The 288,358-nt window shown below is 36.5% G+C and overlaps 11 protein-coding genes and 3 long non-coding RNA genes across 26 annotated transcripts; 6 read left to right on the top strand and 8 right to left on the bottom strand.

Moving 5' to 3' along the window:
* Window positions 1-83: 83 nt before the first annotated feature.
* Window positions 84-70,836, bottom strand: LOC106095845 (uncharacterized). Its single transcript, XM_013263247.2, has 3 exons — window positions 70,692-70,836; window positions 33,836-34,277; window positions 84-3,898 (listed from the first exon to the last, which is right to left on the bottom strand). The coding sequence occupies exons 2-3, from the start codon at window positions 33,976-33,978 to the stop codon at window positions 736-738; spliced, it is 3,306 nt and encodes a 1,101-aa protein (XP_013118701.2). The 5' UTR covers window positions 33,979-34,277; window positions 70,692-70,836; the 3' UTR covers window positions 84-735.
* LOC106095847 (uncharacterized) lies at window positions 35,209-36,828 on the top strand. 2 transcript variants are annotated; one of them, XR_009398478.1, is made up of 5 exons: window positions 35,209-35,381; window positions 35,464-35,576; window positions 36,271-36,452; window positions 36,529-36,652; window positions 36,732-36,828. It is a non-coding gene; the product is annotated as an uncharacterized LOC106095847 (long non-coding RNA). The 2 variants fall into 2 exon arrangements; XR_009398479.1 differs by having other exon boundaries at window positions 36,262-36,452.
* LOC106095846 (uncharacterized) lies at window positions 44,036-53,153 on the top strand. The gene is made up of 2 exons (XM_013263249.2): window positions 44,036-44,137; window positions 51,891-53,153. The coding sequence occupies exons 1-2, from the start codon at window positions 44,129-44,131 to the stop codon at window positions 53,151-53,153; spliced, it is 1,272 nt and encodes a 423-aa protein (XP_013118703.2). The 5' UTR covers window positions 44,036-44,128.
* A 3,717-nt stretch (window positions 70,837-74,553) lies between the features above and the next one.
* LOC106095839 (female-specific protein transformer) lies at window positions 74,554-97,093 on the top strand. The gene is made up of 5 exons (XM_013263240.2): window positions 74,554-74,661; window positions 74,717-75,012; window positions 88,158-88,255; window positions 88,322-89,089; window positions 96,944-97,093. Exons 2-5 carry the CDS (start codon window positions 74,820-74,822, stop codon window positions 97,091-97,093), a joined length of 1,209 nt encoding a protein of 402 aa, XP_013118694.2. The 5' UTR covers window positions 74,554-74,661; window positions 74,717-74,819.
* Window positions 97,094-100,759: 3,666 nt separating this feature from the next.
* LOC131998579 (uncharacterized protein K02A2.6-like) lies at window positions 100,760-104,385 on the bottom strand. 5 transcript variants are annotated; one of them, XM_059371076.1, is made up of 4 exons: window positions 103,698-104,385; window positions 103,214-103,577; window positions 102,998-103,144; window positions 100,760-102,916 (listed from the first exon to the last, which is right to left on the bottom strand). In XM_059371076.1, the coding sequence occupies exon 4, from the start codon at window positions 102,909-102,911 to the stop codon at window positions 100,947-100,949; it is 1,965 nt and encodes a 654-aa protein (XP_059227059.1). In that variant the 5' UTR covers window positions 102,912-102,916; window positions 102,998-103,144; window positions 103,214-103,577; window positions 103,698-104,385; the 3' UTR covers window positions 100,760-100,946. The 5 variants fall into 5 exon arrangements, with proteins under 5 accessions (XP_059227059.1, XP_059227058.1, XP_059227061.1 ...); XM_059371075.1 differs by having other exon boundaries at window positions 103,214-104,385; XM_059371078.1 differs by having other exon boundaries at window positions 100,760-101,146; window positions 103,214-104,385.
* A 1,023-nt stretch (window positions 104,386-105,408) lies between these two features.
* On the bottom strand, window positions 105,409-106,596 carry LOC106095821 (dihydropteridine reductase). The gene is made up of 4 exons (XM_013263209.2): window positions 106,425-106,596; window positions 106,145-106,331; window positions 105,743-106,076; window positions 105,409-105,641 (listed from the first exon to the last, which is right to left on the bottom strand). Exons 1-4 carry the CDS (start codon window positions 106,506-106,508, stop codon window positions 105,539-105,541), a joined length of 708 nt encoding a protein of 235 aa, XP_013118663.1. The 5' UTR covers window positions 106,509-106,596; the 3' UTR covers window positions 105,409-105,538.
* A 6,036-nt stretch (window positions 106,597-112,632) lies between these two features.
* Window positions 112,633-129,690, top strand: LOC106095852 (polycomb group RING finger protein 3). 2 transcript variants are annotated; one of them, XM_013263259.2, is made up of 4 exons: window positions 112,633-112,973; window positions 125,921-126,073; window positions 128,533-128,816; window positions 128,875-129,690. In XM_013263259.2, the coding sequence occupies exons 1-4, from the start codon at window positions 112,955-112,957 to the stop codon at window positions 128,998-129,000; spliced, it is 582 nt and encodes a 193-aa protein (XP_013118713.1). In that variant the 5' UTR covers window positions 112,633-112,954; the 3' UTR covers window positions 129,001-129,690. The 2 variants fall into 2 exon arrangements, with proteins under 2 accessions (XP_013118713.1, XP_059216328.1); XM_059360345.1 differs by lacking the exon at window positions 112,633-112,973 and adding an exon at window positions 125,487-125,847.
* Window positions 114,922-115,967, bottom strand: LOC131994088 (uncharacterized). Its single transcript, XR_009396423.1, has 2 exons — window positions 115,834-115,967; window positions 114,922-115,093 (listed from the first exon to the last, which is right to left on the bottom strand). It is a non-coding gene; the product is annotated as an uncharacterized LOC131994088 (long non-coding RNA).
* LOC106095853 (uncharacterized) lies at window positions 117,746-118,906 on the bottom strand. Its single transcript, XR_001222805.2, has 2 exons — window positions 118,041-118,906; window positions 117,746-117,977 (listed from the first exon to the last, which is right to left on the bottom strand). It is a non-coding gene; the product is annotated as an uncharacterized LOC106095853 (long non-coding RNA).
* Window positions 129,691-137,606: 7,916 nt separating the features above from the next.
* LOC106095823 (large ribosomal subunit protein eL18) lies at window positions 137,607-138,674 on the bottom strand. The gene is made up of 3 exons (XM_013263211.2): window positions 138,580-138,674; window positions 138,345-138,431; window positions 137,607-138,201 (listed from the first exon to the last, which is right to left on the bottom strand). The coding sequence occupies exons 1-3, from the start codon at window positions 138,580-138,582 to the stop codon at window positions 137,725-137,727; spliced, it is 567 nt and encodes a 188-aa protein (XP_013118665.1). The 5' UTR covers window positions 138,583-138,674; the 3' UTR covers window positions 137,607-137,724.
* Window positions 138,675-142,720: 4,046 nt separating this feature from the next.
* On the bottom strand, window positions 142,721-143,590 carry LOC106095844 (vesicle transport protein USE1). Its single transcript, XM_013263246.2, has 2 exons — window positions 143,354-143,590; window positions 142,721-143,292 (listed from the first exon to the last, which is right to left on the bottom strand). Exons 1-2 carry the CDS (start codon window positions 143,509-143,511, stop codon window positions 142,731-142,733), a joined length of 720 nt encoding a protein of 239 aa, XP_013118700.1. The 5' UTR covers window positions 143,512-143,590; the 3' UTR covers window positions 142,721-142,730.
* Window positions 143,591-144,531: 941 nt separating this feature from the next.
* LOC106095842 (cyclin-J) lies at window positions 144,532-155,725 on the top strand. 3 transcript variants are annotated; one of them, XM_013263244.2, is made up of 4 exons: window positions 144,532-145,223; window positions 145,381-145,567; window positions 145,625-146,152; window positions 155,280-155,725. In XM_013263244.2, the coding sequence occupies exons 1-4, from the start codon at window positions 145,092-145,094 to the stop codon at window positions 155,711-155,713; spliced, it is 1,281 nt and encodes a 426-aa protein (XP_013118698.2). In that variant the 5' UTR covers window positions 144,532-145,091; the 3' UTR covers window positions 155,714-155,725. The 3 variants fall into 3 exon arrangements, with proteins under 3 accessions (XP_013118698.2, XP_013118697.2, XP_013118699.2); XM_013263243.2 differs by having other exon boundaries at window positions 145,378-145,567; XM_013263245.2 differs by having other exon boundaries at window positions 144,538-145,223; window positions 145,378-145,567; window positions 145,646-146,152.
* Window positions 155,726-157,480: 1,755 nt separating this feature from the next.
* LOC106095841 (solute carrier family 35 member C2) lies at window positions 157,481-161,231 on the bottom strand. The gene is made up of 5 exons (XM_013263242.2): window positions 160,370-161,231; window positions 160,011-160,309; window positions 159,668-159,920; window positions 159,426-159,601; window positions 157,481-158,908 (listed from the first exon to the last, which is right to left on the bottom strand). The coding sequence occupies exons 1-5, from the start codon at window positions 160,710-160,712 to the stop codon at window positions 158,519-158,521; spliced, it is 1,461 nt and encodes a 486-aa protein (XP_013118696.2). The 5' UTR covers window positions 160,713-161,231; the 3' UTR covers window positions 157,481-158,518.
* Window positions 161,232-172,716: 11,485 nt separating this feature from the next.
* On the top strand, window positions 172,717-282,137 carry LOC106095836 (putative mediator of RNA polymerase II transcription subunit 26). Of its 5 annotated transcripts, none has more exons than XM_013263230.2 (6): window positions 172,717-173,021; window positions 210,286-210,654; window positions 263,465-263,548; window positions 267,617-267,821; window positions 274,645-275,789; window positions 280,243-282,137. In XM_013263230.2, the coding sequence occupies exons 1-6, from the start codon at window positions 173,001-173,003 to the stop codon at window positions 281,734-281,736; spliced, it is 3,318 nt and encodes a 1,105-aa protein (XP_013118684.2). In that variant the 5' UTR covers window positions 172,717-173,000; the 3' UTR covers window positions 281,737-282,137. The 5 variants fall into 5 exon arrangements, with proteins under 5 accessions (XP_013118684.2, XP_059216219.1, XP_013118688.2 ...); XM_059360236.1 differs by lacking the exon at window positions 172,717-173,021 and adding an exon at window positions 197,756-197,920 and having other exon boundaries at window positions 267,617-267,815; XM_013263234.2 differs by lacking the exon at window positions 172,717-173,021 and adding an exon at window positions 204,952-205,050.
* The last annotated feature ends 6,221 nt before the right edge of the window (window positions 282,138-288,358 follow it).

Below are 288,358 nucleotides of genomic sequence, written 5' to 3'. Positions count from 1 at the left end.
GGCAAACCTAACTCCATTATTGCATGTTAAACGCTGTTTTTTTTTTTTTTTTGAAAAATGTGGCAAATAATGGTGCGCAACTGTTTCGTTTTCAATGGTTATCATTTTATTAATTATTGAATTCTTAAATTGTACATACATATGCATATTGGATATAACGTAAAAATAATAAATAATGTCTTAGTATTGTATCGTAAGGCAGTTGAAAATGTATTAAAAGATGAATCGATGCAAATTATTTTATCAATTGATGGCTACGAAAATGCCAGTTATACACATTTCTTTGAGAGCCTATACGAATGCAAATTCAGGTTTAGCTTATTTTTTTTCTCAAGCCTTTCCGATGAGAATGGAGTTCACACCTCAACTGCCTACCGCACTTAAAGGGTACTAGGGTCGAATATCGCGAGTAATATCTTATTCACAACATTTTAAAATTTAGTATATAAAAATATTCAGACATGTGCAATTGAAGTATCACTTCTTCCATCATACATGAGTATAACTTCTTCCATCTTATGTTATGTATGTTTTAGCTTGTCTAGTTGAGCTGAGAACTTCAATTTCACGGATGAAATTCGACCGCAGTACACTAGGGAGGGAAGTTGTTAGTTTATCGTGCAACCAATATACCTTAAAATGGCATAAAGGTCACTAGAAACACAATGGAAGAGACGTTAAGATATTTACAATGGATGAGACGATGGTATTGGGAATTTATCTAATGCAAGTGGTTTACAAAATATTCATATAGATTGTACGATTAAATATTTGTTTGCGTTTCCGCGCATCGAAGGCTTTACGGGCGGCTTCTGGTGTATCGAATGCAACGCGAGCATCACCGGTTGGCTGGCCGTTGTCATTGAAGCGACGTATAACATCTTCCGATGTTAAATCGAATCCATGGAAAAAATTCAATATATCTTGAAGTTGGGCTTTGTAAGGGACATTCTCCAATTCTAGAACACAGCCGGGGCGGGAAAAACGTTCAGGTAAACCATTATTGTCGTTGTCCTCATTCATGCTGCAATTGCTATTATTGGAAAAGTTTGCCTCGTTTGCATCGAATCTGTTATTAGTTGTATTAACCATATTTCGTCCAAAAATGTTGGCATTATTTCTTGAATTCCATTCTTGAGCTGAGTTGTTCATTACATTGTTGTTGCCTGCATTCATAGCAGCCGCAAGTGTTTTTAAATCGGATATTTTTATGCCATTTCCACCCGGAATGTATCCTAAAAATGGCTTGCAGAGGCGGTTTGCTATTTCTTGTGGTGTAATTGGAAAAACTCTTAGGCTGCGATTCATGAATTGAATGTTGTGGAAGCGATTAACAGCTATTTCGGCATCCTGTGTCCGCCGAAACTCTACGATAAATTCACCAGTTGGCAATTGGCGTTCATTGCGAAGAGGCTCAATGTGTTTCAGAGCCAAATTGGCCGTTATCAAAAGTTGTGCGACGTCATTTATACGTGTATTATAATCACAGTTCTTCAAAATGACAAAGTTTTGTTCAGTGTTATTGGACATGGGTTGCATGACTGGTTGGTTTTCATTGATATTTTGAACGAAGTTGTCGCCTGCAGCCATACTTTTGCCAATGGCATTGCCAACTCCTCTTTGGGCTTTTCTAAGACGTGGGTCATTAATTCTTACTCCTGGTTTGAGCTTGCCAGTCTCGAAGTCGAAAAGACTGGGAATTTCATTGTTATAACCGTGGCTATCGTCGTCGTTGTCTTTTGGTATGAGACCCTGATGGTCCTTATATGTATCATACCTACTACTATCGTAGTAATTTGCATCGTCTTCTTGAATGTTCACAACATTTTCGATCAACTTATTGGTATCACTTATGAAGTCGGGGCCGTCCATGTCTGCATCTTCAACATCGTTAGCAGCATCGTCAAAATCCTCTTCGCCATCACTTTGTGTCAAATCGAGACTTATTATCTCTTTTGATTTGCTTTTTGTGGCCTCTTCCTTCTTTCTGCGCCTTTCTTCTTCTTCTGCTGCGGCCTGCTCTTCTTTCATTAGCTGCTCATTTGCCAGTCGTATTTTTTCTTTTGCTCTCTCCATTTCCTCCAAGGAACCGGGCCGCACTCTTAGACGACGATAGCCGATTTGGTGGTGAGCCCTATCTTCGTAGGCCGACATGGCGTCCTCTTCTCGTGAGAAACGAACGTGAGCCACGAACTCTCTACGATTCTCGGGTGACGAAAGCAAAAGAATATCATATAGGGAGTATGAACTAAACATTTTCATAATGTCTTGCTCTGTGGTTAGCGTCGGAATGTCTTCTATATACAAGACGCTAAAAGGCTCACTGTTTGTTCGATGCTTGAAAGGATTAGAAGAAGCACCATAGTTATCAACTGTTTCAGAATGATAGTCACCTCGGTTCCCAGAATGTGGTCTATCGCGATTGTCGGGATGAAACGAATCCGTTATTGATTCGAACTCTTCCTCAGACACAGCCTCAATGGCTATTGATCTATTTCTTAGCAGTTGGTTGTTGCGTGAGAGAGCCCGTGATACGCACGTGTACTTTGAAAATTGTACATAGGCCACTCCGACCCTAAGGCCATTGCTGTCGTTAACCATCTTGATGCCATTGTGAGGTATATAGAGACCAACGCAAAACTTACGGATGTCGCTGTACGTAGTGCCAGGGCACATATTCATAATTTTTATGCATCGAGTTTTCGGCGGATCGGACTCCCTCACATTTGGATCGTCGTCCCTAGGCGAAACAGGCGACGATTGACTGTTCCTACTTTGTAAATTCTTCTGACCAATAGCGCCAATTGTTGCCGCTTGCGCAAACAGATTGGGGTACATTTTCTCATAGGGATTTGTATCAGCAAAAACTATTGCCTCTTGTGACAAAGTGTTTTCTGTTGATTCTGCTATATCGGTCGATTTCTTCTCCACGAAAATTCCCGGAATTGCGGAACTACTAGTTGTCGTTAAAGTGTTTGGGTGGTTTGAGTTCGAGGCAGTGCTGAGTGCTGCGGTGTAAGGATTTTGTAAAGCGAAGCTTTTATTATTATTAGAACGGCTAAGAAGACTGCTCAAACTGTAATTATTGATTGAGGTCAGTGAGGATTTAGACTTCTCGGTCATATCTTCTGCGACTTGAATGTTGTCCTCAGAGTTTCTGCTGTTGGAGCGATTGTCCATTGTGTGTAACGGCTTATAAATTGATGATGACGAGTAAACACTTATTGGAGAGCCCCAAGACGACACCTTGCTGGCGTCCTGTGATTTCGTGTCGGCGTCAAACGAAGTGCGTTGGTTGGCTCGATGTGAAGTTCTAGATCTATCATTTATACGATCACGAGCCCTTTCTCGGCTATTGGAGCGACTTCGACTTCGACTTTGACTACGACTCTGACTAAGCAAAGCGCGCACACGTTCCTTCGAAGATTCTCGACTACGTTCACGATGACGTCTAAAGGAAGTACGTTCTCTGGAATGGGATCGTGAGCGCGAACGTGATTTCCGCTCCCTAGAAATGGAGCTATCATGTTCGACCAGTGGTTTGCCACTGGTCGAAGGAGTTATTAAGGAAATACCAGCTTGTTGCTGATAGGCCAGAAATGAGGGTGTCACCGCCGTTATCGAACTCGAAAGAATGCACTGTAAACTGTTTGTCGTTATTACAGGTGGTTGGGGTTGTGTGACCGCTCCAGATTTCTGACTAATTGCAGGCTGTTTTACTTTGACAGTTGGCGCGGCAGGGACTAAATTCGAATTTTGCAAAGCGCGTAGTGATTGTTGCCTCGCTGTCTCGATGACCTTCTGCATTTCTGCTCTCGAAGATAGTAAAAGTCGTACTTGTACGCCATTAATGGCTTCACGATCATGCATCATTGCCTGTCGGGCGTCCTCATCCGTGCTGCATAAAAAAGAAAATAATATTAATAAAAAAATAAGTTTCGTTGGACTTTTGGGTGCCTATAGTCATTTGAATGATGGCCACGAGGTGATCCAATTTCAATCGATCGAAAAAATATATTAGTAGCTTCTATAAGATAAGGTTTAATTGGGGGCGCAGTGCTACCACACTGAACAGCTGGATTGGAAACCCATCCGAAAAGTCCAGTGATATAGTTCTTCAAAAGTGATATACCGCTAATATTTAACGACCGATAGGGCCGAAATTTACCGAGAAAGCTGTCGATGCCCATGAGAAAATTTATGAAGAAATTGGCTATGAATAAACTTGTGCTTCTAATGCCCGAACCAGATAAATACCAGATATCTCTTTTTTTGACTGGATTTGACCGATTTTTGTTATACAAGACCACTTACAATGCCAAAATAAAGTGCACACAAGCCATACTTTTACAGTCTTTTATAGCCAAATACCTTAAAGTTACTTTCATCGCTTAAAAGAACGTTGTTTCAGAAAGAAACCTATTTTTTCTGCCCTAACGGGCAAATAAAATTAGAAACTACATTTTAAGTCTAGGATTAAAACCTTTTTGAATCAAATGCTATTGTATATGTGGAATGGATAGATGTGTTCGTAACAAAAACTAATTCGAAACTAACTTTGGCTGATCAATGTATCGAAATGTATCAATGCAAAGTTTGGATACCGTTCAACTGCGGCAATTAAATTTCGTACGCATGCAAAGTACCGAAAGGAAGCAACTATGGGTTTTGTTTACATGTACGATATGAAACCTATTGACTGCAATACACAGGATTCTCGTTTGAGCCGTTGAGAGGAGCGGACGTTTTGTTATTTCACTCCGCAAATACTTTTCTGTAACTCGTAATAGGTCATTATTTTTCGACGAAAAATTTAAGTCACTCAGGATAGCTGCGACTGAGGGCGATCCATTGGGCAGTTTATGATCTGCGTCTGTTTCCAGTGGAGCTACAGATCTAGAGCCCGGGAGTAGGCTTAAATGGACTCCAAAGACCCAACAGCGGCGGTGGTGGTATCAGGCCGTAGCATGTTGTCCGCTACTGAAACCTCGACTGGTGGAGCGCCTGCTCCACTAGCGGACAGACTACTGGTCAGCAGGGGCTTTTGACGAAGACACCTGGTTGGAGTCTTTAGGCCAAGGCCGAACTTATTCTTTCTTCGCATGCCTATAATTTGCCTAGGCCATCGGCCTTCCCCGGTAAACCGACACGCTCTTTAAGAGGTTGGAATAATAATAGACGCATCGCTCTCAAATTTATTGAGAGGCTTGGTGCGAATGATCCTAAGACTCTCATTTAAGGGAGAGAGACTCCCTAAATTGGGCTCGGGAATTTATTGCACAGGCTACCCCAAAGACTACACGTCTAGATTCGGAAACTGCACCGCAGTCAGCCAAAAGGCTGCGGTCACATGGATGGTATCCCATGCCTAAAAGAACTAGGGTGAACAATAGTAAGAAGGGTCCAAGAACCTTTGCGAATGTCGCTAGGGACAGTTTGGTGATGCCAGTTGTCGACAAGGGGAAAGAACAGGGCTGCATACCTAGGAATTATTGGAGTGGGATAGTCAGTGGACTGTCATCAGTATACTCCGATGTCCTTGCGGAATTTTCTGGGTCTCATCCGGGTTGTGACAATGTAGGCTGGTATCGGGAGCGATACAGACTAATTGCCTTCGGGGATCAACGCTTGATTGAAATATTTCGTTGTGGCCAGTTGCAGCACTAGATTTAGTCAAGAAGGAAGATATTCCTTCCTGACCAATGGCGCATGCTTGGATCCTAAGGATTCTCTCAGATCCTGAATCGATACTCCGACTGTCTCGCAGACCTCAACAAGTCTAAAGGGGTTGTATCCTACGGATTCAACAAGTTGAAGCTGAAGGTCTGTAGAAGCAGTGGGGTTGGGGCATCAGGAGACGACTCAGCAGTTGTTACTGAACACTTGCCTGAGGAACTATCGAACACATCGCTAAAGTCTGGCGGACTGTAGGAGACAGAAAATCCCCCTGCCACAATCGAGATAGGAGGGGATGGCATCGTAACGGGACTCGACAAGCCCTATGTGGGCGGGTCATCCGGTTGGACTGGGCTCATGGTGTACGCCAGCGGGGAAGCACGGAACTTAGAAAATACTTCGACAGCAGCAGCTAGTGAAGCATCTAGGGACGAATCGTCCACACCGCAAGTCTCGAGTGTCCTGAGGAAGAGAGGTTCCACAGCTTTCTCACCTGCCCCTGGATGCGTACGGAAGCTCATCATTACAAGATCTAATGAATCTTGTGAGGATGAACTCCTGGTGGAATCAGAAGGCGAGGCTAACACAACAGTGGTGGAAGTTCTGAATCCTTGCTATGGTCCGGTTTCTACAGATAATTCTCCACCATTGTAAGACCGCTTCGGCGGCACTAAAGGTACTCCTAATGGCAGGGGGATTTGACGTGGTTCTTATCCAGGAACCATGGGTGTGTGGAGGAATGGTAGACACAGAGCCTGTATTCTTGCAAAGAGTCGAAATGTTTTTCTTCTTCCGTTGCTAAGCACTGAAGATTTAGTAGTAGCCAGCCTTATATGGCACACGACTCAGCCTTCAAACCTTAAGTCGCTGGTTGAAGCCGCTTCTGTAGGGAAGAAGAGCATCATTGTAGGAAGTGATGCTAATGCACATCACCAGATATGGGGAAGTTCGGATGTCAACGAAAGGGGTGAGCTGCTTATCGAATATATTATAAGTGGCAATCTGGCAATTTGTAATAAAGGGGATAAACCGACCTTTATAACCAGGAACAGGCAGGAGGTACTAGATATTACCTTTGTATTGGAGGATATAAATGGAAGAATATGAGACTGGGATGTGTTGGATGGCCACAGCTTCTCTGATCATCGTTATATTAGTTTTAGCCTTGGAGAAAATACTGCAGAAGTGGTCCCTCGACTAAACAGAAGAAAGGCGGATTGGGATAAATATCGGCACAAATTCTGCGCGTCTATCCCTTCTAGACCAGAAAATGAAGTAGAAACTACGGTCAAGGGGATCACGACGGGCCTGAATGACTCGCTTTTGTCAGAAATGTTCTAGTCCGAAGCCAAGGGGCAAACAGCGACCGCCATGGTGGACCCCACAGCTGGTTGATATAAGGAAGGACTGCAGGAAACTCTTCAACAGAGCAAAAGCCACAAGAGCACCACACGGTTGGGACATCTAAAGAGCTAAAAAATATAAGGGCGAGTTGAGAATGGCTCAGAACAAATCCTGGGTAGAATTCTGCAGCTCCGTGAAGGAAATATCTGAGGCCTCTAGACCAAGGAAGATTCTGTCCTCGAGACCTATTACGGTGGGGTATATTCAGAAGTCAAAAAATGTATGGACAATGTCTATTGTGGAAACACTAGAATTACTCATTGATACACATTTCCGGGGAAATTCTCCAACGGACAACGTGGCGTCAGAAGAGCTTGTCACTGGTATGCATTCCTCGGAGGCTATAAGGGAAATTGTGTCCGAGTCTGAGGAGGCCACCGTAGCGCAGAGGTTAGCATGTCCGCCTATGACGCTGAACGCCTGGGTTCGAATCCTGGCGAGACCATCAGAAAAATTTTCAGCGGTGGCTTTCCCCTTCTAATGCTGGCAACATTTGTGAGGTACTAATTACAAGCTGTGTCTGATAGACTGATTCCCTGGCTAAGGGAGATCTCTGCTTTTATCAGCATGTCATATATAACTGTGGGATGGAGGGACACGAAGGTCATTTTCATTCCGAAAGCAGGAAAATCCTACCACACGAAGGCGAAAGATTTTCGTCCTATTAGTCTGTCATCCTATATGCTGAATACTCTTTCGAGCTTGATCGAAACATATCTTAGGGCAAAGATTCCTGGAGATCGACTTTCGCAGCAGCAGCATGCATATAGAAAAGGCAAGTCCACTGAAACAGCCCTTCACAACCTAGTCGGCTACATAGAGGGTTCTCTCGCTTCAAGGAATATACAATGGTAGCATTTCTTGACATTTAATAATGTAAAACCAACATCAATCAGGAAGCAGTTGGAGTTTCGAGGCATCAACTCTACCGTTAGAATGTTTATTAATAACATACTTACATTACGGCAGGATTGGAATCTGTGGATCTAAAAAGATGGGTTAGCAGAGGAACACCTCAATGAGGTGTACTGTCTCCTCTACTTTGGAATATAGCCATTAACAACATATTATTGTCTCTGGAAGAAAAAGGTGCTAAAGTGGTCGCGTATGCTGATGACGTGGCAATTGCGGTTAGGGGAAAGTTTCCCAGCACTCTAAGAGATATACTTAAGGAAGCTCTACATGCAACCGCAAAGTTGGCTACCGAAAGGTGTAGGTATAAATCCGTGCGAAACAGAATTAGTTCTTTTTCAGCAGGAGATACAAGTTGCCTACAGTGGAACCTGTCTCCTTGGGAGGGGAGCATGTTTCACTTGCAGAAAGCGCAAAATACCTGGTAGTTTTGCTGGACAGGAAATTGAACTTGAAATCCAACATTTTGGAAAGGGGAAGAAATGCAACTTTTACCTCTGCAAGAGAGCCATTGACAAAAGTTGAGGTTTAGAGCGTGTGTCATGCATTGGTTATACTGCAGTTGTCAGACCTATAATGTATCGTGTTGTGGCCTGGTGGACGGCGCTTCAAAAGTCCACCTACTGCTCAATACTAAACCAGATCCAAAGGATGGCTTAGTTGTGCATCACAGCCGCACTGAGAACTACACCATCTGATGCACTGAATTTAATGCTACATCTTATGCCTCTGGACATTGTGGCTAGACAAATTGCATCGACCACTGCCGTGAGGTTAAGGGAGCTTTCTCATTGGTCCTGTGGCGGGTACTTACACCCTACCTGAGCCGCTTTTTAATAAAAAGTACTGTACCACTATAATATATAGAATGATTGGAACTACGATATCCATGGTAACAGAAGTTACTTAACTAAATGACCAGATGGGCTTTGGGCTGTACTATAAAGATCAAGAACTAGTCATATCGAAAAAGTTATCCGACCACTGCAGTGTGTATCAATGTCATTACGACGATCTTCTCAGACAGCCATTAAATTCCTGTAGAACGTATTTCTGAACACAAAAACCGACCTCGACTGGCGCAGATCTCTCAACGAGATGGCTGAACAGTTCCAAATTCACCTGAATTGAAAAGCGGACGAGCTTGCGAGACTAGGAACTATCCTACACATTCCAGGGATACTGGAATCTGTGGGTATGCCTCTGGCGACATGTAAGTTAAGTTTTCAGGACCAGGCCCGAAGGACAACCAATGATAGATGGTCACAAAGAGGGGACTGTGAGCATTCCAAAACTATGTGGCCTAATATAGATTTGAAGAGGTCTACCGCATTGCTGTCATTGGCTAGAACAGGCGCTTCAGTAATTGTGTCCGTCATGACAGGTCACTGTCTAATCTGAAAACATGCTGACAGACTGAAGGTTGCCAGCAACGACCTTTGCAGAAGCTGTGAGGACATCGAAAAAGAAGAGACTATAGAACACCTTGTGTGTGTGTGTGTTCCGCACTAGCAGTCAGAAGGAGTTCCACTTTAGATTCTCATTTCTTTGAGAACCTGTCTGATTTAGCGGATGTGAACATTCACAAGTTATTGGGCTTTTAAAACGATCTGGATGGTAGGAACTAGAGGGCATCTTCCTTCTTCTGATCCTGTGGTATCACAATGGACAAAAACGTCTGAGTGAGTCTGATGGCAGATTGACACACTTAAACCTAACCTAACCTACAAAAATAAAGAATAAGTGTTAAATATATTTAAAATGCTACCAAAACATGTCTTCATTTGTTATCGGGCCATTTTTTCACGTCTTTTGTTATCCATGGTATGTGCTAAAGCAAAAAAGCGTTAAAGCATCAACAATCAAACTGATGCTTGGTTGCTTTTTTGCTACTCTAAAAATACTTTACCGATACAAAAATTTGTATTGTGGCATTTTGAAACGCTATACGAGGGTTGCCTTTTATATTTCGGGATTGGACAGCCCTTGTTTTGCAATCTGCCACCTGACAGCTCTATCGTAAAGCTTGAGGTTATGCGTACTCGGAACGTTTTGACATATGAACGCTTTTTGTATTGTTTACAGTAACTTAAAAGATTCATCTCGCCCAAAAAATTAAACTACATCGTGAAAATTTTCGTGGGATTATTTTTTACAACTTCCGACGTGGATCAACTTAACAACAGTGCATCAATGAACTTAATTCAATTTTTGGCGATGAAGCTCCATCAAGGACCAGTGTTTATCGATGGTATGGTTTCGTCAAGGTCGCCAAAAATCAGTTGTTGTTCCAAAAACCATTGATGCTGTGCGCCAACTGATATTTCAAGACCGTCATATGACCTATCGTGAGATTAAGACAACCTTAGGCATTAGTGCAATCAATATTGCATGACCATTTGACCGCCAAAAAAATTATTCGCGTTGGATCCCACACAATTTGTCAATCGCTCAAAAAAGGCTTGTGTCGATTGGCTGAAAGAAATGCTCCAAAAATACGATCGCGGTGCTTCGAAACACCTCTACGATAGGTGATGAATCGTGGATTTATGCGTATGATTCCGAAAGTAAACAGCAGTCGACTGTATGAGCCAAATCCAACACAAGTTGCTCCAACACTGGACAAACAAACTGAACAAAACATCGATTGGATGAGTCATCCGCCGTATAGTCCTGACTTGGCACCGAATGACTTCTTTTTATTCCCGTACGTAAAAAATAAAATGAGAGGTCAACATATTTGGACACCTGAAGGAGCGGTTGATGCGTTAAGAATTCATGTTTTGCAGATACCTCAATCAGAGTGGCAAAAGTGCTTCGACAATTGGTTCAAACAAATGCATAAGTGTATAAGTCTTAATGGGGAATACTTTGAAACTCAATAAAGCGATTTTCGATTATTTTTGTTTTCTAATCCCGAGATATAAAAGGCAACCCTCGTACATTGTTCGAATACAAAGCAAATAACATTTTGAAAGTCAGCCTTTATTATACACAACAAGGCGTATTCAATAGGGTGGCCGATATGTCAATTAATGTTTGAATTCGCCTTATAAAAATATAGACTTCAAAATAAGTATTCTCTAAATTGATTTTTGTGTTTTGCTGCTGTTATGGTTATTAAAATTAGGTTATATTGGGTTGCCCAAAAAGTAATTGCGGATTTTTCATATTGTCGGCGTTGACAAATTTTTTCTCAGCTTGTGACTCTGTAATTGCATTCTTTCTTCTGTCAGTTATCAGCTGTTACTTTTAGCTTGCTTTAGAAAAAAGTGTAAAAAAAGTATATTTGATTAAAGTTCATTCTAAGTTTTATTAAAAATGCATTTACTTTCTTTTAAAAAATCCGCAATTACTTTTTGGGCAACCCAATATAATGGTACGCGTCTAATAATCTTAATTGTTATCAGCTTCGCTCAGGGAACTAGGCTCATTTTGTCGCCCCCGAAAAAGATTCAAAAAGCGCCGAAGAACACAGACAAAATTTACGGCAGTACAATGCGAGACACTAGAATGATGAAAAGGAGCCAACATGCATGACAATAATGGAAGCCAGGGGGGCTGGAGAAGTTCCCTCTTAGCTGTCATTTCAAGCCCTATTGCAGTCAAGAATGGCGTGAGGACTATGTGCCTAGAAATAACTTAGACAAGAAAAAAGGTGTTCATTTAGCCATAGTCCTGCGTCTTCCACCCCAATTTCCATTCTCTATAACTCCTCCTCATTCTCACAAATCATGCGTAAGTCTTGTGTCCAGTGCGACGTCAAAGTCCTGTATTGCAAGAGCCTCAAAAAGGGGTACAAAAACCGTCCTTGTGGTAATTGAACCCTAATCACCACATTTCTATTTGAGCCCTTTGCTAGTAGTACGCTAATTATCCTGCCCGTCAAAATAGTATGAACTCAATGCAGGAGGAATCCCCATGTCCACCAGAGAATCATGCATTTGACACATGTAATGTGTGGTCCCCACTTACAATCGAAACACACACCTATGAAGTTAGAAACAATCCCAGCCCAATTGGAATTGAGCCAGAACTACCCTGGTCTGCACTTACAATGCCTAGTGAAAACGATTTAAACCTGCCATTTTGATGGTTTTGTGGGTAAAGCCTCTGGAGCTAATGGGAATTTTGAACATTTTTGAATTTGTTTTTTCTTGCTTGACACTCAAATATTAATAAACCGCTTTCTTCTTACTCTGATTCAAGGCGTATTTAATAAGGTGGCCTCATCGGCGAATTGCTACAACAAAGCATCTTTTTTGGGAACTTGATATGTCAAAATTTTTTTAAACAGGACGAACAAATTTTGATTCGCCCTGACATTTAAAATTTTTAGCAAATTTGTTTCGACCAATCAGAGCAAGAAGAAAGAAGTTTAAAAATGTTCAAAATTCCAATAAGCTCCTGAGGCTTTACCCACAAAACTGTCTGGAACACTAAGGTCCGATCTGTGTGGTGTTCATTGCTGTCACGAGAAGCTTAGCTGCCGATATCGGAATGCTCCATACGGAGTAGCTGCAACGGTAGTCACGGAGAATCAGCGGTATCGAGCGGGGAGTCTCAGTGAGAGGCCGGGCGGCACCTACTCTTGCACAAATACTGAGTGCTTATGATGCTCGATATGACAAGGCGAGTTATTGACGCCTTTTAATAACCAATGGCCTCCCTGTTCCGGCGGTGATCGGTCCTTTGGACCGGAACGAGCATGCTAACCTACAGAAGCCTGACGAGGATCGCCTACTCCATATGAAAATGTGGCTACTACAACAACAACAACCCATAAAACCACCTAGATGGCAGGTTTAAATAGTTTTCATAAGGTTATTGTAGCCGTAGATAGCTACCAAGTGAATGCTAAGAAACGGTTCAAAAGTAAGATTGTGTTTAGAGCTCAATCGCCACAAGGAGGGGCTCTGGGATATCTGTCGGATTTGCAAGTCATTGGAAAAGGACAGTTAAAGTTGTTGGCTACGCGGATGACGTTGTCATCATGGTGCGTGGCCGTTCAGCGTTCATATAGTATGCTGCCGCAATACTACATAACTTGGTATGTTCAGGGGACCTCTTCTACATGTGATGAAGTTGCCCCTTTCACTACTGAATGCCCTGAAAAGCCACTGCAATGTCAGGACTTTGATCTTTCGCTAGTCACATGGCGGACTTAAGCTTGATTTGTGGGGATGAGGAGGAGTCATAGACGGTTGAGTACCTATTGTGAGACTGCCTGAAATTGCGACACCCTCTCGCAGGATTATGGCTACACAAAAACCTATTTTTCTGTCTAAATCATTTTCCATTCGCCATTATTGACTAATATAGTTGGTGGGAGTTTTTCCAGACTGCCTGGCCGTTTTGTCATGCATGTTGGCCCGTAATCTTCTTCAATTTAATGTCTGGTATTGTATTGATGTAAATTCCATCTGTGTTCTTCTGCGCTTTTTAAATCTTTCGGGGTCGAGACAATAGACCTTAGTTCCCTGAGTAAAACCGATAGTGAATAAGGTTGCTAGACGCGTGCCATTATATGCCCTAAGTTTAAAAAATCGAAGTTTCTTCTTTGACATATCAAGTTCACAAAAGAGATGCTTTGTTGTAGTAATTCGCCGATGCGACCACCTTATAAATACGCCTTGATATGGAAATTAATTTCTAGTACATTGTCAAAATTGTACTAAGCCTATGTGATAACTATTCAGAATAGTAATCAAAGTTGGTTTTTACAAAATAATAAAATTATTCTAAGGCTTCTTGATAAATATTTAAATTTAGAAACAAAGTTATATTCACAAAGTGTGCCTCCACATACACTTCATTTGACGCGCACTGTTGTGTTTTATGCACTTGTTGCAACAGAAATAATTTCTACTTGTTAAAAGTTTATCAATTGGGTCGTTTTTTTACCACTCTAGCGGATTCGCTAGCTTAGGGAGAAATAAAAAGCTCTTCCCGTTAAATACTCCTAACGTTGGCAGCACTGACACACAATAAGTCACTTTAATTTTATATAAATGTTTCTCGGAGTTCATAAATGGGATTTTATTAAAATCCTAAGCAATTTTTGCATTCTAGACTTTAATCATTGAATAAACATGTGGCGTTCTTCCTCTTTTAGTACTGTCATTCAGTTTGAATGGTGACACAATATGTTTTAATAAACGGCGATAAGATTATCTGCTTAGCTAATCGGAGATAGCTCATTTCTCCATACAAACTAAGCGAGCAAATCCGCTTAATGGGTAAATAAAACACGGCAAAAATATTTATTGTCATTCTAAATTACGTGCAGAGGGGCGACCCGGAAGCCGAGTTGGTAGCGTGTTTGGATTACCAGTGCAGGGGTCGTGGGTTCGATTCCCGCCAGAAGCCATGGTCTGTGGCTACGGTGGTATGGACATAAAATTGTCTAAGTGAACCTGTAAAGGACTGCCACTTTTACCTAACCTAATGCGTATACTATGGTGAGGCGGAAAAAATCTTTTTGGGAGTTACGCATTTCAGATTTTTGGGGTTGTATTGAGCAAAAAAGTGCACCAGACGACGTCTTCGGTAAAAATCTAGCTTCCAGATTTTGACTTCGAGTTTTTTTTTCGCGTTTTTTATATTTAGGCCTATATCAGCCAAACCATTGAGAGTTTCAATCCAATGCTAATACTAACAAAAATCATTTTTTACTTTATTTTATTCTATTTATGTTATATCTTATTTTTATTCTTCTATTGTTTTCAGTTCATTTGAAGCATTTTTGTTAGATTAATGTAAACGATCATAGTGCCAAATACACATAAATGAAATGCGCATTGTAACATATCTGGTGCAAATGTAAGTTTTTGAAATAATTGTTTTGTGTATAAACAGTGCAGTGCTAATAAAAAAATTATACCCTCCACCATAAAAGGGGGTATACTAATTTCGTCATTCTGTTTCTAACTCCTCGAAATACTCATCTAAGACCCCATAAAGTACATATATTCTTGATCGTCATGACGTTTTAAGTCGATCTAGCCATGTCCGTCCGTTCGTCCGTCTGTTTGTTGAAAACAACCTAACTTTCGAAGGGGTAAAGCTAGCCGCTTGAAATTTTGCACAAATACTTCTTATTAGTGTAGGTCGATTGGGATCGTAAATGGGCTATATCGGTCCATGTTTTGATATAGCTGCCATATAAACCGATCTTGGATCTTGACTCCTTGAGCCTCTAGAGGGCACAATTCTAGTTCGATTTGGCTGAAGGTGTTTTATTATGACTTCCAACAACTGTGCTGAGTATGGTTGAAATCGGTCTATAACCTGATATAGCTGCCATATAAACCATGTATGTCATGTATTTACCAGACAACTTACGTAACATCGCAAATCCCGTAATACTGAATAACTCCTATTTAGCACACAGTGAAATTGTTTTGTTTTGTTCAAAAAATATTGTGTATTCACGAAAATGTATGCGATTAAACTGACCTTAGCGAATTTGTAAAACCAAACATCAATTTTGATTGTACGGATTACGTTCACATGATCGATTTAGAGGACAAAGTATTGTTATTTGAACAGCCATTTACCAGGAAAATGCCGTATGAGCATTTACAACAATACCACGAATGTGTAGATGATGAAGATCCTCCATTTCCAGACTTACTAATACCTTGCCATATTCAAGGTACGGAGCGTCATGTCCAGCTACTAGCTTGTGTTGCTAAGCGCTCAATCGACAAAAACTGTGAAGGTATAATGCCATCTGTATCTGAAGGCCGAAGGAAAGCGCCTCATATGGAATCTCGATAAGATTTGGAAGGCAATCTTTGAATAAAAAATACCCTGAATTGTAATTTTTCATGCGAAATCGTTTAAAACAATAATTGCTTTCTTCTTCACTCTTTACTTGCCTCTACCAAAACAAATACTTTGTACTTTAAATAATTAATTCTTAAAATTTTCTTTAGATTGAAAACTGTAAACGAGTGGTTAATACTTCGTGGCCAAAGGGATAAGTTGCACAGAAATTAGGATGGAGCAATACAATCAGCATAATACCCGAAACGGGCGTTTTCTCGTCTCCGACTTATTTTATAGGCAGTTTATTAAATTCAAATCGGGTTTCGTATTTACACTGAAGGAATTCGGCCTGTTTTAATTCATTGATTTTGGCCATCGCAATAGTGGAGGCCAACATGGCAGAGAGGTTAGCATATTAGTCTATGACGGTCGAATCGTGGCGAGAATAAAGGCCGAAACAGAATGAGCGAGTTGAGCTTTGTTTTTTGAGCGTCGTGTTGAAAAATGTAACTCTGCAAACAAATGCCACAAAAGCAACGCCCAAAAGTTAAAAAATTTTCAACTTTGACGACTGAAATCGAGCTTCATTCTGCGGTGCCGTGCATGAAGTGGTGTTTTAAAGCATCAAAGTTACAAATTGTTTTACGATTTGCTTTTGTGGAATTATTTTGCTGAGTTGTATTTTCCAACGCGAACTCAAAAACCAGGCTTGGCCTGGTTCGCCATCGGCGCTTCCTGCCACGTAAAAAAGTTTAAGACGTTTTAATTTTTTTACCACACATTTTTCCGCTTTTGGGGTTTTAAAAAAATCGTTGAAGATATTTTTCGGCTGCAGACGAACGACCACCGTTTTTATAGTTTACAGCATGACATAAATACCAGATAGTGTAGCGTAAACAGCTGAGTACAATTTTTTCACGCGAAGTGCACTATCTATCAACGAGTTTTGGTTGTGTGTGCGTACTATAGTTAAGAACCACACACAAACAACGAAAAATTGGGCGAACTAGTGACATCACACTATCAAAGTTGTTCTAATCACTGATTTTGACAGATAGTGCACTCAATATTTTGTTTTTGGGCAACTGCCACTACCTGTAAATGAATATATCTTGGTTTACAGTGAATTGAAAAATTAATTTGACAAAAAAAAATGGAATTTACTCGTGAACATTTTCGTGCGACCATTTATCACAAATTTAGGCATGAACTATCACGACATCTTTGGCTTTGTTTGGTTTAATGAATTCAGTCGTGCCTGATGCTCGCTAAAAGTCAAATTTTGCCAAGGTCGTCAATTTGTTAAATTTCAGAGCTCCAGTTCAATCCATAAAGAAAGTACGAAATGGTACCAAATACGGTACTAAACATACGTTTCTCCCATTTAGGGTACTATTTTTCATATTAGTCTACATTTGATTGCGAATGCGTACGGTCGTACATAATTTGCATTCTCCGGAGTGAATTCGTATAAAACAAAACTGTGTTTTACAAAAAAAATGATATTCTATTAACTTTGAAACACGTACATACGTATGTAATGCAAACAAATTTTCTCCCCTTTCAAGTAACGACAATGCCAAAGATCCAATGACTTTAATAACAAATCTATGAACGATGGTTAACTCCGTTGATTTGTATATAACGCTAATAAAATTTTTAGACGACTAAAAAGTGAAGTGCCATACTTACCAATTGAAGGAAGAACGGGCATATAGAGTCGTCATACAGAATTTACATCCTTCAACACCACCTCTTGATATTAAAAACTTTATTGTAAGCAAAGGTCATAGAGTAAGAAATATTTCTAATGCTAAACAAAGGACTACTAAAGTGCCTTTGCCAATGTTTTTTGTGGATCTTGAGCCAGGACCGACTAATAAAGAAGTAAACGATATTAGAGATATTAACAAAACTATTGTTAAAATTGAAGAGTTAAATGCAACGGAAATGATATAAAGTTTGCGCAATTTTTTTCCCTCCTCGACACTCTATTAAACGTGAGCAGTATAAAGACTTTTTTTTTAAAAAACTTGGTTCAAGATTTTTTGTATGTGGGGACTACAACGCCAAGCATCTTTGGTGGGGCTCAAGATTAAACAAGGGTATCCAATTACACAAATGCAAGTATGCTGGGAAACCTACATACTGGCCGACAGATGCTATGAAAATTCCCGATTTACTGGATTTTGTAGTATACAAAGGAATACCATGACAATTTCTTGAAATATTTGATTGACCTAAGCTCAGACTATACCCCAATAATAATCAATTTCAACACCAACTTACAGTCTACATCTGCGAAATGTAGGATCATATCATCCAACACGGATTTTTCTTACTTCAAATATTGGATTGAAGAAAATTTAAACTTTAATCTATCCCTGAAATCCCCATCGGAACTTGTAAGTGCGGTTGAAGTTTTTAATAATCTTATCCATGAAGCTGGGTTTTTATCAACACCAGCTGTCAAAAATACAACAAAATATAAACACAGAAATTGATGCTTGGGTGAGGGAGAAAATAAGGATACGCTAACGATGGCAAAATAACAGAAATCCAAATGATATCACTGTATCAATTGGATTTCTGCGATATCGCTGTATGTTCAATAAGACTCCACAAAAAAAATTAAAAAAACCTTGGCGTAACTCGCAATAATAGACATTGTTGTTGGAAAGCAACAACATATTTGAAACGACCTACAATGAAAAATGTTCCAATTTAAGACTCCCGCGGATCTTGGTACAAGAATGACAAAATTAAAGCTGATGCATTCGCCGATCACTTGTATAATAACGTATTTCAGCCTCACACAAACGTCAATACTATCGAAACGAGTCCTTGTCCAGTAGACTGGCAAATCAAGCATATATCTCCTCAAGAAATTTGCGAGGAAATAAAAAATATTAGCAGCACGGGAACATTGTCACCGTATTGTTTCGCATATAAGAGATACATTGGAGAATAAGAAAAGAGATATTGTTCTGGAGTGTTTTTAGACGTTGCTAAAGCATTTGACAGAGTGGTGCATGATGGCCTATTGTACAAATTAAAACGAATGCTACCCACACAATTGTATCTTGTCTTAAAATCCTATTTGATTGACCGACATTTTTATTTTAAAGTTAACTCGGAGTACTCAACCATTCACGAAATGAAAGCGTCCTTGGCCCAGCGTTCGGATTAACAATGTTCTCGTTGCTATTTATGCGGACGATACAGCTATTTTAGATTCCAGTTCGTGTTTGAATAAAGCAGCACAATTAACTCAGAATCAACTAAATTGTATCGAAACATGGTTAGACAATTGGAAAATAAAAATAAACGCATTAAAATCAATGCATGTCACTTTGAAGACCTTGAAGAGAGGAGATTGTCCCAATCTATCAATAAATGGAAATACAATACCTCAAAGCACTTGTGGAAAATACCTCGGAATTCACATTGATAGAAGAATAACATCGCAAACACATATTAGTAATAAACGAAAGCATCTCAATATAAAAACTAAACGACTTTATTGGTTGCTTGATTCTAAATCTCAATCAAGATTGGAAATATACTTCTTTTATACAAGACCATAGTAATACCTACATGGACGTATGGAATTCAGTTATAGGGTACAGCTAGTAATTCTAGTCTGGAAATATTGCAGAGACATAGGTCTAAAACTCAGCGAATGATTCTCAATGCCCCCTGGTATGTCTCTCACAGAACCATCCATGATGACTTGAATATGTTTGCTGTAAAGAAAGAAATAAGACGACTCACTGAAAACTATCTTCAGGGATTGAGTGATCACATCAACCCTTTGGCGATATCATTGCTACTTTTGAAGCAAAAAGACTGAAGCGCTACTACAATATATCCTTGGCCTACCATAGAGAACTGAATGAATTGTAATTAATTAAAATGTATTCCAATATTTTCATGGAAGCAATATAATTTTATTAATAATACACATACATTTTTAATACCTTAATTGTATTTTTGTTGTTGTATAGATTGGTGTGCAGCAACCTCCATTACTTTGTTAATTGTTATTGAATTTGCTTATTGTCCTTAATTAGACAGATTGTAAAAAAAAATAAATTTTATACCCTCCACCTGTCCTATCTATTTGTAACGCCTCGAAATATTCCTCTGAGACCCCATAAAGTATATATATTCTTGATCGTCGCGACATTTTATGTCAATCTAGCCATGTCCGTCCGTCTGACGAAAGCACGATAACTTCCGAAGGAGTAAAGCTAGGCGCTTGAAATTTTGCACAAATACTTTTTGTTATGGAGGTCGGTTGGGATTGTAAATGGGCCAAATCGGACCATGTTTTGATATAGCTGCCATATAAACCGATCTTGGGTCTTGACTTCTTAAGCCTCTAGGGGGTACAATTCTCATGCAATTTAGAAGAAATTTTGTACAACGGCTTCGTTCATGAGCTTCAATATACGTGTCTAATATGTTCTGAATCGATCTTGATATGTTCTGAATAGCTTGATACAGCTCCCATATAAACCGATCTCCCGATTTTGCTTCTTGAGCCCCTACAAGGCGCAATTCTTATCCGAATGAACTGAAATATTACACAATTACTTCTACAATGTTCAGCATTCATTTATAGTCCGAATCGGACTATAACTTGATATAGCTCCAATAGCATAACAGTTCTTATTCAATATTCTTTGTTTGCCTAAAAAGAGATGCCGCGCATAGAACTCGAAAAATGCGATCCATGGCGGAGGGAATATAAGATTCGGCCCTGCCGAACTTAGCACGCTCTTATTTGTTTTTTCTATCAACCAACACGTAGTGGATGTCCCCTATGAATGCAGTGCATTGCGTTGGCGAATGGAAATTAAAAATTGGAAGGGGGAAGAGGGTGTAGTGTTTATTGACAATTATCTGAAATCTCTGGATGTCATAGTGGGTGGTAAAAAAATTAGCCGGAAGTCGGTGCCACATAAGAACGTTTCGGGAAAAATAAGAATTCTCTCTATAATGCATTGTGCGGTTCGCTGGCCAATCAATTACAAATGGGTGTGAGTTCCTGGAATGTCTAGTATCCCTGACAAACATCCTTACATCAGGAATTAGAAGACGAATATTAGACGAACACACACCATGAAAGTACCGATCGACAACGGCAAACAACCCACATTGCGACAATGTTCAAGGGAGGCAATAGAGTTGGATACCCTACTGTCCTCAATCAACGGCATCGCTCTCCTCTGTACACGGTCCAGTAGTTCCAGGGATGATTTTGAAGCTCCAGTTGTACCCCATTTTCGGCCTTATGAAAGTGGTGTAGATGTTAAGAAGATCAGACAGAGTGAAGTTATTTATACACCGTTTAAGGAAACCTAAACACTTGAATGCTTCAAATACATGTTTAAACCAACGGACATCACTTTGTATTTTCATGCCCAGAACATCATAGATTCTCCAGAACCCTCTTAACTCCACGAGTTAAATATCTGGGGAATGACGCCAGATACATTTTCGATAAAGGGGAGTGGTTTATTGCTATCCGGCATGGAATAGTTCCCTGCAAATATATCAGCCAACAGGTTAGCCTTATCAATCGGGTCATTGATGAAAAACTATCCTTTTCAAGAACGACCTCCTTGTGTAGAAGCAAGAACCTTAGTACGTAGGCGCTGTTCGTAAGGACATTTTTCGCGCCTAAGCTCTTTGGCATACGAAGATCTTGCCTGCTTGCGCCGCAGTTCAGTATTGGCTTTTTTATCCAAGCGCCATTTCCTGATCCTTCGATCTGACAGCATCTCTGCATGTCTGGTTAAACCAACTTTTGTCGTCTGAGTCTGAGTCGAACTAGAGTGTAAACTTCATTACACTTCATTTTCGAAGTTCTAGCTCTACCCGTTCGCCCTTGCAAAGTTCTCCTATTTCGTACCTTGTTTGGTACTTTTTAGTACCTAAATGTCCAAAAGTCCAAAAACTCATTTGGCCTCCCAATTTAGGTTGTGATAGTGTATCAAAGTATTTAAAGATCTAGCTCAATTACCAAAAATTGTACCAAAAAGTACCAATTGCGGTACTAAACTGCCCTTTGAACGATATTCCACAGTGCATACTGAAATTAAATGATGACCCCAAAAATGTTTTTAAGTGGGCCACAGCAAATGGTCTTTTATTAAATCCACATAATTTTTAACTCAACTCTTAGCTGGGGAAGTCATACAAATGTTGTAGTAGGACAAACTTACGCCTTATTGCGTGTCAACTGGTACCAATTTTGGTGCCAAAATTTACGAATTGTTAACAGATCATTTAGTTATCCATCAATTATTTTCTAACTGTACATACAAACTAAAATTTAGACCTCTAAAAAAAGTTCCAAATGATTCCAATTTTGGTACCAAAATGTACGAATTTAATAGGCCATTTAGTCACCCATCATATATTTCCTAGTTGTGCCTACATACCAAATTTCAGACCTCTAGCTCCATTCGTAAAGAAGGTACCACATGGTTCCAATTTGTTTGCTAAAACAGCAGTTTTTGTCTGCTGAAAATGGGAAAGCAGACATTTACCCTGTTTCAGCAAACATAGGGCTGCTGTGTTAGCAAACATTTCGGTAGGCTAAATCAGTAAACAAAATCTGCGGTTTCAAGTACAAAAATCTGCTGAAATCTGCTATGTTTTATGTTTACCGCTACTTGTTTTGATTACATTAGGCAATTTTGGAAGAGATGATTTTAAATGTGGAATATTACTGTAAAGAAGCTATCTTATCCTCCCATTGGTATACATTTCGGCTGAGCTCGCTCGCATTTTTTGTTATTGCCCTTCTTATGTGTACATGACTGGCATGGTCTTTTGTATCTTAATTTAAAGAAAAAAGATTATGGAAAGTTTACATTCAGTGGTGATTATAAACATCCACTGATACACACACATTTTGTATTTTATTTTTATACCCACCAACGTAGGATAGGGGGTATATTCATTGAGTCATTCCGTTTGCAACATATCGAAATATCAATTTCCAACCCTACAAAGTATATATATTTCGGATCGTCGTAAAATTCTTAGACGAATTAACGATGTCCGTGTGTCTGTCAGTCTGTTGTAATCACTCTACAGGCATCAAAAATTGAGATATTGAGCTGAAATTTGGCACAGATACGTCTCTTTGATGCACGCTGGTTAAGTTCTTGAACGGGCCAAATCGGACCATGTTTGGATGTAGCTGCTATATAGACCGATTTACCGATAAAGGGTCCAATGCCGATAAAAACCTCATTTTTCATCCGATATTGCTGAAATTTTAAACAGTGAGTAGTTTTAGGCCTGCCAACATTTAACCCAAATATAATTCAGATCCCGATAAAGGGTCTGAAGCCCATAAAAGCTTTATTTTTTAACCGATTTCGCTGAAATTTAAAACAGTGAGTAGTTTTAGGCCTCTTAACGCAGGATCCAAATATGGTTCAGATCGTACTATATTTAGATATAGCTGCCATATAGACCGATCTGCCGAAAAGGGTCTGAAGCCCATAAAAGCTTTATTTATTATCCGATTTCGCTGAAATTTAAAATACAAAATTCAACAGTGACTTATATTTATTAGACCACTCAATGTCCGTCCCGAATTTGGGTGCATAAGTTATCCAATTTTCACCAGATTGTGCCGAAAGGGGGTTTACATATACACCCGAGGCGGTGGGTATCCAAAGTTTGACCCGGCCGAACTTAATGCCTTTTTACTTGTTTCTTCTAACATCCCCTACATAATCAAGCAGCAGTAATTTTCAGCAAACAATGGTCTTTTCAGCAGTCAGCCTTCTGCTCTAAAATTGCAGAACTACTGCTGCAATAGCAGAACTACTGCTACAATAGCAACAAAATTAACTACTAATATTTAGCAGACAGTGTTTGCTATTTTCAGCAAACTTTTTTCTATGAGCGTAGACCAAGATAAAGCTTTTCGTACTTTTTCGTACTAAAAAGTACGAATTTTAAAAAATTATTTTGCCTGTCAAGATATATTTGTTAGTTATACCTAAATGCCAAATTAAAAGCGTGAATCATATGCGTCCACCTGCAACTTTACGAGATATTTCCTTTTTTGGGGACAATGTCAGTCGTCAGACTAGAAGTTCATATAATACGATGCAAATTGAGAGATAGGTTTATATGGGAGCTTTAGCAGGTTATAGACCGATTCACACTATACTTGGCACAGATATTGGAGGTCGTACAAGAAGTCGTTACGCAAAATTTCAGCCTAATCTAGGGGCTCTAGGGGCTCAATGAATACAATCGTGAGGTCGGTTTATATCGGAGCTATATAAGGTTGTGGATCGATTCACACCATATTTGGCACAGTTGTTGGAGGTTGTAGGAGAAGTCATTTTGCAAAGTTATAGCTAAATCGGAAAATAAAAACAAAAAAATATTGGAAAAAAAATTTGGTTTGGGTTTTTACTGTAGCTTTATCTATTTTCATTTAAAAAACAAATATTCGCAAAGTAAAAAAAATTTCCCTAAGCACCACAAGTTTTCAGGCACTAAATCGGAGATTTCGCCCAAAGTGCGGGGTAAGCCTCCTTTTTTGTCATTTAGAACCTCTCAGCGTTGAGATACAGCAAAAGATGTAGTTTTGTAGCTTTTTTTTCATTTAATTTGTACAGGGAAATTTTTTTTTTAAGTGTTAAAGTTTTTTTGTTTTCTTTAATATAGGTCATGGCTCCTATTTCCGTCAACAGCTGGTAGTTTTTTGCAATATAGATAAATCCCCAATTGTTTTCCATACCATGCCCCTAAGTTGGTTCATGTCTGGTATTGTGTCCTCGCCTATGTGCCGGTGTCTGTTAACCACGAAAGCCGAACAATGACATAGGAAAAGCTACCAAAGTCGCATCATCATCCTCAAATGCTATCACTTGCCGCACCTATTTTGCATAAGTGAACTCGTAGTCCTGTGTCCCGTTACAATACCGAAAGGTATACTGACCTCCTTCTTACTTCCTTTTAGTAATCGCCTCTTCTTCTCACGATCCGGATCCCCCCATAGGATTCTTCGTCGTCCTTCCGACCGTTTCGTTTGCATACGCATTAGTCGCCCACGCGGACTGGTTAACCCTAAATGCTTAGGGTTAACCAAGTTTATTGACGGCAGTCTTTTGGCCATCACTACCTTATCGTCTGCACTTTCATTTCCCCTTACTTCGCTATGGTCCGGCGTTAATCTCCTTCCTGCACTCCAAAACTATTCATTACCTTACCATCCTGGTTGTTATTTCCCTGATGGCCAGCTTACTGTCAGTAAAGAAGTTCACGCTTGACGTCCGACCGTTTCGTTTACATACGAGCTGCGTCGACCCGAAGTGCCAATCGGGTTAACCAAGTTTATTGACGGCAGTTTTCTGGCTTTCACTACCTTATCGTCTACACATTAATTTCCCCATACTCCGCTATGGCCCGGCGTTAATCTTCTTCCTATACTCCTAGACTGTTCGTTACCTTACCATCCTGGTTGTTATTTCCCTGATAGCCAGCTTCCGACTGTTTTCGGGATTTACACCAACAATAGTAATCGTCACGCTTAACATTAAACTTTAACTTTCATTTGTTTAGGAATGTCGTTATTTGCTTGTTTAAGCATTTAGCGGAAGCGAGGACGTGAAGTGTAAATATCCTACGGACAGTAAACTGGCTATCGGCGCAATAACAACCAGGACGGTAAGGTCACGAACAGTCATGGAGCGTAAGAAGTTCACAGATTAACGCCATCTCTGAGGATGACACGATCCGCATCGTTTGGATGGCGGGCCACAGTTGAGTAAAGGGCAATGAAAAGGGCGTAAGTGACAAACGCCGACGAAAATCCTATGGGGAGATGCGGAAAGACGAGGCTATTACTGAAAGGCAATAAACAGGAGATCAGTATTGCATTCGGTATCATAACAGGACACATAGGACTACGAGCTCACCTATGCAAAATCGGTGCGGCAAATGTAAGTATGTGGGGAAGATGATGAGCATTTCCTATGCCATTGTCCGGCTAACAGACATCGGTATTTAGGTGGGGACACAATACCAGACAAGAACCAACTTAGGCCCGTGGTATGGAAAACAATATATATTTGCAGTCAAACCATAACTGGAATCATCACATAAATCAGCTAAAGTGGAAAATATCTCCAGCACTTGGCATATTGAAATCGTTGCAGTGGCTTGAATAAAGCTCTGAAGACGGTTGTTAACTTACCAACACTTTGTCGCACCGTTTTATTATACGAAAATGTTTTTCCCAATTATACTGCCAATACGTGGAATTTATAAGTTACAATTTTTTTATGCATCTATAAATGCACTCACTCACCCCATAGGACATCATACAATTAATCAATCAAAACAAAGTTTTATTCAACACCCGCAATAATCAACAGCTAAGGGTAGGTAGCATTGTGTCGCACAGAGACCACAAAGCAGAGAGTAGAATATTATGGCAGTCATGACTTCAATAAATTACCTAATCAAATTTCAATTCTTAAAAGATTGCTAAAAAATTACATTAAAGCATAAACTGAAAAACTGTTGTAAATTAATTTACTTCTAATTAGATCTTCAACATTTAAAATAATTTAATTTTCTTCTGATCAAAGATTGTATGAAAATAATTGATTTTTTTTTTTATTATTTGCCAACATACCGCCTTTATGTCTAACGGCGCTGAGGCGTTTATAAAAATGAATTGTAAGTTCTATAATGTATAAATAAAAATACAAAAAAAAAACAAGTAAAAGGCGTTAAGTTCGGCCGGACCGAACTTTGGATACCCACAACCTCGGGTATATATGTAAACCACCTTTCGTCCAAATCCGGTGAAAAATGCATACCTTATGCCCTATAGCAGCTATATCCAAATATGTTCCGATTTGAACCAAATACTAATAGGTACAAGTCATTGTTCAATTGTGTATAACAAAATATTGGTCAAAATATAGCTACTTAAGCTATATCTAAAAATAAAAATGTCGAAGAGCCTAACACAACTCACTGTCCCAAATTTCGGCGACATCGGACAATAAATGCGCTTTTTATGGGACCAAAACCTTAAATCGAGAGATCCGTCGATATGGCGCTATATTCAAATCAAGACCGATCTGGGCCAAATTAAATAACGATGTCGAAGGCTCTAACACAACTCACTGTCCCAAATTTCGGCGACATCGGACAATAAGTGCGCCTTTTATGGGCCCAAAACCTTAAATCGAGAGATCAGTCTATATGGCAGCTATATTCAAATCTGGACCGATCTGGGCCAAATTGAAGAAGGGTGTCAGGGGCCTAACACAACTCACTGTCCCAAATTTTGGCAAAATATGGATAATAAATGTGGCTTTTATGGGCCTAAGACCCTAAATCGGCGGATCGGTCTATATGGCAGCTATATCCAAATCTAGACCTATCTGAGCCAAATTGAAGAAGGATGTCGATGGGCCTAACACAACTCACCGTTCCAAATTTCAGCAAAATCAGATAATAAATGTGGCTTTTACGAGACAAAGACCCTTAATAGGCGGATCGGCTAAAAAAAACTGTGCATAATTTCAGCTCAATATCTCTATTTTTAAAGAGTGTAGCGGGATTTCAACAGACAGACGGACGGACATGGCAACGCTGATCGAGAATATATATACTTTATAGAATCGGAAATGGATATTTCGATGTGTTGCAAACGGTATGACAAAATGAATATACCCCCATCCTTCGGTGGTGGGTATAAAAACTAGCGATTTTGTTAGTAGCACGGAATTCCTGACTTAGATTTTTTTCGTGGTTCCTTTTTAGTATTATTATGCACTTATGTGTATGTCCATAGTGGCATGGGGCGGATTAATATCCGCACACAATGCTTAAGGTTAGGTTAGGTTGAAAAAAGTCAACCTAACCTAACCTTAAGCATTGTTTTCATATTTTGAAAACTTATTATTTTTTTATTCATTTCACTTTGGACGATCATGCCAATATGGGACTCAAATGAAAGGTAGTTGGGAGTAGACTTCGAATATGACATTAAAAATGAGGGGCCGCCCCAACCCTCTAAACCAGTCCCCAAATCGTAATATTAGCTAATCATGAGTACATGGGGTTCAAATGGAAGGTATTTGAGAGTAGACCACGATTATAAATTTGTGTCCAAGAAATATTATTTTCCACAGTGGTGGAAAAAATAATAGGGACAACAGTTACTAAGAAAAATATTGAACGAAAACAATAAGAAAAGATGGTTACTTTTGTTAAAGGCTGAACCTGGTTATTCGTAGACCTGTTGAGTTTTTAATGGTGAGCTTAAAATAGAAATTAAATCCCATTTTATTTACGGATGATCGTTATGGTGATTTTTTCGGCAAATTTACTTGGAAAAAATAATAGAGAGATAAGATAAGAAACGTGGTATTTACTTATGAATTGTCTTTTTTCCGTAATTTAAAACATAAGAGGAGAGAAAAACAAGTGGTTACAACTCATTAACATGTTTTATTGCTATATTTGTTTCGTAAATTAAAGCTTAGCACCTAAAACTAGTTCGCGGAATTCACACAACTAAAGAAAAAAAAAATAAAATTTAAAAAAATAAAAACCATGGTATTATGAGTTTTAAAGGAAACGTATTTTGAAGAAGACCACGAATTGGGTATCCGCTTCTGGAGCCAGATGCATAAGTGTCCGCCACACCCCCAAACAGGACATACATACCCAACATGACAATATGGGCGAGCTCCCAGACTCTTGACACCAGAATTGGATACCAAATCCGTGTTCTACTTCCAAATACCTTTCTTATGAGCCCCATATTGCCAAGATCGATATATATATGTCCGTCTTGTGGGATCTCTTGGAGGTGCGGCGGCCACCCAGACACTTCATCCCGAAAATAGATATCAGATGCATGCTCTACTTTCAAATACCTTTGGACTTTGACTCCCATTTTGTATGGCCGTTTTTAAGGGGTTTTTACAGAATGGCGGCCCCAGATAATTTGACACAAATTTTAATACCATAGTTGTATTCTGCTCACAATCATTTCTATTTGAGTTTCTGCCATTTTTGACCAATATGGGTTTAAAAGGGGGATTTAGGGTGGGAACGGCTCCCTATATTTTTGCACCCAATTTTTAATATCAAATTCGTACTCTACTTCCAAATACATTTCATTTGAGTTCCAAATTATCCCGATTGGCCCACTTCTAATTTTTGGTGTTTCTTTTGGGGTAAGGAGAGTCCGATATCAAAAAATTATATATATAAAGGATGTAGGGCGGCTACCCAAACACTTGGGCCCAAAATTCTTTGACCATTCTCTTTCCCAATACCTTAATCTGTCCAATGGTGGTGGGTACACAGAAAGAAATAACTCTTAGAAAAAAAACCAACTACTAAATTTGTATGTGAAACTTTAAATTCTCCACGAATTTTAGCATTGAAGACATTATTTAAGAACGTCTCTACAAGAGACTTGACAGACAAAATTATTGAAATTTTGTGGACTTTCAACAAATTCGTAAGTTGAGGTAGTTGAGGTACTGCCACGTAGCGCATAAAACTCCCCATGCCATTTTCGATTTGCAAACCCAGGTTCGAGTCCCCCCTTCGGTCAAAAAAAAAAATATTTTTGTTTTCAGTAAACTTATTTTAGAAAATTTGCCATAAAAAATATGAATTTCATATTCAGAAAAAAATGTTGAGTGGTTTTTATTTTTTTTTTTAATTAGTTGAGACACTCAGTAATAGGTGTCTCAGCAGATCTTATTGAGTTACTTTATCATAAAGAATATGATGTCGGTAGGCTAAAGAATGCGCGCAAGACTACCAAACATGAGATCATGTGTTCAATCCCCCGCGGCACCAAAATTATCAAAATTTGTTTTTAAGGGTAAGAGTAGAGAGAATGACAGAGAAACCCCCGAGAGTAGTAAAACGAACGAGACAAGCAGCGCGAGCCGAACAAAGAAAATAAAAACACCACCACCCGCATTAAAACTGTTCTCTGGCACATACATCTTTTTTACCAGTTTCGGTGCATAAAAGCCGATCGCAATGCATTCTTAGTTAAATATTCATTTATACAAAATTGTGTCTAATTTGATATAATTAAATCAAATTGGATCAGATTGTATCTGGGACAAAATTGAGATAAAATTATATCAAATTAATTGGGTTGCCCAAAAAGTCAACGCCGACTATATGAAAAATCCGCAATTACTTTTTGGGCAACCAATAGATCTAATTTGATATAATTAGTACCAATCATTCATAACCTTTTAACGTATCCAATTTAATCTGGTGGCAGATATAATTGGATCTGACCATATCAACTTTTTTTACTCTGGTGCCTATAAAATGTTTGGAACATTTTTTAAATTTTGTAAAAAAAATCCGTATTGGTCTTAAGATAACGGGGTGGTTGATATTGAAATAAACCAATTTCATATTTAAATCTTTTCTTTGTATCTGCACCTTATGAAAATAGGTGCAGATACATCTAAACATATTGATATGATTTTTATACCCTCCATCATATGAAGGGGGTATACTAATTTCGTCATTTCGTTTGTAACTCCTCGAAATATGTGTCTAAGACCCCATAAATTATATTACTCGATTTGCCTGAAATTTTGGAGATGGTGTTTTTCTATGACTTCCAACAGCCATCACAAGTGCGGTCTATATCGACCAATAACTTGATATAGCTTATATTCATTCGAAAAAGTCATTCAAAGAACAAGACAAATGCTATCCATAGTGGAAGGTATATAAGATTCGGTCCGGCGGAACTTAGCGCGCTTTTACTTGTTTTTTTTTTTATTTTGTGCATACATGTGTACACTGGCACAACTTGTGTGGGTATGTAGATTAAAAATTGATGGAGTTATTAAGAAATCACTGATAAAAATAAAGGCAAATTTTGAAATTTTAAAATTACACTATTCATATCTCCTTAACTGTACCCGATGGCATAGTCAACCAAACTTTTTTTTTTAATATTGATAAGCATTTTCTTCAGAATAACAATGTAAATGTAAATCAGCTCAATAGACTACAAATTATAGTCTCCAGAAGGCGGTCAACTTTGACACCCTGTACCAAGGAAATTCCTGAAAGACGGCGTAGCGTCATTTCAACCAAAACATTTTCCCTCAAAACGACAAATGTCATATCGCCCAAACGATGTGACAAAGCCCTAAAACGATTGTTTGGTATGACAGAAAGCCCAAATGAATGTCACAAAATCAAAGTTTTGGATATTGTGACATTTTTTTCGGCTTTATGACATTTTCTTAAATACAAAGTTTGTTCCTAAATTCAGAAAATATCGTAACATCCAAAAAATATCCACTGAATTCACTATTTAGAATGCAAAAGGCATGTAGAAAATTTTTGACTCTAGTTTACTGTTGGACTTACATATGAGAGAGGCCGACCGAAGGCCAATTACTTCCCACATCTTTGGAATGCAAACGGCATTTGACTTTGAAAAATTTTGACTTTTTTAACTGTTGGACCTATGAGAGAGGATACAACTTTAGATACGGCCGAACGCATTGGTTAAATTTTTTTCTAAACAATAATGACTTTTGCTTTCCAAAGAGGTGAAAATTAACTAGCCTTCTCCTGAAGAATTTCTCTTCCCTTATAAGTCCAAAAGTAAAAAGAAGTCAAACATTTTTTAAACAAAAATGCCTTTTGCGTTCCAAATAGGGGGAAAATAAAAAATGTGCCATATCACCCAAATTATATTGCGTGTAATGTCATTTGTTAATTTGTGTTTTATGGCATTAGGCCTTATGACATTCATAGTTTTTTGTTTGGTTGGGTAAAATGTCATATCTTTTTTCACTAGAGTTCCAAAATCATTTTCAAAAAATGTCATTGTGCCCAAAAGACGGTCATATCGCCCAAAAGTGTACAAAAATAACTAACATTGGCTTCGTTTGGGCGATATGACATTTGTCGTTTTGGGCGAAATGACGCTAGGCCCTGAAGCACTATGCCCTCCTCTATAAATGTCTAGAACATTTCGTACCGCTCAAATAACAGATTTTCACCGTTTGGACAAATGCCTTGATATCCAAGGCAAGCTTTAATCATGCTAACGATCTTTAGGACCTTGTCTAACAAATATGTTAAAAGATATGTGTCGACCCAAGTACTTTTTCTAATGAAGGTTTTGCACAATGTGACCACAGACATACTTACCGCTGATACCATATATCTTGCGTTATTTGCTATAATGGAAAATGTATTATAGCATTTTTCCCATACAATATATGAAAGCTTATTCGTTCGGATCCAAATTAAAATACGCTTTTTACATACAAACCAAATCTCTCCATTTCTACTACGGAGTGTCGGATAATCATATCAATCTGCTTGAATAATGGAAAATATAAATACTTCGTCCAAGAAGAAAATAGCACTTGATCACGGAGACAAAAATTGAATTTCCGGTGATAATTTTCCTCGCTACAAAATCGCACATAGACATATATATGGAACACAGAAACAAACAAACACATGCATATAAGATATCTTATTTTTTTCAATTAATTAGCTGCACATCTGACATCTGCATTATGTTTACCCCTGACGCAGATATGAAGCTGATCGCTTAATATGCTCCTAAGCACAAAAATCCTAATGTTGTTTTTTTAAAGGTGATACAAACCAGTGCACGTTAAATCAGCAAATGTTGAAAGCGATAAATGGCGTTTCAAGGTACAAAAAACTAATTATTTCAAAACTTTCACTTTTGGTTCGCATTTTTTAATTTATAAAAGTTTTCAAAATTCATATTCTTATAAATATGCATACATCTATTTATTTTGTCCGGAGTCGAAGTCGAGGGAATTTTGCTCGACTCCGGGAAAATTGCCCGACTCCGAAGCCGAAGCGCTGATCATAACATTAGAAAGAGCGTAAGAAATTAAACATTTTAATCTGGAAACTGTCCTGAGAATAATTTTTTCACTATCTAACAACTGCAAAAATAAAAAACAAAACGAAAAAACGAGTTCATTCAATAAATTGTGTAGATAATTGCAAATTTTCGATAAAAAATACAACAAAATGTAGAGCTATGAAATAAGCGGTCTCCTTTACCATATTGTGCAGATCGGTCTATATGCCGATCAGCCCACACCGCCCCAAGTACTTGCCTCCAACTTTAAACATCTGATTTTTGTGTTTGGGTTACTGTCGGGATATAAACCAATATTTACTAAAATCAGTCCACCTATATCTGATATATATAGCGAATATGGCAAGTTACTTAAATTCTCTATCTCAGTTGTTATTAAAATAGCAGGAATAAACATGCGTACGGATGTACGCATAAATTTTCTGATTTTATTTTTACAACAATATAATGCATGGAAAAACAAACAGTTATTAAAATAATTTTGTTTTAGGTTTATATTTCAACAACATTAATCTTTCAGTCGCAATTAATCAGTGGAAAGAAGAAAAATATGAGAAAGAATCTCACACCCGAAATATTATATTTATTTTGGTAGTTTTGCTAAAAAAAAAACATCAGAAAACTTTGGAAAAATATATCTAGTCAGATTTTGCCGAATTTTCTGGCTCGGTAAAAATTGTTAGCTGCGAGCGTTCATAGATGCTAATATTAAAAATTTAAAAATATTCACATGTTTTGCGCTAAAGAGAACCCTACAGTCTGCAGCTGGACAATATCCAATTGTATGAATTAAAAAAAAATATCATATTGCCATAACATAAGAAGTACCAAGAAGTGTGGCGAAAAGATCGCAAATGCTGAACCCTATATCGGACACATTTTTCGCTGCCTGTATGGGAAACTAGTCAAAATATATTGAGTATACATGTAGTTATAACACTTACCTTTAGAGATCCAGTATATTTCAAATAAGTTTTAATAACTATAAGGCAAAATCTCATCTTTGGTTCAAATTCAATGAATACGAGGCCGGTAGAATATCATTCAAATGACTTAAGCATAAAGTTTATCTATCGCCTACTTGTAATTGATTTTAAAAAAATATTATACCTGAATGCAATAAAAGCATCACCCATTTCTCCACCGACAATGTGAACACCGCCATCAGGAATCGATAGACCTTTGAAGAATTTTCGTATGTCCAATGCATTTGCCGACCACGGCAAATTCTGCAAACGAATTATTACATTCATGCTTGCTGATTTCAGTCTAAATGTGTTTATCAATCGATTTTATTTCAAAAATTATTACAAACAATATAGTTAATATGCTTCTCTTTAAAGCTCATTTAATCATTGACTATATCGCGGTAAATAAATGGCTCTTTCTCTCTCTCTCTCTATCTCTTTCTCTCCCAGCCCAGTTTCATATCAAAAGAAACTGTGCCGAGCTATGTGGGTGTGTGTGATTTTTGTGTATGAGGGAGAGTTTTTGTTAAATTAAAATATACCCAGAACTTGGAGTTTTGTTTTGCTGCTACTACAAATTTAATCTGAAATGAAAAGAGTAAACGAAAAAGCATTAAACATATACATGCAACGAATTATGCAAATATAATTCATAGTTTTATTTTAAAGAGCACCAGAGCATTTCTGGCATTGTGGGCAATACCATTGCAATGGGCGTTACATTGTTGCTGAAATAAACATTCGAATTATCTTCGCCCTAAATGTATTTATGCATTTATTTTGCCTCATCGCACCATCATTTCATGTTATTAGTATTACAATTATAGTTAATGTATGAAGTGACCCTCTGTCCCGCTTTTGTCGGGATTATCCTGCCTTTTAACGTCAATCCCTCTTGCTTTGATCCCGCCAAATCCCGCATTTCTCATAAACTTCAGGTTTTTTTTAGAAAACCTCCCGCTTTAATCCAAATACCCCCAGAGAACTGTATAGTTTCGATTTTTTAACTCTTAATAAATTTTAAAAAGATTTTCAAAGAACCTTTCAAAAATGTCGTAAAATTTTCTCAAAGTCATATTCAATTCAATTATCTGCAAAGCATAAGGCGATATCGTAGCAACAAAATAAGTTAAATCGTCAGTCGACGAACTCATTGCAGTATTGAGGAACCTATTCAGTGCAAGTTATATCTTCAAAAGAATATCAGTGCCAGATAATAATAATTGTGATTTTCACTTCCAAGTACAAATATAAATCGCACCCTTTATATTTAATTTCGTAGTAATATCCGTTTATTTTAACATCCGAAACATCAAAATTTTTCAGTTTAAGAAATTTTTCAATTTCATATTTTTTTTTTTTCAAACATGAATTATGGTAGGTTTGAAATCGTTTATTATTAACTATCTACATTTTGTATATAGAAACCGAAATCGAAATTTAATTACATGGAGCAAACAAGCAAGTTTAAAATTCTAAATCAAGGCGTATTTAATAAGGTGGCCGCATCGGGGAATTGCTACAACAAAGTCTTTTTTTTGGGAACTTGATATGTCAAAATTTCTAAGCGAGGCGAATTAAATTCTATTCGCCGTGACTTTTCAAATTTTGGGCAAATTTGATACGACCGAATCAGAGCAAGAATTTTATTTATTTTTAAGTGTCAAGTAAGAAAAAACAAATGTCAAGTAAGAAATGAAAATGTACAAAATTCCCATTAGCTTAACCCACAAAACCACCAAGATGACCGGTTTAAATTGTTTTCACTAGGTTATTGTAGAGGTATATCGCTACCAAGTGGAGATGATGTTGAATGCTGTAGAAAATACGCGTAGTACTATCAAAAGGCTCAAATAGGAAGATTGTGACTCGAGCCCAATCAGGTCAGTTAAAGTTTCTTGGCTACGAGGATGACGATGTCATTATGGTGTGTGGCCATGCGCCAAGATTGGCCAATGGGCTTGATGTATTCCCCGAAAGATAACGGGGGATAACTTATTGTGTTCACTGGGGATCTCTCCTAGATGGTGTGAAGCTATCGTTCTCATTGCAATGTCAGGACTTTGACGTCGCTCTGGACAAATGACGGACTTACGTTTGATTTGTTGGGATATGGAGGAGGTATAGACGGTTAAGCACCTATTGTGTTACTACCCCGAAATAGCGTGGTTATTTGCAGGATTATGGCTAGACGAACAAGGTGTTCTATGTCTAAATTATCATCAGGTACATAGTCCTTCCGCCATTCTTGACTACCACAACTTAAAATGGCAGATAAAAGAAATTCTTCAGCCCGCCTTTTATCATGCGTAGGCTCGTTCTTCATTCTAATGTCAGTACAATACTGACATAAATTTTATCTATGTTCTTTTACGGTTTTTGAATCTTTTAGGGACGACACAATGGACCCCAGTTCACTGAGTGAAGCTTACAGCGATTGAGGTTGTTAGACGCGTGCCTAAGTTTCAGAACCGTAAAAGCAGAAAACACAAAAATCAATTTAAAAAATTTTGATTTTTAGGTTTATATTTTTGTAAGGCGAATTCAACAATTAATTGACATATCAAGTTCTTTCAGCTGGGTTGATGCGGCTACCTTATAAATACGCCTTGTCCTAAATAGATTTTTTGGTGATGATGATGATGACATTTCAAGCAAACATTTTTTTAAGTGAAAAAAAAATATGTAACAGATGACAAAATCGACGACTGGATCAATATGAAAAAATATGTTTATATACGTTGGGTCCAAATAACAAGGTATTTTATGAAGAAAAACGTTCCTTTCGACTCTTTACTAAAAATTGTCGAATATGTTTCGGGTTTGCACCTGTAGAAAGGACCTATAAAATGTGAAATGTTTCGTTGATGTTGACCAGACACTAAACACATAAATCTAGACTGACATTAACTTTTAGTTGTCCGGGGATTTTTTTTAGCACTTGTAACAAAAAATCAAAGTAAGTAGACGATCAATTTCAGTGAGAAAGTGACCGAAATTAATTGAGATAATATTTTTGTTTCATGTCCTTTCCGCAGTTAATAAAATATGGACTAACGAAAAATCACGGTTACCAATAAATAACTTAAACGATATCATCAAATTAAATTGTAGCATAAACTTTTCATGTCAGAATTTCTGCAAATATATAAAATCAAATACAAATATGAAAATAATAGAACGCATTTCGTATTTTCATTTCATTATTTAACCTTTTACATATTAAATGAACAGTTTTTGGGTGAAATAGTTATTTAAGAAATAAAAAAATATTAGTTTGCGTTTAAAAGTCATTCATACATACGAAAGGTTTCAAGTATCCCGCTTTTTGAGAATACTCTTTCCACCAAATCCCGGTATGGGGGGTGCGGACTCTCCCCCATATCTCAATTTTTAAAAACGCCAGATGTCGGAGATAGGTGCTGCGATTTAAGCGAAATTTTGTGTGCTCTCTTATAGTGACCTAAAAACCAAAATTTGGTGTCAAAATTTCGGATGGGTTAACTAGGGGGGCCGCCTCACCCCCATAACCAACCAAGTATATATACAATATACCCCAATCGCGACAATATGTGACTCAAATGAAAGGTATTTAAGATTAGAAAACGTATCTGATATCCAAATGTCGGACGAAGTGTTTAGGGGACCACCCCAAACCCCAAAACACCCATAAATCGGACATATTTACCGACCATGGCAATATGGGACTCAAATGAAAGGTATTTGCGAGTAGAATACGAATCTGATATCCAAATGTCGGACTAAGTTTCTGGGGGTCCACCCCATCCCTAAAACACCCCCCAAACAGGACTTATTTACTGACCATTGGAATATGGGACCTTAATAAAAGGTATTCGAGTGTAGAATACGATTCTGATATCCTAAAACGGGGCCAAGTGAACAAACAAAATTACCAAATATGACAATTTGGAAAGCATCATTTCCTGAAATAAGTTTTTTTGTTGATATTTTTGTAAAAAATTCAGGCAGAATTTATTTGTTGTTTTTTAATGACGCTTTCGCTAAAACGCTTTCTTTCTATTCCACTTTTATGCAAATGGTGATCCATTCTTTGTGTATTCTAACGTTTAGGCACATCACACCATAACAAATCACCCCAAAAATTACTATGTAGCCTTCACTACTCAAAGAATAGATCACCATTTGCACAAAGGAAAAGGCTATGAAAGCATTTGCGGATCACTACATGGCAGGTTCATTTGTTTTTATGAAGGAGAATGATCCAAAACATGCCCCTAGGGCCGTTTAACTCTGGCATTCAAAAGTATTGGAAGATGCCAAACTGTACAAGGATTGTGGCTTAATATCTACCAGGTTCGATAAAAATGTTAGTTGCCTTATCCCAAGATGAAGAGCACGAAAGGGATATCCAATTAAATTATTGGGTTAACTGAGCTCTAAGAATCTTAAGAACCCCAAAAACCAAATTATACGCTTTTTAACGTTATATACGAAAAACAAGTCTCCCTAATTATACGTCCGCGCAAAAATTGGACAGAATATTTCCTTGCCTATTTATGCTAAACTCAGCAAATTTTTATACTCACCACCGAAGGATGATGGTATATTCCTTTTATCATTCAGTTTGCAACACGTCGAAATTACCATTTTAGACCCTATAAAGTATATATCTTGAACGTCGTAAAAATATAAGAACATCTAGCCATGTCCGTCTGTCTGTTGGAATCACGCTACAGTCTCTAAAATAAGATATTGAGCTGAAACTTTGCACAGATTCTTTTTTTGTCCATAGTAGGTTAAGTTCGAAGATGGGCTATATCGGACTATATCTTGATATAGCCCCCATATAGACCGATCTGCCGATTTAAGGTCTAAGGCCCATTAAAGCCACATTTATAATCCGATTTTTCCGAAATCGCCATCCTTGTTCAATTTGGCCTAGACAAGTCCTGGTTTGGATATAGCTGTCATATAGGCCGATCTCCCGATTTAAGGTCTAGGGCCTCTAATAGGAGCATTTATTGTCCGATTTCGCTGTTGAATACATCCCAGATCGGTAAATCGATCGCCAGATTAATGGCTTAGGTTAGGTTGAAGTGGGTGCGGATATAAATCCGCCCATGCCACAAAGCTAGTAATCGGCTTGTAATGCCTGTAAATTGGAATCAGGAATTCCGTGCTGCTTACAAAATCCTTAATTATTTTCCATACCATCCCCTTAGTTGGTTTATGTCTGGTATTGTGTCCCCACCGAAGTGCCAGTGTCTCCTAGCCGCGAAAAGCGGGCAATGACAAAGGAAATGCTTCAACGTCTCATCATCTTCTCCACAAGTCCTTCACATGCTATCACTTGCCGCACCGATTTTGCATAAGTGAGATCATAGTCCTGTGTTGTTACCAAAAGTTTTGCTGACCTCCTGTTTGCTTGTTGAAACCACATGTCATGCAAGTCAAGCTCTTGCATTTAGGGCAAAAAAAGATATCATCTCACTGTAGTGCTCACTATTCACAGTTACGTGACGTTTTGCATCGTCTTTGAAGAAGTACGGTCCAATGATGCCACCAGCCCATAAACCTCACCAAACTGTGACTTTTTCTGGATGCATGAGTAGCTCTTGCAATGCTTCTGATTGATCCTCATTTCAAAATCGAGAATTCTGCTTATTTACGTACCCATTGAGCCAAATATTAGCTTCGGCGCCGAACCCAATTTTTCGATAACACAATCATTCTTAACAGAGCGCGCATTTTGATGATAAAATTCAATAATTTGCAAGCGTTGTTCGTATGTAAGACGATTCATGGTTGGTTATAGACCAAACTGAAGATGTTTGACAGTGTAATAAAACACGAAATATGCGTGAGCTGTTTAAACCAGTGTTGCCGAAACGATAATAGCTGAAAAATCACCCTTTTATATTTATTCGAGGTGTTCGACCCGGCCGAACTTAATATTTTTTTACTTGCTTTCCTATATTTTCTTATAAATGCATGTTCCCAATCGTAACATATGGAATTACCAACGAAAAAAATATATATTTTTGTCATTTAATTTCAATTAAAAGTAGATTTTTCGAAATTAAACACGCAATCCGATTGAAATTGGCGTTACAGGCGGCGAAAAGAGTGGAAGTTTTATCCGATGATATAAGCAGTACAAAATGTTTTAGAGATTTGCAGAGCGGATATCAGCTTTCAGGAAAATATTGTTGGTGGTCAACATATTTAATACAGGGTATCAAAGTTGACTACTTTTGAACTACATAGAAAAAAATAAAAATCGGTTTCAATCACGAAAATAATTGAATCGTAAAATTTTTTAATTGAAACTGTTTCAATCACGAAAATGATAATATCAATCACAGTTTTTGAAAAGGGTGATTGAAAATATTTTTATTTAAAAAAATTGCATATTCATATTGCATTGAAAATTATGAAATTTCCAATTAATTTTTTAACTCTTCGATACACGAACATTTTGGATATGATATCTATGCCATGACGCAGCAGCTATCACAAAAACTTTTCATTCATATTAAATCCTAGTTATTTACATATAGTATAATTTTTCCTTTTAATGAGTATCTATCTTCAGTAAGATCAAAAAGATGATAATATTTATTAAAATCTAAACAAATACGATGAAAAGGATCATTACTTGCAAAATCGCTATGATGATATTGAATATTAAGCAGCTGAAAATTTCTCGTTGGTCTTAAAGGAACGTTATTATTTAGCCTGCTCAACAAAAAGTCGGACTTCAAATTACCGTGTAAAACATTTAATCTAAAAGCATAAAAAAGTGTTTGATAATTCCAACCACGATTACGTAGGCAAAATAGTAGAAATTGTTTCTGTACTGACTCAATTTTATTTCTGTGAATAGTGTAAATCGGATCCCAAATAACGGATCCATATTCAAGTGTACTTCGGACAAGAGAAATATATAAGTTGTTAGTTCTATTTAATTTTCATTACACCACAAACTAAAGTTATCAATATCGAGTTGTAACAAATCCTGCTCAGAAGGAACACAGAGCGATTGGAAAATTTTGACGTCATCAGCATACATTTAGATTGAAGAATTTTTAATAATATAAGGTAAATCATTTATAAACAGATTAAAAAGAATTGGACCCAGTCGACTGTATGGGTTCAAGATGAGCCAAATCCAACAAAAGTTGCCAAATTTGCAAACATGCAACAGGCTATTGCATATATCGAAGTATCGAGGCTCAAACGATTGCATATACTGGAATTGCGGTTTAGAACCTAATTAAAATAAACATTTTTGGAAAATATTTTCATACGTTAAGAATCCAATTTATGAAAAGATGTGAATTGTTATATTTTAAGCAAATTTACTTATTGCTGCAAAGCAAATTTAAAATAAATAAAATAAAAAAAAACGAATGTTTTATACTCACCACAGAAGACATGACAATTTTGCCATTTCATTTGCAACACATCAAATTATACATTTTCAAGTCTACAAAGTATACAATGTATACTATACAAACTAGATGGCCTATATCTTGATATGCTCCCTTTATACCGATTTCCCAAAAGAAATCTTGAGTTTATAGAAGTCATATTTTGCCCCGATTTCAATGAACAACCATGAGGAGTTTAGATAAAGCGATCTTCCAATTTATGTTTGAGCCCAGAAATGCTGTTTTATAACCCATTTCGCCGCTACAGTGGTCTATATCTGACCATTTTTGTTTGCAATTGTTTTTCGATTGAAGGCCCTGTTTTTCGATTGAAGGCATTAACCGCATTTCATTCCACCCAGAATTTACGAAATTTGGAAGAGATCCCTTAACATTCGAACCAATTAAAATTTATATTAGAACTTACGCTTTCTTCCTGATTTTTGGATCAGCGAGACTCATTGTTTCAGTATTTGGCCCTTCAACATCGATGGGTTTATTCTGGAAGTAGAACTACAGTGTGTAAATTTGCCCATTAACATTCCAATAAGGAACAAGGGCAAACTTCTCACATATCAATAAGTGCTGTCCGATTCAAGTTCCTAACAGCGAGTCCAAACGGGACACCTCTATGCGGAGACTTTTTTTACATGGCATAGTACCTCGCTAATGTCGCCAGCATAGCTGGGGATAACCACTGCTGGAAATCTTTTCTGATGATTTCGTCAGGATTCGAACCCAGGCGTTCAACATCATAGCTAACCTCAACACTACGATGGCCTCTCAAAAGGTTAAATGTAATTTTAGGTCAAACGTATTTTAAATTAATTGTAATGAACTTTGTCCTGAACTTACCAACTGATGTTAAACAATACGACTTGCACCGGATACATTTCTTTGCATTTTATTTTTGTCCTTCACGGCTTGTGTATTCAGACTGCAATTTTATAAATTAAACCCAAAATCTTTTTTTGTTTGTTGCTCTTTCGAGACGAGCTCAATGATCGGAGATTTTCTTTGCAAATGGAAAAGGAAAGCCAGAGATCGCAACACCACTATAAGACACGTTAGAAGACTTTACAACCATGTTAGGTGTGATGGCTATCGTATCGTATTTATTGCGAAAACTCCTCTATGATACAAAAATTGTTTAGTAAAATTTGTCGACAAATCGTTTGCGCTTACGATTATGCTATTCTCTAATTCCTCGTTAACAGAAATCATAACCTTTTTATCTTTAACAACTCTACCCCAAAACACGAGAAGCACAAAGAGGAAACGACGAAAATAATAAATATTTTTTTTTTTTCATAACTTAGAAACATCAAAAATTTAAATAAAATGTAGACAATTCTCTACGAAAAGTGTTATCATTACAAATTTTTTCGTATAAAACTTTTGCGGATATTTTTATCATATTGCGAGAAGCACGCCTATTAATGGATTTTACACCTGTATCTAAAATGTTTAAAGAAAAAACAAAAGAAAAAATATTTAGCCACTGCAAATAATGATTTTATTTCTGGTCATTAAAGTAGGCACAAAATAATTGGCCGTTGCTAAGTTGACGATTTTCTATTCGTTAACGAAAACAGCTGATTTCACTAATGTTGATTATCGTTAAAATTGCCTACTAAATACACAATTCGTTAACTTTTCTGCTATCCCTTTTTAACTAAACGAGTTTTCTTAAAACAGTTTAGAGAATTCCGCTACAGTACTAAAATAAAACACGGCATGTATTTAAGAAAAGGAATAATTATGCAAAAAGGGAAAAAATAAAATTTGTTTTTCAAAGAAAATTAAAGATAAGAAAAGGTTGTCAACTTTAAGTGTTTTTTTTTTTTTTTTTTTAAGAAAATACATACAATTAAAGTTTTTGTTAACAATCGGATTTTCACCGAACTAAAAAATTCGTATGATAAAGAAGCACAGAGTGTACAAGCAAGTTGTAAAACTATTTTGCACAAAATAGCCTTCTCCAAACACAAAATAAATGGTTCAGATTATTCAAAAATAGCAATGGAAAAAAGGAAAATATTTTTGGTTGTTGTAACCTCAATTACAGTATCACAATGGTTTAAATTGTCAAAATGAGTCTGTAAGGGACTGCCACTCTTACCTAACCTCAGATAAATCTCCCCTACATTCGCCACAAAATACATATGTCAAACTCTTCCGCATATCCATGTCGAAAGAGATAGAATCTCTATCATGCAAATTTGAATAAACCAAAATAAAATAAATCCAGATAGGATCCAGATGTATGTAAATTAATTATCGCATCCAATTGTCGTCATTTAAAGCCTTTAAACATAGCCACAATTTTCGAACATTATTAACGCTAATGTATGTATGCTTACCTCATAACATTTATCCCAACTATTTTTAGATTGCATTGAGTGTTTTCTGCATTAATTGATAATGAATGCTTCACATGGTAATATTTACAACCACTTTATTCACTTTGCTTGATTTTTCTATCAATAATGCAATTTCCTCATTATAGTACTTTGACGCAGCACATAAAACCACACAAGCGGACCTACATAATAGTCGACACTGCCAAATCGAAGGAAGCGTCAGTGCAAGACAATGACTACCAGGAGGAAAACACGTTTGGCCTACTCGTTGCGTTGCGTTGCATTGCGGTAACAACTAACGAGGATCAATATTTTCTCTTACCATTAATTTCCATCAGTAAGACAATCAAATTTCAGCACATATATCTTTATTCAGTGAAACGAAAACAAGTCTTACCTTATATACATATGTATTTGAGATTCATACCAATATAAGTATGTATGTTATTGTATTGCATGTTTACCTGTCAGGCCTGTTTTCCTTTATTTTTTAGTGACAATATCATGAACTAGTGTACTAGTGTCCAATTTCTGATTCCAAATATATAAGGCACGGCACAACATTTACTTCCAAAGTTCACAAGAAAACGCGAAACTGTATACAACCATTTTATCATAGTCCGACACATTTTACTTTCACTGCATAAAATATCTCCAATGAGTGTTGTGAGTAAAAAAAATCTGTACAATTGAGAAGCCTATGTGGCTTGTGGTTACATTAAAAAGTTTGTGTTCTTGTTGTATATGTTATTGTTGCCGCTAAAATATCAAACATGGAAAGCATAGAACTGTTTTCAAATACAATCAATACTCGTAATCAAAACAATTCATATATTTGACATACAAGTGCAAACGTATGTACGTAGACTCTCGCAAATTCGAACTATATAGTAAAGAGAACATGGGCTTTTCATACGTAGAAATCCCTCGTTCTTATTTCGGAATTTTTTTTTCAAAAAATTTTATTTTAATGCACGCACTTTTTTTTCGTTGTTTTTGTGTTTAAGCAAATAGTTCAAAAAACACATTTGGCACGATCTGCAGCCCTAATATTCGAATATGAAGTTCTGATTTGTGGAATATGGCACGAATGTCGAAAGCCTAACTTAGGTAACTATGCTAAATTTCAGGGAAATCGGATACTAAATGCGCCTTTTATGGGCTTAAGACCTTATATCGGGAGATCGCTGTATGCGGCAGCAATACCCAAATATAGACCGGTGGGGACCATATTGAACGCAGATGTCGAAGGGCCCAACAGAGCTCACTGTGCCAAATTTCAGCGAAATTGGGTAATAAACCCTGCTTTTTTGAGCCCAAGGACAAAATCGGGAGATCGGTATGGCACCTGTATCCAATTATAAACCGATCGGAATCAACTAGGGCACATATGTAAAGGGGCCTAACATAGGCATTATCCGAAATCGCATAATAAATGCGGCTATTTCTACAATTTTGTCGCCTTCTAGGGCTAATTGATCAAGATTCAAATTGCTCGTTGCTAAAATTGAACGAATATTCTCCAGCCATCGCTCTCATTACTCATCCCGCGGAATTCGAGATATTTGGAATATAGACTCAATCTATATAAGCCATAAACGTGGCTACTCCTAAATGGTGGTAACTTTGTACCGTCGTAGTTGCTGCAATTTCAATAGTTGCATTTTCTTACTGAGCTAGACCTGCTGCTCCTTCATTTGAAATTCCGTCCCCTGAAGGACTACTATTAATTTATACAGGCCTTCGGGGTCAGCCATTTATACCGCACACAATCTAGTAAATTAAAAGTAGTTTTCTATCCCAAAGCAAATTCAAAGCTAAACTATTTAAATAAAATGAGTCCTCTTTTTCCAATACATAAACCAACCAACCAAAGCAGGCTTTGGATACGAAACAAAATAAAAGAAAGTATAAAGTATTAGTAGGCACCGCATCTGCTTAGTGGAATTGAATCGGACAATCTTTTAGACCTAACAGCTCTATTATAACCGTTTGTTTTTGAAAAAGTCTAACCGCATTTTTATGAAAAGGGAATTTAAGTAAAATGGAGGGTTCCTAGTAACTTAAAAAAACGAAAATTTTAATTATTTTGGGCATTGTATGTTAATGAAATTTACACTAAATTTAGCATGTATTGCTTTTTGTGACGTCCCAATACATGTGCAAACGTATGTACGTAGACTCTCGCAAATTCGAACTATATAGTAAAGAGAACATGGGCTTTTCATACGTAGAAATCCCTCGTTCTTATTTCGGAATTTTTTTTTCAAAAAATTTTATTTTAATGCACGCACTTTTTTTCGTTATTTTTGTGTTTAAGCAAATAGTTCAAAAAACACATTTGGCACGATCTGCAGCCCTAATATTCGAATATGAAGTTCTGATTTGTGGAATATGGCACGAATGTCGAAAGCCTAACTTAGGTAACTATGCTAAATTTCAGGGAAATCGGATACTAAATGCGCCTTTTATGGGCTTAAGACCTTATATCGGGAGATCGCTGTATGCGGCAGCAATACCCAAATATAGACCGGTGGGGACCATATTGAACGCAGATGTTGAAGGGCCCAACAGAGCTCACTGTGCCAAATTTCAGCGAAATTGGGTAATAAACCCTGCTTTTTTGAGCCCAAGGACAAAATCGGGAGATCGGTATGGCACCTGTATCCAATTATAAACCGATCGGAATCAACTAGGGCACATATGTAGAGGGGCCTAACATAGGCATTATCCGAAATCGCATAATAAATGCGGCTATTTCTACAATTTTGTCGCCTTCTAGGGCTAATTGATCAAGATTCAAATTGCTCGTTGCTAAAATTGAACGAATATTCTCCAGCCATCGCTCTCATTACTCATCCCGCGGAATTCGAGATATTTGGAATATAGACTCAATCTATATAAGCCATAAACGTGGCTACTCCTAAATGGTGGTAACTTTGTACCGTCGTAGTTGCTGCAATTTCAATAGTTGCATTTTCTTACTGAGCTAGACCTGCTGCTCCTTCATTTGAAATTCCGTCCCCTGAAGGACTACTATTAATTTATACAGGCCTTCGGGGTCAGCCATTTATACCGCACACAATCTAGTAAATTAAAAGTAGTTTTCTATCCCAAAGCAAATTCAAAGCTAAACTATTTAAATAAAATGAGTCCTCTTTTTCCAATACATAAACCAACCAACCAAAGCAGGCTTTGGATACGAAACAAAATAAAAGAAAGTATAAAGTATTAGTAGGCACCGCATCTGCTTAGTGGAATTGAATCGGACAATCTTTTAGACCTAACAGCTCTATTATAACCGTTTGTTTTTGAAAAAGTCTAACCGCATTTTTATGAAAAGGGAATTTAAGTAAAATGGAGGGTTCCTAGTAACTTAAAAAAACGAAAATTTTAATTATTTTGGGCATTGTATGTTAATGAAATTTACACTAAATTTAGCATGTATTGCTTTTTGTGACGTCCCAATACATGTGCAAACGTATGTACGTAGACTCTCGCAAATTCGAACTATATAGTAAAGAGAACATGGGCTTTTCATACGTAGAAATCCCTCGTTCTTATTTCGGAATTTTTTTTTCAAAAAATTTTATTTTAATGCACGCACTTTTTTTCGTTGTTTTTGTGTTTAAGCAAATAGTTCAAAAAACACATTTGGCACGATCTGCAGCCGAATATGAAGTTCTGATTTGTGGAATATGGCACGAATGTCGAAAGCCTAACTTAGGTAACTATGCTAAATTTCAGGGAAATCGGATACTAAATGCGCCTTTTATGGGCTTAAGACCTTATATCGGGAGATCGCTGTATGCGGCAGCAATACCCAAATATAGACCGGTGGGGACCATATTGAACGCAGATGTCGAAGGGCCCAACAGAGCTCACTGTGCCAAATTTCAGCGAAATTGGGTAATAAACCCTGCTTTTTTGAGCCCAAGGACAAAATCGGGAGATCGGTATGGCACCTGTATCCAATTATAAACCGATCGGAATCAACTAGGGCACATATGTAGAGGGGCCTAACATAGGCATTATCCGAAATCGCATAATAAATGCGGCTATTTCTACAATTTTGTCGCCTTCTAGGGCTAATTGATCAAGATTCAAATTGCTCGTTGCTAAAATTGAACGAATATTCTCCAGCCATCGCTCTCATTACTCATCCCGCGGAATTCGAGATATTTGGAATATAGACTCAATCTATATAAGCCATAAACGTGGCTACTCCTAAATGGTGGTAACTTTGTACCGTCGTAGTTGCTGCAATTTCAATAGTTGCATTTTCTTACTGAGCTAGACCTGCTGCTCCTTCATTTGAAATTCCGTCCCCTGAAGGACTACTATTAATTTATACAGGCCTTCGGGGTCAGCCATTTATACCGCACACAATCTAGTAAATTAAAAGTAGTTTTCTATCCCAAAGCAAATTCAAAGCTAAACTATTTAAATAAAATGAGTCCTCTTTTTCCAATACATAAACCAACCAACCAAAGCAGGCTTTGGATACGAAACAAAATAAAAGAAAGTATAAAGTATTAGTAGGCACCGCATCTGCTTAGTGGAATTGAATCGGACAATCTTTTAGACCTAACAGCTCTATTATAACCGTTTGTTTTTGAAAAAGTCTAACCGCATTTTTATGAAAAGGGAATTTAAGTAAAATGGAGGGTTCCTAGTAACTTAAAAAAACGAAAATTTTAATTATTTTGGGCATTGTATGTTAATGAAATTTACACTAAATTTAGCATGTATTGCTTTTTGTGACGTCCCAATACATGTGCAGAATTTCATCAAAATCGGATCAGATTTAGATATAGCTGTCATATATATCTTTTATCTGATATGTCTTTTGAAGCTTTAGAAACTACAATTTTTGTCCGATCTTAACCAAATTTTGCATGAGATTTTTTTTTTCACATTTAGATATATATGTATATCATATATATTATTCAGCCAATATGGCTATTAAGACTGAAAAACCACAGTTTTGGTCTGATCTTTACGCAATTTTGCATGAAATGTTTTATTTGATGTCTTAATACGTGTGCAAAATTTCATGAAAATCGGTCCAGGCTTTAGTAGCGACCATTTAAGCCCTATCGAAAAAACTCTTACAAGGTCCCATTCACTTTTTCAATAGGTATGCAAAGTCTGACTATATTTCAACGTGGGTTTCACATATTGAAAGTGGTATGTATTCCGCCCGACTTTTGCCTTTCCTTAATGGTTTTATTTATTTATGTTTTTATACCCACCACCTTGAACTTGAATTTTTTCACAGACTTCTTGTTGATGTAGGTCGTTGGGGATTGCCTTAGCGGATCAGATTTGGGCCTTATAGGTTTAGATATGGATATAGCTCCATATATACCAATTCCCGATTTCTTGAAGCCGCCGTTGTTGTCCTATACGGGGAAATTTTGCACGGAATCGGTGATTAACCTGATATAGTTCCCATATTTGAGTGCGATTTTGCACGGAGTGTATTGGTATGACTCTTAATCGGTCTGTAAGCTGACATAGATTCTATATGCCGATTAGTCTTCTACGGCCCCTAGAAGCTTACATTTTTGTCTCATTTGGTAAAATTCTGTTGATTTCTTATCGTTTTAAACATTTAAAATTAAAAAAATTAGTTACCATTTTTAGGAGCAAAAATTAAAATAAAAAAATCCCTTAACATTTTATACCTTTTTTAAATTTGTCGTTTGGTCAGACCACGTCCGCTCAACAACATAGAAAAATGTTCGCCCATCTTAAGCTTTAACATGCATATAAATGCTATAACACCTTCTTCAGCATCAATGTATTTTTAACATATTCTAGATAAATGTTTTTATCTAGTTACTTCCCCATTACATGTAATTTATAAATTGACTGTAATAAAAATATAATCATTACTGTTAGTATATGTCAGTAGCTAGACCTCAACCCACCTCGCAACTCTTCCTTTTATAATTCAGGTAACAACATTCTACGTTGCATTTCTGCAATGTTGTCTTTGTTATACCCACCACCATAGGATGGGGGTATACTAATCTAGTCATTTTGCTTGTAACACCTCGAAATATTGATCGAGGACCCATAAAGTATATTTATTCTTGATCGTCTCGAAATTCTGGTTCGAACTAGCCATGTCCGTCCGTCTGTTGAAATCACGATAGCGGTCGAACGCGTGTAGCTAGCCGCTTGAAATTTTGTACATATACTTTATATTGATGTAGGTCGTTGGGGATTGCAAATGAGCCATATGGGTTTAGATATGGATATAGCTCCCATTTGACTTCTTTACCCCATGGAAGCCACAATTTTTGTCCGAAATTTTGGACATAGTGTTCTGTTATGACTCTCAACATCTGCGCCAAATACGATCCAATTCGGTCTATAACTAGATATAGCTCCCATATTTTAGCTGAATCCATGGTGGTGGGATCCCAAGACTCTGCCCGGCCGAACTTAGCACACCTTTACCTGTTTTTATTTTAGAATAATCTAATATAGGAAGGATATTTTGAGGACCTGTATCAACACACCGCCTACATGATCTAGAGCGTGAGGTTCAGCGCTACAAGACAGAACCTCTAGATCAAGCGAATCTAGACAGTATTCATGCAGACAAGGTAAATAGCTACCGGGTGAATGTAGTCCTTGAGCGACCCCTTTCCATTGCATTTGAAGAAATTGACCTCCCCCGATAAACCAGAATAGTTCAGACTTTATTACAATCCGGCAGATGCAGCCACCTCAACTTCTACAGAACAAGAATTGATGCCGACGTGCAGGGTGTATATCCCGATTATGACCAGAGACCACACGACACAGGTCATCTGCCCAGCCAGACTCACTCGTCTCAGATCCAGATCCCTCTGGACGCACCCCATCTTAGTCGCAGAGTTCCTGGATCTGGATTCTCAACAGAATCATACAGATAAAAGATAGAACACAACAATCTGCGTGGTTCTCAACAACCGCAATTTTTTAGAAAAACCGGGGTGAAAAATGCGGGTTTTTTTTGTGTCTAAGGAGTGATCATGCATCCAAACATGAACCTCAAATTCGTATTCTAAGAGCTTAACATATTTGAACGATGTTGCATCGAAATCGATGGCTGAGAGGTTTCGCAAAATTTCGAGTACAACATTGGCATATTTTCAATGAAAAAATAAATCAAAATGAATTGGAAATTTCGGAAATGCCTGTAATTTTTTTAATTGGATCAATGAACAAATTAATTAAAAATTTCAAAAATTGCATTGGTTCAATTTAAAAATTTAATTGAACCTGGTTACCGATCGCCTCGGTAACCAGGAGGCCATTGGTTATTTGAAAGCACCAATAACTCGTCTTGACATATCGAGCATTATAGGCACTCAGTATTTGTGCAAGAGCCGACCTCTCACTGAGACTCTCCGCTCATTAACTATTGATGATCGTTATTTGTGTGATATTGCAAAGCAAAAAGGGCTAATTCTGACTGTAGCCGGTCCCAATATTTCCAAACCATTGTTGGGGAGTAACTTATTAGCATATCGTTCCAGAATGGTATCAATGCTGACCAAGAATCAATCAGTTTGGTTTGTTAAAGGCAAAGGCTTATGTAGAACATCTGTCGTTAGGATTCGCCACCTGCAGAAATCCTCTATTGTAAGTGGCAAAATAAAATAAAAAACAATTATTTATAAAATTACATGTACAAATCCTAATAAATTTAATTTGGCTTCTATGCCCACACGTGTTTTGCAAATTTTATTTATAAATTTTACAAATATTTCCACTTTTTTCCTCGTATTGTTTTGACAGAATGGCAAGTGGCGTTACCACTTTCATGGCAAACAAACAGACTTGCACTGGAAATTTTGTTTGCGTTTTATTTTTGCCCTCCACGGCTTGTCTATCCAGTACTAAAATAAAACACAGCAAATGTAAACGATGCAAAAAGGTCTATTTTTGACACACTGTATTGCACCCTGTGCCACTATAGGATGTCTTAATGCGAAAATATGAAAATACAATATGTCTACTGCATATATTTCAAATTTCATCATTATCGGAAAACATTTGTGGATATCATTTCATATTTCCTTCCATAGTGCGGCGTGGAGAACGCACAACTGACTGTCTCACTCTTTTGATATTTTCCGGGCGAAGGCCCGAGAAACAAACTTGCAAACGTCCCCCTCCAGAAGCGCCCCCACTCGATCTCCATCTCCATCCCGCCTAACTCACCGCTCGGGAGTTTTTCAAATAAGTTTCTCTGTATATATAATTTAGTTCGATTAAGTGCCACTTAATATAAATTTAATGGTAATTAGATGAGGCATGTTTTCGCTATTCGGCTTATTTTTGTTCCATTTCAGATAACTTAAAACACAAATATCGCTCTAAAGTGTATGTACATATATAATTTTATATTTTACAGCAGCACCATTCCATATTAGGCTTATTATGTGTGTTAATGGTATCTGCAGCCACATTTGAAGAATATACAATGGCTGATATTAATGAGGATATACGCAACGAATTCCAAAGCTTCGGTACTAGACTCAGAAGAAAAGCACCAAATCAAGAGAAGAGGGACTTAAGTCTGACCTATTCTGCAACAAATATCAATTCTAAAGAAGGAACTCAAGTTAAAACTATAACCGTTATAAAAAATATAGGGGAAGATAAAAATACGGCAACGCTTAAAATAAAGCCGGAGCTTCATAGAGGCGAAGATTGGGGTAAATTGTTCAAGGACAATTTTAATTCGTATTGCGTAATCCCCGATGTGCCAGATGTTGATGACCTTTTTGAATATGTAAATAAAAAACATAACACAGGAAAGGACAAAAAATATGCATCAGAGGACGAAAAGATGAAACCGGAAGAATCGCCACAGCCAAAGCAACCCGAAAAACCCATTTTTGAGTCTTCACCCGAAGAAGCAGACGAGGAAGCAGTCGTCCCGGAGAGCGTGGAAAAAATTGTTGGAGATGCTGAATTATTACCAAATTTAAACGTGAGCAAAATAAAAATGCGCGAATCCCTTATAAATCTTAATTACTCCACGCCCCAGCACTCGATACATAAATTTTTTGAGAATTATATACAATTAAGTCCTGAAGTTGGCAAGGGATATGATAGCGCAAAGCCCTGCGTTCATCAGCAACCAATTAAAAGTGAAACCATTGAGACACCATTTGGAAGAAAATTTAATATTCCTAAAAACAACACAAATACTGACATAAATCCGTATCTTGCCCCTTCTATAACCCGAAGACCGCAAGTAGCCCAAACACTTCAGCCCTCCCAAACTTCTGGAATTTCACCTGTCTTTCCAGTAAATTCGTTGGTGCCTCCACTTCAGCCGCAACAGCAACCTGCATCTTCACCCCCTTTACAGCAATCAAATGCAGTGTCGGCACAACAACCCACCGCATCTACAGCTGCGCAAACTATTTCCCCAACTAATTCTCCTCAAGGGCAAAATACACAAGCTCAGTTGCCTTTCCCGTCGACAAGCCAACGTCCGTATGTAGCACCAAATTTGCGAGCTGGTTTAAATGGCGTAAGCCGCGGGCCTGCAACCACTTTTAATACAGCCGGTTTCCAAAATATTCCTGCCTTTCGCATCAGTTCATACAATACATTATTCAAGAAACCAAACGCCTCAAGATCTCGCGGATTATCTCAATTTTAGTCGTATTCTAGTTATATGTGCCTTTTTGATTGTATGCAGTACATCCATTTGGGAAACGTTCTACTGAATTTGTTCATATGTTATGATAATATAAATTATAAAAATATTTGCCTTACATTGGAGTAGGAGATTAAAACTATAAACCTATCAAAACTTATGTCTCCTTTTTGCATTCTCATGTGGGCCCACGTTCTGATTTACGCAAAAGCAAATTCTGAAAACGGTGTTTGCTTCATATCTTTTCGAGTCGTATATACAGAAAAAAAATTGATGTTCTTCTTAGTGCATATATAAAAGTTGTATGTGTCCAATAATTGCCAACAACCATACTATACCATAGCAAGACGTATAAAGAGGTACACTTTATATAATGCAAAACACATTAAAGTACAATACAATAAAGTCTTTTATTGCATATTCTAACGCCGCATATATACAATGCGCGATAACTGGTCACAAGTGTACTTTAGAGTCAAAATTTTAACGTAATTAGGGAAAATATGGATTTCTAGCAGCTCAATAGTGATCGATTTATATGCGAGCTATATACTCGTATATACTTACGAACCAATCTGGTCCATATTTGGTGTGGGGTTCATAATTGCATTTCAAATATTGAGGCTTCTAGGGACTCAAAAAATTATATCGGAACATTGGTGTATATGGACGCTATCCAAATCTGAATTGGCATGTCCCTTTTTCAAACTTCAATCGACCTACAACAGGTCTGTTCGTAACTTTTCCAGTAAGAATAGCCTTTACATGAATTAAACAGCTGAATTTCATAAAACGACTGTTCGAAACTGCAAATTTCTACTGGGAAAAAACCTTCAGTATAGAGATGAGATTTTAGTTTATTTTAGTGATCGCTCCTTTTAGTTCCGTTCCACAAAAGGAACTAGTTCCTTTTCTAAAAAAAGAGCTTTAAATTTTGTTTTGAACCTGAAAATTAGTGTTTTTAATTGTACATATAGATAAAAACATTGCGACTGTATTTGTAATTGAGTTTTAAATTAATTTTTTGTACTTTGTTTTAAACAAGCATTAAGTCTCGATGAAAAAAAAACACAAATGGAAGCGCATCAAAACAATTAAGATTTGTTGACAATAACAAAAAATAATATGTGGATGCCACCACGTTTCTATATGTGTGCCACCACATTCATTTAATGTGGTTGCCACAAATAATTTATTTTCCTTTCACCTAAATCACAACGTACACAGTTGTTGTCCATTAAAAAAGTTGACGCTTTTATTTAGTTGTTGTATGAAGCTGAAAAATATGGAAGCTGGTCTACAAATTAACAAAAGGGAGCAAAAGAAAAGTGTACATGTAAAAAAGGAACTATAAGAAGGAAAGATATGGAACTAGTTCCAGCACTTCCTTACTTGGGCAAATTCCAATGAACTAGTTCCATCCGGAACTACCCAACTATACTTCAGTAGAAATTTGCAAGCTCTCAATTACCTAACAATCAAAATTGTGCTCGCTCTCACGCTCTCTCCTGCTGGCAAATAAAGTATGCGCACGACTACTAGTAACAAATTTTTGAGTACACATAAAAACTGTAATGTGATCTCACGTAACAGCTGAAAACAGCAAGCCAGTTTGACAGTATTAAGATGTCAGTACTGTGTTTACATTCACCGCAAACCAACCCATTTTTTGCACATTCTGTTTGTTTGTGTTTCTCTTTCTCTCATTGGCACACGTATACACACGAGGGCATGTTTCCTTTGTTGTGTTAAGTACTATCCCAATTTTGAAATGCCATCTTGAAGACAAGATGGCGGATTGCACCATATGATTTGTGGTTGCTGTACAAATGAGACCCCCTTTAATTCATTCGCCATGAACCATACTATACCATAGCCAAACGTATGAAAAGGTACACTTTACATAATGGTTGGTCCCATATTCGATTTTCGCGGTGAAACTCCAAATACAAAAAAGCGGAAAATATTAATGAAAAGTGTTCGTTTCGCTATAAATTATTTTTCATCGAGGGAAATTTTACATTTCACGACGTCCAAAAAGAGCATAAGCACAGTCGCTGCGCACCAAGTCGTTTTCTTACGCAAAATAAACGCGATCGCTAAACTTCTAATTGTAACTTAGTGTGTGTTAGTATTTGTGATCTTGCTCACATGTACTTACTCGGGGAGGAAAAAAATTGATATATAAATAAGAAAGTATTTGTATATAAATGAATATACCTCTAAAATAAATAAAAAATAAATGTTTCTTTCATAACAAGCTATGGCAATAGATCTGTACGAAGTAATAACGATTGTGAAAGAAAGTGTTGCGCTTTTGGTCTTGCAATTACAACAACATTATTTTGATACAAATGGAAGATGCTGGCAAAGGCTTTTGGAAAGTTTTGTTTATTTAACTTATACCTTATATGAAAATACTTTACACAATACTTTTTTACAAATAAAAGCTGCATTCGTTTCTTTTTAAATAGGTTTGTGTTTTATTATTTATTAATTTCGAAGGGTTGTTTATGGTTGAAATTACAACAACATATATGAATTTGAGTACGGTTCACGCCAACGATTTTAGGAATTTTACAAGATATACAAACAGCTTGGACTTCTTTTCTAATAAACTCACAATTTAGGTTCAAACGTGTGTGAAACTGCCATTTTTACTTGCGTTAAATAAAAAATAGGCTCTTAAACTTGCTAAAAATGGTGCCGAAATATAAAGACAATTTTTATTTGTATATTTGACAAACTTTTTCAACACAATTGAGCGTAATTTCGTAATAATTTACAAAATAATTTTCTATTTACGAAAGAACACAGGAATTGATAAAAATGCTGCATTCGACATGCCAACTTGCATGAATTAAAACTGTGCTAATTTTACGATATTAGGAAGACCAAGCAGTTTGTATATCTTGTAAAATTCCTAAAATCTTTGGTCCACACACTCCCATCTGTATGTACACATGCACGTAAGCAGCTGATAAATTGATTTTTATATGTAAAAAAATGGCAACACTTTAGCCAAATAAACCCAAAAAAAAATATTAAATATGGTAGACTTGTCAGTCAAACCACCGAACATTACATAACAATACAATAAAAAGTCTTTATTACAAAAGGTCTGTTTGCGTACTTTTCCAGTAAAAATTTACAGGAGCTTAAGAACAGCCTTTGCTATTTGCTTTTGCTATTTATATATTTGAATAAAAAAGCTGGTTTTTAAAAAACATCTGTTCGATGCCGCAAATTGCTTCTGTGGAAAAAACTTCCAACAGAAATTTGCAAGCTCCAATTACCAACCTCACCCGGCGCGGGATATCTATGAGCATCACACAGGCTGGAACTTTGAGCTCCAATCTCTGTGGTGTTCTTCGTTATCACGAGAAGGTTGCGGATAGTAGAATGCTCCATACGGTGTAGCTGCAACTGCAGACGCGGAACATCAAGGTATCGAGTGGTGAGTCTCTGTGAGACCGCGGCGATCGGTCGTATAGACCGGAACGAGCTTGCTCGCTTATAAGAACGTGACGAGCATCGCCACCTCCACATGCAAATGTGGTTACAACAACAACAACCAAATTCTCAAAGTATTGCTTGCGCTCACGCACTTTCCTGCCCTCTTCTTCTGGCAAATAAAGTACGCAAACGACTTCCAGTAAATTTTTTGCAAATTTGCACAAATTTTTGAGTACACGAACACACTTATATGCAAATTTTGCCCATGAACATTCCACTTAGGAACAGGAGCAAACTTCTCACATATCAATGAGTGCAGTCCGATTCAAGTTTAAGGTCAATGATAAGGGGGTCTCCTTTTTCTAGCCGAGTCCAAACGGCGTGCCGTAGTGCGACACCTCTTTGGGGAGAAGTTTTTACATGGCATAGTACCTAACAAATGTCGCCACAAATAGGAGAAAATAACTACCGCTGAAAATTTGTTGTCTGATGTATTCGCCAGGATTCGAACCCAGAGATATAGCGTCGTAGAAGGACATGCTAATCTTTGCGCTACGGTGGCCTCCTTTTTTATATATGAGATTTAGTAAATTATATTAAAGTTTGACCAAAATAAAGTAACTGATTTGAAGGACCAAACTCCCTTTTAGGAGGGTTTGATTACTAAAGTCAACAAAATTTGTTATTCAAAACATCAATTGCAATGCTTTCCCTTTTTCAGCAAACAAAAACTGTTGTTTTACATAAAAAAAATCTGCGATTTTTTATTGGTCTTAAATTCTTATTGAGATTTCATTGCAGGATATTGTCCGGCTTTAGACCATTTAAAAAGTCAGCAAAAAGTGTGTTGTTGCCAGAAGCATTTGACTGGTTTCATTTATCGCGATTTCATTTTTAACCAAGAAAAATCATAAGAAGATGTCAAATGGATCAAGGTGCTTTACAACCATGCTTTACAAAGCACACATCTGAATTTGAACAGGGCTCTTTAAGTCGACTTGTTTCATAAGCGCAATAGAAAACAAATCAAATCTTACTTCCCTTATTCAAATCCAACTTATCGAACGATGCTAATAGAAAGCATTAAACAATGGTCTAAAGCCGCAAAATATCCTGCAATGGAATCTCAATCTTCATATTTATTTAAATGTGAAGAAATGTTTTGATTCTTATCTTGTTTTTTGCGCTACTTTATTTTGGTTTATCCATTTTGTTGTTGAATTCATTTGCTCAGCTGAAACCAATATAGGGTTCGTTTTCGTTTCTGTTTAAAATATTGGGTTGCCCAAAAAGTAATTGCGGATTTTTCATATAGTCGGCGTTGACAAATGTTTTCACAGCTTGTGACTCTGTAATTGCATTCTTTCTTCTGTCAGTTATCAGCTGTTACTTTTAGCTTGCTTTAGAAAAAGTGAGTAGGATTTTTTTTAATTAGTTACTGCTTATAATTTTTAGTAATTTGTTTTTTATTTGTTATTTAGTTTTATCTAGATTCAGAAAGTGTTAAATAGGTTAAAATTTTTTTCCATTTTCTAAGTTTTTAAGTTTTTTGTTTTTAATTGAGTAGTTTTTTAACTTATGTTAGAAAAAGTACGTCTTATGCATAGTGTGATTATTTATAGGCCTGATGGCTTCGCATTGCATGAAATGAAATAAATAAATAAATAAAAAAAAGTATATTTGATTAAAGTTCATTCTAAGTTTTATTAAAAATGCATTTACTTTCTTTTAAAAAATCCGCAATTACTTTTTGGGCAACCCAATAAGAGGTTTTTTTTAAGAGCTATAGGAAAGTTTTTCAAAACAAAAATACATCAAATTCAGAAAAATACATGGAATCTTTATTTGTATCGCTGGTACGGTTCATATAATTTAATGTTTGAAGATGATTTCATGCAAATGTTTACCGCGTATGCGACTCAAATGGTCCATCAGGTTTGTTCAATTTTGGCATACTCTTTCCAACATTTCGGCCGGTATCTCATGAACATATGCTTCAATATTGTCTTCCAGTGCGTCAATTGAAGCGGGCTTGTCTGTATAGACATAAGCTTCAACATAGCCCTACAAAAACATAGTCTAAACGCGTTTAATCACACGATCTAGGCGGCCAATTGACCGGTCCCGAACGTGAAATAAAATGTTTACCAAACTCGCCTCTCAAAAAATCCATTGTTACGCGTGCTGTGTGGCATGTGGCACCGTCTTGTGCTAGCGCTCACCATTCACACTTACGTTACGATTTGTATTATCTTTAAAGAAGTACTGTCCAATGATGCCACCAGCCCATAAAACTCTTCAAACTGTGTCTTTTTCTAAATGAATTGGTAGCTGGCTGATCTTTACGCCAAAATTAAAAATTATGCGTATTACGTACCCATTGAGCCAAAAATGAGAAGAAATAACAGAGAACGCATTTTGGTAATAAAATTCAATAATTTGCAAGCGTTGTTCGTTTGTAAGACGATTCATGGTCAAATTATAGACCAAACTGAAGATGTTTGACAGTGAAACAAAACACGAAACGTACGTTGCAACCAGTGTTGCGAAAAAGGTAAAACCTAAAAAATCACCCTTTATATACATGTGCTGGTGCTTCATCGCCATACAAGATTTAAGTTTATCAAGCACTCTAGGTATGCGAATTTAGCAATGCTCGTCAAGTTCACAATACAGGCGTCTAAAGACGTTCTCTTTTCTAGCTTTGATCCAACCGCTTAGCATGAACTATCAGATTGGTGTCAATCGAAAAATGTGGTGCTAGAAAAAGTGTCTCGCACTCAACCTCATTGATTGCCGTAGTAGTAGGATTGGTTCTCATCGCCTGGCCTATGCCAAGACAATGCGTTCTCCGAACCTGTGTATTCTTCCTGCCCAAGGGATGTTGAAAAAAATTTTAAAAATTTAGCTTTAAATTGATGGTGCGGACCCAAAAACGACGGGGTCCACACTTTGTAAATTCTGAGTCTGAATTAAAAACTTGAAAACTGGTGATTGAGCTGAACTTTGGTGTTGAGAGTACTACACCCTTGCTCTCTAACAACAACATATAGTACAGATATAGCCCTAAAAACCGATCAAACGAAATCATTGCTTGAGCCCATAGAAACAACTTTGGTTGAAATGGGTTCTAAATTGGTCTGTAAATAGAATATAGTCGCCATATAAAACATGAATTATTTGTCGGTTTGGCGGAAATTTGGTACGTAATGTACACTTATATTTCCTAGTCAAGACAAATGTCGCTTAGATAGATCCATTAATAGAAAAAGCCATGGTAGAGGGAACGGCAAAAAAATTGTTTCGCATTCATTCATATATGTAGGTCTATGGTCTTAGAACTGAGAAAAGACATTTTACTATACATTTTACATTTTATTTTTCGTCTGCTTGGTTCTGTTGAATGTCCAAACTAGAGTTCTGATGGAGTGCGTTCGGAGGGATCTGGGTCTGAGTGTAGTGGGTCTGGCTGGGCAGTTACACAGTGATGTGTGACGTGTAGTCCCATGCCATAGTCGGGACACACACATCCTGCACGTTACTATCAATCCTCGCTCTGTATGAGTTGAGGAGGCTGCATCTGCCGGATCGTTACTGGTTTGCCAGCGGTATGTCAATTTCTTCAGGTGCAATGGGAGGCGGTCGTTCTCCAAGGACCAAATTCACCCTGTAGCTTTTCACGGCATCTGTTACCGTGTCTGCATGAATGTTGTATTGTTTTAATGTATAAAGCTAATAATAACTTTTTCAAATTTTAAAAATGTTTTATTAAAGGAAAAATAGGCTAGTCTGTGCTTGGGAATACGAAAAAAACACTTTATACCTTTTTTCGGTATATAGATCTGTTTTATCTTTGTGGTTAGGTCTTTAAAAATTATTATTGACTTCTTAACATCTAATACTTTTTCCCAACACACAAGCAAGGATATTGTAATTTATTCAGATAGACGTTATATGGGTTCGAATTGCATTAGGCAAATAATTTTTCAGAAATAAAAGCTTTACTTGAGTCAACAGACGTCGGACATCCATCACTCATTGATCTGAGAAATTTCCCCGCTTATCCACTGGCTATTAGAGTGAAGACTAACGAGAAAATCACGACTCTGGTTAATATTTATTTATGGTAAGCATAAACATAACGATAAACAGAAGGACCCACCACGAGATAGCTAAGAGCACCACACAGCCTGGAACATTGAGGTCCAATCTGTGTGGGGTTCATTGCTGTCACGAGAAACTTAGCTTCTACCGGGCGCGTCCATAGGTTGCGAATAGTGGAATGCTTCATACGGAGTAGTTGCAACAGCAGTCTCGGACAATCAGCGGTATTTCATATTAATTTATTAACCATTATTTGTAATAAAAAACTTATAAGACCTATAAAAATATATTACAGTGATAACACAACCTGAGTAATTCTTAAGTTCTAGTTAAATTTAAATCTAAAATAGAAAAATTAATTAAAGTTAACTATAGCCTTTGGCTTCCCAGCCACAAAGTTTGAAGAGAAAGACAGAAAGTTAAAGTTGCCGAAAAATTAAGAGTTACAATATTGGTCCCAGTGCACAAAAAATCAAGATATAGATCACCAGATCAGAATCAAAGAAGAGAATTTAAGCCAGAGTAGAAAAGCAATGCAAGAGGAAACAAATATTTAATTTAACCATCGGAGGCAAACACCTTAAGCAATAGTAGTCGAAAAATGTTGTTAGAATGAGAAAAGATGCGTAATTCATGAGGAAGCCGATTCAAACGTCGTGCTATTCTCACCGAGTATGATCATGTGATTATATTGCTCCATATTCTAGGAATAAACAACTGTGGATTTCCGGTGGACCGAGAAAAAAATAAACGTACTTCTTATTGGCAACTGCGTAATATTGATAAAGGTATTAAATTCCTGTAGTTCACAAAATTCTTAAAAGAACAACTAAGAAAGCACTTCACAAAGCAAGATATGTGATTCCTTCGTCGAACCTTATAGACAAACCTCACTATTGAATTGACAATATGCCTTACCTTATTCAAACTACTTTGGACTGTTCCTGAGAAAACCTCGAAACCATAAAGCACTTGAGACATTAATAAAGAATAGGCAAGAGCTCATCTTACACGGAAAGGTAGAAAAATGGCAGAAGCACACATCTTACGGAGACAGCCCGAAAATCTTCCAGAAAAGGCGTCAATATGAAATATAATTTAATTTGGAGTCCATAATAATTCCCACCTGTGACGATCAACAAACTCAATCCCATGGCAGCCGGTTGTACGTACAGGATTGACCCGATGGAGTTCTTCATCGGCAAGGGTTGCCGCCTCAGTGTATAACACAGAACCTTAGACTTAGTTGGATTTATTTTCAAATAATTGGCTGAAGACCAGTTTAATGCCCTATCTAGCACCACATTTATATTACTCTCAAGTATTTCAGGTGTGGTAGAACTGCCATTAAAAAGTAGAAAGATGTCGTCAGCAAACATGAATGTCTCGCAACTCCTACAAGCCGTATAACGCTGAAGATCATTAACATAAATATATAATAAATAAGAGTGGTCCTAAAATAGATTCAACGCCATTTGAAACAACAAACTGACACCTGTCACTCAAATATGAGAGAATGTGCTTGCAAGCAGAAGCAGAGAAATTATAATCATCACTTAATTTCGTAAGTAAAAGAACAAAATTTATAGAATTGAATGCTTTAGATAAATCAAGCGAGACCATTACGCTAAGTCGTCCATTATCAACATTCTGCCTTGCAGTCTGTCAGTTTCAATAACAAATGGGTATTAACTCCTTGACGAAAGGTATATTGCATATCATTAATATGAAGCGACGGATATTGCCAAATCTGATCTTTCATTATGTGTTCTACTATCTTCGAATTGCTTCAACATCATTAACATGTCTAGATTTTGGAATTGGTAAAACCCGAGCTTTTTTCCTGGCGAAAGGAAATGATGAAGACATCAAAATATAATTAATCAGGTCAACAGCAAAACCAGCCACATATCGGAAGACAATTTTTATAAACGTACTGCAATTCCATCTACGCCAATAGATCCGGATTTGACCTTATTCATCGCCACAATGACTTCTACTTCGTTAACACTTACTTTACTTTAATTGGCTATGACAGAATATTTGTTCCACTAGCCGAACGTAGAATAGCGTTCCAAGCGCCTTGATCTTCTGCGTTATTCTAAAATCTCTGACACCAAGGTGTCTCCCACAACTTGATCTTTCCATCGGGCTTTTGGTCTTCCCGGTTTGCGTGTACCACCTTGTTTGCCTTCAAAAGACTTCTTTGCTGGAGCTTCTTCATCCATTCTGACAACATGACCTAGCCAACGCAGCCGTTGTATTTTGATGCGTGTAACTATGCTATCGTCGCCATACAGCTCATACAGCTCGTGGTTCATACGTCGCCTATATTCTCCGTTAATGCAAACTGGTCCATATATTTTACGAAGAATCTTTCTCTCAAATACTCCAAGCTTTCACAAGTACCCATGCTTCAGAACCATATAACAGCACGGGTAGTATCAGTGTCTTGTAAAGTGTAACCTCCGTCTGTCGAGAGGTGGCCTTGTTTCTAAACTGCTTACTTAGTCCAAAGTAGCATCTGTTTGCCAGTATTATTCTTCGCTTTATCTCAAAACTGGGTTCATTCGTTTCGGTTGCGGAGGTGTCAAGGTAGATAAAGTTACTGACTATCTCAAAGTTTTGGTTCCCAACTTTCTCCATTTTCTTTATCTGCTCGGTTGTGCAAGGCTTTTTGGAAGTTGAAACCATCCATTTCGTCTTATCTCCATTTACTGCCAGACCCATTTTCACTGACTCTCTTTCGATTCTTTCAAAGGCTGCAGTTACTATATCCGGTGACCGACCTATGATATCGATGTCGTCGGCATAGGCGAGTAGCATGTGTTCTCACGTTATTAGTGTGCCATATCTATTCACATCTACATCTCGTATGATCTTCTCCAGCAGGGTATTAAAAAGATCACACGATAGGCTGTCTTCTTGTCTGAAACCTCGTTTGGTATTAAATGGTTCGGAGAAATTCTTTCCTATTCTTACCGAGGAACGCGTATCAGCAAGTGTCATCCTGCAGAGTCTTATTAATTTTGCAGCGATACCAAACTTAGACATGGCTTGAAGTACCTTTGAACGTAAAGGAGTATCGAAGGCGTCTTTGTAGTCAACAAAGAGATGGTAGGTGTTAATTTGTCCTTCTCGGATCTTTTCCAGGATTTGGCGCAGTGTGAATATCTGGTCTAGGTTGGATATACCAGGTCTAAAGCCGCATTAATGGGGCCCAATTATCTCATTGACTTTAGGTTTTAATCTTTCACACAGTACGCTCGAGAGTATCTTGTATACGATGGGGAGGAGACTTATTCCTCTGTAGTTGGCACATTCCGTCTCGTCTCCTTTCTTGTATACGGGACATAGTATGCTGAGGTTCAAATCATCGGGTATGCGTTCTTCTAGCCAGATTGCGCAGATAAGCTGATGCATACGCCTTATCAGCGTGTCGCCTCCGGTCTTAAATAGTTCAGCGGGTAACCCGTCAGCTTCTGCTGCCTTGTTGTTCTTTAGTCGGATTACTGCTACTTGGACCTCATTTTGACTATGAGGTAAACATTCTATACCATCATCAGGGATTGGTTCTGCGGTATCCTCTTTGCCGCCAACATCGGACACTAGCAGTTGGGTAAAATGTTCTTTCCATATCCTCAGCATGTTATCTGTGTCAGTTACCAGATTTCCTTCTTTGTCTCTGCAGGAAGATGTGCCTGCACCAAAGCCATCGGTTTGGTGTTTAATTCTTTGGTAGAATTTCCGGAATTCATTCTGACTCCTGGACATCTCAATTCGCTCACACTCTCGTCTTTCTATTTCCTTTTTCTTTCTGCGGAATAGACGTTTCTTCTCTCTCCTTTTCTCTCGAAACGTCTCCTTCATATGGCGCGTTGCTACTGATTGCAGGATTGCTCTTTATGCCGCATTCTTGGCTTCAGTAGCATCTCGACACTCTTGGTCGTACCATGAGTTTCTTGGAAGAGGCTTCCGGTACCCAAATACGGATTTCGCGCCATTTTCCATGGAGTGGGCAATAGTTTGCCACTGTGCCATTATATCATCGGAACAAGGAGTGCTTTCATCAAGCAGTTGGGTCAGTCGAGTGGTGCTACTAACTACCATGTTTTTTGCCGCGGCGAAATCTATCAGCCTCAACCCATTACTGGACGTTATCTCGTGGAGGCTAAACTTTCCGACTGTTGGACCAAAAATGTCTTCCTTCCCTATTTTCGCATTAAAATCTCCCAGAACGATTTTAATATCATGGGCGGGGCAGCGACATATTCTCTCTCTAGGCGCTCGTAGAAAATATCCTTGGTCTGCTCGTCTTTCCTTCCGTCGGGGCATGGGCACAAATAGGGCTGATGTTGAAGAATTTGGCTTTTATGCGGTTTGTGGCTAGCCTCTCATCCACCGGAGTAAAGCTGGAGACAAGGTGTTTCAGTCTCCGACTAACCACAAATCCGCAGCCAAACTCATGCCTCGTGTTATGGCAGCTATAGTATAGTTCGTCACCGTTTGGTGTTGTAGTGACGCCATTCCCAGTCCATCGCACTTCCTGTAAGGCGGTTATGTCTGCCTTGTACTTTTCTAATACATCCGCCAGCGCGTATACTGTATCTTCTCTGTAAAGAGTGCGAACATTCCAGGTGCAGATCCGCAAATCATGGTCCTTTTTTCGTTTACGTGGGTCGTCAACGTTGAGGGGTCCGTTTTTTCTATTCCTTTGTTTCTTATAGTAGTTCTCAGTTTTCCGGGGGCGGGTTACTGGCCCAGCACCCTTTGTAGTCAACAAAGAGATGGTAGGTGTTAATTTGTCCTTCTCGGATCTTTTCCAGGATTTGGCGCAGTGTGAATATCTGGTCTAGGTTGGATATACCAGGTCTAAAGCCGCATTAATGGGGCCCAATTATCTCATTGATTTTAGGTTTTAATCTTTCACACAGTACGCTCGAGCGTATCTTGTATACGATGGGGAGGAGACTTATTCCTCTGTAGTTGGCACATTCCGTCTCGTCTCCTTTCTTGTATACGGGACATAGTATGCTGAGGTTCAAATCATCGGGTATGCGTTCTTCTAGCCAGATTGCGCAGATAAGCTGATGCATACGCCTTATCAGCGTGTCGCCTCCGGTCTTAAATAGTTCAGCGGGTAACCCGTCGGCTTCTGCTGCCTTGTTGTTCTTTAGTCGGATTACTGCTACTTGGACCTCATTTTGACTATGAGGTAAACATTCTATACCATCATCAGGGATTGGTTCTGCGGTATCCTCTTTGCCGCCAACATCGGACACTAGCAGTTGGGTAAAATGTTCTTTCCATATCCTCAGCATGTTATCTGTGTCAGTTACCAGATTTCCTTCTTTGTCTCTGCAGGAAGATGTGCCTGCACCAAAGCCATCGGTTTGGTGGTTAATTCTTTGGTAGAATTTCCGGAATTCATTCTGACTCCTGGACATCTCAATTCGCTCACACTCTCGTCTTTCTATTTCCTTTTTCTTTCTGCGGAATAGACGTTTCTTCTCTCTCCTTTTCTCTCGAAACGTCTCCTTCATATGGCGCGTTGCTACTGATTGCAGGATTGCTCTTTATGCCGCATTCTTGGCTTCAGTAGCATCTCGACACTCTTGGTCGTACCATGAGTTTCTTGGAAGAGGCTTCCGGTACCCAAATACGGATTTCGCGCCATTTTCCATGGAGTGGGCAATAGTTTGCCACTGTGCCATTATATCATCGGAACAAGGAGTGCTTTCATCAAGCAGTTGGGTCAGTCGAGTGGTGCTACTAACTACCATGTTTTTTGCCGCGGCGAAATCTATCAGCCTCAACCCATTACTGGACGTTATCTCGTGGAGGCTAAACTTTCCGACTGTTGGACCAAAAATGTCTTCCTTCCCTATTTTCGCATTAAAATCTCCCAGAACGATTTTAATATCATGGGCGGGGCAGCGACATATTCTCTCTCTAGGCGCTCGTAGAAAATATCCTTGGTCTGCTCGTCTTTCCTTCCGTCGGGGCATGGGCACAAATAGGGCTGATGTTGAAGAATTTGGCTTTTATGCGGTTTGTGGCTAGCCTCTCATCCACCGGAGTAAAGCTGGAGACAAGGTGTTTCAGTCTCCGACTAACCACAAATCCGCAGCCAAACTCATGCCTCGTGTTATGGCAGCTATAGTATAGTTCGTCACCGTTTGGTGTTGTAGTGACGCCATTCCCAGTCCATCGCACTTCCTGTAAGGCGGTTATGTCTGCCTTGTACTTTTCTAATACATCCGCCAGCGCGTATACTGTATCTTCTCTGTAAAGAGTGCGAACATTCCAGGTGCAGATCCGCAAATCATGGTCCTTTTTTCGTTTACGTGGGTCGTCAACGTTGAGGGGTCCGTTTTTTCTATTCCTTTGTTTCTTATAGTAGTTCTCAGTTTTCCGGGGGCGGGTTACTGGCCCAGCACCCTTTGTAGTCAACAAAGAGATGGTAGGTGTTAATTTGTCCTTCTCGGATCTTTTCCAGGATTTGGCGCAGTGTGAATATCTGGTCTAGGTTGGATATACCAGGTCTAAAGCCGCATTAATGGGGCCCAATTATCTCATTGACTTTAGGTTTTAATCTTTCACACAGTACGCTCGAGCGTATCTTGTATACGATGGGGAGGAGACTTATTCCTCTGTAGTTGGCACATTCCGTCTCGTCTCCTTTCTTGTATACGGGACATAGTATGCTGAGGTTCAAATCATCGGGTATGCGTTCTTCTAGCCAGATTGCGCAGATAAGCTGATGCATACGCCTTATCAGCGTGTCGCCTCCGGTCTTAAATAGTTCAGCGGGTAACCCGTCGGCTTCTGCTGCCTTGTTGTTCTTTAGTCGGATTACTGCTACTTGGACCTCATTTTGACTATGAGGTAAACATTCTATACCATCATCAGGGATTGGTTCTGCGGTATCCTCTTTGCCGCCAACATCGGACACTAGCAGTTGGGTAAAATGTTCTTTCCATATCCTCAGCATGTTATCTGTGTCAGTTACCAGATTTCCTTCTTTGTCTCTGCAGGAAGATGTGCCTGCACCAAAGCCATCGGTTTGGTGTTTAATTCTTTGGTAGAATTTCCGGAATTCATTCTGACTCCTGGACATCTCAATTCGCTCACACTCTCGTCTTTCTATTTCCTTTTTCTTTCTGCGGAATAGACGTTTCTTCTCTCTCCTTTTCTCTCGAAACGTCTCCTTCATATGGCGCGTTGCTACTGATTGCAGGATTGCTCTTTATGCCGCATTCTTGGCTTCAGTAGCATCTCGACACTCTTGGTCGTACCATGAGTTTCTTGGAAGAGGCTTCCGGTACCCAAATACGGATTTCGCGCCATTTTCCATGGAGTGGGCAATAGTTTGCCACTGTGCCATTATATCATCGGAACAAGGAGTGCTTTCATCAAGCAGTTGGGTCAGTCGAGTGGTGCTACTAACTACCATGTTTTTTGCCGCGGCGAAATCTATCAGCCTCAACCCATTACTGGACGTTATCTCGTGGAGGCTAAACTTTCCGACTGTTGGACCAAAAATGTCTTCCTTCCCTATTTTCGCATTAAAATCTCCCAGAACGATTTTAATATCATGGGCGGGGCAGCGACATATTCTCTCTCTAGGCGCTCGTAGAAAATATCCTTGGTCTGCTCGTCTTTCCTTCCGTCGGGGCATGGGCACAAATAGGGCTGATGTTGAAGAATTTGGCTTTTATGCGGTTTGTGGCTAGCCTCTCATCCACCGGAGTAAAGCTGGAGACAAGGTGTTGCAGTCTCCGACTAACCACAAATCCGCAGCCAAACTCATGCCTCGTGTTATGGCAGCTATAGTATAGTTCGTCACCGTTTGGTGTTGTAGTGACGCCATTCCCAGTCCATCGCACTTCCTGTAAGGCGGTTATGTCTGCCTTGTACTTTTCTAATACATCCGCCAGCGCGTATACTGTATCTTCTCTGTAAAGAGTGCGAACATTCCAGGTGCAGATCCGCAAATCATGGTCCTTTTTTCGTTTACGTGGGTCGTCAACGTTGAGGGGTCCGTTTTTTCTATTCCTTTGTTTCTTATAGTAGTTCTCAGTTTTCCGGGGGCGGGTTACTGGCCCAGCACCCCAACCGCATGGGTTTTGTGGGATTGCACACGTATCTCTCGTTGTGGCGATCCGCTTGCTCCAAGATCCGACGCTTGAGAACAGACGCTGACGTTGGCCATTCGTTATTTGAAGGCGCCAATAACTCGCCTTGTCATCTCGAGTATCATTGGCACTCAGTATTTAATTAAGAGCCAGTGCCACCTGACTCCTCACTGAGACTCTCCTCTCGAAAAACAACGGAATGAAAAAGAAGATATGGAGTCATTTACACTCGAAAAATCAAAGTCATCACTGCCTGGATTGTCACTGTCAACAAAAAAAAACTGGTTAATTCGCTTGGAATCCAACTCATCACAAACCAATCCCGCCGAACTCAATCCCCAAAACAATTTGGAATGATTTCTCCTTACGCTCCGTATAACTGATTTTGCTTTTAACGATATTTGCAATAAGTTTCCCAATTCTCCTCCGATCTATGAGATCAAAACTCATTATGGGACAAATCCCTTAAAGAAATCGCAAACGTAATCTCTAGACTCCATCCACTTGTCACTACACTCATGTTGCCTCTTTCTGACTATCGGAACAAACGTAAATAATCTATCAAATAGCGAAGAAATCAAGGAGCATTTAGCATCGGCACCAATATCACCAAAGATCGAATAAGGGTCAAAAACATTCAAAAAGGAGAATAAACCATTCCAATCGATATTATTAAAGTCACGGTGTTCAATAAACTCAGGTTGACATTGGAAGCTATACTTAAAAGATTAGAATATCAGTGCACGATCAGAAATAGAAGGGCAATATACCTGGTCTGAGTGAGAAACAAAAGAAATATCACTAAACTACATGAAGTCAATCAGAGATGTAGAACGCCGACTTAGGTCGAAATGAGTAAGTTTAGAATTGTGCACTATAGAAAGATTGTACCTCATACAGAGAGAACGGCATAAAGTTGATTTTGAAACATCGAGTGGAGAGTCTCAGTGAGAGGCCGGGCGGCACCGGCTCTTGCACAAATACTGAGTACCTATAATGCTCGATATGACAAAACGAGTCATTGGCGCCTTTAAATAACCAATGGTCATGATGTTCCGGCGGCGGCAATCCCATGGCAGCTGGTTGTATGCATCGAATTGACCCGATGGAGCCCTCATCGGCAAGAGCTGCCGCCTCAGTGTACGTGTTCGTGTATTGATGCCGACATGCAAGATGTATGTCCCGATTGTAACCAGGGACCGCACGATACACGTCACCTGTTTAACTGCCCAACCAGACCCAGATCCCTGTAGACACACCCCATATTAGTCGCAGAGTTTCTGGGTCTTGACACTCGACAGAATCAAGCAGACCATAGATAGAACCCAACAAACTGCTACATGTTCCCGCGGCGATCGGTCCTTTGGACCGGGACGAGCTTAGTCACTTACAGGAGCTTGACGAAGATCGAACACCAGATATACTCCACAAAACAATATGTGTATCCATAAATGCAAACAGGATACAATAAGCACAAGTCAATGAATTTCTGGAATATAATGGCTCCATATTTAAGACTTGCAAATCGGAATTCAAGTTTTACATGTTAATATATGATAATTTGGCATATGGGCTATTGGGTTCCATAAATGTATAAATATTTGTACAAATTCCAAATTTTCTTGTAACCCAAGCATTAACGTTCACGTAACTTTGATGAACACAAGCAAACCAAAGCCTTCTTCAATAAATGCAGAGCAAATTCCAATTATTGGCAATATCCAGCCTTCATTGTATGTATACGTACGTCATTGTAGATACATTTCATTGATAAATTTTTAACTGCATTTTATGTTTCTTTATTTTTATATCAGCTTAATCTTTGCAAACACAATTTACTTACCAATAGCTAACAAATGTATAGTCTTGCAACAATTAGGTTCTGAAACCTCACAACAACCTAAAAAATCGCTTTTTTTCAACAAAATAGTTAAAATATGAATTAAGGTCGTGAAAAAGCCACAATGACAATGTTAGTACCGAGTAACTTTGCCATGGTTACTTTGATAGAGAAATTCAAACAAACACTGGCAACTCTAAAAAACATTTAATCTGGCTATTTGGCAATGACAGAAGCATGGTTCAATTAAAAAGGTCGACTAACTTGCCCAGCTGATGGAATTGTCCAACACTAAAGTTGTATGCAAATCCCACTAAAACGTAAAGTACTTTAATTGGATCAAGGCGGATATAGAAAGGCGTTCTCACTTAAAGTTATTAACAATCGCCCAGATTTGACAGCATTAAGATGTCAATCTCTTTGCTGTTATCTTCGTTCTCGTATATTCTTTGCTCACGTACGCACACGTATGCACACACGCATACAAATTTCTTTGTGTGTGTTGGCAAAACGTCGATCAGCTTGATGACAAGATGGTGTGAATTCCCATTAGACTGTCAAATTTCTGGATACTTAACATGACACAATTAAGAGGTAGCGTCATTAGCACAACAACAAAAATCTACCCCCAACGAAACTACCTTGAGTGACAAATGCCTTAAATTGAAAAGTCAAAGTGGTTTTAAAAATAAACTTTGTTTTGCAACTTATCTTCTTCAAATGTTTTTTATATTTGTATTTTCATTCTTATAACACTGTTTTGTTGCTTATGTGATTTAGATTTACAGGAAAATCAAAACAAACATAAAAAATTGTACTCAGCTGTTCGCATGACCTCTCCTTATAGGTGCATCCTGGACATTAAGATTTATTGTAAAATCGAAACAAATATAAAAAAAAATGTAGTCAGCTGTTCGCATGACTGCACCTTATAAGTGCATCCTGGAAACTTCGTAATTAACATTCTAGTTTATTTGCATTATCATGTGTAGCAGCCCCAAGATCAAAAGATAAACGTGTAAATCATAAAGTAAAACAATTAAAGGCTGGTACTATATTCGCTTTTCGCGATATTTTTCGGCGATTACTTTTTTTAGATAATAGATTTTAAAGCAAAAAAACTTACTGATTTCATTCAGTAGGACATTCCCACAAAACTAATGCTAAAATTATAATAAAAATGTTATTTTATCATTGTTATATGTGCAGTGTTTCAAAAAAGTACGCGCGAAAAAATGGGTTTCCAACTGTGAAAAACGAACATAGTACCAATCATGACATAATTACCAGATAGTGTATCGTAAACAGCTGAGTACAATTTTTCCTGGCGAAGTGCATTCTTTGTCAGCCAGTTTTGGTTGTGTGTGTGTATTATAGTTATGAACCATACATACAAACAACGAAAAATGGCGCAAACTAGTAACATACCCAAAATCAGAGTTGCACTAATCACTGATTTTGACAGATAGTGCACTCAATATTTTGTTGTTGGGCAACTGCTCTTACCTGATAAATTTGTCTTGGGCCAGGGTTCACTAAAGAAAGTTAGCTAACTTGCCTAGCTGATGGGATTGTCCAATTCCAGAGTTGTATCCAGTTGTATCCAATTCCAGAGTTGTATCGAGTAAAAGCGAAAAATAATGCAAACAGAAGTCAAATGTCCGCAGGTATTCCTACTGAGTCAGGAAATGTTATTCGATGTTCAACGCCCCTCAGTTATATGCAAAGCCACGTCGATCATGTGATAATTTGGATGACAGAAACATCATTGCAAATAATTGGCCTCTAAAGACCGATACTAAATATATTCGGTTTTCGAGTTGAAACTCCATATAAAAAAAAAAACAAACGGAAAAATTTGTCGAAATGTGTTCGTTTCGTCATAACTTGTTTTGTCATCTAGGGAAAATTTACCAAGTTTACCCATTGAGAGCACAACCACAGTCACTGTGCAACGAGTCATTTTCTTATAGAAAATAAACGAGACCGCCAAACTTCTAATTGTAACAGAGTGTTTGTTAGTGTTAGTGTTGTTGCTCACATGTATTTACCCTGCGTGGAAAAAAATACTCGAAAGAAAAATTAATATCTCATCCACCACAAGCAACTCAATCAATCTGTACAAAATAATGAGGTTTGGGAAAGAATGTGTTGTGCTTTTGGTCTTTCAATTTCAACCACAATATTTGGATAAAAGTGGAAGATGCTGACCTTGAAGGCCTTTGGAAAGTTGCGCTCATTTAACTAATAACAGTGAAAATATTACAAAATCTAATTATTTTTTGTCTCTTTTTTAAATTGTTTTGTGTTTTATTACTTACTAATTACGAAAGGGTGGGTTTGAATGAACATGAATTTCAGTACGACCCAAACACTCACATCTGTGTGAGTGTTTGGCGCAACAAGGCACATTTAAATTTCTTTGTGCGTGTTGGCAAAACGTCGACCACCTTGATGACAACATGGCGGATTGCACCATATGATTTATGGTTGTTGTACAAATGAGACCACCTTTGAACAACCATCATGGGTGACCATAAACATATGTTTATACACACATATGTGGTAAATTATTAATCTTATTTATTCGTTTGTAATATAGAGTTTAATGTATTATCTATTGAAGAAATATGGACACATCAACAATGTTAACACAGTCGCCAGGATTACGCAAAAAAAGTCCAAAACTCCATTACCACAATTCATGATATGAGAGAAAGAGGATAGCAACAAAGAGAATGCAAACAAAAATCTAACATTTTAATACCGTCAGACCCGGCCCTCTGTTAACAGCTGTTCGCGTGAGACCACCTTTTTAAATTCGCCTTGATGGTCACAAACGCTTATAACGTGGAGTTACAATTATGTTCTCAGCGATCGCGTCTTTTTGGGCGTCGCTCAATGGCAAATTTCCAAAAGTTGAAAAAAAAGTTATGGTGAAATGAAAACAATTCTGCAATTTTTTCAATTTTTAATTTGTATTTTCACCGCGAACAGCGAACGTAGTATCACCCTTAAGCGAGATTGAGACTCAAGAGTCCGGCAGCTATGACCAATTTTCTACACCGGAATTCGTCGCTGATGACATCGAACCTACTTCCGATACATTCGAAGAAGAACCTTGCGCTATACCACGGAGATCGTCTAGACCAGTACGTTAAAGAGTTCTTTTCTGTTTATAATAAATATCTACAAGGAGGAAGAAATGTTATATATTACTTAGGATGCACTTATAAGGTGAGGTCATGCGAACAGCTGAGTACAATTACTTATTTTTGTTTCGGTTTTTCAGTAAATCTAACTGTCAAAGACTTGATAATACAGCTGTGATTTTTTTCTAAAATCTTAAAAAGACAAAAAAAAAACAGTGTTATAGTGATGAAAATACAAATATAAAATTCATTTGAAAAAGATAGGAAGTAAAACAAAGCTTATTTCTAAAACCACTTTGACATTTCAATTTTAGGCATTTGCCACTTAAGGTAATTTCGTTGGACGTAGATTTTTGTTGTTGTGTAAATGACTCGTACCAAGATATATTCATTTACTGGTAGTGGCAGTTGCCCAACAACAAAATATTGCGGGCACTATCAATATTTTGTTGTTGGGTGATTAGTGCAACTCTGATTTTGTGTATGTTACTAGTTCGCGCCATTTGTTGTTGTTTGTGTGGGTTACGGTTCTTAACTAAAACACACACACAACCAAAACTCGTTGACAGATAGTGCACTTCGCGAAAACTCATCTGTTTACTGTTCACTACCTGGTAATTATGTCATGACTCGTACTGAGCAGTTTACTGTACATACTGAATTACCCAGGTAGATCTGCCTCGATTGCGCTTGAGGATGGAATCCTAATGCTGTGCAAATTGTCAATTTTGAGGCGGCTCGAATTAGCGCTGTGATTTTCAGTCGACTTCGTACTCCATACTCCCACCATCTGCTGGGACGCGGTATAGCTTATATACGAAGTAAGTATTATACTCGCCATGATTTACATTTATTAAGCTATGTTTTTGAATATAGTATGAATAATTCAAGCATGTATGACATACTATAAGAGGCTGATATGGAAGACCACTAAATTTAATGAATATCTAGTACAAAGCTTTATTTTGACGATAATGAGATGTCATCCTTGAAACCACCAGAATCCAAGCCTTCAAAAGTTATTATAAAATTCCAGCCAGAGGAACCAGAACAGCCTTTAAAACATGCAATTAAAATTATTCAGCAGGCCTCGGATGCAGAGAAGAAGACGCCTAATATAATAGTTAGGTCAATTGATTTAAGCCAAGGCATTGCAATAACAAGGAGATATGGTAATTTTAAATCACGATTTATGCGAGCAACATTTTTTCCACTTTATTACAGTAACTTGTGAAAACCAGTTTAATTTTCGATAAAATGTAAAAACCATTAACAATTCTAAGAAAAAATGAGCACATAAAAGATAACTGGCAGTGGGAATCGGCACTGTTTCAGTTTCATCAATCAACAAACAAGGACAGCTGACACAAGTAAGTACCTTTTAAAATAAGGATGTTTTCCTAAATAATATGTTATTTTAGTCGTAAGCACTTGTTCCACATTCGAAAGAACGCTCTTGATGATGAGTTAGATACAATTGTTTTGTAAAATAATTAAGAAATTCTTACACCCAAGCTATGCCATTGATAGGACTAAAATAGGCAGCATTTTGCCATTTCATATAAAAATTAAAGCCATAAATGTGCCAAATTCTCAATACAATTGGATTGCGGTAGTGAAACGCGCCATAGCTACTTTAATCAAACATTAAGTACAACAACTTATGATATTTATATGCCTATTAATTTGAATGCAAAATTAATTAGACGAACATACGCGTTAATGAACAAATATGAAAAACAAAATAGATGTACAAATTCTCGAGCAAAGGTAAATGTTAAAGTAATTTTGAAAACACATACATACATATAAAGAGAATTTCCCTTTATCGTTGGTCTTACTGAATGTAGTTTTTAGATTTATTTATTATTACAAACAACAAGATAACACCGATCTTATAGTTACAGTATGCGAAATATCAATGAGGCAATGAAATATGAATTGACATTCCTTATTGATGGAAACAATCTCTAGAAGGGCGTAAGTGCAGTTTGCTGGCCCCTCGCCAATTCCTCTGAAAATGATATAATTTGTACAGTTTAGTGTGCTGATTCTCGGGGTCGTCAGAAACAGGCCTCGAAAGGGTTCGTCAAAATTATTGTATAACTCGAAAATTTTCTAAACGACTTACGCTAAATATTACGCTATTAGAAAGCTTGTTTCAATAGATACATACAGCGGTCAAAAAAAGTATTCATCATTCAATGTTTTTTTTTTAATAAGTCTACAAAAGACAATTGGAATAAAAACATATTAAACTAATGATGCAGTAGTGCTTGTGTGATATATATGTACACAATTTCATTGTTTTTAAAGAAAAAAATAGTATTTATTGGAACAAAAAGGGCCATTTTACAGCTGAACACAAAAAATTAAACAAAAAAAGTATTCATCATTGCAAAAAAACAAACAAATAAATAACATAATTTAAAAAAATTAATACTTTGTTATTCGACCACCGCGTCTTATAACTTCTTTTAAACGGTTTGACATCGATTGGACTAATTTAGCGGTTATATTTTGGTCTATATTAGTCCATTCCTCCATTATCACCTGTTGCATTTGACTCTTGCTCGAAAAATTGCGCGTTCTCAATTTGCGTTCGAGATGTTCCCAAAGATGTTCAATTGGGTTCAAGTCGGGACTTTGAGGAGGAGTTTTAATGACTTTGGGGCAGTTATACAGCATCCACATCTTGGTATTTAAAGCAGAATGTTTGGGGTCATTATCTTGATAATATTGAAAGTTATTACCAAGCCCAAGTTTTACAGCACTATCTTTTAAATTCCTCTTTAAAATGTCAATGTAATACTTATGATCCATTACTCCATTAATAATTTCAAGATTTCCCGCTCCTGAAGCCGCCATACACCCCCAAACCATTAAACCACCTCCACCATGTTTTACAGTAGCAACTGTGTTTCGTTCTTCAAGCTCTGTATTTGGTTTTCTGTACACTATGACCTTTCCATCGCACCCAAAAAGATTAAACTTGCTCTCGTCTGCAAAAATGACTGTTTTCCAAAATGATTCGGGCTGTTTTACATACATTTTTGCGAAGTTTAGCCTTTTCACTCGGTTTATTTTATTTATAAAGGGCTTCTTACGTGCAGTTCTTCCTCTGTAACTATGTCTTTTGAGTGTATTTCGAATTGTTTGTGTAGTAACTTCCTTCCCTAAATATTCCATAGTGTTTTTACGATGAATGGTCGCATTTGTCTTCGGAGTTTTCTGAACTTGCCGCACTAGCCAACGCACATCTCCAACTGAAAGTGCTTTTGGTCGACCAGATCTTGGTTTATTGTCAACAGTTTTCGTTTCTGTCCACTTTCTGATGATGGATTGTATAGTAGATCGTGGTCTATTTAATATTTCACTGATAGTTTTTTGAGTTAAACCATTCCTGTGGTGTTTTATTATCAAAACTTTTACCTCATCAGAAACCTCGTTTTGCTTACGACCCTTTTTGACAAAAACTATATTTTCAATGAAATTAAATATTTGCTGTCAAGGGCAAAGCCTCCTTTACTAAATAAAACAGAAAAGGGGGATTCCCAAATAATATTTGAATTTGACTTTGATGATAGCACATCAATGATGAATACTTTTTTTGTTCTGTTTTTGGTGTTATTATATAAAATTGCATTTTTTGCGCTAATTAAATTTATTTTTTGAGTTTATTTTAAAACATATTACGAAAAATAAACTATTGCATAAAACTGCATTATTTGTTTACTTTAAATTTTCTTCAATTACCCAAAATAAGTGAATTTATTATCAATTTTGCTAATGATGAATACTTTTTTTGACCGCTGTACATGTTTCAGATGCATACATATTTGCAGCATGAAAGGCCTTTTCCAGAGCTTTTAATTTTATGAATAAATTATAAGATTTTTTTCGAAACAGAAGTTATACAAACTTTTTCCAAAGTAAAATTTTTATTTTAAATATTTTGGCTTTGCAAAGAAGGTTTTATTTTGGAGAAGAAAATTTTTAACGCGGCCGAAGGTCGGCTAATTTTTCTAACTTCAGATTACAAAGTGGGTTTTATTTAAAATACTCTTAGCTATTTCCTACTGTTGGACATATGCATGAGGAGAAAATCTTAAACCAGGCCGAAGGCCGGCTAATATTTATTTTATTTCCGAATTTTGAAATTTTAAGGTCCTAGAAGAGCCCATTCAATAAAATTACCATAAGTACTTCTCTCAAACATGAAACTTCTCAATTCACTTATGTGTCCAACTTTAGAAGGCAAATTCTCTTCGCTATTTCATTTAAACATTCTGGTTAAATATTTGAATTTTACATCAAATGAAGACTTAGAGGAGTGGCTATTGTAATCTGAAGAAATGTACGATATTTTATATAGAAAAAAATTTGAAAGAAATTTTGGTTTTTTGAAAAAAATTGCTAAAAATTTTACTAATTTCATCATAACTCACCAAGGATTTAAGGTTTTTGATTAGTTTTGTTGTGCTGAAAGGTATTTGGAAATATATACGATTACGTTAAATTTATTATTTTAGACCGTTTTTTATGTCTCACTCCAACTAAGGGGCGTGGTATGGAATACAGGGATTTTGTAAGCAACACGGAATTCCTGACGTAATTTTTCCTTTTCGATGTTGCTTTCTACTATTTAGAACGCACAAGCCGATTACTGGCTTAGATGCATGTCCAAAGTGGCATGGGGCGGATTAATATCCGCACCCTCTTTTCAATCTAACCTAACTTTACCTATTAGCATTTACATTTTGAATTTTAAAGACATATCTCACGAACTAGGTCCCTCCCCAACATTTTTTTTTACAATTTTGTATAAGCACATCAAACTCCATCACATCAAAAAAAGAAAAACGTTCATATTTTCGCGACTGCACTATGTTGTATTTTTTCAGCATTCATGTAGTGCGATTTTCCTCTTCATGTTATTAATAAAATGTAACTTAAAGCCACGCTGATTTAAACCAACTGATTGATTTAAACCAACAATTAACTACTTTGTATGATAAACTATTTTATTAAGCATAAAAAATAAAAATTTTAACTTAAAAAGAATATGTAACTTACTCTAAATAATGTACATACATATCGATGGCCTTATATAAAAAGGCCTTAACTAAATTTTTTTCAAAATGCCTTTTTTTTATTTTGGAACGCAACTTTCAGATGCACCTTGCATCCAAATTTCCGGTGGATATAATTGTAAATAACGGATTTATAACGATTCCAAAAGAAGCACAAGTCAAGTATTTCCTTCTCCTGTGAAGTAACAAAAAAATTTGATTTAGCGCTTTTTTTTATTTTAGAGGACAAATGTCAAATGCACCTTGCATAAAAATTTCAGGTGAATACAATCGCAATTAACAGATTTATAACGGTTTCAAGAAAGGCCTAAATCAAGTTGTTTCCTTCTCCTGTGAAGTAACAAAAATCGAGTAAAGCTCTTTTTATGTTCAGCCGTCGATGTGTAAAATAAGCCTAATATATCTATGAATTATCTTTTTTAAATAAGAAATAAAATAGTTAATTTTCGCTTAAAAGCTGAGACTCAAATCTTCATATACAAATGCAACACAAGAGCCAGTTAATCTATTGTAAACCTACAATACCATATAAGGTATTTAATAACACTTATTGTAAATGCAGTGTTAGTCAGAATTTTTATTATGTAATTTTTATCAAAAAGTTTTAAGATTAATATTTAAAAGTTTTCGCCATTACTCGAACTCTAAATATTAATTATCTATGTAGACAACCATTAGTGCATATTTTATCCAGAATTCATTCACAATTCAAAACAATCATCTGTTATTTAAAAAGGTAAAAGCCTTCCTTTTTGGGGAATGGTAACTTTAACAATAATTACCATGTCCTGAATAACTATTTTTTATAGTTGGGTAAAGTATCCAAGGTGCCCGAAGAAGCTTCAGTGGATTGCACAAGGAGATGGAGGCACTCTTTTCGATTTGTCAACAATCAACATAAACGGAATCTTAATAGCCGTATCAACTCCTTTCACAAATATTCGGATATATCAACAATCTAACACTTCAACAATCAACATAACTGAACATCCATTATCAACAATCAACACATATCCATAACATTCATTTGTTTGTAAAATCGTCGGGTTTGAAGGCGCAGGTTTCCGAGTTTTTGGATTAGTGTTTAGAAGATTAAGAAGGGAAGTAATACCTCACACCTACGTTACTAGTGTGAATTGTGTTACATTATATGAACGTTATTTTTGAAACCGAACCAATTTTTATGTACTTCGATAGATGCGTAAGATAATACCTATGAAAATTCGTTCAAATCTGTGTAAAATTTTAGTTTTTAGGACCGATCGAATTAATATTGCATATTGGGATCAAATGAAAAAAATGGAGAGTATCGTTTATGTATTTGCAACAAAAAACTATGGGACATACATATGTGGGAGATATATATATATATATCTAACCGATTCTTATGAATTTACCTGTAATTTGAAGATGCATGTGCCAAAATTCTTAAAGATCGGTTGATAAATGGCCAATGTTCCAGCAACTATGCTTTGAACATGGACATAAACAAATCAAGCCATGTAGGTATTGAATAGATACGTCATATTTTCAAATGTATCATTGTTCACAGGTATAATTTTAAGATGCTTAAATATTTTATGACTTGTCCGTTTCCATCTATAAGGATTACATAGAAAATCATTAAAAACCTAATAGACTTAGTAGTTCTAGTAGATGGTGATCTGTGATGAGTATCTACTTAGGATCGCAAAAAAACAACAACTCTAAGGGTCCGATTTGCTTTGCATGAGCCGCGATATGTGCGCTGCATGGGTAATATATTTAAAGAACGGAGTCCAAGTCGAAGTCGGAGTATTAAGGCGGAGCTGAAGTGCGATTCGGAGTCGGGGTAAGCGTGCTAAACTTCGACTCCGGTGGACTCCGCAGCCCTGATTTAAAAAGCCGGATTATTACAATATTGGTAGTAATCGAATAAACATATATCAAAGAGCATAGAAATATCAGAGGAATTTACTTTCTCTCAAAATTTGACAGCAAATAAAAAAAAGAAAGATACACATATTGGAAGCGAAGACTACACACGTGGATTAAGTCATAGTTTCCTTCACGGAAAAGAAAATAATGGATATTTAGAAAATGCAAACGACGAAACCAACCTGACATTGAGAGCAGAATTTTGCTTGAGGGATGTTCTTGGATATTGACATGTTTACCGTTTTTTAAGAAGTGGTTTTTATAAGTAGACTGCGAACCTGATATAACAAATTTAACAATAGGTGCCTGAGAGGACACGCCGTTTTAAAAAATTTGTATTGAATGAAAGGTCGCCTTGTTCGACTTAAATTAAAAATCTTTGGAAGAGTAGTACGAATCCTATATAACTCCCTCAAAACCTGGCATGCTTTTTGTGAATAAAGGTGAAATATATAACTTTCATTAGATATTTTTTATATGATTTTGATTGAAATCTATCTTTATTGAATTTATACAAATTACAAACTTCAGAAATAAAATAAAAAAGATTGTGGCACTAAAATTTATATTTAAGAAGAAAAAAATTTATTGAAACAAAAAAGCATGAATTTTATTTACATGTGTATATCTTATGAGATCAAATTAAATCAGGGTGATACATATTTTTAAGTATTAAAATGATTTCATTAAATATATTTGAATTTTTAGCCAGTATTTTTCTTTTTTAAGAAAGTATTTACCTTGACAACGAAAAAACTAGTTCTGAAGAAGCGCTACTCGCAGGAGTAGCAAAAATTCGGCTGCATAGTTTAATCAATAATGGTAATTACAATTTTTACGAATGCCACCATTCGAGTACGTTGAAGTTCTCATATTTTATATTAAGGCCTTCATAAGGCGAAAATTAAAATGCCGCGTTCGGATTACATAGGATTAGTATATATTTATGGACCTATCAAGACGCGATTTGGTGTAGGTACTGGATGGTGTAAACATACGTTACATCCCAAATTTATTTATTTCTTATTAATAATACAAAAGCGTCCTCGGTCAAAAAAACGTATAACAACGATATATACTCCTAAATAAACATTCGGGTATGACATTGGTTTCGTTTCGCACGCTAATGTGAAATGAGGTGACCCGTATGATAGTTTTCACCAAAAAAAAAAAAACGGTGAAACCATTTCACTAAACATTTTATGGTGACAGCAATGTGAATTCCTTCTTATACTGAAAATCTATCTTAAAATTACAAAACAACAGTTCGCCCTCCGAACTGCGACGGGCTGTCTCCTCAGTTCTCATGTATACTACCTCCATCAGGAGACAAAGATCCTACCAGTGCGAAAACATAACTACATGCTGTCTAGCAATACCTTTTGGGCTGTTATAGCAGAGACCATCCAAATCACCATCTTGTGGATAGATATCCACCGCCCAGAAGCCTTAAGGTAGATCTACATGATCTAGAGCGTGAGGTTCAGCGCTACAAGAGAGAACCGCTAGATCAAGCGGCATATCAAGCAGGTCTAAACAACATTCATGCAGACACGGTAGCAGTTGCGCTAATTGGCTACCGGGTGAATGTAGTCCTTGGAGAACGACCGCCACCCATTGCACCTGGAAAAATCGACCTCCCCCAGGAAACCAAGTTAGTTCTGGCTCAATTACGTTCCGGCAGTTGCAGCCGCCTCAATTCCTACAGAGCTAGGATTGATGCCGACGTGCAAGACTCAGACCCAGGTCCCTGTGGACGCACCCCATCTTAGTCGCAGAGTTCCTGGGTCTTGACACACAACAGAATGAATCAGACGAAAGATAGAACACATTAAAATGCTACAACAACAACAGTTGAATAACCACTTTTGGGTTGTTTTTTTTTTTTTTTGTCATTAGTTTTTGGGTTAAAGAATCACTTCAGTGTGCGCTAAATTGAGATTTAAAAAAAACATCAACAATTTGTTCTCAACAAGACACCCAACAAGAAAGCCCCAGATATATCGAAATTTCCAAAAATTTTAAAACAAATTACAAGTCCAAGATTTTCTTCTTTCCATCTTTTGTTTACCTTTGTTTCTGCAAATTGTATGAATTTCCAGACAAAACATGTTTTAATTTTTCGAACTGTGACTTCGATAAAATTATTCCGCGTGAATTGGCGGTCACCTAAACATTTATTTGATGAAACGAACGTGAAAAAGGAAATTTATTTTTGGCGAAACCAAGGTTTAAAAGATTAAATACTTAACTTAAAAAAAATTAAGATTCTTAGCCTAATTCATTTTAATTGGCTCCCCAGCCATAACAAGATTATGCGTAAATTTAAACTGTTGAATTTTTGAACAAGTCCCTTATTTGCAATTCAAAAAGATTCAATCAACAACACTAAGTTTGGTCTGTGGAAAATAAGTTAATAAGTTTTAAGCGAAAAATAATATTCGAGTGGGAAAAGATTCTTAGCTCGGGGGGAAATACATTCCAACACCTAGACACACGAACACAAAATGATCTTTCGAAAACAGACCTAAATATACGGGGCAATTTTATCTGAATACCCCTAATCGAGCGAGAAAAATTAAAGTATCTGCGCTGTGTAACCAGTGTTCCACTTTTAATAACTTTGTAAAAGAATAAAATATTTCGTAGATCAATAAAACGCTCAAAAGAAGTTCCCAAAAAGATTTTTACATATCCTGAAATGGGGTCACGAACAGTGTTGCCACTCAAAAAAATAATTTCATGCCAAAATTCAAGAAAAATCCTACCAAAACCTAGCAAATGTTCTACAAGCCAAAATTGCGGTATATGTCTTATACCCGCCATCGGAGACAAGGCCATTTTGTCATTCCATTTGAAACATCAATTAATACATTTTCATCGTTAAAAGTGATATAGCACCGTCGTATCGTTCTAACCATCCCCGTCCGTCTGTTTGCTGAAATCACTCCTCCAAGGCCTTACATTCAATTATGATATATCTTGATATAGCACCCTTTATACTGTTTGAGCCCAGAAATGCGCTTTTACTACCATATTGCGCCGTCACATTGAGTTGCATGAACCACTAAACATCTTTGCATGCGCTTGCCACATAGACCTTTTTTCCGATTAAGGGCACAAAGCCGCATTTCCTAACCAGAATTTTCGAAATTTGATAGAGATTCCTTAACACTCGTACCAGTTACAGTCAATATTAGAACTTATGACCTTTTTACCGAAAGTTAAAACAGTGAGATCCCTTGTAATAGTATTTGGTCCCTCGACATCCATGGGTTTGTTCAGAACTCTTAACGAATACGCTGAAACGACAAAAAGTGAATTAATTTTGAGTTATCCTCTGCGATTGTTTCAGTAATTAACTTGGTATTTATATATTGGAAAAACCTACCAAAAATTGAGGTTCTCTGCGATTGTTTCAGTAATTAACTTGGTATTTATATATTGGAAAAACCTACCAAAAATTGAGGTCAGCCTACGAACCTACCAAGAGAATAAAAACCTACCAACTTTAGTAGGAAACTACCAAAAACGACAGCACTGGTCACGAACACGTACATAATATACAAACCTAGCTATTGCATTCATTGCCCGTTTCAGATTAAGAAGATTATAGTCGAACGTTCCTTACGTTAACTCCAAGCCATATAAAAGGTGAGGCATTAACAGAGCTTGAGCAAGTCTGGTTTTTATCCAGGAAGGGAAATAAATATCTGCCGAATACAATCGACGCAAAATACCATTAACACAAGAATGGAGAGAGTCATTATGACAATCGAAATTAAGGTCTTTATCAATCACTATCCGCAAGCATTTAAGCTTATCAACAAAATATGCTACAGAATTCTTCACACAAATATCAAATCCAAGCTGCGCCTGGGAACCAAATTGTAATGCCTTAGTTTTTGATGGGTTGATTTAAAGCGAGTTAAGGTTAGACCATAACAAGATTCATCCTATAAAAGCGCTAATATTTGTCTCCAAAATATAAAACCACGATCCGCACTAAAAAAAGATATGTATCATCTGCAAAAAGAAAGGTTTCACACAAATTAGGTCCAAGGAATTCTGAAAAATCATTAATGTAGAGTATTAACAGAAGAGATCCTAAAACCGATCCCTGCGGCACACCAGAAAAGAGGGTAATAATGATAGATCGAGCTCCATTAAAATAAACAAATTGTGACCTACCGCACACATACGACGTAACAAGCCTATAAGCGGTTCCAGAAAAACTAAAGTTATCTTATTAAATTTCTCAATCCAAGCAAATAGAATTAGATGCCTTAGTCAAGTAAAGAGACAAAAGGACACAATCTTTTCCATTATTTAAGCTGATCGAAACGCATATTGAAAATCAACAATTTTATGCCCAGGACCCAACATTATTTTATCTTTTAGAATATGTTCGAAAACTTTAAAAAGTACTGGATGAATTGAAATAGACCTTAAATCATCAGGACCACGAATAAAAGTAGACTTAGGAATTGGTACTAAACGAGCGATTTTCCATGCATTAGGAAACACGGAAGAAGTTAAAATAAAATTTAATAAATTCAAAATGAAATTAGAAGTATTGGGAAATAAAAGTTTTAGAAACTTAATAGGAATACCATCAACACAAATGGACATAGCCTTAATTTTTCCTAACGCTACCGCAACATTACCAATATTTACACAGCAAAAAGAAACTGAATTTTCAATATCGGGAAATGATTCAAAATCAATATTAAACAAACAGCGGTATCGAGCGGAGAGTCTCAGTGAGAGGCCCGGCGGCACCGGCTCTTGCACAAATACTAGCGCCTTTAAATGACTAATGGCCACCATGTTCCCGCGGCGATCGGTCATTTGGTCCGGAACGAGCTTGCTCACCTACAGGAGCTTGACGAGGATCGCCACCTCCACATGACGGTAATTTCTGTAAAGAATGTAGCCCGGAATACTAACGAAAATTACAAAAACATCCAACTCGATGGTCGAATAATCTGACAGTTTTTAAGCCCCACATTAAATTTCCCAACCATTGTGCCCAAAACAGAACTAAAATTTGCATAATTGCTAACCACAGTATCCATATTTAAATCAAAAGACATCAATAGTGAATATAACTACCAGGGTGGGGAACCAAACTGTTGAAAATAGATATAATAATAAAACTTTGCTTTTGAAACTTAAAAACATATAAAACTCCATCGGTTCCATCAAGAAGAAACAGCTTAGCCCTGAGCTAGTCACCATTCAACACTCCGTATTTAGTGACTAATTTCTTACGCACCAAGTTTCTACAAATAGCGTTAAGTTGGGCCACAGTTTGTGTGCAGTGATCATTTAGATAAAACTCTGCTACTGATGTCACAATCCTCTTCCGCAATTAAATACGTTTATTACATACATCAATGTCCGCTTTTATTTGCTTTAAGCAAGATGCCATCTCAGTCTTTATTTCGCCCAAAACAACAATTCAGTTCGCCTTGAAAGAAGGAAACTGTCAAATTTTTTATTTAGAGCGCGTATATCATCAACAATGCCACCACCAGAACCAATCTTAACCTTACAGTTGTTGCATATAAATGCGAACACTTTAATTGCCTTAAGTGCAATTAGATTCTTTTCAGAAAGTTTGGCGCAAGATGCATGAAGCCGTCCAGAACAAACGCGGCATCTAATGCTTCCATTTTTAGCAATAACTTCGTTACAGGCAACACAATTTAGTTTAGCAGCACCCGGCATCTTTATGTTATGCAATGGAAAACTATGGGTGCGCCAAAACATAGGGAGTTGCTTCAACTGAAGTAACTTTATTTGCTTGAGGTTTGTTTGTTAAAGAGCTTTAGTCTAATGGCAGGTACTATGTCCGCTTCAATTAAGGCATTGAAAGACAACATTGAAGCATTCGTGAGATACCGGCCGAAATGTTGGAAAGAGTATGCCAAAATTGGACTAAGCAGATTGGACATTTGCATGAATTAATCTTGATAATCTTAAACAATATGGACCGTACTATCGATATAAATAAAGATTTCATGCTTTTTTTTTAATTTTATGTTTTTTTTTTTTGGAAAAATCCGATCGATCAACCTATCTTTCCGAAATTTGGTACATAGCATTCTCCGATAAATTTAAATATCACTTGAATTTCGGGTTCAGGTTTAGATACAGATCCCATATACATAAATCGCCCGATTTGCACTTATCAATCCGTAGCTTTATTAGTGTAGGTTTAATTGGCTTTTTGCACTATTTGATCTTATGTTCTATATTTACTATGGTTCATCAAGTCTATACTAATTTGTTTCTAAAGAATTTGTATGCATGTTACATTTGTAAAAGCTACCTTCTCCATCTAAACAATCAAGTGTAAACAATGTTACATTGGGGCATGTGCCATAAATAAAGTCATTATAATGGTTCATTATTGTGGATTTTATTTTATGATTTATTGAGGATTATTCAAACTATATATGAATATTACATACTATATTTTCATTCACTATGTATTTTAAAGTATTGAAAATTATAAGAGACTTGGTAGGAAAACTAGTTTAAATAAAACTATGTTAGTAAAAGTTAGACACCGCATTCAGTATGAAAAATGGTTATCGGTGCTATACAACGTTAACTGTGAACTCTGTTTTTCACTGCATTAACGTTTTATGAAAAATTTCTTCTCGTAAATGAGAGCAGTGATTGAGGCGCAATCTAAAATATGTATACAAAGTATAGGTTCAAATCGATATAGACCTAACAATACATCCGGAGGCACCAACAACATACAGCAATCAACATTATTTACCAAACAGTGCAGCAGCATTTCTGGCAAAGGATTAATTCCCACCCGCAAAGCAGCAGCAAGAACCTTACCATAGGCTAAACGATGTACCTATATGGATTTCACCAAGCAACCTGCAACGCCTTTAAATACAAACAAATACGCCATAAATAAAGCTTCTTGCTTGAATATCGTCCTGTTTGCTATCTTTATATACAGGTACAATGAAAACGCTTTTAAGAGCTTTCTAGACTCAAACGTAACCAAGTCAATCCATTTGTTTGACCATTTTTGTGAAATAAAATAACGTAAAGTAAAGAAACGCCTTCTGAATCGCAGAAATTTTAAATGAAAGGCCAAAACATCAATTGATTATTAATTCTGAAACGAAATACAATATTAAAGTTTTCTTATGAATGTTATACGCTTGGATATGCAGAATTTAAATTTTAAAGCATTTTCTTTCCCTATGCAAACGCTAAAACTTTTTACTGTTTTCCCTTTTAATAATGCAAGATGATATATTTTTAACTAGGTGAAGGTGCAAAGCCTTTATTTGAGCGCGATGATGTGAAAGTCAATGCAATTTCAGATGCTCAGAGCGCAGAAAAAGGAACGATAACATGCATCGATGTAAGTTTTATTTTTATGCTGATGATTAAGTACTAATTCTAAAACTACGATGTATATTTGCAAAAGCTTTCTAGTCCCAAAAGGAGTTGTCAGGAGACTGTTAAAAAAGAGTCGCATAAAACCTCTGAAAAAAAAGGGGATGAGCGGGGCAGTAAAGCTAATGATGACCCACATAAAAAAAAGGATCTTCCACACGAATTGCAGTCTGAAAGTGTAAAGAAGCATAAAGTGCCATATTTCAGCGATCCAGTTCGTGAACGTGATAGGTTAAGACGCTTATATGGTAGTCCCGCTAAGCAGAAATCTCGTTCCCATACACCACCGCATTCTAGAAGACAGGCATCTACCGGTCGCTATTTGCACGATAGTCCTACCCGAAGACGTTCTAGAAGTAGGCACAAACATCGCAGTCGATCTTCGCAACGAATTCGTTCCCGGTCTCGTGGTCATTCCTCATACCGGGGCCACTCCCCATCTCGTCATTCCTCGTATCGAGACCACTTCCCGTATCGAGGCCATTCTCCGTATCGTGACCGATCCTCGCATCGAAGTCGTTCGCGCGACCGAACACGTTCACCGCATCGCTCCTATTCCTCGCATAAAAAGCATTCCCCCTCTCGATCTCACAGGGATCGCACTGATAGGAGTCGACGACGATCACGAACTCGATCCCCAGAACATGAGCGATCCAGACACTCCAATTATACCAGACGTAGTAGAGACGTAGATCGAAGCAGACATGAAGATAACAGAATAGATGATTCGAATCGTTTGATGCCATCTACGCCGTACATACCAATACCGGTGGGAGTACCGGATTTTTCGTATCCATATGTAAGTATGCATAATGTGTTTTACTTTATTTATTTATTCCATTTAACCCGTGCTTAAGATCTAGAGACAATATGTAATGACCATAACCGTTTTATTTATTGAAACCAAACTCGAGGTATATTTTTTAAAATTTGTTTGTTTATGTTTTAGCTACACATACAAACTATTTTAAATCATATAACAGTATTTGATAAAAATTATGAAATTAATTGAGATACCATTGCAGAATATTGTCCGGCTTTAGGCCATTGTTTAATGCTTTCTACTCAAAGAATAGTAAGCAAAAAAAACATTAAAAAATTCAGCAAAAAGCATTAAACAATGGTCTAAAGCCGGACAATATCCTGCAAAGGAATCTCAATAAGATTTTAAGACCAAAAAAGAAAGCGCAAACAGACAAACCAAACGAAAGGCACGTCGCATGTTGTGTAGCTCACTGCCTACACACAAAAACAGCACTGGCAGAATCCACCGTTGGGCGATCGCCATGCGAAGAACAAAAGGAATTTTGCAAAAAATGTTTATGTGTTGCTATTAGCATCGTTGGATAAGTTAGATTTAAAGAAGGGAAGTAAGATTTGATTTGTTTTCTATTGCGCTTATGAAACAAGTCGGCTCAAAGAGCCCTGTTCAAATTTAGATGTGTGCTTTACAACTTACTCCAGTTGTAATGGTTGAAAAGCACCATGAACCATTTTAAATCTCTTTCTGACGATTTTTCTTGGCTGAAAATGAAATCGCAATAAAGGAAACCAGTCAAATGCTTCTAGCAACAACACACTTTTTGCTGAATTTTTTAAATATTTTGTTAGTCTAAAGCCGGACAATATCCTGCAATGGAATCTCATTGAGATTTTAAGAACAAAAAAGAAAGCGTAAACAGACATTTTTAAATTAATAAAAAATCAGTTAAAAAAAAATTATAATGTGCACATTGCAAATGCAAATTTTGCCGCTGAAAATTTTTTTCTGATGGTCTCGCCAGTATTCGAACCCAGGCGTTCAGCGTCATAGGCGGACATGCTAACCTCTGCGCTACGGTAACCTCCACAAAATTGTGCACATTAAAAAGAGGAAAAATAATATTTATAAAAAACAAAAATATAAATCATTGAAAAAAGGAATAAGTAAATCAATCAATACTAATACACATTCCAGGGATACTGGAATCTGTGGGTATGCCTCTAGCGACATGTAAGCTAAGTTTTTAGGACCAGGCCCGAAGGACAACGAATGATAGATGATCACAAAGAGGGGGCTGTGAGCATTCCAAAACTATGTGGCCTAATCTGGACTTGAAGAGATCTACTGCTTTGCTGTCATTAGCTAGAACTGACGTCTCAGTCATTGTGTCCGTCATGACAGGTCACTGTCTAATCGAAAAACATGCTGACAGACTGACAATAATGAGTTCAATAGACAAATAGCATTGTAGAAAAATTGCCATTAAGGTTAAGACAATGGCATATGGGTACAATTACGAGGCTAGATCTACCAACTATAAGTTTTTTGTGGAGATTTTCGGGAGCCCTGTTGCACACTATTTTATGTATCATTGAAAGTGTTCTAATATTAGGTAGATCTCCAAATGCTATACGAAGCAATTTTCTGTAAACGAAGTGACACGTTCATATCTTTGTAGTCCGTAAACGTATCTTATCATTGCGTTATGTGCCATTTCTAGTCGAGTTTTGATCTTCGAGTCGCATTTACTAAACAACTCACAACCATATAGGATTACAGTAATGAGATACGATTTCGCTAGAAGAGATCTGATATTCTGTGGTGTGTATAAGTGTGTTTACAAAAATATTACCAGTTCATGTTGTTGTTGTAGTCACATTTGCATGTGAGAGTGGCGACCCTCGTCAAACTCCTGTAGGTGAGCAAGCTCGTTCCGGTCGAAAGGACCGATCGGTGTTGAAATTCAATTCCTTATCACAACAGACTGGACACGATCTCGCAGATAATTAGATATGAGTTTGATTGAAGTACTCGAGAAGTTGAAGAACCATGCAAGCTTTCTGCATAACATCCCATGTTCAACGTAATCAAATGCTTTTGAGTGATCTAGTAAAACAAGGCAGGAAATCACTCCCTTATCTAAGCTCGATCGTATTTCCTCGACTACATCGATTAGTGCAGTTGTATACAGCTATGCTTTACGAATTGGAAGCATCTTGAACTCTATTGCTCCTCTGTAGCGCTCTGTTGACCTTAGAGAGAAATTCTTCGTGCAAATTAGGTATTTCAAATATTTTCCATCTTTTAAAAGCAATATCTCTTTTATTTTTTAATTCGTGTATTGCAGGGATAAGCCAAGAGTTATTTCGTCTATTTCTCCCACGACCGGTTTGCTGGGGAACGGCACAACGTTGAAGATATCGTATTTTGTCGTTTAAAATACAAGTTGGTCATCAACTGACACCATGACGAAACTTCCGTTCCAATATATTTCTTAAATGAAAAATATTTAGGATACTATTTGTATTTGCAGTGAAATGGAAAGGGGTGCTTATGTTGACTGATTGCAGTCCTATTGCGTTGAATGAATCCATCAGAGTAGTTTCTCGGAGACTGTTCGAATTCAGTTCACCGCCAAGTACAATATCATCATATTCCAAAGACATATCAAGCAACATATTTATTATTGAATCATACGTATGGATTTGTTTGGCCTATAAATGCATCCGGAAAGTGTGTTTACTATCGCTTCCCAAAATATTGACTCAACTTTATCATCTTTGACCGATTTTCGTACGACCTTACAAGGGATATTGTTTCCATGTATATTGCTACTCCTCCTCCTAGGGAAATCTGTCGTTTCTAAAGACCTTATATCCATATTCACTTATTATGCTATCCGTAACGTCGGCCGCTAACATTTCAAATATGAATCTAAATTTACCGGTTATTAAGTAAACTCTGTGCATTGATGTGACAAAAGTCTAGAACTTTATTTTGCTTGATGAGAATGCGAATCATGTTCTTTAATCCGTCTCTGGAACTGCCTATATCATTTAGAGATAACATTGAAATCGATTTCGACACCGCAAGATATTTAAAATAGGGTATGCATTTTTATAAATATGTTTGTAGTGCTTGTATCAATAGTGATAGGAACTATGTTCTAATTTAAAATAAAAGTGTTGGACTCAGTATTGCGATTCAGTGTTTGGAGGAAAACAATCGTTCAGGTGAGAAATGATTTTAACTAGTATATGCTCCATTGGTTGTAGCTTTTACATAGATAAAGCCACAATAGGTAGATGCAATAGGCAGATGCCATCACGTTTTGCTTTCTCTGTATTTTAAAATTCATCTACATGAGATTGTCTTTTATTTGTGTTGGATTGTCTGATGGAAAACTATATGGTCCTAAGAATGTTAATCGTCAATCCCATGGCAGCCGGTTGTACGTACCGGATTGACCCAATGGAGTCCTTAATCGGCAAGGGCTGCCGTCTAAGTGTGGAACACACCGGTTGTACGCATGGGAGTGGCACATCGCGGGGAGCCTTCTCCGCACGCTTCTGGTCCAAGCCGAGATTGAAAAGAACCCCGAACCCTGGTTCTATTCCGTTTGCCAGAACCGTGAAACGCTGGGTCGCGAATTATCTGTGCGGTCGCAAGTATTTTGGGGAATTAAGGGATAGGAAGTCGAAGTACCGTAGAGTGAAACAGGGAGTTCCCCAAGGCGGGGTGATATCTCCAGCACTGTTTAACCTCTACCAATTCTCCATTACATCCCCTCCAGACGGCATGAAGATCGTATCATATGAGGACGATTGTACGATCATGTCATCAGGCCCCCACCCATTGTTGACATCTGCGATAGGTTGAACGTCTACCTCAACGAACTTGCCTCATATTTCATTGCAAGAAATCCGAAGATATCTGTCACCAAATCTTCAACCACTACAAATATGCGTGAGGTGAATACCAAGCTGACTATGATTGTCGATGGAATAATGATTCCGACCATCAAGTGTCCCAAAATACTTGGCGTCACATTTGGCAGCTCTTACACATTCTCACCACACGCCACAACAATTTGCGATAAAGTCAAAAGGAGAAACAAGGTCATCAAGTCACTTGCCGGCAGCACTTGGGGTGCAGACAAATAAACCTTGTTAGCCACGTACAAAGCAATTGGCCGGTCTGTGGTAAGTTATGCAGCGCCAGTGTGGTCTCTTCAGCTCTGTGACACGCAGCAGAATAATATTCAGAAATGTCAGAATGCCGCCCTCCGAACTACGGCGGGCCGCCTCCTAAGTTCTCATGTGCACCAAGAGACAACGATCCTACCAGTGCGAAGACATAACTACATACTGTCTAAGCAATACCTTTTGGGTTGTTATCGCAGAGACCATCCATATCCCTATCTTCTGGATAGATATCCACCGCCCAGAAGCTTTAAGGTAGATCTACATAATCTAGAGCGTGAGGTTCAGCGCTTCAAGAGAGCACCTCTAGATCAAACGGCATATCAAGCGGGTCTCGATAACATTCATGCGAACACGGTAGCAGATGCGGTGAATAGCTACTGGGTGAATGTAGTCCTTGGAGAACGACCGCCTCCCATTGCATCTGAAGAAATTTACCTCCCCGGGAAAACAGAGTAGTTCTGGCTCAATTATGTTCCGGCAGATGCAACTGCCTCAATTCCTACATAGCAAGGATTGATGCCGACGTGCAAGATGTATGTCTCGATTGTGACCAGGAACTACACGATACACGTCACCTGTTTAACTGCCCAGCCTGATGACACTCAGAGTTCCTGGGTCTGGGACACTCAACGGAATCAAGCAGACGAAAGATAGAACACAACAAACTGCTATAACACAACGCCAACAACAATATTATTCTTCATATAGGTGTAAGGATTTATATTATAATTGTGGTATCCTTTAGATTTCTAGATGTATGTCTCGATTGTGACCAGGAACTACACGATACACGTCACCTGTTTAACTGCCCAGCCTGATGACACTCAGAGTTCCTGGGTCTGGGACACTCAACGGAATCAAGCAGACGAAAGATAGAACACAACAAACTGCTATAACACAACGCCAACAACAATATTATTCTTCATATAGGTGTAAGGATTTATATTATAATTGTGGTATCCTTTAGATTTCTATTTTTATTTTGAACTCGGTAGATACTTCTATATTGTGGAGTAGAAATGTTTAATATGTTGCATATGTCCATCCAATCCGTATCTACCACAGAAATTCTTTTTTTTTTTTTGTTTCTTCAACTTGTAGTTGAATGCTTGACAATTATGCTTAACAATTTAGGTTTGGCAATCTGTTCGGCTTTTTCACGCGAACAACTGCCTAACTCCATATTTCTGTGTTGTCGGAAAATAGTGGCCCAAAGTTAAGACCTGGTGTGAATGGTAACGCCCAGAGTTTGTAGATTTTCAACTGGATGTAAAAAAGAAAATTGCAACCCTGCTGCTGTAAGATGAAGAAACAAGAAATTTATAACAAAACGCCATCATAGATAATACACGTCCAATATAAACACCAACAAACGATAGCATATTAAAACATTTGCAAAACAGCATGCAAAATTAAATATCACAGTTTGTTCATCCCCAAACGACCATGGGAGAAATCATATTCTCATTCTCATACAAGTGCTATAAATGAAAAAAAAACATAGCTTATCACAATTCAATACCACCTCTGGGGGGAATCATATTCTCATTTTCGTCTTCATAATGAAAGAAGTGAGCGATTTATATATATCATAGTTCTTCGTCTACAGAATATCCTTCACATGTAAAGATTAAAAAATACATATGTATTCTCTTCTGAGCTCATCGTACTTTACACAATCAAAAATGGCATGGTGTGGTGTTCCTGGGCACCAACTATCACAGATAGGTGTAAATTTTTCAAAAAAATTTTCAGCGGTCGTTTTCCCTCCTAATGCTGGCAACATTTGTGAGGTACTATGCCATGTAAAACTTCTCTCCAAAGAGGTGTCTTACTGCGGTACGCTGTTCTGACTCGGCTATAAAAAGGAGGAGAAGTGTATTAATCATAAGATTAATACACTTCAAGAAAACCGATATCAGCGAAATGATCCTTTTTAGGCTTAGGAATGGGGATGACCTTGATAATCCTCCAGCTGGAACACAATGCATTGCCAAAGAAGGCATTATTTATCGCTGTCAAAAGAGCTCTTTTCGAAATACCAGGAAGCGCCCTCAGCATTTCATCGGTGAATCCATCATGGCCGCCGGCACATCGCATTCTTTTACTACTTAAACAATTTCATCATATTCAAAGTTCATCATATTCAAAAGGGGCAACCAACCATCTCACTCGAGTAACACACCCCAGATAATTGTCGAATGTTTACAAGCTGGCTCTTGAACAGCTCCAAAAAGTCTTGATTTTTTTTTTCATTCCACATGGGCTTCGGCGGATTACATCTACCCCTAACATTGTTAATGAATCTCCAGGCTCTTTTTGTATTTGGTGCTTAATTAATCTCATTAAGTTAACCTAAAAAACAGCTTTTCTTGGCCTCAGCAAGCTTTTTTTCTATATATTTCCTTGCCTTCTTTTTTGACACAAGTTGCCTGCGAAAGTATTAGTTCAAATCCTCCATCCACCAGAATTTGGGCGTCTTAACCCAATCAATGTCCCTTTTCGCACAAGCAACCTCATCCGAGAAGGTCTTCTCAATGTCCTCAAAGTCAGGCTCCAGCTCAATGCCACTCAACGACTCCACCAATTTCCTGTTGGATAGGAAACTGATCACTGTCAGCCCGTTAGTCGAAACGAATCCGATTGCTATATTGTTCAAAAACCTCACTCTTAGACATCTTCTTCGTCGTGATCTTGTTAGTTTCCACTTCTTCTTCTACCACTTGGGGCAGATATCTCTCTCAGTCGCCAGATGACCTTCCACAATACAAAAAATGCATCTTTTACCACCACAACTTTATCCACATGCAACATCGTTGCTACCACATTTAACACATCTTTTTTTGGACAATTCCGTCCACAATTATGGCACTGTCTTACAGACGGATAAAAGGTTGTAACATTCAAAACAGTATTTTTAAAAACGATCCACTTGGGATGATCATCCCTCGCAAAGCCCACCTTGATCGTCTCATTAGAATCCTTCTCATCTCTTCTCGAAAATCTCTTGACCGAAATAATCTTGTTTGCTGAAGAAGCATTGTTTAAAATATCATCTTCTGACCAACATAAGTGTACGTCTCTTATCACACCAAAAGTCTCTACAAAGTTTCTTGGGACAAAAGCCCTCAACTCCCTCTTCCTCATCACATCAATATCAAGAAATCTATTCGCAGAAATGTAGTCTTCAAAGGTGAGGTTATATAGGGTCACCCCTGTAGCCGCCACCTTCTTAATTTTCATAAATTCCTCAGACTTTGTCCTTAATTTTGGCAATAAAATATAGACGATAAATTTTTTAATTCACTGATAAAATAAATGTAAATGCAGAGCAAGCAAAAAAAGTTCTATCTCTATTTTTTACAACATTCCGCCTTATTTACAACATTGCCAACGCATCATCAGATTAAAAAACTAAGCTAAACTAAACCGGATGGAAGGTGCTAGTTTTTTTTTAAATAAATAAAACGGTTATTAACAAAACAGTCGAATAAAACAAGAATGTAATTAGCATAGTTATTTCATTAAAGGGAACTTTAAATTATTAATTAATTATTTAATGTGAATATTTATTACAAAATTTCAAAAAAAAAAACTGGAAGTAGCACATTTTAAGCTCGACTTTTGCAGTGAATAAAACGAAAAACTTTGTTTGCCAAACACTAATTGCACCTTTTAATTTTAGTATGGGGCGCCTCCAATGTGGACTCAATACCCACCTCATCGGGGTGGTCGATTTTTTAGTCCATCACCCACCAATCTACAATGGTTTGCCTCCTGGTGTCCGGTTTGTTCCCATGCCTGCTCCTGCTTTTCGTGCAGTTCCGTTACATAGACCCCCACTACCAAAACAAAATTTCTCTAATTCTCAATCAAAAAATAAAAAGCCACAAAAATGAAACTAAATCAAAGTGTTTTTACTAATAAAGGTCCGTTTATGCTCTCGTAAATATGATGTTGGAAAACTTCAGGCATACCTCAAGGGCCCATGGTAGTCGGTTGTAAGCAAAGGATTGGCCCGATGGAATCCTTCATCGGCAAGGGCAGACGCCTCAGTGGACGTGTTTTTCCTTTTTTCGACACGAGAGAGGCACATCCCGGAGTGCCTTCTCTGCACGCTTCCGGTCCCTGCCGGAATTGATTTTTAATTCATTTTTATTGGTTTTTAGTCAATGTATATCTAAAAAATAATTACTTCATTGAACTTCGCGATGGTTCAACGTTAACTAAATGGAAACAAACTGTTCTTTATTCGGTACATATGATGAACCATTGAGTGTTGCATTTTTAACTGAACTCAAAATAATTGATGAAATAAAATGTACAGATGTATTAACACACACGTGTTAATACATCTGTACAAATTTATTGCAAAATCTCTATTCTATTCTATTTATTATTACTATTATTTATTTTATTTATATTATATTATTATATTATATTTTATTATATTATATTACATTATATTATATTATATTATATTTTATTATATTATATATTATATTATATTATATTATATTATATTATATTATATTATATTATATTATATTATATTATATTATATTATATTATATTATATTATATTATATTATATTATATTATATTATATTATATTATATTATATTATATTATATTATATTATATTATATTATATTATATAATATTATTTTATATTATATTATATTATATTATATTATATTATATTATATTATATTATATTATATTATATTATGTTATATTATATTATATTATATATTATTATTATATTTTATATTTATTATTATTATTCGATTCTATTTCGTTTAGCTTTAACTAATCCGCCCGAAATAGTTATTTTAATTGTAGATACACTCTACATTTTCAGAGTAAAATTTTGTTTTTTTATTCATTTATTTAACAAGACTAGAGTTAAATTTTTATTTATTAATATTTTTCATATATACAATTTGCGAATATCTATATATATTAACAATAAAAAAAAACATTCAAACTTTAAGTTCTCAGTGGGTTTGAAGAAATTCCCGATTGTACAAAATCAGCAAAGAGGGAGCACCATATTAATTTTCATAGAAGTTCCGTTACGCCATATCCACAATATTCAGAGAAAACCTGTTGAAAAGAAATGTAAGTGTTAAGTATAGATAAATGGTTTTATTTTTAGTCTAATACTTACCAACAAAGGTGTGCGTCAGGCTGTAGTTATTAGTATAAATCCTTTGTGAAAAAATCTGCGTTAATATATTTAATAGCTGCACGAAATATAGCTTGCATCTCAATTTAACAAGCTCCTGGCCGTGCCGATCTTTATATACCATCCACCCCGGGTATATATGTGTACCACCTTTCGTCATAATCCGGTAAAAAATGCATAATTTATGCCCCCATAGCAGCAATATCGCTAAATGGTCCGATTTGGACCAAATTCGGCACATACAAGCTACTGTTTAATTTTGTTGGACAAAATATTGTTCTTTTTGGCAGCTATATCCAAATAAAGAAAGCCGATCTGATTCATATAGGACACGGATGTCGAAAAGCCTAACACAAGTCACTGTGTCAAATTTCAGCGAAATCGGATTATAAATGCGCCTTTTATGGGACTAAGACTTTGAATCGAATGATTGATCTATATGACAGCTATATCCAAATCTGAACTGAACTGGGCCAAATTCAAGAGAAATTTCGAAGGTCCTAACACAACTCACTGCCCCAAATTTCAGCAAAATCGTATAATAAATGTGGCTTTAATGGGCCTGAGACCTTTAATCAGCGCACGGTTTATATGGGGGCTTTATCAATATATAGTCCGATATAGCCCATCATCGAACTTAACCTGTCTATAGACAAAAAAATCTGCGCAAATTTTGAGCTCAATATCTCTACACAAATCAAAGTTGCACTCATGACATAATTACCAGGTGGTGTACCGTAAACAGCTGAGTTTTTCTCGCGAAGTGCACTATCTGTCAACGAATTTTGGTTGCATGTGTGTGTTATAGTAAAGAACCATAACACATAAACAACGAAAAATGGCGTTAGCAACATACACAAAATCGGAGTTGATTTTGACAGTGCACTCAATATTTTGTTGTTGGGCAACTGCCACTACCTGTAAATGAATATATCTTGTATGTTAGAAAGAATTGTCGACTGGCACAGCAAAATGAATTTTTTTTTCTCGCCAGTGTAAAAAACAACCCCCGTCATTTTTAACATCTCACCACTGGAGACTGCTATCATTCGACACACGCTCTAAAAAACAAAAAAATTGTTAAACAGTGATTGATATTTCTCAGCTTTTAGCCCATTTTAAATTGATTAATTTATTTGTTTACACTTTTCCTCGCCGCCAGACGGCCAAAACACTATTATCGGCATCAGTTGACAAGTTACCATACGTAATAAATTTTTTTTTTCTGGTTGCGTTGTCAGACGCCAACCCAACTGAACGTTAGTTGCTATCCATAATCGACCCTTAAGTAAGAAATGAATCCCCCGTGAATAACCTGTTGAATATAAGACATCCTAAATTCTGTGGTGGATCGTTGTAGCCATATTTTCATGTGGAGGTGTAGGTGAGCAAGCTCGTTGCGATCCAAAGGACCGATCGCCGCGAGATTGTGGCCATTGGTTATTTAAAGGCGCCAATAACTCGCCGGCCTCTCACTGAGACTCTCCGCTGATAGTCTACGACTACCGATGCAGCTACTCTGTATGGAGCATTCTACTTTCCGCAACCTGCACGTTTCTCGTGACAGCAATGAACACCACACTCCCATGACGGGCGTGTATAAGTGTGTTTTTGGTTGTCATTAATAATTATACCTACCAAGATTTTTTGATTAAGATGACATCGATCGGTGGAGTCATGCTTTGTTGGAAAAACAGATCCGAATGTGTAATGATGCAATATTCCAATATTTTGTAAATATATCCAGACATAATCAGGTATGTTTTTGGTTGCCTTTGCCTTTCACACCTTCAACTACAAATTGCTTCATTTTATATACTTAGCTTGTTTACCATTAGCCTTAAGTAACTTTATTTGACTAAAACAATAGTGTGAAAATTTTTATCGATTTAATTTTAAATGAGTGTCCATGTAAAATAAGCGTCCATGTAAAATTTAAATAAGTTTTACTAAAGATTAAGAGTAGCCATATTTCCAACCCGATATCCACAATTTTTGTTACGCAAATGGAACTCTATTTGGGTTCGCTTAGTTTAATATAAAAACATTTTGATCTCATTCCATGTTGTTGAATATTTAATATTCTACACAATAAAACTGCCTTTACTTTCTGTTGATAGCTTGATTTTATTGGTCTTACTGAGAGCGCAATCGCAAACAAAATAGCAGGTTATCAACAGGTCGGATCAAGCACATACTGTGTTTAGCAAATATGAAGCAAATTGTTTATTATATTGTTATGTTCGAAGAATTGATACACGCATTTAAACATTATAAAATTACATTTATTATCAATATAAAAAAGGAATAAGTAAAAAAAAGAAACAGTGACTTGTGCAATGTATTGTTAAGCGCTGATTGGATATATCATAAAAAAAATGGTGGTATATAAAGCTTTTTAAAAAATAGCCATGTTAATAACATAGAAAACATAGAAACATATCTTCGTTAAAACTTAGAACCAGTGTTGTCAATAGAGACATAACAATCTCCCACACTAATAGGGAACGTGGTCTTGGAAACGTGCTGGAAGTCTCCTTACTCTGTTCGATCGCCTAATACTTAGTGGTGTCTCTGGCAGCTGTGGCTCGGCGGAGGCTGGAGGCTGCGATTCGCTGGGAGCTTGAGGTTGTGTCTGATTCCGCTGGATTATGACTTCTTCAATTTGAGGTTCCTTCTGTGGTGGATTTCCTGTAACTAAAGTGGGTTGATTTTGATCATAAACCATGGACTTATACAATTGATTAATATGTCTTTTAAGAACATAATTATTGTCAAGTTTAATGCTGTAGTGAATATTCCCAAGTTTTTGCAGAACGGTACCGAACTTCCAAGTCGGGACTCCTTTGCTAAACCAACGAACTTGGACCCTCTCTCCAACGCCTAATTTTCGAACTTTTGGGTTGACCACTTCAGATTTCTTCAATTTTGTTGGGCGAATTGAGTCTAATTTTATACGTAAGTCACGTCCTAGATATAAGTTTGCAGGGCTTTTGCCATTTGAAAGCGGAGTTGCTCTATATCTGGTAACTATTTCCTGCACTTTGAGGCGTAATGGTAACTTTTCGTTTTGCATCGCTTTTAGCTTCCTTTTCAAGGTTTGAATATGTCTTTCCGCAAGTCCATTAGTAGCTGGATGCCCCGGTGCAATAAATTTCTGGATAATACCGTTGTTCTCGCAAAAAGTTCTAAATACGGCACTTTGAAAAATTGTAGCGTTGTCAGATACCATAATTTGGGGAAGACCATGTGTTGAAAATATGCTTTGTAATAATGATATCGTGATATCCGAAGTTGGAGCTTGTTTTATTACCTTTATTTCAGGCCATTTCGATTTTGCGTCAACTAACACAAGAAAATAATGATTTTGGAAAGGACCTGCGTAGTCAATATGCACTCTTTGAAAATTTTCGATTGGGTCCTCCCATTTGTGTGTTTCCACCTTTGGGGGGCATCTTCGTATCATAGCACAATCAGGGCACGATTTTACCAATGTTTCAATGTCAGAGTCGATCTCCTTCCAAAAACAATACTTTCTGGCTAGCTGCTTCATTCTTACAACGCCAATATGTGTGTGGTGTAATTCACGTAGCACTGCATCGCGTAATGTAGCAGGAATCATAACACGAGTTCCCTTAAATAAAACGCCATCTTGTATAGAATACTCAGGATCTGTATTTCCGCCATTCAATAGCGATTCCTTTAATTTTTTGAATTCATCGTCGTTCTGGGTTTCTTTTGCAACCGATGTTGCCGTTATTGAAATTGATGAAATTTCATTTATAGTTTGATCTTGGATATCTTTTGTTTCTTTATCAAGAAAATGTAAAAACTTTGAAGACGCTGATAAAGGGGCTCTTGATAAACAATCTACATGTGCTATTTGATCGGCTTTGCGATGCTCAAGTTTGTAATTGAATCCTTGTAGAAAAGAAGCATATCGCAATAATCTTTGTGAGGTCATCGCTGGCGTTTTAGCATGCTGGTGAAAAATTCTCGAAAGTGGACGGTTATCAGTCACAAGTGTAAATTCTCGACCATGTAAATACATAAATAATTTGTCAACAGCAAAAATGATTGCCAGAGCTTCTCTGTCGAGTTGACTATAATTTTGTTCAGCTTTTGTTAAAGCTCTGGAAATAAACGCAACTGGTCTTTCACAACCATCTACTATGTGTGACAGTACTGCTGCAACTCCTGTGGGACTTGCATCACATATAAGGATCAATGGCAGTGACTGGTCGTATGGTACTAAAACTCGCTCATGCAAAATTTCTTGCTTCAGCTTAATAAAAGCTTCTTCACTTTGCTTTGACCATACAAATTTGTTTCCTTTTTCCAGTAGACTTCTAAGTGGATGTGTAATGGTAGCCATATTCGGAATAAATCGCGAATAATACGTAACCATTCCCAAAAATCTTCTCACCTCGTCTACATTTTTGGGACGTGGAAGTTTTGCCATGGCTTCTGTTTTTGATGGGCATTTAGATATTGAATTCTGGCTTATTACATATCCTAAGTATTGTATTTGTTCTTTAAAGTACTCACATTTGTCCTTGTTAACGTGTAGATTATATGTCTGCAGGCGTTCCAAACATTCAATAAGTCGCTGCTCACACAGGGATTTGGTTGGACCGTGCACAATTATGTCATCAAAATAAGATGTGGTACCTTCAAGGCCTCGTAGAATTTGGTCTATTATACGATTAAATTCGCTAGGAGCGGTCTTTATACCAAATGACAAGCGATTCATTCGATACGTACCTCTGTGTGTAGAAATTGTTTGAATTATTTTGCTTTCATCATCCACTGCTACATGTAAATACGCTTTATATAGATCCAGCTTACAAAAATATTTGGAATTTTTCAATGTGTTGAATATTTCATCTATTCGCTTTATTGGATAGTGAGCAGGCTCCAATTGGGGATTGACGCAGAGCTTGTAGTCAACACATAACCGCACATTCCCATCAGGTTTTGGTATTACAACCAGTGGCGAACCCCAATTACTGGTGTTAACTTTTGAAATTATACCCTCGTTTTCTAATGTGTCGAGTTCTTGCTCTACTTTTTCACGAAGAGCGAATGGAACTTGCCTTTCCTTTAAAAAAGCTGGCTTTGCCCCTTCCTGCAATTTTAATGAACATATTAAATTGGGAATACACCCCACTTTCTGCTGGAAAACTTTTGAGAACTTTTGCGTTATTTCACTTATTGAGTTTATACATACGTTGTTGTCTGTATTTACCTTCAAACAGTCTTGGTCTACTTCTCTAAGATCAATTTTAAGATGCCTTATCCATACACGGCCAAGCAACGCAGAGTGTCTAGCGTCCACAACAAACATTTTCTCTCTGGACTTCCTGTTTTTATATTGGACATTAACATCCACTACACCCAGAGGTATAAACACATCCCCCGTATAAGCGCGAAATGCTATCTTGGTTTTTTGAAGCTTTAAATTTAATTTGAGTTTTTCAAAATCGTTCTTTGGTATGAGAGTGTAGCCGGCACCAGAGTCTACTTCGAAAACTTGCTTCCTCCCGTCGATTGAAACCGTTGCGAAAAATTTTTGCAATTCTGGTGGTGGAATTTCTGATTTGTTGTAAATATCGACTATTTGATGGATACCAAAATTATCATCATCCTCACAGTAGTCGTCATCAGATGAACACGATTGTATTGCATTATATGATGAATTTTGTTTAATTTTCGATTTTATGCATACTTGTCTCACATGACCTGTTTTGTTACAAAAAGAACATTTTAGATTGTTTTTGTTTATTTTACATTCATTTGATCGATGATTGTTTCGCCCACATCGTAAGCACATCCCTTCAAGACCTAGTTGTCGATAATTAACTGTTGATGACGATGATGCGTATCGATTACTTTTTTGGTATCGGGTACTTGTTGCGGATTGTTTTTGTTTTATTTTATTTACCTCGCTTGTTGAAGAACTCTGCATAATTTCATTATTATTTATTTTCGCTGCCTCCCACGCCTTCGCCTTTTCACAAATTTGCACAAATGTGTCTTCGGGTTTTTGCAGCAATTTTTCACGAATGCTATTATCTCGGATTCCTCTTATAAACTGCGCTCGACAAAATATATCCGAAACTGATTTGTTACAACTACACACAAAATGACACATCGCCGCCTTTTCCTGTAAAACAGCAATAAAATCAGAAATACTCTGATCTTCATTTTGTATTTCATTTAAAAACTTGTGTTGTTGCACAAGAATATTTTTTTTAGGACAGAAATGTTGTTTCAAATGGAGTATAATATTGTCGTAGGATAGTTGGTTGATCGGTGTTGGAGCGACTAATGTTGCTAGTGTTGAATAATTTGATGCACCCACATACTGCAGCAATAATTTTGCACACATCTCTTTGTTTCCGAAAACCCCTTTCAATTGCAGATAATTTTCCAATCGTTCTTTATAAACATCGAATGATTCTGTTTTAGGGTCGAATTGATCAAAATTTGAAATGACATTGACGCTGGTTATGTTCGATTGTTGAAGCTGTTGTTGTTGCTGTTGTTGTTCCTGCAGAGCATTGGTCATGCTGGTAATTGCTTGCAAAAGTTTATCCATATCAGCAGACATTTTACTGTTTTTATGATTGTTGACTTGATGCTTTTCTTTTGATGGTTCTGAATGTTGATTAATCTTTTTTTTATCCTCGTCGCCAATTTGTTATGTTCGAAGAATTGATACACGCATTTAAACATTATAAAATTACATTTATTATCAATATAAAAAAGGAATAAGTAAAAAAAAGAAACAGTGACTTGTGCAATGTATTGTTAAGCGCTGATTGGATATATCATAAAAAAAATGGTGGTATATAAAGCTTTTTAAAAAATAGCCATGTTAATAACATAGAAAACATAGAAACATATCTTCGTTAAAACTTAGAACCAGTGTTGTCAATAGAGACATAACATATATACTTTCTGGTCGCAGAAGAAGCTTATACTACACACACATACAAAAAATAATTAAACACATATTAACAACATATCTAAAGACTGATTCATTATGTTGGTCCCAAAAGTTGGAAGCTTTAAATAACCTATAACTTATTCGCTGTCAACCAACTTAGTTTTTGAGTCCTTGGTAATGAGTTGTAGCAATGAGCCTGATTTTGGACGTTCCACTCCTTTGGTCCATTTATGAAATAGTCTAGCAATGAAAATAATAAAACATTGGAGGAATATTAACATAAAATAGAATATTAAAACTATGAGAATTTCTGATTGCAACGATATGAATGAAGCACTTACTCTGCAACTTCAGTTAAGGTAGTCCATGTAGTAAAGTCAGCCTTTGGCATCCATTTACGATTCATCGGGGTATCCAATGTGACGGGAAGAATTGAAACAACTAGAGAATCAGTTGGCATACCGGAATCAGATCCGGCCAAAGAACGTGTAAGTTGGTGGACCGCTGCTTTAGACATGCCGTATCCTATCATTCCTGGCGTTCCTTGCAATGCTGGCTTAGCTCCAGTCAATGCCAATACGCCACCATCTTTTAAGTAGTGAGCTGCGACAGCGGCAGATATTGTCGATGTCCACACGCTTTGACGCCACATTAAGTCGGCATTTTTTGCTAAATCTGTATATGCATGAATATATTAAAATTATGCGCACACAAAGTAATTTTATATCCCTTTTGCAAACTACCTTTTTTTGCATTGCCGCCAGCCCAGCCCCCTGCCACGCAAATAACGGCGTCCAGTTTGTGGTCTTGCAGGACATCACCGACTTTAGCAAGAACATGCTGCTCCTGTTCAGTCCATGAACCGTCTCTAGGAACAACAATGCTAACATCGGCCTGTTCATTTTCGCTTAAATCTATGCTGCCAACCCACTGTTTTTTTTATTATTTTTTCGGAAAATGAAAGTTGTTTGTTGTATTACAAGGCCATGTTGTTATTCATTTGTTGCTTTCAAGAGTACTCACATAATTATTACTTTTAAAATGAGAAACACAAGCTGCACCCAAAGCCCCTTTACCTCCATAAACTAACACACGACCGACCGACATCGCTTATTAATTAATGCTAAATAAAACACCCGAACTGAAAGCTGTCTGGAAAACGAATGCACAATGTACTTTTATTCTTGATTTTTTTAAGGAATTAAAACAATAGCACAACTAGGGATGGAAAAGTCTGTACTTTTGTACTTTTTTACCCGAGGAGAACCGCAGTACACCCGTGACCGATTTAGTACCTTTTCAAGCAAGGGTTGGTACTCAATTGTTGTTGTTGTAGCCACACATTTCCATGTGGAGGCAGTGTTGTCAGATAGAGGAAATTTCTCCAAACGGGATTTTTTTGTGATTGGGGGAAATTTTTTTTCATTTGGGGTACGGGTATTTCGTCAGCATAGCTTCAAATTTTTTTCGTGGGCATAGAAATTTATATTATGTTTATTGCTGGCCAATACCTCCGTATTAAATGTGATTTAATAGAAAGCATATTAACCTACACTGATGTTTGCTGTAGAAACTTATCTCCCGAGATGAGAAATTACACAAGAATATGATAGGCATAGGCTTTAGTCCATTAGAAGGCATAAGCCATAGTCCATCGTACTTAAGCTGAAAAGGTTTCCAACTATTTAAGGTCACGGCATCAAAAATACTAAGATAGCTTTTTATACCCACTACCTTTGGATGGGGCGTATACTTATCTAGTCATTCCGTTCGTAACACCTCGAAATATTTATGTGGTGTATATATTCTTGATGGTCTTGACATTCTAAGTCGATCTATTCATTTCCGTCCGACTGTCGAAACCATGTGGTGGTCGAACGAATTCAGCTATCCCTTGAAATTTTGAACCACTTCCAAATGGGCCATATCGGTTCAGATATCGATGTAGCTCCCATATCAATTAGTTTTTCGACATGACTTCTAAACCCCTAGAAACATCAATTTGTATTCGATTGGACTGAATAACACGTAGTGTTCTGTTACAATTTTTAAAAATCATGCCAGGTGTGTTCCAAATCGTTTTATAACCTGATAGAATAGCTCTCATATAAGCCGAATAAAAATATCTCCCAATTTGACATCGTGAGCTAAAATTTTGCACGTAGTGTTTTTTATTAATTTTTATTTATTTATTAAATTAAAATGCAACAATGCATTGGTTGTGGGCATAAAATAAAATTTTTTATAATAAAAAAAAACACTTTAGTTTGTATATTTTTTTCTTTAGGAGATTTTCTTTGGGGAAAACCCTTTTGTTTGCGGATTTCTTTGGGAAATTTTGGGGATCTGTCTCAAAAAAATCTGCCAACCGTGTGTGGAGGTGGCGATCCTCGTCAAGCTCTTGTAGGTGAGCAAGCTCGTTCCGGCCCAAAGGACCGATCGTCGCAGGAACAGGGTGGCTATCGGTTATTTAAAGGCGCCAATAATTCGCCTTGTCATATCGAGCAGTGGACGCGCCCTGTAGCTCGCAGCTACAAAATATGACACTACGTTCTTTTTTGCGAAAAATTTTCCGAAAATTGGTGTTTCGGTGGTTTGAGAAAATGTTGCCATTTACATATAAAAACTAATATGACATCAAACAATTTATCAGCTGCTTACGCGGATGTGTACACACAAATGTGAATGTGTGGGTCGTACTGAAATCCGTAATAATACGTAATATCAACCAAAATTCACCTTTCGTATTATTAAATAATGAAACACAAAACTATTTAAAAAGACACAAATGCAGCATTTATTTGTAAAAATAATTAGATAAGAACAACATTAAAAAAGCCTATATCAGCATCTTCCACTTTTATCCAAATGTGTAAAAATTTGAATGCTCTAGGCTAAATGTTCGTTTTTCGCAACATTTTTTCGTGATTACTTTTTTTAGATAATAGATTTTGAAGCAAAAAAAAACTTGCTGATTGCATTCAGTGGAGCATTCCCTCATTACTTATGAAAAAATTTTCTTAAAAGTATTATGCTTTCATTGAGATTTCTGTAGTGTTTCAAAAAAGTAACCGTGAAAAATATGTGTGTTTTCAGCCGTGGAAAACGAATATAGTACCAGCCAACATACATATATTCATTTACATGTAGGAGCAGTTGTCCAACAACAAAATCTGTCAAAATCAGCGATTAGTGCAACTGATTTTGTGCATGTTACTAGTACGCTGATCAAATGACATGTCACTACAACGTCAAATGCTTTGTTTCGATTTTATAGGATTTTTACATTTTGTTTCTTTTCTCACTTTTTTATCGTTTGAATTTTTTATTTAACAAGTTTATAATCATAACTTTTTTGGTCTTGTGGCTGCTACACATGATAATGCAATTAAAAACTAGAATGTCAATTTAACAGTGTACAGAAGTTTGACAGCATAGTGGGAATTTGCGCCACCATCTCCACAGGATTGTATCGTTAATTTCGTTTTTGTTGGGCTTATGACTTTACCTTCTAATTGTATCAAGGGTGGGTATTAACTTCAGTTTTCACATTAACTTCAGTTTTCATTTGCGGCATTTAAGGCCAAAACAAAAAAAGGGCGGTGTGCTTTGTTTTTGAGTGTCGCGATCTAAAATGCTACTAAGTACAAAAATTCCACAAAAACAACGCGCAAAAGTAAAACAATTTTTAACTTTGACGCCTTAAAACACTTCTTTACGTACGGCAACTCATAATGACGCTCGATTACAGTCGTCAAAGTTGAAAATTCTTTAACTTTTGGGGGCATGTTAAAACAATTAAAGGTGGTCTTATTTTTATAACAACCACCAATCATATGGTGCAATCTGCCATCTTTCCATCAAGCTGATCGACGTTTTGCCAACACACACAAAGAAATTTGTTTGCGTGTGTGGATACGTGTGCGTACATGAACAGATAATATGCAAGAAAGAAGATGGCAACAAAGAGAATGCAAACAAAAATCTGACATCTTAATACCTTAGGTTTGACACCTGGCCGGCTGTTAACAGCTTTTCGGGTGAGACCACCTCACGTTCGACACGTTTTCCAACTTGGGTCAACATGATAAAAAAAACGTATTTTCGTTCATTGTCTTTTAAACAAATAACAAATGTGAGCAAATATAGTTCTTCCACTTTTATTTTTTGTGATTACACCGCGCTTATTACCAACACTTTACTTACTAAAGGTGTTATCGAACTATATGTTCTTGTCTTATGACATGTCACTTTTTATATTGTACATCATTGGTATTTCATTATATGTATCAAAATTGCCAATTTACATAGTATTTATCATTTTTGCTATACACTAACATGGTACAATTAAGAGGCAGGAACAGGGTGGCTATCGGTTATTTAAAGGCGCCAATAATTCGCCTTGTCATATCGAGCAGTGGACGCGCCCTGTAGCTCGCAGCTACAAAATATGACACTACGTTCTTTTTTGGGAAAAATTTTCCGAAAATTGGTGTTTCGGTGGTTTGAGAAAATGTTGCCATTTACATATAAAAACTAATATGACATCAAACAATTTATCAGCTGCTTACGCGGATGTGTACACACAAATGTGAATGTGTGGGTCGTACTGAAATCCGTAATAATACGTAATATCAACCAAAATTCACCTTTCGTATTATTAAATAATGAAACACAAAACTATTTAAAAAGACACAAATGCAGCATTTATTTGTAAAAATAATTAGATAAGAACAACATTAAAAAAGCCTATATCAGCATCTTCCACTTTTATCCAAATGTGTAAAAATTTGAATGCTCTAGGCTAAATGTTCGTTTTTCGCAACATTTTTTCGTGATTACTTTTTTTAGATAATAGATTTTGAAGCAAAAAAAAACTTGCTGATTGCATTCAGTGGAGCATTCCCTCATTACTTATGAAAAAATTTTCTTAAAAGTATTATGCTTTCATTGAGATTTCTGTAGTGTTTCAAAAAAGTAACCGTGAAAAATATGTGTGTTTTCAGCCGTGGAAAACGAATATAGTACCAGCCAACATACATATATTCATTTACATGTAGGAGCAGTTGTCCAACAACAAAATCTGTCAAAATCAGCGATTAGTGCAACTGATTTTGTGCATGTTACTAGTACGCTGATCAAATGACATGTCACTACAACGTCAAATGCTTTGTTTCGATTTTATAGGATTTTTACATTTTGTTTCTTTTCTCACTTTTTTATCGTTTGAATTTTTTATTTAACAAGTTTATAATCATAACTTTTTTGGTCTTGTGGCTGCTACACATGATAATGCAATTAAAAACTAGAATGTCAATTTAACAGTGTACAGAAGTTTGACAGCATAGTGGGAATTTGCGCCACCATCTCCACAGGATTGTATCGTTAATTTCGTTTTTGTTGGGCTTATGACTTTACCTTCTAATTGTATCAAGGGTGGGTATTAACTTCAGTTTTCACATTAACTTCAGTTTTCATTTGCGGCATTTAAGGCCAAAACAAAAAAAGGGCGGTGTGCTTTGTTTTTGAGTGTCGCGATCTAAAATGCTACTAAGTACAAAAATTCCACAAAAACAACGCGCAAAAGTAAAACAATTTTTAACTTTGACGCCTTAAAACACTTCTTTACGTACGGCAACTCATAATGACGCTCGATTACAGTCGTCAAAGTTGAAAATTCTTTAACTTTTGGGGGCATGTTAAAACAATTAAAGGTGGTCTTATTTTTATAACAACCACCAATCATATGGTGCAATCTGCCATCTTTCCATCAAGCTGATCGACGTTTTGCCAACACACACAAAGAAATTTGTTTGCGTGTGTGGATACGTGTGCGTACATGAACAGATAATATGCAAGAAAGAAGATGGCAACAAAGAGAATGCAAACAAAAATCTGACATCTTAATACCTTAGGTTTGACACCTGGCCGGCTGTTAACAGCTTTTCGCGTGAGACCACCTCACGTTCGACACGTTTTCCAACTTGGGTCAACATGATAAAAAAAACGTATTTTCGTTCATTGTCTTTTAAACAAATAACAAATGTGAGCAAATATAGTTCTTCCACTTTTATTTTTTGTGATTACACCGCGCTTATTACCAACACTTTACTTACTAAAGGTGTTATCGAACTATATGTTCTTGTCTTATGACATGTCACTTTTTATATTGTACATCATTGGTATTTCATTATATGTATCAAAATTGCCAATTTACATAGTATTTATCATTTTTGCTATACACTAACATGGTACAATTAAGAGGTAGCGTCATTAACAAACAACAAAAATCTACCCCCAACGAAACTACTTTGAGTGGCAAATGAAGTAAATTGAAATGTCAAAGTGGTTTTAAAAATAAACTTTGTGTTACAATTTATCTTCTTCAAATGTCTATTTGTATTTTCATCATTATATCATCATATCATTATATGTTGCTTAGTGTTGAATATCGGATTAAATAGAACATCTTTTTAAGATTAAAAAAAACACAATTGTGTTAACAAGCCTTTCACATTTAGATTTACTGCAAAATCAAATAAAAATAAAAAAATTGTTCTCAGCTGTTCGCATGACTTCACCTTATAAGCACATCCTGTCACATTAGTATGTTATTTTTGTATGACATAACGTAAAAATGTGAACAAAAGCTGATGTTTTATGGCTACAAATTGTTAAAGTTGGGGAAGCAATTTAATTTGGGGTTGCTTTCATTCTACTTACAACAAAAACAGCAGATTTCTATATGTTTTTTAGAAGGAACAGAGCACCGCTCTAATCGATAAAATAACAGTGCTATTTTGAAAATTGATTTTTATGTGTTAGTTTTATTCGTATCACACAATGTGTGCAACTCTAACAATAGCAAAATATGACATGTCATAAGACATGAAAATATAGTGTGATGGCACCGTTACAACACTAGTTCCCAAAAGTATACTGGTGGTAAAACATATGATGGGAGGGTTACAGATGAGTCTTTTTTGAGGATTTCTACTATAAGGGAACAATGTTTTGTGAAATCTATCCACAGTGAACGATCTTAATACCTTACTTGTGTACTTACTGAGTACCCTGTTTAACCGGCTAACAAAAATGAAGATTTTTAAAATCTTTTGGCCCAAAATGTACGTTTTTGGTACCATTTCAAAATTAAGTTTTTTCATCTCTTCCACAAACCTGTTGAACTGGAAAAAAGTCGGCTTTCACCTAATTTTGTTAAGCACTTTTTAGTTATAATCAGGGTTGGAAAAGCCAGTAGACCGAGGAGTACCGCAGTACTACCGCGACCGATTAGTAGCTTTTCAGGACTAACATTTTTTTGGTTGGTCTTATTGATATATTCGAGGTTGATACTATATTCGATTTTCACTGTGAAACTCCTTTTAAAAAAATAAGAGGAAAATATTGATGAAAAGTGTGGAACAGTGGAATCGCTTAAATAAACTTCTAAAATAAATAAAAACTAAATGTTTTTTTTATTCATAACAAATTATTGTACGAAGTTATAACGACTGTGAAAGTATTGTGCTTTATTTTTATACAAGTGGAAGATGCTGGCAAAGGATTTTGGTATTATTTTTACATATAAAAGCAGAATTCGTTTCTTTATAAATAGTTTTTTGTTTCATCCATTATTTTTAAATAAATTTTCTTAGATGTATTATGTTTTCAATGAAAATTTTGTAGTGTTTCAAAAAAGTAACCGTGAAAAATATGTATTTTCAAATGTGAAAAACGAATATAATACCATCTTTAAGGTAGGTATCAGGATGCACTAATAAGGTGAGGTCATGCGAACAGCTGAGTACCATGGTATAAGAACTTAGAAAGTATGGTCATTTGCCCAACAACAACATTTTTCTGTGGTGGATTGTTTACAACTCGTAATGTCGTATGCCGACTGAGCAGCAGTATGTCTGCCGAGGTTAGAAGAAGAAAAAAGTTTAAAAATTTTTCTGGCCCATAGAATATTGTACATAAGTTATTGTTTTATTCACCCACCGACGAGAGCCAAATTCAATGTTGAGTGAAAAACGTATACCAGCACTTCTTTTCCCAAACAAGACACCACACCAAGAAATAGAAGCCGAATCAATTATGAAAATAATGAAATAGACGTTATCTCGTGGAGACTAAATTTTCCGACCGTTGGACCAAACATATTTTCCTTCTCTATATCCGCATTAAAATCTCCCAAAAAGTTTTTAATATCATGGGCGGGAAGCAATCGTATTCTCTATCTAGGCGGTCGTAGAAGATATCGGGTCTGATCGTCCTTGTCTTTCGATGGGGCATAGGCCCAAATAAGGCTGATGCAGAAAAAATTGAATTTTATGGATCGTGGCTAGCCTCTCATCCAACGGAACTTAATGGAACGTTCACGGGCAAATTTGCCACATTTCTAGACCATTCAACGACTTCTGACATGAACGAGTTACTGAATCATAGTCATCTTTCATAGAAAGACTGTTTTTGATATTAATGCGAAGAAATTTCATAGAATTGGCAAGTTTTATTAATCTTCCAATTTTTCCTATAGCGTGATAAGTGCTTCCTTCCAGGCACCTTTGGCCACAAACAGTTTCAAGGAAATTTATACAAGGTAAATACCCAGCCCACCTGATGAAATTTTCCAATTTCAAAGATTTGTATTGAAATCTTAGAATGTCCAATGGTTCCTTTATATTTTAAAGAGCGTTTACATTTTGTTATTATTTTCACATTGAAAATGTTTTCATTTAAAATTTTCACATCTATTCTAATCACAAATATTGTGGCTGTTGCACATTGCACAATACTAATAAAAATTAGAATGCCAATTTGACAAGTATATAGAAGTTTGACAGCCTACACAAAAAAGTAAAAACTAGGTATAATTAAGAAATTTCTACATTCAATTAAAAAATTTGCTGAAATCGGTTCTATAAAGGAATTTGTAACAATTTTGCTATTTGGATTTATGATAAGATCAAGAATCCAATAGAAGTGTTTATTAACTCCATAAACCAATTAATTGAAATTTGATCTTTCATTAAAGCAACTTTTTACTGCTTTAATAAGAATAAATAATTGATATTTTTCACATGAATAAAAAACTTTTTATTTCATTGGATTAATGGTTCCTTTATATTTTAAAGAGCGTTTACATTTTGTTATTATTTTCACATTGAAAATGTTTTCATTTAAAATTTTCACATCTATTCTAATCACAAATATTGTGGCTGTTGCACATTGCACAATACTAATAAAAATTAGAATGCCAATTTGACAAGTATATAGAAGTTTGACAGCCTACACAAAAAAGTAAAAACTAGGTATAATTAAGAAATTTCTACATTCAATTAAAAAATTTGCTGAAATCGGTTCTATAAAGGAATTTGTAACAATTTTGCTATTTGGATTTATGATAAGATCAAGAATCCAATAGAAGTGTTTATTAACTCCATAAACCAATTAATTGAAATTTGATCTTTCATTAAAGCAACTTTTTACTGCTTTAATAAGAATAAATAATTGATATTTTTCACATGAATAAAAAACTTTTTATTTCATTGGATTAAATTGCGCATAAAACATGAAATATATTGCTTAAAACTATAAATATATTTTTTTTACGATCCCACGCTTGGGAAAAAGAAGAATAATCGTCTTTTCCATTATGAATCTCTCTTAATTAACGGCGACATGGTCTGTAAAGAGTATTATAAACATATTAACATTAGGATTTTGCGTAGAGTACCACGAAATCTAGACCCACATATGTAATCTTTCAATCAGTCAATATAATTTTTTCAGCTTTTCACTATTTCAGCGTTTTTTACAATATATTTTTTTACTTTTCAATTATGTATATTGGGTTGCCCAAAAAGTAATTGCGGATTTTTGATGCAAGCCAGACATATATTTGACTCATTTTCACTTCTTTTCGCATTACATATGTGTGAAAGGGAACACAATTTATACTATTAAATGCATAATTTATACTATTAAATAACAATTTAATTCGTACAATTAAAAATATGTTTAATGAATGCCTTGTTTACAAATCACATGCCGTGGTACAAAAGAAAATCGAATTTCTATATCAAAAATTACTAAAGCAATTAGCACTTTGTTTGAAAAGTTTTTTGTAAGTAATTAGCATGGTAAATCGTTCAGATTTGGATTTATATTATTTCTGCGTAGTGGGAAATTGCTCCGCCATCCATACAGGGATGCATTGTTGATTTTTGTTGTTGTTGTTGGCCAGTGGCTACCTTCTTAATTCTACAAGGCAATTAATGTGGATTGGTAACAGCCCACTATCGTATCAACAATTTTACTCGTGTTAATATAGGTAGTAATTCATCTTCTCCCTTCCCACTCTTTACAGACATTTGAAACCTCTTTAATAGATGAATCCAGTTTGTGATGAAGAGAAACAAATTACCATCTTTTCAATTAATTCAACTTGGTGTTATTTAATGTTTGGAATTCCATTGATATGAACGTCTTAAAGAATTAATTTAAATATTTATTTTTTCTTACGACACCTGTTGGTTTTCAATTCACCTGTTTGTAATGAATTCGTGACAAAACATTAAATGCAGTTATAAATATTATCAGAGTTGTTCAAAGATCTACATTTCAGACAAAGCACTTATATATATATATATATATATATATATATATATATTGGCATACACGACACTGATACGTCGCTTGCCTTAATGCCCCTAAAGCCACCCTAAAGTGCAGTCCGATTCAAATTTAAGCTCAATGGTAAGGGGCCTCCTTTTTATAGCCGAGTCCGAACGGCGTGCCGCAGTGCGACAGCTCTTTGGAGAGAAGTTTTACATGACATAGTACCTCACAAATTTTGCCAGCATTAGGAGGGGAAAACCACCGCTGAAAATTTTTTTCTGATGGTCTCCCCAGGATTCGAACCCAGGCGTTCTGCGTCATAGGCAGACATGCTTAACATGCATTTGACATTTAGATTTGTTGCAAAATCAAAACAAAAATAAAACAAGTAAAAGCGTGCTAAGTTCGGCCGGGCCAAATCTTATATACCCTCCACCATGGATCGCATTTGTCGAGCTCTTGCCACGGTATCACTTTTTAGGCAAAAAAAAGGATAAAAGAAAAGAATTGCTATGTTATTGGAACAATATCAAGTTATGTTTCATTTCATAATTGAACTGAATATTGGAGACCATTGTAGAGGTCATTGTGTGAAATTTCAGCCATATATAGTAAAAATTGAGCATTTTAGGGGAGCTGTATTAGGCTATACACCAATTCATACCATATTCAATACGTATGTTAAAGATCATGAGAGAAGCCGTTGTACAAAATTTCAGCCACATCGGATAATACTTGCGTCCTTTAGAGGCTCAAGAAGTCAAGATCCCATATTGGTTTATATGTCAGCTATATCAGGTTATGGACCGATTTGAACTATTCTTAACATAGTAGTTGTAAGTCATAACATAACACCTCATGAAAAATTTCAGCCAAATCGGATAATAATTGCGTCCTCTAGTGGAGCTAGATGTCAATACCCCAGATCGGCTTATATGGCAGCTATATCAGGTTATGGATCGATTTGAACTATTTTTAACACACTTGTTGGAAGTTATAACAAAACACATTATGAAAATGTTCAGCCAAATAGGATAATAATTGCGTCCTCTAGTGGCGCAAGAAGTCAAGACCCCAGATTGGTTTATATGACAGCTATATCAGGTTATGGACCTATTTTAACAATTTTTAACACAGTTGTTGGAAGGCATAACAAAACACGTCGTGCAAAATTTCATCCAAATCGGATAGGAATTGCGCACTCTACACGCTTAAGAAGTCAAGACCCCAGATAGGTTTATATGACAGCTATATCAGGTTGTTTATATGACAGCTATTATCAGGTTTCGAACATCTAGATTCACTCGGTCGAAAGTAAGTGTGATTTCAGCACAGTCGGAAGACATCTCTTAAAATGCCATGACGATTAAAATACTATACTATTATCTAGGATATTGATTAAAACTTCGAGATGTTACAACTGTATGCAGAAGTATATCCCCATCCTATTGCGGAGAATATAAAAAGTATGTTTTAATAGCTTCATGCAATGAAATAAAGTTATTTGCAAATAAAAACGATTAGTTACAGCAATCATGTACTTTATTAGCCAAAAATGATTAAAATTCGGCATAAATTATAAATCGATGTCCGAAAATTTCGCTAGACGCACATACTCCATATTTCTATACCATACTAAATATCTTGTTTTGTACGCAAATTAAATCCAACGTAATTAGTTTTATTCGTAACCTTTTGATGAATAATTAAACTCGAGGTCAATGGTGTTTGTTTTTTATTTATTTATTTTAACAATATTTCGCCTTTTTCGGTTGGCACCATCAGGCTAGACACTAAGCAATAAAGGATATAAATTAATTAGACACAAATTCACACATATTTCACATAACAAAAGCTAAGAGTTACAATAACAAACGTCTTACAAACACGGCATTTTATATTGAACTAACAAGTAATTTTTCTCTTATTTATAATATTCCCATAGCTCATCTGAAAAATATAAATTATTTATTTTTATTAAAGCGGAAATTGGTTTATGGAGTTAATAATCACTTTAATTGGATTTTTGATCTTATCATAAATCCAAATTGTTAACCTATAACAAAAATTCCTTTATAGGACAGATTTCTGCAATTTTTTAATTGAATGCACAAATTGTGTGGTACAGAGGGCCTCCAAACGTCTTAGCATCGATTCTACCAATTTTCGACACATTTTTGGAGTGACTTTGTCTCATTCATGCTGTGGCACTTGATGAAATGTTGAGTTATCCAACCCTGGATCCCAAATGTGACTAAAGATTGTCTATCGGGTTGGTGTCTGAACTTGCGGTGGGGGTTTTTGAGATAATTCGTGGTGTTTTGAGATAATTCGTAAAGAACACATTTAGACGTCAGATACTGCTTTGGTGGGGTCGTTATCTTACTGGTTCATAAATACTTACATATGTTACAAACCCATTTTACCAGCGCTCGAGGACAAATATAGCAACAAAATACTTAAATACATTTTGAAACAATTTCCATCAATAAATACTATATTACCAAATCCTTCTGCCGACATACAACCCCAACCCGCCACATGAGATTCCCCACACAAAAAAAAATATTGACCTAAATTTGACCAATTAAACATGGCATTGATTTATACAAATATTTTTAAACTGATTTATTGCTTTAATAATTGTTAACATTGATATTCTATTTGCCATTAAATCAGCACATTTATTAAATTGATTACTGTGCCCTACACTAATAGAAAAATTATGGACTTTGCCAATATCGCCTGGTATTATTTTGTTCGCGTAATTGGCAAAGATTTTAAATATCATTTGGTATTTGGTAATTCAATACCAGACAAAGGACGCTATTAAAAATTGACGGCGTCACATTTGTAATCGTGTCATCGCGCCAGAAGTGTTGTTGAGCTTTGACTCAAGATATATTCATAACGGTACACTACATGGTTATATAACGGTACACTACATGGTTATTATATAACGGTACACTACATGGTTATTACATGTTTGTACTTAAAATATTGACGCCATTATAAAATATTTGTTAAACAAATAAAAAAATTGTTTTAATATAATTTGAGTGTGTATCGAAATAAAATTAGATTACACTTCTTTTCAATTGTTTTTTTTTTTGATTCACTAAGGGCTGAAATAATCAATAACGGCTTGGTACTAAAACCATTAACGGTCTGATACTAAAACCAAGAAAGATTAAAACTAATACCCGTTCGGTAATACGGCTAGTACCAAACCGTTTTAATCATTTTATGTTTCATCCATGCCATCCGATATTGTTTTTGTACCATACGGTCTTGCTTTACTATCAATACCATATGGTCAGAAATGAGCACGTTTGGCATCAACTTTTCTCTGGGTGTACATACCCAAAGACTATTGAGTGCGGTGTAGAGCACGCTTTTTAAATTATAATACAAACTTGCTCAAATTTTATAAGTTCTTTGCTATGCTATCCTTTGAATAGAAATCATTGAATATGATTTGGAGCTGGAAGATGTTCGAAAAATCACGAAAAGATTTTAAAGATTAAAATAAAAGAGTGCAAACAGACAAACCAAAATTTATAATTTTTTAGAAAATTGTTTTTGCGTTTCTTTCGTTTGGTCACAAAAATTACTTCGATTTATTTTTAGATTACATCCAGCTTAGAGTAACATTTTTGTATTTGCTTCTATTTCAAATCAGGATTCACTTAAAGAAGTAAAGTCACTTGCGAAAACATAAAGTGGATAAGCCCCATGAAGATCATTAATGATGTCAATTGAAAGTGTTATAAAATAGCAGAAAACGTAAACAAACAATTAATGTAAAAAGAAAACAAGTTGACTTCCTCAATGCCAATTACTGCCAAACATTTAAAAAATGTTTTTTCGGCTAATCGCTTGGCTTAACCTTGTTCAGTGAATCCTGATACCAATCTTAGCATTTCGCGTATATTGTAGTCATGAACACAACAACAAAAAACTACCCCAACGAAACTGCCTTTAGTGGCAAATGCCGTAAATTTAAATGTCAAAGTGGTTTTAAATAGAAATAAACCCTGTTTTACAATTTATCTTCTACAAATGTGTTTTATATTTGTATTTTCATCATTTTAACACTGTTTGTTGCTTATGTGTGGAATATCAGACCAAATAGAAGATCTTTTTAAGATTTTAGAATAATATCACAGCTGTGATATAGAGCCTTTGACATTTACATTTAGTGCATACTCAAAACAAAAATAAAAAAAAAATGCAAAAATCGCATGACCTCGCCTTATTAGTGCATCCTGCATGCAATGCGTGCAGCGAAATTTATGTTTTGTTTGTAGCATACAACTGTCTGAGTCAACTCGTTAGTGGCAAGTTCGTTCAGAGCATCACTGTAGCCGCACGCATGTGATGTCCAGCTTTCGGCTCGTCGGCAATTGGGTGAGTTCAAGAAAGCTACTGTGCTCAGAGTTAGCCAAGAAAACCACAACATAACTATTACTTTAGAAATGCGTGCAAGGATAGGGATAGGAGATAAAGACCGAAGAAGGAAAAAAAACTGTGAAAAAATTCCCAATGCGAGATGGTTACATCTGAAGTGCCCCTCCCAACCATGACCATGAAGGTACCGCACCTATAATTCACCATGGTCCCTAATACCCTCAACCTATCACCGTGTTAGGAAATCAAAACAAAAGAAATTAGAAGTTCATAATGGTTTATTTAACCAGACTAAAAAATACTAACAAATTTGCCTAAAATCTACCATCGCATTATATTTAGCATAATAGCCAAATGTTTTATTATCATTAAATTGAAAACTAAACTAAAATTCTAATTAAAATCTTGAATAAAGAAAACCAAATAAAATCTAGTAATTCATAACTATTCCAATAAAATTAAGTATTTTTTCCTTTCCTTACAAAATAATAAACAAAATTTCTATAAATGACCTAACATATGCAGATATCGGTACCGCGAAATAAAATAATAACAAAAATGCTGAAAAAGATATATCCAGTTCGGATATCATAGATATGGGTATATAAAAGCATGCATAAAAATAATAGTAATAAAGATTGTAAAAGTATTCGAAAGAAAAAACTAATTTTACTTGCAAAACGGGGAAAAAAATTCATAAACAAAAAGTTAAAATGGGATTTGAAATTAGGTCATCATAGAGTTCAACATTTCCAGCTAAAATTATTTTCTATTAAATTCGTTTTTCTTTCTTGTTTTTAATTTTTCAAAGAAAATATATAGTTACTTTTCCGCGAATAAAAAATCTTCTTTAGACATTATCTTCTCAAAACAACAACAATAATATAAATACAATCAGTAATCAAAAATCAAAAGACTTAAAAAAAAAAATCAAAATAAAAGGGAAAAGCCAAAATTAATTAGAATAATATAAAAAAAACAAAAAAAATTAAATGTCCGGAGCAGGGCTTGAACCCACGACCTCTCGTCTGTCAACGACGCGCTTTAGCCATTTAAGCTACACGACCACTGATCAAGATTGCGGATAATTAATTTCACAGGCCAGCTAAACAACTTACACGTGTAATAATAATTTTACACCACCATAAATTTATCGAAAACACATGTATTAGTAAAAATTTCAAAGAAATTAAATTTAAAAAATTAAAGATGATCAATGACCGTACCGGGGTTTGAACCGAGGATCTCCCGTCTGGAAATCCTAGGCTCTAGCCAACTGAGCTATCGGACGACCAAGAACTTTGGCGACTAATTGTCAAGTCGAACGGGGATAAAATTAGGATACATTAAATTAATATTTTATTTGGGTCTTTTTTTTTATTCCGTTAATGTCTTTTTATGAACATTGCTGGAAATAACATTTAATGGATGTAAATGATGAATTAAAGCACCAAAGTCTATAATTTTCAAACAAAAAAACTTTGAATTAATTTACCCGGAGATGGGTTTGAACCGGAGATCTACCGACTGGTAAGACCAGGCACAAGCCAACTAGGCTAAACCGCACTTATTAAAATTTTGTACAATTTACTCTAAGAGATGAATTAGGTCTTTTGATTTCTGTCACTGGTAAATTGAATTCACCTACACTCCGATAGTCAACATCATTGCCATTTTCAACTTTTGGACACTTAGGGGAAATTATGATCTGGTCGGTAAGACCAGTGTCCCTGGTTTTCTTGACTGTTGGTAGTGCAGGGAATCGATAAAGGAAAAGGAAATGACTCACTTACATTCTTACGGGTCCCACGATGAAGGATCCTTCACTGGATTTCCGCAGTAGAGCTGTTTTAAGGGTTTTTTAATAAAATTGTTGTTGGGAAAACTGATAAAATGTCTTTTCTTTAATTTTTGGTTAATTTCCACACGATTTAAATTATACTTCGAATACTCTTATTACCTTCATGCGACGATTTAAAAAAAATAAAATTCCCGAATTCCCGATTTCTGCATATTTACAAAAAAACTAAACTTAACCTTAATTTAAACTAAAAGAATGATTTTTACTGATAAAACTTTAATTTGGGTCTTATGAGCATGGAATTTCTGGTTTTCACGATTTCGCTTGGACTGTTCTCTATAAAATTTCGCGCACAAACACTTTCACTAATCACACTTGATGTAGGGTAAATTTGCTTCGCCTAGGCTGCCTTCAGCAGAGTTCCAACTAGAAAATTGTTGCGGGTTTCCGATGAGGGTTGCCCGTACCCAAAAAGTAGTGTACTCCAAAGTCGTTATGGCCTTCCAAAACCAATAAAAATTCATAAAAAAAAAATGTGGACAATTTGCCAATGTAAAAATTGTGACAAATAAAACCAAGGCCAGCAGCAAATAAAATAATTACCTCTCTTACGCAGAGATTCTGCATACACAACAATTGTGTAAAAACAAAATGCAAAGATGAGCTCGGAGCCACAGAAAAAGGGGAAAAATCGGCAATTCTTGCAGAAAAAAAACCAGGATTATTTACGCGAGAGGATCCAAATCCTTGTCAAAGGAATCCAAGAAAATTATGGCTTCAACCAATGTTTATGTCGCCCTAAGAAAAAAATGTCCTTCTAGGAAATGCAAGGATTAACAAAACAAAAAGCTCCTATACTTACATGAACAAAAGTCCAAGACAAGACAAAAAGGTTTGCAGCTGCGACGTCCAAGATCCAGGTGTGCGTGAAACAAACAATAGAAAGACCTTGGCGTCGCTGCAACTATTTATAGAGGAAAAAAGGATTGGAAGGGTTGCGAAGGGCACGCAAATTTTCCAGAAATTTGGAAAATTGCAGCTATTTCGAAAATGTCCACGGAAAAATACCACCAATACTAATGCAAATCTAATTTGAAACCCAAAGCAGGTAGAAAAGTTGCAAAAAAACAGTTTTGCAAACCAGTGCATTGCCACTAGGCAATACAAATACATATGCAGCGAAACCCATCCAAAGAAAATCATATCGTCCTGCCGCCAATGGTAGCCTAGTGGTTAAGACCTAACACCAGCAACCAAAACGCACGGGTTCGAATCCCACGCCAATAATTTTTTTTTTTTCTATTTAACCAATTTACATTCTATATTATTTATTCATAAAACAAAAAAAGAAAAAAAAATCGCAAAGTAGAAAAATAGCTACAAGCGACCCTACATGTTTACACTTGGAGATTAACGACGAGATTTCGGAAATTTCGTGTTTTGCAGTGTGAGCAAATTTACTTATTTGAGGAGATTTGCAGCAAATCTCCTTTGAAATTAAAATGCAACACTGCATTTGTATTGAATACCGGTTATTATCAGTGGTTTTCGGCAGCACTTTTTCTCAACATCTGACAATTTCTTATTGAATTTATAAAATTTTTAATTAAGTTTAATAAGACCACTTCACCAATGTAATTGCTAACCAAATTGAAATGCAACACTGCGTTTTTTATTGTTGCAGTGTTGCATTTGAATTTCGAAGGAGATTTGCTGCCAGTCTTCTCAAATAAGTAGATGGTCACATTGAAAATGTGTTGCAAATCACGAGATTTCCGTAATCTAGTTACAAATCTAGATTTGCTCCAAGTGTAAACATGGTTTAAAAATACGTTTACACTAGAGCCTAAATCCAAACTAACTTCCGATTTATTTTTTAAGAGAAACTTTAATGTTAACTTTTATTATATGTATATTAGAAAAGTTTTATGAATTGTTAATGTTGTAGTGTTTAAGTCATATATGGTCTAATGACTTGACTCATAAATCAGAAAATTAAAAACCTTTTACGCTACGATTCAAGTGATTTGTAATTATCGACAGGTATATTTCCGACAGCGTTTATGATCAGCATTTTTATTGCATTCAGCATATAAAGGGTGATTTTTTTGAGGTTAGGATTTTCATGCATTAGTATTTGACAGATCACGTGGGATTTCAGACATGGTGTCAAAGAGAAAGATGCTTAGTATGCTTTGACATTTCATCATGAATAGACTTACTAACGAGCAACGCTTGCAAATCATTGAATTTTATTACCAAAATCAGTGTTCGGTTCGGTTTCTCTTTGACACCATGTCTGAAATCCCACGTGATCTGTCAAATACTAATGCATGAAAATCCTAACCTCAAAAAAATCACCCTTTATATTGTGGTTAGTAATTAAATTGGTATAGCGATTTTATTGAATTTTTCAATTCAATTCAATTCAATTCAATGGTTCTTTATTTCATATAACGTTATAATATGTATAAAACAATTTTACAAAAAATATCTTATTGATAATAAAGAATTTTACAGCATGGTTTATAATTAAACCGTCTGCCGGAGTATTGAGTTATAATATTTTTCTGTTTAATTTTATTCTTAATTAGTAATTAAACTCTTCTATTAACATATTTCTATATTTTCTTGCTTCCTTTAAGAAGTTTAGTAAATTCACCCAGCAAAAACCTTCACCACCATTTAGTATGCTAATAATTTCGGTTTGATCCAATAGAGTTCTATTAAAATGTCTAACTCTCATATTTGCTAATACTGGACAGCGGCCAATGAAATGGACTAAATTTTCTGCTTTTCCCAAATTACACAATGAACATCTTTGTTCATTCGAGGTCCTATATTTATTAAAGTTCAACCACATAGAATTTAACTACAAAATTTTATAATTTCAATAAGAAATTGTCAGATGTTGAGAAAAAGTGCTGTGGAAAATACGGATAATAACCGGCATTCAATACAAACAGTGTTGCATTTGAATTTTCAATGAGATTTTCATCTAATCTTACACTGAAAATGTATGGAAAACCTCGTAAAACACTCATTTCCAATATCTTTTTGCAAATCTAAATTTGCTGCAAGTGTAAACATGGTTTAACTTTTCTGCAAATTTCTATTGGAAAACTACACACACATCTTGATAATGGACATTTAGCTAAAGCTGCATATCGGAAGTTAAAATCGCCGAAGGCGATTACCCTTTTTTTAATCGATTTTTTTACACAGAGAGTCGAAAAATCGTTAAGTCGAGCACCATTGATTGTCGTGTCAAATTCTGAGTTGTTTTTTTGTTTCTTTTTGTTTATAGAAAGATAAATTGTATATCTCTCCACATCTCTGTTTGTAAAATGTTTTCTATTTTATTCTAAATTCTTCCATCTTATTATAAATATTTAAACACAAACACACAAGGCGCGTTAAATTTAAAAGCGGTCAACAGTGGTCTTAGTCGAAACAAGAAACAATAGTTTAAATCTTGATATATCATGCAGAATTAGATAAAAATGGAAAGAAGAGTGAAATTAAAGTCTATTAATCCCCATATAACATGTAAAATATGTGGTGGTTACTTTATAGATGCAACTACAGTGACTGAATGTTTACATACCTGTTAGTATATATATATTTTTTGTTTGCCTCACATTGTTTAGGCCATCTACTAATTTCTTCTTTTCCTTTCCAGTCTGCAAAAGTTGCTTGGTAAAACATTTGGAAGAAAAGAAAACCTGTCCTACTTGCGAAAATGTCATTCACCAATCTCACCCGCTGCAGTATATTAGTTTTGATCGGACGATGCAGGATATTGTTTACAAACTTGTGCCAAATTTGCAGGAGGGTAAGTAGCGAACAAGTAGGGTATATGTGAGGTTTTCCGTACTCTATAAGAACATACCGGATAACTATGAGCATCACACAGGCTTTTGAGCTCCGATATGTGTGATGTTCATTGTTATCACAAGAATCTTAGCTGCGAGCTACCAGGTTACGGATAGTGGTAGGCTCCATACGGAGCAGCTGCAATTGCAGTCGTGAACAATTAGCGGTATCGAGCGGAGAGTCTCAGTGAGAGCCATACTTCATCACTTCATCACTTATAGGAGCTAGACGAGGATCGCCACCTCCAGATGTAAACATGTGGCTACAACAACGACAACATATTAGCAAAGCTAACCACACAAGTACAAACAAAAGAAAAATTTTAAAAATGTCTACTCAGGTTTTTTATTCACTTAATTGAAAATTATAAGTTTAATTAAAGGAAATGGCAACTTTTATATTTTTCTATAATGGAAGACGAAATTGACTAATTTTGTTAAAAATCCAGATTTAAAACATCTGCAACTAGGCTTGCCAGGCCCTCAAAGCTTCAAATCGGGAAACGCAAAACTGACGGTCGGGATTCTCGGAAAGAACAAAAATGTAGTCGAAATTCAGTTTTCCTTGCAAAGAAGCAAAAAACAAATTGTTACAAACAAACATGCAATATGTAACGGTGCTGCTTCCAAAATATTTTCCCTATAGCATTTTCTTTGGCGAAAGGCTGAATGAAAACAAACTGCCATCGGCACCACAACTGCTCATCAATTATTTGAGTTCGTACACTAAAATTTTTGTATCTGCTCAGCTGGGAAATTTTATTTCTGAGAGAACATGATGTTCAGAAAATTCACCAGCTTCGTGCAACTTGCACGTTATCAGAACAATATTCAGGGTAAAAGCTGGTCATATCGAGCAAATTTGTATGGATTATGGAATTTGTATTACTCCCACACATTTTTGTATTTTAAATCAATAAAAAATGTTAACACACATAACAGATATGGTTGTTTGAATTGGTTACGCTTAATGTCAGCCACCCTGTATTCTTGCATACTATAAGTCGACATGTTACTCCCTCTCCTCAGTTGCCAAAAATGTATAGAACTCATAATAATTCTTATTTATGCTCAACCTTATTATTAGTTAAGCAGATTCTATATCTTTCTTTGGTATATACACTATATAAAATACTGAACACTTTTTCATAATGATCATAACTTTTAGGTATAGAACATATAAAAGAGATAAAAGCGTGATTTATACGGTTCTCAATAGTTGTTGGATATGTAGAACACCTTAATCAATTTGACAAAACGGTTGAAGATACATGTCGTATCAGAAATCGCGATCCACTATGTCAGTCAATGTACTTTTACAACAGAAAACATTTACCGAACACTTTACAAGTTCTTTGCTATGCTATTTTTGAATAGAAAGCTTTGAATTTCAATGATTTCGAGCTGGAATATGTTCGAAAAACCATTAAATCATTAACGAATTTGGAAGAAATACGACCATATATTATCACTTGGCAGATCTTTGGGTAATGTTTCATAAACAGCTCGCAGACTCCAGTAGTCGCAATAAAACATGTCACTGAGGTTTGTAAGATTCTTAGAAGTTTTGATGGAAACGAGATCCGTTTTGTAATATTATTATAAGCTGAGAGCTCTAGGGCAGACCTATTTGATTACACCAGGGAAAATGAGTAAAGTTTCATTCGATTTCTGAATATGATTCAAAAGTCGCGACTTTGCGATATTTGTTCCCAGTACTCGGAGTCGGGACTGCCACAGAAAGTTGTGATAATCATCATTCGGCAAGGCTATATGCAACTTAGGTGGGTGTGGTCAATTGTCTCATTCGGCACGGAGTGGCTATAAGCAATACGTGGGTTGGAACTCTATGCTTCGATTTGTGTGGTTTTCGTCGTCATCACGTGAAGCTCAGCTGGGAGCTACAGGTCGCGTAACAGGTTTCCTCTGTATACGGAGGTATACAGAGGTCACCTCAAAAAGCGTACACAGCTTGATCTTGTTGAGATCTCGGCTAAAAGGTGCAGTGATAGCGTGTAGAGCTTACGTTTTACCTATGGAAACTTTTCTCACATCAATGTTTGCTGTTAGAAAAAAATTTAAGCTCGATGAAAACATGTCTTGGTTTAAAAAAAAACGGATATCATCATTTGGACTACAAAGTGATTTTCACAAGGAATATTTCGTTCGATTTCTAAGTGCTGCACCCTGCAATGTAAAGTTTTTAAGAAGAATTCCGTCCAAGTTTGTTAGAAGAATTCTGGTAGTTGGAACATTTTGGTATTTTCTTAAGTCATGCAAAATTGCGGTAAATATGAATAATGCATTTAAATAGTATTTTCTATTATGTAATTACATATATCATTCTACTTCTGTAAATATTTATCCAAACATTTTTAAACTACTTCGAAATACTTCTTTGGAAATTTTTACTTTTTAGATGAAATGCGTAGAGAACGCGATTTTTACAAAAGCCGGAATATGGCGTGTCCCAAAGATTTGCCTCAAAACCATGAAGAGGACAACGAAAAAGTTATGGAAGCACATGCAGAGTCCGATTTCCACAGATTAGATGAACAAGTTAATGTGTGCTTGGAATGTATGAGCAACAACTTCAAAAACTTGCAAAGACGATTTATACGTTGCAGCTCCCAGGCAACAATTACCCATCTCAAAAAGCTGGTAGCAAAGAAGATTTTAAATGGCATTGATAAATATCGAGAGGTAATGATAATATGTCTAAATAATTGGCAGCTTCCGACAGTGTATTCTTTTTTTTCAGATCGACATATTGTGCAACGAAGAACTTCTCGGTAAGGATCACACATTAAAATTTGTCTACGTGACTCGTTGGCGCTTCCGCGATCCGCCTCTGCGCTTGCAGTTTCGTCCTAGGGTGGAGCTGTAAGCATCGTCTCAAAATTATTCGGCAGGACTATGCAATTTTAAAGTCAGTTTTAAGACAATATACACCCACAGTCTGTCTCAAAATCTGTGGTTTTATGAAGCAACATTTGTGCATGCTAACTCAATCGATCACAACAATTGTCGGCACAACTTCTTAGCACTTATATTGTCACCTATTGAGACATAACGCTAAAAGATTTTAACGTCATGCATTAAGAATTTTATATTATTCGTGCAGGTGCAAATAACTTGTCGCTATGATTCCGAACTTCTAACCAATGAACAATGTGACTCTTTAAAAAATTATATACAAATCGTACATAAACATACATTTAAGTTGGTGTATGAACTTCGCAAAAGATAACAATATATAAATTATGTTTCTATCCAATTCAAAGTTAATTGCTAAAACATTACACTAATTTTAGATCTGGCACATACATTGAAAAATATATTTTGTATATAGATATAATGATTGCATTAGGAATATATGGCATGAAAATAATAATTAATTATAAAACGGAAATTATGTACAGAAGAATTCATGGACTATTTATTTGCTCTAAATTAGCATCCAGACTATTTTTTTCCAATCATATCCCATATATTTTTCCCTCAAATTGCTTCGTAATGTGTACATAATAATAAAGATTATTATAAATAGGTAAAAATAAATAAAAATTTACACAAAGCTAAACTGTAGTTTGATATTCATAGAAAACATTGTGAAAATGAAAATTTCGGCGATATCTCATAGATAATTTTTCTCAAGTTGGATTTTCTTAAAACACTAGCTCAAACAGGTCAGCTCCGCAGCATTTTTTGTGTGTTTGAGTTGGGAAGGGAAGGCCGCTCAGGCCGATAGCCCAGAATGTGAATATCAATTTTGTTCTCTTTTCCTGCATAACTATCGAGGTCAGATATAAAAAAGAAGTTCCCTATTTTCACCACATCAGCCTTGATTGGCTTTGTTGTAGAATAAAAAAATTTAAATTAAATAAAATTAAAACACTAGTCGATTTTTTTAGTATTTTGGCTGCTGCGACCTTATGTGGCGATATACAATATAAAGGGTTTGCCAAAAAGATGTGTTATTTTGAATCACCCGGTATTTCGGTAGCTGTCACTTTTGGAGCTTTTATTCTTTTTTAAGAACTTGCAGTCACAGTTCGCATCGAAATCGGAAAATCAGTTTTGACCGGTGATATGATTAATGAATTTTATGGGCGGAGTTGGATGGTGTGAATCTGGACAACCTCTACTTTCAACAAGACGTGTCACACAAGCAACGTAACCATTGCTCTTTTACGGGAAAAGTTTCCGGGCTGTTTTATCTCTATAGTAAGAGGTGATCATAACTGGCCGCCGAGATCTTGTGAATTAACACCTTGCAACCTTGCAACTTCTTTGGGGGCATGTGACATATAAGGTGTACACCAATAGACCCACGTCGATTCAAAACCTCGGTGATGGAAATCGTGAGGCTATCAAGGACATTGGGCATCCATTTTGCAATAGCAAATTCGCCTATGAACATTCCATTAAGGAACAGGGGCAAAATTCTCATATATCAATGAGTGCTGTGCGATTCAAGCTCAATTTTAATGATAAGGGGCATACTTTTTATAGGCTAGTCCGAACGGCGTGCCGTAGTGTGACACACCTCTTTGGGAAGAAGTTCTTACATGGCTGCCATGCCAATTTTTTTCAAATGGCGTAGTACCTCCAAATGTCACCAGCATTAGGAGTGCATAACCAGCGCTGAAAAATGTTCCTGATGTTCTCACCAGGATTCGAACCCAGGCGCTCAGAGTCATAGGTAAACATCCTAACTTCTGCGCTACGGTGGCCTCCGCCACTTTGCGATTACAAACACAAAATACAAATTTTGCCCATGTTCATTCCACTAAGGAACAGGGGCAAACCTCTCACATATCAATGAGTGCAGTTCGATTCAAGTTTAAGCTCAATGATAAGGGGCCTCCTTTTTATAGCCGAGTCCAAACGTCGTGCCGCAATGCGACACCTCTTTGGAGAGAAGTTTTACATGGCATAGTACCCCACAAATGTTGCCAGCATTAAGAGAGGAAAACCACCGCAGAATTTTTTTTCTGATGATCTCGCCAGGATTCGAACCTGGGCGTTCAGCGTCATAGGCGGACATGCCAAACTCTGCGTTACGGTTGCGATTAGGTTAAAAATTTCATGGAATGGATATGGTCCTGCAAGCGTGGTCGTGGTGGCCATTTGGAAAGTGTTCTCTGAGGTTTGCTATCGAAATGAGACAATATGCCTTAAAACTTTTCTTACTTATTGCGCTTTATGAAAATAGAAAGAAATTACTGTTTTGATGGCCCAGATTTTCTTAAACTTGAAAACTTTTAGCTTTTGCCGTCACTTTTATTTATTTCTCCGGATAAGTTGCTTACACCAATGCACCTTGAGAAAACTTTTAACATGGTGGACTATTTCAACTTATTGTGAAATTATCGAATTATTATGGACTAGTTAAGAGGGCGTCTAAATTTGTGTAACCTTATCTAGTTATTAGGAAAAACCCCAAAGTGGGATAAAAACTGATGTTCAACAATCGAGAATGCAATGATATTAAAGTAAAGCAAAAAAAAAAAAAAAATAATAATACATATTTTGTAAACAGCATTGAAGTCAATTCAAGAAACTATAGACAGTGAGCAACAACATCCCAGCAATAAATTCAAGATTTAGGTTTCGATTAATTACGTTGGAGAATTTAAAAATTTGGCAACAAATTTAGAAAAAGTCTGATTATTCGAAAATGTCTACCAAAATATTAATGAACAATTGGGAAACCATCTGAAAACATTTGCTTAACATAATTAATAAATCGATAGAAACAGGTCTATTCCCAGATTCTATGATTAATAACTGCAGAAGAAAAAAATAAGAAAAAAAATATTTTGATCATAAGATTTCTTAAGTAAAGCCAAAGAAATATTTTACCAAATGTAATTTTGCCTATTTTGTTTTGTTGTTGTAGCCACATTTGGAAGTGGCGATCCTCGTCAAGCCCCTGCATGTGAGCAAGCTCGTTCCGGTGCAAAGGGCCGATCGCGGCGGGAACAGGGTGGCCAGTGGTTATTTAAAGGCACCAATAACCCGCCTTGCAATATCGAGCATCATAGGCGCTCAGTATTTTTGCAAGAGCCGGTGCCGCCCGGCCTCTCACTGAGACTCTCCGATCGATACCACTGATTATCCGCGACTGCCGTTGCAGCTACTCCGTATGGAGCAGTCCACTAGCCGCAATCTGTGGACGTGCCCGGTAGCTCGCAGCTAAGCTTCTCTTGACAGCAATGAACACCACACAAATGAAGCTTAATATTCCAGCCTGTATGGTGCTCACGGCTATCACGGCTCATTCATATACATTGTTATATATTTTAGTTTGGTTTGTTGTTTACTACTAGAATATTATTATTTATAGGATTTTACGAGCAGTAAATCAAAATGAATTAAAACATTTTGTGTTTCTTGTAATTTACTATTATTTTGCCATATTCACAAAACTTAATGCAGCTTTAAAGAAGGTTTATCTGGCATTTCCATAAAGGAAATCTGTCACATAAACCTACTTTAAAGAAGCATTAAGCTTTGTGAATGTGGATAATTATGTTTAATTTTTTAATTGATTTAATTTGCTCATTAGCCAAGTCGTTAGACCATATATATATGACTAAAAAAACACTTCAAAATTAACAATTCAAAAAATTAAATCAGGAATTAAATACTACTCAAAAATAGCTAATCTCATAAATGTAACTAATATTACCAATAATAATTTATAGTACATATAATAAAAGCTAACATTAAAACTTTTCTTAAAAAATAAATCAGGAATTAAATACTACTCAAAAGTAGTTTATATTCTATATTAAACAACCATTCCCAATAATAAAAACAACAAGTTAACATTACTCTAATATGTAAAATTTTATAAAAAATTCCTGAAAAAACTTCTGAATTTACATAAAATTTAACAATAATACTTACCAAATTAACTCACAAAACTAGTTTAAAAGACGAAAGCAGTTGTATGGTAGTCTATTCTTATGTTTATAAGATGTACCAAATTATTACGCCGGACTAAAGAAGTTGTATAGCTCAGTACGAAATGTATATATGGGAAAGTTGAAATGTCTAAGGTTCAGAGTCAAAGAATTAAAAAGCCGAGCCACCCTGACTTAAAAAGGGTGGGTGTAGGTAGTCTAAGCTAGGGGTTTCTCACCGATCTGCAAAAAGCGAACAGCTCAACTAAAAATTCAGGGTGCTGATTTTTGTATATTTTGTAAAAAAAAGAACAGCAAAGCACGAATCCATAGAAAATAATTAAAGGAGCAACCCAAAAAATCTAGAACCAACGGGGTAATATGTTGGCGACCACCAACATGAAACACAAATCTTACAGCTCTGTTAAACACGAGCCGCAACTTTCTTTTAGCTGACCCCACAGTACCATAATAAATCACAGCACAGTATAAAATTAAGGGCATTTACTAATTTACAATGAAAGGCTAAGCCCATATTATAAATCTTACGCAAAGTGTAATTGACTTTAGAAATAACAGAATTGATATGTACGTCATACCTCAGGTCATGATTCAATATCATTCCCAGACAATTGAGACTGTTCACGTACTCATTTATGCAGACAACTACAGACGAACTAGTTCTAATTTCATAGCATATTGCCTTTGTCTTTCTGGTACTTACAGATAGATTTTTAACCCGCAACCAATCCATTAATATAGAGATACTGGAGTCAATAACTCCTTGCAAAACTACTGGAAATTCGGAAGAACTTTTCAATAAAATTTGGACGTGATCAGCAAAACCAACGGTAAACAGTTAGAACTTTCAATAGCTACAAACCAATCATTAACATACATTAGTAACGGACCAAGAACTGAACCCTGCGGCACCCCACTTTTACCGCCAACAAATTCGAACAACTATTATTACAACTCACATATTGAGACCTATCAGACAGATAAAATTTCAACAAAAAACATTGGGCGCCCCGGGAGCCGAGTTGGTAGCGTGCTTGGATTACCAGTGCAGGGGTCGTGGGTTCGATTCCCGCTTGAAGCCTTGGCCTTCCGCTACTGTGGGATCACAATGGACTTAAAATTGTATAAGTGAGTCTGTTAAGGACTGCCACTCTTACTTAACCTAACCTTGCCAACTAAAATTCCATGGTCAAGTCTGTCAAAGTCCTTTTTAATATTATCAGTTAAGCCTATAAGGGCAGACGTCGTGGCCACTTCTAAATCTTGACTAGCAGTCATGTAATAATAATAATTGATTTAGCCTTCCTAATAATGCGCTTAGCTTTATTGCGGCATCTGCAAAAAACTTTCCAGTTTGTAGCAGAACGATCGCGTTGATAAGTCCGCCAAGCTATATCCCTATGCGCTATATCGGATTTCATGCCCTTCAAACCAAGCATCTTTTCTAGTATAAGAACACCTCTTTCTGCGAACAGGAATAATCGAGGTGTTCTTATTCTAGCAAAAGATGCTTGGTTTGAAGGGCATTCATTTTGATTAAAGCTGTCTTAACTGAGAAGTAAGTAATTTTTCATAGTCATAAGTCACTTTTCCTTATGTATAAATAATTAATAATGAATAATATAATTATTAATACACAAGGAAAAGTTTTAAGGATGGTTATGCTCTTGTAAACATACCATAAATATAGGAATGCGTGTTAGCTGTTTTGTTTTGGCTGATGAATACACATAAAAATGATTACGGAACGTCTGTCAACCGGAAAGTAGAATTCAGTAAAAACAAAATTTAACGTTCCGATTTCCTCTCAACTGACAAAATTTTAAGTTTGAAAAAATTTCAAAACCAAAAATTTAATTAAGAAATCTGCTTGTATCCTATTTTATGATTTCTCTGTGAAATTTATTGTTAATAGGTTAGGTTTAATGGGTAGCCTACCATGAGTTCGTTCGGTGGCCAGTCAGACCTGTGGTGAAAGAAAATGAAAAAATTTTTAATATGTAATAAAAAGAAATTACAAGAAGAGTGGAAGGGGGTAAGCGTTAATACGGTGCCGTCGTATGCGCTTATCCATGTTAGCACTATGTCGTGAAACTGGAGTCTATTTAGGGATTCCACACATTCCGCCAAGAACATTGACTTCACTTTCCTAGAACCCACGGCCTTAAGTGCCGCCATATATGTATACTGATTTCGAAAACTGCAAATCACTTCTCAAAATTTCCTTTGCGGCTATCGTTATGGTACAGAGCTCTAGCCGAAATAACATTCACTCATCCGGCAGTCCCACCGGCGTACCGCTATTTTTTAAGTGTCGAAAATATGGCCCCAATCCAGTCTTTGTCTCCATCTTGGAATTATCTATAAAGTCCGAGGTATCATTCTCTTCAAACAAAGGATTCGCTTCCCATTCCTCCATTCCGGGAACACCCCACCCTTGAGGCGTTCCCGAAGTTCGCGTTGCTAGCCCTACACAGGAAGAAACTCTAGCCACACAGGAAGAAACTCAGTTTGGTCTCGCTCTGGCTGCAAATCGAAAAAAAAAAAATATTAAAATTTAGCATATTAAGCATATTTGGCCTATTTTCCAATCCTAACAAACCTACCTTATAAAAGATATTTTCGCAAAATTTCGATCTGCCAGCCTTACTCATTCGTGCTTTCAATAGACTGACGAACGGACGTTGCTAATTCGACTTAAATGCCATGACGATCAAGAATTTATACATTTAGTGGATAACTCTCAAATGTCGCCAGAATTTGTAAGGGAATAACAAACGCTGAAAAATGTTTTCTGATGTTCACGCCGGGATTTGAGAGCAGGCGTTCGGCGTCATCAGCGGACATCCTAACCCCTGCGCCACGATGTTCTCCAAGCATTTTAACATATATATTTAAACATCTAATACATACATATATTACGCTAAATTCCTTTGAAAAAAATAAAACAATAATAATAAAACCGACTTTTTTTCTTTTTGGAAAAGATCACAATAGACAATCTAGGACAACATACATATATCAAGACCAAGCTTAACCACACATGGAAAACGCAAATATCTTTTTTTTCTCTTAGAATGGGGGTTCTTTCTCAACGTATGTCGCCAGCATTTGTTAGGGGATTTGAACCCAGGCGCTCGGTATCATAGGCGGACATGCTACCCTCTGCTACCACAAACGTTTAATTGGATGTCATGTATCTATGGTGGATAAATGAGGAAAGTGAACTTATTTGACTGGAATTGAAACATACTGTCTTTTGTCCTTTTGTACAGGGCATGGTAACATAGTTTAAGCCGGCAATTCATCCGCATCGTGGCCTGAGGTTCCGATATACGGATTAACGCCATTCTAGCCAGATCGCACAGACGGCCTCAAGTATTAAATTTTTCAGCTTTATGGGTCGATTATGGAAGGTAACCCAACTTTAGTTGCGTTGCCAACGGCTAAATTCGTTACAGAAATTCTAATTTTTGCATTGAGTTACGTACTTTTTTAAAAATTTCTTTGTAGCTGAACTTTAAAAATACTGACACTGAAAAAAATGGACAAAAATTTCCCACTTTGTACTTATTTTAACTTCATGGTTTTGTCTCCTGGCAACTCAACTGAAGTCGACCCATCACTGTCGTCAGATAACCTCTGCGCCATAATAATAATGCAGACACGGTATCTGATACGGTGAATAGCAACCTGGCGACCGCTTCCCATTGCACCTGAAGAAATTGACCTCCCCCGGCAAACCAAAGTATTTCTGGCTCAATTACGATCCGGCAGATGCAGCCGCCTCAACTTCTAAAGAGCAAATACTGATACCGACGTGCAGGATTTATACCCCCATTGTGACCAGGGCCACACTTCACTTGTGTAAATGCCCATCTAGACCCACTCGACGCAGGCCTCTCTGCACGCACCCCATCTTAGTCGCAGAGTTCCTGGAACTGGATACCCAATAGAATCAAGCAGACGAAATATAGAATACTACACACAACGACAATCGGGTGTTTTGGTATTTCACGCTCCCCTCGAATTAGTTATTGACATGACAACGAAGAGTCAAATTTTCTTCACAATCTTCCTAAATTAAACCAAATAAATGTTTTGCCGCAAACAATTAATTTTGTTTTTTCTGTTTAGGTGATAATAAATCGATGAAATAGCTGAACGTGTGTATAAACTTTGTAGGTTCGGAAATCTTTGTTTATACTTGTTATAAACGGAATAACAAAATAGAAAAATACAAGTGTCCAGACAACAAATTTAAAAACTTTCCCATCCGTTCAAAATTTCCAGCATTCAATGATTTCCCACTTGAGCGAAAGGCTAGCATGCATATGTACTACAATCATAAAGCTTAAAAGTACATAGCGATAGTTTAGTTCATAGGGATATCTAACAGAAACTTAAATACATATACTCGTATCGTTGAATATTCCTTCAAAATTTCCCAGACCTCAAATCTTATCCAATTGACAAATACAGAGTAACCTATAAATCTTTGCCCAATAGGAATAAATTGTATGGTTTCCTTGAAAAATTCCATGTCTCCCGACAGTGGTTTATGGGTAGGTAAAAGTAAAATTTTATTCACGTACTTTCAGGAATTTATCTTCTAAACGTCGTATGGGTAAGCTTAAAGCGTACATAACATAAAGAATGAGAATGTGCTATCTCAATTACTTCTTGTAGCCACAGCTGGAACGACGACCACGAGCACGCTCGAATTTACGTCCCTTGGAGCGGACATATGGGCGAGTGTGTGAATGAGGTACACCGGGTGCCTTTCCGAAATGTTTGCATGCAGTACGGGCGGTACGTTTACCTTGCAACAACAAACAGTTTTTGCCAGTGGGTGCCTTAAGAGCCAATTGATCGAAAGTGATAACTTGTCCACCAGCCTTCAAGATGCGTTCCCTGGCCGTCTGCGTAACATGTAAAGCGCAGACTGTCATTTTAGGGACAGTGAGTAGACGAACATCATCAGTGACGGTTCCCACAATAACAACGGTGGATTCTGGCTGTTTGGCTGCCTTGAAGAAACGAGCAACGCGTTGCAAAGACATGGGTGGCCTATTGGTTTTGCTCATAAACAAGCGCTTCAATACGATACGGTTGAATTTTTTGTTGGTACGGCGTTGGAGGAAACGATACAACTGAAAAACAAAACATTCAATAATCAAAACAAGTTCAGCAACATGGGACAGCGTTGAAACGAGCAAATAAATGTCAACCCAAATGCATCCCTTGCTATTGGCTTTACATTTCAGTGGCATTGCTTCGCTTTAAAATCACTTACCTTGACCAATAGGCGCAAATAAACATCTTGGGATTTGGGTTCGGTTCTGCGAACCTTACGATCGTATTTGTGGCTAATATCAATACCCTGAAAATAGATTAGAAGAAAATCTCGATTAGCAAGAATTCACTTTCACTTTCGCGTCCATTTTTCACATTTGGTATTCATTTTGGTTTTCTCCACTGCTTGATTGTTTGCAATTTATTTTGAGAATATTTTTCACTACAAGTCTTACCATTTTGGCGACCGGAAAAGGAAAGAGACACAATCTCTAACTGTCAATTTGACATTTCACGATTGTATGAAGTTGGTTGTAGTTTCATTCCATTCGTTTGACAATAACAATTTTGGGTTTATGAATATGGTGTGTGAGGTTCAGGACCTAGCTTAGGGTGCCGTTGGAAACTTTTAAGGGAAGCACAAAAGATCTTTTTTCTGCGTATACGTTTTCTTGTAAAATGTTGTTGTTGTCGTGCAGTGTGTTGTATACGAGACGGCGATGTTTGCCGATTATGGACTCTTCCATCGGGTCAATCCGGTACGCACAGCCGGCTCACAGGGATGGAAAAGTTAGTACTTTTTCCACCCGAAGAGTGCCGCGAAGTGCACTATCTCAATACATATTCATTTACAGGTAGTGGCAGTTGCCCAACAACAAAATATTGAGTGCAATATCTGTCAAAATCAGTGATTAGTGCAACTCTGATTTTGAATATGTTACTAGTTCGCGCCACTTTTCGTCGTTTGTGTATTCTTAACTGTAATACACACACACAACCAAAAGTCGTTGACAGATAGTGCACTTTGCGAGAAAAAATTGTATTCAGCTGTTTTTGCGTGTGTGTATACGTGTGCGTACATGAGCAGAGAATATGCGAGAAAGAAAATAACAACAAAGAGGATGCAAACAAATCAGTCATCTCAATACCGTCGAAGCTGGTCGGCTATTAACAGCTAATCGCATGAGATCACCTTTTTAAATCTGCCTTAACGGCCGATGAAGATGGTAGCATAGCTTTCAGTTTTTTGTTTGTATTTTTGTTACTCAACATTTTTATTTTCTTGAAAATGCCCATTAAAGGATGGGCGAAATATTAAAAAATTAATGAAAATTAAAATAAAAAAACAACGACCTTGAGCTTGAATGAATATAAATATTTGAACATATTAAATACACTGTGAAATAAAAAATTAACGACTTAAGGCCGGTACTATATATTCGGTTTTTGCGTTGAAACTCCATACAAAAACACAAACGGAAAAATTAGCCGAAACGTGATCATTTAATTTCATTTATTAATTACGAAGTGGTTGGGTTTTGGTTGAAATTACAACACATACATGAATTTCAGCACGACCCACACACTCACATTTGTGTGTACGCATGCACGTTAGCAGCTGATTAATTGTTTAATGCCATATTAATTTTTATATGCAAATGGCAACATTTTGGCCAAAGAAACCGAAAAAAAAATCAAAAGTGGTATCCTTGTCAAACCACCGAAAGAACGATTTAGGGAAATTTTCCCCCAAAAAATGTAGTACCAGCCTTTAACCAGATATAATTGAATTAATTTTGCTTTCTTGAAAACGGATCTCATTAGTCCGCTTACTCTGTTTTACGTGAATAAAATAGGTATATATTGTACTTTCATAAATAAATGAAAACTTTTTTTATTTATTTTTCCTTTTATATTTATATGGCTGAAAATATGTGAAAACAGTTATATGCCAAAAGTGCCATATAAACGAATTTGCCTAGTTGTCGAATTTCGCTTATTGTCCAAAAGCGAATCTAATGCATATTCAAACTTTTTCAATTAAACAATAACGACCAAACCCACTTTTTTCCTTTTGTCAATTCGTTTGCATTGAAAACAGCTGTTTTATTCAATTGGAGACCGAATCGCGTGACAAAAAGAAAAAAATTCTTCTGGTCTAGGCGGTAAGTTGTTTCAATCATTTTTTAATCGAATCGGAAAATTGTTTAGATCCGACAGCACTGTTATGACTGTCCGTTTTTTAAAAAGCGTAGACGCTCAAAGTTTTAAATGTTTTTCTCTTGGGTTTACTTCCCCAATGCATGTAATTCATAAAGTTACTGCCTCGCTACTCTTGCTTTTATAATTCGGAATATAATATTTTCTGTTTCATTTTTGGAAAAACCCCCGGACGTATTTTGTTTCTAAAGGCTGGTACTATATTCGTTTTTCGCGATATTTTTCGCCGATTACTTTCTAGATAATAATTTTGAAAGCAAAAAACGTATTTCATTCAGTAGGACATTCTCTCAATACTTATTGTAAAATTTTAATAAAACTGTTATTTTATCATTGTTATTTTCGTAATGTTTCAAAAAACTAATCGCGGAAAAAAAGGTTTTCAACGGTGAAAAACGAATATAGTACCAGCCATAGGGAGTGGTTATAAACCCAAACATAGACGTCAAATTTGTGTTCCAGGAGTTTTACATATGTGAACCATGTTGCGACGATATCAAGGTTGCGCCCTATACAGTGCGCTTTTCGCAAAAATTTAATATTAACACTTGAATATTTTCAATTAAATTTTTTATTAATCCAATTGAAATTAATTGGATACTTCGAAAATTTCAATCATTTTTTAAAATGAATCAAAAAAAAAAAAAAAAATGATTGAAAATTTCAAATTTTGTACCTTGGATTTATAATAAGATCAAAAATCTAACTAAAGCGGTTATAATCTCAATAAATCAATTTATTTGAAACTTTTCTCAAATAAAATTTTTACCAATATATTTAAAGAAAATAATTAATATTTTTTGCATTAACAAAAAACTTTTTATTTTAATGAATTAAATTGCGGAAAAACATGCGAAGCATTGCTTTAAAATATTTAATTTATATTTTCTAAAAGAAATGAGAAAAACTTGCCTTCCTTTATGAGCCTCTCTTCATTGTCGTGGATACCATCTGTAAAAAGTATAATGAACAAAATAATGTTAAAGTGAATCGTAATAAATACCAATCTTAGCTATTTGGACACAATACCACGAATGAAGGAATACTGCATTTGTTGTTTTCCGTCATCGTTTTCCAAGCCAATATAGTCTCTAAAGGGATCATAATATATTAAAATAAAATAATATTTATTAATATCACGTCTACACTTTTCCATGTCCTCAAATTTGTTTCGTTTGGAATGTATCTTTCATTTGTTCACATTCTAATTTTTTCTGCTTTACACTATTTAGGCATAACACTTTTTAACATAAATTTTTTTCCTTAACAATGATTGCTTTATAAATAAACTGAGCAAAACCAGTTCAACATTGATGCACGGGCACGGGATAGATGTGAGCACCACACAGTCCAATCTGTGTAGTTTTGATTGCGTCAACAGGTTGCGGATAGTGGAATGCTCCATGCGGAGTAGCTGCAATGGCAGTCGTGGACTAACAGCGGTTTTGAAAGGAGAGTCTCAGTGAGAGGCCGGGCGGCACCGGCTCATGTACAAATACTGAGTGCCTATGATGGTCGATATGACAAGGCCAGTTATTGGCGCCTTTAAATAACCAATGGCCACCCTATTTCCGCGGTGATCGGTTCTTTGGACCGGAACGAGCTTTCTCACCTACAGCAGCTTGACGAGGATCAACATTAATTCATTTTAAGTGCATGTCACTCATTTATTCTGTCAACAATTTGGCTGTAAGAAAGTACGTTTTGCAAACCTTTAACATAGATTCGTGTTTGAGTGTCTACATATTTTTAATTCCTTCTGATAAGGTCTTCGTTGTAATTAAGACCAATCATTTTTTTAACAAAAAACGTTGATTCTATTTAGTGGGGCATTCTCTATGAAGAAATTTTATTAACATAATTATGTTATCGTTAAGATTTTTGTGTTTAAAAAATGGTCGTGAAAAATGTTGTTTGCTCAATAAAGAGTAAATTGCAAATGCAAATTTTGCCAATGAACATTCCACTAAGGAACAGGGGCACACTTCTCACATATCAATGAGTGCCGTCCGAGTCAAGTTTAAGCTCAATGACAAGGAGCCTCCTTTTTATAGCCGACTCCGAACGGCGTGCCACAGTGCGACACCTCTTTGGAGAGAAGTTTTACATGGCGTAGTAGCTCACAAATGTTGCCAGCATTAGGAGGGGAAAACCACCTCTGAAAATTTTTTCTGATGGTCTCGTCAGGATTCAAACCCAGGCGTTCAGCGTCATAGGCGGACAAGCTAACCTCTGCGCTACGGCGGTAGAGTAAATTGCTAAAATAAAAAAAAAATTTAACCAATAGAGTGCTTGCCATATTAAAATGTTGGTCTAAATTAAAAATTTTGGACCCTTAAAAAATATTTTGTATTTGAAATAAAATTAATTTAAAGCTTTGGATAAATTAGTATTTCTTTTTCTTTACTATTTTCATAAACAACACCATTGCTATAAATGTTACTATTACAAATATTATCATTAACCACATCCAACACTTCCACGCGTTTCGAGAGTGGTCTTCTAGCTTCTCCGTTTCCTTATTTAAGGCACTTATGTTACGATCGGTCATACCAGCCGATCGCGACATCATTTCCGTGTCTTTTTTAATTATTTTATTGGCTGTTTCTGTTTGTTCCTTTAAATTTCTCGTTAAAGAAAGCATATGCTCAGTGATTTTCTCTTGATTGTCCCGAATGAATTTAACTGCCTCACTTTGGTCCCCGCTACTTTCCTCTAAAGGTTTCCTTCTTCTTAACGAATCTTCTTGAAGTAACTCCTTGCGTAGTTCAACATATTGTTTTGATTGATTCAACTGATTCATTTCTTTTAAAACAGCATCACCTGTATCGCCAGCATCTTTGGCTCTTTTCGCACGGCTGGCTGGAGGACTGTCTATGTAATGCGTCAACATCTTTAATTGTTGCAGTCTTTCAGTATATTCGTGTATTTTATCCCCGCTGTGAGGACTAGAATTAAAACCCTTTTTATTATTGAGGGAATAGTCATACCCACGAAATATTTACTTACTCCGCCATGTTTCCAAGCTCTTCGATCATAGTATCTAACGATTTAATGAACTTCTTCAGGCGCCAGAAGTTTGTCTCGTCTTTAGCCAACTCTTCACAATTGGCTAGCAAAGTGCGAATATTAACATTAAGTTTAGTTGAGCTGTTACTTAGCAACATTTTTTTTTAAACAATGGAAACTGTAACAAAAAATAAAAACAAGACCCTTTGATGTCTACTTGTAATAAACAGGTGGAATTTGTCTGAATACTCCCTAAGTACCGACTTGGGACATCGGTGTTTGTCACTATTATCGGCATTGCTAAAACCCATGGTAGAATTAAGAGGTAATTCATTAGCACAACACCAAAAAAAATCATCCCCAATGAGACTACCTTGATTGGCAAATTCCGTATATTAAATAAAATGTCAAAACGGCTTTAGAAATAAAATTTGTTTTACAACTTATCTTCTTCAAATGTGTTTTATATTTGTATTTTCATCATTATAACACTGTTTTGTTGCTTATTATTTTCTGCGAAATCAAAACAAAAATAAAAAAATTTTACTCAGCTGTTCGCATGACTTCACCTTAGACTGTGTGTAGAATGGTAGCAAAGTTGTAGGGATAATAAAAATATGACGTTAAGTGTGGTGAATAATTTTAGATTAGCCCAGGGGCTGGTAAGATTTTTGACAGCATAGCTAATTTTGATGTTTCATTCAAGACAAATTTTCCCAGGTAGTGTACAGCAAACCGTAGCGCAGAAGTTGGCATGTCCGCCTATGACGCTGAACGCCTGGTTCGAGACCATCAGGAAACATTTTCAGCGGTGGCTTTCCTCTCCTAATGCTGGCAACATTTGTGAGGTACTATGCCATGTAAAACTTCTCTTCAAAGAGGTGTAGCACCACGGCACTCCGTTCGGGCTCGGCTATAAAAAGGTGGCCCCTTATCATTGAGTTTAAACTTGAATCGCACTCATTGATATGTAGAAGTTGCCCCTGTTCCTTAGTGGAATGTTCGTGGGCAAAATTTGCATTTGTATTTCTACACACACGTTTCTGACGGAATAAGTTAACCAACTTTCAAACATATGATTTGAATATGTTTGCTATCAAAAATTGTTTTGCAGTCCGTAAATAAATTATTTTTTGATTTTAATATTAAACAACATTATTAAGAAATTCTACTGAAATTAACTTTGGAAATGACATAAATAAGCCGATTTTTAGAAATTAGTGTGAAGCAAAAGCGCATGGTATGTAATTCAACCCAAAGAACGTATGTGGGCGCATTTGATTGCTTAAGCACGCATAAGTGCTTCGCGTAGTATGTAACTTCAACTTTAAAAAGGTGGTCTCACGCAAACAGCTCTTAACAGCCGGCCGGGTTTAACAGTATTTAGATGTCAGATTTTTATTTACATTCTCTTTGTTGTTATCGTCTTTCTCGCATATTCTCCGCTCATGCACACAAATTTGAACACACGCACACAAATTTGTTTGCGTGTGTTAGCAAAACGACGATCAGTTTTTTGAGACCACCTTTGTTTCGCCATGAATCGACACGAGCACACGATGAGTAAGATAATAACGTGCCGTATAAACTGCCTATAAGTTAATCCAGCGCATCACGTAACATCTGATTTACTACTTTTGCATACAACTATGTGAAAGAACCGTTAGATGCCGCATTTCAATATAATAAATATAGGGTTAATATGCGAATTTGAGTAATTGATTAAAAATAAATAGAAATGTTCGAAAATTCGTATTATAGCCACAACAATACGTTTAGGTCACCAACTATTCCCATCATACGGGCACATGAGACTTTACCGATTGCCTTTGGTTCTAATAGCTCACATTCCCATTCCAAACAAGAAGAGGTAAGTCTATCGAAATACCAACCTAAACAACCCGGCATCTCAAAGATCTGATCAGTGGTTTGCGGTGTTCGTATGTAGGTCGTTTTCTATTTTTAAGTTTGCAAAATCTGTCATGCTCGTACACCTATTTAAATGCGCTTCATACTGTTTGCAGAAGAAGGTTAATAATAACAACTTGATATGTGAGTATTTGGACGATATTTTCCTGTCCTTAAAGGAAGCAGAATTAAGGCGTCGCACTATATGGTTTCGCTCTCAACAAATTGAATGCCGTCCAGCACTGATTCAGTCAATGAAATCTGCTTCGGAAAAACACAATCTCGCCAGAACTACTTTACACTTGGGTAAATTTTTGTACAACTTACGTTTATATCGTTTGCACATACATATCACATTCCTAGTTCAATTTGTACTTTTTTTAGCAACTTACTTACTTGATGGCTTCATGGATAAGTATATAATACGTTCGGACAAATTAAATCTTTCCGCCGTAGCTTGCCTTCTGCTGGCGGCAAAAATTGAAGAGGCTGACATGGATATGCCAAAATTTGATGATCTGAATAAATTGATGGATGAAGAAAATGGCTATAGCTTAAAAGATTTCAAAAATGTCGAAAAAAAAGTGCTGGACACTTTTGAATTCGATATTATACGACCGACAGCGGCTACGTTTGCTGAATATTTTGCCAACAGTATTTTAATTTTGCAAGACTTTCATATGTTCCGTAACCACTGGTATAACGAGATGGCTCTAGATCATCTTCACTACAATCACCCGTTGACCATATCCAAACCGCAAAGAGAACCAGATTGCATAGCACCTACACGACACCTAGTCATATGTACCCCCTGTCCATATAGCACGTACGAAGAAATGCTAAGTACAGTCGGTCAAACGTATTTTCAATTAATAGACGTTTCTTTAAACTGTAAGTAGACATTTTTTGATTTTTAAACATTTTGGATATTTGATGTCATTCTGAGGATGCCCTGCTGGGGTGGAATCCTGAAACAGACGACAAGTATTTACTTCTAAGTAAAAGAAGACAAATGTCGTACAGTGCCGACTTTAAATAAATTTGCCAGTATGAGCTCCAAAGTCGGCTTAATCGCCCACACCCTTAACTCGTATTACTGAGTCGCCTTAAAAGGCTTCGCGTTCACAAGTTCATGGGTGAATCGCAGTTTTTTACAGCCAAGACAACTGAGCTTTCATGCCCTCTTACTCCACTATGGCCCAGAACCCAAACGTTACAAATAGCGGTATGCCCAGAGACGGCATCAGTTGCTTTTCTACACTCCAAAACTGTCCTTGACCTCATTGACTTGGTTGCTAATGCCTTAATGGACAATTTACTGTCCGCAATAATATTCAATACTCGAAGTTCTTGCGTTAATGCGATACTGACGAACTGAACAGATTTGCATTTTTCAACGCAATACTCCTCAACGCCCAAAAGCCTTAAGGTAGATCTACATGATCTAGAGCGCTACAAGAGAGAAACTCTAGATCAAGCGGCTTATCAAGCGGGTCTAGACAACGTGCATGATGTATGTCTCGATTGTGACCAGGCCTAGCCAGACTTACCCGACTCAGACTGAAATCTGGATCTGGATACTAAACAGAATCAAGCAAACGAAAGATAAACACAACAAACAAGACAACGCCTCATATTTCTGATTTGACTTGTTTGCTCCTTTAAATGCCCTTATTAAAATGTCATAATTTTGATCCAGATTCGTACATAGAAACGATTGATGACGACTATTACCCATTCCCATGGTAGCCGGTTGCATGTACTGGATTAGTACGATGGAGTCCTCCATTGGCGAGGGCTTCCGCCTCAGTGTACAACACACTGCTAATGCAAAAAAAAAATGCAAATTTTGCCCATGTACATTCCACTAAGGAACAGGGGCTAAATTTTGCCCATGAACATTCCACTAAGGAACAGGGGCTAACTTCTGAGTGCAGTCCGATTCATGTTTAAGCCCAATGATAAGGGCCTCCTTTTTATAGCCGAGTCCGAACAGCGTGCGACACCTCTTTGGAGAGAAGTTTTATATGGCATAATACCTCACAAATGTTGCCAGCATTAGAAGGGGAAAACCGCTGCTGAAAATTTTTTCTGAAGATCTCGCAAGGATTCGAACCCAGGTGTTCAGCGTCATAGGCGGACATGCTAACCGCTGTGCTACAGTGGCGTCCAGAACACCCTGCTACAACAATTATATCGGTATATTCGGTTTATTCGATTCGCGACCTTTCAAACACATTCAAATAAAAAAATAATCAAATAATTTGGAATGGTTAATCAATTAATCGCTTGTATGTTACAAAGCCTGAACAACATACGAATTGTTTCATTTCCCTGCACTCATGTCACTTAATATGCAAAATTTCTTCGATTGCGATTAGAACTTATTGCCCTAGCGACTTAGGAATTTCAATCGGAAGATCTTATAAACGGGACCAATTTACCCTACAAATCAAATCGACATACATATATGTATGTATTTAAAAAGTTCGAACGGATTTTTATGGTCATTCGAACGATGACGTTCTTTCAGTAGAAATACACTGACAAAAATCGGTTGATCGATTTAAAATCTTCAATTAGACTAGACCTTTTCGAGAAGTCACTTATGTGATGTAGAAGTGACAGATTCTAAGCGATATGCAAGGCTTTTACTTTTTCAGTTTTTTTCATCAAATTTTGTTTTATATCGATAAATCGATTAATGGACAACAGTATATTCCGGTTAAACGTTGAAACTGAATTTCAAATAACGATTAATCGAAAAATACAAATAAATGCACACTTTAATAAAACCCAAAAATAAATAAAAAAAAAATCGAACGCACTTTCCACTAGACAAAGAAGTATTTAAAGAAAGCATATATTGACATCTATTTTCTATTTTTTGACATCTATTTTCAAGTTGTCTTCCTTCACTTGATGTTTTCGCCAGAGCGTTGGTCTTCCCCGTTTGATTGTACCATTTGGTTACTAGATTCTGGCATTCGAGCAAGGCAATTCATTTCTTTAATCCAGCTTAAATTGCTACGCGAATATTGTTGTGTTTTATTTTAGTATTATATAGTGTACATCACGATTAATCGGTTCTTATTATCTATTATTGCATGATACCAGTGCAACTTTGCACAGAGCATTCAATGAAAAAGAAGATGACCCAATAAAAAGTTTTACTACTACATCTGACTTGAACAGGATAGGACTATAATAAAACACAGCATTACGAGCTTACTCACCTCCAGGATCTTAACGAGGATAGCCACCTCCACATGCAAATGTGGCTACAACTACACAACAAGGGGTTGTTTTCATAAATTGCAGAGAAGAAGTTGTCAGGTTTCAGACAGTCGGGACGCAGATATCGCATTATTCCGTTTGTCTACCTTCAACTTAGCCAAATAGTGGTATTATGATTCGTTTAACTTTGCTAACGTCGTCAGACAGCTCGTACAGCTCATGGTTCGTACGACCCGATATTCTCCAATTCTGCAGACTGGTCCATAAATTTGGAGGCCACCGTAGCACAGAGGTTAGCATGTCCGCTTATGATGCTTAATATCTGAGTTCGAACACTGGTAAGAACATCATAACATTTTTTCAGCTGTGGTGATCCCCGCCGTTCGTACTCGGCTATAAAAAGGTATCTTAACATTGAGCTAAAACTTGAATCGGGCAGCACTCATTGATATGAAAAAAATTGCCCCTGTTTTTTAATGGAATGTTCGAAGAAAAATTTGCATTTTTGGTCCATAAATGTTACAAAGTATATTCTCTCGAAACACTCCAAGTACTGATCTGGTCTGCTTTCGGAATGTCTTGTTGAATGGCTTCGGAATTTCTTATTGAATGGCGTCTCTGAACATCCAGATAATCCATGGATTTCAAGCTGATGAATGAAAAAGATACGACTCCTGAAAAATTCGTTCAAAAATTCCGTTCACACAGCTAATTGATGTTATCTATTTTTTTTAGATAAGATTAGATTTATTTCTTTGTTTTCACATACAATAAGATAACAATGATTTTATGTTGTAGTTTTTGTTGTAGCAGTGTGTTGTACACTGAGCCGGCAGCCCTTGCCGATGAAGGAATCCATCGGGTCAATCCGGTACGTTCAACAGGCTGCCATGGGACTGAAAATGATTTTATACTTGAAGGTAGACAAACGGAATAATGCGATATCTGCGTCCCGACTGTCTGAAACCTGACAACTTCTTCTCTGCAATTTATGAAAACAACCCCTTGTTGTGTTGTTGTAGCCACATTTGCATGTGGAGGTGGCGATCCTCGTCAAGCTCCTGTAGGTGAGCAAGCTCGTTTTGGTCCAAAGGACCGTTCGCTGCGGGAACAGGGTGGCCATTGGTTATTTAAAGGCCCCAATAACTCGCCTTGTCATATTGAGCATCATAGGCACTCAGTATTTGTGCAAGAACCGGTGCCGCCCGGTCTCTCACGTGACTGCCGTTGCAGCTACTCCGTATGGAACATTCCACTATCCGCAACCTGTAGACGCGCCCGGTAGCTCGCAGCTAAGCTGCTCATGACAGCAATGAACACCACACAGATCGGACCTCATTGTTCCTGCTGGTGTGGTGCTCACACAGTAGCAAGGGCTGCCACCTTGCCGATGAAGGACTCCATCGGGTCAATCCGCACACGTACAACCAACTGCCATGCGATTGTATTTCTAGTCGTTGAGTGCTTCTAGATTCACATTTACTAAACAGTTCACTTCCCTAGCAGAGTAAGGCAGTAAATACGATTTAGCCAGAAGGAGACGTATGTATCGTAAAAAATGTGTTTGGCACAGAGTGCTTACCATACCAAATATTTTTCCAGTAGTCCTAATAATATGATCGGACCATGTAGGAGGGTTATTCAAAATGATCCCAAGATTTTTAGCTTTTTCAACAAGCTGTATGTGCTGGTTGTTGTTGTTGTTGTTGTTGTTGTAGCAGTGTGTTGTACACTGAGGCGGCAGCCCTTGCCGATGAAGGACTTCATCGGGTCAATCCGGTACGTACAACCGGCTGCCTTGGGATTGCCTGTATGTGCTGGTGACTCATTGATATGCGATCATCAGTAATTACCCTATGGTTACGATTTGAAATTAAGAGACAATTTAATTGTTAGGTTTTATTTGAAGGTAATTGGCATGAGCCCAGTTGAAAATTATATCCAAATCTTAATTATTTCTACGAATCCTCGACGCATTCCAGTTTTAGAAAAGCTTAAGTAGAGCTGGACATCATCAGCATATATATGGATAAAAGAGTATGTGAGCAGGGCGGGAAGGTCGTTGATATACATTGAGAAAAGCCGTGGTCCCAGAATCGAGCCCTTTGTTTATTTGTAGAGATTTGTTCATTTCGATTGCAACAGATTGAGTTCTTTGACAGACGTAGTTTTTAACTAACAACACAGCAGAGACAGTTTTAGGCACAGCAATCATGATTAACACTGTTAAAAGTGTTTGAATGATCCAACAGTACAAGTGATGTCGCCCATCATTTAAATTCGATCTTATATCTTCGGTGCCATCTATTAAAGCAGTTTCGAGTCGGTAACCACAGCGATTCACGTCGATTCTGATTGCTCGGTATTCTTCATGGAGTAATGGAGATTAAAATGCTTCCATCGTCTATAAGCTAAAGGGTCGATTATGGATAGCAAACAGAGAATAGCAGCAAGCCACTTTAAAATGAGTTCACACGATAGACATGAAGTGAATGACACGCTCACACCTTATACCAGCAATCCCATGGCAGCAGGTTGTACGCACCGGATTGACCCGATGGAACTCCTTATCGGCAAGGGGTGCCGCCTCTGTACGTGTTCGTCTTTTTTCGTCATGGCACATCCCAGATTGTTTTCTCCGCACTCTTCTGGTCCGTGCCGGGATTGAAAAGAACCCCGGACCCTGGTTCTGTTCGGTTTGTCAGAACCGCCCCCACCATCGGTCGGTTTCGGTGAGGTGTAACCGGGGCATGGAGTGGGTACATTTCCGATCTTGCTCTGGACTGACTTCACTATGGGAGTATAGTCATACTGGATATGTTGCAAGGTGCTGTGCGAATATAGCCAGCAGTGGGTCACAAGCGTCGTCGTCATCGCCTTCTGTGTCCTTATCGTAGGACTATGTGACCCTCCCGACCTCTCCCGTGCGGCAATATACGCAACGGCATCATCCCAGTCCCAATATTGCCAGGCCAGTGCCGGGAAGTGTATCATTTTTGCAACTAAACTGCAACGGTCTCCGTGGCAAGATCGATGAGATTATGGATTTTATAGTTCGGAAGAGCATATTGGTTGCAGCGATCCAGGAGACAAAGATGACCAACACCTGCAGCTTGAACAGTTGTCACGGATACAATGTGCTACGTAAGGATCGCTCAAGGAATGGAAGTAGGAGATTGGCCTTCGTGGTACACCATTCCGTTCAATATAGACCCATCTCGCCTGCGCCTGGCGCTAGAGACCCCTACATGGAGTGCTAAGGGATAGCAGTCAGGTCCGGTACTGCCAAGATAGAGCTATACAACGTGTAAATACCATCGGTTTGTAGCTGTATCCCAATTAATGGCCAAGCTTACAACCCCGACATAAGTGGGTTACTATCTGGCCATAATCGTCCGGTTCTAGGGGACTTTAATGCGCTTCACACTTCATGGCATTTTCCCCTAGGTAACGACCAGCATGGCAGAGCAGATTAAAAGCTCAACGTTTTGCACGGTGAATGAGGACACCCCCACTAGGATTACGAGGAGGTGCAGCAGCTCGCCAGACATCTCCATTGCATCCCCTGATCTCCTGAGTGACGTATCCTGGCAAGCCGTCATCTCTTTGGGGTCAGACCACCTCCTCATAATTCGACCCCACCATCGGCCGACCACCCGACTTCATAACGTTTAAGGGCCGGACGTTTATCAATCAGAAGAAGGGCGATAGGGCTGGCTTCAGAGAGTATACCCTGACGGAATCTCTACACTGATGTTGAAGAATCTGGATTTACCCTGAGTTAAGTACCTTACTACTGTCCACAACCTGTCTTTTAACACTCTTGTAGTTCCCGATGTCTGGAAAATGGGCAGAGTGATCCCGCTACTGAAGCCTGGAAAGGACCCGAGTTTGGGGGAGTCGTACAGACCGATCTCCCTCCTCTCCCCAGCAGCAATGACGCTTGAGGCATTATTCCTCTCGAGCTTCTTCGGAGAATTTCCATTCGCCTAGCATCTACATGGATTTCGAAGACTGCATAGCACAACAACTGCCTTGCATGCCATCACTGCACACATTTTTTTTAATTTTTAATTTGCTCATTTATTAGTCAAGTCGTTAGAATTTCAATTCACTTATTCATTCATTAGAATTTCAATTCAATTCATTAAAGTTTTCTTAAAAATAAATCAGGAATTAAATACTACTCAAAAATAGTTAATCACATAAATTAAACTAATATTACCAAAAATAATTTATAGTACATATAAAAAAAAGTTACCATTAAAACTTCTCTTAAAAAATAAATAAGGAATTTACTACTACTCAATTTGCCGTGGCTTCGATCAGCGCAGACCATGTGATAGGACGGTCCTCGTGGCACTGGACCTATCAAAAGCATTCGACAGCCATGGCAAACTATTTGAGGCCATCGCCAACACGTCCTTCCAGCCAGGCAGAAACGCTAGTTCGCGAATTATCTGTGTGGTCGCCAGTCATTTGTGAAATTTAAGGATAAGAAGTCGGAGCACCGTAGGGTGAAACAGGGAGTTCTCCAAGGTGGGGTGATATCTCCGGAACTGTTTAACCTCTACCTGTCCTCCATTCCACCCCCTCCAGACGGCATAGAGATCGTATCATATTCGGACGATTGTACGATCATGACATTAGGTCCCACCCATTGTTGACATCTGCGATTGGTTGAACGTCTACCTCAACAAACTTGCCTCATATTTTGCTGCAAGAAAGCTGAAGATATCTACCACCAAATCTTTAGCCACATTGTTCATTACAAATACGCGTGAGGTGAATACTGAGCTGACTGTGATAGTCGAGGGAGAAATTATTCCGACCATCAAGTGTGGCAAAATACTTGGCGTCACATTTGACAGCTCTTACACATTCTCCCCACATGCCACAGCAATTTGCGATAAAGTCAGAAGTAGAAACAAGGTCCTCAAGTAATTTGCTGGCAGCACTTGGGAGGCAGACAAATAAATCTTGTTGACCACGTACAAAGCAATTGGCCAATTGGCCGGTCTGTGGTAAGTTATGCTGCGCCAGGATGGCCTCGTCAGCTTTGTGACACGCAGTGGAATAATACTCAGATCTGTCAGAATGCCGCCAAAACTACATGCTGTCTAAGCAATACCCTTTGGGCTGTTATCGCAGATCCAAATGTCCGACACTGTAATTGAAAACACATCCATTGAACGATTGCTGAAACGTTCGATCAATACTTACTCTATTGTCATATGAAGAGCGTTTCTAGCTTACATTGTTTTGATGTGACATGCATAACAGGCACTTGCTTTGCCACAAGTGGCATTTGAGTGCCAAATTTAGGTTTCATGCAGTTCTCTGATAGCAACCCAACTCCAGTTGCGTTGCCAACGGGCAAATTTGTAATAAAAATTTACATTTCTTTATTGAATTGCATATTCTTTTCACAATTTACTTAGTAGCTAAATGTTCAAAACACTGATATTGACTGCACTTGACAAAAATTTCCAACGTCATATAAATTTTTATATCAAGGTTTTATCTCCTGGCAATGCAACTGCAGTTGAGTTGCAATCCATAATCGACCCATAAATCTCGTTTATCAATTAACTTCGAGGTCGTGGGGTGCAGACAGATACGGTACAACGAAGAAGATACAGTACATTTTCATTAAGAAAACTAATGAGCAATTAGCTCATTAGTTGTGCAATTAAGGCGCTAATAACCATATACACTCAGTATTTAAACGAGATTCGGTGCCGCACGGGCCCTCACTTAGACTTTCCACTCGATACCGGTTATTGTCCTTGACTGCAATGGAAGTTACTCCTTATTTCTACAGAGCATTGAACTATCCGCAACCTGCGAAAGCGCCCTCTTCCGACCTGAGCTTCTCAAAACTACGCTGAACGCCACAAAGGTCGGAGCCCAAGAGATCTTTGAAGAAAAGCACCACTGTAATGTTCAATCAGTAGCTAGAAGTTTCTGCTGCGATGTTCTAATGACCTTGCGAGATATTCAATGGTTAAACTCTGATAAACATTGCGAATTTGTAACATAGATTACAAAATTGTCCATGAATATTCCTTTAAGGAGAACCGGAGATACTTCTCACATATCAATAAGAGCTGTCTGATTCAAGTTCAAGAGCTCAATGATAAGGGATCTCATTTTTTGCCGAATCCGAAGCGACATACATTATTACCGAAATTTTACACGGCAAAATATATGGCATTAGTGGAGTGAATAACAACCGCTGACAATTTTTTTCTATGTTTTCGCCAGAATGCAAACCCAGACGATGTGACCTCCAATTTCAAAAGACATTGTGTATATTTCTATGAGAACAGGATTGTCGGTGTCTTTAACTTTGCAAATTCTTTTTTGAATTTCTGTGGTTGGGGAGCGAAAGATTTTAGTTAACTTTATATTATATTTGTTAATTTAATTTAGATTTAGCTTTTTCTTAAGAATGCCTCTGGTTGTGTTATCAATGCAATATTTTTATGGGGCTTAAAGGCGTTATATATCAAAAAATGGTTTGTAAAAATGAAATGAAAAACTTTAAGATGATTATGTGGTTATCGCTGATGTTGTATTTTTTTAAAAAGTGTCGTGTTGCGTTAATTGAAGTTGTGTTATTAATAACAACTTGTGTGTTTATTTTGGATTTGACAATGGCCAGTTTCCAGGAAAAAAGTCATTTTGTCCATATATTTTTCATTAAATGTTTTTTTTTTTTACTAAAATTACCTTTAAAGTAAAAAAACTAAAGCATTTGCGATTTTTTGTATTGCAGATTTGAAGTTTGCTAATGATCGGCCATCCATTATTGCCGCATCATGTATAGCGGCAGCGCGACAACTTCACGGCATCTTTCCCATATGGTCACCATATCTTATTAAATTAACTTCCTACACAGCAGATATTATATCGCCACTTGTCGAAAATATTTTAGCAATTTACCGTTTGCACTGCAAAAGTGAAAATTTGCAGTATTGTCAAGCACCAACTACACCCGTCAATAATGGAACTTCCACTTACGTCAACGTTTTGTGCGGCAGTTCGGATTCTGGCCATATATCAGAAAGTGATATAAAGTCTATGAAATCTGATATGGAAGACGACATCGACAATTGCGATAAAGATTTAGCAATCACGGATACAGAAGATGATTCACCCTTCCACTGTCTTGAATATTCGTTATTGCCAAAAAGAAGACGCCTGTTCTAATATATCCAAGCGGCAGCAGTTTTATTGTTAATGCATTTTTATTTTAATAATTTTCAGCCAATTTGCTCCTCTTTATGTTTCTTTCATCCATTTATCCTTTTTAATGGAATTTAAATTGTTTACGTTAGAGAAAAACTTAATTTTAAATTACGTTGTGTCAAATTAATGAATTTAAAACTAATAATTTCGTAAATTACTCATTGGAACAAAGAACCGTTTACAAGAAAAACTGAATAGTTGCTGAAAAAAGAGGCAAAAATAGAAAACAAGTTTGCATCGCGAATCCTAAAAGTGGGCTACTGTAATTACCCCCTTCAGAAAATTTTTGTAAATGTTCGTCTGACGACTACTCGTTGTATTTTAAGTTATATTCACCCTTATTCCTGTTGTCGAAGGCGAATTTCACATTTCGTGCTATTCTGTAACTTATTCGCCTTCGACAATTTAATAATAGAAAAATATTGCGGTAATAAAAAAAAAAATAATATTAACGTAGGTGTCATACTAAAGATCCCTCTTTTTTTATTCCTTTTTTTTTCCCAAAAAGGATCAAAAACACATTTAAAGTTAAACTGAAGCCTATCAAAATATTCGACAGAAATTTTCGCCGAACAATTCTACTACCGATCTATAAATACACCAAAACCCAAGTAGCCGTATTTACAAACATTTTCGATAAAAACTTATGTTTTTAGATGAATCCGATGCAATTTTTAAAAATTCAAAAACTCGTGTCCTCTATTTTTCCTTTTTCTCTCTAAACCAATTCAGTTTTTTTGCAACAATTTTCGAAAAATTTAGATTTTGTTTGCGGTGATTTTTTTTTTGGTCAAAAAGGAATAACGTGCCTTGTGCTCCAAATATATTACAAAATGTGTATGTCTTTCAAAGTGCCTCATCTAACATATCCGAACGAGCAGTATTTAATTTTATTCTAATTGTTTTCATCCTCCTTTTTTTAATGAACTTCAAACACTTTGCGTCAAAGGAAAACATTATTTCAACTAACATTGTCTCAAATAATATATGCTTGAATTATAAACTATTAATTTCTTAACTTATTTTGGTTTAATAAAAGCAGATGTATCATATGCCGTGTGTTTTAAATAAAATCTCAACATTTATATGTTAATCTTTGAAAAGGTGTGCGCCATATGTGGCTAATTTGTTTACTTATTCTTCCTACAAAGTAATTGGAGTATCAAATCGGCTGTCTTGATCAGTACTAAACCAAACTAACAAGCAGGGTACGTTCAAGGTTGTTGTTGTCGTTGTAGCCACTATATAAAGTTCAACAGGCCTTGTGGCACTAGCCCACAAGTGCTTCTGAAAAGTTGTTTACCACCATTAATTAGATCTTTGCGCGCCAGTAGCAAAAAAACGGTTGAAAAATTCCTTCATCAAATTGATGTTTAATGTTTAATTTTGTATCATTTGGCTCCCAATTTGGGGGCTGAATTACTGCATACGTGAACGAGTAAAATCGTTCGAAATCTGCCATTTGTGAATTATGTAATTTATATTGAACGAGAATTATTGAAATTTAAGTTAGCGAATGTTTAATTTATTAATCGCAATTTTTAAAAATGTTGTATTAAAATGTTTGTTAAAGAAATAGCATCCATTTAATACGATGTGAAGATTCATTCGATATGAAAGTGTACTCGATCACGTAGCAATCCCATTGCAGCCGGTTGACCCGATGGAGTCCTTCATCTGCCATGGTTGTCGCCTCAGTGTACAACAGACAACTAAAACAACAACGTATTGGGTAATGTGGCCCCAGTTTTACTGTGGATAATTTTATTCATATCATGAAAGGTCGAATAGCTTAAAAAATTGAATGTTTATTAAATAACTTTACAACATTATTAAAAGGAATAACAAACCCTTAGGTGGGAGAACTTGTCAACAAGAATACAAAATGTTTTTAAATTAGTCTTAGATTTATTTTCAGACTTTTCCAAAAGTTTTAAAATATTTTTATTTGGGAACGGAGCTTTAAATTGAACATTCGGTTCTGCTCTTAGTTTCAATTTCTCCCTTTCAACTCTTGAAATATTTTGTGCATATCATCCAAAATGAAACCAAAAAAGTTTTTCATCACATGGGACTTTTTTAAAGGGAAAAGCGAAGATGAAACCAAGAACTGACCAGATTGTCATGGAAAGTGGAAAGCACTTGTATTAAATGCTCCGAACGACTAAAAAATAAAGAAAGCATCCAGTACTATCCAAAAAACACAACATTCTAACAGCGGCACTTTTAACATGACTCACACGTACATGTTATGCGTATATACAAACGTTTGCTTATCTAGAAATATAGAAAACCTTAATTGTTGGCATTTTATTCATCGTTTTGTTTTAGATTGCAAATAGAATTGAATCCAAACAATGATTTGGACTTAACTCTTGTAAAAGTTCTTAGTATTGATACGAATAAGAAAACATAACATATACATTTAAACTTTTTTATGTACAGTGAGCGTCAAAATAAAGTGTACAAGCATATGTATGTTACGCTCACTACATACATATGATGGTTTACCTGATAACCTTCAAAGTGGTATAGACTTATACAGTGTCATTTCCAAAGTATATTGAAATGTGTCCAGTAACTAATGTTAAAGGATAGAAGTAATACATTCTTCGGGTTGTTTGAAAACAATTAACCAACAATTAAAATTTTCACAGATCACAGGAATGTTTTTCTTTATAAACAGCGCACATTTACATCAGTTATATATCTATTCACAGTTATGTATTACGGACTATGAATTATCGTGTATAGTTACTTTAACACTCATCGTTGCATATCTCGGCGTTTCAATATATCAAATATGACATCAGAAGAATTTTCCTTATTCGGAGATCCGTCTCCATCGTCGTCATCAGTATCAGTTTCTTCCAGCAATGGAACAGTCAAAGAGGAATGATTTTTTGTTGAATTAAAAGCAAAATTGGAAGAGTCCCCTGTTTGTTGGCTAGGGGGGCTCAACGAAGCCTCATTATAGTGGAGGTCAAAGGAATCATCGTCACCAGACAAATTGATTTCTTCATTCTTCGTTAAAGATGAATATTTGTGAACAATATGGCAGCAGATTCCAGCTAAACAAACAACCAATCCTAGAGAATTGATTAAAGTAAGTTGGTCGCCATTGTATTCGACAGCCAAAGCCAATTGGAATATATCCTAGAATTAAAAGTCATTCATGAGTTTTATCAAATTCTTTGAAGCACACTACTTCTAAAAAAGCAACATGTCGCCTCAATGTTGTTCAGTTCCAAATGCCTTTTTCGTTTTTAAGAATACCCAAATTTCGGACACGTGATAAAAAGGAGGCCGTTTATCATAGAGCTTAAACTTTAATCGGACTGCACTCATTGATATGAGAGAAGTATCCCCTGTTCCTTAATGGAATGTTCATGGGAAATATAGATGTAGTAGTATAGTAGTGGCTTTCAAATAAATGTAGACTTTAATCTATCTAAAAGAGAAAGGTAAACTATTTTTGGATGATTCTGAAAGAACGTATATAAGCTTCGACTATAGTGACAGTCGGCTATAAGATCCACTTACACAATTAAGTGTGGCTTATCAAAAAGTTAAAAAGGTATTCGGAACAAAATAGCGATAAGTCGACAGAATGTCTTTCTGAAGTTGCCGTAGATTTGTGCAAAATAGTTAAAGTTTGTTTTACTGAAATTACCTTAAAAATACCGGCTATGGACAAAGTCAAGCTCGAAGTTTTAGCTAGTACCATAAACTCACTTATTTCCATACAGAACGCCATAACTGCACCGAATGTAATTTTCAATATAACCATGTATATATCATTTGTTGAATACTCATCCCACTTGTCCAGAACAGCTAGGAAAAGTTTGCCTGCGGATGAGTAAGTAAATTAAATATTGTGCTGGCATATATTTTGAAAGACAGACACACACACACCCTCAAATACTAAAACAAAAGGTAAAATTGCCAAAATCATCCATGGTTGCATATGATAAATCATATCTATAGGATTGTGAAGACCCAACTTAGATTTTTGCATTAGAAATTGCGCTAAACTCCAACGAACACCACCACTTAGCGACGCAACTAGTATGAATATAAATCCTAACGTATGAAATTGTGTTGATTTATACGTGAACATAAAAAGTCCCAAGGCTATTAGCGAAACGATAAAAACCAACGACCAACTCTGCAAAACATATGGTAAAAAAAAGAAAAAAATATAAAACAAGACAGTTTAGAACGTTACCACTTGCCTATTGTACATTTGCTTCCTTACCTTCTTTTCTAGGCCTAACATAATGGCAAATATCAGTATAAAAACAATCGTGGACGACTTTGTCATTGTATATAATGATATCGGCACCAACTCCAAGCCCCAGTTCGAGAATCCGATATCAATGCCGCTAGCTAGGCCGGTGGGTGCCATTTTTCGGACCGACACGCGCCAATCTAATTGGATTCTCGATTTGCCCACAATGCACTTGTATGTCGCACGAACACAGCTTGCCATTATAAGTTTTATCACCAAGTGATAGGTTACAATACTCAGTGGAAACTTTAGTTTTTTTATTAATGCTGAAATGATATTTTATTAGTTCTGGTTTCAATATCTCGTCTTTGAATATACAAATGTACCTTTCTGATAAAAAGTCAAGCATATTGATAAAAATAGATATAGTAGTATTGTCGCTAAAGAACAAATAGCCATCTGCATTAATCGAGAATCATTAAGGCGATCTCTTAAGGTAACATTAGTAGATGGGGTCGTCGACGACGCCGTGTGATGTAAATAACCATTATCCTTTGAGTGCTCTTGAGCCACCACCTCTTCATCACTATCGGGGCTGAATCTTATTCTACTGCTCTCGTTGCTCAATACGATTTCTTCATGCCCATCATCTTCGAACGTCCGGGATGAGGCAACTTCTTGACTACTGAGCCGGGAGTACTTGTGAGAATCATATCGCGCTTGGGCCATGGTTTTGCCACTTTTGTCGTAATTCGGTTATCTGCAGCGATGTGATACTGACAAGTTGTAATAAACAAATTATTCCTTGCACAATACTGTTTCCCTGCAGAAACGTAACCACGACCGGACTCTCAAACAACCAAGCTATGTGTACCATATGTTTCGTTGGAATCCGATGTATTTGTTTGCCTGTCCTTTGCTCCTTCTAATTTTTGTGTATTTAATTTATTAACTTTATTACTCATATCTGATAGCAGAAGATATTTCTTTCCACTACCAACAACAATTACCAATAATCTTTTGTTTACATTTGCTGGCAATTATCGGCTATTGCCAATCAATATGAAAGTCAATGCAAAAACTGCAGTTGTTTGTAAATGTCATATATCTTAGTCAGAAACAAATTTACTTTGTTTTTAGATTGATACAACAATTTTACATTTAATTATTCAATTTAGTATTAACGTCGGTGAATATTTCCGAGAACTTTTAACTGTTGACGCTGGCAAAATGTCATGACAGATAAAAACAGGTAAAGTCAAGGTATATTAAATTGAAAGGTATAGTCAGATGTCCGACAACAAAAATTGGGATACAACTCTGTTCAACTAAGATGTCAAAGCAGGGCGGATTTAAAAAGGGTTGTCTCATGAACAGCTGTTAACAACCGACCAGGTTTGACAGTATTAAGATGTAAGATTTTTGTTAGCATTCTCTTTTTGTTCTCTCTCGCATATTCTCTGTTCATGTACGCACACAAATTTCTTTATGTGTGTTGGCAAAACGTCGATCAGCTAGATGGCAAGATTGCAGATTGTACCATATGATTTGTGGTTGTTGTACAAATGAGACCACCTTTAATGGTTTCGCTATGATGTCAAAGCAAATCTTAACACATAGAAATGTCTAAACTTTCGAATTTCTAATTCAAAACCATGTTTACACTTGGACAATATATATGCTGAACGTTATTAAGATGCAGTTCATAACAAAAACTCTGTCAAAAACATCCCTGTTGACAAATGTAAATCACATGGTACAATTAAGAGGTAGGGTCATTAGCACAACAACAAAAATGTACCCCCAAAGAAACTACCTTGAACGGCAAATGTCAGTGTTTGTAGAAATAAACTTTGTTTTACAACTTATCTTCTTCAAATTTGAATTTTCATCATTATAACACTGTTTTGTTGATTATGTGTGCAATATCGAATCAAATAGAACATCTTTCTAAGATACTAGAAAAAAAATCACACACAAACAACGAAAAATGGCGCGAACTAGCAGCATTCACAAAATCAGAGGGCAAAATTCACTGATTTTGACAGATAGTCCACTCAATGTTTTGTTGTTGGGCAACTGCCAATACATAAATATATATTTGTTGGTACTCTATTCGGCTTTTCACGTGAACAATTGTCAAACTCCATATAGAAAAATGTGTGAAAAACTAAAATAAAAAAATAGCGTTGAGCTTTTGTTTGGAGCTTCGCGTTGCAAAAATGCAACTCTGCACACAAATTCCACAAAAGCAACGCGGAAATGTCAACAAATTTTCAATTTTGACCCTTGAAAGTGAGCGTTATTCTGTGATGCCACACAGGAAGTAATGTTTTTGGTCGTCAAAGTTAAAAATTGTTTAACTTCTGCTTGTTCCCTTTTTAACATTTGTTTGCAAAGTTGCATTTTCAACCCAACGCACCTCAATGCGCTTATTTTTTTAGGCCTCAATGCTGATGAGGACAAGATTGTAATGAAATGTAAATGTTTTAAATCCGGATATATCTCAAAGAATCTATTGCAGTTGGAACAAACAAAAGTCTTACACAATTAAGTTGAGTATTCTGCTCATTTTTTCGGGCGGAATGCTTGCTGTTTTTTATTTACCAGTCTAGCGGACTCGCTAGCTTATGCATAAATAAAACGCTCTTTCCGCTAAATGCTTTATACTTTAACGCTGGTAACACTGACACCCATCTGACATAATTAAATATCAACAAAACAAACAAAATAAGTCATTTTAGTTAAAAATATATGTTTCTCGGAGTTCATAAATGTGATTTTATTAAAATCCTTCAGAATGTTTAATCATTGAATGAAAATGATGAGGCTAAAAATAACTTACTGTTTCAAATTTTAGCGAAATCGGTTAAAAAATAAAGCTTTTATCGGCTTCAGACCCTTTATCGGCAGATCGGTCTATATGACAGCTATATCTAAATATAGTCCGATCTGTACCATATCAGAATTGGATGTTGGGATGCTTAAAACTGCGCACTATTCTAAATTTGAATGTGAGCAAATCAACTTATTTGAGGAGATTTGCAGCAAATCTCCTTCCAAATTCAAATGCAACACGGCGTTTGTATTGAATACCGGTTATTATGGGGATTTTTGGGCAGCACTTTTTTTTACATCTGACAATTTCTTCCTGAAATTATAAAATTTAGTAGTAATTTAATAAAATCGTTTAACAAACTTAATTGCTGACCACAATGTATATGCTGAACACAATAAAATTGCTGTCAAAAACGCCACTGTTATCAAATAAAAACCGAATAAATCGTAGTGAAAAGGGGTTTTGGAGATTATCTCAAATCAAGTGGATTTGGAATCATGTGATCATATGATGGAATCCGCCATCTTGCCATCAAGCTGATCGACTTGTCATCAATCTGATCGGCCATATCAATATATAGTCCGATAAAGCCAATCTTCGAACTTAACATGTTTATAGACAAAAAAAGAATCTGCAAAGTTTCAGCTCAATGTTTCTTTTTTTGAAGACTGTAGCGTGATTTCAACAGGCAGACGGACGGACATGGCTAGATCTTCTTAGATCAAGAATATATATACTTTATAGAGTCGATAATGAATATTTCCATGTCTTGCAAACGGAATGACAAAACGACTATACCCCCATCCTTCGGTGGTGGGTATAAAAAGATGTCACATTTTTGTTGCATTCTCTTTGATGTTATCTTTTTTCTCACATATTTTCTGCTATGTACACACAAGATATATTCATATACAGATGGTTGCAGTTGCCCAACAACAAAATATTGAGTGCAGTATCTGTCAAAATCAATGATTAGTAAAACTCTGTACTAATTCGCGCCATTTTTCGCTGTTTGTGTGTGTTTTGCTTCTTAACATAATAGATACACACAACCAAAACTCGTTGAAAGATAGTGCACTTTGCGAGAAAAAATTGTACTCAGCTGTTTACGGTACACTACTTGGTATTTATGTCATGATGTACACACACTTCCTACACACATAATCGTAAAAATCGTTAAATATGCAATTTCAATTAATTTTAAAACACATGCAAATTAAAATTGTTTTATATACATAACCAATATTGGTATGAAATGTAATTAGTATATAAAAAAATAAAATTATATTAATGCTACAGCAGAATCGTTTCGACAATTTTTTAAAAGTTGATACGGGTAAACTTATTTTTAAATCAATTGGCAAGTTATAAGTTATTCCTTCTATATAATCTATGCGCTGTTTTGACTTTTGCAAACGGTATCGTGGGACACGCATGTTTACTCCATTTCTGGCATTGAAAATTGCCGCTGTCAACTAGAAAACTAGTAAGTGTGTTGGCTTGTTGGCCACTGATGGCGGGGTGTAAGTCGGCGGATAAACCTATATTTAATGACATCAGAATTGAATTTAATAACCAATATTGGTATGAAATGTAATTAGTATATAAAAAAATAAAATTATATTAATGCTACAGCAGAATCGTTTCGACAATTTTTTAAAAGTTGATATGGGTAAACTTATTTTTAAATCAATTGGCAAGTTATAAGTTATTCCTTCTATATAATCTATGCGCTGTTTTGACTTTTGCAAACGGTATCGTGGGACACGCATGTTTACTCCATTTCTGGCATTGAAAATTGCCGCTGTCAACTAGAAAACTAGTAAGTGTGTTGGCTTGTTGGCCACTGATGGCGGGGTGTAAGTCGGCGGATAAACCTATATTTAATGACATCAGAATTGAATTTAATGGCAGCGGGAACGAATTCGGATTCGGTGGCAACGGGTTTAATGGCAGTGACAACAGAATTGATGCCCGCGACTTTGTAGCAGCGGATATGACGGCTGTAGATTCGTTGACAGCAGAATTGTTGTCCATGGTTTCGGGTTTGATAGCAGTGGCAGCAGGATATGGTGGCAGCGGATTTGACGGCAGTGGTAGCAGAATTGATGTCCATGGATTCGGTGCCAGCATATTTAATGGTAGTTACAGCAGGCTTGATGGTCTCACATTTGGTGGCAGTGGGCTGGATGACAGCAGAATTGACGTCCATGGATTCGGTTTCAGCGGGTTTGATGGTAATGGCAGCAGGATTGATGACTATGGATTCAGTGTCATCGATTTCAATGGCACTGACAGCAGGATAGATGGCTGCAAATATGGTGCCAGCGGCAGTATAGACCGCGTAGTTGGCTCAAAGTTGCCGTTGTGGAATTTTAATTCCAGCGGCATTCAACGTATTATTTATCGATAGTCGGCTTGAACGTAAATCCATTCGTATCTCTCGATATATAAAAGATCTTGTTTTTTGCACCCCCCACCTGACAATTGTAGTGATCCCTTTTCCGATGACTGCGTTATTTTCGAAAAATTAAACGCCTGTAAGTTCTTGTTTACTACGAAATCACAATCAATTCATTTATTAGCGGAAACAGCATTGCTCCGCCATCTTAGAGTTGCCATACTATATACAGATTTATATTATATTACCATATTTTTAGAAATTATTATATAGAGTCATAACCACCACTCAATAATTGCTTTTTACTTTGCAATTAAAATTAAATAAATTATATTTTATGGGGAGATAAAAAACATGCTCTTTCTGTTTTCCTTGATTTTTTTATCTACCCACGTCACTTTGTGTTTTTTTATGATAGAAGCGAGGCATATATTTGACTCATTCTCGCTTCCTTTCACAATGAATATGTGTGCAAAAGACCGGAATATAATTTTGATCAATGCACAATTTATACTATTAAATATCAATTTAATTCGTAACGTTGCGTCCAACAGCATCTTTGAAAAAATACGGTCCAATGATTCCACCAGCGTACAAACCACACCAAACAGTGCATTTTTCGGGATGCATGGGCAGTTCTTGAACGGCTTCTGGTTGCTCTTCACTCCAAATGCGGCAATTTTGCTTATTTACGTAGCCATTCAACCAGAAATGAGCCTCATCGCTGAACAAAATTTGTCAAAATTTGAACACATTTCGAACCGAACACTGATTTTGGTAATAAAATTCAATGATTTGCAAGCGTTGCTCGTTAGTAAGTCTATTCATGATGAAATGTCAAAGCATACTGAACATCTTTCTCTTTAACACCATGTCTGAAATCCCACGTGATCTGTCAAATACTAATGCATGAAAATCCTAACCTCAAAAAAATCACCCTTTATCAGGCTATAGACCGATTCAGACCATAACAAACACGTATGTTGATAGTCATGATGGGATCCGTCGTACAAAATTTCATTTCAATCGGATAAGAATTGCGCCATCTAGAGGCTCAAGAAGTCAAGACCCAAGATCGGTTTAAATGGCAGCTATATCAGGTTATGGACCAATTTGAACCATACTTGGCACAGTTGTTGGATATCACAACAAAACACGTCGTGCAAAATTTATTTCACTCGGATAAGAATTGCGCCCTCTAGAGGCTCAAGAAGTCAAGACCCAAGATCGGTTTATTTGGCAGCTATATCAAAACATGGACCGATATGGCCCATTTACAATCCCAACCGACCTACACTAATAAGAAGTATTTGTGCAAAATTTCAAGCGGCTAGCTTCGAAAGTTAGTGTGCTTTCGACAGACAGACGGACGGACATGGCTAGATCGAACATGTGTGGAACATACAACACAATATCAGGGATATATTGATTTTAAACTGCAATTCATTCATAACTCCCCGCAGTTTATATGCCATGGACGTGTTTAAACTTGGCATATGCAATGTTATTCGACATTAATTCCAAAGATGTAGGAATAGAACAAACTTTGTCACTTTGGAAGTATAGAAAATGCTGTTCTTTTAGAATAACTTCTTATCTAGTTTGCTGGGCTTAGAAAACTTATTTCATTTACTTCCAAGTGTTATAAAATATTTTACTGATGTTTCTAGCCAAATTTTATGTATTTTTCATTGGGGCCTATCTTATAAGAAGTTATACGAGTTCCGTATAAAAAGTTAATTTGTTTTACGGCTATAACCGTGTCCCCTTGATTAAAAATAGAATAATTTTAACATTGATTTTGTAGAAAACGATTCGATTGGGGAACTCAATAAGCAACAATAAGGTCCGATGGCAATAAACTAGCAAAATATGTGCACAAAAAAAAATTAAAAACTAGGTTCAATAAAGAAATTTGTACAATCAATTAACAAAATTGCTAAAATCGGTTCTATAAAGTAGTTTGTGTTATTGATTAAAAATTTCGCAATTGGTGTTTATAATAAGCTTAAAAATCCATTATTATCCCTTATTAACTCCATAAACCAATTATTATTTGAAAGTTGCTCTTTCTTTTAATTAATGACTTTTAGTGCGGTGAATTATTTTGGAGTAGCCCCGGGGCTAGTAAGATTTTTGACAGAAGCAAAGCAAATTTTGACGTTTATAAAGCTGATCTCAATGCTGTCAGTTGTGAATAGATAGGCAGGTCTAATTAATTTTGCGAGGTAACTGTGAAGTATTTAACTTTGTAATGTTTATTTAGGAGTATATATCGTTTTAATAGGTTTTTTTTTTGGCCGAGGAGGCTTATGTATTACTATTAAGAAATAAATAAAATAAATAAATATAGATCTATTTATGAATGTTAACTTCTGTCGTCAGCGCCGTTCTTCTTTATGGATAAAAAACTATTAAAATAAGATAATTTTAATAATATATAAAAATATAATGTTTGCATTCTACAATTTCCTCCAATTTGTTGCGTTAACATCCTAGTTTTTTTCGCTTTTCACTATTTCATCGTTACGTTTTTCACAATAATTTTTTTACCTTGTAATTAAAATGAAATAAATTATATTTTATGGAGAGATAAAAAAAACTGCACTTCCTATTTATAACCTACGCCACCCCCGTGGTATATAGTATTATAGATTTGTGCATTTGTTTGGAACGCTAACTAGGGGAAGAGCTAGACCCATCGATAAGTATACGGATTGGCCAAGAATCACTTCCTGATTTGATTTAGCTATGTCTGTCTGTCTTTCGAGAGGAGAGTCTCAGTGAGGAGTCAGGTGGCACTGGCTCTAAATTAAATACTGAGTGCCAATGATACTCGAGATGACAAGGCGAGTTATTGGCGCCTTCAAATAACCACTGGCCAGCGTCTGTTCCCAGGTTAGGGGCGGCTGGCGGCAAGCGTCGGATCTTGGGCGCTGGGCCAGTAACCCGCCCCCGGAAAACATAGAACTACTATGAAAAACAAAGGAATAGTAAAAACGGACCCCCCCAACGTTGACGACCCACGCAAACGAAAAAAGGACCATGATTTGCGGATCTGCACCTGGAATGTCCGCACTCTTTATAGAGAAGGTGCAGTACACGCGCTGGCGGATGTATTAGAGAAGTACAAGGCAGATATAGCCGCCTTACAGGAAGTGCGATGGACTGGGAATGGCGCCACTACAACACCTATAGCTGCCATAACACGAGGCATGAATTTGGCTGCGGATTTGTGGTTAGTTGAAGACTGAAACACCTAGTCTCCAGCTTTACTCCGGTGGATGAGAGGCTAGCCACAATCCGCATAAAAGCCAAATTCTTCAACATTCAGTCTTATTTGTGCCCATGCCCCGACGGAAGACAAAGACGAGCAGACCAAGGATATTTTCTACGAGCGCCTAGAGAGAGAATATGACCGCTGCCCCGCCCATGATATTAAAATCGTTCTGGGAGATTTTAATGCGAAAATAAGGAAGGAAGACATTTTTGGTCCAACAGTCGGAAAGTTTAGCCTCCACGATTAACGTCCAGTAATGGGTTGAGGCTGATAGATTTCGCCGCGGCAAAAAAAAATGGTAGTTAGTAGCACCAGATTTCAACATAAAAATATCCACAAAGCCACATGGCTGTCACCCGATCAAACCACGAGAAACCAAATTGATCACGTTGTGATAGATGGAAGGCGTTCATCCAGCGTGTTAGATGTACGATCGATCCGTGGAGCGAATATAGATTCGGATCATTACCTTGTTGCAGCAAAGGTTCGCACCCGTTTGAACATGGCGAGGAAAGTACGATCTGACACTGCACGGAAGCTGGACATTGAAAAGCTGCAGACACAACAGTGGCATACTCCACTCGATTGACCCAACTGCTTGATAAAAGCACTCCTTGTTCCGATGATATAATGGCGCAGTGGCAAACTATTGCCCATTCCATGGAAAATGCCGCGAAATCCGCACTTGGGTACCGAAAGCCTCCTCCAAAAAACCCATGGTACGACCAAGAGTGTCGAGGTGCTACTGAAGCCAAGAATGCGGCATATAGAGCAACCCTGCAATCAGTAGCAACGCGCCAGATGAAGGAGAGGTATCGGGAGAAAAGGAGAGAGGAGAAACGTCTATTCCGCAGAAAGAAAAAGGAAATGGAAAGACGTGAGTGCGAGCGAATTGAGATGTACAGGAGTCAGAATGAAGTCCGGAAATTCTACCAAAGAATTAAACACCAAACCGATGGCTTTGGTGCAGGCACATCCTCCTGCAGAGACAAAGAAGGAAATCTGGTAGCTGACACAGACAAAATGCTGAGGATATGGAAAGAACATTTTACCCAACTGCTAGTGTCCGATGTTGGCGGCGAAGAGGATACCGCAGAACCAATCCCTGATGATGGCATAGAATGTTTACCTCCTAGTCAGAATGAGGTCCAAGTAGCAGTAACCCGACTAAAGAACAACAAAGCAGCAGGAGCCGACGGGTTACCCGCTGAACTATTTAAGACCGGAGGCGACACGCTGATAAGGCGTATGCATCAGCTTATCTGCGCAATCTGGCTAGAAGAACGCATACCCGATGATTGGAACCTCAGCATACTATGTCCCGTACACAAGAAAGGAGACAAGACGGAATGTCCCAACTACAGAGGAATAAGTCTCCTCCCCATCGCATACAAGATACTCTCGAGCGTACTGTGTGAGAAAGATTAAAACCTAAAGTCAATGAGAAAATTGGGCCCTATCAATGCGGCTTTAGACCAGGTAAATCCACCCCAGACCAGATATACACATTGCGCCAAATCCTGGAAAAGACCCGAGAAGGACAAATCAACACCTACCACCTCTTTGTTGGCTACAAAGACTCCTTTGATACTCCTTTGCGTTCAAAGGTATTTCAAGCCATGTCTGAGTTTGGTATGGCTTGAGTCAGTCTGAGTCTGAGTCAGTGAAAATGGGTCTGGCAGTAAATGGAGATAAGACGAAATGAATGGTTTCCACTCCCAAAAATTCTTGTACAACCGAGCAGATAAAGAACATGGAGAAAGTTGGGAACCACAACTTTGAGATAGTCAGAAACTTTATCTACCTCGGCACCGCCGTAACCGAAACGAATGACACCAGTTTTGAGATTAAGCGAAGAATTATACTGGCAAACAGATGCTACTTTGGACTAAGTAAGCAGTTTAGAAACAAGGCCACCTCTCGACGTACGAAGACTACACTTTACAAGACACTGATACTACCCGTGCTGTTATATGGTTCTGAAGCATGGGTACTTGTGAAAGGAGATGAGGCAGTGCTTGGAGTATTTGAGAGAAAGATTCTTCGTAAAATATATGGACCAGTTTGTGTTAACGGAGAATATAGGCGACGTATGAACCACGAGCTGTATGAGCTGTATGACGACGATAGCATAGTTACACGCATCAAAATACAACGGCTGCGTTGGCTAGGTCATGTTGTCAGAATGGATGAAGAAGTCTTTTGAAGGCAAACACGGTGGTACACCCAAACCGGGAAGACCAAAAGCCCGATGGAAAGATCAAGTTGTGGGAGACACCTCGAAACTTGGTGTCATAGATTTTAAAATGAGCGCAGAAGATCGATGCGCTTGGAACGCTATTCTACGTTCGGCTAGTGGAACAAATATTCTGTCATAGCCAATTAAAGTAAAGTAAAGTAATGTCTGTCTGTCCATGTATTCTTGTAATCAAGGTGCAGGTCGCATTTGTTGTCCGATTTTCACAAAATTTTGCATAAGTGTCTGTTGTGGTCCAAGACGAACGCTATTGATTTTGGGAAAAAAATCGGTCCAGATATTTCATACATATCTTTCTTCCGATGTGCCCTTTTAAAGCAGTAGGATCCACAATTTTGGTGCGATCTCTACCAAATTTGACGCTAAGTGCTTTTTGTGACGTCCCAATATGTGTGCAAAATTTCATCTAAATCGGTTCAGATTTAGATATAGTTCCCATATACAACTTTAGTCCGATTTGTCCTTTTAAGGCTGTGGATGCCACAATTTTGGTCCGGTCTTTACAAAATTTGGCATGGAGCTTTTTATTCAACGTCCTCATATGTGTGCAAAGTTCCATAAAAATCGGTCCAGAATTAGATATAGCTCCCATATATATTTTTCATCCGATATGGCCTTTTAAGGCTGTAAAAGCCACAGTTTTGGTCCGATCTCTACAAAATTTTTCATGAGATGGTTTAATTGACATCCCAATACGTGTGCAAAATTCCATCAAAATCGATTAAGATAAAACTCCTATATATATCTTTATGCGTTTCGACTTTTAAGGCTGTAGAAGCCACAATTTTCATACCATCGTAAGAAAATCGTATTTATAAGGTTCTATGCGATATTTCAATAGCTATGCAAAATGAAAGTCTGACTAAATTTGGATATAAGTGCTATCTATTAAGAGTATTACGTATGCTCGGTGGTGTAGGGTATTATATAGTCGGCTCCGCCCGACTTTTGCCTTTCCTTACTGGTTTTTTGATATGATTTTTTTGTCTATCCACACCACTTTGTGTCTGTGACAGAACCAAGGCATATATGTGACCGACTCTCACTTACTTTCGCAAAGGATATGAGAGAAAGGAAACACAATATAATCTTGATCATTGCACAATTACTATTAAAAAATAATTTAATTCGTACAATTTAAAATATGTTCAACGTATCAATCACTTGCCGTGATACAAAAGAAAATCGAATTTCTATGTCAAAAATTATTAAAGCAACTAAGGCTTTGTTTGAATATAGGTCTATATTTTCTCTGTGCAGGAAGATTAAAAAGGTCTGGCCAGGCACTGCGATCCATTTAGACTTTAAAAGTACTTGGTAGACTCGGCGGTGCAAGGTAGTGTATAGTTTGGACGGTCCGACCTTACGTCTTATTAAAAAAAAAATTAAATAATTTTAATGTTTTGTATGACAAATTGTTTTTGGTTGATCCTCAACATTTTTGAATTACTGTTTAAACTCTCTGTGAAATAACGGTGTTGTTTTTTTTTTATTCATAACCAGTGGCAGAAAGGATGCGAGTTTCCTTATGTACTTGAAGCTATGAAAGCTACAGCGCATGTCAGCACAAGTGAAGTTGGTTGCATTTGGGACTCTCTGTCGGAATAACAACTACAAGCACACTTGTTAGTCCTGTCAGTCTTCCTTTCGAGGAATATACGATACACATTACGATTTAGTCGGGAGTAGTTTAGTTGCCGCAAAAAAGAATCCGCGAATCTCCCTTCACGGCGCCCCTTAAAAATAATAAAAATAACGCATAAATAGGGAAAATACAAAAGACCATTATAGTTTTCCATTGGTCGTGTCGAACGGTCGGTTTGGTTTAATGGTGAAGAATGAAAAATGTCATGATATTGGTGCTGCGAATAATAGGCAAAAGAAAAATTGATTGCTACAGAAAGTGTGTGATGCGTTTCTAGAAAACGAAGTGAAGCCTTTTGCTTTTCTTGCCAGTTTTACGGGCAACAAATTCACAGGCGACCAAATAAAATTACGTAAAATCATTTTAAGGTTATTGCGAAGTCTTTCAAATCGTGCACTCCCCCCGTTCGTGCACGTCGTATGTGTATTGAATGAATGTCGGCTATGGAAACGGCAATGACGCGTCATAGCTAAGTAAAACAAAATAACAACAAAATCAACCAAGGAGCCTTAAAAGACGCGAGCGACATCTCATACTTGGTTCAAGCCGCAGTAGAAGAAGACGAGCAAGGATATAAGCAAAATAAGGATTAAAAATGTCTGCAAATAACGAAAAGGTATTCATTGCTCTAAATCAAAGACAACGTGTCGTCTAAAAACTAAAATTCAACTATTTTACTATTATGAGCATTGGCGTAGAGGAGGAGGAAGAGGAGGAGGGGTAAGGTGCAGGGGCCTAATGTTACGACATTGCGATTTCAAAAATCCATGCGACCGTTACACGTTGTGATCAGGTTCTCACAAAGAACGAGCATACTTTAACGATTACGGCAACGGAATTGGTGCAAAACTCAAATAAGGGCATTTTTTCGAAAGTTCTACGCCTAGATGTCTGTGCCGCTCATTTTCATTTTTGCGTTATACCATGATAACATTTTTATTTCCAAAATTAGAAATAAATTTTGGTTAGGACTTTCGTAGTTCGAATTGTACACCTTGAAATCGACCGACTTATGAGTTTCGTATTTTTCTCAATCCAATAAAGTCCTTCGTTTTGAACTTTTGTAGTATTTATGTACTGCTTCTTAAATCTTAAACTTGTATTGATCTTTATTATATTTTTGTAATATGTATTACATACATACTTTTTCTGATTTCTAATTTGTTAGTTAATTGCATATATTGGTTACGATGCATTTTTCACTTTTTTTTTTGCTATGAACATTCCGTTAAGGAATAGGGGATACTTCTCTCATATCAGTGAGTGCAGTCGGATTAAAGTTTAAGCTCAATGATAAGGGGCCTTCTTTTTTATGCCGAGTCTGAACGGCGTGCCGCATAGCGACACTACTTGGGAAAGAAGTTTTAACATGGCAGGATACCTCGCCAATGTAGCCAGCATTAGTAAGGGAAATAACCACTGCTGAATTATTTTCTAAAGTTCACGCCGGGATTAGTCCCTATTGGTTTTGTAGTACCAAATGGAAATAAATAAATTGGTGGGCAATCGCTTATCTACTTTTTAAACGCTCCATCATAGGATATGGGTACTTGAATTTTGTTTGTTACACCTCGAAATATTACACAAAAAAAGTGAACACCAAATGAATGAAAATGAACTAGATGGTAGTACAATTGACCATGATTTGGTATACACAATTCCTTTTTTAGGTATAAGCGAGTGATGTAAAATCTAGTCAAAATTTTCAAGAAGTTGGGATATACATATATGAACTCATGAACATAATTATAAGGAACATTCTTTTGCGATTTAATACCAATTTCATAAAAATTTGTCGTATGATAACCTTCAAATTAGTACATATAAATTTGGAAATAGTCATGGCTTTCTTAAAAACTATTCCTGTTTTATGAAAATTAATTTCAACGACCAGGTATAAGGAGAATAAATAAAAGTAAGGTTTTATTTGCGTTAGTCAGTAGAAATAACTGGTTCCCATGAAAACTTTGCTCAAAGCTTTTGTATTGTGTAATAAATTGCGGCTATAAAGTATTTTTGATTAAAAAAAAATATTATTCTATTTGCAAATATATAATTATTTGACATGTGCAATTTTCGCTTAGTCAAAAAGTGAACTTTGAATAATGATCATTAATTTTTACAAAGAAAAAAAAGGGTTTTATAGTAAAAAATTTATTAAAAATTGGTATTGAGATATTATTATACTTTATGAAAATTTAGAATTCTGTTATGAAAATTTGCTTAACTACGGAACATATCCTATTTTGAAAGAAGGTGCAATTAGTTCATGCACTTAAAATGGGTATTTCATAAACTCCCGGAAATGAAAATTACATTCTTAATTGTAATCTGTGACATACTAACAAACATTTTATATGGAAAAAAATGTATACCAAATTTTTACTGAAGCTTAGTAACATTAGTTTTGGGGACTTGCTAAATTGAACTTCAAATTCATCAGTTGTTGAAAATAACAGTTGTTGAAAAAGAGAAATGCTGAGTGAACTCTTTAGAAGTTGCCGACAATCATTAGCGATATATCAAGATACGTTTTTGCTACTTTTCTTGATGCCAGTGCAAAATTGCCCATTAATATTCCATTAGGGCACATGGGCAAACTTCTCACATACCCCGGACGGACATGGCTAGATCGCCTTAAAATAACATGACGATCAGGAATATATATACTTTATGGCGTCTCAGACGCATATTTCAACAGAATGACGAAATTAGTATACCCCTCATCTTATGGTGGAGGGTACAAAACAAAAGAACAAAGTTGCCATATCAACTTTGTACTATTTCGTCATAATCGCCTGTTTAAAGTTCTTAGGCGTCCTGTATAGCCTGTATTTTGCAAAACCTTTGCAGATAATATGCCCCAGAGATCATCAGTGTGATTTATATCGGGATTCATGGCGGGCCGCTATGGTAAAAGTATAATATGCCTTTTCAACTGTTGAACATGGAGGCATCATTGTTTTATGGGAAAATCCACACAATTTGTCAACGATATCAACGATACAACCCTTGGGGATGGGAGTAGAAATTTCCACTCATCTGTCAAACTTCTGTACACTGCCAAATTGACATTAGTATCAGTAAATTGCAATATTTCATAAGCTGGGCAAGTGACTTAACCTTTTTTAGTAAACACTGGTTGCACTGAAATCGAATTTTTGTGTTTGCTTGTCAAAAAAATGTAATCCCACCATCAGGTATAGTGTCCGTTTGTAATGGTGTTGCCTACAGAGAGTTGAAAAATGCTGCATTTCTTATACCGTGCCGAGTCTACGATGTCACACTTAAAATCAGCGGCTATCATTCAAGCAAACTTTGTTGGAACAGAAGAGGAAGAAGACAAAATTTGTTGAATGTTTGGAAAAAAAGCCGCAAAATATTAAAAATAAATATATAAAAATGGAAAAAGTGAACGCGTTTTATTTAGCTAACGGTGAATTAGAAAGTTCTTCATCCGAAGAAGAGGATGCGATTTTTACCGTATTATTGGTCGAAGTGGCTACGTATGGACATATGAACATGTTCGCATGAAAATGGTAAATCTGTACCACTTAATCTGCCATTAGACGATAAGACATATCATATAAGCTGTCGCTTCCTGTATTCATAAGAGTTGTCTTATGTACGTCGAATACGAATAGAGCTCTCACTAATCGGCATGTATTCTCATATGTATTGTACTTTTTTATAGACATGTATCTACATATACATATGTTCGATGAAATAAAAGCTCGATTTAATCGAAATAGTTGCCTATATACTCCAAAATCCATTTGTCATATTAAATTTTTCGTACGTATCCCACGATGTGTACAACTTTCAGAGTTGCTGGGACTAGGACCCAGGGACTGGGATCTGTTTTAGACTGCCTGACCATAATACGGTCCTGCAGGCGGATATCCGGGCGATGTGGTGTGGTGCTAACGCGAGGACGTCGACTGTGAACATCTTTACGGACAGTAAAACGGCCATAAGGGCAATAACAACCAGGACGGAAGATCACGAAAAATCTTGGAATGTAAGAAGGAGATTAACGCCTTCTCTGGTACAATCCGCATCGTTTGGGTGCCGGGTCGTAACGGAGTAAGGGGGAATGAAAGGGCAGACGATTTGGCGGTGAAGGCCAGAGAACTGCCGTCAATAAACTTGGTTAACCCGAAGCCTTTCGGGTCGACGCAGTACGAGTGAGTGACGTACTCATGTAACACTGTGGAACAGCGAAACAATCGGTAGGACGGCGAAAATCCTGAAAGGAAGTATGAAGGAGGTCATTATAGCTATTGCTTTCTAGAGCGCACAAGTCGATTACTGGATTCCGATTACTGGCTTAGTACATGTCCATAGTGGCAGGGGACGGAATTATATCCGCACCCCCTTTTTCAACCTAACCTAAGCTTTGCATTTCTGTCCACCGGGGCAAAACTGTGCGGCGTGCCGCACAAATGTCGGCGGGATAAGCACCGCTGAAGAGTTTTTTCTGATGTTCTCGCGAGGATTCGAACCCAGGCGTTCAGCGTCATGGGCGGACACACTAACCTCTGCGCTACGGTGGCTCCAAACTGTGTAGTATTCATCGTTGTCACGAGAACCACAGGTTGCGGAAAGAGGAGTGCTCCATACGGAGTAGCTGCAACTACAGTTGCGGACAATCAGCGGTTTCGAGTGAAGAGTCTCAGTGAGAAGCCGGACGGCACCGGCTCTTGCATAAATACTGAGTGCCAATTATGCTCGCTATGCCAAGGCGAGTTTTTGGCGCCTTTAAATAACGAATGGCCATTTTGTTGCCGCGCTGATGCCGGAACGATCTTGCTCATCTATGGAGCTTGACGAGGATCGCCACCTCCACATACAGACACGTGGCGACAACAACAACAAAAACCTCAAGGCACAAATAAACAATTTTTAATTTTGGAGCTTCTAGAAGCTGTAATTTGTGTCCTTTAAAAAAAATTGTTATAGATAACCTTTTTTGGCACCTTATTTTTTCATAGAATTCGGTGTGGGCATCAAAGGATCTTAAATGTTAATATACGTATAATTTTATAATATCAATTGCTTTTTGCTAAAAAATTCTCGCTCGAAAGCAAACTGTTTGATAACTGTTACGATATACACGAACCGATTTTTGTATAGGAATGCTTACGTTTTTCTTCGGCTTGTCGTTCGATAAATTCTACCACATCATTTTTTTCGTTTGCAGGTCGAGCGAACGCTTGCGTTCGACGTCGACAAACGGGCTATGAATAACACCAAAAATTATGGGTTCTTTCCATCAGGGGGATTTTTCACAAAAGTATATTACAGTTGTGCGGTTTCGACAGTACATAACATTTTAGTTAGTGCAGAATAAAACGTGATATAACTCCTTAAAATATGTAAGTGCATTTCGAGGATATATTACTTAGCTGTCACTTAAACATATACCAGTAAATATCACGTAGGCAATTATCTGCTTATTTTCGTTTTGACGAGCGGCTTAGTCAGTTGGTTTTGTTATGAGTTCGGGTGCGCAACGCTAAAGTGGAAAGAAAAAAAAAATGCAGAAAAAGAGGTAAAAAACATTCAAGTCCAGTGGCGGTGCCGAGGAAAAATAGTCGATCACTGTAAAAGTGCAATGTAGATATTATTTTAATTTACTAACAAATTGCATTTTTTTTTTAATGAAAAGACCTGACGGCAGTTTGCTTTTATCAAGATTCAACATTTTACTCCATTCATCAATTATAACGAATACCAACAAAAATATTTTGTGGGAAAGTTCTACATAATTAATTTATTTAATTATTATTAATTAAAATCATTTATTTATGTATTAATTTATGTATTCATTTATTTTTAATTTTACTTATTTTTTTTATACCCACCACCGTAGGATTGGTGGTATATTCATTTAGTCATTCCGTTTGCAACACATCGAAATATCAATTTCCGACCCTACAAAACAAAGTATATATATTTCGGATCGTCGTAAAATTCTTAGACGATTTAACGATGTCCGTGTGTCTGTCCGTCTATCAGTCTGTCTGTCCGTCTGTTGTAATCACTCTACAGGCTTCAAAAAATGAGATATTGAGCTGAAATTTGGATATAGCTGCTATATAGACCGATTTTTCGATTAAGGGTCTAATGCCCATAAAAACTTTATTAATTACCCGATTTCGCTGAAACAGTGGGTTATTTTAAGCCTCCCAACATCCGACCTAAATGTGGTACAGATCGGACTATATTTTGATATAGCTGCCATATAGACCGATCTCCCGATAAAGAGACTGAAGGCCATAAAAACTTTATTTATGACCCGATTTCGCTGAAATGAGTTTTCTGAACCTCAGGATATCCGACCTTAATATGGGTCAGATCGGTTTATAATTGGATATATCTGCCAAAAAGACCAATATTTTGTTCTACAAAATTGAATAGGGACATATATATTAGGCCGAATTTGGGTCCTTAAGTTATCCAATTTTCACAGGATTGTGACGAAATGGGATTTACATATGCACCCGAGGTGGTGGGTATCCAAAGTTCGGCCCGGCTGAACTTAATGCCTATTTACTTGTTTTTTATTATTTTGAACCAACACTTGATAGGGATAGTGCTATTTCGCCTACCCTTCACTAATGCACTGACGACACGATTGAAAAAGGCATCAAGGCTTAACCGGTTTTCGAAATAAATTGACAAAATTATGGAAACGGAAATACTTTGGTGCACACGTTTTCATTGTTGGAACTGGTGTTGCCTCGAAATGAAGGTAAAACGCGAGCAATCTGTTACCCCTGTTTTTGGGCGTGAAAAATTGCTGAGGAAGCAACCGTAGAAGGTTCTTTTTTATGCCTTCCAAACGTTTAATCCAAGGCGCATTCAATAAGGTGGCCGCATCGGCGAATTGCTACAACAAAGCGTCTTTTTTGGGAACTTAATATGTCAACATTTGTAAAAATGAAGAAAATTCAATTCGCCCTGAATTTTTTTCGGCAAATTTGCTTCGACAAATCAAAGCAAGAAGAAAAAGTTCTTCTTGTTTCAGTGTCAAGCAAGAAATAACACATTAAAAATTGTTCAAAATTCCAATTAGCTCCAGAGGCTTTACACGCAAAACTGACTGGAACATTGAGGTCCGATCTGTGTGGTATTCATTGCTGTCACGAGAAGCTTAGCTGCGAGCCCGGTAGCATCCACTGGTTGTAGATAGTGGAAAGCTCCATACGGAGTAGCTGCAACGGAAGTCGCGGACAATCAGCGGTATCGAGCGGAGAGTCTCAGTGAAAGGCCGGGCGGCACCGACTCTTGCACAAATACTGAGTGCCTATAACCTTTGATATGACAAGACGGGCTATTGGCGACTTTAAATAACCAATGGCCACCCAGTTCCCGCGCCGACAGCCCAATAGTTCCCTATTGTAGCCGTAGATAGCTACCAAATGAATGCTAACAAATGGCTCAAATAGGAAGATTGTGATTAGAGCTCAATCACCACAAGGAGGAGTGTACCCCTTTTTGGCTCTTGGATATCTCTCGGATTTTCAGGTAATTTGAAAAGGACAGTTAAAGTATGTTGGCTACGAGGATGACGTCGTCATCATGGTATGCAGCGGTTCGGAGTGCATATAGTATGCTTCAAAAATAATAGGTAAATTGACATGTTAAGGGTACCTCTCCTAGATGTGATGGAGCTGCCGATCTCACTACTAAATGTCCTGAAAAGCCATTACAATGTCAGGACTTTTACCTTGTGCTGGTTACATAGCGGACTTAAGCTTGATTTGTGGGAATGAGGAGAAGTCATGGGCGGTTGAGCACCTATTGTGAGACTGCGCTGAAATTGCGAGAGTGGGTGCAGGATTATGGCTACAAAAAAGCCCATTTTCCTATCTAAATTACTACTATGGGTTAAAATTACATATTGGAGGGAGCTTATCCACACCGCTTGGCTTGGTTTTGTCATGCATGTTGGCTTCTTATCTTCTTCATTTTAATGTCTGGCATTGTACTGACGTAAATTTTATCTGTGTTCTTCTGCGCTTTATGATTTTTTCGGGGGCGGCGCAATAGAACTAAGTTCCCTGAGTGAAACTGATAGTGAATAATGTTGCTAGGTTTCTCAACAACTACTGAAACAATGAGAGTAAAAATATGTGTGACTTGCCATCAACGCTACCTTAAAGGGATGGGCATCGTTGTTTTAAATGAATACCACAGGACCAAATGTCGCTGTCTTTAACATAGAAAAGGTAATCTAGGAGCAAGGTAATATTGCTGTTAACAATTAATATACGCATGTGGATTTAGGACTGCAATGGACGTTAAGGGAAAGGCAAACTTGCCCATGAACAATCCATTAATGAAGAGGGGCAAAATTCTCACACATCAATGAGTATTGCCCGATTAAAGTTTAAGCTCAATGATAAAGGACCTCCTTTTTATGGGCAAGTTCGAACGGCGTGGCGCAGCGAGACACCTCTTACGGGAGAAGTTTTTTCATAGCTTCTATGCATGACATAGCACTCCATAAATGTCGCTAGAATAAGGACGGGAAAACCAACGCTGATATTTTTTTCGCCAGAATTCGGACCCAGGCGATCAGCATCATCCAAATCCAAATTTATTAGCTGAAAACAGCCGATTTTTTCTCCGAGTATGGATTTGGTAAGCAGTACATCAGAATCCAGAAAAAAATTGATACCAATTGTGCTCATATCTGTACCACACAGTATGGATAGTAAAGCAACACCGTATGGTATTAAAGCAATACTACATGGTATGGATGAAATATAAAATAATTGGAACCGTTTGGTACATTCCTCTTTACCAAACTGGTATTGCTGGACCTCTGGCGAAATTTTCGTTACCATAAGAAATGCATTTACATATCCTACCGAAATTTTCATTACCGATACCGTTACGAAAATTTTGCTCACATGTACGCAGTTCAAATGAAATTTTCATTGCTTACAGGGTGACATTAAAGGCATTGGAGAATTGGTCAGTCTTGGCTGCAAACGAAAATTTTGCTAGAGTGTCCATACCCAGCATAATACCAAACTGTTATTGGTTTTAATATCAAACTGTTATTGTTTTAATACCAATCTCGTTATCTCTCGAATAGTGCATACCCAGCTTAATATCATACTGTTATTGGTTTTAGTACCAAACCGTTATTGTTTTAATACAAATCTCGTTATCTGTTCAATTTTCCACCCCTTAATGACCCAAATTAAAAAGCCATTGAAAAAATTTTAATTTTATTTCGATTACACCTAGAGAAAAATCGATACCAAACGTGCTCATTTCAGAACCATACAGTGTTGATAGTAAAGCAACAACGTATACTTACAAAGAAATAACGCGTGGTATGGATGACATAAAATAATTTGCGACGCACAGTGGGCCAAATGGCAAAAAAATTGGAAATAAGTCTACAACTTTTTATCTGTTGATTTTAGCCATACAAAATGTTCTAGACATTTGTAGAGGAGGACATAGGCTTTCAGAAAAGTGCTGTTGTTGGTCCATATCTTTAATACAGGGAGAGCTACAGGGTGTCAAAGTTGACCACTTTTGACTTCTCCAAGCTTCTGGGGGCCATAACTTTTGATCTACTCAACCGATTTACATGATTTAGGACTCTAGAGAAAGAGCTTGACAAGATCTAAAAAACTTATGCATAAAGTACCATGCCATCGTGTACTGTTAAGGAGTTATGAATTGTTTAATTTTAAAATATGAAAATTTGGCCTTGGTTTTTTTCAGTGTTTTTTAAATAACTCCGTCAATTTTAAAGCTATAAACTTCATACTTCACACAAATTATGCCAGCATATGTGTGCATAAAATACAAAAGGAATCACGTGAATATCTTTGGCGGTTTAAAAATGGCATCGTTTTCAATATGAAAAATATTTTTTTTGTCAAAAAATTGCAAAATTTTTCAAAAAAGATACTCCCATTTCCTTTAAGTTTTCGCAAACTTTGGCCGTCAAAGCATTATCATTTCTTTCCATTTTCACAAAGTCGAGGTATTAAGAAAAGTTTTAAGTGCTAATTTGGCTAATTTCGATATCAAACAACACCGTTATCTTAAGACCAAAATGGCCAATTTTTTTACTAAACTTCAAAAGTTTCTCACTGGAAAAAAAGTTCCACGGGGATTTTTTCGCTTTTTTTGAACTTAAATGAAAGCTTAAAATGTTCCCAACATTTTAAGGTATGTCTCGCCATATCCTAGCCATAAATGAGATCGTAGCGATCAAAATACTGAAAAAAGTCAATTTTCAAGTAGTGCTATATTCATTGCTAAAAAACAAGTATTACGTCACATTTTATTGCAAAGATGTTAAATAAACTTTTATTTGGTAACACTTCTTCTACAAAACACAAAAAGAATCATGGAAATATCTCTATTCTATTCCATTTTATGGAACCGGCAATAAAAAAGTCAATTTTTCAAAAAAGTCGAATTTCCCAAATTTTGTTTTTGTTGTCCTAATTGCACATGACACACTATAGCCATATTTACGCAACATACCTTATCGTAAAGGAAATTTTCATACCTTTCCAACAATGTATAAAACATTTCTCAACTCGGATTCTATCTACTCTAAAATTCATTTACACTTCATTAAACTCTATATAAAAATGTCTATTTGTGAAATGGAACCTTATATGGGGCCTACACTAAAACATTGATAGATTTGCCCAGGGTTTACAATACAAATGTGTTAGAATAAAAAAAGGTCTCCTGCCAAAGTTTAAAAAAATTGGAATAAAAATATGTGTTTTAGAGCGAAAACACTTCGCATCGGCGTGCGTTTGTATAGTACCTACATCTATTTTTAATGTAAGCTGATGATTTTTGAATAAAAAGTAACCTAGAAATATACCTGCATATATATATATATTTGTGTTAAGATTTGATGCAGACAAATGTTACCTGTTTCGCTATGTCGAATTCCCAGGAAATCCACCGTATCAATGAATGTGAAAAAACCTACCCATAAAAAATTCATTGTCATTTTTTTTAACCAAATTCGAGTCCAGGTAAATAATTATAGAAGAGTAAGTAAAAAGAGGCACTTTGGACCCCTTTTTACGATTGCGTCTGATACCTGAAATGGGTCATTAATTGTGAATATATTGCATAAATATTTGAACAAAATCCAAATTTTCTTCATTATATTTTGTAGAGGCGTAAAGGACATTTATAAGTTATGGAAGTCATACTGAAGTATTCCACTCTTTCGAAAATTGTATGGGACATCAAAAATGATTCCAAATCATACACGGAGTCATTTAAGGAACTTGTTTACACTTTGGACCACATATATGGAATAAGGCTAAATAAAGACGCTTTAGACAAACTTGAAAAATTCTACAAATCATTTGAGAGAAGGTTGCCAGAATGTTCATTCGCAAAAATCAAGTTTTTCAAAATGTATGAGAAGTGGCTGAAATCGGATCTACTTATTGAAATTAAACCGCTGATTCCCGGCCGGCCTAGCAAAGCATACGACGAAGTTACGGAGAAAACCAAAAAGAAAAAACAAGAGGAACTATTGGCGGCACATCCGCCAAATTTAATAAAAGATACGTTCAAAACAGCATTGTTAAAAACACAACCAAAAAATGTTGGACGAATTGTCGATGTTTTACCATTAGCATCTCCGAAAAAGGTAAAGAGAATGGTAGAAAGTATTCCAACTCCAAAATCGACTACAGAATTCACGGAGGAAGATGCACTGGCCCTGATTTTGAACCTAGGCCTCTCAAGAAACAAATACTCAACAATGAGGAAGGCTCTTCGTGAAAAAGGATGGGGTTGTTTACCCTCAAAACATAAATTGTACAACACCAGGACGAAAATGGTGCCATCAAATATATACGTGGACGAATTAAAAGCAAGAGTGAAACTTGCTGATCTTGTTGAAAATACAGCTGTTAGAATTATTTCTAATTTTACTGAAGAACAGTTGAACACATGTAATAATTCCGAAGTGGTTTTGATCAGCAAATGGGGTTGTGATGGATCATCTGGATTTTCCGAATATAAGCAACAAACAGAAATAGATACCAACTTCGCATCAATTTTCATGGCATCATTAGTACCATTGAGAATGAGATTGTACAAGGACCAATCTTCATCATCGAAAGAAAATGCATTTCAAGATATATGGATAAATAGAACACCTGGGTCAAAATATTTATGTCGCCCAATTCGGTTTGAGTATACAAAGGAAGACCGGAACACAACACGATCTTTGGTGAACGAAATAAAGGAAGAAATTGCTGCATTACCCATGATTGTTATAAACCAATTGGGAAGAAATATAAAAGTTTCGTTTCAACTACAACTCACTATGATCGATGGAAAGGTGGCAAACGCATTAACTGGCGTTATGTCCAATTGGAGATGCAATATTTGTGGCAAGAAGAATGGGCAATTCGAGGACAAGTCTGATGAAAATTTAGTAAACGAAAATGCGCTCAATTTCGGTATTTCGCCCCTGCACTGTAGAATTCGATTCATGGAGTATTGTTTGCATTTATCGTATGACCTTAAATATCGGACTAGCCCTGGAAACCGCGATGTCTCTGCTAGAAACAACCAAGATCTTCACAAAATGAGGCAGGAAGAGAAGAATCGAATCCAGTTGGAGTTTAAACAAAAGGGACTTATAATAGATAAACCTCTTTACGGATACGGAAGCACAAATGATGGCAACTCGGCAAGGCGGTTTTTTGAGGACCCCGTATCGACATCTAAAATAACCGGTCTTGATGAACACTTGCTAAGACGATTCAAAGTGATTTTGGCTGTAATCAATAGCAAAAAGATGATAAATTCAACCAAATTTGAAGCTTATAGTAATGACACAAAAAACATTTTATCTGATTTATATTCGTGGAAAGCTTTAACACCGACAGTACATAAAGTCTTACATCATGGCAAGGAAATTGTGGAATACAACATACTTCCGTTAGGAGAACTTACAGAAGAAGCTCAGGAATCCCGTAATAGAGATGTTAAACAGTTCCGGCTTTTCAATACCCGAAAGAGCACCAAATTTAACCAAAATTATGATTTACTTCAATATTTATTGTTATCGTCTGATCCGGTACTATACAGCATCAGAACTAAATGGCTACCAAAAATATGTGACGATATAGATAAGGACGATCCCGATGCCATTCAAATTAAAGAGCTTTTAAATTTTGATACCTTAGATTATTTGGTAGAGAATAAAATCAAATAATACAAAACTAAAATGCTTTTTTATTTTGGGAGTAGCTAATATACATATAAACGCACGCCGATGCGAAGTGTTTTCGCTCTAAAACACATATTTTTATTCCAATTTTTTTAAACTTTGGCAGGAGACCTTTTTTTATTCTAACACATTTGTATTGTAAACCCTGGGCAAATCTATCAATGTTTTAGTGTAGGCCCCATATAAGGTTCCATTTCACAAATAGACATTTTTATATAGAGTTTAATGAAGTGTAAATGAATTTTAGAGTAGATAGAATCCGAGTTGAGAAATGTTTTATACATTGTTGGAAAGGTATGAAAATTTCCTTTACGATAAGGTATGTTGCGTAAATATGGCTATAGTGTGTCATGTGCAATTAGGACAACAAAAACAAAATTTGGGAAATTCGACTTTTTTGAAAAATTGACTTTTTTATTGCCGGTTCCATAAAATGGAATAGAATAGAGATATTTCCATGATTCTTTTTGTGTTTTGTAGAAGAAGTGTTACCAAATAAAAGTTTATTTAACATCTTTGCAATAAAATGTGACGTAATACTTGTTTTTTAGCAATGAATATAGCACTACTTGAAAATTGACTTTTTTCAGTATTTTGATCGCTACGATCTCATTTATGGCTAGGATATGGCGAGACATACCTTAAAATGTTGGGAACATTTTAAGCTTTCATTTAAGTTCAAAAAAAGCGAAAAAATCCCCGTGGAACTTTTTTTCCAGTGAGAAACTTTTGAAGTTTAGTAAAAAAATTGGCCATTTTGGTCTTAAGATAACGGTGTTGTTTGATATCGAAATTAGCCAAATTAGCACTTAAAACTTTTCTTAATACCTCGACTTTGTGAAAATGGAAAGAAATGATAATGCTTTGATGGCCAAAGTTTGCGAAAACTTAAAGGAAATGGGAGTATCTTTTTTGAAAAATTTTGCAATTTTTTGACAAAAAAAATATTTTTCATATTGAAAACGATGCCATTTTTAAACCGCCAAAGATATTCACGTGATTCCTTTTGTATTTTATGCACACATATGCTGGCATAATTTGTGTGAAGTATGAAGTTTATAGCTTTAAAATTGACGGAGTTATTTAAAAAACACTGAAAAAAACCAAGGCCAAATTTTCATATTTTAAAATTAAACAATTCATAACTCCTTAACAGTACACGATGGCATGGTACTTTATGCATAAGTTTTTTAGATCTTGTCAAGCTCTTTCTCTAGAGTCCTAAATCATGTAAATCGGTTGAGTAGATCAAAAGTTATGGCCCCCAGAAGCTTGGAGAAGTCAAAAGTGGTCAACTTTCACACCCTGTAGCTCACCCTGTATTAAAGATATGGACCAACAACAGCACTTTTCTGAAAGCCTATGTCCTCCTCTACAAATGTCTAGAACATTTTGTATGGCTAAAATCAACAGATAAAAAGTTGTAGACTTATTTCCAATTTTTTTGCCATTTGGCCCACTGTGCATCGTTGTATTGTGGGTTGTTTGATTGGCCAGCGGACTGGACAACGCATTACAGAGGGACTTCTTATTTCGCCCGGCCCATTTGTATATGGAATCGACTTCCGGCTAATGTTTTTCCCACCACATTCAGAAATTGAAGATAAATGTCACTAATTTGTTGAATGTTTGGAAAAAAGTGGCAAAATATTAAAAAGAAATATATAAAAAAATGGAAAATTGCTATAGGGGCACACCGCAAAACAAGGATAACTAATTTGCTATATGAAGCCAATCGAATCACAATTGAAGACTCCAATCCCATGGCTGCCGGTTGTACGTACCGGTAGACTATAGGGATCTCTCCAAAACAAAACTTATAAATACAATATTACTTAAAGATTCTTCTCCTGTTATGGAGTTATTTAAGAGATTGATTAGGACAAAGAAGTTTTCTAAGGATGATTCAGCACTGAGACGCATTGAATTTCTTTGTGATGGGTATGACTTACCATATGATCGTCGGGCCTTGGTGGATACTAATCCATTTTGGGATTGTAACCCCTACCCTATTGATACATCCCTTCGGAAATATCGCAAGGATAGCACAGTACTTGTAATTTATACCAACGAGTTCTACAATCTTGAGGAGAAATACAGACAATACCGATTTATTTATGCCAATGGTTATAAATCTGCATCAGTTTCAGTATTTTAAGGACGATCAAATTATTAAATCATCTATTCTGCCTGAATATTAAAAAATTTTTTCAGCAGAGATTATAGCTATATACGATGCGGTCGAAAATACACGATTTTTAAGAGGAAAATTTGCTATTATCTCTGATTTAGAACTACATCGCGAATCCGATTAATAACAACGTATATGCATCCTTGATAAGGGATATTATACACCATCAAATTGCATTTGTTACTGTGGGTCCCAGGACACTCGAATATAAAAGGAAATGAGTTTGCAGATATGGTTGCGAAGCAAGCTTTAAATCTCCCACTCACTACCACGGAAGGCTTATCTTTAACTGATATCAAAAAATTTATTAATACCGCGTTTTATAATAAAAGGATTTCCCCATGGAACAACTGTTCAGAGTGGTATACATCTATAAATGATACTCAAACACATATTGAGGCTTATCTACATAATGACAAATTTCTGTAAAGAAGGGATCCGATAATCATCATCCGGCTGAGATTAGGACATTCTAGAAAAAGGCATGATCATGTCATAAACAAAGAAATCAAAAAAGAGTGTACATTTTGTAAATCTAACACATTTGATATGAATAACATCCTTCTTAATTGCCAATATATTAAACAATCTTCAGATTAATACTTTCCTAACAATAATATTATTGATTTTTTACGAAATCCTTGCAATGATTATAAAATTGGGGAGTAACATTTTTAAAAATGAGCAACCTTACAACTCAATTTAATAATTGTATGTACTTTTGAATTTAATTTTTTATCAATTAAAAATTCTTATAGCTAAAATCCATAAAGTATAGCTTCTCTTATAGTTATTATATTTGTAATCTACTTATATATATAACTGTTAATGGTTAGGTTGAAAAGAGGGTGCAGATATTAATCCGCCCCATGCCACTATGGACATACACCTAAGCCCGTAATCGGCTTGTTGTGCGCTCTAAAACTATAAAGTAACCTCTAAGTAACCTCATCCCAATAAAATGAAATTTTGGCCGAATAACGATTAATCGACTGTACACGCTATCTCCTACTAAATTGATACCAAATGGAATTAAAAATATTTGTTAATAACGTGTATAAAATAATACCAGCCTGTATTACCCAAGTACGTCCTTCTTGTATCAGTGTATAAATACTTATAGCTTGGCTTAGAAATATTACCTTCAGTAACATGACGGCGCTACCACGCTCTGCCATCTATCCTACTGTGTGAGAGAAATATAGGCAAAGTGAAGAGAATCCGCAAAGGTAGAAACATTGTCTCGTCCTTCACTTCCTGATATTGCAACCAAGATACTTATCAACTCACACACCTATGAACAAACTAACTACGGAGTGAAACAAGTGTACATGCGTATGTGCGTGAGTTTATGTGTCTGCATGTCCCTCGAACTTTTCGGAAGGGTGTCGTCGTATGTCTCTTTCTAATGAGTTTTCAAATAGACAGACTGCTGGCACACGTTCTTGGGAGCCAAATGTATAATTTTCCCAGAAAAGCGTACTTAATGCCTTGCTAGTGTCACTCACATTAGTTTAGCATTTAAATAGAAGGTTAAAAAATGCCTCTAAAATTCCAATGTGAACTCCAGCGGTTTTTTTTTTTTATTTTTGGCTCCATAAACATGACGCGAAGGCGTTGGTGTCAGAAGACAGGCAGGCAGGATTATTGGGAATTTTTAAAGAAAATACCTCGACATTTAAAAACATTTAGAAATGTACGTCACGCGGCACATTGCCGTGATTAATTCGACAGTAATTGTTATGTCAAGTTTCTGCAAATGCTCATTGTGCGAAACCCACTGGAGCATACCCACTGGAGCTGGCCTGGTTCGGGACGATTGTTGGAAACGGGGCATTGGTTACATTTATTGCTGCAGACTTTAATGATTTTCATTTCATGAGAATTAATTGTATTTTTGTTGTCAAGGAAGATTTTTTACATATCTGAGGAATACCGTCGAGTACAGTGTTTAGAAAAAGTATTCACAGCATAGTCCTTAACAAAATATATAAAATGTTTGCGTTACAAGTAAGAAAACGGTTCTCCTTTCTGATAGTACCTGGCAGTAACGGCCAAACAAAAATTAAAATTATAATACAATCGAAAAATGGGTTAGGTTAGGTTAAAGTGGAGGCCCCGTAGCGCAGAGGTCAGCACGCTGAACGCCTGGCTTCGAATCCTGGCGATAAAGCTGTCGACACTTCTGAGGCACTTTGCCATGTAAAAATTTCTTCCCAAAAAGGTGTCGCACTGCGTCACGCCGTTCGGACTCGGCTATAAGAAGGAGGCCCCCCATTAATGAGCTTAAACTTGAATCGGACAGCACTCATTAATATGTAAGAAGTTTACCCCTATTCCATAATGAAATGTTAATGGGCAAATTTGCAGTGACGGTCTACTTAGACAGACTCACTTACAACCAAAATAATTAATCCGCAGTAATCAGCAAACACTTTCTGTTGACAAATAATTAAAATTTTTAAACTTTTGAATAAATTGATTCAAAATTTTTGGACTTCTAAATAACTATTGAAGCATTTACAACATATAAATAAAAAATGTCAATTTTAGGCGTTAATTTTTTAAAAGCATAAATATAATAGTAATAGTTATTTTGTCTGCAGTTTTAAATTTTACGTTATATGCATGTAAAATTAATATTAATATTAAAGTTTGTCAAATATTTATAACATTTTTAAGATTTTTTTTAACTTTTTAAAACAACAAATAACTGCTTTCTCATTTTCAGCAGACTTTCTGCTGTCACAGCAAATATCTGAGTATAGAAAGATTTTAGGCCATTGTGATACTACAGTAGCGACCGACTAGGCTTCAAGTGGGAATCGAATCCACGACCCCCGCACTGGGAATTCAAACACCCTACCTGTTGCCCCGGAAACCGACAATCGTACTTTTCGGATACTAAATATGCAGCGTTACCAGTTTGGGCTTTTCCTACCAAATTTGGTAGGATTTACTTTAAATTTTAAGGGTTTGGTCGTATGGACGGGTCATTTCAATTTTGGTAGATTTTTAGCGACATTGTATTTTATACCCACCACCATAAGATAGAATATTTTAATAAAGTGTGGTTTTGTTTACAATTTTGGTCGGCTGGGATGGAATTTGGTAGGGTTTTTGAAAAGTTTTGGTCGAAAATTTTTTGTAGTGGAAATACTGTAAATAAGGCTCCATCTAGTTTTAAAATATCAAATATCCTTCTTGGACACCACCATAGCCCAGTGGGCATGGACGCCTTTGAAGCTGGGCGCACGGGTTTAAATCTCGTGAAGAATATCAGAAAAATTTTCAGCGGTTGTTATCCCCCCTCAACTGCTGGCGAAATTTGATAGGTAATGAGCCGTGCAAACCTCTCTACCATGTGGTGTCGCTCTGCGGCACACCATTTATTTTACAGACTGAACGTTGAAATCCAGCTCTCATTGGTTCAGAAGTTTATTAGTTTTTTCCCTACCTATATGTCTATCATCCTTGGCAATCATATATACATATTCTAGATCTTTCTGGTGATTTAGTTAAAAATTAAAGTTAATCGGGCCACATTTGCGATGCGTATACGGGTTTGTTTACTATAAATCAAACTCGGATTTAACTTTTTAACTTTAAAATTGCGAATAGTGAATTGCATTGGTTCCTCCTACATCTGGATACAGGTCCGTCCATATCCACCGATCTTCAAATTTTACTTCTTTGCCACAAATTGCAAATTTGCTCATGACCATTCTACAATATTAAGGAACAGGGGCAAGTTCTCCGATCCATGTTTAAGGTCAATGAAAAGTTTATGCTAACATCTGTGCTACAGTGGCCTTTCTATATTCTACACCACACTGATAGAAAAAAGACCAAACTTTGCCAAAACCAGCTGGTAATATTTTATACATCTTGTTGGTAAACATATTTAAAACCATTTGTTATTGATTCAACACTAGACGAAGGAGACTCAAAACAATTTACGGCGTCACATTTTTAGTGTTTGCATCGCGTCAAATGTTTTTTTTTGTTTTGTTACAAATACCACATCTGCAAGTCAATGTATTTTGAATCAATTGCAAAATAATTTTTTTTGTTGTTTTAACATACAAATAAAATAAAACAAAATAAAATTAAATTGAAGTTATTTTTAAAGGTATTTGTATTAGTGTGTAGTGTACAATTTAAAAGTGACGTCATTTATCATTGCGATTAAACCTGAAAACAGCACTCTTTAACATGAGAGAGATCTCCCCTCTGTTCCTTAAGGTGCCATCACACTATGTTCTTGTCTTATGACATGTGAAATTTTGCTATTGTTAGAGTTGCACACATAGTGTGATACGAATTAAACTAACACATGATAATCACTTTTCAAAATAGCACTGATATTTTTTCGATAGTCTCTCTGTGACAGTCAAACTGCACAGACGTAAATTGTGCTCAATAAGTTTTTATATATGTAAAAAAGTAAGGAACTCGCGTATTTCGTTTTTGCTTGAAAACAGTTTTGCCTACAAATTTTTGTTTATAAGTCCAACAAACAAAAAACTTTGTAGCAACAAAGCATCGCATCACATTCCACTGCTGTGTGACAGCACGGATAGTAGAAAGAATAAAAACAATGCGAAGATACTACCTCCACCGTCACTGCTAGTGGCTCGGGCTGGCAAGTTGTAAAACTTCGAAACAAACGCAGACTTGACGACTCCCCACCAAGAAACAACAACAAACGAATAGCATTAGATGACAAGCCGACAACTAGCAGAAATATGTTTGCGACACTCCAGAACACCGAAGAAACTGAATGCAACACGGACAATTATGAACCGAAACCACCTCCAATTATTATTCCCGATGTAGCCGATATTAAAAACATGGTAAATGATATTGCTAGAGTGATAAAGCCTCAAGAGCATATATACAAGTCGCTCAGGGAAGGAAAAATAAGCTACAGAAAAATCTTACTGTGTTGTAGAAAAAAAACTTACACCACTCCAATAAGTGCAATCAAAACAGAAATAGAAAAAGCTGGCCACAATGTGTGTAATATTGTTTTCTTCTTTGACCTAGAGTCAAAGCCAAATAACAAGGATGTCTATAACATCCATAGGTGCCAATAATTTGGCCACACAATCACCTAACTGATCAGTGTCATTAGGATAAGAAAGCTCCAGCCAAACTGTCCAAACTGATCATCCAGCTAGCTACAGAGGTTGCAAATTTTACAAAAATCTCATAAGTATGAGGACCCAAAATAGGCGTACAAGAGATATTTCCGCTTTTAATACTAACACACAGTTTTCGATTCCCGGCGAAAATGCCAACAATAATACCGAAAAAAAATCTTATGCTGGAGTTTTAAGAAGTGATCAAAATAATTCACTAAGCAAAATTGAAGTGTTAATCAATGAAACTTACAAACACGCTGCTTATCATGATGTCCGTCCTTATCTCCAAATTATGAAATTGAATCTCCGCCTTGCAGTGTGGAGTGCCAACGGGCTTCCAAATCATTTACGAGAAATGCACTAGGTTTGTTTCTTAACATCAATCACATTGATATTATTCTTATTTCTGAAACACACTTCTCTGATAGGACTTACTTTAATATTAAAGGCTACGATTTAATACAATCAAACCACCCTGATAATCGAGCTCATGCCGAAGCTTGTGTTCTAATAAAAAGTTCTATAAAATACGAAGTATTGAATGGAGTTCGAGAAAATTTTATACACGCTGCTTGCACTAATGCTAAATCTTAAGATGGAGATAATGTAATATATTCAATTTATTGTCCTATAGTCCAGCCATAGTATATTGTGTCAAGATTATGTTAACTTTTTTGGAAAATTTGGGCAACGATTCTTCGTTGGTTCTCGGCAAAAGGCAGAGAGCTATATAAATGCATACTAAATAAATCTTGCTCTGTTCTTTCCGACTTACTGGCTTTCAAATCAAAATAAAGTTCTCGGTCTGCTGGATTTTGTAGTATATTCAGGAATTTCGACCAATAAACTTGATATATGTAGTGTCGATGATTTAAGTTCAGATCACACACCCATCATTGTTAATATATGCACGTCTGTCAATATTGTCCAAAAAAATTAGAAACTTTTAAGGCCCCAAACTGACTTATCTGCATTTAAACGCTGGATCGATGCCAATTTAAGTCTTAATGTTAGTCTGAAATCTGGATTTGAGTTAGATGCAGCGGTGAAACATTTCACCAACATAATATGTTCATCTGCGCACCTATCTACTTCATCCACCTTAAACACAAGAACAAAAAACTTAAAAATTTCAGCTGAAATTAGACGATTCGTAAAGGCTGAGAAAGAGATGGCAAAAAAGCAGAAGTCCCTATGATATGTTTAATAAGGCTTAGAAAGACCTAACGAATATGATAAATGACAACAGCACTCTTATAAACTGTATCTGAAAGGTATTTTTCAACCATACAGCTTCGCAACCGACGACGAAAATGAAGAAACATTTAGTTTTATAGATACAGTACATTTAGAGATACAGTTTTTATACAAGGGGTAAATCACCTGGTTATGGCCTGATAGACTCAAATATAGCTAAAAATCTTTCCCGCAAGTCTATAAAATGTTTAACATTTATATTTAATTCGATATAACGTTTGGATCACTTCCCTTCGCAATGAAAACAAGCCGAGGTTATAATGCTACCAAAGCCTAAACAGCCTGAGAATGCCATTACGTCATTCAGACCAACATCTTTGTTGCCGACATATTTGAGAAATTATTCTTGAGAAGGTTCGTGAAAGATACAACATAATTCCAGAACATCAGTTCGGCTTTAGAACGCCTGAACATTTGATCGTGTCAGACATCATGGGTTACTATTTAAAATCAAGAAGATTCTCCCAGCCCCGTTCTATATGTTTTTTAAGAGCTACCTCTTACAACGACGTTTTAACGTAAAAATTAAGGACGAAAAATCGCCCATATACGTAATCAAAACAAGTACACCCCAGGACAGCGTTCTTGGGCCAGTTCTATATACCAAATATAAAGCAGACATGCCTGTATGTACTGACGTAACAATAGCCACCTACGCAGACTACACTGCAATTGTCGCCTCTAATGCATGTCCGATAGAAGCTTCTTCTTCTAGGTGAGTGGTTTCGAAGATGAAATTTACAAATTTACTCGGATGAATCCATCCATATAATATTTTCTATGAGAAGAGGTGATTGTCCCGCTGTTAACATCCATGGAGAATTAATTCCTAGTCAAATCAGGGTTAAATATCTAGGAATGACGTCTGACATGGAAACCTCATATAAAGGCGAAGCAGAAACAACTGAAAATTAAAAGCCGTAAACTCTTTTGGTTGTCGGGGCACAAATCGAAATTGAATTTACATAACAAACTTAAAATCTACAATACCATATTAAAGCCGGTTTGGACTTACGGCATACAGCATTCGGGTACTTCCTGTAAATCCAACGTTAATATAATAGAAAGATTCCATTCAAAAATGTTGAGACTTATAACAAACGCACTTTGGTTTGTCCGCAACTTTAACATAGCTAGATAAAATGCAAAATGCCATCAGTTTCCGACGAAATTAAAATGTTCAACAAGTTATCAGAAACGCCTGCAGTACCAAAACCCCTGCTTAATAACAGCAACGGAACGAGAAAACATAAAAGGCATTTACATGATTTGTCTTATAGCACATAATCATAAATATAAATTTTTGTAAAAATGTATAGAAAATAGATTAATGTCTAAAAAATTTCTACTGTTATGAACAAACATTAACATTAAGACACTATCTTGGTACATAGATAGATTGTAAACAAAATATTATTAGAAAAAAAATTTCGATTTCTTCTGACAAAAACATACAGAAATCTGCTGTTTTTGTTTTAAGTTGAATGAAAGCAACCCAAAATTAAATTGTTTCTACAACTTTAACAATTTGTAGGCATAAAAACAGCTTTTGCTCACCGTAGGGCAGAGGTTAGCATGTCCGCCTATGACGCTGAACGCCTGAGTTCGAATTCTGGCGAGACCATTATAAAAAATTTTTAGCAGTGGTTTTTCCCTCCTAATGCTGGCAGCATTTGTGAGGTACTTTGCCATGTAAAACTTTTCTCCAAAGAGGTGTCGCACTGCGGCACGCCGTTTGGACTCGGCTTTAAAAAGGAGGCCCCTTATCATTGAGCTTAAACTGGAATCGGACTGCACTCATTGATATGTGAGAAGTTTGCACCTGTTCCTTAGTGGAATGTTCTTGGGCAAAATTTGCAATTTTGCTCAAATTTTATGTCATACAAAAATAACTTACTTAAAATAGGTTTATTTGACAGTTCTATCAAGGAAATCTGCCTATTTCAAATGCATATTCAATTTTATGAACACCGGTGTAAATGTCTATATTGTATATATATAATTTTACTATACGCTGTTTGTCTCATTGCTAATACTTGGATTACAGAGTAGGTATTATCGACACAGTTGCCTGTAGATGGGATGTTGCCTGTTGCGCGTAGTGACATTGAAGGACTAACAACATAATTGAGACGTAACTACCAATCAAAAAAAGGAACAAATTAAATGAATTTCTCTCGGTGATCAAATTTCAGTTTGAACCTAATCGAGCTTTCAACTTCTATAAGAGAAAGCAATTATTCTGGTTCATAAAAACAGGTTAAGGTTTTTTCCAAATGTCTGTTTTTTTTTCGAGAGTTTTAAAAATTTAGAAGTATATTTGCCGACGAGTGGTGTTGGAAGATCAACTTAGGTTTCAAGATATTTATAAATAGCGGAAAAACCAAATTAACAATGAGCGAAATAACTTCTTTGTACTCCGAGGCAAGGAAGAGTTACATTCACATAGCTTTCTCTTATTTTCCCTGATGTTGTTAAATACAGAAACAATATTTCTAGATCAGCACTTTAATACGTGTTATTTATTTATTTTCTGAATTTTGTAATTTTAAAGCCCTATAAGAGCCCATTCAATAAAACTACAATAAGATATACTAAGAAAAAACTGTCACCATTAGATTGCCAAGACGAATTTCATCTTTAGAGTACCACTCATCCGCGCATTAAACTGTGCAAATCAGATTGTACATTTCATTTCAATTATTCCATGCAATGCAATACAAAATCAGCACAAAATTTTGGACCTAATATCGTATTACAACCCCGAAGAAACTAAAAAAATACTGTCAAAAAGGTTAAGTTACAACTTTAATAACAACAATAAGAATAAAATATGTATATATAATAAGTTGCTGCACAGAGGCACCGTGTAGAAAACAGCTACTCAATTTGTCAATGGTTAAAAAAAAAGATAATTTAAATCCCATACTAAATGATTTCAAGGAATTACGACGAGAAAAAAAGACAGTACCTATGTACAACGAAATCTGCTGCAAAAAGTAGAAATTACGTAAACATAATCATTGACCAGCCGTGATAGGCTACCATAATAAATAGAAACAAGAGCTCGATATGTAGGAGCTATCAACAAAATATTTACTAAGTTGTCAGTGCATATTTAGTTGAAAAATACACCAAGCATTAGCCACGCTAGATCTGTATGCCGAAGGCGTGTTGTGTGTGATCAAAACCATATGTTGTATGTTAAATACTTCGATTTCTGGTGATATTAATTTTCATGGCATTAGTTGGCATAAAATAAAAATGTTTAACTTTTCAATGAAACATTTTCAAGTTTTCATACATACGATTTTATTAAATATTTTGTCTACTGTCATTTAAATCAATAAAAAAAATATATAAATTTTCAAAACTTTTTGGTAAAAATGTATTCTGTAAACCTTTAAAACTAAAAGATAAGATGTAATATACAAGTTTTTGAAGCATATTCAACATTTTGAGGCTACAATCAACATTTTAAACGCTTCTTCTTAAGCAGATAAAAAGTAATTGACACAAATCTACGTATGGCTATGTGTGCTAATGGAACAAAATGCAAATCGCGCGTGAACCGGAGAATCAACCTATGCATAGCACGAATTTATTACGGTTTGTATTCGCAAACTTCCGTGCGAATCGGAATAGGAAAGGTAAAAGACACACATCTCCATTTACTTATTGGTCAGTATTTCAATCAAGAACTTCTTTAAATCTGGCTGAGCCAACTTTATTTTTGAGAGACCCAAATCGCCATATTAATCAAGAAAATTCCTTAAATCTGCTTGTGGCAGCATTTGTTTTTATACCCTCCATCATAGGATGGGGGTATACTAATTTCGTCATTCTGTTTGTAACACCTGGAAATATGCGTCTGAGGCCCCATAAAGTATATATTCTTGAGCGTCATGTCATTTTAAGTCGATCTAGCCACGTCCGTCCGTCCCTACGTCTGTCTGTCGAAAGCACGCTAACTTTCGAAGGAGTGAAGCTAGCCACTTGAAGTTTTGCACAAATACTTCTTATTAGTGTAGGTCGGTTGGGATTGTAAATGGGCCATATCGGTCCATGTTCTGATATAGCTGCCATATAAACCGATCTTGGGTCTTGATTTCTTGAGCCTTTAGAGAGCGCAATTATTATCCGATTGGAATGAAATTTTGCATGACGTGTTTTGCTGTGACTTCCAACAACTGTGCCAAATTAGGTTCAAATCGGTCAATAACCTGATATAGCTGCCATATAAACCGATCTTGAGTCTTGACTTCTTGAGCCTCTGGAGGTCGCAATTATTATCCGATTTGCCTGAAATTTTGTACGACGGATCCTCTCATGTCCATCAACATACGTGTTTAATATGGTTTGAACCGGTCTTTAGCCTGATACAGCTCCCATATAAACCGATCTCTCTATTTTACTTCTTGAGCCCTCAAAGGGCGCAATTCTTATTCGAATTGGCTGACATTTTACACAGGTGCCCAACATATAATTTAATTGTGGTCCGAACCGGACCATATCTTGATATCGCTCTAATAGCAGAGATGAATCTGTTAAGTTACTGTAAACACACAAATAGCGCTCGTATATCAAAACGTTCTGAGTACGTATAACCTCAAAAATATCAATCTTTACAATAGAGCTGTCAGTTGGCAGGTTGTTACACAAGTGTCAATTCCGAAATGTAAAAGGCAACCCTCGTAATCAATGGTAATAGAGAAGGTAATCGATAGCCTACAGTTTATTGATTCTAGAATACGCTATTCTTAATACGGGAGTTGTCCTAGGTAAAATATAAAATCTTTTAATATGTTGGAAGGGTGCATTATATAATAACTCATTTACCAGAATACATAATTTAATAATGTTTTTGGAATGAATTTTATAATTAATGTATATACAAATCACTGTTAAAAATTGCAGCAGCAAACCAAAAATTGTCTGAGACCACGCAGCAATAAAAAAGAAATTAAGAAACTAAGGCAACAGCAGATAACGGAATTCCAAATAAAACGAATCGTTAAACGTTAATCGTTAAAAACACATAACTTCAACTTCATTTGATTGATACGGTATTACACTCGGTAATCAATGTGCAATTTTTGTAAAATTAATCACCGCCTTTTATTCCTTGAGATATCTTATAAAATGTCGATCCTATAACGAGTTATTTGGCCTGTTCCGGGTTTCGAACTCGCAAAACGCAAAAAAATAGTTTTACGTATATTTCCCAAACACTATACATTTACTAATTACTTGAGGTTTCTCTTACTGGATATAATTCTGAACAGAGTTTGATAGAATTCGATGGAGGTTTTCAAATGGGTTATAACATAGTCCGTATCTAATTTCGAGCAAATTGCATTATTCTGAAAAAAGTCAAAGAAAAAACGAATAGTAGTTCTTTTTGAATTTTGCAGATAAAGGTGTTCTTAAAAAATCAAAAATAAATGGTGCCCATTTTTTTTTACAAAAATCCCTAAAATACTCTTTCGGGAAAATGGTTTCGAAATGGGCATTTTTTAGTAAATTTGCTGTGGAGGCTACAAATATTGTAAGGTGCAAACAATTTTTTGCATGGGTTTAGGGGGCACAGGGAATAAAAAATAACCTGAGCCTAATTGGGGAATCTGGGCTATGGATTAATGGAAATTTTTTTAGACCAAAAATGCAAACAATACATTTTTTTCACATTTTTTGACTTCCAAACTGTATAACTTTTAAAGGAATAATCAGATGTGGGCAATTGTTGCGGCAAATTCGATGTAAATCCACAAAATGCCTTCGCCAATTGCAAAGCACGAAGCCAATCTCGGCCAAAATTTCGACAAATAAAAATTAAATCTCGTGTATTCCCGAAACCAGTGGAGATATTGTATACCTCAAGCGGACTTCTAACAAACCTATCAACGTTCGGCTAGAATTATAGGTTTTCTATAATGGCCAATTGAAATAAAGTAACGAACTCATCATAAATTAAGCAGCAGACATATTCAGCAAACAGACTTTTCAGGCTGCTGTTCCGAAATCGTAGAACTGCTGCTGTAATAGCAGTATTAACTACTAACAATCAGCAGACAGTGTTTGCTATTTACAGCAGAATTTTTTCTATGAGTGCACTTTTTGGTTTTTGGAAATTTGAATTTTGAAAATTTTTCTTTGAGGTTTAGAAAAAATGTATATGAAAATTTTCTCTCTAAGCAGAGTATTCTGTTCAGCTTTCGGAATTGTTGTGAAAAACTTGAAACATAAAACATAATTTTTTTTTTAAACATAATTGCATGAAATTTTTTATAAAAGCTCAATATTACCTTCATACTTCATTAGAAGTAATTGTTTTTCAGTGTTTAGCTTCTACGTTTTTTTATATAAAGTTTGACAGATTTCCGCATGAAAATTCCATCAACATTTTTTTTAAAATATGATGTTATCGATTTTTTTTTGAAAAGATGCAATCTAAAAGGAATATTGTTTTTGGAGAAAATTTGGCTCAAGAAAAATGTCATCAACATTTTGTTTTTATGTCTTAAAAGAAGCTTTGATCGAAGATTTGTCTTAAAAGAAAATTTCATTTTCATCCTCCAACACTACCAAATGGTCAGAACTAATTCAGTGGCATAGCTCTAAGCGATGGATAATATTTTCAATTATTTTGAAAATATGCCCACGAACATTCATACAGCAGGGAAAGACTTCTCGATTTATTCATAAGTCGTTTATAAGTGGTCTCCGATTCAAGTTTCTGATCAATGATAAGGGACCTCCTTTTTACAACCAAGTCGTTAAGTAAAAACCAATTCGTTAAGTTAAAATAGCAGACTGAATGTTTGCTCAAACGACAGCCTTATATTTGCTTAAACAGCAGCCACGTCTGCTCTCCAATTTTTTGAGAACACACATGTTGTTATAGCAAAATTGTTTATTTTTGGTGTTTTACAAACAAATTTCTATGAGTAAGGTACAACGTTCTTTTGTCCCAAAATCAATTTCCATCCTTCAATGATATTTTGACCTTCATAACGATATAATTATCTTTAATAAGACGTATACTTAGGGGTGTATTGAACTACTTTTTAAGGTAAAAATTCTTTGATAACAAGTAAACAATCTTTCACCAAAGGAACTGTTTCCCTAAAATTTTACATATTATAATTAAGTTCGCCTTGACTCCACTCTTTCTTTCAGAAAAAATGTTAGGAAATCTTGCCGCGATGTATTTTGCGTTGTCGCGATTCGTATGAATTGTGTTGGGCTTTTTTCCTATTTTATTGTAGAACTTGTACATATCTTCATTTTAATTTGAGAGTGTATCCCATGAATTGATTCGAAATTTTCTAATGTAATAACCGAATAACTGTCGATATGAAACGAACATTAAAAATGAATTAGGCGCATTAGCAAGGAAAGCGTTTAGCTTTATAGTAATCAAGAGATTATTATAGGAGATTATTTTAAAGAAATGTTGTCGCTGTTGTAAATATTTTCGCCTTTAATTACTTCATGATAAATCATTAGAAAGCAATAGTGAACCATTTATGGCAATTTTATTCTACTTGCGTCATGTATCCTGAATTCTTTTCAAGTCGTTTTCTTACACTGTTCTTTTAGTTTTAGATGTGACAATATAATTTTGTGAGAAGATAGAATTTCAACTTTCTGGTTTGTTTGTTTTGTGATTTTTCTGCTTGCTACTATTTGAAGGCATTTTTTAAGTAAAATTGTCGATATTTCAGTATAAAAAAAAAATAATAAACAATACCAAATTTCAAGCAAATCCATTGAAAAATGTAGTAACTAGGCCCATATAAGTGGAAATAGGCCGAATTATATGTGTGGAGCTATATCTATATCTGAACCGTTTTTGACAAAATTGATAGCGTTTTCTTTGGGCTAAAAAATTATATGTCAAAAGGAAAAAAAGGAATGGGGTACGTACATTGATTTTATCGTTTCGTTTGCAACACATCGAAATATTTATATCTAACCTTACAAAGTAATATTTATATATACTTTTTTGCAAATTTTAATAGATAGATGGTATAACTATCTATCTTTTAGTAAAATGTGCACGTTCGAGATATGTTGTTTCGTTTAATGTCCACAGATCAAATCTAAGACGATCTAGCTGTGTCCGTCTGTCTGTCCGCCCGTCTTTCTGTCTGTAGAAATCACGTCTTTAAACCAAATATATTGAGCTGAAACCTTGCATCCATTAAATATGATATGAAATATCATTCGATACGAACGCGCACTCGCACTAGTATGTTGCAATTAGAACCCGGATTCGGATTATATCTTGATGTAGTCCCCATATAGACCGGTCTAAGGCTTACAAAAGCCGCATTTACAACCCAATTTCACTGAAATTCTGCACATTGAGTTGTGAAAAGAACCCCAATATTCGTGCCAAATGTGGTTTAGATCGGTAATATCTTAGTATAGCTCTCATATAGACATACTCCCAGTTTTAATGTCCGATTTCGCTGGAATTTGGCACAGTGATACAGCTCAGTGATACTTTACTCGTTAGATCGGAACATTTCGGGTATATCCGCCATATAAATCGATCTTCCGTTTGGAGGTCATTCTATCATAACTATCCAATTTATTAGCTACACCCAGAACTTTTTTTACCGCTTTCGAGTATTTGAAGAGGTTTTTAGGCACTAAAATTGTATTAAAACATTTTATTTATTTCTTTAACAAATATTTTATAATGGCGACAATATTTTAAATACACAGCTTAACCACACTTCTGGCGCCATGACAAGAATATAAATGTGACGCCGTCAATTTTTAATAGCCTCCTTTGTCTGGTATTGAATTGATACCAAAAGGTATTAAAAATCTTTGCCAATGACACGAACAAAATAATACCAGGCGGTATTGGCGAGGTACCGAAATTTTTCTATTAGTGTAGGTAGGTAAAGTTGCGGACTATCTCAAAGTTGTGGCTCTCAACTTTCTCCATTTTCTTTATCTGCACGGTTGTACAAGGCGTTTTGGAAGTTGATATCATCCATTTTGTTTTATCTCCATTTATTGTCAGACCCACTTGCATTCATTCTCTTTCGATTCTTTCAAAGGCTGCAGTTACAACTTCCGGTGACCGACCCTTCGCATTGATAGGGCCCTATTATCTCATAGGCGAATACCACGTGTCATCATGTGAGAAGTGTGCCATATCTATTCACATCTGCATCTCGTATAATCTTCTCCAGCAGGATATTAAAGAGATCACACGATAAGCTGTCTCCTTGTCTAAACCTCGTTTGGTATTGGAAGTTCGGAGAGTTTTCCCATTCTTACCTTTTAACATATAGGGATATCGAAAGCGGCTTTGTAGTCAACAAAGAGATGGAAGTTGTTGATTTGTGCTTCCCGGATCTTTTCCAGGATTTGGCGCAGTGTGAATATCTGGTCTATGGTGAATTTACCAGGTCTACAACCGCATTTATTGGGCTCTATTATCTTATTGACTTTAGGCTTTAATCTTTCACACAGTACGCTTGAGAGTATCTTGTATACGATGGGGAGGAGACTTATTCCTCTGCAGTCGGCACATTCCGTCCTGTCTCCTTTCTTGTGTACGGGACATGGTATGCTGAGGTTTTAATCATCGGGTATACGTTCTTCTAGCCAGATCGTGCAGACAAGCTGATGCTTAATTTTTATTTGTTTTATATGCTTTAATAGTACTTATAATCGGGGATTTAGAGCGGACTGAAGTAGCCGAAACTGGGCCGGTCCGCTCCTTTTGTCCCAAATATATATAATCCGTCATCATCTTCCAAAGTCGTTTAATTTATATCCTATATTTTCCAATCGAGCCAAAATTCCGTCTTGGGGAGTTTCTTTGGGTGTTTTCAAATTTGCATATAACTACCTACCGTACTTTACATCCAAACGCCTTTCATTTGCATACCATAAAATCCCGGATGAGTCCAAAATTGTCCCGGTCGCCCAATATATCCCGTTGGCCGTTTGCCTGAGGGTGGACCGCTTCTCAAATTCTTAGCCCTTTAAACATCCGATTCGTACTCTACTTCTAAATATAAAACGTTTTAGTATAATAACTTACATATTTTTTGCACTTATTGCTTAATCTATGTGAGGTATTTGTGTTTGGCAAAAATAAAGTCACAGAATTTATCTACCAATATTAAAATGGCACTTGCATTAAAATTTTTTTTGTCGTCAAATCATAACAGTCTTAAATTATCGATTTCTATAAAAACTGAAAATTCACAATTGGGCACTTAGATCTTTTTGGCAGTTGCCCTATCTATTACCCGATTTCACTGGAGTTTGGAACAGTGTACTGTGGCAATTTAGAATCTAAAGAGATCATATTTTGATGTAGCTACAATGGGCGCATAAGTTAACATATTTCACCAGATATTGAAAAAAATGTTTAAATAAAAGCTCGAGGTGGTTTGGTCGAACGTCATACCTTTTTTACTTGTACATTATGAAATAAAGCTCTGGGCTTTATTGGGCCTTAATTGGTAGCGCCTTTCGTACTTGCATGTGAGTGCAAGGGGCATTATTATTTATTTGACAGATCTGCATCGGAAACGGACAGAATTAGGTTGATTCGCTTCGGTATCGAGATGTTTGCTGTGTTAATATTTATGATAGGCATTTTTGTTCTTTTATTCGTCGTTGCTCAGTGCTCAGCGCTTATCTCTCCTCCTTCTATTTTGAATGACATTGTGCGGTTTTTCGTTCATCATTCCTCAGCGAGGTGGCGGCGATGTAATAATAGTTCAGATGGCTTGAAACTGTGAGTGGGTTAGTTTTGTGCTCTCTGAATATATTAACAGTTTGTAAGTGCGGTCTGGCTGTCTAATGCGATAAGAGGACGTAAAAATTTATAAAAATCATGAGAACCACGAAATACCCTTTTTTAAAACATCTTTGAATAAGTGAATAAAATTCAAGTGTAAAATATATTTTTTAGTACAAGGGATGACAAGTAAGAACGCATAAGGTTCGGCCGGGTATACCATATCCCATTGACATATATAGGGATCGCATATGCAAAGTCCCTTGGAAGATTCCTTTAGCTAGATGGAAGCCAAATTAATGCAATTAAAGGCCATACTAGAAGTTAACACAATTTAATTTTCGCGTTTCCATAAGAATTGCGCTCAGTAGGTGTTCAAGCACGAAGCTTAATCTGGGGCCGCATCTACATATGTATATTCGAGTACGAGTTCATATAGAATGAAGCCATTCATCTCGTATTCAATGGATTTTATACCACTTTTATACATACTTGTCAAAGTGTCAAAATGTTTATAAAAAATTATATGTTCTTACATCTTAAAAATTATAATTCAATAAAGAACTGGAAGAATAAAATAATTCATTTGAATACCCTCCACGATAGGAGGGCAACTAAAGGGGTTTCCGATTGGAACTTGACAACTTTGAATTTAATTTGTGAACGCACTCTGTGTAAATTTATTCAGTTAACATTTTCATACACGAACGAACAATTCCTGCATGTCATAAACGTATTCTACCGAAATTCGGAGTCGGAGCGAAATCAAAGAAAAAACGTCATCAGTGACAAAGCTCATTTTTGGCTTAATGGGTTCGTCTATAAGTGAAATATGCGGTTTGCATACAGGCGGCGTCATTGGGTCATACTTCTTCGACGACGATGCCAATTGCGGATAACAAGAAAATGGTCTTATCGGCATTTCGAAAAATGGTTCGGGTTCCCAAATCTTCATTTGTGCTTCGACTTTCAATTAATTTTCCGGATAGTGCTCAAAAATCCGCTTGAGGTATACAATAGCTGTGTTTTATTTTAGTACTTTATAGTGCAGTGCAATGATATTATTATGAAAATTACATCTATCCAGGACAACGAAGTTTTTGATAAATTATCAGTGTAGGCTTATGTAGAACATCTGTTGTCAGAATTGCAATGATCCGTTTTTCACAAACAAGAGTGGCCACTTGCTGTTACACTACTATTGTGAATGGTAAAATAAAATTAAAACCAATTATTTATACAATCTCGCGCTCAAATAATTTTTATTTGACAGCCCACACAGCCACAATTTTAGTTATAAATTTTACAAACATTTGCACTTTTTTCCTTGTATTGTTTTGACAGGGTTTTCCCTTCACGGCTTATATATCCTGTACTAAAATAAAACACAGCAAATATCCCCACTAATTTCGGGGATATACGAGTTTTAATGTTTATTCGGTAGCTCACAGCTAAGCTTCTCGTGACATCAATGACCACCACACAGATCGGACCTCAATGTTCCAGGCTGTGTGGTGCTCACAGCTTTCCCGTGCCGGGACATTCTGACTAATGATTTGGGTTGGTGACAAAATTTACAATGACTTTGCTGTAGTATGCGCCAATACCCGATATTAGTCCCTTTTCTTTTCTCCTTTTTCGAAGATTGAACGCAATAAAGTGAATTTTGAGAAAGAGGTATACTTTTTGAGCACTATCCAGCAAAATCGGACCCCAAATGTAGGTTTGGCAGACTGAACAATTTTTCGAAAGGCCGAGGTAATGTACTTAAGGAGCCGCCTAGAGGCGCCCGGACCACCTATGGCCTTGAAATTTTGCACATGATCTCGATAACACCTCAGCTTTAACAATTTCAAATTTAATAGAGTTCTCAAATGGCATATTTTTACTACTTTTTTCGTTTCTATCCTACTGTGCGACGTTGTAAGAGATCAGAACCTATATTGAACAGGATGACCGTTTCGGGTGAAATGTGTGGCCGACCCGTCGAAAATTGGGTCCAACGTATTGACAGATGCAAACGTGCCCGTAGTGGCCATATGAACAAAGTCGAGTTCCATTCATAAATGTTTTGATTGTAAATGGTGATTTTTAGCTATTATCTGTTTGGCAACACTGGTATCGTGTTTTGTTTCAATGTCAAACATCTTTAGTTTGGTCTATAATTTAATCATGAATCGTCTTACAAACGAACAAGGCTTGCAAATTATTGAATTTTATTATCAAAATGCGTGCTCAATGGGTACGTTAATAAGCAGAATTGTCCATTTTGGAGTGAAGATCAGCCAGAAGCATTGCAAGAGCTACCAATGCATCCAGAAAAGTCACAGTTTGGTGGGTTTTATGTGCTGGTGGCATCATTGGACCGTACTTCTTTAAAGATGATGCAAATCGTAACGTAACTGTGGGCGCTACCGTGAGATGATATCCAACATTTTTTTGTTTCCATATTAACCGGTCTCCCGATTACACTTCCTGAGACACTATGGAGCGTAAAATTTGCCGATTTAGTTTACATTTTGGAAAATGATTTTTCCTATAACTTCCAGCATCCACGTGAAGTATGGACGAAATCGGGTCATAACCTAATGTAGTTTGAATTTAAACTGAACTCCCATTTATACTTCTTATTTAATTTGATAGAAATTTGTTGTCCTATAACCTTCAACAGTTATAGCATCTATGGATCGGTTCATAACCAAATAAAGCTCCCATGTAAACCGATCTCCCGATATTATTTTTTATCGAAATATACGAGGGCGGTCCCAAAAGTAGCTGACCTAACAACGAAAACACAATTTAGGAAAATATTTCCCAACGTGATCTCTTTTGAGCTCGATACACTATTTCTATCGATTTTCAATAGCTTCAATAGCCTGTTGGCAAAGAATAGGAATAGTCTAGCTCCTCAAAACGCCTTCATCCGCAATTTCCACCTCTTCATTGCTGGCAAATCTTTTTTCTCCGGGCCAAGTTTTTAAGTCTGGAAACAAAAAATAGTCCCAGGTAGCTAAATCTGCGAATAAGGTGCGTGCTGTATCAACTCGAGGGATCTTTGCCATAGCAATGGGGTATTTGTGAACTGTGTTCACATGTTGTACTGATGATCAATGTATATTTAATACAAAATTTTGTTGAAATTGTTTCTATAAACAAACGATTTTGTAATTTGCATTAATGACAAGCTAAATATTTCAATTAAAGCGGTATTTGTTGCAAAATTCTTCATTAATTCAAAAACACCGCTTTAATTGAATTTTCGAGCTTGTCATAAATCCAAATTACGGAATTATTAATCAATAATACAACTTGGTTTATAGTTCCGATTTCGGTAAATTTTATTAATTGAATGTACAAATTTCTTAATTGAACCATGTTTTTAATTTTTTCTGTGCACATGGAAGACATGGGCCTTGTGTCATCAATTTAGGGCCCGGTATGTTGTTCTTTTCACCGCAGCGTATTCGTCAGTGTATGCATGGGGTACATGCATACAGATGCTTCGGTGTTCAACAACAATATTTGTTTATGGGCATTGCTGCTGATAACAGTGTAACTTGGTCTCTGCGGAGCAATAGAGTTTGCGAGAGGAAAGAGGGTCCCTTGCATGAGTTCGAGTACTCGGCGATTATTTTCTGTCTCGGATTTTAAAATCCACTGATAATTATGATAATATTTTGTCATTTGTTGTTGCCATTACTGCTGCTGCCGTATTCTTGAATTTAATGACATTAACAATGATGACGACTACGACTTCAACGTTGCTTGCTCGCTCACACGGATAATAATGAGTGATTATGATGATGATGATCTCCTCGACAATCTGCACAGATTAAATGGCATTCCGTTTGGCCGAACACTGACTTTTATTTCGTTATGCTTTGGAATGTTTCATGGGTTATATTAAAAAATATTAATACAGACCCCTCAGTGCCGCACTGACTTACAAAATTATCAACTCGTTCACGTCGTCCCGGTTTCGTCGCCTTTTCGCAGAAAATAGAACAATGTACATAGTTTTACCAATAGTTTTTTTGTTATTGTGTTTTTATTTCATCTGAAAGAAGACTTTGTGGAAAAGATATGTGTCTTCAAATTTGTCAAAGCTTTCAGTCCGTCTTTATTGTTTAAGGATACTTTAACTCACATTGGGCTTTGAAATAAGTGAACATAATGGAATAAAAGTTTGACTGAGAAGATGTTTTATTTGCATCAGAATTTGTGTTCTATCCTACACTCAACCAAATTTGATAAATTTGTTATTCAAAATAGCAAACATAGGACTGCTTTATTAACAAACATTTCTTACTGCTATTTCAATTAACAAATTCTGCTGTTTTTAGTATACAAGTCTGCTGAAAAAAATTGTATACTACTTTTAATTGTTTTGATTACTTTAGGCATTTTTTTTTGGAAATTTTGTTGGAATAGATGATTTTAATTTGTGGAATATTGCTGTAAAGAAGCTACCTGATCCATCCATTTGTATACATTTCGAAATGTGGCTAAGCTAGCTCGCATTTTTTGTTATTGCTCTACTAATGTACACATGACTGGCATGGCCTTTTGTATCTAAATTAAAAGAAAAGAGGTTATGGAAACTATACATTCTGTGGTGGTTATAAACATCCACTGAGACGCACATTCGCATTCGTGTTTTCAGCAAACTTTTTTTATGATTGTAGCAAATGTTGTGTTATAAGCAGATGACTATTTAAAATGGCAGATTTTTTTTGGGTAATGTTTGTTTGTTAAACCAGAAGTCATATCTGCTTCTCTCTTCCAGCAAACTTTTTTATACCCACCCACCATTTGATCTTCTCACTTTCCGTCGATCTATACATGTTCGTCCGTCTGTCAAAACCAAGAAGCACCAGCGATGGAATGAAAGTTGGAACAAATAAATGGTATTACTGTATGTGGATAGGAATTGAAAACGAACAATATCGGTTGACTTCTAGACATAGGTCCCATATAAATCGATGGTCCATTCCTAACCCCCTTAGAGGTTGTTTACAGCCTCCAATATCCGCGCTTAATATGGCCCAGATAGATTCAAGAATACTTAGTGATAGTCGATACTCTTCGAATTTTTTGAAAATTTACGCTTGAGGAGGGTCCAAAGGCTTTCAATTTCCAGCGTTAGACTTTCACTCAAACGGAGCAGTTATTTAAAGCAACAGACAAAGCATTGTACCTAAATGTTCACTATTTGCCTGTTTGTCTTTGCAGATTTCTAGCGATACTTTAGTGCCAGTTGCTGCAAGCTTAGCTGCCGTGGCTGCCAAAGAAATCGAGACGCTGAAACAAACACTACAGGAGAAGGAAAGTCATATATTAGTCATGGAACAGGTGTGTCTCAGCGAGTCCGAACACCAGGCGGAACTGGAGGATAGTATTATCGCTTGGCAGGATAAATATGATCGTCTCTATGAATCCCATAAGCGGGTACAGAAAGTCAATCAAGGACTTGAGGATAAACTGTTAAAATTGGTCGATCGTAATTCAGGCGAAAGGGCCCAGTTGACCAGTGACGTGGCAACGTTGAGTGTACGTTTAGCCCAGGCAAATTTCAATATATCGAAGCTGCAAAAAGAGATAGTAAGTAGTACATACACTTTCCTTTTCCTTTCAGTACTCCATCACACCATAGAATGAGGGTATACTTATTTGCTATTTTTGCATTTGCAATATGTGGCAAGCCTATAATAGGTTTGTTAACTAACTAAGCGGCATGCCGTATCCGCAATTGTTAACGACATTGTTGGTAAGCGTGTAAAATAGAAAACACATTCAATCCGCATAACAATGACTAAAAGAGGACGAACGTGTCTCATTTAAACGTTCTGGAATGCACAAGTTAATACGATTTTTAGTGAATTCACAATAATAAATTGCGAGGCACATTTATTTAAAGGGTGATTTTTTTGAGGTTAGGATTTTCATGCATCAGTATTTGACAGATCACGTGGGATTTCAGACATGGTGTCAAAGAGAAAGATGCTCAGTATGCTTTGACATTTCATCATGAATAGACTTACTAACGAGCAACGCTTGCAAATCATTGAATTTTATTACCAAAATCAGTGTTCGGTTCGAAATGTGTTCATTCACCGTAACGTTGCGTCCAACAGCATCTTTGAAAAAATACGGTCCAATGATTCCACCAGCGTACAAACCACACCAAACAGTGCATTTTTCGGGATGCATGGGCAGTTCTTGAACGGCTTCTGGTTGCTCTTCACTCCAAATGCGGCAATTTTGCTTATTTACGTAGCCATTCAACCAGAAATGAGCCTCCTCGCTGAACAAATTTGAACACATTTCGAACCGAACACTGATTTTGGTAATAAAATTCAATGATTTGCAAGCGTTGCTCGTTAGTAAGTCTATTCATGATGAAATGTCAAAGCATACTGAGCATCTTTCTCTTTGACACCATGTCTGAAATCCCACGTGATCTGTCAAATACTAATGCATGAAAATCCTAACCTCAAAAAAATCACCCTTTATTATTAAAATGTATAATTTTTTGTGTGGTTATTTGATTTTTTCGATGTGGTTATTCGTTATTGTGTGTGAACGTTCAAAAACATTGCACTTAGCGGGAAGTGCTTACTTTTTGTCCAAAAGCTGGCAAATCCGCCAGCTTATCAAATAAAACAAACCAAATGCATAAATATTCTGGATAATTGCTTGATAAATCGTACGAAATGCCGCGCTCTTACACTTTCTTTACAGGTAAACAAATCGTTAAAGCGAAATAGTTTTTATGAAACCAAATGTCGAATTTTAAAATGTTATATCAAAATGATATAACTAGCTTGTACCTACCTCTTGCTTATAGCTTGATATTTATGACATTAGATGAGAGCAATACACAATCTGCGTCGATTTGAATTTAATATAATGCATATTCTGAAGGACGAACCGTTGCACAGGGAGAACATCGATAAAAGTTAGTAAAAATATGTCGAGTTAGAACGGTTAGAGATATCTCTTTCGAATGGTTAGAGCTGAGGTGTAAGCGATATCGAGATGTACAAAATTTCAAGGTCCTAGGCTGTCCGGGCGGTTTTGGTCAACTCGGTATTTCGAAAATTTATTGGGGCTGCCAAATCTTCGTTTGTGGTCCGATTTCCATTTTTTTTTTGCTGAATAGTTCCCAAAAATCGCCACAAAAAAGTCCGCTTGAGGTCTACAACATCTCCACTGATTTCTGGGTTATTCGACTTTTAATTTTTTTTGTAATTATGACCGAGATGTTCTTCGTATTTTGCATTTTACGCAGGCATTTGTGGTACAATTTTCATTTTTATACATGACACAAAGCGTATACTTCAAACGAATCTACGATATGCTCTTTACAAAAATATTATGTAAAAATCAAGACATTTTACCAAGTTTTTTCAACAAAGACTAATCATTAAAAATAATTTTTTAACCAAAAAAGTAAATAAAACACATTTTTTCAATTTTTTTGACTTTTAAACTGTATAACTTTTAACACAAATGCCTTCGAAAATTTGCAAAATATAAAGCAGGTCAGCGGTGGTTTTTCCCCTCCTTATGATGGCAACATTTGTGAGGTGTCGCACTGCGGCACGCCGTTCGGACTCGGCTAAAAAAATTTGCAATTTGCAAAGAAGCAGGTCGCGGTCAAAATTAAAAAAAAAAAAAATAAAAATAAAAGCCGAACATCCTCGAAATCAGCGGAGCATTTGTAGACCTCAAGCGGACTTTTTGGTAGGAATTTTTGGGCACTATCCAGCAAAAAATTGGGAAATCGGACCACAAACCAAAAATTGGCAGGCTAAACAAATTTTCGAAATACCGAGGTGACCACCTTTAGGGTCATGCCAAAAGGCACCCGGCCAACCTAGGGCCTTGAAATTTTGCACATCTCGCCAACACCTCAGCTCTAACAATTCTAAATTTCAAAGAGATTTCTTTACCCGTTCTCACACGGTATATTTCTTAATAGTTTTTTTTTTCCATTTTCTCTCACTGTGCGCCGCAGACAGACAAACAGTGATGTTATCTGGTAACTAAAACAACTTTTCAAAATTTTAAATATAATCATTCCATAAAGAATAGGATGCAATTGCTCCCATGGTGGGCGTTTGCTTCAGCTCGGAAATTTCCGGCAAATGAAAACGCTAATCACGACCCTGCTTAATGTGGAGTATGACGGTTTTTATGTTTGTGCTAGCGCTCCATACAAATCTATTTGGTAAAAAAAGGACCAAATGTAGGTTAACACATTATAATGAATTTGTTCGTTTTTATGGTGGTGTGAGTGGATGTACGTGTGAATAATGTGCATGTATGTGTTTGCGTGAATGTGATTTTAACACACAAAACATATTTGTGCCATTTACACATTCATTAAAATGTTTTGTACTTTTGTTTTCGTTTTTTTGTGTGTTCATGTTCACATAGAAGCAACACAAGTGTTCGGGCGTCCTTTATTCTTATCCAGCTCGCAGACACATTCGCCCTAACTCACTCATATGCAATTTAAGTACTCACATATGTGTGTGCATGTGTGTGGTACATGCATACTTTGCGAAAAATAATTTAGCTTACTAACACAGCAACACAAATATCCGCTCACAGGGAGGCGTTCGTCGATACTCTCGCACAAAATGTTCTATAAAACAGGAAACTATGTTCATGGTATGTGTGTTTGCGTATGTATTTGTGTCCGTGCATTTGCTCCAAACCTCCATTCACATAAAGACCGTTTGCACCCATGACCCCACCACCGTCAGACGAACACCAAACACCACTTAAAGAAACAAGAAAAAAAAAAAAACATAAATGCTCGTATTCGTTTTCTGACATATTTGAATGCAAACAGCACTCCGGTTTTCTTTCTTCTCTTAGAGTCGCTCTCAAGTGCGAGATTTCCTTGGAAGGAAGTTGCAATCCACTTGCCAATGAGGTACATAAGCCAAGTTATTCTTGTCTTCTTCCTGCTCTTGTGAAGGCACGAGCAAATGAAGACAGAATTGTGTCCGTTTTATCCGACTATTTTGCACGGTTCAACGTGTATTATGTTTCCACAGATATGCATTTGGCATGGGGGGCTCAGTCACTTGGCCTGCAATAAAAATGCCATACGTCAAGGGAAAAGATTTCTGCGTAATGAATGTTCCGTCAGGGTTATACAAGAGCAAAATGACATGCTGAACAATGTGCAATTGTGTTACATTGAAATAGATCTATGCGTGTGTCAGACATATAGTTCAAGGAAGGTTTTGTTCAGATGCACTGTTTTTTTGCAACTAATTTAGCAGAAATTAATATATCTGTTGATACTTGAGTAAGCACTTGCTATTTAAACAAAATTTGTATTAGTTAGCGCTGTTCATTCCAAAAGCATATTGCGAAAAGTAGAAGCTAATATACTCTTCATTATGTCTCAGGACCCTTTTTTGCTTTTTTAAATATAGAAGTCAAATGCAATGCCAATTAGCTCATTAACATTCCATTAAGGAACAGGGGCAAACTTCTGAGCGCTGTCCTCTTTGATAGCTCCCTGGGGAAGTTTTTACATGGCTGCCATACCAAATGACGCAGTACTTCACAAATGCTCTTGCCAGGATTCGCACCCGGGCGTTCAGTCTCATAGGCGGACTTGGTAACCCTTGCGCTACGGTGGCCTCCATATTCCCTAAATATTGAAAAAATGTATTCAACTCTTAATTGGCTTTTATGTATTCCATATTCCCTAAATATTGAATAAATGCATTCAACTCTTAATTGGTTTTTATGTAAAATCCATATTTTCCCGATGCAAAGGGCAATAAAATAAAAAAAAAAAACAAGTAAGAGCGTGCTAAGTTCGGCCGGGCCGAATCGTATATACCCTCCACCATGGATCGCATGTGTTGAGTTCTATGCGCGGTATTTCGTTTTAGGCGAACAAAGAATCTTGTATAAGATCTGTTATGCTATTGGAGCTATATCAAGTTATAGTCCGATTCGGACCATAAATGAATGTTGAACATTGTAGAAGTCATTGCGTAATATTTCAATTCATTCGGATAAAATTGCGCCTTGTAGAGCCTCTAGAAGCAAAATCGGGAGATAGATTTATATGGGAGCTGTATCAAGCTATTGATCCATTCAGACCATAGTAGGCACGAATGTTAAAGGTCATGAGAGAAGTCGTTGTACAAAATTTCTGCCAAATCGGATGACGATTGCGCCCTCTAGAAGCTCAAGAAGTCAAGATCCCAGATCGGTTTGTATGGCAGCTATATCAGGTTATGTACCGATTTGCGCCATACTTAGCACAGTTATTGGAAGTCATAACAGAACATCTCATGCAAAATTTCAGCCACGTCGGGTGAGAATTGCGCGCTCTATTGGCTCAAGAAGCCAAGATCTAAGCTTTATGGGGTCTCAGACGTATGTTTCGAAGTTTACAAACAGAATGACGAAAGTAGTATACCCCAATGTTATGGTGGAGGGTATAAAAACTAGTAAAAAAATATGCCGTGTGAGAGCGGGTAGAGATATCTCTTTGAAATTTGAAATGGTTAAAGCTGAGGTGTTATCGAATCATGTGCAAATTTTCAAAGCCCTAAGTTGTCCCGGCGCCTTTTGGCAGGCCCCTAAAGTTGGTCACCTCGGTGTCCACATCTGATTATTCGGGTAAAAGTTTTACAGTTTGGTAGTCAAAAAATTTATATTTTTTGCATTTTTGGGTAAAAAAAAGTATTTTCCCTTCATAAGTCTTTATTGAATAAACTTGCTTAAATACCATCATCTGCATACCCACCACCATAGGAAGGGGGTATACTAATCTAGTCATTCCGTTCGTAACACCTCGAAATATTCGTCAAAGACCCCATAAAGTGTATATTCTTGATCGTCTCGACGTTCTGAGTCTAGCTAGCCATGTCCATCTGTCGAAATCATGTTAGTGATCGAACGATAAAGTTAGCCGCTTGTAGATCGTTGGGGATTGCAAATGGGCCATATGGGTTCAGATTAAGATACAGCTACGTTTCGATTCGGCGATTCGGTCTATAACCTGATATTGCTCCCATATAAACCGATCACCCGATTTGACGGTCTATAACCTGATATAGCTACTCTATATAAACCAATCTCCCGATTTGACTCCTTAAGTCCTTACAAGCCGCAATTTTTTTCTGGTTTGACTGAAATTTTGCAGGCAGTGTTCTGTTACGACTTCTAACAACTGTGCCAAATACGGTACAAATCTGTTTATAACCTGATATAGCTCCCATGTAAACCGCTCTCTTGATCATCCTCGTTCGGTTCCTAGAAGCTTTAATTTTTGCTGGTTTGACAGAAGTTTGGTATGTAAAATAAAATTATGCCCTTCAACTTTCTTAGCAGAATCCATGGTGGTGGGTTCCCAAGATTCGGGCCGGCCGAGCTTAGCACGCTTTTACTTTTTCTTTTTTGTTTGTAAAGAAGACATATTTCAGATGCTTTTTCAGTGAAATTTGAATAAGATATGGCAACTTATACGGGTGCTACATGTACTCCAACTTTACTAAAAAATGCCGATTTTGAAACCATCTTTGCCCGAAATGGGTATTTTTGTACAAAAATTTGTGCGGAATTTATTTTTGGTTAATGACATGATTTTTTGCCAAAAAAGCAAAAAAATACACATTTTATAAATTTTTTGACTTCCAAACTGTCTAACATTTAACCGAACAATCAGATGTGGACACTTGTTGCGGCAAAGTATAATGCACAAAAATGGAAATCGAACCACAAATACATTCGTAAATTGCAAAATACGAAGCCAACCTCGGCCAAAATTGCAACAAATAAAAATTAAAACTCGTATATCCCCGAAATCAGTTAAGATATTGTACCCTTCAACGGCACTATACATCAAAACAAATTTTTGAAAACCGGACCATAAATGAATATTTGGCAGCCCCAACAAATTAACGAAATATCGAGGTGACCAACGTTAGGGGTCTGCCAAAAGGCGCCTGGACAACCTGGGGTCTCGAAATTTCGCACACAATCTCTCTAACCATTTCGAATTTCAAAGAGATATCTGTCCGTTTCTTAAATGTCATATTTTTAACTAGTTTTTTCGATTTTCTCCCACTGTGCGATGTCGGCTCTTAGGGTTTTGGGCGGTGTGGCGGTCTACATCAATCAACTTTAGCGTTCGTCCGCTACAATAACGACGACGAGAATGGTAAGACGATCACATCCGTGAGCGCAGGAACGTACTGAGAAGACTAACAGATTTTGGACACTATGTAGACGGGCCATATTCAAAGTATTTTAGGACAAAACGGTTTTAGTTTCCACGATTTAGGTGTGCGAGTATATTGCAGCATTCATTAAAATACCCGATTATTTTTTCTAATCTCGATTTCAAAAGGAGTTGACATCTTATCAATCGGGAATATAGCATTCTTCTTTCGTTTTAATGTAATTTTTACGAAAATTACCTTAGAACATATTGGGTTGCCCAAATATAGTTTTTTTACACTTTTTTTCTAAAGCAAGCTAAAAGTAACAGCTGATAACTAACAGAAGGAAGAATGCAATTACAGAGTCACAAGCTGTGAAAAAATTTTTCAACGCCGACTATATGAAAAATCCGCAATTACTTTTTGGGCAACCCAATAATTGAAATGATGATAAAAGTAATTATGTATGATTTTGTTCTTGGTGATGAAATTGAAATGAAATTAAATGATTCAATAATTTTTTAATTGAATCAGAAATTCTTTTAAAATAAAAATGTTATCAAAATGTTAACTTTTCGTAGTCTAGGTATTAAGATTATTAAAATTAAGAATTTGATCTTAAGCTAAGCCTCAAAAAATTGGTTCCATCATGAAAGATTTGTCAAAATTGATTTCCCATATTTTAGAGAAGTTTTTCTTTGAGTGCTTACTTTTAACGGTTAAACTATTTAAAAGTACACGGAAAATTTGAAAAAAATCTACAATTAAAAAACTTAAGTGGAATTTTCGAAATCTTGAATTGCAAATTTTTAATTAATTTTTAATTGAATAATAAGTTTTTTAAATTGGAATTTTTTTAATTACCCTTTTCAAAAACGTTAGGTTGCCCCGGTAGGCGAGTTGGTAGCGTGCTTGGATTACCAGTGCGGGGTTCGTGGGTACGATTCCCACCAGAAGCCTTGTTCTGTCTCTACTGTGGTATCACAATGGACTTCAAATTGTCTAAGTGAGTCTGTAAAGGACTGCCACTCTTACCTAATCGAACCTAACCTTTCAAAAACGGTAACTGATGTTATCTCTGGTGATTAAGCAGTCTCAATAAAAGAATTAATTGAATCAATTCATTTCATGATTCAAACTAATTTTTATTTTTCTGTGAACTTTTGTTGGTTTCTATTGTTAAAATAAACACATTTGAGCATTTTTAATTATATTTAACTAAAAAATTTAAAGGCTAACTGCATCAGTCAACAGGGAACCCATTTTGAAATTAATCGTAAGTTGCATTAGAAGATAATATGATGTTCGTTGGTCCATGTATTTGGAGGTATAGTTTTTATCGGAGTATGCGCAAAAAGGTTCGGACCATTCGAGCCATCTATGTTGGCAGTTATACCAGAGTTTCACGTGAAAAGGTTCCGAGAAATCGAAGATAAAGTAAACCCCCAACACTTTACCATATTCTCAATTGTACTGTGAGGGGGACATAATGCAGGGGTCAAAACGCTTCGAATTTTATGTAGTTTGTTAATGCAAATTTACAAAAATAAGTTTTAGTTTTCTATTAAATTCACAATTTTTGAATGAATGAAATATGTTACCCTTGGATAATGACATCTGCTAAGTATACAACATAGAAAGTTATTGGAAACTTATCATTAATCACATATTCTGTCTAGTTTGTGTGTTAAAAATTTGAATTCCTAATGTATCTTTGAGTCTTTGTACATCTTTCAAAACATTGTTGGCGGGCTATGCAGTGACCACCCTTGAAGGGATATTCAGTTTTTACAAATTAAATACACTTACTCAATGAGTCATAGCATAGTTCGCGTTATTTCTACAGATTTAACAATGCATTGGTTTCCTAACAAAGGGGAAACAAGAAAACACCCCTATTTCTCAATGGCAACTGTTGCCGCCGAGAACTCTTGTTGCATGTTCCTGTTTTTATATGTTTAGTTATAATCGTATCCTTGTCGCTCTTTTGTCTTCCTGCTCTTCTACATTGGCATGACCAAGAGCTAAATTCCTTTCCGACATTTTTATTAGCTGCGCATTTGAAGACGGTGTCGGTGACATTAAGACGAACCACACAGCAATTTTGTTTTGTTTGTATTTGTGTTGGCTTTTTTGCTTTGTGCGTTCCCTGCAAACATTTTCGATTGCGGAATAATCATCCGCGAATCGTCTAGATGAGGATGATAATCACGGACGAGCGATACTCCCGTCGCACGAAACGGCGAGTCTAGTGCGAGATAATTCAATTTGGTTAAGTATTTTCCAAATTGCAGACTGCCAACAAACCACTGACTGCAATACTAGTTGTTTTAGCTATTTTACACGTACGCGTTCAGATAGCTGGGTCACTTTCAAACAAAAATTATTTTTTCGTCTGTAATTTTTGTATATTTCATGTTGAAGAAAAAATATTTCCACATATCTTAAATATAGTGGTTGTTTTTAAAGTTTAGACTGTAATCCAAAAACAAAATAGAATGATATTTTGTGACCAAACAAAAGAAGCACAAAAACATGGTATAGACTGTGAGTTACCAAAAAAATAAAATTGCTTTCGTAGATTGTGATTTGTATATTACAACCCTTTTAATTTTTGCAATATTTTGATGCAATTCAATATTTGGTACAAGGTCAGTTTCAAAGCGTTCTCTGCTTGTAATACGGCACAAGGAAAATGTACTTTTTGTATTTGTATTTTTTGAGTTTTTTCTTTTAATAAGTCGATGCCAAAAAAGCATCTTTTCCTGTATTATGCTGTTTGCATTGCGTGTATGCCAATTTTTTCCCATACTATTAGGCTCGTATTTCAAAAAAAGATTATAAATGTTTGAATAATTGAAATTCTGAAATTTTTTGCTGACCTATTTTCTTAGTGTTTGATAATAATGGAGGAATGCTAATTGTGACAATGAATAAATTAAATAATAAATGTGATTAAAAAAATGAAATGGAAAATACACCCCGAGAATTGAATGCATTTGACAAAAAATCCAGTTCACTATGGAACACGAGAGCGAAAAGAAATTACCATATCTGGACACCGAACATCCACGACGGATAAAGATTAATACAGCAACAAATTCCATAGAGAGGGTTTTTAAAATCAGTGACACAATTTTTTACAACGAAATCTTCAGATTAAATGGTTTTCCAAACAACGCCATAAACAGTCTTATCAAACACGTAAAAGAAAATCTTCCAACACGGAAAAATCGCCAAAGATATTCAGATCTACAAGTTACATCCCTGTTTTTTTGGAACGCCTAAAAAACTCGTATATATGACAAGAATAACTACAGATTTACATTTAAAAACAACAACACTGTAGGCAATCTCTTTAGCAGGACAAAGACTAAAATAGATAAAAAGATAAGTCTAATGTAGTTTATAAGATATAATGCAATAGAAAAGAACGTAACTCATACTCAAAAATAAAAACTTGAATTTAGGCACACAAATCGGATCAAAAACTGTCTCACAAACTTGTAGAACAAAAGACGACACTTGCCTTTCATTGCAGCTTGACAGGACACATTCCAAACCTTAAGGACGTACAAATTTTGACACAAGAAAACAATTACAAACGTAGATACATGTTAGAAATTTTACATATAATTAACACTCCTTCTGACAAACGGATAAACTTTAAGGCGGACGCAGACCACTGTGCACAGATTTATAGTAGTTGGATACATAAGTATAGGCAAAAGAGAGAACGAGAGAGCTTAAGTAAAAGAAGAAAGTCGTTTGAAATTGTTAAGAATAATGTAATTATTAAAAAAAGAGAAAATACATTTGTTTTTTTCTTTTGTTTATTATTGTATAAAAATTTCAGCGAAATTCCCTGAGGAAGAAAACCGGTGGTTTTCGAAATATTGGATTTTTAATAATAAAACAATTTTCAAAAACAATAACATTAGTTTTTAACAATTGTTTTCATGACCTCGAGCCGAACAAACCAAAAAAGTTGATGAAGGCTTTTAAAAAAGAAAGAATATCGGCTAGACACTCTCAAATATTTTAAAAACATAAAAACCATCCGCAATTAACTGTATACCTAAAATGCTTAACAGTGGTTTAGAATCCAAAATTTAGTAAAAATCAGCCGATTGAGAAACGGTAGAGTTAACGGGATTATGTTCAAAATTGCAAAGCCTTAATTCGTCCAGGCACCTCTCAGCAGGGCACTAAAATTGGACCCTTCGGCATTTGGAAAATTGTACTCGGGGTGCCAAATCATAATTTGTGGTCCGATTTCCAATTTTTTTTGCTGAAAAGTGTTAAAAATCCCGACAAAAAGCCCGCAGACTTAAAATTGTTAGAATTTTTGCCGAGACAGGCTTCCTAAAAAATTTCAAAAAGGCTTCCTAAAAAATTTTTTCCACTATACAATTCACGACTTATACCGAAGAAACATCGCGTAAAAATCTTTCAGAAGATTGTTTTATTCATCGCGGGGACGAACGCTCTTCCAAAACCTCCAAACATTTGGGAGTTAATTTCGCCCGAGCAGATTTATTGACACAACGATAGAAAATGTTTGCTGGGAAATAATGATAATTGTTTGCAGGGTTTGTGTGTGTAAGTGAGCATGGATGTTTGTGTGTCTATGCAGCTACAACATGGAACCACTGGGAACTGTGGCTTATGACGCAGAATAGGACAATGAATATGCAACACAAAGGGGTTATTGACTTCCGCTAGCCGGTATTAACTCTGTCGTAGGAAATAAAAATAATACCCGCTCCACCGTCCTTTTTTCTTTGCGAAATAAACTCTAATTTATTCCGCGCATATTCCAACACCTTTCTAAATGTAGAAGTGTGCTAGTTTCAAAACTTGTTTGACTACTTTTGGCGGATTATCGATTATTTTGAACTAAATTGAACTCTTTGTAGATGTTGCTGGGCTAATTTGAAAATGGTGCAAATTAAATGCAAATAAATAAAAATAAATTAAATTATGGGTTGTTGCACACGCATAGAAGTTTAAAAAAGTCAGTGGAAAGCATCAATGTCATTAAAGAAATTAGTAATACGTGCTAAATTTCGTGAAATACGATTGGCAAATCTTCAATTCAGTACGCCTTGCGGTTTTCATTGAAGAAAACATTGTGAAAATTTTGTCTGTGAGACTAATATTTTGATATACCTAAATTGTCGAACTCAATCTGTAGTTAGAAATAGAGCTACTCCCTACCCGTTGTGGGTAATAGCTGGTGTTCCTCAAGGCTCTATTTTAGGGCCTCTTTTAATCTCCTTGTATATTTTAATGAGTTACCGAGTATTCTGAAATGTACTATACTATACTTCATAAATATGAAGATTACGTACAAATATATTTAAGCTGTCCTAAATCGCATGAATCAGAAGGTGTTGATAAGCCTTATACGGATCTACAAGTAATCCACACTTGTGCCACATCAACCATAAACAATCAAAATCAAACTTGCGAGCAATTGGTAATGATTGACAATCAAAGTACGGAACATTCAACACAATATCAAGGATATGTCGATTTGAACCATAAAAATGCAATTCATTCAACTCTCCGCAGTTTATGTTGTTGTTGTAGCAGTTTATTGTGTTCTATCTTTCGTCTGCGTGATTCTATTGAGTATTCAGATCCCGGAACTCTGCGACTTAGATGGGGTGCTTCCAGAGGGATCTGTGTCTGAGTCGAGTCGCCATTTTAGAATAACTTCCAACTTATTTTGCTTGGTTTTCAAATAATTTTTAAAAAATAATTATTGGATAGTCATCTGTGTAGCAAAATAAGAATCAATCGCCAATCGAATTTTGAAACGGATGGTCGTGTCCGCTAGCAAATAGTTTTGGTTCTTTGGCTCGTTTTCATTGCTAAAATCCTACAAATAATCAAATCAACAGAAAGTGTTGAAATTTGCAATTTGTGTCTAATTTTCCAACACAGCTGAACTTGAAAAACATGTTTTCGTCTGAACTGTATATCTTTGTATTTTAGGATTTAGAAGATATGAATACAATGAAATTTATAAATTTTTTGATATTACATTGGATTTGCATTTACGAAATTTGTTTGTGTTTGTTTGTTTATTGAAATAAAAACACGAAGGACAACAAAACGGGACCCTGTATATGTAACAGTGAGTACATGTGAATAAGCCGTTTGTTGGACTCTGCAGGATATTCGATCACCGGTTCGATGATTATTAAACTGCAATGTACAGACTTTGCTGTGGAGGTGGACACTCTGCCATGGAAACCGCCTTCGTTCTCGACGTGCGATAGAAAATGTGAAGATAACAGGAACTATGGTTGTCCCCCTTTAAAGTGAAACTCTGCAGGTGATTTATTTGTCGAAAGTCTGCACAAGTCCCCAATGAAATGAATTGCCTTTAGTAACGTTCAAATTAGTAATCTGCACCAACAAACCCACTGCAAGACGAGGCATAGTGGCGAATGCCGTGACTCTACCTAATCCATAGGGTCGGGTGATAGATAGATTTTTTTCCCTGGCACAAATCAGTTGGTATGCAATGTTGATGTGATTGTTGGACCCATGCATCGGTGTATATGTACCATACATTTTTTTCTCATGCCATTTTCTTCACACTACTTGTGCATGTTAATGCGGCGCTTCCACTTGCCACTGCCGTTCTCACTACTTTGCTGATGAAGTTGTGGGGGTGGTATTTATTCGTAACATGGAGCGAACGAATTCGTGTGGCGCCAAATGGTACGAAAATTGTGAGTATCCTGTAGACACTAACTCGTGTAAGTGTGTACGTTGTCTTCATAAATACACCTGCCGTTATTATGGATCCATTATAATAGTATAAGTTAGAGTAAAAATATAACAAACAAACAGTCGTGCTTATTCGGGAAGTGTTACCTTTACATACAAAATTATCTCTTTTCCGGGCTAGACTCTGAAACGTACGCTTATCCACAAACTGTCTACCAACCAAAGATCAATTAATTAGTACATAAATAATTTTCTTTAATAATTACTATTTTCTTTACAAGAATACTATATGCCGACTATAGGAACATATCGTACCGAGCATTGGAAAATGGTACCAACTACTGGTGAAAAATCACCTTTTTAATAAAATTGAAAATTTTAAGAATTTATTAAAAGAAATCAAAATTTTTTATAATTGCATCTAGAAAAAACCAAATTTCAATTGAACTGAACATTTGTACCCGGAAGGAGGATGGTTTGAAAAGAGCAAAATTCTTTAACTGCCTACTAATGAGACTCTTCCTCTAGTACTCGTATTAGTGAACATATGTTGTTCAACTTTCACTTAAAACTACGGTGGTCAATAAAACAGTTTTTTCCTGTGAAGACGATATTTTGAATGAAATGTTCTCTAAAGACAAAAATACACAAAATCTGTTAAGATACAATATCTTATCAATCGAACAAAACTGATGTTTTTTTTTTAAGACAAAATTTCGATAAAACTTTCCAAAGAACAAATTGTAACCAAATCTATTCTATAATAATAAGTAAAAGCGTGCTTAATTCGGCCGGGCCGAATCTTATATACCCTCCACCATCGATCGCATTTGACAAGTTCTTTGGCCGATATCTTTTTATAGACAAACATCGGTTTAAATCGGAGCTATATCAGGTTATCAACCGATTTGAGCCACACAGTTGTTGATGGTGATACCAAAACACTTCATGCAAAATTTCAGCCAAATTTGATAATAATGGCGTCCTCTAGCGGCGTAAGAAGTCAAAATCTAAGATCGGTTTATATGGGAGCTATATCAGGTTATGAACACATTTGTGCCATATTTGGCACAGTTGTTGATGGTTAAACCAAAACACTTAAACACAAAATATCAGCCAAATCGGCTAATAATTGCGCCCTCTAGAAGATCACGGAGTCACGATCCGAAATCGGATTAGATGGGAGCTATATAAGGGTATGAACCGATTTGAACCATACTTAGCGCAGTTGTTAGAAGTTAGAACAAATCACTTCATGCAAAATTTTAGCCAAATTGGTTAATAATTGCGCCCTCTAGCGGCTCAAGAAGTCAAGATCCGAAATCGGTTTATATGGGATCTATATCAAAACATGGACCGATATGGTCCATTTACAATCCCAACCGACCTAAACTAATAGGAAGTTCTTGTGCAAAATTGTGCGCCTGACCTTACACCTACGAAAGTTAGCATGCTTTCGACAGACAGATAGACGGACGGACGGATATGGCTACATCGACTTAGAATTATTGGTTAATATCTACGTGTGATATATCAGGCTAAGGCTAAAGGGTGTTGTGTGGTTTAGTTGCTGAACTGAATAGAAGGTAATTTAGAGTTTTAAACAAGTAAAGAAGGCATATGAATGATAGTTTTATCTAAATCAATATATCTTGTCTTTGGGCACTCACACGTGACTAAACGGATAAGAAATGCGACAGCTACCTTGACCACAAGAATACATGCAAAGACAGACAGACGAACATGGCTTAATTTTATATACATTCCTATGTACCCCTGTACAAAGCAGTCCCTTTTAAAATGGTCCTCTAGACGTACAAAATGTTTAATAATTAGTTTTGATTGAAACCGATCTACAGTTATGAACAATGCAGGTATGAGAATTTTTGAAGGTGCTTTGTCTTCTTGAGATTGTTCACTTTCATTGCCTTAAGAGGTCACTTTTGTCTATTCCCTTACGAGTATTTCTGTACAACAAAGAGACAAAGTTTATCATTGAAGAATATTGAGTAGACGAACAAAATTGAACATGAAATTATCCCATCTATCAGCGAGTGATAGTTTTTTCACCCCATCCAACGCATTAGTGGTTGGATTTATCCACTTTTTTCAACTATTCGCTTGACCAGATTTACACAACCATTTATCATGATTTACCGCTACACTATAAGCTGTTTCCCACCAGCCTTTCCCACTTCATTCTGGGTTTCCATTCGACAAAAGAAATGAACGCAGAACTTTTTCCTCTGATATTTTTTTTATTTGATTTTGTTTGTTGAGGCGTAAAACTTGTCGTAGGGCCAGGCAACATTTACTATAACAACAGTGGCATTAGCAGTAGCAGTAGCAACAGCAGAAGCAGCCCCAGTTGAGCCATTATTTCGGGTTAGTTGGCTAAAAGTTTCGTTCGGGTTCCTTTCGTTTATTTCCATAAAAGGAAATTATTCTCGACAGGATGCTTCTCACGCCATGTTTACGACTGCGGTTCATTGCGTTGCACTCTCCCAACACCGGATGTGCAGGGACGGGATTCCCATTAGTATTCGGGAAGCCAAAAAATACTTCCAAAGAGTTACAACAAGTGGTCATTTGTTGCCCATTGAAAAATGGAGCACCGGCTATTGTGTTCAAGTGGAACAAAGCCAGATAAGTGATTCATTCGAAAAGTGCCATAATTTTTGTATGGTTTGTGGATACCTTTTTCCTTTGGCAGGCCATATTTTATTCTTAAACAAATAGTTGGGAGAATATCTTTTGGATTAACCCCAAATGAGAGTTGGGTACTCGTATATTGAACTACATATGACGCAAGCTCCCTCTTCCATTCCTGCCAAAAACTTTGGATGTAAATTCCGTATTTTTCGTATGTGCCCTGTGCTTACAGCAGGGTAAAGCATATTTGTGAGAACCACTGTGCCGTGTATTGAGAATGCAATGTTGTTTTGCAATTTTGCAATTTTGACCAACAAAATCTTTTGTTTTAGTTACTAATGAGCTAAAATATCAAAGGCTTGTTTTTCAAATAAAACAAATTAATATTGGCACTTCTTTTAAACAATTTATCATACTGCTTGAGGAGTTTTCAATAGCAACATTCATTTTGTCTTGGTAGGTTCATTTATAATTTTTCCAATATACAAAACATACACTAAAATGCCAAGTAGATTACAGAAGACTTTTGTAACATTGGGATGGGGTTTACCAACTTCGTCATTTTAAATACTTCGAAATATCGATCTAATATCCAAAGTACACATATTCTTAATCGCCATAACATTTCCAGTCGTTTTCAGTTCGGTCTCAATTCGTTTCCGTTGTTTTCTCATGTGACCTCCAACAGCTACATAATGACCGCAAAACCTGATATACAATACATTAATTTCATTGGGTATGACAGAACATTTGTACCATTTAGCCAAACATGGAATAGCGTTCTAAGCGAATCGATCTTCTGCGCTCCTTCTTAAATATCTGACATCAAGTTTCGAGATGTCTTACACCACTAAGTCTTTCCATCGGGCTTTTGGTCGGCCCGGTTTGCGTCTACCACCGTGATCGCATTCAAAAGTCTTCTACGCAAGAGCTCCTTGATTCATTCTGACAACATGACCTAGTCAACGCAACCGTAGTATTTTAACACGTTTAACTATGCTAACGAGGTCATGCTGCTCGTACAGTTCGTGGTTCATACGACGCAGATACTCTCCATTAATGCAAACTGGTCTATAAATTTTACGAAGAATCTTTCTCTCAAACACTCCAAGTACTATCTCGTCTGCTTTCAAAAGAACCCATGCCATGGCTTGAAATACCTTTGAACGTATAGGGCTATCGAAAGCGGAGCGGATTTGTAGTCAACAAAGAGATGCTAAGAGTTGACCTGTCCTTCTCGGGGTTTTTTTCAGGATTTGGCGCAGTGTGCATATCTGTTTTATGGTGCATTTACCAGGTCTAAAGCCGCATTGATAGGACATTGTTTGAAATATCTGGTGCACACAATGAAAACAGAAAAACAATAATTTTTAAGAATCTTTAATTTACTATTACATTTAAGGAGAGAGTTATAAAAACACAACCACGAATTTTATGAGAAGAGTATTTATCATAAGTGATCCAGACTTTTATTCTGAGAATGAGAGGAAAATAAATGTGGAAATGTTTTGAAACAGGTGAGATTTCTGTTCATCCAATTAGATGAAAGGCTAGTCCCTGCAAAATATAATCCTTTCAGAGACATGATGCTAAATGCCACTATGGCCATGCACATAACACAGTAATCGGCTTGCTGTGCGCTATTAATTCTAAAAAGTAACCTCAAAAAAATCAAAGCACGGAATTCCATACTACTTACACATCCTTAATTGTTCTCCATTCCATTCCTTAATTGTTCTCCATTCCACGCCTCTAAGTCAGTTCAAAACTGGTATTGTGTCCTCACATAAGCCCCGGTGCTTGCTAGCCGCGAAAGCTAGGCAGAAAATGCTCCAGCGTCTCATCATCTTCCCCACATGCCCTTCACAAGCTATCACTTACCGCACCTATTCTGCATAAGTATGCTCGTTGTCCTTTGTGTCCCGCTATGATACCGATACTATCCGGATCTCCCCAAGGATATTTCATCGCCATACCGACCGTTTCGCTATTCCACAGTGTTATATGCGCATTCGTCGCATATCGCCTTAACTCGGATTACGTCGATCGTCGATTTGGCCGTCTCTGCCAAATCGTCTGCTATTTCATATTACCTTTACTCGGCTATGGCCCGTAAACCAAACATTACGAATCATGCCATCCTCAGAGAAGGCGTTCATATCCTCCTTACACTCCAAGTTTGTTTGTGACCGTACTGTCCTGGTTGTTAATCCCAAGGCCCTCTCTGTCTTCTAGCTTTGATCCGTCCGTGTAGCATTAACTTCCAGATGGCAATACGCTGCGCTTTTTCTCCTTCGCAGTCCACCAAACTAGTAAGTAAGTATTGGTATAGTCACGCTCCTGTAGAGCCAGTGGATTATCCTCGGATTCAGGCCCCATTTCGAACCTATGGCCCGTCTACATAGTGCCCAACATCTGCGAGTCTTATCAGTACGCTCCCTAATGCCCTAATAATCATTCCTAAATATTTGATCTTGTCGGATCGGGTTAACATTCAGACCCTAGGTCTAGCCAAGCCGTATGCCAACTCCAAGAGCTTTTCTGCATGGCTTTAGATCCCTATCCCTCAAGTATTATAACATCGTCTGCACAACAGACAGTTTAAAATTCCTCCTCAGCCAGCATCCGTAATAGGATCATTAGGAGTGGCGATAAAGTGCCCTGTGGGTTGCCCTGTGCCACTTTGTTCCTTATTTTTATGTTATGGGACCCACACTTTATCCACCTGCTCCATAGCATATGTTTTCATCATATTGAGCTATAGTTGCATGACATTTTGGAAATGAATCCTATCCATCAAAAATGGATTTTCGGTCGATTTAAATGAATTATTTTCTTGAAAATTTTAAAAATTATAATATAAATAAATAGAATTTAAAACCGATTGTCAAAATCGGGACAATATCCTGTTGAAATCATATAACCAGTTTGAGTCAGATTAAAATTAGCGCAAAATGTAAGTTTCTTGCAATATTTAACAAAAGTAAAAAATCTTCATGAAAATACTGAGGTCAATTTGTCGACATTTTTAACAGAATAATAGCCCAATCAGAAAGATATAATCGGCCTATAAATAGTGTTTAGGCAAGCAATACAAAGCTTACCACTTGTTTAATGGCGATATGTCACAGCCGATGGTTCCAACTCTGGACCCAGTAGCGCATACAATTTTCCTTGATAAATTTTGAAATGTTTTTTTTTATTCATTCCAAAGTTACAGAAGGATTTTGATAATTGTTCGATTTTGAATCAAAGTGAGGTGGGTGGGCACATGAAATGGGGTAAGCTATTGTCCCTCGTCCCCCTCGAAGGGAAACACTTTGCTTCCTTTATCGTTGCTTACCCATATCAAGGAAATGTTCCGATACATAACCATTTTTATGTGATTGTATTTGTACGCACATAAATATGTTTGTATGAATGCATGCCCATGTGCTCAGTTTGGTGTGTGAAAGACGAAGGACATTAAACGGAAAACCTATTAAAAAACTCTACACGTCTAACTTTTTAAAAGCGTAATCTTGTATGTTTTTGAGATATATCGTATGTACTTGCATACGAAGAGTTCTTTTTTGTTATTTTTAATTGCATTATGTCACCAAAAAGTCATCTCTGTTCGAATGGCGTGGGAAATGTGGGAAACGACTATAAAGAAAAATTTAATTGGCAAATAGCGTTTTAATTTCCGCCACTACGAGTATGGCTAAAAATTGACAATTGAATAGGGATATCGAACATTGTTGGCCTAAATGTAATATATACATGAAAAAGGCGCCCAGCCCACCACTCACGTTTCCATCGTACGAGAATCATCCTTCAATCGCCTCCTTTTATAGCCGAGTCCGACGGCGTGCCGCAGTGCAACACCTCTTTGGAGAGAAGTTTTACATGGCATAGTACCTCACAAATGTTGCCAGCATTAGAAGGGGAAAACCACCGCTGAAAATGTTTACTAATGGTCTCGCCAGGATTCGAACCCAGGCGTTCAGCGTCATAGGCGGAAATGCTAACCTCTGCGCTACGGTGGCCTCATTTGGACATACATCTTGAAAATGCATTCCATTGAAAAATTGATAAATAATTTTAAAAAAAATTTCAAAAAGACCCTGAGCTTGAATTGAAAAACAGCAAAATTAAAAAATAAAACAGTCAGAATTTTAGGGAAATTTTTCATAGCATCTTTTTTATCGAAATATTGTTTTTGGAGAAAACTGATGAGTTGTCTTTAAAGAAACTTTCAATATTTTTGTCACAAAAGTGTCAATGAAATTAAAAAAGATTTATTAAAATTTTATTTTAACAAAAAATTTCATTAAAATATAGGCCTAGGAAAAATGTTATAAGAATTTTATATTAACAAAAAAAAAATTCTTTTAAAATTTTGTCATTAAAGTTTTGTCTAAAGAAAAAAATCTTATTTATATTTTGTCTTCAAAAAAATTTAAGAAAAATGTCATATCTTTGAAATATTTGCTTAAATATGTATATGAAATATTTGCTTAAATATGGCTGTTGAGGCGAGGATCATTAAATTTTACAATTTTCGTTTGTTTCTCTTTCGAGACGATTTTCTTTGCAAATGGAAAAGGAAAGTCCGAGATTTGCAACACCATGGGACGCGTTTCGTCTTTGGTTAGAAGACTTTTCAACCATATTAGGTGTGATGGCTTCAAGGGCCGTGCGTTGGTATATTGTATTTGAATTGAATTAATTGCGAAAAGCCTCTATGATACAATTACCACATTAACCACGCTCGACAACCCTGTCTATTAGCTGTACTTTTTTCCCAATGCATGTGTTGTTGTGTAATGACAGACTTTTTTTCTGTGACAATTACACTACGACCACGGACGTAGTGTAACACGGAAACATTTTTTAGAAAAAATTGCATAATAAATATTGTTGAAAAAAATTAATTAAAATTTAGTGTTTGAAAAAATTTCATAAAAATTGTATGTTTGGAAAAAAATTTCATTAAAATTTAAAGTTGGGAAAAAATATCATCTTTAGAGAAAAATCCTTGAAATGTCGTCTTTAATGATGGATTTCAATCCTTTTTTCTTTATGGAAAAAAATTATTGAAATCTTGTCTCTATGTAGAATATCCACCAAAATCCAAACGTATTTTAAAAGTCATAGAGGAAATACTTGTGCAAAAGTTTAGGAATACCGATTGTTAAATAAGCTTGTGAAGGCTCTAAAATATTAGGAAAATTATTTTTTTTTGTTATAAAAGCATATAGGCCTGGCAAATAAAAAGATATTTTTTAACAAATTTTAAATTTGTTAAGTAAAAAATTAAAAATTTCTCGACACCGCAGCCCAGATTAAATCTCTGGAAAATCTTTGGCTGTCTTGTCGCAAATCTCTTAGCGAGATGGTTGAACAGTTTAAAATTCATCAATACCAGAGTTGCAGAGATGGCGAGTTTACCAGACTAGAGAAGCTGAAGGGTGGTGAGCAGCTGTGAGGACGTCGATAAGGAGCAAACCATAGATCATCAGAAGAAGGTTCCCCAATCAGAAGAGGGCTGCGACTTCTGTAAAAACTTGTCTAAATTATCGGATGTGGAAAATCGTTACTATTTTTGTTCTTCATTAGACTTCTTAAGCGATCTGCTTTGTTATATGGTAGGAACTAAAAGGCACATTTCGTTCTTCTAATGCCTGTGGTTTTCTAAGTGAACCACTATAACCTGTAATGCAACGTATAATCGCATGATGTTTATCATTCTAAATAAATTTCCTTTGTGCGCACAGTTTTAATATTTTTAGTTCCATAAAGAATTATATTATGTTAATTCTATTTACGAGCCAATGTACGCCAATAAATCGCGGCATCATTTAATGCGAACATCGTGCACTGTTCGCCATTTGTTTGCCATGGCCTGCTCTCTTAACAAAAGAATGTTTCCATTGCGAACCACTCTACTCAATGCGGGATGGGGAGGCCAATCAACAATACAACTCTCAGGCACCAGTGATACGAACGAGTACATGCTCAGGCCCTTTCACATATTCATCAAATCAGAATTACAGCAACAAAAAAAAAAAAACACACACACACACACACAACAACAACAAAGAGTAAACTAATGACATGCCATCAATAAAAACTGGGAGAAAGAGCAAGAAAGGAAAATCACATTGAAATCAAATTTACACGCACTCACCCAAAGGCATACACATAGTCCTACATGTGGGTTGTTCTGTGGTCGGGCTATTCATTGGTAACGACCGTTAAAAGCCTGTGGAAATCCGAGCGGGAACGAACGGCGAGTTAAAAGCAATAGCAAGCAAACATCTGCAATATGAACGCGCTTTTTTGCCAGACTCGAGTTTGGTTTGTTAAGCCATTGGCATCTATGTGCCTTAGAACAGTCAGATGGGGTTGTGGGGAGTGGGCGGCAGCCAAATGAATTGCCATTTACAGGACCTTGTCAGGGAACAGCATCAACGCTAAAACACACAAGCGCCTGAACGCGAAACCCAAACAAATTGAAAATAACGGCACATCAAACATCAACCAAGGATGGATGACGAAAAACTCCCACACACACACACACACACACACACAGACATAAATGCCATATACGCACGATACCCTTCAGGAAAAGTTACAATGAAATGCCTCGCTGCTTTATTTGAAAATATAAACTGGTGTATGGTCATTTGACTGGACATATTTACTTTTTCTTATGAACGTCGTGCTAGAAACAAGAGGAATTCTTCATATCTAGAAGTATGCTTCCCAAGTCAATTTTATTTTTATGTAAGGACATCAGAGAAGTTTTTATAAAAATGTATGTCAAAAATTGATAAAAAAGTTTTTATCAAAACTTGATATTTATAAAAAGTAGCGCCGCGGATTCGCATACCAGCACTGAAGGATTTGCATTTATTTTCAAAAGTTCGCCCTGACTTGCAATTTTTTTTAAGTGGCTTCTACACTTTTTATACCCTACACCACTACTGTGGTACAGGGTATTATAACTTTGTGAATTAGTTTGTAACACCCAAAAGGATAAGAGATAGACCCATTGATAGGTATACCGATCGACTCAGAATCACTTCCTGATTCGATTTAGCTATGTACGTCTGTCCGTCCGTTTCTCTGTCCATGTTAATTTGTGTACAAAGTACAGGTCGCAGTTTTCATCCGATCGTCCTAAAATTTGGTACATGCATGTTTTCGGCCTAGAGACGAAGCCTCCTGAAATTGCAAAAAATCGGTTCAGATCTGGATATTGCTCCCATATATATGTTCGTCCGATTTTCAATAATAATGCAATAAAATGGTCATTTGTTAACCGATTCTCTCGAAATTTGGCAGGATTCTCTCGAAATTACGACTCTCGACATTACTGGTGAATTTCATGGAAATCGGTTCAGATTTAGATATAGCCCTCATATCGCCTGATTTTCACTCCTAGAGCCACTGCAAGCTTATTTAATGGCCAATCTTGCCAAAATTTTGCACAATGGTTTCCTCGATGACTTCCACAAAATAAGTAGAGTGTGGTCAAAATCGGTTCAGATTTAGATATAGCTCCCATATATATGTTCTTCCGATTTTCGGTAATAATGCAATAAAATGGTCATTTGTAAACCGATTTTCTCGAAATTTGGCAGGTCGGATTGACTCTCAATATTACTGGTGAATTTCATGAAAATCGGTTCGGATTTAGATATAGCTCTCATATATATATATATCGCTCGATTAACTTCGAGAGTCACAGCAAGCGCATTTATTGACCCATCTTGCCAAAATTTTGCAAAACGCTTTCCTCGACGACTGCCACCGTATCTGAGGAGTTTGCTCAAAATCGGTTCAGATTTAGGTATTGCTCTCATATTTAATCGGTTCAGATTTAGATATAGCCCTCATATCGCCTGATTTTCACTCCTAGAGCCACTGCAAGCTTATTTAATGGCCAATCTTGCCAAAATTTTGCACAATGGTTTCCTCGATGACTTCCACAAAATAAGTAGAGTGTGGTCAAAATCGGTTCAGATTTAGATATAGCTCCCATATATATGTTCTTCCGATTTTCGGTAATAATGCAATAAAATGGTCATTTGTAAACCGATTTTCTCGAAATTTGGCAGGTCGGATTGACTCTCAATATTACTGGTGAATTTCATGAAAATCGGTTCGGATTTAGATATAGCTCTCATATATATATATATATATCGCTCGATTAACTTCGAGAGTCACAGCAAGCGCATTTATTGACCCATCTTGCCAAAATTTTGCAAAACGCTTTCCTCGACGACTGCCACCGTATCTGAGGAGTTTGCTCAAAATCGGTTCAGATATAGGTATTGCTCTCATATATAGTTCGTCCGATTTTGAGAAATATTGCAAAAAAGTGCTCATTTGTTAACCGATTCTGTCGAAATTTTGCAGGAAGGATTTTGTTATGACTCTTAATACAACTGGTGAATTTTACAGAAATCGGCCCAGATTTAGATATAGCTGTCATATATGTATATGGCCAGATTTTCACCTCAAGAGCCACTGCAAGCGCATTGTTTGAGCAATCTTACAAAAATTTTGCACAACGCTTTCCTTGACGACTACTACATAATCTGAGAAGTTTTTCTCGAAATCGGTTCAGAAGTAGATTTAGCTCCTATTTCCTCAAATTTTGGGTAATTTGCCATAATGTTGTCATCTGTCAACCGTAGTTATTACAGTTTGAACATATTTGCTCGCCGAGGTCCATCAAAATTGGTTCAGAATTGGATATAGGTCCCACATTGTATTTATAGGGTAGGTGTAGAGTATTATACAGTCGGCACCGCCCGACTTTTGCCCTTCCTTACTGTTTTTTTTTTTTTAATTTAGTTTTATCGACTAGCTTATTACTTTGCAGCAATGCTAATTTCTTCATTTCATCGTTAAGAAAATTATATTGGTATGCTAGAGGATGCATGAAGACTACCAAGCTTGAGATCATAAGTTCAAATCATTTCGACTGACAAAATTTATAAAATTCTCTTTAAAGCGTAATAAGTAGAGAGTGGAATAGAGAGAACAAAAAAAACGAGAACAGCGTGTCCAATGACGAAAATAAAACACGCCACAACCATTACCGAAGGGACAAAACGAAAAATATTTTTATCAACCATTGTCAATATGTATATATATATAGTCCGAACTGAACCATATTTGGGTCGGATGTCGGAAGGCTTCAATCAATTCACTTTTTCAAATTTCAGAGAAATCGGAAAATAATGTTGGCTTTTATGTGATTAACATCCTTAATAGGCGGATCGATCTATATGACAACGGGCTTAAGACCCCAACTAGCCAGATCGGTTTATATGGCGGCTACATCAAAATATGGCCCGATAAGCCCATTTCGAATCCCAACGAACCTATACTAATAGGAAGTATTTCTGCAAAATTTGAAGTGCCGAGCTAAACTCCTTCGAAAGTTGGCGTACTTTCGAGAGACAGACTGACAGACGGACGGACATGGCTCAATCGACTTCATTGAGCCATGTCTCTGATCAATATTTTGTTGAGCTACAAACGGAATGCCGAAATAAGTGTACTCCATCCTATTGTGGAGGGTATAAAAATATGTACTCATAGTTAAAAGTATTTTTTATGTTGTTAGAGCGGAGCGGTTTTTGAGAATGGAAACCGCTCCTCTACCACTACGACGAAATTAGGCTTGCTCTTATTAGATGTGTGCTTAAGGTCATTGTCGTTTTGAAAATAGAATTCTACGTTCTTTTTTAAATCTTTTTAGAATATCGAGGAAAAGGTTTTCATCAATTTAATACTAACTCACCATACCAGAAGCAACCATGCAATCCCAAAGCTTTACTTCACTGTGTTTTACTGTTTAGCTCTTCTTTAGAAGATGGCGCTCGTGTCAACCAGTGTGCTAACAGCTTAAAAGACTTTTCTTCCCCGTAAAACGTTCTACAACTCTTCGAATGGTATTCCGACCGCGTTCTAATAATTCTGCGTAAGATTGGATTTGTCGGTGCAAATGTAAAATAATTTTTCGCTCTGCTTCAGTTGTTTCGTTTTGTTTCCGCGCGTTTTTGTGTTGTTGTTGTTGATCTTCATTACTCGACTAATGTGTGTTGCAATTTTACAAGTACATCAATGGATCTAGCGGGACTAACTTACAATGATTTGTATCGTGATGTTACCAAAACTTACCAAAAGTATCAAGGCAAATCCATTAAGAAACAGGGTCAATCTTCTCACATATCAATGAGTGCTTTTCAATTTAAGTTTAAGCTTAATGATAAGGGGCCTCCTTTTTATAGGCGAGTCTGAACGGTGTGCCGCAATGCGACACCTCTTTGTGGAGCAGTTTTTAAGTGGCTGCCATACCAAATGGTACAGTGCCTCACAAATGTAGCCAGCATTACGGGGGGATACCACCGCTGTAAATTGACTTCTGATGTTCTTACCAGGATTCGAACCCAATCGTTCAGCCTGCCTCTGCTCTACGGTGGCCTCCAAAAGTATCATAGGATATCATTTAAAAGCATATTTTATTTTTTATTATAACAAAAAAATACATATATTAGAAAGTTAAATGCCGTCAGCAAAGTTGGCGCACAACCTTAGCAATGATTTTCCATATGAATTTTTTGTTTTGCAAGATATTTATTGTTTTGTTAAAAAATTCTTGCTGTGCCAATAATTTTGTCCGCCACTGTACATCGTTCATATGGTATGCCCAAGCATTTGCTTGAAAGTAAGTAGTGTACTCGGAGCTTTTTATATAGTCGGCTCCAACCGGCTTTTGCCTTTTTTAGTTGTTCAAAAGATAGACAGCCGGACTTGGCTAGATCATCATATCAATGACGAATGAGGCCTGTTCTAAAGTTTCATACTTTGTTCTAAGCCATTGTGCGACATTATAAGGCCATGTCTTTATCCTACTCAATTTTATATGGTGTACAACTGAAATGTCAAATTAAAGTTTCACAAACTAAAAGGTTTGCCGAGGAAGTGGCAGCAGCATTAAATAATCATTTAATGATATCCTTTGGACAGTGAGTACTATTTTCACATTCCTCCTATGAACGAAAGCCCCCGGCTTGACCGACCCTCAAATCTCTACTCGTTTCACTGCAAAAGGAAATCGACTTGGCCAAGTCAAAGGGACAACATTGTCATAGAGACTGCCAAAGAGCTGGAGCGAAGCAAGGCTGAAGTGAAACAATTAAAACGAATTGTTTTTTGTATGTCCTTGTTGGCCCGTAAGCAGACGTCGGATAGACGCCAAAGCTGAACAACGTGGAATGAGAATGAAAAAAAAAACGTTAGAACAAACATCTTGGGGTAAGAATATAAGAACGACTGTCCATATTTTAGAGTACTCGCAAAATTTCTATTATTGAATAACAACAACAAAAATGCTGACATTGTTACTGTGTGAGCTACAAGTAACAAGAAGTTTCCATGCAAAGAGCTTGGAGGAGGAGGTTGAAATCGTACGGAGCTTTGTCAGGTAATGCACCGAAAAAGACCATCTATACTTGCTGTATATATTCCAAGTTGGGAGTTATGCAAGACTGTGGATACATTTAGACGATACATGAAATGGAGGTTAGAAGTCATAACAGGTGCTCACATGCAAAGTTTAAACCATTTTCGAGTTGTGGGCCACAGTATCCCAGAGGTTAGTTCGTCCGCCTATGACGTATGGGTTTGATACTTTTCAGCGGTGGTTATCCCCTACTAATGCTGGCAACATTTGTGAGGTACTATGCCATGTTAAAATTTCTCACCAAAAAAGTGTGTTTCTCACCGCTGCGGCACACCGTGCGGTCTCGGCTATAAAAAGGAGATCCTTATCATTGAGCATATACTTGTATCGGACAGCTCTCATTGATATGTAAGAAATTTGCCCCTGGTCGAATTTGCAGTTGGATATGAAGGTATGAAAACAGTGAATAATATAAGCGAAGGTTGCTCTACAACGGCCTACTCCCTCCGGCAATGGACCGATCCGGAACATATTTATCATGGCCAACATGTCTTCTGATGTATTAGTTTTTTGCGACATTTATGTACTATGCGCTTTACACCATTTCGTTGGTATGGGGTATTTTGTTACAATCACTTCGTGCATTTGTTTCCAATGCCAAGAAATGAAGAAGAACTATTGCATATGGCCACGTCTGTTCATGTGTTCTAGTGATCGATGTTTTGGGGATGGTTTCCATAAATATTTCATTCGATATTCGCTTTTGTGGATGAGATGTGAGATGTTATCCAATATGTCTGCGAATTTTATCGAAATGGAATCAGATTTTGATATACAACAAAGATTTAGAAAAAACATTCTACAACTTTGCCAATTCGAAATGTCCACCCATTTGATTTTAGGCGGAGAGGTACATTAATTGGTGTAGGGAATTATATAGTCGGCTTCGCTCGACTTTTGCCTTTCCTTATTTAGTTTGTTGATTAAACAAAAAACTATGTAAATAATAACGCCTAATAATAACTATAATAGCCTTAATAACGGATAACGAAACGAAACTTAATGTTGGTTTGAAATACATAGGTTTGTTTGCTAGATTTCCTTTATAGAACTGTCAAAAACAAAGAAAAATGAAAAAACAAAAACAATGTATAAAAAAAATAAAACAAAAAACAAAGAAATTGCGATTTTACTCATGGCACGCGCGATTTTAAGAACAGTATGTCGGCCTAATATTGCGGTTGTGTCGAATGTTATGAGTATGTGTTAAAAAGTTTTATAACCTAGCAGCACGCATTTCGAGCGACTGTTAACAGTATTCGCTCATTCAATCTCACTGCAGTTTCACAAAATTGTTAACCAAAAACAATATTTGATACATCAACATGCACACACATACCATCGCATGTACACGAAGAGCGACACACAGTGGGATGGCAACGAAAAAAAAATAGTAAAAAAATATGCCACTTTAGAACGGAGCTGAGGTGTTGTCGAGATCATGTGCAAAATTCCAAAGCCCTAGGTGGTTTGAATTTCAAATTTCTTTTTTACTGGATTGAGCTCAATAATCCATACAAATATAGAGACACGACTTTTTATTTTTATTTGTTGAAATTTTTCCCGAGATTGGTTCCGTATTTTGCAATTTACGAAGACATTTGTGGTTCGATTTTCGTTTTGATGCATGATTTAGATTGGTGAAAAATTTACAATGACTTTGCTGCAGAATGCGTCATCATCCGAAATTTTACTTCGTAGTTATATAGTTTGGAAATAAAAAATTTAAAAAAGTTCATTTATTGGTCAAAATAAAGTATTTAAATTGATTAGTCTTTATTGAAAAAATTTGCTCAAATATCTTAACTTTTTCTTCATCTTACGTAAAGAGGATCTATTGTAGATGCATTTTAAGCGAAGTTTGAATAAGATATGTCAACTAAAATAGGCATTATTTTAATGCAGAAACTCCTCGAAGTCTCAAAATGCAAAGCCAAGATCCCTCCATATGTCCCCTAAACACATGGAAAACATTTTTCTGTACCAAACAATATTTGTAGCCTCAACAGAAATTTTACTAAAAAATGGCAATTTTGAAATCATCTTTATCTGAAATGAGTATTTTGGGGTATTTTAGAAAGAAATTCGGGCAGAATTATTTGTGTTTTTTAACCTTGAAATTTCGCACATGATCTCAATAACACATCAGCTTTAACAATTTCAAAGAGTTATCTCTATCCGTTCTCCAATGGCATAGTTTTTACTAGTTTTCTTCGTTTCAATCCTACTGTGAGACATTAGAATGGAAGAGCATTCGCAAAACCCCCAGTGCCAGGCAGGACAATAACAAATTATTTTGCGTTAACGGCAGCTAAACACGCAGCAACTCCTGTCGACCAATAAAATAACCAACCAAGTTAAACATTTATTTGAACGCCAACGGATAATGAAAAACGGTAAAAAAATAATCGATGGCCAAAAAGAGAAACTAAACTCATGCCAGATTTGAAAAATAGTTGTTTCTATTAAGTCCAAATGGCGATTGACCAAAAAAAAAAAATATGAATTATTAATGGTAGGAAGTGACTGAAACGAAAAGCTACGGCACCAAATATTGCCAAACTGAAAGAACTGCTGTTCATTAATCTTTCCACAGAAATGTCAAGGTCAAGAAAACAATGTTTTCCATTTCGCCTTTTCTGTGTACTAAGATATATGGGGGGAATTAGTTATGCTTTCTACTCAATGAGGTGCAATAATGACATATCAAGTCCGACAGTTGGTACAATTAACTGGCGAAAGTATGCTACAATTATTAATAGGCTTATATGCCCCAAAATAGGCACTTTAAATAATTCGTTGGTATAAGAAAGAATAAAAGCTAGAATATGTCTCTCTCTATTCATTTATCATTTAAAAATAATAAATATGAATTCTATCTTTTAATAATGCAAAACGTAACACATCATAATGCAACATACCAAAACATTACCAGTCGTATTCACAAAAATTTACTAATGAAGCATTAAAGTGCGCGATTATTGTACAATAAACCCATTATAGTAATTCGTATTCAAAACCCTATAATAGCAGTTGAATAGCTAAAGTTCGATTCTCTTTTTGCTTTGTTGTTTTAGTGCTAGTGCGAAAAAATGTTACTGCGTCGGTTTTTTCACAATCGGTTCCAGATATTATAAAACTTATTTGTGTAATTATTATAAAAAAAAGCTACAATTCACTGGGAACAAATACAAGCAGCTGAGATATAGTAAAAATATTCCTTATTTTTATAAACCGGCGCAGGGTCGGATGGTGGGTTTGTTTCATTTAGTTTGCACCACTAAAAGTGAGCCCGGCTATTTTATTACAAAACCACAAATTTGGACAAATAGCCATCGGAACATCACAAATTGCAATTAATTATAACTAGCGTAACTTTAGAACAACTCCTATTGGCTTATATAACGCCTTCAACTCATTAAATTAATTTTTAATGAATTCACTGTATTTCAATAGATTTGCAATCAACTAATTCACACGGTACAAAAAAAAAAAAAAAAAAAATAGGAGACATCAATTTAAACATCAATTTTTATTTTTGCATTTGACTATTTGGGACTTTCAGATCCATGTTTCAAAATATGTAATTGTTTTTTTTTTTTTAATTTTTAAAAATTTTTTACAAATTGGTATAAAATATATTAGTCTGCATATCGTTAGGAGATCATTTTCCAAAGTCTCTAACACGATTGAATGCTTTCCATCTATCACAACATGATTTGTCCATGAACATTCCATTAAGGAACATGGAATACTTCTCTCATAGTGCCTCCTTTTTCATGCCGAGTCGAAACAGAGTGCCACATAGTGACATCAATTGGTATAGAAGTTTTAACGTGTAGCCAGAATTTGTATAGGGATAATCACCGCTGAAAACTTTTCTGATGTTCACGCCGGGATTGAGCCACTGTGACCTCCAATATTACAATTAGGTTAGGTTAGGTTAGATTGTAAAGATAGTGCAGATATTTATCCGCCCCATGCCATTATGGACATACACCTAAACCAGTAATCGGCTTGTTGTGCGCTCTAAAAACTAAGTGAGCTCTTAGTCCTATGTGCCCCGTTATGATACCAATAGCTATACTGACTTCCTTATTGCTTCCTTTCAGTAATAGCCTCGTCTTCTTACGATCTGGATCCCTTCATAGGATTTTCGCCGTCCCACCCACCGTTTCACTGTTCTACAATGTTGCATGAGCATTCGTCACCCACTCCCTTAACTCGGACTGCGTCGACGCGAAAGGCTTTGGGTTAACCAAGTTTATTGACGGCATTCCTCTGGCGTTTGCTTTGTAATATCATTTGAGTGATTTCCTAGGTCGGGATTTGGCTGAAATTTGGCACAAGGACTTCTGTCATGACTTCCAATATCTACACCAAGTATGATCCCAATCGGTCTAAAAACTGATATAGACCACATATAAACCGATCCCCGATTTGTTCAGAACAACAAAAAAGTTTGCTTAAACAGCATTATTGCTGTTTCAGCAAACATAGGGCTGCGGTAGTAGCAAACATTTCTTCCTGCTATTTCAACTAACAAAATCTGCTGTTTTGAGTACACAATTCTGCTGAAAAAAATTTGTATGCTACTTTTAATGGTTGCCTGCTACTTGTTTTGATTACTTTAGGCATTTTTTAGTTTTTTTTTAGAAATTTTGTTGGCAGAGAAGATTTTAAGTTGTGGAATATTTCTATAAAGAAGCTACCTGATCCATTCATTGATATACATTTCGAAATGTGGCTGATCTAGTTCGCATTTTTTGTTATTGCTCTGCCTGGCATGGCCTTTTATATTTAAATTTAAAGAAAAAAGGTTATGGAAAGTATACATTCAGTGGTGATTATAAACAACCACAGAGACACAAATTTATATGCTGTTCTATGTTCTATTTTTCTTCTTACATGCCCTTCATAATTAAGCAGCAGTCATTTTCAGCACACAACAGACTTTTCAGCAGTAAGCCTGCTACTCTAAATGGCAGTACTACTCTGCTACCCTGAAATTGCAAGAGAACTACTGCTACATTAGCAGCATAAAAAAACAATTAATATTCAGCAGACAGCGTTTGCTTTTTTCAGCAAACTTTTTTCTATGAGTGTAGCTCCATATAAACATCTTGAGCCCCTAGAAGTCTCAAATTTCATCCGATTTGACTGAAATTTAGCACAAGAACTTCTACTATGACTTCCAACATCCGCGCCAAGTAAGATTTGAATCGGTCCAAATAGTGATATAGCCCTCATACAAACCGATCCCCGATTTTGATTTATTGAGGATATACCACAAAGATTTCTCTTATGATTTCTAAAATCTGTGAAAAGTATGATTCTTATCGATCGGTTTTGGCTTCTTGAGTCACTAAAAGCATCGGTACTCATCTGATTCGGCTGAAATTTGGTACATAAAGTACACTTATGACTTCCAACACAATATAGACCCCAAATAAACCAATCTCAGGATTTGATTCCTAGAAGCCTTAGTTTTTGTCCGATTTAGTTAAAGTTTGGTATGTGAAATACACATGTGCCCAATACCTCTCAATCAATACCCGATTTAATTGGTTCAAACGAATTCAAATAAAACTGAGTTAACAATGGTTAATTTTTAGCAGAATCCACGGTGATGAGTACCCAAAATTCAGCTCGGCACGCTTTAATTATTTAAGCTATTTGCTTCAACAAAAAAAAAAAAAAAACAAAAAAAAAATTCAATTCAATTCAATTAGAACCAAAGATTCTAGTTTCAAAAAGTTCCTTGTATTGGAATAACCTGTTCTAATTTCTGGACTGTTCGAATTTGTGAGAATTCAAATTTCAAGTGTCAAATATCTTGGTGTATCTTCAAAAGAAAGCTTGCATTGGAAACGCCATGTTATGGGCATCTTGAATAAAATGAAAAATAAAAAGATAACAAAAGTTGTAAACACATCATATTTCACTCCTTATTTTATATGAGTACAAACGGAATCAAGATTTGAAATCGCTACACATTCTACAAAATAGGTCGTTGAAAATTATAAAAAAGTTGTCAAACACATTTTCAACTATTGAATTGTACAGGGACATCGGAAAGAATATTTTACACAGACATGAAATATATTTCAAATGCAATTACTTCAATATATGTACAAAGTCGTATTGGCCATCGTAGCATATTATTCGGCTTGCCAGGTCCTCAAAGCTTGAAGTCGGGAAACTCTATACTATAACTCGGGATGCTATGAAATCACAAGACCTACGTCAAAATCCATTTTTCCACTAACTTCGGCCTACCACATGAACACGTCAAAATATTTATGGCACTGAAATCAGTTTATACACAGAAAAAATAAAAAAAAAACTATGTTCAATTAAGAAATTTGTACATTCATTTAAAAAAATTGCTGAAATCGGTCCTATTCATGAATTTGTATTATTGATTAACAATTCTGTGGGTATTAACTCAATAAACTATTCATTTGAAATTTGCCATTTCTTTTAAATAATGTTTTTACTGTTTAAAAAAAAAATAAATAATTGATATTTTTTCAGATTACTATAACTTTGACATTTTCTATCGTATTTCGGATGAATAATTCACACATGTGTTGCAACTTTATTTATACATAGGTTTGTTTCCAAATCTGTCAGATACTCCTAAAGCACTCTGTAATCGACTTGCATTTGACAAATATGCTGTACTTTTTTCTATCCATATGTTTGAGTTTGCTCTAAAGCTTACTTCAACTTTTTGCTAAAACAATTGTCAAGTTGTACTTTACTGGAAACGAAGAGAATGCGGAAACATTCCCCAAAAGTGGTACTTAGTTCTGTGAGCAAACATGTCGTTATATCATTATACATTTCGATTTAAATAAATGTACATCTTATGTACGAATGAGTTTTGTACTAGGCTTGATCAAAAAACTGCATATCTATACACACCCCGCTCTTGGGGCACTTTCTTCAGGGGAATTCTACTTAACTTTAATTGGCTATGACAGAACACCTGTTCCACTCGCCGAACGTAGAATAGCGTTTCAAGCCCCACGGCCTTCTGCGCCCACCAAGTTTCGAGGTGTCTCCCACCACTGGATCTTTCCATTGAGCTTTTGGTCGTCCCGGATGGCGGTCAGGGGAAACCAGTTTAGGTATAGCCGATATAGCTTTTGGGGGAGAAGTTTTTTTTATGACATAGTACTTCACAAATGTCGCCAGCATTAGGAGGGAATAGCCACCGCTGAAGATTTTTTTTCTGATGTACTCGCCAGGATTCGAATCCAGGCATTCAGCGTCATAGGCGCTCTGCTCTACGATGGCCTCCAGTGTTTGTAACAGTGATTACAACAAGAAAAATCTTTAGAATAACACAAGCCACTGGCTGTTTATTTGTTGTTAATATAACAAATTCACTCCTTTTCGAATCAATAGCTATGAGATCATTTTAGTTGTCCTTCTCTCGTGCACATGCGGAAACTTGTCAAACTGTAAACAGGTGAATCATTTGTCCCTAAAGACAGCTGAAGTAACTGAAGTAACTCCCACAATACAGTGGGTGGTATTTATTGATCTTTTTTTGTCGGATTTGGGGATTTCTATCCAAATATGACATCAGTTTTGAGTGTCTCGTTGTTGTCTGCTGCCTACGATGATGTGGATGCTGTTGTGACGATGACGATGTGAATGCGTCATATGTCCTTCGTAGTTTTATTTAACGAGAACATTGCTGCTTGTGTTAGTGTGTGTGAGTTAGAAAATTGCGATGAAAAGAAAATATAAAAAATATAAATTTTGTTTTAATTGGAATAATAACCTAGGATTATTGAAGATTGGTGAATGTATGCAGTTTACAAATTGTTATAGAAGATGATAGAATAAGTCACAATCAGATAACATCAAGTTTTGCTCTTCTTCTTGGACAGATATTTTTATTAGGATGGTATTTTTTTCTATTAGCACGTAAATATAGAGTAAATTTTCTTTGTTCTTGCAGAAAAAGAGCTTTGGGTTTAATAGGAAAAACGAGTCATTTGCCTAAAACAGCATTGCTCTGAACGCCTTGTATAAAGAAAGCTAAAGTAAAATGCCATTGACAAAAAAGTGTACAAAATTAAAGTTTTTTACACACCTAATATTTGGATAGAAAAAGAGAAATGGGAAAATTTTCTCTAACAAACATTTCTGTGCAGTTTTATTGTTGGTCAATTGAATGGTCCATTTGTTAAAATTACTACATGGACATGCCTAAGCGCCACTTGACCCGAGTGGGGTAGTTTCGCCCCGAAAACTAGTAGCCAAGTTAATGGCATGGTTCTACCATAATTATCTTCAATGCGTATGTTGTTGTACTGGGTGTTTAACGAAATAGCATTTCCCCTACAGTTGTAGTTTGTCCCACAGAAGGATATTGTTAGCCAAGCAACAAATGACTGTGTAGTCTTTATTCCGAATTGTCCTCATCATCTTCAGACAAAAGGAAATACACATTAACCTTTCTCCTTCTTCATCTCTGTGTGGCCTTTCGAAGGTTCACGTATGATTTGTTTTGCTTGGCTGTTAAACGATACGAACAACGAGCAGCAACAACGTCAAAACACAATAAAGCAAAGGATATCCTAAAGAGGCCCTACAAGTGGATGACATCAAAGCATGATACTCAAGATTGTAATTTGGAAAATATCATAGACGAATATAAAAACAATGAATTCATAACATTGCAGGATGCATACACTTAAAGAAGAGTGTGTTCGTGTATGCAAGTGTCAATTAACATTAAATTGAAACATCACGCATACAGTCTCAAACAAACAAAATTTCTATTTCAAATATTGGGTTGCCTAAAAAGTAATTGCGGATATTTTAAAAGAAAGTAAATGCATTTTTAATAAAACTTAGAATGAACTTTAATCAAATATGTAATTGCCATTTTGTTCAATAACCTTCTGCCATCTTCCTGGCAAATTTAGTATTCCACGTTCATAGAACTTCTGGCCTTAATCTACAAAAAACTGAACCAAGTGCGATTTTATTTTCCATCATTGCCGAAAGTTTTACCATTTAAGGAGTTCTGCAAAGATCGAAATAAATGGTAGTCTGATGGTGCAAGGTCAGGGCTCACTCAGTTTTTGGCGAGTGACCAAAGATGTGTGCGGTCTAGCGTTGTCCTGGTGGAATATGACACCTTTACGATTGACCAATTCTGGTCGCTTCTTCTTGATGGCTGTATTCAATTTGTCCAATTGTTGATAGTAAACATCCGAATTAATCGTTTGGTTTCTTGGAAGCAGCTCCAATCCCACCAAACAGACAGAATCACCTTCTTTTGGTGGATATCAGCCTTTGAAGTGGTTTGAGTTGGTTCACCATGCTTGGACCATGATCGTGTTCGACTAACGTTGTTGTAAACTATCCATTTTTCATCTCCAGTTATGATTCGTTTTAAAAACGGATCGAATTCATTGTTTAAGGTGCATATCACAAGCGTTGATTCGGTTTGTTAAATGAATTTCTTTCAATACATGTGGTACCCATATTAAAATTGACGCCAAGCAAACAAATGTAAACAAAATTTTGCGCACTTTTTTTCTAAAGCAAGCTAAAAGTAACAGCTGATAACTGACAGATGAAAGAATGCAATTACAGAGTCACAAGCCGTTGAAAAAATTTGTCAACGGCGTCTATATTACTACTATATTACTTTTTGAGCAACCCAATAAAATGGTTGTTTTTCATATAGAAATATGAATTTGTAACATGGTATAATCCATTAACCATGATTTGTAATTTTATATATCGAAGTCGAAATCGGGAAATTCACACGATGTTTAGAGTCAATTGCAAATGCAAATGCAAATTTTGCCCATGAACATTCCACTAAGGAACAGGGGCAGACTTCAAGGTCAATGATAAGGGGACTCCTTTTTTAGCCGAGTCCGAATGGCATGCCACACCTCTTTGGAGAGAAGTTTTACATAGCATAGTACCTCACAAATGTTAGCCGCAGGGGAAAACCACCGCTGAAATTTTTTTTCTGATGGTCTCGCCAGGATTCGAACCCAGGCGGACTTGCTAACCTCTGCGCCACGATATCCTCCGTTTAGAGTCAATTAGAATACCAAATATTATAGCAAGCTAGCTGAACCGGGCCCACTCCGCTGCACACTATTCTATCTTTTATTCGATGGTTGGTAAATATGTCTGGTTTGAGGGTATATTGGAGTTGGAGGTGTTCACCCAGACATTTGGCCCAGAAGGTAGACTTACGATTTTTGCTCTACTCACAAATACCTTGTATTTGAGCCCCGTATTGCCATGGTCAGTAAATAAGTCCTTTGGGGGGTGGAGCTGCAAGATCTGGAGTTTGAACCCGGGCGCTTGGGCACGATAGGCGTGCATGCTAACCTATGCACCACGGTGCTTTAACTAGTAGCGACCTTAAATCGGATCCCAAAGATTCCCACTTTGACAAGAGTATTGGACAAATTCCTGGCCAGTACAACCCTGGCGAGAACATCAGAAAACAAGATCCAAGATCAGTTTATATGACAGCTATACCAGGTTATGAACCGATCTGAATCATACATACCATAGTTGTTGAAAGTGATACCAAAACACCACGTGCACAATTACAGCCAAATCGGATAAGAATTGCGCCCTCTGAAACCTGAAGAAATCAAGGCCCCAGATCGGTTTATATGGCAACTTTACCAGGTTATGAACCGATTTGAACCATACTTTGCACAGTTGTTGGAAGTGATACCAAATCAAATCGGACGAGAATTGCGCCCTCTAGAGGCTCTAGAAGTCAAGACCCAAGATCGGGTTATTTGGCAGCTGACCCATTTTTAATCCCAACCCACCTACACTAATAAAAGGTATTTGTGCGAAGTTTCAAGCACCTAGCTTTACTCCTTCGATAGTTAGTGTGCTTTCGACAAACAGACGGACGGACATGGCTAGATCGATTTAAAATGGCATGACGATCAAGAATATATATGCTTTATGGGGTCTCAGACGCATATTTCGGGGTGTTACAAACAGCCGAGCGGAGCATCCTCTGGTGGAGGGTATAAAAATTTCATCGGTGGCTATCCCCTCCTAATGCTGGCGCCATATGTGAGGCACTATGCCATTTAAAAAATGATATGGCAGCCATCTAAAAACTTCTCCCTAAAGAAGTGTCACACTGCGGCACGCCGTTCGGACTCGGCTATAAAAAGGAGGTACCTCATCATTGACCTTAAACTTGAATCGTACAGCACTCTTTGATATGTGAGAAGTTCGAAAAGAAGAAATTTGCATTGCATTGGCCAAATTGGAACTAAATATCCTCTCAAGCCTTGAAGAAAAATATATTTTTTAATGTATGTTTGTAATCTTTAGAAGATGCGCCCAACTATCTTAAAAGAGTTTCAAATTGATAGGATGGAACATACTACAATACTTGACAAATGTCATACAAATTGTAATGACTAACAATGATGCAACACTGGTGCAGTTAAGGATTTGAGCCTTTGTTTACCGAAATGGTAGCACATATACTCTTGAGATGGCAAAAACGTTTCAGACCTTGTCATTGCCATTGCCATTGCCATTTTACATGGCAGTGAGTTGGTGTGTTTATTTTTCACAATGATTCTTTGTCGGTTGACAATCATGAATAATTGATGAGCCATTTTTGCTTAGAAAAGCAAGGCTGAGTACGAGATTGCCATTCTCATCCATGGATATGCTCCTCTTCTCTGTAACAAGAAGGCATGAGTTCTTAATTCTTGCATCAGTGGTGGATTTGGATAGATCCGTTCAGGAATGTCCCTAGATGTTCTATAGGGAAACATATTTTTATAACAAATGTCTCCAAAAATTTAGTTATCCTAGACAAAACTGCGAACATTTTCATAGAGTGACTGTGCATTTTTTTTAACCAAATTTATTGCCAGTTAGTTTTAATCAGGAGGTCACCGTAGCGGTGAGTTTAACATGTACGACTATTACGCTGAACGCCTGGGTAGGCAAAAGTTGGGTGGTGCCGACTTTATAATACCCTACACCACCTAGTGCATGTAGTACTTTTTATATGTAGAACTCATCTCGGAATCTAGTCAGACTTTAATTTGGATACCAATTGAAATAGCAACTTAGAACCTTGTAAGATTTTCCTACCATAGGACAAAAGATTTGGATTTTCACATCTTTAAAAGGCCATATCGTATAAAAGATGTAGAGATGTAGAAATTGTGGTTTTTACTACCTTAAAAGTCAATATCGGATGAAATATACACATTGGAGCTATATCTAAATTAGGACTGAATTTTATGAAATTTTGCGCACGTATTGGAATGTCAATTAAAACGTCTCAAGTAAAATCGGGCGAAAATTGTGGATTCTACAGCCTTAAAAGGCCATATCGGATGAAAGATACATATGGTAGCTATATCTAAATCTGAACCGATTTTTATGAAATTTTGCACACATATGAAGATGTCAAATAAAGCACCTCATGCAAAATTTTGTAAAGATCGGACCAAAATTGTGGCTTCCACAGCCTTAAAGAGCCAAATCGGATGAAAGATACATATGGCAGCTATACCTAAATCTGAGCCGATTTTTATGAAATTTTCCAGACTTAATATAAGTGCAGTAACAAAACAGTCCGTGCCAAATTTTGTGCAGTAAGTTCGGCCGTGCCAAACTATTGATACCCACCACCATGGTTATATTTATTATAAAAATGTATTATAACACTACTATAACCACATTCATATCCAAATATAGTTCGATCTTCAACATATCTGCTTCAGGTGCCGAGAAGCTCTGTACAAGTAACAGTGCGAAATTTCAGTGAAATCGGGTAATAAGTGTGCCGCTCATGTGATTAAGCCCTAATTCGGATAATCGATCTATATGATAGCTATATCCAAATATGGTCCGATCTGGGTTATAGGCCTAAGACCCAAAATCATCAGATCGGGTAGTAAATGCGCCTGTTATGGGCTTAAGACCCTAAAACGCCAGATCGGTCTATATGACAGCTATATCCAAATATAGCCCAATGTGGCCTATTCAAGAACTTAACCTACGTATAGAAGAAATATGAGTCTGGGCAAAATTTCAACTCAATATCTCAATTTTTAAAGACTGTAGCGCGATTCGCCACACGGGCGGACACACATACGGACATTATTCAATCATCTTAGAATTTCACAACGATCCGACCTTTGCAGAGTCGGAAATGGTATTTCGGTGTGTTACAAACGGAATGACTAAATGAATATACCCCCTATCTACTAAATGAATATACCCCCTATCCTATGGTGGTGGGTAAAACAATTTCACCTTCCCCATGTTAAGGTAATCATACTTCGAAGGACATACAGCACACTTTAAGTTGACATGTGTTTTCCAAATTTCACTTAAATGCATCTTTAATATTTCCTCCTTACAAAAACCAAAAAAAAAGGTATTTAAGCAAGTTTTTTCAATAAAGAAATATATTGAAAATAAATATTTTTCAATAATAACATAATGCCCGCCAAAATCCAAAAAAAAAGAAGAATTTAAAGTCGAATATCGTCGAAACCAGAAGAGATATTGAAGAGCTTTAGTGGACGTCTTTGTAGGGATTCATTAAAAAGGTTTTGGAAATCTGACCACAAATGAAGATTTGTCAGATCGAACGAATTTTCGAAATGCTGATGTCAACAATTTTTGGTACCTGCCAAATGGCTTCCTTTGGCCACCCTTTTGCACATGATCTCATTAACACCTTTCACAATGGAAGAGTTAACTGCACTCGTTCTTAAACGGCAGATTTTTTAATGGGTTTTTTTTCGATTCTATCCCACTGTGTGACTTTAAACAAAACTTTTTACTAGGGTTGACTTTTATATTTCGGGATAAGAGAACACAAAAACAAATATTAATCTTCGAAAATCGCTTTATTGTTTTTCAAAATATTCCCCATTAAGATCCATACAATTTTGCATGCCACTCTGATTGAGGTATCTTCAAAACATGTATTCTGAACGCATCAACCGCTTCCTCAGGTGTTGAAAAACGTTGACCTCTCATTTCATGTTTTACGTACGGGAATAAAAAGAAGTCATCCATTAGGTGCCAAGTCAGGACTATACGGCGGATGACCCATCAAAACGATGTTTTGAGTGCTCAAAACTGCAGTTGTTTCGTATTTTTGGAGCATTTCTTTCGACCAATCGACACGAGCCTTTTTTTGAGCGATTGATAAATTGTGTGAAATACAACGCGAAGAAATCTTTTTGACGGTCAAATGTTCAAGTAATATTGAATGTATGGTGGTACCACTGAAGCCTAACGTTGTCTCTATATCACGATAGGTCACATGACGATCTTGCAATATCAGTTGGCGCTTAGCATCAATGGTTTTTGGACGACCTTCACGAAATTCGTCTTTAAGTGAACTTCAACCTCGGTTGAATTCACCATACCATCGATAAACACTGGTTCTTGGTGGAGCTTCGTCGCCAAAAATTGAATTAAGTTCATCGATGCACTGTGGTTGAGTTAACCCACGTCGATGGTTGTAAAAAATAATCGCCCGAAAATGTTCACGATTAAATTCCATATTTTGGGCGAGATGAATCCTTTAAGTTACTGTAAACCACACAAACAGCGCTAATATGTCAAAACGTTTTGAGTACGTATAACCCCAAAAATGTCAAGCTTTACGATAGAGCTGTGAGTTGGCAGATTGCAACACAAGGGTTGTCCAATCCCGAAATATAAAAGGCAACCCGCGCCCCTTATTTATGTAGACACAACATATGTGCGGGATCGTATGCTTGTGTGCACAGACAAATGTTTAATTTAAACGAAAGGTTATTTAAAATGTTCCATTTCCTCCCCTAGTGGCCATTATTTAAATCCGCTGGTGAGGACGATTACCTTGCTGTTGGTTTTTACAAGAATTTTCAGAGTAATTACTCTTAATTTTAAAATCCCGAATTATTAGCAAATCTTATGTTGTTTGGTTCGTGTTCCTTAGACAACAGCTTCCCATCTCCTCGTTTAATTTTCTACATTTCATGGGCCCATGAATGCTTTAACGCACATTAAGAGAAGAAGCTCAAACCCCGCGATACGTTGCCATAGAGAAATTAAATAATATTCAATATATCCTCTGCACTAAGATGGCAAAGTAAAAAAGGTGATTGGAATATTTTTAGGCATTTTTTTGTGTTTTGTGCGTTTTATAGGTTTACGACAGCATATTTCCTAAATTGATAAAGTTTCGCGTTCCAAATTTATTTAGTGCTCAGTTGCAATTTACATTTAAATTGCCACACGAAATGAAATGTAAACCACAGTCTTGTGGGGAAAAAAAGTATTTTTAACTAACACTTACAGCCATTTGATGGGCGGAAAGTTTGGTCTATAAGGGCAGCCAGCAAGCATTCGACTCTACTGCCCTTTAAACTTTCTGTTGAAGAAATAACTTTTCTTATGGAATTAAAATCTTCTTTGGTTTTTGATGAGATGCAAATGAAATTTAAAGGTGGCTTTATGAGTCCTATTTCAGGAGTGAATTTTGAGCATTTGTGTTTAATTTTCGTTGTATACCCACTTGTCCAAATCTTAACAACAAAGTGGCAAAGTGGTTAATATAGGGAAACGTTACTTTAACTGATTTTCAAATCGTACAGATACTTTTGAAGTGGTCAATACTATCTAAAAAGCCATATAAGATTATTTTATTCTTTATTTGTTTGCAATGCATGCATCTTTTATGGGTCCAAGACTTTAAAGCAGGAGATCAATATAAATGGCAGCTATATCCAAAAAACAAACGATCACAATCATGTCGAAAATCCTAGCATAGGCCACTGGGCCAAATTTCAACGACATAGGATAACTAATGCGCCTTTTATAGCGCCAGGACTATAAATCGGGATTTCGGTTTATATGGCAGCTATATCCAAATATAGTCCGATTTTGACCATACTCGGTACGGTAACGGTAAGGACCCCTAACGCCATAAATTGTGCCAAATTCGGAAATCAGATAATGAATGTGGCTAAGATCTAAAATCAAGATATAGCCCAATATGCCCATCTTCTAACTTATCCTGTCTATGGACAAAAAAAAGCCTATGCGTGATTTCAACAGACAAAAGAAGGGACATGGATAGATCATTGTAGATTTTTCGACGATAGACTTGGAAATGGATATTTCGAAGTTGCAAATGGAATGACAAAATCAAATGAATGAATCCCTCCGTTGGTGGTGGGCATAAAACTCTTGAAATGTTTCTTCACAAAAAAATTTAGGCAGATATTGACAGCTTGTTTTGCAAGAAAATAATTTTTTTTATATACATTTTGCATACATCTGTTTGCAAGGAAGAGTGAGCAGTGTAAGCTAGAAAATGCAATGTTTTATTTATTCTTGACCCACTTAAAAGCCACACACAGGCAAATGGTTTGTTAATTAACTCATACTTATACGTTGAGTCTCCCGTATTTGCGCATCAATACGTTTCAAAGAAGGGTATTGAATTTTATTGCCTCCTGCCAATAAAAATTCTTAGTTCATAATAACTCCTGCGGGCACAATTGTGAACACTTACTTCATATAGTTTACCATAAAATAATGACCAAACATACAGTCGTGTGTGTGTGTGTGTATGTGTGAGGATATGAGTGTGAGTTTGCCTAAAGCCATCTGAATTAAAAGCAGCCTTAACGGTATGTATAGGTAAGGTATAAAGCGTCCTTTCAACCATAATCCAAGGCATGATTCATGCATATTTCATTTCATCGTTGAAAGTTTTCACATGAATAGTCTCTTCGTTTAATTGTTTCATTTCAATTTATGACCAATAAAGTGATAGTCGTGCGTACAACATAACACAGACAGACAGGCACTATCATCAATTATGAAAAGGAAGGACTGAATTATGGCATCCTTTGAAAGTGTGTAAATGTCGGCAGACAGACTGTGTAAGCAAAACCACAGACATTGACCCACCAGCTTGTGTTACCTTCATAGTATCCTCAAAGTTAAGAAAACCTAATCGAAACCACTATGCGACCGTTTATTACATCTAGCAATCCTTTGAACTAACCACGATGTTTTTGTACTCTATATTCAGTGGAATGTAATCACAATAATTTTACACATATCAGCGGGATGCCAAGACACGAACATCTATATCTTCAAAATTCATAGTCTCGGAGTAGGGGTAGATTTACCTTAGGATGGAGGATATATTAACAAAATTTTTGGTAAAATTTATATTTTTTTATTGTTTTTCAAAGTACCCTCCTGCATGATTTATGCACTTTTGCATGCGCTCAAACCAATTGTCGAAGCACTTTTTCCACTCCGATTGAGACACCTTCAAAACATCGAAGGAAGGAAGTTACCTTCTAGTTCTTGCCGCTGAACCATCCAGAACGCTTTAAACAGCCCAACAACCTGCGAATGTTCATATCCACTAAATTTTACTCTTGACCATTTTCAATTTATAAGACTATTACTCAGTTTTTGTTCGACTTAAGGTCCTCTGTTTAATTAACTTAATTAATTATAAAGCGCAACTCTGACTGCTTTATGAACACACACACACAACAGTACCTCAAAATGTGCCATGGATACTTTCATTGGGGCGAAAGCACGCCTTACCAATCACACCCTCAAGTTTACCGCTCTTCAACTGCACTGCAGTGGTAGAAGACAGCATTACGTCAAACGATAATCGAGAGCAACAAGATATTAGCTGAGCAAAATTAACTTCACTGATCGAAAATAACACACACAAATTAGATTTCAACCAGAGAGATTTGTTGACACTAGCCACAGTGGGAGGGAGTACGAGTTTTTCATAAAATTTACTAAATTTTGGAGATGGGATTCTACCGGGTAAATTCCAATGCATGGGTATTTATTGGGTATTTACCCACCATGTTTGGTTACTTTTCGATGTAAACTTTCGAAACGCCAATACAAGATTAAGCTCAATAGTAAGGGGCCGAATCCGAACGGCAGGCCGCAGTGCGACACCTTCTGGTAGAGAAGTTTTTACATGATATAACCACCGCTGAAAATTCCTCTGTCCCAGGTGTTCAGCGTCCTAGGCGGACATGCCGACCTCTGCGCTACGGTAGCGTTTCAAAAAGTAATTGCGAAAAACATGTGTGACAAACGAACGAAGTACCAGCCTTTATACACAAATTTAAGGCATATTTCCTTTTTTGCGACCTATATATGCGCATTTAACGCTATTTTCTAGTGCATAGAATTCCTAAGCCTACCTATAACATTTGCTTCTATTCATCAATTGTGTAATGTACTTACGGTCCATGCGGTTGTTGTTCTTTCCATCCACCCCAATGTACTTCGCATTTGCCATAAATTCTGAATTGGAATATGTTGGCATGCCTGCATGTACCCTTCGATGTATGTAATAATCTCTGTAGTATGTATGAACTCATGCCCTGCAAACATTTTCTGTTGTGCGAATCACTAAATCTGCACTCAAGGAAGTTGAAAACAATCTTAGGCGATATCATTTTTAACTCCGATTAGTGTCTCGATACGGGAGCAAAAGTGCTACATGGCGATATATACCCATGGGAAACTAAATAGGGACAAAAAAAGTCAAAAAATCGACTATCAACGTCATTAATAAAATATAAATATTTAGTTTTGCCTTGTGGTTTTTTATTTTGATTTCTCTTTCTTATTTATTTCTGTTTCAAATCGAGATTAACAGTCCAAGATTTTATTTGCAATGATTCTCCCTGACTGGGATTTGAACAACCAACCTTACGATTGTGAGGCGTATGCTATCCCTCTGTGCTACGCGCCTTTCTTCATTACAGAAGGCCATGTAAACATACATTCTCTTGGGTGGGGATTTTTGAGTTAGCGTCCAAAACAACAAGAAAAAATCTATTTTTAAATTTGTACCACTAGCAGCAGATTATGAGAAACTAATAAGCATAACATGAGTGATAAAATTCCGATAGTAATGTATTTTGTTGTTTTGAAACATGAAATCTCTACAAACTATCATACAAAAGGACCTAAAAAGTGACTTTTCTGGGAGAGAGTGAGAAATTCACTCCGAAATGTTTGGAGGGTGTAGAAGTTCGTATGATAATGCCTTCACAATCTATTATTTAAATGAAACGAGATCAACACGACTGCAACGTTTGTGATTGTAAATGTGTGCACACACACACACACACGCAGTAATGAAAGTTATGCACTGCTAAATGCTGGCCGTTTAATTTGAAATTTGAATGGAAATTCACGTATGAGAGTGAGTGTTGGTTTGAGTCGAAGTGAGAAGGAGAGACTAAATGATGATTGGAGGAAAATAGAATTTTGTTAATAACAATTCCCATGCGAAAATTTGAATATGATGATTGTTTTTGTTGTTATAGTTGACATGTTAAATTACATTATGCCGCTGCCCTCTAGACCGACATTGAACGCAAAATTGCTTTATCTCAATGTGTGCATTTGGGTGTGTGAACAAACTCAGCATTATTGAGTTTGCATTATCCGGCTGCAATGATGGTAGAGCCCTTAAAAAATTAGTGCGGAAAGACCATCGCTATCCTGTTTATGCTACATCATCTGTAAAAAAAATTGCTTATCGTTCGGTCAACATTTTTATATTGTGAGTTTTAATTAACTTTTATTACCAAATGTGGTTGTGCAACAAGCAAAATACTCAAATTGAATTTTGGAAACAAGAGTATTTTGTGGGGCTATATTAAAACTCATGTCTATACAGACAAGCCCGCTTCAATTGATGCATTGGAAGACACCATTGAAGCATTTCTTCGTGAGATACCGGCCGAAACGTTGAAAAGAGTATGCCAAAACTGGACATAGCGGATGGACCATTAGAGGCGCATCCATGATCAACATTTGTATGAAATAATCTTCGAACATTAATTTATATGGACCGTACTATCGATTCAAATAAAGATTTCATGCGTTTTTCTGAATTTTATTGGTTTTTTTTTGAAAAAATTTCCTATAGCTTTTAAAAATCACCCTTTACAGCTCATTGTACCATCATATCAGCGAAATCGGGTAATAAATCCGCCTTTTACGGTCCCTAGACCTAAAATCGGGAGATCTGTATATCGTAATCGCACCCGCGATCCTCGCATTGGCAATCCTAGCAAGCTACCAACTAGTTTACCGAGGCGACCTCTTCCCGCATTACCCTTTAGAAGAAATTGCACAGAGCAGTTTTCGTCAATTTTGCATAATTTAAGAAATTAGAGCATGCTTTTAGGCATAATTTAATTCGCTCTAACGCACACGGCATCATTTAGAGTCCATTGTTCTGATTGATTAATGGCCAATTGTTTGGTCATACGTGCATGCCATAATTCAAAGGACGGCAAACTGCCAAAACCAGTCACAAACATAAGGCTGCTAAAGAGTAGCTTGCGGTTGTCGAAGCGTTGAGAGGCTGGAGTGTGTGAAGTCCATATTGCAGTGAAGTAAATTAAATTTAGGCATTATTAATACGTGTGTATTTCAAATGAGGGCGAGAGATTTAAGCTAATTTCTTACCCCCCAAGCGAACATAAATTTTAATTAAAAGTTAGGTCCTCTCGATGTAAGGTACATGAACAGCATCACCATCACCATAACCACAAACTCGCACCCAGACATTTGGAAACACACCAACAAATTCGTGGTGCATTTGTAAGACACGTTCATGTTTTTGTTGCCGCAAAACTCTAAGTAGTAAATTCTCATTGGGGCAGAGGGCGCTAAAGGCAGTTACGGTCTTGTTAATAGGATAAAATTAAAACGAAATATGTACTTTTATATATTAGTGTGTTTTTTTTTAATTGACCTGCTTTTGTTTACGTGTGAGCATCAAAACAAATAAAATACACGTGTTAATAAAAAATATTTATTTGCTCCATTTCGTAATTTTAAGCCATACAAGCCCATTTATAAAAATACAATAGAGCCACACATTTATGTACCGTCGTTGCAAAGCGCCAACAAAACTGGACGGATACTATTTTAATTGGATATCAAATGAAATTGAATCAACAATATTACATATAGGAATATTCTCTCCAGCAACGAGAGAGCCACTTGCTTGTCAAAGGTGAAAAGGCCACAAGCCGAGTAGGACACCCAAGGCTGAACACGGAGCAAATAAAGGTTAAAGTGTGAAAGCTGCAAGGATACACAAACGTCATCGTCCCATGGCCACCAAGGACACAGAAGCATTGGGGAAGAAGAAAGAAAGCAAACGAAACGAATCAATGAATTTTCAATTGCATATGAACAACGTCAGCATTTATGATTGTTTTTTTTTTTCGTTGTTGCCCTGGCTGCTGACTTACAGCAGTCCGAAAAGGGCAAAGAGTTCGAGTCAAACTTACGCAATTCTCCAGGCATTGGTTGGAGGGTGAGGTTAGTGCTTTCAGCCAAATACTGGAGCAGAACCAGAAACGTGTGCGTAGAAATTCCAAACGCATCTCGTCCAAAAGGCCCATTATCAGAAATACATCCCACAGCATACCGCTCACGTACAGCACAGAGATGGGATGAATAAGCCAAGGACGGTCACTTGCTTCCGCCCCATCGGCGACATTTGGGGGATGTTGGCGTCTCAATATCATTGCCACAAAATATACGATGAATATTTGGGTGACACTCTCCTCGATCACAAAAGTTAGAAAGCTCAGTAGCTGCCAGCCATACAAACCGACAAAGGATCCGCTTACTTTCACCAGTGTCCAATGGTTGACCATAATATGGTATAACTGATTGTGCAGCCTGGCCACATGTTGACGATGCAAGCCACCTCTGTGATGTGCTAATGTTCTCAGTTGATGAAGAACATCAATCAAATATTGGTTCAATTGCCTCATGATCAGGGTCATCAGCATCAGACCGAAGTACAGTATGTTGAGAGTCATCTGCAGTACCAGTTGGCAGTAGGTGACGTAAATCAGTGTGGTCAAATACCAGGGCCTGGAGACAGCGTCATCGTGTCCGATTAAAAATATCACCAATAGGAATTGCAATCCCAACGTGATGCACTTGGCCACTACTTTCCATGCCACCCAACAATTCATAAAATTCGATCTCCCTAGATGTAAGTGGCTTAAATGCAGCATTTTGTTGACACTCGCTATAATGGCGTGGCGCCAGTGCAACTGCATGAACTGCGTAGCGAGTGTGCATAAAAGAATAATGCCGTAGCGCATGTGGCCGACATATGTCAGCAGTTGGCTTTGACGCAGGAACACCATTTCGTTGTAAAGGATATATACGGCAATTGGCATGAATGTCACTGTTATCAACAGCATGGCCATATTGAAGCTGTAAACCGAGCATGTTGCTTTTACTCTCTTCTCCGATTTGTGGTAGACGAAGCAAACGATTCCAAGGCAACGACCAAAATAGTAAAGACCGTAAAGGATGATGCTCAGGCAGCTATTGTAGACTGTTGGCATCCACTTCAATGCTGTGGACGATCCAAATGATGACAGTTGAATTCTGTAGTGAAAATTTGAGTGAACCGAATTTTGTAACGCCATGTTGTCGACTGCTTCTTTTCCCTTGCCATATGCAAAATGCTCACCAATGGGTGACGGCGATAAATACAGTGCATTCGAAAGACAGGTGAATGCGTCGTTTTCAAATCTCTACAGGTGCTATCAGACGTCATGTATTTTTCATAAAGTCGTACTCATCGCCTGATACATATGCAATATTTTGGATGTTGGAATACATATGTAATATGTTCGATCAGATCGGGTTCTACAATCATTAGACCTATCGATCATAAAAGTAATTGTAAATATGTAAAATACATGTCACTGTACCCACATGACTTTTCTTGTGTGTGTGTGACTTTTCTTGTCCTCGAGAGATCGAGGACAAGAGGTGGGTTATGGATGATAAACTCTGCCAGGATTTGCTGGCTTTTTCTGAGCGCTGTTTGTTGTCACAGAAACGAATGACTGACCCATATCGATCATCTCTCTCTAGCAACGAAATAAATGTCGATAAATATGAATGGGCTAAAATATCGAAAAAAATTCAAGAATTTAGGTTTTCTTTAGCGCTGTTAGAACTACTTCACTTGATGATCTCCTCAACATCTATACCACTTTCATAAGGTCGAAAATGGAATACAACTAGCCAATATGGATTGGGGCTTCAAGACCATCCTGGGAGCTACTGGACCGTGTCCAGGGGAGATTGGAGACAGTGGGTATCGAATTCTATCGCCTCATCTGAACATTGTCCTTATGAGAGTTGTCTGGCGATATTCTATCGGTACTTTCATGGTGTGTGTGTGTGTGTGTGTGTGTTTAGCTGATATTCGTTTACTTATTACTGATGTATGGATGTTTATCACAAATACTAGACTCTCCAGAAACTTGCAAACGCTTGTAATTGATTGGTCAGCAGGCCGAACTATATATTACAGAGAGAATTCCTTTTACACCCGAACTATATCAGCTATATCAGGTTATGAACCCATGTAGTTGTTGCAAGACAAAACAAAACCCTTAATGCAAAATATCAGGCAAATCGGATAACAATTGTGACCCTAGAGGCTCAAGATCCCAGATCGGTTTCTATGGCATCTTTATCAGGTTATGAACCGATTTGAACGATACTTAAAACACCTCATGCAAAATTTCAGTCAAATCGGATAGGCTTAAGTGGCTCAAGAAGTCAAGATCCGAGATCAGTTTATGTGGACCGATATGGCCCATTTAGAATTCCAATCAACCTACACTAATAAGGAGTAATTGTGTTTGAATTGTCTAACTTTGCTCCTTCGAAAGTTAGCGTGCTTTCGACAGACAGAAGGACGGGCATGGGTAGAACGGCGTAAAACGTCATGACGATCAAGAATATATACACTTTATGGGGTCTTCGACGAATATTTCGAGTTGTTACAAAAGGAATGACGAAATTAGTATACCTCCATTCTATGGTGGAGGGTATAAACAGCATAAAGCATTCTGTTTTTGAATTTCTATGTTATTTGTTAACATTTTCCAATGTGCAACTCAAGGGATAAATCTGTGATTTGTAAGTGTTTATTTTCCACAAAAAAAATTATTCGCTTGGGATTGTCTACCAATCTTATCGAATCCACTGCTCTTATATTTTACTCCCAAACGTGCCCAAGTGGCCATTTTATCGAATGAGTCAAACTTAAGGAACAAAATTTGAGGGGAACACAAAACGTTATTAATTTAACAAGTCTTTTTTTTTCGTTTTGTTTGGAAACTCATAATGGATTAGCATGGGCTTCCTTGTTCCGCTGGTGCGTTGGTAGGCACTTGTTTGTGTGTGCGCCCGTAATTCCATAATTAATTTTTCTAATTGGCTTTATTTGACGTTATTCTGGGCCAGACTGCCCTGTTAGCATTTTCCCATTAATAATTACGTATTGAGAGACGTTGATTGACAAAAGCGATGAAAATCTATCTGCACTTTCTTAATTGGGGCCGTTTTCAGTTTTTCACATCGGTGAGCAACGTGAACAACTAAGGCACAAAATCGTATTGAGGCAGGAAAGCATGCTCAATTGTAATGTGACATGTTCATGAGGAATAAGGAAATGAACCGTCGAATGGCACATCCTCTTATGATTGATGCGAATTTGAAAACTGTACACCATGTCGTATACGTGTGGTCACCGCTTGTCGGGGCTAGTCATTCATACGCACCCAAGGCATTTGCGTTGCTCCTTTGGAGCATTTGACAGACAGTCAAACTGAAATTCTTTAGGATTGACTTAAATGGATTTGCCAGGGCATTAAAAGCATCAAATGCAAGACATATTCCTATTAAGGACGATGGAGTGAGAGTTTCGCTCAACTCGAGTGCTTCAAATGGAAATCCGAATGAAACAATTTCAAAATAAATGCAAGAAATCCATCACGGAATTATGCCAAGGCCCAGGTAAAGTAGTTAGGAGTGAGGAAAATGTTTATAAAGGCTTAACACATCCCCAGTATTTGGGTCAATCAGTGATGCTGGGTAGGCATCTGAAGTGATGAATTGAAAATGCAACAAAACAAGTACATGGAATCATATCTGTAAACAGAATTAGAAATTGAATTGCTCTTCCAAGCAAACAAAGAAATTTGTGTTTTTTTTTTTTGCAAATGAAAATAACACCATGCATATCACCACAACCACAACGGCAATTGCAATAGCAATTGCATTGTGCATAAATCTTCTACTAACAAAATCTCGCTTTTGGTGTTATCTCTTTTAGGAACGTTACAAAACAGACATCAACTTGGCCATACAATTGTTGCAATGCAAACCGGACAGTTTTGTGCCGCAAAAAGTCTCATCGGTAAGTAGAAAAAGAACATATTTTCTGAAGTTTTTTTTCTTTGTGAGAAGTAAGCAGGCATTAATGTTTGTAGTGGGCTTCTACAATTGGATGGTGATGGGTGCACAGCCCAAAAAGTAACCCATGGCCGTTTGCCGACCCTACAAAAAATATGTGATTTTGTGTTATTTCATACTTTTCAGTCGTGTTCATTTCACCGTATTGTTACTTGATTTTTCAAAAGCTTTGAATTTTAATGTGCATGCCGAGTTTGCTGTATAGAACTATCGTTTCTGATATTTCAGCTCATAGAAAGCATATTTTTAAGACAGAGAAATATTAAACAAGTCCATCGTATATGTGGTTTTGATGTAAGTGGGCCTAAAACGATTTATGGCCTAGGGCCCAATAAAGTATAAAAAAGAACTTGTGGCTATAAGACTTGGGAGAAAGCCCTGAAGAAAGAATATGGAGATCAAGATATCAAATTCTTCAAACTCTTACCCATATGCGCATAAATGCCTCTGGGTGCATATGTGAAGCACATGAAATGTCAGGACCTAATTTTTATCTACAACAAATATGAGCTACTTCAGCAAATCCGTTAGCTCATATCATAGAGTGGCAACCAAGGCATATTTACAAGAAAACTCGATATGTCACGATTTGTAAACAAGACGAATAAAATTCGGTTCGCCTTGATATTTAAAATTTTCGGCAAATTTCTCAACGATTTTTTCGAGGTTGGGAAGACTGGGATGGATAAAGATCCGAAATGGTGAAATTAGTATCCTATAAAGGGTGTAGCGAGGCAGCTATTATTGAGATTCGTTACACAATTCCAATAAAAAAGTAAAAAAGATCAAAATTGGGCACAGATCTATGGCAACTTTAATAGACCCAAAATAGACCTTAATTTTGTCTCCGATATTTACACTGTAAATCAGTCGAGTACCTTAAAACTGTCCTCAATCTGGCTTTGAGCACTATTATATCATCCAATGTCGGGAAGATGGGCAGAGAGATCCCGAAGGAACTGAGCAAAGGGAAGTCGTACAGACCGAACTCCCTTCTCTCACCAGTAGCCAAGATGCTCGGGGGCTCCAAGCGAACCATGTTGGGGAATATCCATTCGCCGAGCATCAGCATGGATTTCATACGCTGCATAGCACGACAACTGCTTTGCATACCATCACCGCACACATTTGAGGTGTCTTCAATCAGCCCAGGCCATGTGATAGGACGGTCCTCGTGGCACTGAACCCATGGAAGGCGGTCGGCAAGATGAGCCATGCAAAACTATTAAAGACCATTGCCAACTCTGGGTCACGAATTACGTGTGTGGTCGCCAGTAGTTTTTGGAAATTAGAGATGGGAAGTTTAAAAGCCGTAAAGTGAAACTGGCGGGGTAATATCTTCGGCATCATATATCATATATCATATATCATATATCATATATCATATATCATATATCATATATCATATATCATATATCATATATCATATATCATATATCATATATCATATATCATATATCATATATCATATATCATATATCATATATCATATACCATATATCATATATCATATATCATATATCATATATCATATATCATATATCATATATCATATATCATATATCATATATCATATATCATATATCATATATCATATATCATATATCATATATCATATATCATATATCATATATCATATATCATATATCATATATCATATATCATATATCATATATCATATATCATATATCATATATCATATATCATATATCATATATCATATATCATATACCATATATCATATATCATATATCATATATCATATATCATATATCATATATCATATATCATATATCATATATCATATATCATATATCATATATCATATATCATATATCATATATCATATATCATATATCATATATCATATATCATATATCATATATCATATATCATATATCATATATCATATATCATATATCATATATCATATATCATATATCATATATCATATATCATATATCATATATCATATATCATATATCATATATCATATATCATATATCATATATCATATATCATATATCATATATCATATATCATATATCATATATCATATATCATATATCATATATCATATATCATATATCATATATCATATATCATATATCATATATCATATATCATATATCATATATCATATATCATATATCATATATCATATATCATATATCATATATCATATATCATATATCATATATCATATATCATATATCATATATCATATATTATATATCATATATCATATATTATATATCATATATCATATATTATATATCATATATCATATATTATATATCATATATCATATATCATATATCATATATCATATATCATATATCATATATCATATATCATATATCATATATCATATATCATATATCATATATCATATATCATATATCATATATCATATATCATATATCATATATCATATATCATATATCATATATCATATATCATATATCATATATCATATATCATATATCATATATCATATATCATATATCATATATCATATATCATATATCATATATCATATATCATATATCATATATCATATATCATATATCATATATCATATATCATATATCATATATCATATATCATATATCATATATCATATATCATATATCATATATCATATATCATATATCATATATCATATATCATATATCATATATCATATATCATATATCATATATCATATATCATATATCATATATCATATATCATATATCATATATCATATATCATATATCATATATCATATATCATATATCATATATCATATATCATATATCATATATCATATATCATATATCATATATCATATATCATATATCATATATCATATATCATATATCATATATCATATATCATATATCATATATCATATATCATATATCATATATCATATATCATATATCATATATCATATATCATATATCATATATCATATATCATATATCATATATCATATATCATATATCATATATCATATATCATATATCATATATCATATATCATATATCATATATCATATATCATATATCATATATCATATATCATATATCATATATCATATATCATATATCATATATCATATATCATATATCATATATCATATATCATATATCATATATCATATATCATATATCATATATCATATGTCATATATCATATATCATATATCATATATCATATATCATATATCATATATCATATATCATATATCATATATCATATATCATATATCATATATCATATATCATATATCATATATCATATATCATATATCATATATCATATATCATATATCATATATCATATATCATATATCATATATCATATATCATATATCATATATCATATATCATATATCATATATCATATATCATATATCATATCATATCATATCATATGATGGCGTCTGACTCCATTATTGGTGTCATCTGCGATAGGTTGAACGTTTACTTCATCGATCTTGCCGACTATTTCATTGTCTGTGGTAAGTTATGCCAGTGTGGTCCTGTCAACTATGGAGACAAAGATTCTACCCGTTCGATGGAATAACTACATCCTGCCCAAACAATACCTTCTGGTCTGTTATCGCAGGGTGCTTATCACCATATTGTGGATGGACATCCACCGTCCTTAAAGTGGATCTAAATGATCCAGAGCGAGAAGTTCAGCGTTTCAGACAAAGTTATGAGACCTTCAGATCGCATGTTTGATTTTTTGTCCAAGAGTGTGTTTTATAGACTTTATTTGGGTCTTTTCGATTGAAATCACATTTCAAATTAATTTTTATCAGCTTTCCAGGGCTCTCCATTTTATGAGAATTATAAAATTAATTAATAAAAAGAATTATACTTGATTTGCTGTATTTCTCTCATTAAAGACATGATTTCGGGCTTTAATTCATATGTCACAAACTCGACTAAGAATTGAAACAGTAACACTTGGCAATGTAGTGATTAATTGTTTTTATTTCATTTTCTATTGGCAGCTTCCTATAGACATTCAATCAAAAGTATCCTCGTACATGCGCCTGGATACAAATTCCCATTCCGATTCGGAGGGGAGTATAACCGGTGTGGGTGTATCAACAACAACTGCCTACAAAGTGCTTCCGGCAACCGATTCGCCACCACGTGATCATTGTCCTTTCCCGCCAACTGCCATGGTATACTCAATGCGGGGTCTCGGTAAGTGTTAGTAGACCATGCTTTTTGCCACTTTTTTATTTGCCACAATTTCTTTTACATTAATTTTTTATATTATTTGCTTTTTTTCAAATTAGCTCTTCACTTGCACACGTACTCTTTTTATTATTTGCATGTTTACACATTTCCATATAAAAACGGAAACTGGATAATAATTAAGTAGTCTATTGTTTTTATAAAACAAAAACACTATTGGTATTCGGAATGGAGTGAAAAGTGGAGTGTTGATTGCATACTGCACAGAAAAAAATGTGTTTAACCACGAAATTAATTGAACCAATTAATTTTCTAATTGAAAGTGCTTCAATCATGAAAATGATGAAAGCAATCAAGGTTATCGATGCAAACATATTCTATTTAGTTAAAAAAAAATTGAAATTTTAAATTTTGTGGCGGTTATTAAATTGTAATCTACGACAAATTCTAAGAAGGTTTTCCCCATTGGTCAGCCGATGTGTGTTAGTGTGTCCATCGCTGGTGTAAAATTAACATCGACCCACCCTAATGTTGGATTCATTTATAACAAGTAAGAGCGTGCTAAGTTCAGCCGGGCCGAATCTTATATACCCTCCAGATCGCATTTGTCGAGTTCTCTGCGCGGTATCTCTTTTTAGCAAACAAATAATATTGAATAAGAACTGTTAGGCTATAGGAACTATATCAAGTTATAGTCCAATTCGGACCGTAAATGAATCCAGAACATTGTAGAAGTCATTGTGTAAAATTTTAGTTCATTCAGATAAGAATTGCGCCTCGTAGGGGTTCAAGAAGCAAAATCGGGAGATAGGTTTATATGGGAGCTGTATCAAGCTATTGATCGATTCAGACCATATTAGACACATATATTGAAGGTCATGAGAGAAGCCGTTGTACAAAATTTCTGCCAAATCGGATGAGAACTGCGCCCTCTAGAGGCTCAATAAGTCAAGATCCCAGATCGATTTATATGGCAGCTATATCAGGTTATGCACCGATTTGTGCCATACGAAGCACAGTTATTGGAAGTCATAACAAAACACCTTATGAAAAATTCAGCCAATTCGGATGAGAATTGCGCGCTCTATTGACTCAAGAAGTCAAGATCCAAGATCGCTTTATATGATAGCTATACCAAAAAGGATAAAACCTGTTTGTCACTTTTTCGTATATATTCATTTGTAAGGGTAAAATATTAATTTTTAATTCATAAACACACAGAAACAAGTAGTAACTAATAGAGAATAGTAGTAACTAAGTAAGAACGTCTAAGTGTTTTTGTTGGAATAGTTATTATTTCAGTAGCCAACGTAATTACAACGGTATCAGCGTTAAATTTCGGATTTTGAGAGCGAGTTTTGCAAAGGTTACATATATGTCCCATGATTTTTTTCATAGAAGGAGCAACATTGTTTAAATTTTGGTTGGTTTACTCAGTACATAGGACTATTCTAAGAACGAATATGCAAAAAATCATAACTTTATCGTGCAGTTTGTTCTTCGTCCACAAAGGGTTAATATCCGATTTGTCTGAAAATTTGAACGTGGTATTTTTTATGACTTCTAAAGGCCGTACTAATTACGCTATCCCATGCGATCAATAGTGGAGGGTATATACGATGCGGCTTGGCCTAACTTAACGAGCTTTTACTTGTTTTATTTGAAATTAGCTGAACCGGGCCTGCTCTGCTGCGCCTTCTTTTACATTATATGGAACAAAATTATCCTTTGAATATGTATTTTCGACAATTAAAGAGCCTTTAGTGAAATATCATGATACGAAAATAGTATATGTATATCGCTTGACTAAGAATATTAATGCCTTTGTCTGAATCTTTAAATACCTTTTATTTAAACCCCATATCGTCATAGGTTTAAGGGGAGTTTATGAGATGAGGCGACCTCAAATACTTGACCCCAAAATTTGTACTCTTTGGAATGTGTTTTGAAAAGCAGCAGTGCTCCAAATACATGGTCCCACATCTGGATATCACATTCGTGTTCTACTCTCAAATACCTTTATTTGAGCTCCACATTGACATGGTCGGTAAATATGTTCGATTTAGGGGTGTTTTGGGTAGTGGGGAGGTCCCCCAAACACTTAGCCCTGAAAATATATCAGCATCGTTCTCTACTCTCAAATATTATTTATTTGAAACCCATATGGGCATTGGCCGCAAAATTGGATATCAAATTCGTTTTCTAATATCAAATATCTTGCATTTAACCCCTTAGTGTAAAAGTCAGCAAATCCGGTTTGGGCTATGGGCCCTAAAAACTATCAATAACGAGATACACTCCCTTTAATACCCAAATTTTCATTGTGAGAAAATCCGTTCCATTTGGGCGTTGTTATGGGAGCGGGACATCCCCTAGGCAGTAGGTTCCATATTTTGATATCAGATTCGGGGTCTACTCCCAAATATCTTTCATTTGAGCCCAATATTTCCATAGTCGCTAACATGACCGGTTTGGGGAGGTTATGGGGGTGTGGTGACCCCATAGGCACTTTTTCTCGAACATTGATATTAGATTCCAGCTTTACTACCAAAGACCTTTCATTTGAGCCCCATATTGCTATGGTCGTAAATTTGTCCTCTTTGGGGGATGTTTTTGGGTAGGGGCTGCCCGCCAAACACTTGACCCCACATTTGAATATCAGATTCGTATTCTACACTCAAACACCTTTTATCTAAGCCTCATATTGCCATGGTCTGTAAATTAGTCCTGTTTGGACTAATTATCAGATATATATTCAGATTCGTATTCTACTCGCAAATACCTTTCACTTGAGTCCCATGTTGCCATGGTCGGTAAATTTGTCCGATTTAGGGGTGATTTGGGGGTTGGGGTGGTCCCCCTAGCACTTGGTCCGACAATTGGATATCAGATACATTTTCTTATCCTAAATGCCTTTCATTTGAGTCCCATATTGGCGTGATTGGTCTAAATATATATTTGGTAGGTTTTGGCGTGCGGCGGCCCCGCTAGGTACCCCATCAAAAATTTGAATGCCAAATTTTTATTTTTAGGGTACTATAAGAGAGTGCACAAAACTTCGTTTAAATCGCACCACCCATCACCCAGATCTGGCGTTCCTGAAAATTAGGGCAAGGGGGAGGGTCCGCCCCCCTACAGATATCAAAAAAACGTAGTACCCTATTTTCACCACGGGATCATTATGCACCATAAGTGAAAATTTCATGGATTTTGGTTCAGTCGTCTTTGAGTCTATAAGGAACACACAAACAAACATAAAAACAAACAAACCGACAAACAAACACAAATTGATTTTTATATATAAGATTTAGCCTTATTAATCACCCTTTGAACGGAAAATAATTTTAGATTCAATTGTAGAAATTATTGAATCAATTAATTCTTTAATTGAATTTTTTTTCGTGAAATGTAAACACCATCACTTTTTTAATTGTCGGCAATAGGACACACCATTTTTTTATGTTTTAGATTTCTCCAACATGAAAAAAATTTCGTCCTTTTCTGCGAAAAATAAATTTTATTTAAAAAAGTCGACATTAAAACATTAAACTAAGAAGTAACTATTTTTCTTCTCTAAATTGGATTTTCTTTCTTTTAGCCTTTAAGTTGCAGAATTTCATTAATTTTTAAGGATTTTTTATTTCGACATAAATTTTCAAAACCAATTATTTGACAAAACTTTAAGGTCTTTTCTTTCCTTTCCCATTTGCTTTTCTTGCCCTTGCAACGTAAGCCTTTACATTACTTGACCCATGTCCATGTGCTATAACACATACACATAGTGAGCATGTGTTATTTTTGTGGTTTTTTCTTTTTTATGTAAATTTTCGTTTGCATTGTTTGTTTACACACACACCTTGATATATTGTACCTTGGTGATGGAATTTGTCTATGTAGTGGCCATCTGGTATAGTGTTTTCAACATTTAAGCGGTTTGCGATTATCACTCCCTTCAAACACACACACAAAAGCCTTTTTGTATTTGAAAATTGTTTTTGAGGCGAAAGCGGACATTTGTTATTGGCGTTGCGGTTGCTTTATTGAATTTCAATTGTAAATATGTATTTCTGTTTTTTTTTGTTGTTCTTGGCATTAGAAATGTATGTATATTTTTACAATTAATCGCTTAGCACAGATTTATTTGTTTTTATGTAAATTTCATCACACAATTTGCGATTTATTTTTTTTTTTAGTTTAAGTTGCACGCAATAAGAAAATTGAAAAAAAAAAAAAAAACATTTTATAATATGGAGCATTATTTAATTTTAAGTGAATGTCAAAAGGTGGTATCTCTTTCCAAGGAATAAATCAATGATGTGTGCAAGGCGTATTTATATGGTGGCCGCATAGGTGAATTGCTACATCAAAGCATCCTTTTTGGGAACTTGATATGTCAACATTTGTGTACAGGGCAAAAAAATCGATTCGCCGTGACATTTAAAATTTAGGGAAAATTTGGTTCCAATCCAATCAGAGCAAGAAGAAGATTATTAATATTTGAGTGTCAACCAAGAAAAAACAAATTATAAAATATTCAAAATTCCCATTAGCTCCGGAGGCTTTTCCCACAAAACCACCAAGATTGCAGTTTTGAATAGTTTTTCACAAGGTTATTGTAGCGATAAAATAGCTACCAAGTGCAGACCAAGGTAGTTCTGGCTTAATTCCAATAGGGCTGAAATTGTCTCTAAAAGTGTTTCGATTATATCCAGGGACCACACATCACAAATAGCAAATGCATGGTGGTGAATTTGAGGTTTCCTCCCGAACTGAGTTCATACTATTTTGATGGGCAGGATAATTAGAGTTCCACTAGCAAAGGGTTCAAATAGGAATATTGTAATAAGAGCTCAATCACCCCAAGGACGGTTTTGTACCCCTTTTGAGGCTATTGGATAATTGTGGGATTTTTAAATCATTTGAAACGGAAGGGGTTAAAATTTGCTGGATACGAGGATGACGATTTTATCCTCGTGGTTGGCCGTTCAGAGTGCATATAGTATGCTGCCAAGATTGGCCAATGGGTTTGACGTTAAAACCCGCAAGATAAAGTTGGTGCTATTCACCAATATGAGGTACCTTGGTGTACATGTGGAGCTGCCGCTCTCAATACTGATAGGCGTCCTTACAAGCCTTTGCAATGTCAAGACTTACGCATGATTTGCAGGGATGAGTTATAGACGGTTGAGCACCTATTGTGGCACTCGCCTCATATTGCGGGGGTAACTGCAGGACTATGGCTAAATAAATAACTTTTTATACCCATCACTGAAGGATAAGGGTATATTCATTTTGTCATTCCGTTTGCAACACATCGAAATATCCATTTCCGACCCTATAAAGTATATATATTCTTCATCAGCGTAAAAATCTAAGACCATATAGGCCGATCTCTCGGTTTTAGGTTTTGGGGCAGTGAAAGGCGCATTGATTGTCCGATGGCGCCGAAATTTGGGACAGTGCTTTGTGTAAGGCTCTTCGACATCCTTCTTCAATTTGGCCCAGATCGGTCCAGATTTGAATACAGCTGCCATATAGACTGATCTCTCGATTTAAGGTCTTGGGCCCATAAAAGGCGCATTTATTATCCGATTTCGCCGAAATTTGGGACAGTGCTTTGTGTAAGGCTCTTCGACATTTTTCTGCAACTTGTCTTAAATCGGTCCAGATTTGGATATAGCTGCCATGAAGACCGATATCTCCTGTCCTGGCCCCATAAAAGGCGCATTTATAATCCGATTTCACTGAAATTAGACACAGTGACTTATGTTAGGCTTTTCGACATCCTTGTCGTATATGGGTTAGATCGGTTTATTTTTAGATATAGCTACTAAAAAGACCAATATTTTGTTATACACAATTGAACAATGACTTGTACTAATTAGTATTTGGTCCAAATCGGAACAAATTTCGATATAACTGCTACGGGATATAAGGTATGCAATTTTCACCGGATTTTGATGAGCCTTTGGGAGCTTTATCCTAATCTGATCCGATTTTAATGGTAGTTTTTAAATATCATATTTTTCTCTTTTATAACAACCACCAGGCTATTACACCTAAACAAAACGGGCTGCAATAGGTTGCAATGCCGAAAACACCATCATGCCATACGTTGACATCGCACTCAAAAGGCATGCTCTATGTGAGTTCATGTGACAGTAGTGATAGTTTTGAAATTCTTTGGGAACAGAAAAATCACAAAGATATTTGTTTACCTGCCATTTTATGGCTGCGATAATCACATGCAATGATGGTGGCCTGCCTCTGTGTTTCCAATGGCATGATGTGACAACAATCACACATCATCCAGTAAGGCTTGGGCTGCGCTTTAATATATAAAGAAGCCACATAAATTTACAATTTCACATCTAGTGCGACCTGTACCTTTTTCACAATAACACATGGACACACGGACGGACCGCAGGATAGATAATCGGAAATGACTTGTTTGAATCAGGAGGTGATTTCAATTCGATTGGTATACTTATAATGCGACCGAATCTGTCGAACTTCCTTTGGTTTATGCGCTTATTTCTGACATTCAGAATCAACATTACTCGTAGATTATATTGGTCAAGTAATTCGCTTTAATGCAAATGTTTCCAACATTTTGGGCAACATCTCGTTTGGTAATCAATCAATGGTAAATTGTTTTGGATAAACCACTGTCCTGTGCTGTGCCGCTTAAAGAGATACTTCTGCTGCTTTTTCTGCTTATCCATGTATTTTAAATAATGCTCCAATTTGTAATTGTCCTAAACTATTGATGGAAACACATGGTTACTCACATATTATTTTATTTTTACTCATCTTTGTCATTACCAATTTATAGATGCAAATTTAAATTCGGAGTCATCGCTTAATCTGGCCAAAAATAATGCCAACAACAACAACAACAACAACAATAGCATAACAAGCGATGCAATTAATAATAACAGTGACATCACGGCCAGTGCCAGTGCAGCGCGTAATTCGACAAATTCATTGAATGCTAGCCAAATCAATGGAGTCACCATCAATGACAACGATATGATTTCGCCCGTGGTCATGGCAAAGTTCCTGCAGGAAGAGCTCAAAGCTGGCGAGGTCAAGCATTGCGATACATGCCAGTGCTCGAAGGATCTAACGGTTTTGGCCGATGTATCGCATTCCTACTCGGTGGCCACCCAAACGCCTTTTATGTCGACGACCAACAATGCCAGCAGCAATAACCTAAATGACAGCGGGGCACAATTGTGTCTGCGTTGCTACAGCAACCTCAATTCGCCATCACGCACCAACAGCCCATACACCAAGAATCTACTCAAGTCCAGTGACTCGGTGATATCGGAAACCAAGAGCTCCGTCTCGGATCTGAACGAAATGGAGAAACTGTTTACACCTATCAAAAAGGACGATCTCATGGTCAATCCCATCTTGGGTCATCATCGACTATGCGAGAGGTCGTATACGCAAAAGAACGGCGGCATAGCGCCCACGGCGCCAATAAAGCTCTCCTATAGCACACTGCTGGAAAACATGAAATCCGGCAGCAACTATCAGCGACGTTTCGTGGACGGCGGGGGTACAGCTCTAAATTTGCTGGAGGAAAAGGCAAAGTTGTCGATTTTACAAAAATCCAAACAAGTTGCTGAAGACATCAACGGCAACAATGATCTACTCGACGAAGAGAAGCCATTGTTGGATCCAAGTCTAGGTGAAAATATTCCAGTGGATTCAGCGGAGGACTCTTTGCACGTCAAGGCAAAGTTAAGAACTGAAAGTTCGTGCGAATTACGACGAGCGATTACCAGGGAGCCGATCAAGTCGCCTACCGCCAGCACTAAGAGCGCTTTGGAGCCATCAAAAGCCTCCATCGATGGTCTGGTCAAAACGGCGATGACGGGCAGTGTGACGAGTGTATGGAGCAAGACAAGCAGTTGCGAAGGTGCCCGGATGTTTGAGAACTTCAATAGAAATCTCATCAAAACCATAAAGGTAAGTGATAGTGTCACGACAATTTCTGTCAGAAGAAGGGAATTTTGAATGAGAGTTAAGCACACACCAATCATTAGTTTCAATTGAATCGTAAAGACCGTGCTTTCCCGCAAATGTCCCATTAAGGAACTGGGGAGAACGTAAAACTATTGTAAATAGAAGGGAACGTATTATTTTCATTTTTCTTTCATTTCTTGTACGATCTTCTCAAAAATTTGCACAACGATTGCATCTATGGCTCCTACAATACCAACGGATTTTGATCGAAATTCTTCATATCAAATTAAGCAAATTTTAAATTGGACGACTTAGCCTGCATACCCAATGTGGTGTTTATTTAAGAAATGAACCAACGTAGTATTTATTGTACGACTTAAACCACATTATTTTTTTATAGGGGGTATATTCATTTAGTCATATCGTTTGCAACACATCGAAATGTCAATTTCCGACCCTACAAAGTATATATATTTCGGATCGTTGTAAAATTCTAATACGATTGAAGGATGTCCGTTTGTCTGACCGTCTCTTCGTCTCTCCGTCCGTCTGTTGTAATCAGAGTGATTACCCTCAAAAATGAGATTGAGCTTAAATTTGCCACAACCCAAATATGGTTCAGATCGGATTCAATTTTGATATAGCTGCCATATGGACCGCTATATGAAACCCAAAAAAACTTTATTTATCACAGATTTCGCTGAAAATTGATATAGTGAGTAGTTTTAGGCCTCCCGACATCCAACCCAAATATGGTTCAGATCGGACTATATTTAGATATAGCTGCCATATAGGCCGATGTGCCAGTTAAGGATCTGAGCCCATAAAAGTTGAAATTTGAAACAGTGAGTTTCGACATCCGACATGCCTATATGACAGCTATATTCAGGTCGGATGTCCCTATATTTAGATATAGCTGTCATATAAACCAATATGCCGATTAAGTGTCTGACGCCCATAAAAGCTTTAATTATTACCCGATTTCGCTAAAATGTGAATCAGTGAGTTTTTTAAGCCTCCCGCCCTCTGACCCATTTATTGTAAAGATCGGACGATATTCAGATATAGCTGTCATATAGACCGATATGCCTGAATGAAGCCCTTAAAAGCTTTTTTTATTACCCGATTTCGTTGAAATTTTAAATAGTGAGTTGTTTTAAGCCTCCCGACATCCGACCTAAATATGAATCAGATCAGACTATACGGATATAGCTGTCATATAGACCGATCTTCTAATTTTGGATCTTAATCTCATAAAAAGCGAATTTCTTGCCCGATTTCACTGAAACTGTTATATGTATGTGAGTTCTTGGGACCTGGATAAAATATGATCGAGACCAGTCCCTATTTAGATATAACTATGGCTATAGTAGTGAAGTTATAAAAAAACAGGATGATTATTATGTCCTTGGTGGTGGGTATCCAAAGAACATGACACGTTTTTACTAGCAAAAAAAAACTTGCTTGAAAAGTCCTTGCACTTCGGTCTCTGTGCAAATGCAAATGCAAGTTTGCCCATGAACGTTCCATTAAGAAACAGAGGAAAAGTAATCGCGAAAAACGGGGTTTCCAACAACCGCTACAAAATTTTGTTCTGATGTTCTCGCCAGGATTCGAACCCAAGGGCCGAATTACAGCATACGTGATCGAGAGCGCTTTCATAACGAATTAACTTTCATTTCGTATTTAATGGATGTTATACCAATTTTACGCGCATTTTAATGTAACATTTTTTAGAAACAGTTATCGATTTAAACATTTGCGCTCTTAATTATCAAAAATTCTACTTCAATAAAGGAATACACAATTCTCAAAAGAGAGAATTGTCAGTTAGTTAGACACTTCTAAAAGATTAGCAGAGAGTTAGTAGAGTTAGTTGAATAACCTTCTGAATATTCTGAAAAAAGGATAAAAAATGCATGATAATGCCTGTTAAGGTGCAGGCACCGAATGCAGTTATTGCTTGTTTTTAAGATTCAAGAAAGAATCTGCCAAATCCTTACAGCAGGATTAATAAATCATGTTGATTAGCAGCCAGTTGGCTAACTTCGGTGTCATCAAAAATTAATTTATGAAAATCAGCTGATTTTATAATGGAAAAGCGGATGTTTATCGAGTTTGTTGTCATTGACGTGATACAGAACTAGAAAAACAGACTGTAAAGGTGGAAAGAGTGCCGAGTTGAGGGCTACATGCATCGTTCTGGAATCTTAAAAGATTTTCTTATCTTCTTATCTGTGTTCACTTTCCCTTTTACCCAGCACCCATACGCGAATGAATGTTTCTTAAATAAAACCAAAGAAGTTTATTGTTAGGGGGAAAGTGAAACCCAGAACGTAAAGGACGCCACCGTAACGCAGAGGTTAGCATGTTTGTCTGTGATGATGAATTTTCAGGGGGTTATCCCCTCCTAATTCTGGCTTATAAACATTTCCCCAAAGAGGTGACACACTGCGGCATACCGTTCGGACTCGGCTATAAATTAGGAGATCCCTGAGAGGAGTCCCCGTTGATATGGAAGAACTTGGCCCTTGTTCTTTATGAGAATGTTCATGACCAAATTAGCATTGCATTAAACGTAAAGTGACCATATGTCCTGCCTTATATGGAATTCATGCGTTTTTTCCCCAATTTTGCTAAAGAACTCCTTTTTCAAAAAGTTGTCGTTTCTCGAAACTTTGCCCCATAATTGTATTAATTGTAGCAGAATATATATACATATAGAATCAGAAACACTTTTTTGTCGGTCACTATTAATAGGCAATCAAAGCAATCATTGTCGAGAATTTGTCAATCGAGTCCAATCTGGACTATGTTGTGTTCAAATGAAAGTGAATACTCAATTTTTTTTTGCCTGCTAGGGTGATGATCATTTACTTCCGAATTCCTCGTTTATTTCTCTTTCGAGGTGAACTTAATGATCGAACATTTCTTGCAATGGAAAAGGAAAGCTAGAGATCGCAACACACGAACCTCTGCGGGAAGCGTTTCGGCCTGTGTTAGATGACTTATCGAGGCAGTACATACATAAGTAGATCATACTTGTATCGAATATACCGCAAAAAAAGGTGTTTACGATGTGGGTACGACTCTCACCATGTTCAACACCTTTTACACTAGCTGTTCTATATCAACGCATGTGTTTTCATTCATAATCAAAAGACCGTGCCTTCACACGACACGTCCATAATGGGTTTGAATTTTAGTAAATTTAAAAAAAACCAATCCAAATCACAAAACTGCCAGGCGATTTTGGTAATTAGCAATTTTAGAGGACAAAGGGATGGAAAAATACTAGCAATTGTGACTACAAGATCTGCAAAATTTGGGCTTAATCGTTTCACATTCAGATACAGCTTCCATGAATATATCCCTGATTAGCACTCATGCTCCCATAAAACGAACATTTATTCCCCAATCTAGTAGTCTTTAGGAAACGGGGGTCTCACATTAACCAACCTGAGCTTAGTTGATTTTTATACCCTACACCACCACTGCGTTGCAAAGTTTGTGCATTTGTTTGCAACGCTAAGAAGGAGAAGAGCTAAACCCATTGATAAGTATACTGATCGACTCAGAATCACTTTCTGATTCGATTTAGCCATGTCCGTTCGTCCGTCTATATGTATGTTTTTGTTGCTGATTTCAACATATCTGCAAGATTTCATCAAAATCGGTTTAGGTTTGGATTTAGCTCCCATGTATATGTATCGCCCGATTTGCACTAATAAGGCTGTAATAAACACAATTTTTAACCCATCTGCACAAAATTTGGCACGGATTGTTTTGTTACTGATTTCATTCATCGGATTTCATCAAAATCGGATCGGTAGCACCCATAAATTTCTAACGCCGTATTTGCACTTATATCGCCGTAGTAACACAAATTTTCAAGCGATCTGTTTGAAAGTTGGTTCAGGTTTTGATATAGCTCTCATATATAAATATATTTGTATATTGCCCGAATTTATAATTGTAGGGTAGGTATAGGGTATTATATAGTCGGCTCCGCCAATGTAATAGGAGTAGGGAACCCTACGGTCCGCAACCGGACAATATCCGATTGTATGAATTTTTTATCTTAAGCTTAATGCTTTTTGTAATCATTTCTCCTCCGGAGACACAATCCCAATTATTGGAATATGCAAAACAAAAGTTGCATACAAATGAGATTTAAATTCTCTTAAATAAGTTTCCACTTACTTCTTTGAAACTACTTTCAATATGCTTATATTTACGGTGCAGTAGGTTTTTAAGAATACTATTCTCGCCCAATTCTGCTTATTTAATATAGGAATGCCTCTTTATTGGCAAATAAGGGTGACAACGTTAACTATACCTCGGCTTTGGTGAAGCTAAAAATGTCTTTCTCCTTTCAAGAATATAGAAGTGGTTAGTCCCTTCTTCTGACAGTTTAAAATCATATATGCTTCATATTCATGCTTTCTCTTTGTAGGCTGAAAATCCCAAAAATCGTGGACCGCGTCTATGTGCAATGCGTATCCAACAAAATGGCCAAAGCAATATCCTATTGGACAATATCGAGTCAATTGAAGCCATCACGCCCATCATATACCGGCGACGGGAACGTCTATTGGATGAAGAGCTCGACGATGGCAAGGATATCATAACATCAAAGACAACTTTAAGCAATGTCCCACAACAGCAGCAAGAAACAGCAATAGAGACGGCCAAGGAGGCCGTCGAAATAGAAGATCCCCAGACCGGACTAACAAACTCGAATGGCGACAATAATTGCAGTAACCAAGGTGGGGAAATGGCTGCCACTGTCTCTGGGGATGGCAAGCGACTACAAGCACCAGATGAGCTTTTGCTATTTGCTACAGAAGAAAAGACTGATAATTTGTTAGGAGACAAGAAAATTGAAACGAACACGGGCGTGACTTTGCCTCCCGTGACTTGTGATAATAGTTGTAAAAATTCCGCTGGCACCCAATCGAGCTCACTTAACGACAATATAGACTTTCAGGAGACGGTGATACTGCGGCGGCAACAACTGAGTCGAGTAGCCGAGTGGGTTCAGAATAACACGCAGCAAATGGAGCGGGAGCAGCAGCAGCACCACCACCAGCACATAGAAAAGCTTAACCACTGTGCATCATCAGCCACCGACCATCAATCGTCCTCGTTCTCCACTCTGGACCAACTGGATTCGGTGTCAGTGGAGAAGATGTCCTTGGACTCGGGCTATAAGACAACGCCTCAGTTCCAGCCAGTCGCCAATTCAAGTCAGGACGATACCATCAAAACATCCGATGAGTCCCTCTCGCCCAAGTCTGAACTAAACAATGAGATTCCAATACAATTCTCACTGCAAGCCAGTAATACTGCCTCGATAAGACCCGATTCACCGGAGGGTGGCGCAGATTCGTCTGCCAATGCCCATTCCTACAGTACACCAAAAACCTATTATAGGCGAACCTCACGCTCCGGTCTACCAGTGGCCTACACCACACCCGATCCCCAGGATTCCAGTTCGCAGTGCTCTCAGATAATACCAGAACAGCCGACATGTGATATAGTCAACTACAAATATTATCCAAGTGATAGTGATAAGACGAGAACGTTGCAGCCGGAGCTGCATGCTGCCAATCAGCATGTGGACATTGCTCAAATGGAATATAACGTCAAGCAATTTCTACTGAAACAGAACGAATGGTCCATGAGAACTACCGCAAGCAATCAGGTCCCAACCACAGCACCACCACCACAACCCACATCTGCTTCTGCATCCTTCAATAGACACGCCACCATAAGGCCCATTACTCTGTTTTCATCAACATCGGGCATTGGCTTCGGTCCCGGAAAGGGAGAACGCGTTCTATGTTTGCCCAGCACAACCACTACAGCAGGAAATACTTCCAAGAACATTTCCACTTCCTCGAGCATTGTTTCTGGAATGCGCCAAAGAACTGAAACGAATTTATAAATACTTTAAGATATCGACACGACACTGGTCGCCGTGTTGTCATGCATGCATTACACCCCTATCACAACTGCACTACATTTAAGCTCTATTCAGCACTCTCCTCTCTTCTCTTCTTTCCATTCCTAGTAACTGCGATACCGTTTTTTACATACATGTGTGTATTTCAATGTATATGTGTATAATATAGGAATCATTATAAATAATATTGGTGTCACTGCAATAGAGAACATGAACATGTTCTTCCATAATTTTGAGTAGATCTTCTTAAGACAGCTTTGATAACAAAAAAAACCTTTGCAAAACTCACTAATCTTTAGACAACTTAAGCTGCCATTAGACGATCAGACATGTCATATGTAATTTCAAAAATAGCAACTCTGAAAGTTGTACACATCGTGTGATACGTACGAAAAAGAAAATTTATATGACAAATCGATATTGGAATAAATATGCAACTTTTTCGATTAAATCGAGCTTTTATTTCAACAGATATACACGTAGACACATGTCTATTGTAAAAATACAATACCTATGAGAATACATGCTGATTAGGGTGCGCTCTATTAGAATACTCTTTTGAATACAGAAATGACATGTTTGATCGTGTAAAAGAAGCCCTATGAGAACAAACTGAAACTTTCTAACTGAACACCAACTATAGCTGAATAATTTGTATTGTTCTTCTAACTTTCGAAGTTGCAGGTCTACGAGGTTTGTACCAAAAGTATCGCATCGAACTTCATGAATGATAGGCATTCGAATTCGAAGACGTACATATACCAAATCGCGTTCAACATGACATACACGAGTATCAACATAGCGAAAAAAACAAACGAAAATCAAACACACGGCACGGCATAACTATGAGCAGCACCTGGGTTGAAATTCTGAGTCCCGATTTGTATTTTCTTCAGAAGTATCATGAGAAGCTCAGCTGAAAGCTACGGGGCCAGTCCAAATGTTGCTAATAGTGTAGGGCTACTCAGGTAAACGGAGTATCTATGACTGCAGTCGCGAACAATTAGTGGTATCGAGAGAAGTCTCAGCGAAAGACCAGACGAAAACGCTATAGCTTAAACACTAAGTGCCTGTGGCGCTCGATACTCGTTAAATAACAAATGGCCATACTGACCCCGCGGCGAACGGTCGTATGGCCCGGAATGATCCGGCTCCTCCATCGAACTTGACGAGCATCGCTGTCTTCACATTGAAATATGTGGCTACGACAACAATTAAATCAAACACCTGTAACTCGCAAAAATTCCCAGTTCACGGTACTTTTTGTACAGTCCTAGTATACCTCTATTGTATGATGATATAAATTTTTCAATTTTCAGCAGCACGTTTACATTGCAATTTAAATGATCTCGATTTAATTAAATCCAAAAACAAATCCATACTGTTTACTGTGCTCAAGTTCATTTACACATGTACACGTGCATATTACACACATACATACACAAATCTTGGCAACAGTTGCAAGTTTTGGTACCTTTATCGATTATTTAGCCATGGGACATAAAATAAATCCAGCGAAAATTTAATTAATTTTTGTATGTTAAAATAAATGTCAAATACGACTGGATTTAGCACGTAAATGAGGGAAAGGCCACAAATCCGGATTTAAAGAGCAGCACAACGTGCTTTAAAATATAATCCCAAGGAATTATACCAAAGATAAAGGAATGTATAGCCATTGAAACAACTCATATGTGAAAGAAATTAACTCAAACACTTTCCGTTTCATGCAGCATGAGTTATTTGCGTACTCAAGCATAAACGAGTTCGAGTCTTTAACTTTTACTCCATGTGTGTCTACACTTTACACTTGGGTTTAATAGATTTCTCTTGCCTAATTCACTTGTCCACCCACCACCATGGGATGTGGTACACAAATCTGGTCTTTCCGTTTGTAAGACCTCGCAATGTCGATTTTTGATTCTTGATCGGTTTGATTTTTTCTACTTTTCTCACTGCGATATTCAGGCATTTGCGGTAGTATTGATGGCAAGTCACACGTATTGTTATTCTTTTTGTCTCAGTCGTTGGTTAGACAGCAACGAACGAAAACGCGCAAGGATATGCGCATAATTTCATTTGAAACCCAATGAAATTGATGGTAACTCAGAACTTTAACCTTTTGTATTTAATTGTCAACAAATTTTATTCATCATTTGGGGTTAATTCTGCATGCTGTATGTTCACCCAATACAAAACTTTTCATTTTGCCCTATTAAAATTTCTACACATTTTCAACTCATTCTGTATGTATATATATATAGCAAATAATTAAATATAAGCTTAAGGATTGCTTCAACATACATTAATAATTGTATAGCATTTGTACAGCACTAAAAGTAGAATTCCGGCGTGTTATACCGGAAATAGGCGCCAGACTTTAACCAGCTGCATTTAGCATGGCCTCCATCAGCAGTATAAGCTAAATAATAAGAACGACCCCAGAATTAGTAGCAAAACAAGTTTGTAATACTCGTGCATACACATACACATATATTCATATATACATACAAACATACATTCATATAAAATTATATAATGAAATTAAGTGGAATTCTCAAAAATGCCCATGAAGCCATCAACAGCAATATATATATATGTTCCCTATTTAAGTGACTACGAGGGTTGCCTTTTATATTTTGCGATTAGAGAACACAAAAACAAATATTAATCATCGAGAATCTCTTTATTGTTTTACAAAATATTCCCCATTAAAATCTATACACTTTGCTACGTTTGCGTTTAAACCAATTGTCGAAGCACTTTTGCCACTGTGATTGAGGTTACTCCGAAATATGCATTCTGAACGCATCAACCGCTTTTTCAGGTGTCGAAAAACGTTGACCTCTCATATTATTTTTTACGTACGGGAATAAAAAAAAAATCATTCGGTGCCAAGTCAGGACTATACAACGGATGACTCGATGTTTTGAGTGCTGAAAAATGCAGTTGTTTCGTATTTTCGGAGCATTTCTTTCGACGAATCGACACGGGCCTTTTTTTGAGCGATTGACAAGTTGTGTGAAATCCAACGCGAACAATTTTGTTTTTTGACGGTCCAATATTCATGCAATATTGAATGTATACTGATCCCACTGATGCCTAAGGTTGTCTCAATCTCACGATAGGTCACATGATGATCTTGCAATATCAGTTGGCGCTCAGCATCAATGGTTTTTTGGAACAACAACTGATTTTGGACGACCTTCACGAAATTCGTCTTGGAGTGAACTACGACCTCGGTTGAATACACCATACCATCGATAAACACTGGTCCTTGATGGAACAGCTTTATCGCCAAAAATTTAATTTCACTGTCGGACAAAATAAAGTGCGGTTTTAAATATTTTTAATTTTTTGATTGAAACATATATTTGTTGTTTTCAAGTGTTTATAAACTATAGTTTTATTTTTAATTCGGTAAATATTTTATCTAATAATGAACTTAAAATTGAAGTCTTACTTTATATCTTCTATTTATAATACAAAGCCATTTCTAGTGACAAAATAAAGTAACACTTCTCTAATAAATATTAAAAAAAATTAAATAACTTTAAAATTTAGTACGTAGTTGCTCCTCCTTTGTTATTTATGACTTCTCTCAATCTTTTCGATATACTTAAAGCAAGTATTTGTTGGAATTGCCCTCCATTCACTTTGCATTTTTCCAAAATATTTGAAGATTTGATCTGGATTCCATCGGAATTTTACCATCTAGGATAGCCCAAAGATGCTCTATGGGCTTTAAGCAGCCCATTCTAATTTTACAACGTTATTTTCTTACTCGTGTGCTTGGAGTCGTTCACTTGCTGAAAGCTTAACTCCCCCAAGCCCATTTCCTCCGCACTGCTCTAAAGATTTTCCTCCAAAAAATTTACATAGTGCTCTCCAGTCATTTTAGAGTAAATTTTTACACCATGAGGCTTCCTCCACCATGTTTTACAGTATGTATAAGGTTTTTAGTTTTTAGCCTTCGTGTTGGTTCATACCATACTCTTTTCCGATTTTTGCAATTTTTAAGTTCATATTTTGACTTGTTTGTCCACATAACTTTATTCCAAAATGATTCAAGCATATTATACTTTTTTGCAAAAGCCAATCGTTTTTTTTTCTATTGGCTGCTCGTAGGAGAGGCTTTTTCTTAGCGAATACACTTTTTAAACCCCTTTCATTAAGTCTTCTTTGGACAGTTCGAGTCGAAATATTTATTTTTAGTTTCTCTTTAATTTCTCTTTCTCTGGCTGTCGTAAAAGAATTTCTCTTTGCTAGAATTGCAATATGATCATCCTCAAGCTTCGTCGTCTTACGTTTTCTGCTACATCATTTTTCAAACTTTTATGTGATTTCTTTATTTTATACAAAGCAATAATTTTTCTGACTCCAGATTCTGATATTTTATACATGGAACTTAACGCTTTCAATTTCATCCCATTTGTGCGATCTTGTACCAACATATCTTTTTGAGTTTCGGTTAAGGGCTTAACCACACTTTATTTTGTCCGACAGTGTAAGTTCATCGATGCATCGATATTATAGAGTTAATCCACGTCGAAAGTTGTAAAAATAATCGCACGAAAATGTTCACAATTTAATTCCATTTTTTGGCCGAGATGAATCCTTTATGTTAGTGTAAGCAACACAAATAGCGCTCGTATGTCAAAGCGTTCTGAATATGTATAACCAATATATACGTATACACAATACAAGGGTTGTCCAATCCCGAAATAAAAAAGGCAACTCTCGTATTTATATGACTATCATTTCGCGACAGTTCTGTGCCTGCTTTGCAAAAAAAAAAACTATACCATTCTTAATTAATAAATAAATATTTCTTACATACCTGTATGAAATTTTTAATTTTTCTATTCTTTAAGTTCAAAGTCGCAACCAAAAAAAATGAAAATTAGTTAATTTTTCAATTGGCAATTTATTCTTTAATTGAAAAAGAAATTTCACATATCGTCACTGGAAATAAACTTTTAAATGAAAAAGTAAAAATTTAAATTTATTTATTTGAAACGAAAGCTAATTTCTATAGTCAAACATCTTCGCGAATCTTGTGTTGACTTCAAAACAGAATGTTTTAAAGACTATAAAATCACAAATTTAGATCCATGTGAATGGTAGTAGCCTAGACACTGTTTTAGGAGGAGCCAATTCCACCTTTTATTTTTTCGAAATCGGATTAAAAAAGGTCCCCTGTGTTCTAAAGAAGCAATTCGGAAGATAAGTTTATATGAGAGCTATAGCAAAGAGATAACATGTCCCATTCTTGGCAAAGCTATGGATTATAACAAACTCATCTTCTGTGCCCACAAGACATGAATGTCGGGAATGTTGGAGATTTTTGTATCATCCTTGGCACATATATTCTCAAGATGTTATGCCGGAAGGTTTGTCTATAGGGGAGCTACGGAAGGGCCTTAGCACGCCTGGGTCGAGCTTAGCACCCTCCAGAATAATTTTAACACCCCCTCCCAACATTTTAAAAACTATGTTGTTTGCGATAAACTTTGCATCTTTTATTTCTTTTTAAAGGATTTTAGTCCTCGCCGAAGATGGAAGCTGGAGTCGATTTTGAACGTACAAATACGTCTCTTGCATTATCACAACCAACGATAATTCATTTACTTAACGATGTATTGGTGTCGCAATCACTTTCCTTTTCTATGATATGTCAGTAGTTTTTTGCAGTTCGTTCGGAGTTTAAAGTTGTGTTTTAATTTTATCTAATGTGAGTGGTCGATATTTCATGTACTTACGTAAAAAATATTGGGAAGTTTCAAATATCTACGAAGAGAGAACTCAAATTTGTCGGAATAATTTTGAGACGCTGAATCAAAAGTATAAAACTTTTTTTTTTTTCAAAATTGTAAGTTATTTACTCAATTTCGACGAGAGCATCAATGATTTTCGTAAAGTACATACAAGTACAAATGTCCACCTATTGAAGAGTAACTTACTTGGCAATAAAAAGATCTAAGCGCAAAATAACATACCACATGAAAATAACACACGAATCTACATTTTCAATTGTAAAAAAAAGGGAAGTTATGCATGACGACATAAATCTTTCACCATATGTTGGAGTTCAAGTGCAGCAAACAGTATCTGCTGAAATCAAACTAAAAATGTAAGCTTTTAAAGAAATATGTTTGACGTTTTTCAAAGAGTATTTAATATCTGCTATCTGTATGTATTTAAGATGAGGTCATGATAACACTTTTCAAATTATTTAAAATATTATGGGGACTCTACATGGCACATCATGATGCGTGGCCATTGCAATTGTATTGGTAAAAATACACCCTGTGTGCGTCACATGTAAACAGAACCATCCATCATGGCAGAAAAATCAAAATCATTTGATTTTTTCGATGATTGGTGTCTATCGATTACCTTTTCCACAGAAATGTGTAGTCATTAGTTAACAGAAATGAAAAAGCGCGTTCTGTCTTAAATATAATTATAAAAAGAGAAGAAAAGTATGGAAAATCAAAGAAAAGAAAAAATCAATGAACCTTTTTTGGCAGAAGCACTAATCAAGACCGCGGGTAAATTTTACAATTTAAAAACAGCAGAAAATGTTTGCAGTTTTAGCAAA

The sequence above is a fragment of the Stomoxys calcitrans genome, chromosome 1 (genome assembly GCF_963082655.1).
Source record: "Stomoxys calcitrans chromosome 1, idStoCalc2.1, whole genome shotgun sequence".
Classification (NCBI taxonomy): Eukaryota; Metazoa; Arthropoda; class Insecta; order Diptera; family Muscidae; genus Stomoxys; species Stomoxys calcitrans.
This window is presented reverse-complemented; position numbering and strand designations above follow the sequence as displayed.

Excerpts from the sequence above, each read along its gene's own strand:
- LOC106095845 (XM_013263247.2), bottom strand. The coding sequence starts at position 33,978 with ATGAATGTAATAATTCGTTTGCAGAATTTGCCGTGGTCGGCAAATGCA. Across the intron at positions 3,899-33,835 it reads GATGCTTTTATTGCATTCAG|CACGGATGAGGACGCCCGAC; the intron begins GTATAATATTTT and ends TTTTTTATGCAG.
- LOC106095839 (XM_013263240.2), top strand. The coding sequence starts at position 74,820 with ATGTCATCCTTGAAACCACCAGAATCCAAGCCTTCAAAAGTTATTATA. Across the intron at positions 75,013-88,157 it reads TGCAATAACAAGGAGATATG|GTGAAGGTGCAAAGCCTTTA; the intron begins GTAATTTTAAAT and ends ATTTTTAACTAG. Across the intron at positions 89,090-96,943 it reads CGGATTTTTCGTATCCATAT|TATGGGGCGCCTCCAATGTG; the intron begins GTAAGTATGCAT and ends TTTTAATTTTAG.
- LOC131998579 (XM_059371075.1), bottom strand. The coding sequence starts at position 102,911 with ATGGCAAAACTTCCACGTCCCAAAAATGTAGACGAGGTGAGAAGATTT.
- LOC106095821 (XM_013263209.2), bottom strand. The coding sequence starts at position 106,508 with ATGTCGGTCGGTCGTGTGTTAGTTTATGGAGGTAAAGGGGCTTTGGGT. Across the intron at positions 106,332-106,424 it reads ATTTTAAAAGTAATAATTAT|TGGGTTGGCAGCATAGATTT; the intron begins GTGAGTACTCTT and ends TAAAAAAAACAG. Across the intron at positions 106,077-106,144 it reads TGGCGGCAATGCAAAAAAAG|ATTTAGCAAAAAATGCCGAC; the intron begins GTAGTTTGCAAA and ends ATGCATATACAG.
- LOC106095852 (XM_059360345.1), top strand. The coding sequence starts at position 125,742 with ATGGAAAGAAGAGTGAAATTAAAGTCTATTAATCCCCATATAACATGT. Across the intron at positions 125,848-125,920 it reads GACTGAATGTTTACATACCT|TCTGCAAAAGTTGCTTGGTA; the intron begins GTTAGTATATAT and ends TTTCCTTTCCAG. Across the intron at positions 126,074-128,532 it reads TGTGCCAAATTTGCAGGAGG|ATGAAATGCGTAGAGAACGC; the intron begins GTAAGTAGCGAA and ends TTTACTTTTTAG.
- LOC106095823 (XM_013263211.2), bottom strand. Across the intron at positions 138,202-138,344 it reads ATTTGCGCCTATTGGTCAAG|TTGTATCGTTTCCTCCAACG; the intron begins GTAAGTGATTTT and ends TTTGTTTTTCAG.
- LOC106095844 (XM_013263246.2), bottom strand. The coding sequence starts at position 143,511 with ATGTTGCTAAGTAACAGCTCAACTAAACTTAATGTTAATATTCGCACT. Across the intron at positions 143,293-143,353 it reads GAGCTTGGAAACATGGCGGA|TCCTCACAGCGGGGATAAAA; the intron begins GTAAGTAAATAT and ends TTTTAATTCTAG.
- LOC106095842 (XM_013263243.2), top strand. The coding sequence starts at position 145,092 with ATGTTCGAAAATTCGTATTATAGCCACAACAATACGTTTAGGTCACCA. Across the intron at positions 145,224-145,377 it reads CCCATTCCAAACAAGAAGAG|AAGAAGGTTAATAATAACAA; the intron begins GTAAGTCTATCG and ends TACTGTTTGCAG. Across the intron at positions 146,153-155,279 it reads AATAGACGTTTCTTTAAACT|ATTTGAAGTTTGCTAATGAT; the intron begins GTAAGTAGACAT and ends TTTGTATTGCAG.
- LOC106095841 (XM_013263242.2), bottom strand. The coding sequence starts at position 160,712 with ATGGCCCAAGCGCGATATGATTCTCACAAGTACTCCCGGCTCAGTAGT. Across the intron at positions 159,921-160,010 it reads TGTTAGGCCTAGAAAAGAAG|AGTTGGTCGTTGGTTTTTAT; the intron begins GTAAGGAAGCAA and ends TATGTTTTGCAG. Across the intron at positions 158,909-159,425 it reads CCATAGCCGGTATTTTTAAG|GATATATTCCAATTGGCTTT; the intron begins GTAATTTCAGTA and ends TTTTAATTCTAG.
- LOC106095836 (XM_059360236.1), top strand. The coding sequence starts at position 197,798 with ATGGCTATGTGTGCTAATGGAACAAAATGCAAATCGCGCGTGAACCGG. Across the intron at positions 267,816-274,644 it reads ATACTCAATGCGGGGTCTCG|ATGCAAATTTAAATTCGGAG; the intron begins GTAAGTGTTAGT and ends ACCAATTTATAG. Across the intron at positions 275,790-280,242 it reads ATCTCATCAAAACCATAAAG|GCTGAAAATCCCAAAAATCG; the intron begins GTAAGTGATAGT and ends TTCTCTTTGTAG.